Below are 288,358 nucleotides of genomic sequence, written 5' to 3'. Positions count from 1 at the left end.
CCTGCAACTACTGAAAAGCCTGCTGCCCCTCTTCAGGAACCACACGTTTGTCTGGCCTCTTATCAGATACCCCTCCGTTGTGGCTCCACCTACGGTACGGCTATCTGTATCATTGAGACACGCAAGCCTCTCCACCAACGGCAAGGTCCATGGTTCATGGGGAGGACTGGAGTATTATCATATTATTACTAAATGTTCAAATGTGTGTGAATTTCTAAGGGACCACACTGCTGAGATCATCGGTCCCTAGCGTTACACACTACTTAAATTAACTTATACTAAGAACAACACACAGACCCATGCCAGTGGGAGGACTCGAACCTCTGGCGGGAGGAGCCGCGCAATCCTTGACATGGCGCCCCAAACCGCGCGGCCACTCCGCGTGGCATAATCATTACTCTGTGACATCATACAAACAACGTGAACGTGACATCATACCATTATAGCTTAAAGAATTATATTCTGTTATACACTCTTACAAGAAAAAACGAGGCACCTCGAAAGACTTACACACATGGGATGGAAATCGGTAGATGTGATGTACCGGGTGATCAAAAAGTCGGTATAAATTTGAAAACTGAATAAATCACGGAATAATGTAGATAGAGAGGTGCAAATTGACACACATCCTTGGAATGACATGTTTTATTAGGACCAAAAAAATACAAAAGTTCAAAAAATGTCCGACAGATGGCGCTTTCTCTGATCATAATAGCAATAATTATCATAACAAAGTAAGACAAAGCAAAGATGATGTTCTTTACAGGAAATGCTCAATATGTCCACCATCATTCCTCAACAATAGCTGTAGTCGAAGAATACTGTAAAGCATGTCCGGAGTTATCATACACTTGCGACTTCAGGTAACCCCAAAGCCAATAATCGCACGGACTGAGGTCTGGGGACCTTGGAGGCTAAGCATGACGAAAGTGGCGGCTGAGCACACGATCATCACCAAACGACGCGCGCAAGTGATCTTTCACGCGCCATCTGTCGGACATTTTGTGAACTTTGTTTTTTTTTTTTGGTTCTAATAAAACCCCATGTCATTCCAAGCACGTGTGTCAATTTTTACCTCTCTATCTACATTATTCCGTGGTTTATTAAGTTTTCAAATTTATACTGACTTTTTGATTACCCTGTACATGTACTGACAAACAAATGATTACAGTGGATGACTTATTCCAGAGAAAGAGATTAACAAATTTAGAAAGTCTATGATACATTGTTCCACCTCTGGCCATTATGCGAGTTTATTCTGGTTGGAACTTAAAGACAGAGTTGCTGGTTGCCGTTCTGAGGGATATCGTGACAAATTCTGTCCAATTGGCAAATTGGGTTGTCAAAATCTCGAGCTGATTGGAGGGTCCTGCCGATAATGCTTCATACTGCCCAGTTCGGAACAGATCCAGTGACCATTCTGACCAAGGAACGGCGTGGCATGCACAAAGACAAACAGTAGATTCACTCGCTGTGTGCGGGCGGCCATTATCGTGCTAAAATGTAAGCCCAGGATGGCTCGCCATACAGGGGAGCGAAACGGAACGTACAATATCATAGACGTACGGCTTTGCTGTAAGGATAGCCTGGATGACAACCAAAAGGGTCCTGCTATAAAAAGGAATGTGCATCCCAACCATCACTCCCAGATGTCAGGCCGTATGGCGGGCGAAAGCCAGTCTGGTATCGACCGCCGTCCAGGGTATCTACAGACTCGCCTTCGCTAGCCATCGGGGTTCATTTCGAAGCGGGAGTCATCATTGAAAATAATTATATTCCAGTCCATACTATTCCTGGCCGAATGTGCCCGAAAGCACTGCAAACAGGTATGTTGGTGTACAGAGGAACCTCGTGAGCTCAGCCCCCTTTCTATGAGACGCCTGTTAATGATCATCTGCGTCTACATCTACATCTAAATGGATAAACTGCAAATCACATTTATGTGCCTGGCAGAGGATTCATCGAACCACCTTCACAATTCTCTACTATTCCAGTCTCGTATAGCATGCAGAAAGAACGAGCTCCAATATCTTTCCGTACGAGCTCTGATTTCCCTTATTTTATCGTGATGCTCGTTTCTCCCTATGCAGGTAGGTCTGAACAAAATATTTTCCCATTCGGGGGAGAAATGGTGATTGGAATTTCGTGAGAAGATTCCGTCGCAACCCAAAACGTCTTTCTTTTAATGATGCCCAGCCCAAATCCTCTCTCCCATACTTCACCATAATACAAAACGTGCTGCCCTTCTTTGAACTTTTTCGATGTACTCCGTCAGTCCCATCTGGTAAGGATCCCACACCGCGCAGCAGTATTCTAAAAGAGGACGCACAAGTGTAGTGTAGGCAGTCTCCTTAGTAGATCTGTTACATATTCTAAGTGTCCGGCCAATAAAACGCAGTCTTTGGTTAGCCTTCCTCACAGCATTTTCTATTTGTTCCTTCCAATTTAAGTTATTCCTGATTGTAATTCCTAGATATTTAGTTGAATTTGCGGCCTTCATATTTGACTGATTTATCATGTAACCAATGTTTAACGGACTCCTTTTAGCACTCATGTGGATGACCTCACACTTTTCTTTACTTAGGGTCAACTGCCAATTTTCGCACCATTCACATATCTTTTGTAAATCGTTTTGCAGTTTGTTTTGATCCTCTGATGACTTTATTAGTCTATAAACGACAGCGTTATCTGCAAACAACCTAAAACGGCTACTCAGATTGTTTCCTAAATCGTTTATATAAATAGAGAACAGCAAAGGGCCTATAACACTACCTTGGGGAACGCCAGAAATCACTTCTGTTTTACTGATGACTTTCCGTCAGTTACTACGAACTGTGACCTCTCTGACAGGAAGTTACAAATCCAGTCACATAACTGAGACGATATTCCATAAGCACGCAATTTCCCTATGAGCCGATTGTGGGGTACAATGTCAAAAGCCTTCTCGAAATCCAGACATACGGAATCGATCTGAAATCCCTTGTCAACAGCACTCACCACTTCATGCGAATAAAGAGCTAGTTGTGTTTCACAAGAACGATATTTTCTAAACCCATGTTGACTGTGTGTCAATAGATCGTTTCCTTCAAGGTAATTCATAATGTTCGAACAACTATATGTTCCAGAATCGTGCTGAATATCGACGTTAATGATATTGGCCTGTAATTAAGTGGATTACTCCTACTACCTTTCTTGAATATTGGTGTGACCTGTACAACTTTCTAGTCTTTGGGTACGGATCTTTCGTCGAGCGAACGGTTGTATATGATTGTTAAGTATGGAGCTAATGCATCAGCACACTCCGAAAGGAACCTAATTGGTATACAGTCTGGATCAGAAGACTTGCTTTTATTAAGTGATTTAAGTTGCTTCACTAACCCGAGGATATTTACTTCTACGTTACTTATGTTGGCAGCTGTTCTTGATTCGAATTCTGGAATATTTACTTCGTCTTCTTTTGTGAAGGCATTTCGGAAGGCTGTGTTTAGTGACTCTGCTTTGACAGCACTGTCTTTCATAGTATCTTCATTGCTATCGCGCAGAGAAAGCATTGATTGTTTCTTGCCGGTAACATACTTCACATACAACCAGAATCTCTTCGGATTTTCTGCCAGGTTTCGAAACAAAGTTTTGTTGTGGAAACTGTTATAAGCATATCTCATTTCGAGCTTCTGTAAAAGATCACCAATCTTGGGGATTTTGAGTCTGTTTAAATTTGGCATGTTTGTTTCGTTGTTTCTGCAACAGTGTTCTAATTCGTTTTGTGTACCAAGGAGGATCGGCTCCATCGTTTGTTAATTTATTTGGTATAAATCTCTCAATTGCTGCCGATACTATTTCTCTGAATTCAAGCAACAAGTAGTCTACACTTGTATCATTACTTTTGAAGGAATGGAGATTGCCTCTCAGGAACGGGATCACTGAATCATCACTTGCAGGTCGGATCAATGATAATGATGAATCTGGAGTCTATGTGCCTCTCTGTTGATTGCTCGGTTCTCACGTTCTCTCCTCTCTTTACGTCGGCCGCATAATTGACGCACATCTATTTACAGAGGTCCAGTGTGCGCTGTAATTATCGTATGGCAGACAAACTTAGTAGACATTCTGATGCGTTAATACGAAAGGAATTTTTCTGAGGAGAGACGCGATGTCATTAAATGATTTAAAGAAGACGTTAATGAAATTCGAAAACTCGGATTAACTTGGTGTGACTCCTGGAAGAGGAAGGCGTCCTACCCCGATGGAAGTTTTTGACGAAGTTTCTGTTGCTGTAACTGACCATGCAGCACGTGCTCGGGAAGTGCTAGTGCTAATGCGGTGTCACGAGAATTGTCTGTCCCATGGCCAACAGTACTGAAAGTTTTGCGGCCTACATTCTATTATCTCCAACCCTATTCAATAGCTCCTCATTACTTATGTGATCTACCCATCCAATGTTCAGCATTCTTCTGTAGCACCACATTTCGAAAGATTCTATTCTCTTCTTGTCCAAACTATTTATCGTCCATGTTTCACAAGATCCATACAGTACAGAAACTGAAATCTCATGACCCGCTGCAAAGTCTGCATTTGCTTTTCAGCCTCTGGCGCGGTTCGAAGTGGATGACATGTTCCCGCACAATGTTCCATGGCATGATGATGACATTTTTGCATTACAGTGTGCAGTGAATACACAGTATTGCTGAATTGGGGGAATTATTAAACTGCGTGGTGTGCACGAAGAACCATTGCAATTGCCGTATGTCACTGCGTGATTTCGATTCATGTTGTTGTTGTGGTCTTCAGTCCTGAGACTGGTTTGATGCAGCTCTCCATGCTACTCTATCCTGTGCAAGCTTCTTCATCTCCCAGTATCTACTGCAACCTACATCCTTCTGAATCTGCTTAGTGTATTCATCCCTTGGTCTCCGTCTACGATTTTTACCCTCCACGCTGCCCTCCAATACTAAATTGGTGATCCCTCGATGCATTAGAACATGTCCTCCCAACCGATCCCTTCTTCTAGTCAAGTTGTGACACAAATTTCTATTATCTCCAACCCTATTCAATAGCTCCTCATTAGTTATGTGATCTACCCATCCAATGTTCAGCATTCTTCTGTAGCACCACATTTCGAAAGCTTCTATTCTCTTCTTGTCGAAACTATTTATCGTCCATGTTTCACATCCATACATGGCTACATTCCATACAAATACTTTCAGAAACGACTTCCTGACGCTTAAATCTTTACTCGATGTTAACAAATTACTCTTCTTCAAAAACGCATTTCTTCCCGTGGCCAGTCTACATTTTATATCCTCTCTACTTCGACCATTATCAGTTACTTTGCTCGCCAAATAGCTAAACCCCTTTACTACTCTAAGTGTCTCATTTCCTAATCTAATTCCCTCGGCATCACCCGACTTAATTGGACTACATTCCATTATCCTCGTTTTGCTTTTGTTGGTGTTCATTTTATATCCTCCTTTCAAGACACTGTCCATTCCCTTCAACTACTCTTCCAGGTTATTTGCTGTCTCTGACAGAATTACAATGTCATCGGCGAACCTCAAAGTATTCATTTCGTCTCCATGGATTTTAATACCTACTCCGAACTTTTCCTTTGTTTCGTTTATTGTTTGCTCAATATACAGATTGAATAACATCGGGGATAGACTACAACCCTGTCTCACTCCCTTCCCAACCGCTGCTTCCCTTTCGTGTCCCTCGACTCTTATAACTGCCATCTGCTTTCTGTACAAATTGTAAATAGCCTTTCGCTCTCTGTGTTTTACTCCTGCCACCTTTAGATTTGAAAGAGAGTATTCCAATCAACATGCGTCACCATACTGGACCTCCATTCGCCGGTGAATGACAGAACGCTGTTGTTCCTTGTTGCATGTCGCAAGTGGGGCAGCCATTTTGAACTGGTGTTGCTGTAGTATTCTGCTGCCTGTAGGGCGTTCCTTACATCATTGGTAACAGTACCGCTAACTCACAAAATAATGGTGCGAAATGTAGATTTTTATATACACTTTTAAGGATTTCCTTTAACTCCCAGTCGTATTACGTAACCATAATGGTACGGTTTTCCAACAACATATAGATAAAACTTTCACATTTCTTCCAAAAAGCATATAGTACTAATGCGTTTATTACGTTACATTATTGACAGAGCACTGTAGGCAGAGCGGAAACAATGTCTGTGTAGCTTTGCCGGGCAGAGAGAAACGTAAGCGCGCATCTTTATTCAAGACGTGTCGTATGCACGTTTTTCTGCCCCAACCGATGCCAGCTACGGACTGGCGTATAATACAGAGACGGAGAAACAGAGTATCAATACTAGTGTGGTACTTCTCAGCTAACGGCAGCTAGAGTAGCGGTAGCATTACTGTCAACCACGCAGGGCCCCGGGTTCGATTCCCGACAGGGGACTGGGTGTCGTGTGTCCTTCATCATCATTGACACGCAAGTCGCCGCAATGGCGTCAGCTAAAAAGACTGGCAATACGGCAGCAGAACTCCGAAAAGAGATGTCCAGGCCAATAAATGCCATACCATCACTTCATTTCAGTAATAGAAATGGTTTTAGGTATAATTATTTCAATATCTATTCTTCCTGTTTCAACTACTGCACATGTGATTTCAATGTTAAATGTTTATTCTTTAAATTAAAAATATTGCCAGTTATGAGTGTTATCGAGACGAACATCTTCCTTGAGTCACTTAAAATAATAATACTAATATTATACATTAATTAATGACATAATAATAATAATATAATTATAATATAATTAATAACATATATTATTCAGAGCTTTGACTCTCTGAGTAATCACAGTACGACACTGGAGTATTGTTGTTGTTGTTGTGGTCTTCAGTCCTGAGACTGGTTAGATGCAGCTCTCCATGCTACTCTATCCTGTGCAAGCTGCTTCATCTCCCAGTACTTACTGCAACCTAAATCCTTCTGAATCTGCTTAGTGTATTCATCTCTTGGTCTCCCTCTACGATTTTTACCCTCCACGCTGCCCTCCAATACTAAATTGGTGATCCTTCGATGTCTCAGAACATGTCCTACCAACCGATCCCTTCTTCTAGTCAAGTTGTGCCACAAATTTCTATTATCTCCAACCCTATTCAATAGCTCCTCATTAGTTATGTGACCTACCCATCTAATCTTCAGCATTCTTCTGTAGCACCACATTTCGAAAGCTTCTATTCTCTTTTTGTCTAAGCTATTTATCGTCCACGTTTCACTTCCATACATGGCTACACTCCATACAAATACTTTCATGAACGACTTCCTGACATTTAAATCTATACTCGATGTTAACAAATTTCTCTTCTTCAGAAACATTTTCCTTGCCATTGCCAGTCTACATTTTATATCCTCTCTACTTCCACCCTCATCAGTTATTTTGCTCCCCAAATAGCAAAACTCCTTTACTACTTTAAGTGTCTCATTTCCTAATCTAATACCCTCAGCATCTCCCGACTTAATTCGACTACATTCCATCACCCTCGTTTTGCTTTTGTTGATGTTCATCTTATATCCTCCTTTCAAGACACTGTCCATTCCGTTCAACCGCTCTTCCAAGTCCTTTGCTGTCTCTGACAGAATTACAATGTCATCGGCGAACCTCAAAGATTTATTTCTTCTCCATGGATTTTAATACCTACTCCGAACTTTTCCTTTGTTTCGTTTATTGTTTGCTCAATATACAGATTGAATAACATCGGGGATAGACTACAACCCTGTCTCACTCCCTTCCCAACCGCTGCTTCCCTTTCGTGTCCCTCGACTCTTATAACTGCCATCTGCTTTCTGTACAAATTGTAAATAGCCTTTCGCTCTCTGTGTTTTACTCCTGCCACCTTCAGAATTTGAAAGAGAGTATTCCAATCAACATTGTCAAAAGCTTTCTCTAAGTCTACAAATGCTAGAAACGTAGGTTTGCCTTTCCTTAATCTTTCTTCTGACATAAGTCGTAGGGTCAGTATTGCCTCACGTGTTCCAATATTTGTACGGAATCCAAACTGATCTTCCCCGACGTCGGCTTCTATCAGTTTTTCCATTCGTCTGTAAAGAATTCGCGTTAGTATTTTGCAGCTGTGACTTATTAAACTGATAGTTCGGTAATTTTCACATCTGGCAACACCTGCTTTCTGGGATTGAGATTATTATATTCTTCTTGAAGTCTGGTGGTATTTCGCCTGTCTCATACATCTTGCTCACCAGATGGTAGAGTTTTGTCAGGACTGGATCTCCCAAGGCTGTCAGTAATTCTAATGCAATGATGTCTACCCCGGGAGCCTTGTTTCGACTCAGGTCTTTCAGTGCTCTGTCGAACTCTTCACGCAATATCATATCTCCCATTTCATCTTCATCTACATCCTCTTCCATTTCCATAATATTGTCCTCAGGTACATCACCCTTGTATAGACCCTCTACATACTCCTTCCACCGTTCTGCTTTCCCTTCTTTGCTTAGAACTGGGTTTCCATCAAAGCTCTTGATATCCATGCAAGTGGTTCTCTTTCTCCAAAGGTCTCTTTAATTTTCCTGTAAGCAGTATCTATCTTACCCCTAGTGAGATAAGCCTCTACATCCTTACATTTGCCCTCTAGCCATCCCTGCTTAGTCATTTTGCACTTCCTGTCGATCTCATTTTTGAGACGTTTGTATTCCTTTTTGCCTGCTTCATTTACTGCATTTTTATATTTTCTCCTTTCATCAATTAAATTCAGTTATTTCTTCTGTTACCCAAGGGTTTCTACCAGCCCTCTCTTCTTACCTATTTGATCCTCTGCTGCCTTCACTATTTCATCCCTCAAAGCTACCCATTCTTCTTCTACTGTATTTCTTTCCCCCATTCCTGTCAATTGTTCCCTTATGCTCTCCCTGAAACTCTGTACAACCTTTGGTTTAGACAGTTTACCCAGGTCCCATCTCCTTAAATTCCCACCTTTTTTCAGTTTCTTCAGTTTTAATCTACAGTTCATAACCAACTGATTGTGGTCAGAGTCCACATCTGCCCCTGGAAATGTCTTACAATTTAAAACCTCGTTCCTAAATCTCTGTCTTACCATTATATAATCTATCTGATACCTACTAGTATCTCCAGGGTTCTTCCATGCATACAACCTTCTTTCATGATTCTTGAACCAAGTGTTAGTTACGATTAAGTTATGCTCTGCGCTAAATTCTACCAGGTGGCTTCTTCTTTCATTTCTTAGCCCCAAGCCATATTCACCTACTGTGTTTCCTTCTCTCCCTTTCCCTACTCTTGAATTCTAGTCACCCATGACTATTAAATTTTCGTCTCCCTTCACTACCTGAATAATTTCTTTTATCTCATCATACATTTCATCAATTTCTTCGTCATCTGCAGAGCTAGTTGGCATATAAACTTGTACTACTGTGGTAGGCATGGGCTTCGTGTCTATCTTGGCCACAATAAGGCGTTCACTATGCTGTTGGTAGTAGCTTAACCGCACTCCTATTTTTTTATTCATTACTAAACCTACTCCCGCATTAACACTATTTGATTTTGTATTTATAACCCTGTATTCACCTGACCAAAGGTCTTGTTTCTCCTACCACTGAACTTCCCGCATTAACACTATTTGATTTTGTATTTATAACCCTGTATTCACCTGACCAAAGGTCTTGTTTCTCCTACCACTGAACTTCACTAATTCCCTCTATATCTAACTTTAACCTATCCATTTCCCTTTTTAAATTTTCTAACATACCTGCCCGGTTAAGGGATCTGACTTTCCAGGCTCCGATCCGTAGAAAGCCAGTTTTCTTTCTCCTGATAACGACGTCATCTTGAGAAGTCCCCGCCCGGAGATCCGAATGAGGGACTATTTTACCTCCGGAATATTTACCCAAGAGGACGCAATCATCATTCAACCACACAGTAAAGCTGCATGCCCCCGGGAAAAATTACGGCTGTAGTTTCCCCTTGCTTTCAGTCGTTCGCAGTACCAGCACAGCAAGGCCAGATCAGCCAATCATCTAGACTGTTGCCCCTGCAACTACTGAAAAGGCTGCTGCCCCTATTCAGGAACCAAACGTTTGTCTGGACTCTTAACATATACCCCTCCGTTGTGGTTGCACCTACGGTGTGGCTATCTGTATCGCTGAGGCACCTAAGCCTCCCCACCAACGGCCAGGTCCATGGTTCATGGATTCATGAGCACTTTTATCCTCGCTGTGTTAGCCGGGCTCAGCGGCCGAGCGGTTCTAGGCACTTCAGTCGGGTTCCGCGGTGCTGCTACGGTCGCAGGTTCGAATCCTGCCTCGGTCATGGATGTGTGATGTCCTTAGGTTAGTTAGGTTTAAGTAGCTCTAAGTTCTAGGGAAGTGATAACCTCAGATGTTAAGTCCCATAGTGCTCAGAGCCTTTTGAACCATTTTCTCTTTCTGTTCTTCTCCGAAGAGAATACGTACAGAGGGCCTGTCAGGTGTACCGTGGCGTCTGCACGTTATCGAGAAATCCTAGTAGAGCACGTAATTCCTGCTGTGAAAGAGCACAAATGTGTGGAAACCACTGTTTTCGTTCGAGATGGGCAACACCTCATGTAGCCCGCCCATTGAAAGCTCTACTTAATGCAAACTTCCACGAACATGTTATCTCCAATGGTTTTGCAGATGCTTGGAATGCAAGGTCACATGATCTGAATGTCTGTGACGTTTGACTCTGTGGATGTCTAAACGAAAGCGTTCACCAGGGACACGATGGGTCTCTATCTGTTCTGAAGGGCAGCATGCAGGTACATGTTGCTCATATTCCACCGGAATTGCTGCAAACAACCGTCGATCACGTCATTTTATGAATGTAACATCTCAACGACGTCTCCGGCGCTCATACTGAGCAAACTGTGTAATCGGCGGTTAAGAACAGAATTAACATTATGCCTTTCTCATTTGCTTGATCTTCTCTGCTCAGGTAGCACTCCGTATCTATTACACACTGAAGAGCCAAAGAAATTGGCACACTTACTTAATAACGTGTACGGCCCCCGCGAGCACGCAAGAGTGCCGCAACACGATGTGGCATGGACTCGACTAATGTCTGAAGTAATGCTGGAGGGAACGGACACCATGAATCCTGCAGGGCTGTCCACAAGGTAAGAGTGCGAGGGGTGGAGATCTCTTCTGAACAGCACGTTATAAGGCATCCCAGATACGCTCAATAATATTCATGTCTGGGGAGTTTGGGTGCCTGCGGAAGTGTTCAAACTCAAAACAGTGTTCCTAGAGCCACTCTTTATCAATTCGAGACGTGTGGGGTGCCGCATTGTCGTGCTAGAATTGCCCAAGTCCGTCGGAATGCACAATGGACATGAATGGATGCAGGTGATCAGACAGGATGCTTACGTAGTAGTCACTTGTCAAAGTCGTATCTACACGTATCAGGGGCCCATATCACTCTAACTGCACACGCCCCACACCATTACAGAGCCTCCACCAGCTTGAACAGTCCCCTGCTGACATACAGGGCCCATGGATTCATGAGGTTGTCTCCATACCCGTACACGTGCATGCACCCGACACAATTTGAAAAGAGACTCGTCCGACCATGCAACACGTCTCCAGTCATCAACAGTCCAATGTTGGTGTTGATGGGCCCAGGCGAAGGGTAAAGCTTCGTGGCGTGCAGTCATCAATGGTACATGAGTGGGACTTCGGCTCCGAAAGCCCATATCGATGATGTTTCGTTGAATGGTTCGCTCGCTGACACTTGTTGATGGCCCAGCATTGAAATCTGCAGCAATTTGCGGAAGGGCTGCAGTTCTGTCACGTTGGACGTTTCTCTTCAGTCGTCTTTGGTCGCGTTCTTGCAGGATCTTCTTCCGGCGACGTCGAATATTTGATGTTTTACCAAGTTCCTGATATTCACGGTCGCACGGGAAAACCACCACTTCATCGCTACCTAGGAGGTGCTGTGTCCCATCGCTCGTGCGCCGACTATAACACCACGTTTAAACTCATTTAAATCTTGATAACCTGCAATTGTAGCAGCAGTAACCGATCTATCTACTACATCAGACACCTATTGTCTTATACAGGCGTTCCTGATCGCAGCGACGTGTTCTGCCTGTTTACATATCTCTGTATTTGAATGCGCATTCCTATACTAGTTTCTTTTGCGCTTCAGTGTATATAGAAACATTTCTACGCTCCTTTCTTACATTCACAGCGCGAGATTTGCAAGTTGTGGCCAAAATTCCGACTAATTTTTTCCAACGTAAAGCTGTTCCGCAGTAACACATAAGCATATCTACAAAGTTTCGCTGCCATTCGATAATTACATTGGACCTTAGTGAGTAACTGCACTTTATAACCACCCGATATTATTGACACATCTGTTTCCTTCATTCTGTCAATCTTACACATTCCTTTAGTATCATGAAATGAAACGCATGTAATGGATGTAATGATAACAATCAATCATAAATATTGTTATTTATTATTGCAATTGTTCGTTTTTCAAAAACCAATTGAAAATCCACTTGATTCAGTAGAATTCAGTACGCCACAACACATAAGTACTTTGTGACATTGTGATTTCAGACATGGTAGAAATGCGGCTTGAATAATTAGACTCAAAATATTCTCGAAATGTATGCACTATTATCCCGTTTACATAGAAACACACGAGTCTAAACGAATCTAAATCTCAATAGCAGCGCCGATAATGTGATCTATGTATGAGACACTCAGAAGCCAAACCAACTAATTCCATTTTTGATAACTTTTCTACGTCTGATTACGAAATGCTCAGAAAGATTTATATTTTCAATGGCCAAAATCTTAACTCCGTTTATTTTTACTGGCGCCAGTAGGTGGTAATCTTTCCATTGCATTTTTTGGAGGCCCAAGTGACTAACTCCAATTCCCTTACTGGTGTTTTCATAGCGGTTGCTTCTTCGCATTTAATCTAAATATCACACTCTCCGTTTTTAATACTGGTTTACGTGATCATCCTTTTCCATATCGCTTCTTACTACCACCCCTAAATACTGATAAGTAAAGCTAAAATCATCAAATGTCTTTTATAAACGTAACTGCTACGTATACAATAACAACAAAGGGCTTATGTATGTATGGGCAGAAATAGAAGTTTCTCGTGAGTCACAAGAAGTAGCTGGATACCGGAAACAGCACATAAAAAACAACGCAAAAGACCACAAGCACATTCTGACTTCCGCAAATTCATGCGCAGGTCAGAACAGAAAAATAAGAACAGTGTTAACTATTGTGAGGCTTCTACAGAGCTCTGCAATCAAAGCAGATACCTTGGAACAGCTATCGCCGAGTGACTCCGCATCCAGTGTAACTGACTCTACAGCGAGACTTTATGTGGATTTACCACATAAAACACATAGTAGCAGAAGCCAGACAAATTCATAGGAATAATCTTAAGGAAGTGTAACTCATCCAAAAAAGAAGTTTTCACAGTTGGGAATAGCTGCCGTCAAGTGACTCCGCATCGTGTAATAGACTCTAGAGCGAGACTAAATGTGGATTTAACACATAAAACACATAGTAGCAGAGGCCAGACAGATTCATATGAATAATCTTAAGGAAATGTAACTCATCCACTATGAAGTACTTCACACGCCGCAATTCTTGAGCACTGTTTATCAGTCCGGGGTCCTTACCAAAAGTGATATAGAAGATCCAACGAAGAACGTCCGTTTCGTCACGGGATAGTTTAGTCGGCATGAGATCTTTACAGAAATGCTCAATGAGCTTCCTTGAGAGACTTTTAAAGAGAGCACTGTACATCACGGAGAGGTCTACTACCGAAATTTCGAGAGAGTAGTTTCCGGGAAGAATCGGACAACATGTCACTTCTTCTCACATACATCACGCAAAGTAACCACGACGAGAAAATTCGAGAGATTAGCGCTAATACTGAGCTTTACCTACTTAGGAAGTAGATGTAGATGTAGGAAGACGCAAAACACCTCTTCAGAAGACTGGTATCATGTAATTCGCTACTGCAAAAGAAGGTACCCCTCTGCAGTAGCTGAAATGAAGTATAATGATTTTTGTCAACAAAGACTTTCGAAGACCCCATAACAGACTATTAGAAAACTGTCGATGGCTACACAGTAAACTGGCTTGATGTGAGATGGAATCGACTGCAAAGTTTACTAACACTCTACAGTATAAGGCTAGTTTCTTCGAAGGTTTTTCATTCCTTATGGCGGATTTGAAGAACGCTGCAGCAATCGCCAACCTTAATTTGCAGATACAAACCAGGCAGCCCCAACTCCTGTATTCGCTCCATCAGCAAGTAGAAGGCGCAGGATCTCATGTCCCTCTTAAAGTCTATTCGTCCTGTGCACAATGACTACTAGAAGAAGTGAGGAACGCACGGTCAAGTGCCAGAGAACTGTGATTATTGGCAACATCAGAATTTAAGCAAAAAAAAAATAGTGAAATTTTTCAGTTTACAACGTGACTAGCTCCTTAAAAAATACAAACGTGAAGTTGTTCTCTGTTTCTGTTGTTATTTGGGTTGTGTTATCATCAAATTTGCCAATCAGACAAAATTTTAATTCCCACAGTAATATTATGATGAATAGAAATTTCATTTACACTTAAAGCCGAATTTTCAATATGCATTTAATTTTAATCTCAGTTTTCTCTGTTTCCGTTGCACTGGAGTTAGTTTGGCCTCAGAATGGCTCATATTACACCCAATACGTGCGCGATACGACTATTGTAATTCGCAAACCATTGCCAACAGGCATCGATTACTTTCCGCTGTTGCATACGACTTAACCAGCTGTTGCTGCATGACTAGCGGTACTCAGTATGCATTAAAATTAAACAAAAATATTATTAAAAAATTGCAAATAATGCAAGACGTAAGGATATAGGATCCGCGCAAGCAGTAGAATCTATCAACTCAACGATACTGAGAAACGTATTGGCTAACAGAACGACTGTTAACATTCTGCAGTGGAGTGTGTGCTGTTTCGAAACATCAGGAGTGATTAGAACTATATGGTTACCGTGGAAACTGCGAGGGAATATATACTGAGGAGCCTAAAGTCGTTGGATAGCGATATGCACATATACAGATTGCGGTAATATCGCCTACACAGTATAAAAAGGCAGTGAATTGGTAGAGCTGTCACTGGAACTCAGGTGATTCATATGAAATGATTTTCGACTTGACTTGATTATATCTGCACGAGCGGAACTAATAGACTTTGAAAGATGGATGGTAGTTGGAGTTAGACACATGCCACGTTCCATTTCGTAAATTGTTAGGGAATTCAATATCCCGAGAATCCACAGTGTTAGGAGCGTGCTGAGAATACCAAATTCCAGATATAACCTCTCACCACAAACAACGTAGTGGCCGACGACCTTCACTTAACGACCAAGAGCAGCAGTTCTGCGTACAGTCGTTAGTACTAACAGACAAGCAACAATGCGTGAAATAACAGCATAAATCAATGTAGGGCGTACGACGAACGTATCCGTTGGGACAGTGGGAAAAATTTGGCGTTAATGGGCTATGGCAGCGGACAACCGACGCGACTGGCTTTGATAACAGCGTGACATCGCCTGCAGCGCCTCTCCTGGGGTAGTGACCATGTCGGTTGGAGTGAGGTCCAGCAAATTAATACTATTGTTACTTTCGTGTTCTACTGTAAATACAAGTTTTGGATGTAAATTATTTAAGTTGTTAGCGAAAGCACCAATTTCTTCCTTATGGCTTTATAATTTTAAATTCCTTCCTTTTTCATTATTTTTATTTGCTTATAAGACCGGCATATAACTTCAGGAATAGCAATGCCTTTAAAAATTGTCACATGTAATTTACATACCAACTTCATAGACAATATTTCATATATACGGACAACTACTTCGCATCGTATTTGTGTAGCATGTAGTATACATTTCAGTTACAGATTATTGCAGCTTACTCATTAAAAATCGTTTCAATAAAGACATGTTGCTGCTCAATAATACATCATCTGACGTGACAGTCTTCGCCATTCCACTTTCGCAACAACTTAGATGGAAAGAAGCCTGCTGCCACATCTTTGCACTGGCGTTTGTCCTCACCATAGCAACCACTAGTTCGACTATCGACTTTACAACAACTTCAGTGGGAGGAAGCCTGCTGCCTCATCTTTGCAACGGCGTCCAACTTCACCATGGCAACCAGTGGTTTCAAATGGTTCACTAACAGGCCTTCAGAGGGCATCCCATGAACTGCCAAACCGAAGTTCCTTTTTCCTACACATTTAAATATTTTTTAACGCTTCGTAATTGACAATAGCTGTTTAATAAGCTAAGTTTAGTGTGTATTTATTTTTAATTCTTGACAATGTTCTTTTAACTAAGAAATTTTAAATTGTAATTCGACTTATAACTCATTGGTTAGTAATGACATCATGCAGTCAGAAGTGGCTGGAGCCTCCATTATATATAGTAGGACGTGCACTGGTTTCCCCAGTAGTGATTCTCCAACAGAAAGAGGTTCCTACTCAATGGTAATTCTTCGTTTTATAGCTTTATAACTTTATGTATTTTCTGTAATGTATGTAGCCCTCTAATTAAAGCTTTGTATACAACTTGTAGGTCTGAAGATGACCACAGTAGTGGTCGAAACCGGTCACCTTCATAAATAAATCGTGATCAAGACTGTTTTAATAGTAATTTTTTTCTAATTCATTTGGGTAGTGACATCCAAACGCCTATTCAATTGATGTGTATAATCTACTAGATTGGAGAAATACCATCAGATTTACGGAAAAATAAATCCGCAGAATTTCGAAGCCAGAGCAGGTAAGTGTCACATTACCGCAAAATAAGTTTACCTGGTCATCTGCCCAAGCTGTTGACAAGAATAATAGACAGAGCAATGGAAAAGAAAATTACCTGTTAAGTGATGATCAGTTGAGCTTTCTGAATGGTAAAGGCAGCACACATGGACTTCTTACTTTGGTATTATAATGCAAGGAAGACTTAAGATACATCAAGACACCGTCACAAGATTTGTCTACGAATAAAAAGTGTTTGATAACTTAAATTAAAAAAGATGTTCGAAATCCTCATAAAAATAAATGTAGGCTACAGGGAAAGACGGGTAACACACAATATTAACAAGAGAAAAGAAGGTGGAATTAGAACGGAAGACCAAGAACAAAGTACAGTACTAGGATGAAAAACAGTGTTAAGACAGGGATTCAGTCTTTCTTGTCTACGGTTTAATCTGTATATCGAAAAGCAATCATGGAAGTAGAAAGTAGATTCAGTAAGATATACAGGAAAGAATAGCAATGATCAGATCCGTTGAAGACGTTGTTATCCTCAGAGAGATGAAGAATTACAGGACATACTAAATGGACTGAAAGGCTACTGAGCACAGAGTAGGATTGGGAATGAACAAAAGACAGACCAAAGCAATGAGAACTAGCAGGGATGATAGTCATAATCCATGCATATTGAAAAAAAAATGGATGTGCATACGTACATAACGTCCCCCACAAGGCATTACTGCATTCCGGCAGGAACTGTGACATCGTTTCCATTGTTTAAAGCCAAGTATTCCAAAAGTCATAAGGTTTAGAGCAGTGAAACTAAGTTTGTCATCACTATGTGTACCTCTAATTTTCACTTTGATAGAATAAACAGACTTGTACCATACTGAAGAATGTAGCTTTGCATTGAAAATCATGTTTGTTTACATGTAAAGATTGTGAATTCCTGCCTGTTATGTGAGCTCCTGACATAGGTGGGCCCGTGGCCAATTGTATTTTTCAAATTTTGTTTCATTTCGGAAACATATGAGGTGTAAAAGTTATCTGGAACACCCTGCTCGTATACCTACATACAGAGTGATATTTATTGAGCTGTATGAAGAAAGACCGTAAATTAGTTATAATTACGGCGTGCACTTACTATATTGAACATGTAAACGTCACTACAGACATTCGGATTTAGGTTATAATATGTTCGATATACCTACCATCATTGGCGATGATGTGGCACAGGCGACTAGCGAAATTCTACATGACAAGCTGCAGTGTCGGAACATCGCTGCTGTCGATCACCTCCTGTTTTCAGCTTAGCAATGGTTTTTGGGTTATTCCTGAATACCCTGACTTTAATACATACCCACAAAAAGAAGTTACATGTGTTCAGATACGGAGAACATGGCGGTCAATCGAGGCCCACGCCAGTGGCCTCTGGGTAACCCCAGACCCAGAATGCGGTCCCTAGAAGGCTCCTCCAGGACATGAAGCACTCTCGTACTTCGACGAGGTCGTGCTTCCTCTTGCATGAACCACATCTTATCGAAATCAACGTCACTTTGAATAATGGAGACGAAGTCATTTTCCAAAAGCTTCACGTACCGTTCGGTAGTGCCATCAAGGGACATGGCACCGATTATTCCGTGACTGAACGTTGGACACCATACAATCACCCGTTGAGGGTGAAGAGACTTCTCAATCGTGAAATGCGGATTCTCAGTCCCCCAAATGCGCCAATTTTTGCTTATTGACGAACCCATCCAAATGAAAGTGAACTTCACCGTTAAAACAAACCATACAGCGCATACTGATTGCCATCATGCCCCGCGGCCAACCGTGCCGTTTAGACGTCCTAACACAAACCGTTCACAAGTTATGACGATTTTATTTCCTATAGTTGGATAGTTGTCACCCTGTATGTATGTTCCACATCCCTTAGTAAACCACTAGACCGATTTCAACCAAACACATATCAGTTAGTGTCTGCAAAGAGTCGGTGAAAGGACAAGAACCACCTACCAAGCAATGGTTGGTGACGGGCATGAAAAATAAGTGCAGCCGACAACTGCAAATACTCAGAATTTATTCATTCAGTATATGAGAATGATACTGATTTGTGACAAACTGCCGGCCGGAGTGGCCGTGCGGTTCTAGGCGCTTCAGTCTGGAACCGCGTGACCGCTACGGTCGCAGATTCGAATCCTGCCTCGGGCATGGATGTGTGTGATGTCCTTAGGTTAGTTAGGTTTAAGTAGTTCTAAGTTCTAGGCGACTCATGACCGCAGAAGTTAAGTCGCATAGTGCTCAGAGCCATTTGAACCACTTTTTGTTATTGTATGGGTAAAATTCAAACATTATAACTGGTTTGAAATTCTTCGTTCCACTATCAGTGCGACACCCATTGTGCTACTTGATTATGACTCGCAGTACGAAAAATTAACAGAGATGTATTTATTTGCGCCTCCAGTGAGGAGTATATGGTGTTTGTAATATGTAAAATATTTGTTTTCTCGGTCGTTCAAATGGTTCAAATGGCTCTGAGCACTATGGGACTCAACTGCTGTGGTCATAAGTCCCCTAGAACTTAGAACTACTTAAACCTAACTAACCTAAGGACAGCACACAACACCCAGCCATCACGAGGCAGAGAAAATCCCTGACCCCGCCGGGAATCGAACCCGGGAACCCGGGCGTGGGAAGCGAGAACGCTACCGCACGACCACGAGATGCGGGCTTCTCGGTCGTACCCAAAACAAGGCCGCCCAGCCATTTACTGGAATTGCACTACCAACAATGCTACTCGCGTAATCAGCTCGGGCGGACTTAAAGTATTGTGGGAAAGCAAACGCCAAGTTGGGCAAGAAAGGAAAGAGATGTGTGGCAAACAGAAGCTCTGCAACGTACTGCGAGTCATAATCAAGTAGCACAATGGGTTTCGCACTGATAGTGGAACGAAGAATTTCAAACCAGTTATAATGTTTGAATTTTACCCATACAATAACAAAAAGTGGTTCAAATGGCTCTGAGCACTATGGGACTTAACTTCTGAGGTCATCAGTCCCCTAGAACTTAGAACTACTTAAACCTAACTAATCTAAGGACATCACACACATCCATGCCCGAGGCAGGACTCGAACCTGCGACCGTAGCGGTCGCGCGGTTCCTGACTGTAGCGCCTAGAACCGCTCAGCCACCCCGGCCGGCACAATTTTCCATTTCCGTAGCAGTGCTTTTAAGCTACATCGCGGGTTCCAAAATTGGTTTCATTATTCATACAGTTCCACAATACAGTTTTATCAGTTCACAATATGGCCGACATTAGTTCTGTGCGACTTAATATGGCGCACAGCCATTAGTGTTCAAAATTCCACCATTACTTACGACAGTTATTTTCTTGTTCAGACACTGTCGCACAGTGAGTAAATTTTTACATTTATTCTGGTTACACATACTTGTTTCAATTTTTGTTGTGTCATACATTACGTGTGGTATGCTATTGACCAGAAAAAAATTAGAAAAGATGGAGAATCAGAGACTGTAAATATAGACGCAGTCCGACTCTGACATGCCATTAAATAATGAAAGTCACGTTACGCTTGATTCTAATACTAACGAGTCACATATTATTGACTATTCTGGTGACGCAATTTCAGAAAACAGACTGCCCACCAGTAATATGTCTAAATCTTGTTCCACGCCCATTTTGGTGTCTGACGTCTTGTCTAACGACGTGGCGGGGGCGCAACAGTTGCACATCGCTAGTATTGCCAGTATGTTCAATGTTATTATGAAACAGATGAACGAACAAAAACACATGATGACTGACAAAAAAATTAGATGGAATCCGTTCAGAATCAAATGACACAACATAACTTACGTACAACCAGTGTGCAATGACGGTAATAGCAATCAAAACATACAGTTTTGTAATGAATACAAGTACATTTATGACGCATACACACCGCACACCACGTACTCACAACAATAACAGTACGCATCTCGACATGACACACTGCACTGCAGTCGTGATAATTATGAACAACATTTTCCGTGACATTCGCCAGTTGAACCGAACAGTAATCATTCTGAAACTAAACATTACTATAATTACAAGGAAACCTTTTAAAAAAACGTTCATCCTGTCATATTTCTCAAAACCTTGAGAAATGCATTTCCTCGTACGTGGAGTGATCGTAAGAGGATATCTTACGTTATCAGTTACATCCAAGGCGACGCAGACGTTTGGACATATAATGAAACCGACAGAAGCGTCACATACGAATAATTTGAGAGACTCTTTTTATCTAAATTTTGGACACAATCTGTACAGGAACGACTTCGTAGGCAGATTGTAGATCCTGAACCATTCAATCCTTAGCACAGCAATTTGCGCCGATATTTTGAGAAATATTTAAATATGGCACATTTCTTTGACGAGCCGATTTCAACGCGCTACATCCTCCGCTCATTGAAGGCAAGACTGCCGTTTAATATCAAAGAAAAACTTCTGCACATCCCAGACAACGACGCAGAGTATTTTCTCACAGTGCTCGATTCTGTTGATATGCTTTACGAGGACCAGCGTTCCGTACAGCAAAACAATTGCTACAATGTTTAATCAGCGCCATGCAAAATACGCAGGGTAGTCAACCCAATTCCGGGGCGCCAGCTGCCGTCGGACACGCAAACCACCAGAATCAACCGGCAAATGGCAAATGTATATACACAACAGAACCAACACGCTCAACACAGCACAAACAGCAATTATAACACTTCTTATTCTACTGATGGCAATCCAAATAAGATGGATTCAGAAACTTGACTACCAGTTTCCTGCGCCGGCCGAAGTGGCCGTGCGGTTAAAGACGCTGCAGTCTGGAACCGCAAGACCGCTACGGTCGCAGGTTCGAATCCTGCCTCGGGCATGGATGTTTGTGATGTCCTTAGGTTAGTTAGGTTTAACTAGTTCTAAGTTCTAGAGGACTAATGACCTCAGCAGTTGAGTCCCATAGTGCTCGGAGCCATTTGAACCAGTTTCCTGAGAGACATCATCTGCCGCATCGATTCGATGAAGAAGAAAAGATATCCATTAAGAAGTGGTGATACACGTGTATGAAGCACATTCCTACTTTGTCCTTGCAAATTCCCCAACCAATATCGATGGCACGAAGAAACGTGTTAGTGAGTTTTTGATAAATGTGAGGAAACAGTAGATGAATACTAAAGAACATCTTTTTACTGTTGAGCAAATATATAGCGTGGTGAAACCACATTATCCACATCTTCTACAGTAATTACCCGAAAGGTGAAAACCAAGCGGACGCAATCACAAGCGGAAAAAGAGGTCTTACAAAGACATGTGTATGTGCAATGAATGCAACAGTCGTATTCATACCTCCGATGTTAATACTTTAGCGCAGCAGGATTGATGTCTTTAGAAGGGGTGTTCCACTAAACACAGCATCTGGATGCCCGAAAAGTGGGTGGATAGTATTAGAACTGTTTATTAGGTAGCTAGAACATTTCATAAGACGCAGAAAAGTGGAAGAAAGGTACCAGAAGGAAAATTAACTTTTACTGGATGGACAAAGCACACAAAACAAAGATTTAGATGCAATTGAGCTGTCTCGTGATAATGGTATAATCACACTGTCATTTTCTGCTTACAACAACTTCGAAAACACTAAAACACAGCTACATTGAAGTGGCGTCTTCATCGCTGCTTTCAGATGCTGGCAGTTTCATAAAACAAGCAAACATGACAGAACAGCTGGGCAATGCATACACCAGAACAGTTTGTATAGAAACAGCACTAGGTTGCTTTAAGACAACAGGTTTTTGGCCATATGACAGAAATGTCGTAGTTGCTTCTGTACATAATGTTGACCAATCAGCCCAAGAATCACCTGACTGAACTGAATTAACAATGCGAAAATCTGGAAGGCCTGCTAACGTTGCAACACCACTGAGTGAACGGTCTGGACCTTCTACAGCCTCTCAAGAAAGTGGACTCGAAAACAATAGTCCAACAGCTGCCGAAATTAACAGTCAAAAAATTAAGTGTTATTCGGGCATTTTGCCTCCTATCCCCTGTATAGCAACAGTTATCAAGAAAAATACCAAATGGACTAAACGGAATTGAGACCAAGTCCTTACAGAAAGAAAATAGAATCCAAAGAAAAGGCAGTATGAAGACGAAACCTGTACACAAACCTATAAAAGAGAGACTGATAGATTAAAACTGTAAGAACAATAAAAAACAAAGGACACAATGAGTTAGTCATGCCATATGTGTAAGAAAGATAAAAAAAACATGGGTACACGAGCCGTGGGCTGGCATGGAAAGTAAAATTACGGAATACTTTTGAGATATCTGTGTTCAAACCAACTGATTTTCGATATGCCACTACAAGCAATTTAATTTAGTAAGAATTTATATTTTGTGTTCTACGTGTAATTTCATACCGTGTAGCTATGGAAGTGAAGCCCCTAACGGCATCTGCGGCGGAGAAGATGGACTTCGGAACGGCGTAGATGGCGGCAGAGGCAAACCTGTAGCGTCTGTATTCCAGAGGAGCGGCTGCAAAAGGCGTCTGACTCCATGTTAGGGGCGGCTTCATTTAAACAGTGGAAGGCAACGGGAAACCACCACTGCTGTTTTCCAAAGGCAACCTCATGGCTTTATTCAGTCTTAAATTATATTCCAGAGTAGGTTCCCCAGTAGGATCTCCAGAGGAGGGGGAGCAGAAGAGCCTCGGAATGCAAAGATCAGTCTAAACCACCCTTGCGAAGCGTTGAAAGGGTAGCAACTTGCAGACAGGAAAGATTGCTATGTTGGAGAGAGAAATAGATCTTCATGAGCTAAACATACTTGGACTCAGGGAGACACACTGGAGAGTATATGGCCACTTCATAAATCAAGCAATGGACACAGAATATTTTTCCGGATTTGAGGATATCAGTAGAAATGGCATTGCTGTAGTGATTCCTAAGAACCTCTGCAATACTGTCAGGGGCTATGAGGCCATTTACACAGAATAATCTCCATTAAAATGAAAGCTACTTCGTGCAATGTCAACATCGTTCAGGTTTATCCTCCCATAGTAGCTTCATCAGACATAGAAATAAATGAATTCTACGCGTTATCAGGAGAAAGAAAACTGGCGTCCTACGGATCGGAGCGTGGAATGTCAGATCCCTTAATAGGGCAGGTAGGTTAGAAAATTTAAAAACGGAAATGGATAGGTTAAAGTTAGATATAGTGGGAATTAGTGAAGTTCGGTGGCAGGAGGAACAATACTTTTGTCCAGGTGAATACAGGGTTATAAATACAAAATCAAATAGGGGTATTGCTGGAGCAGGTTTAATAATGAATAAGAAAATAGGAGTACGGGTAAGCTACTACAAACAGCATAGTGAACGCATTATTGTGGCCAAGATAGACACGAAGCCCGTGCGTACTACAGTAGTACAAGTTTATATGCCAACTAGCTCTGCGGATGATGAAGTAATTGGTGCAATGTATGATGAGATAAAAGAAATTATTCAGGTAGTGAAGGGAGACGAAAATTTAATAGTCATGTGTGACTGGAATTCGAGAGTAGGAAAAGGGAGAGAAGGAAACATTGTAGGTGAATATGGATTGGGGCTAAGAGATGAAAGAGGAAGCCGCCTGGTAGAATTTTGCGCAGAGCATAACTTAATCATAGCTAACACTTGGTTCAAAAATCATGAAAGAAGGTTGTATACATGGGGGAACCCTGGGGATAATAAAAGGTATCAGGTAGATTATATAATGGTAACACAGAGATTTAGGAACCAGGTTTTAAATTGTAAGACATTTCCAGGGGCAGATGTGGACTCTGACCACAATCCAATGGTTATGAACTGTAGATTAAAACTGAAGAAACTGAAAAAAGGTGGGAATTTAAGGCGATGGGACCTGGATAAACTGACTAAACCAGAGTTGTACAGAGTTTCAGGAAGAGCATAAGTGAACAATTGACAGGAATGGGGGAAAGAAATACAGTAGAAGAAGAATGGGTAGCTTTGAGGGATGAAATAGTGAAGGCAGCAGAGGATCAAATAAGTAAAAAGACGAGGTCTAGTAGAAATCCTTGGGTAACAGAAGAAATACTGAATTTAATTGATGAAAGGAGAAAATATAAAAATGCAGTAAATGAAGCAGGCAAAAAGGAATACAAACGTCTCAAAAATGATATCGACTGCAAGTGCAAAATGGCTAAGCAGGGATGGCTAGAGGACAAATGTAAGGATGTAGAGGCTTATCTCACTAGGGGTAAGATAGATACTGCATACAGGAAGGTCAAAGAGACCTTTGGAGAAAGGAGAACCACTTGCATAAATATCAAGAGCTTTGATGGAAACCCAGTTCTAAGCAAAGAAGGGAAAACAGAAAGGTGGAAGGAGTATATGGAGAGTCTATACAAGGACGATGTACTTGAGGACAATATTATGGAAATGGAAGAGGATGTAGATGCAGATGAAATGGGAGATATGATACTCCGTGAAGAGTGTGACAGAGCACTGAAAGACGTGAGTCGAAACAAGGCCAGCGGAGTAGACAACATTCCGTTAGAACTACTGACGGCCTTGGGAGAGCCAGTCCTGACAATACTCTACCATCTGGTGAGCAAGATGTATGAGACAGGCGAAATACCCTCAGACTTAAAGAAGAATGTAATAATTCCAATCCCAAAAAAAGCAGGTGTTGACAGACGTGCAAATTACCGAACTATCAGTTTAATAAGTGAAGGCTGCAAAATTCTAACACGAATTCTTTACAGACGAATAGAAAAACTGGTACAATCTGACCTCGCGGAAGATCAGTTTGGATACCGTAGGAATGTTGGAACACGTGAGGCAACACTGACGCAACGACTTATCTTAGAAGAAAGATTAAGAAAAGGCAAACCTACGTTTCTAGCATTTGTAGACTTAGAGAAAGCTTTTGACAATGTTGAGCGGAATACTCTCTTTGAAATTCTGAAGGTGGCAGGGGTAAAAAACAAGGAGCGAAAGGCTATTTACAATTTGCACAGAAAGCAGATGGCAGTTATAAGAGTCGAAGGGCGTGAAAGGGAAGCAACGGTTGGGAAGGGAGTGAGACAGGGTTGTAGCATATCTCCGATGTTATTCAATCTGTATATTGAGCAAGCAATACAGGAAACTAAAGAAAAGTTCGGAGAAGAAATAAAAACTTTGAGGTTCACCGATGACATTGTAATTCTGTCAGAGACAGCAAAGGACTTGGAAGAGCAGTTGAACGGAATGGACAGTGTCTTGAAAGGAGGGTATAAGATGAACATCAACAAAAGCAAAACGAGGATAATGGAATGTAGTCAAATCGGGTGATGCTGAGGGAATTAGATTAGGAAATGAGACACTTAAAGTAGTAAAGGAGTTTTGCTATTTGGGGAGCAAAATAACTGATGATGGTCGAAGTAGAGAGGATATAAAATATAGACTGGCAATGGCAAGGAAAGCGTTTGTGAAGAAGAGAAATTTGTTAACATCGAGTATATATTTAAATTTCAGGAAGTCATTTCTGAAAGTATTGGTATGGAGTGTAGCCATGTATGGAAGTGAAACGTGGACGATAAATAGCTTAGACAAAAAGAGAATAGAAGCTTTCGAAATGTGGTGCTACAGAAGAATGCTGAAGATTAGATGGGTAGATCACATAACTAATGAGGAGGTATTGAATAGAATTGGGGAGAAGAGGAGCTTGTGGCACAACTTGACTAGAAGAAGGGATCGGTTGGTAGGACATGTTCTGAGACATCGAGGGATCACCAATTTAGTATTGGAGGGCAGCGTGGAGGGTAAAAATCGTAGAGGGAGGCCAAGAGATGAATACACTAAGCAGATTCAGAAGGATGTAGGTTGCAGTAGGTACTGGGAGATGAAGCAGCTTGCACAGGATAGAGTAGCATGGAGAGCTGCATCAACCCAGTCTCAGGACTGAAGACCACAACAACAACAACAACAACAACGATCTGCTAGAAAATACTATCAGAAAGATACTCAAAAAAGAACTATTAGTCATCCAAGGTGAGCTTAATGCAAAGATGGGTGAGACTGTAGATGATGGACACGTAAGATCTGTGGTTGAACTTCACCGCTTGCGAGTGAGAAATGAACGTGGGGAGCGGCTACATCATCCACGGCGTCGTTACATATGGATATCTCCAGGGGATAGGGTTAGAAATCAAATTGATTTAATTTTGGTGAGACAACGCTGGGGTACTTTGGACCTAGATTGCAAGACTTGTCCTGGAGAAGACTGTGGCAGTGACCATATCATGCTGTATAGGAAAATTAAGATAAAACTGAAAGTGACCAAAACGAAAAGAGTAAGGCAGATTCGTTTGACAGAGTAAAATAAGTCTCAAAGAATTTGGAGAAAGAATAAGACCCAAACAAGAAAAATTAACAGAGGAAGGAGTAGCTCCCTAATATGGGACAAATTGAAAGAAATGATCAGTTCATCTCTCCCTGCACAAGTTACTAAGACCCCTCAAGCGAAGAATCCCTGGCTTTTGAACTATACTGTACTACTCGTCGAAGAACGGAGCACATTAAAGAAGCGTGGCATATAAACCGCACAGGATGAAGAAGAATACAAAGAACTTTGCCGCAAAATACAGCGCAGCTGCCGAATTGACGAGACAGTATCTCACCAGTATTTGTGATGACATAGAACAACATCAAAAATTAAATGAAACGCATACCTATTCAAGAAGATAAACAGCAAGACCCGAGAGTTCAAACCACCCACGTGGATGGTGGAAGATATAGATGGCACTATTATTAGTGACAAGCAATTAGCAATAGCTAGGTGGAAACAACACTGTGAAACACAGTATTGCAAAGGAAGCAACATCGAAGAAGGAAGCATTTGTATGGAATCCAATAAAGAACCTGATAATCTGTATAGTGAAATGGAAAATGCCATCATGCATCTGAAAAACGACAAATACCCAGGTATAGGTGATATTTCCAGAGAAATGCTTACTGCGATGGAAGAGAAAGGCATGCATGCCCTACATTTAATATGTAATAAGGTGTGCAAAACGGATGAACGGTCTAAAGACTGGACTACATCTGTCCTAATTCCTCTGCACAAAAAAGGATAAGTTGGGGACTGCTCGAACTATAGGACCATACCATTATTATCACATGCTAGTAAAGACCTCCGGCATATAATAAATCGACGCCTCAAAAATTTTCTGCAATCTCAGATTTCCGCAGAACAAGCGGGTTTCGTGTCAGGTAAAGGTACTCGGGAGGCAGTCTTGAATTTAAAGCAGATAATTGAAAAATGTTATGAGTTCTGTGTCCTTGCCTACAATTGCTTCCTAGATTATAAAAAGGCCTTTGATTGTGTCATATGGGACAAGTTGTGGCACGTGCTCAGCGAGTCTTGGGTTCCAAAACACCAGGTATCCTTACTAAAAGGTCTCTATAATAGCCATACTACAACCATAAAAGTATATGGTGAATACTCGGAATTCTTCGATGTGATAAATGGTGTCAGACAAGGATGCACACTGTCACCTCAGCTCTACAGTATCTGTGCAGAGTGTGTAATCAGGAAAGCGCTGCATGGCTGGCACGGTGGGATTTCAATTGGCGGCAGGAAAATCAACAATTTACGCTTAGCAGATGATACTACGCTCACCCGCCAAAATAGCCGAGAGAACATCGGATCCCAGGCTTTTTTGAAATTGTTAATGTTTCTACGGAAGCCAATATCGGTACAGCCATTCTTATAAGGGAAGGCATTCCGGTGACTGAAATCGAACGACTAGAATCAGGAAGAGCCATAGGAGTAAAAATTTTCGATGGGACCGTGCTTAACCTTTACGCCCCATCAGGAAATTCCCATAAATTGGATCGTGCGAAGTTTTTTCAAGATGAACTGATTTATTTATTGAGGAAAAATCCGTGTTCTCTTATACTAGGTGGAGATTTTAACTGTGTTTTAAACCAGAAAGATCAACAACCCAATTTCAACTACTCGCCACAGTTAAAAAAGTTAGTAAGTGATCTACAACTTGAGGATGTGTGGGAACTTCAGCACCCGACTTCAGTCGGGTTCACGTGTATAACCAGCCACTCCCGGAGCAGACTAGATAGAATTTACGTGTCACCAAATTTGCAAATTTTTTTATTAAACGTTGAAACTATTCCCCTGTATTTTAGCGATTACAGTACACTTTTAACTTGCTTTAATTTAAGTGTACAGCCAACCCGTCGATTCAGAGGTCAATGGAATTTGAATATATCTGTTTTAACTGACGAAGAACTGGAACAGGAAATAAGAGTAGCGTGGACTATGCGCCTCCGCACAGCAGACAAGCACCCAACAGTCATTGACTGGTGGACTAGGAGGGCTAAACCAAGGCTGCGGAAAGTTGTCATGCAGTTTAGTGCAGCGAGGCACAGGGAGTTGAGGAATACTATGGAGTTTTATTATAAAGTTTTAAGAGACTTATATCAACAGGCACATGATGACGTAATTCGTCTGATGATATCAAAAAAATAAAAGCCAAGTTATTAAGCACTAAACGACAACAGATGGAGGGACTAAAAATTAAATCGAAAGCCACATCAGTCGTAGCAGATGAAACAGCTACTCTGTATCACTTGGTGCGGCATGCTAAAAGCAGACGTCAAACTTTTATTGATGAAGTCCAGACGAATATTGGTACAAGGCTCACATGCCAGAAATAAATACTGGACGAAGTCCACAGGTACTATGAAACCTTTTATGCCCCTACCACAGTGGAAGATGCAGGTCTCGAGGACTTTCTCACTATTTTAGGTCCACAATTGTCGGGAACAGACAACGCTGACATCCTGTCACCTATTACTAAAGATGAAGTGCATGAGGCAGTGCGTAACTCACCTCTCAAAAAATCTCCGGGACTTGATGGCCTCCCTGTGGAGTTTTATGCCCGCTACTGGTCTATAATTGGGGACAAGATCACTTCCATGGCAAATGAGGTCCGGAACGGAAAAACTGTCCCTGCAGAGTTTAAGGAAAGTAAAATAGTACTGATTCCTAAGAGTAAAGGCAAAACCAACTTAAACAATTTTCGGCCTCTTTCGCTACTAAATTCTGATTATAAACTAATTTCGCGTATTATCAACAAAAGACTCTCTGCCTTTTCCAACAAAATATTGAGTCATTATCAATCTTGTTCTCCGACCAGAAGGATATTCGAAAGTCTATCTGCATACAGAGACGTCATTGCAATTACCTCAGTGACAAGTATAAAATGTGCTTTAATCTTTATAGATTTCAACAAAGCTTTTGACCGCGTTAGTCATAGATACCTCTTTGCGACGCTGTCGAGAATGGTTTTCCACCCTCAGATTGTCAACATGCTAAGAAATATTGCAACAGGTATAAATGCGAAAATAGCAATCAATGGCCAAACATCTAAACCCATACAGATAAGACGAGGGGTTCCATAGGGCAGTCCCTTATCTATGTTTTTATTTTCCGTATCTTTAGAGCCCTTTCTCCGCACTGTCCATGCAAGATTAACAGGCATAACATTGAGTGGTGAGAAAACTGTCATACGAGCGTATGCTGATGACGTGGGTGTTGTAATAAGGAATAAGGAGGAGACAGTTACATTGGAAAGAGAAATCCAAAAGTATTGTCAAGCGTCGGGAGCAACAACAAATGAAAACAAAAGTAAAATATTGAATCCACGGGGCCTAGATCACCTCCGACTGGAATGGGCAAAACAAGACAACAAACATAAAACTTTGGGAATAGCCTTAATGGCATGTCCGATGAGGATGGCTGCTTTTAACTGGACGGAAACTAGGAGGAAAGTTCATGGTACTGTAATGGAGAACATCCATCGAACTATAGACCTGGTGCAAAAAGTCAGATTCATCAGCTCCTGCGTTTTGTCTAAAGCGTATTTCACTGCACAGGTATTTCCAACCCCTAAACTAGTAGCGAAAGGGATCATGTCCACTGTTACCAATTATTTATGGCGAGGAGACATATTCAGGGTTGGTGCGACTACCGTCATACTGGATGTCAGGAACGGGAGCCTCGGTTTGGTGGATATTCGAAATAAAGCGTCTGCTCTGTTCCTCAAACGGACTTTCCATATACTCAGAGAACTTCCACAATGTATAACCGCAAAGCTCTTTGAGGCTGTGACACCCCATAGGCTGCAAGCACCGATTGATGTGCGAAGGATTAATGCCCGTCTGCAGTATGTGAGGAACTTTTTCCTCGAAGCAAGATATCTTAGTGACGAAATCAGAAGCAACACATGTATCACAGCGCGCGACATCATACTTGAAAGGAAGTTAAATGAGGGCAGAAACAAAACTGAAACGAAATTCCCTAATTGTATGGCGAAACATCAACTATGCCGGGCTATCTAAAGACGCTATTTCCGCATGGTACAAAACAGTTAACAATGTCATCAGCACCAACGAGAGACTATATGGGATCAAATGGCTCTGAGCACTATGGGACTTAACATCTGAGGTCATCAGTCCCCTAGAACTTAGAACTACTTAAACCTAACTAGCCTAAGGACACCACACACATCCATGCCCGAGGCAGGATTCGAACCTGCGACCGTAGCGGTGGTGCGGTTCCAGACTGAAGCGCCTAGAAACGCTCGGCCACTCTGGCCGGCATATGGGATCGGTTTAAACCAGACACACCTTTGTGGAAAATGCAATCTGGTGGATACACTCATCCATAGATTCACCTGTGGCGGCAATGTGAATATCTGGAATTGGATCAGGCAACAAATCGCCTTTCTCACCAGATCCTCGACGGAATATATAACGCCATCGCTCCTCCTGAGGCCAGACATGACATACTTTCCGAAATTAAAAACCAACGATATTAATTGGTTACTGGGAAAATACGTTAGTTATATCATCAACAAACTTGGGTCGGACAACGAGTTAGAATTCCGCGATTACATGAAGTGTGAATATGCAAAAATCAGCACGTATCGCAACCACAAGAAGCACTACGGCAACATGCTGAAGATCATTTTTGAAAGAATGGGTGTCGGTTAAATATGTGGAACCACTACAGCACCTTGAACGAGAACGAACAGAAGAAAATTAAAAGTCACTTGTGCTCTTATTATTATTTACTATTACGTTGCTTCCGGAACTTCTATGTTACACGAAGAGTTTTTTTCGAAACATCTTGTTCAGAATAACTCTTGTTCGACTTCCACAGTATTTGTGTGATTCAAGAAGAATTGTTAAGTTTTTTGATCAGTGTTCAGTTTCTACTCAGAGCAGAGGTTTCTTTGTCTTTCTTACATCGGAGAATGGGAGTTTTGTCATAAGATTTCTGCACACTTATTGCTACGACCCAACTAGGGACATGAAAAAAGGGGTGGGAGGGGTTTGGGCCGCGACGCACTGGCAGTGCCATGAAGAGACTCCACTGCTATTGCGGCGTGTACCACGCCCTGACCATCCTAAAAAAAACTAAAAAAAAGGAACAATTACTGTATATATTAATGCATTGTGTGACAGTGTACAATTTTCAGAACAAAAAAAATAGAGTGGTAATCGTAGAAAAAAAATGGATAGAGTGTCTGCCATGTAAGCAGGAGATAAACGGATCGAATCCGCCCGGCGGATTAACGACGACGGCTGGTGTGCCTGCCAGCCTGGATGTGGTTTTTAGGTGGTTTTCAACATGCTACTAGGTGAATACCGGGCTGGTCCCCACGTCCCGCCTCAGTTCCACGACTCGCAGACATTTGCAACACATTCACATTGTTTCACGATTTACACTAGACGCAGACAGCTGTGGTACACTACTTCCATCCCAGGGGATTCGGGGTGTCGGCAGCAAGGGCGTCCTGCCGCCCTCTGGCATTAACACTGCCAAATCCGCGATGGAGCGGGACAAAGGCCTGAGAAAGGAAGATACTGTTTTTATTAACCTATGTATGATTTATTTTGTATTTTTAGTCATTGTAAGATTATTGTGTGACTTGGCATGGCGAAAACGTTCAGTACTTTTAAGAAAACAGCTGTGCACCTCGATCCACTGACATCTTTGGGTGCTGTTTTTTGCACGAAATCCGATTTACCACAGAGAGTAGAAACACGGTCAAAAATACATGAAAGGACCTTTAACACAAAAGCCATGCTCAAGCGCCGAGAGTTTGTATGATTCTTTTTTTATATTCATTACTGTAATTCATCGTATTGCCTCGATCCAGGAACGAATGAGCCAAAAAAAATTAATTAATGTATGAAACGCTAATCTCCGGGCATCCTTCAAGATATGTTAGCCACGGATTAAAATCACTTCAAATAAATGTTGCTTTGAAAAGAAAGCACGAACATTTTACAGAAATTATTCAGGTAAAAATCATTTTTTCGTTACTTATAGCTTCATGATGAAGTGCCCATCATTTCGTTAGTAGACATAGTTACTGTGGTGTTTACATGGAAGCAAGACACTGCACGAAATTCGAAAACGTTTCTAATGAAAAATAGGGTTCGCTATGATTTTGCGCTAGGTGCGTATTACATGGTATGTTGCTGCATATGAAATTTAACTAAGATGTCGATTGTTTCTTTAGACTTGGGGATAGGTCTCTATCTCTCACCAGTCTCAAGAAAATTGACTTAATGTAGCACACAAATTGCTATCACACAGCATCAGCGATAAATCCCCAACATTCCTCACATTTCATAAACAGTTTGAGATATCGAAATGAGATTTTGGCAAATAATAACACGCAAAGAGGAGAGTATTTTTCCACGTGGTTTTTATCCAAAACTTCGTTGCCCATCTTGTTATTACACTAACTACAGACTTTTTCTATGAAAGAATGTAATTTTTAGGGTCCATCTACAGCTGGTAAAACGTGAAATGCTATGGGTTTTGGAACAATGTAAGTAAAGACATTACTTGCTTTTCCGTAAGGTACTGACATTACCTTTCCTCAATTCATCACTTAATAAACTCAATACACCATTGTTTAAGAATCCTCTCGCAACTGCTTCTGCGTGTGTTACTGAGGTAACACTGTGTAAACTCCGCTGTATTCTGACAAAAGAAGCAAATTTTAACATGGGTACAAGAGATACGTGTACGTTTTTTCTAAATTCGCCACTCATAACACGGGGAAAAATGGTTAACAAGCCAGGAGAAAATAAATCGTAGCATCTTCACAAGAATTCTTTTCGATATTAACCAAAGTAAAGGTGACAGATCTTTTTTAAATGGTCACCATGCAAGTATAAGTATGTAGGGGCTCCACTTAATATTTACAAAAGATGTGAGTGTAGGCTTCAGTTTAGAACGACACTTCCCCTCCAGCGTTCTGCATTTCGCCTCCAGCGACTGCCCGTGACCCCCACCACTACCGCTCTTCCCACGCGTGCCCTGTCGACTACGCATCTATCGGCCGCGGTATTGTGCGTGGAATTCGAGCGATGTCGCGTATTGGTTATTACACTGGACTCGCATTTCGGAGGACGACGGTTCAAAGCCCTGTTCGGGCATCCAGATTTAGATTTTCGTGGTTACCCTAAATCGCCTGAGGCAAATGTTGGGACGGTTCATTTGAAAAGGTGTAGGCTTTTGTTCGGTGTTATTCACCATTCATATTTTCGAGATTCCTTTTACCTCCACTAGTAATAGGAGCAATCGTTAGTGGAGGCTATGTTGACATTGGGGTCGAAATTGAATGCGGAAGACGATAAACCTTGATATTCATGTCCAAATTTTTACATCCTCCATTTACGTCCTACAAAGACGGGATAATATTCATCAACAAATATATTAGTCTTTCTCTTTCCTAGCCTTTATTCCGTCGTACGTGTTCTCTGTTTTCATGATGTGGAAAATTTATATTACACTTTGTGGCCGGATGACCGCTGTTGTCAATTAATTCAAGGAAGAGAAGTCGTCTGCATGTGTTTGTGAATAGTGTGCCTTTGGCTAAATGAATGTGTAAAACAGTCTGAAAATCACACCCAGGCTAGCCGTTATTAGAACAGCAACTGTTAATCTGGGCTTGGCTCATCTCTACGTCTTGCAAGCGTTTAGTTACACTAGCAGATCCACCAAAAATATGATAGTGATCTCCACTAACTATCCAGATTGTGCTTACTGCAACTAACAAACCGTAGTCAGATTTTCTTGTTGTCTTTCTTCGGCAGCGGCTTAAGAGTAGCAAAAGCCGTAAAGTAAGGAAACAAATCAAATAACACGTCTTTCTTTTTTACATCTCAGAGTGGCACTTGCGACCTACGTTCTTAATTATTTGATGGGTGTACCCCGATCTGTTTTCCTCTACAGATTTTACCCTCTATAGTTCCCTTTAGTATCACGGAAGTTAATCTGTAATTTCTGTGATTTCTCTGTTCCTTCTTCTTATCAATATGTTCCAAATATTCCTTTCCTCACCGATTCTGCGGAGAACCTCCTCATCCCTTACCTTACCAGTCCACCTACTTTTCAACATTCTTCTGTAGCACCAGATCTCATATGCTTACTTTCTCTTATGTTCGGGTTTTCCCACAGTCCGTGTTGGGTTGCCATACAATGCTGCAATCCAAACGTACATTCTCAGAAATTTATTCCTCAAATTAAAACCTATGGTTGGTAGGGTGAAGCTGAGTTAGTCGTACAACATCCTATGTCGTACTAGTAATATCTGATCCCACTTTTATAAAATGCTACGTCCAGTGGTATAAAATTGAACTAAATAGTTGTGCAGGTAAGCAAAAAGTGAAAAGAACGGTGGCTGTCGTGACAGAAAAATAATTAAGAAGTAGATTTTTTTGACTCTTTTTATTACATTCTCTCCCTCATTGTAACCAATTTCAGAGAAGAATATGATGATAAAGTAATTGTTTGGTATCATGTCTATTTTCGTGGTATTCTGCCATTCATTTAAGCATAGTCAAACGGTAGACAAATTTGAGGTGGTACCTGTCGTTGTGATTTGAAACGTTAGAGGTCTTACTGCCTAAGTCGTACCTGTGGAGAATTCGTTAATCGACTTAGGCTTTGATGGAAGTTACATACCAACTAAAAGTATTTTGTTTCAGCTGATCAGTGTGGGGAACAGAGCTTATAATAAGTAGAAAAGGAGGATATGGGGAAGCTCTACTGTAATTTCCAAATGGTAAAATTGAATTTGGTGAAGCATGTAGAAAATATACAATACAAAACCCTACCATTCCTCGCCGTTTGAAGTATTTTAATGAAACATTAAAAATTGGAAGATCTAATGATACGATAACATACATAGAAGATGAAGTAGCACAGCATATAACTAATTTAGAATGCAGTTCCTACGGAATAACTCTTACTAAATTTAGAAATTTGCCTACCAGTTTTCTGAGAGACATCATCTGCCGCATCGATTCAATGAAGAAGAAAAGATAGCCATTAAGAAATGGTGTTACACGTGTATGAAGCACATTCCTACTATGTCCCTGCAAGTTCCCAAAACAATATCAATGGCACGAAGGAACGTGTTAATGAGTTTTTGATAAATGTGGGGAAATACTAGATGAATACTAGAGGAACATCTTTTTACTGTTGAGCAAATATATAGCGCGGTGAAACCGCATTATCCAAATCGTCTACAGGAATTACCTGAAAAGGCGAAAACCAAGCGGACGCAATCACAAACGGGAAAAGACGTCTTACAAAGACATGTGTATGTGCAATGAATGCGGGAGGCGTGTTCATGCCTCCGATGTTAATACTCTAGCGCAACAGAAGGAGTGATGTCTTTAAAATGGGTGCTCCACTAAACACAGCATTTGGATTCTCGAAAAGTGGGTGGATAATATTGGAACTGTTTATTAAGTGGATAAAATATTTCGTAAGACGTACAAAAGGAGAAGAAAGGTACCAGAAGCAAAATTAACTTTTTCTGGATGGACATAGTACACAAACCAAACATTTCGAGGCAGTTCAGATGGCTCGTGATTATGGTATAAACATGCTATCATTTCCTGCTTACGCACATTTTCCAAATCATTAAAACACAGGTACAGTGAAATGACGTCTTCATGACTACGTTCAAATGCTGGCAGTTTCATAAAACAAGCTAACATGACAAACTCCTGGGTAATGCATACACCAGAACAGTTTGTATAGTCATAGCACTAGGTTGTTTGAAGACAGCAAGCTTGTGGCTATGTGATAAAACTGTCTTCAAAAAAGAAGAGTTTGTAGTTGCTACTGTACATACGGTACACGGAAAGAGCCTCCCCGCAGATCGTTCAGTTAATGTCATGAAAAACCAAACGATCGGGCGTATCCTGGGCAACGCTGGAGTATGTTCCAGCGGCAAATCTTTCCACCACCAAAACACTGCATCTGATACTTTTTTTTTTCGAAGCCAACCCTTACAGTAATTTCCATCAATATAGAAGGAATATCAACAGATGTGTGTAAAATAAAGAACTGTGACCTCCTCCTTAAACAGGAAACTTATAGATGTCGAAATGACAAAAGACTAAAGATTAACGGAATTAAATTAATCACTGAGAGATCCATCACACAATATGGCAATGCAATATTTACTAAAACAGGCTTGAATATAACGTCTGCCGACGTAACTATGGATAGCGACACAGACATTCTGACTGTAACAATAACCTCTTGTACAATAACATCCACGTACAAACCCCCAAATAATGAATTTAGCTTCAGAGAACCAGATAATTTTCACTTACATCCAGTAAAGATAGTTATTGCAGATTTTAACTGCCACAGTGTATCATGGGGCTACAGAAAAACAGATCAAAGCGAAGAAGATCTTGAAAACTGGTTAAAATGCGGGGGGTCTGCAGCTCATACATGATCCAAAATTGCCATAATCTTTTAGCAGTGGGAGATGGAAGCATGGATATAACCCTGATAATATCTTTATCAGTGGAAATATTGCCCATCAAGTGAAGAAAGAGATGGTAGATCCAATCACTAAAACACAACATCGCGCAATTATCTGTAAAGTAGAAGCAGCTATCCAACCTGCATGTGTTACTTTCAAAAGAAGACTAATTTTAGACAAGCACATTAGGATAAATTTGCCGAGGAACTTGACTCCAAAATCCGCTCCCTTGACCCCTCCCCAGGAAATTATGAATGTCTTATAATTTTAGTTAAAACTATCTCCCGTAGGCACATTCCCCGGGGATGCAGAACAACTTACATACCAGGACTGAATAAAGATACAAAGATTATTTTGTACAAATATGAACGCCTTTTCTAAGAAGATCCCTTTTCTAATGAAACAATAAAAACAGGAGAAGATATTATATCAGCAACAAGGAAAGAAAAGTGGTGCAATCTTATGACAGAACTTGATACGAACCAAAACAGCGGAAAGGCATGGCAACTGTTGAACAACCTTAACAATGACCCATCGACCGCTCCCACAGTTATTTATGATATAACGCCCAATCAGATAGCGCACCAGTTACTGTTGAATGGGAAAATAAAGAAAAGATATGTAAACCAAAGACATCAAAGATTTCCTGAAGAGAACGACTATATAGGCATACCTTTCTCTCTACGATTATGAGAAACCGCAGTACACGCAATGAAGAATAACAAAGCCGCTGGCTTTGATGACCTAAGAATGGAACAAGTAAAAATGTTTGGGCCAACGACTAAGAAGTGGATTCTAGACATGATTAACATATGTCTCAAGACTGCAAATACCAAAGATATGGAGAAAAGCCAAAGTTGTGGCTCTGTTGAAACCTGGAAAACAGCCCACATAAGCTAAAAACTTCCGACCGATATCACTTCTGTGCCGTCTTTATAAAGTCCTAGAAAGAATGATACTTAAACGCATCTCAGCATATATTGACTAAACACTGATAAGAGAACAGGCGGGCTTTCGTCCAGTGAAGTCTCGTTGTGGACAGATCTTGAATTTGATACAATAAATAGAAGACGGTTACGAACGCAAACAGATAACTGGTGTTGCATTCGTCGAACTCATTTCCGCCTGTGACGCCATCAACCATAAGAAATTATTAGAAAAGACCTATGCTGTTACGAAAGACTATCATCTGACGCAATTTATGAGATGTCTATTACAAACTAGACGCTTCTTTGTTACTCTACAAAACGAAAGAAGTCTATGGAGGATACAGAATAATGGCATTCCACAAGGAAGTGTGTTAGCCTCATTGTTATATAATATCTATACCAATAACTGACCAATTGAACCCGTCACAAGATCTTTCATCTATGCAGATGCTATAGCAGTAGCTGCCCAGCAAGAACCTTAGAGGAGGTGGAAGAAAAACTAACTACAGGTCTTCAAACACTGTCTCCCTATTATGATCACAATTACCTGAAACCAAACCCCTCTAAAACACAAGTGCGAGCTTTCCATTTACGGGACAGAGTGGCTAGAAGGAACCAAACATAACCTGGAGAGGGCAACAACTGACCAACTGCGATACTCCAAAATACCTGGGAGTAAAGCTAGACCATTCCCTCACCTTCAAAGTCCACCGCAAGGACCAAAATGGAAGCGTTTGCTAGGAACAACATCCTTCGGAAACTGACAGGTAACAAACGGGGCGCACAACCAGATGTTCTTCACACATCTGCATTGTCCTTATGCTTCTCTATTGCTTAATATCCAGCACCCGTATGGTAGATCTCACCATGCCAAGTGGACATTGCCCTTAATGAAACAGGACGCATTGTCACTGGCTGCTTGGGGGCAACTCCTATTAACAAAATATATCATCTCATGGGCATATCACCTCCACATATCAGAAGAAGAACAGCAGTAGAAAAAGAAAAGGGAAAACAGGAGACAGATCCAAGACACCCCTTATTCGGATGTGAATACCAGCATCCAAGATTAAGATAAAGAAAGAGTTTCCTCCGTTCAACAGAACCACTTTCAACGTCACCCGCAAATCGTCGAATCCAGCTTTGGCGTAACTCACCATCAAAGAGGTGCTGGAACAACCCTAAAGAAGAGCGTGCTAAAGGACGTCACCTCCCATATAAAACATGGAAGGTCCTCAACAGACTGAGAACTGGTGTATCCCGATGAAAGGTCAGTTTGAAGAAATGAGGTTTCTCCCCAGGAGATGAACTATGCTAATGTTGCGAAAAGGAAAATAATCAACACCTGCTCAAATGTAGAAACCTCCCAGCCCCATACCCGATGGACGATATGGTTATCGCCAATGATACAACAGTTCAAACGGCGCAATTTTGGATGTCATATGGAATTTAATCGTTTACTTATACTGTTTGTAAATTGGTGTCTATCGGATGTATATGTATGTTATGTTCTGGACACAAGTAAATGAATAAGATAAACTGTACATACTGTTGACCAATCACACCAAGAATCACCTGACTGAACTGAAGCAACAACGCGAAAATCTGGAAGACCTGCTAACGTTGCAACACCACTGAGTGATCGGTCTGGACCTTTGTAAATTGGTGTCTATCGGATGTATATGTATGTTATGTTCTGGACACAAGTAAATGAATAAGATAAACTGTACATACTGTTGACCAATCACACCAAGAATCACCTGACTGAACTGAAGCAACAACGCGAAAATCTGGAAGACCTGCTAACGTTGCAACACCACTGAGTGATCGGTCTGGACCTTCTATATCCTCTCAAGACTCTGGAGCCAAAAACAATATTCCAACAGTTTTAGAAAATAACAGTCAAAAAATAAAGTGTTACTCGGACATTTTGCCTCCTATGGCCTGTATAACAACAGTTAACAAGAAAAATACCAAATGAACTAAACGGAATTAAGACCAAGTCCTTACAGAAACAAAATAGAAGCCAAAGAAAAGGCAAAATGAAGACGAAACCTGTACACAAACCAATAAAAGAGAGACTGATAGATTAAAACTATAATAACAATAAAAAACAAAGGACACAATGAATCAGTTATGTCATCTGTGTAAGAAAGATCGAAAAAAACATGAATCAGTCTACAATATGTAACGGTTCGGTACACGACCCGTCGGCTGGCATGGAAAGTAAAATTACGAAATACTTTTGAGATATCTGTGTTCAAACCAACTGATTTTCGATATGCCACTACAAGCAATTTAATTTAGTAAGAATTTATATTTTGTGTTCTATGTGTAATTTCATACCGTGTAGCTATGGAAATGAAGACCCCAACAGCATCTGCGGCGGAGAAGACGGACTGCGGAACGGCGTAGACGGCGGAAGAGGCAAAACCTTTAGCGTCTGTATTCCAGAGAAGCGGCTAAAAGTCTGACTTCATGTTAGGGACAGCCTCATTTAAACAGTGGAAGGCAACGGGAAACCACTACTGCTGTTTTCCCAAGGCAACCATATGGCTTTATTCAGTCTTAAATTATATTCCAGAGTAAGTCTCCCAATCGCATCTCCTCCGGGGGAGGGGGGGGGGGGGGGGGAGCAACTTGGAATGTGCGAGGTCTCTAGCAGACAGGAAAGCTTGCTATCGTGGAGAGAAAAATAAATCTTCATGAGCTAGACATACTTGGACTCAGGGAGACACACTGGAGAGGATATGGCCACATAAAAACTCAAGAAATGGACACACTATACTTTTCCGGATGTCAGGTTATGAGCAGAAATGGCGTTGCTGTAGTGATTCCTAAGAACCTCAGTAATGCTGTCAGTGGCTATGATACAATAATCTCCATCAAAATGAAAGCAACTTCGTGCAATGTCAACATCGTTCAGGCTTATGCTCCCACACTAGCTTCATCAGACATAGAAATAGAAGAATTCTAAGAGCTGCTAGCAAATACTATCAGTAAGATACCCAAAAAAAATGTTAGTCATTCAAGGTGACTTTAAGTCAAAGATAGGTGAGACTGGAGATGATTGACACATGAGATCTGTGGTCGGACTTCACGGCTTGGGAGTGAGATACGAACATGGAGAGCGGCTACATCATCCACGGCGTCGATACACATGGATCTCTCCAGGAGATAGGGTTACAAATCAGGTTGATTTCATTTTGGTGAGACAACGATGGCTTACTTCAGTTCTAGATTGCAAGACCTATCCTAGACCAGACTGTGGTAGTGACCATATCATGCTACATATGAAAATAAAGATAAAACTGAAAGTGACAAAAAGAAAAGATATAAGGCAGATTCGTCTGACAGATAAAACTAGTCTCAAATAATTTGGAGATAGAATAAGACCCAAACTCAAAAAATTAACAGAGGAAGGAGGAGCTTCCAAAATATGGGACAAAATGAAAGAAATGATCAGTTCATCTCTCCCTGAACAGGTTGCTAAGACCCCTCAAGCGAAGAATCCCTGGATTTCGAACAATACCCAACTACTCATCGAAGAACGGAGCACATTAAAGAAACGTGACATATAAACCGGTCAAGATGAAGAAGCATACAAAGAACTTTGCCACAAACTACAGCGCACGTGCCCAATCGACGAGACACAGTAGCTCACCAGTATTTGTGATGACATAGAACAACATCAAAAATTAAATGAAACGCATGACCTATTCAAGAAGATAAACAGCGTCACCCGAGAGTTCAAACCACGTACGTGGATTGTAGAAGATATAGATGTCACTATTATTAGTGACAAGTAATTAGCAATAGATAGGTGGAAACAACACTGTGAAACACTGTATTGCAAAGGAAACAACATCGAAGAAGAGAACATTTGAATGGAATCCAATAAGGAACCTGATATTCTGTACAGTGAAATCGAAAATGCCATCAAGCATCTGAAAAACGACAAATCCCCAGGTATAGATGGTATTTCCAGAGATATGCTGACTGCGATGGGAAAGGAAGGCATGCATGCCCTACATTTAATACGTAATAAGGTGTGGAAAAGGGTGATCGGCCTAAAGACTGGACTACAACTGTCCTGATTCCTCTGCACAATAAAGGATCAATTAGGGACACCTCCAACTATAGGACCATAGCATTAATGTCACATGCTAGTGAAGTCCTCCTGCATATAATAAATCAACGCCTAAGAAATTTTCTGCTGTCTCACATTTCCGCAGAACAATGGGGTTTCATGTCAGGTAAAGGTACTCGAAAGGCAGTCTTGAATTTAAGGCAGATAACTGAAAAATGTTATGAGTTCTGTGTCCATGCCTACATCTGCTTCCTAGATTATAAAAATGCCTTTGATTGTGTCATGTGGGACAAGTTGTGACTCAGCGAGTCTGGGGTTCCAAAACACAAGGTATCCTTACTAAAAAGTCTCTATAACAGCCATGCCACAACCATAAAAATAGATGGTGAATACTCGGAATTTTTCGATGTGATAAATGGTGTCCGACAAGGTTGCACACTGTCACCCAACTCTACAGTATCTGTGCAGAGTGTGTAATCAGGAAAGCGCTGCATGGCTGGGACGGTGGGATTTCAATTGGCGGCAGGAAAATCAACAATTTACGCTTAGCAGATGATACTACACTCATAGCAGGAAGTTAGGAAGAACTTGCTAATCTGTTCTCAAGAATGAAATATATTAGTCTAAAACTTTGCCTAGAGATAAACAAGAAAAAATCAAACTAATGGTGATAAATCGCCAAGGCATCGGTCAAACGCAACTTACACAATGCTTAAGGAATCTGGAGACAGTGAGTGATTATGTGTATCTAGGCCCTCTAATCAATTGCACAGGAAATTTTGATAAAGAGATAAGACGAAGAATCATTCTTGGCCGAGCCGCAATGGTCAAACTCAATAAGATATGGCAGAATCGGGCAATATCCAAGACAACGAAGATGCCTTTAGGAGAAGCATTGGTGTTTCCTGTATTCTTATACGGATACGAGACCTGGACCGTGAAAGAGGGGAATTGATGCCGCATTGATGCCTTCGAGATGTGGTGTTGGCGGAGGATGCTACGTGTACGGTGGACACAAAAAAGAACAAATGTTTCAATAACAGAAGAACTTAAAATCCCAAGAAGGTCATCTTCTCGTGTCAGCCAAAGTTACCTTCAGTTCCTTGGGCACATCTTGAGAAGGAAAGGGAATAATTTAGAGGAGACCATCATGCAGTGAAAAATTGAAGGCAGAAGACCAGGTGGCAGAGCAGCAGACAGATGGTTGGATCACCCGAAGATGAGTACCAGCGTTATACTTCACATCATATTAAGAAACCCCGAAAATCGCTGTGGATGGAGACAACTGTCTCAAGTTTCAACTACGGAAGAATGAATGAGGAAATGAGGTTACGATACTCACCAATGAGTAAAACGGTTAATGATGATGAGCTAGGAAGTAACTTTACGTTTATAGTTTGTTATTTATTATTTTGACTCTATGTTACATTATTCCGTGGATTTAGTTACTTCTTAATCTAAGTTCGACTTACGCTCTATAGGTTACGGACAGGAAATCATGTGCCTTAATCGTACCACAGACTCCGATTTGGAAACGGCTGAAAACTCATTTTGAGAAAAGATTTTTTCATTTGTGTGTAATCTGGTTGACCGTTGAAAAAATAAAGATTAGGTGCACATCTATTAAATACAGTAATTTTCCCTTAGGGGTACGACCTGGGCAACCTCACCCTACTAGAAGATTGCTCGTGGCCAGGAATGCCTTTTTTGCCAGTGATAGTCTGGTGTTATGTCGTCCTTGTTCCGTCCGTTATGGATTATTTTGCTGCCTAGTGAACAGGATTCCTAAACTTCATCTACTTCGTGATCACCAATCCTAATGTTAAGTTTCTCACTGTAATCATTTCAGCTACTTCTCGTTACTTTCGTCATTCTTCAATTTACTCTCCATTCATCTTCTGTACACATCATTAGACTGTTCATTCAGTTCAACAGATCCCTCCCTCTTCGTTATTGCACGTATTATATATTACCCGTCTTTCCTGACTAGTTTCTTAAACTTCATCTTACAACAGTGGTATTATAAGAACGCCATGTTTGTAGCAAATGTTTTTATAAGGTCTAGAAGGCGGAAAATTGAGTTTCGGTATCACAACGTCTAAAATTGAGGTCTTATGTACAAATTTTCCCTTGTATTTTAGACTTTTGTTTCTGATAACTCAGAAACAGTATGCCTTAATCTCATATTTGGGCACATGAGTTAAACATTCCTTCACAGGAAGATACACAACACCACACATATTAAACGAAGCACACTTTATCTTCTAAAGATTAACACGTCATTCGAATTCAAAAAGTAATTTGCCGGTAAGTGAAAAGTAGGAAACGGATAAGATTAGACCACCTAATATTGCGTTATTTTTTTCTTCCCCTCTCGCTCGCTATTTACCACAGTTTTTAATAGTTTTCCCTTCCATATTAGCAACATGGTTCAGTGGCCACGAAAAATCAATCCTTCACCATTCGCTAGCTGCACGAAGCTGAGTTAGGTGCTGTGAGTGAGAACTGTTACATTGGCCCGGTAACTGATCTCACTGTCTGCTTTCTCATACAAAGTTGCTGCAACGTATGTTAGCAATATCAGTTTCATCGAACGCAGAGCAATTTTGCAGAAAGGATGAGGGACTCTGCTTTTAATAACCGAGCCCGGTGTTTACCGAAAATGTTTTATACAAAACACGGTGAAACCTGATGCTGGACAAAGGAGGATGTGATCCAATTGCTCTTCTACAATATTTCCCTGTTTTATCGACTCGTTCAGTGTACATAGAGTTGTCTTTCCTCTACATATATTTCCAGTACGTAACATACAATACATTTTGAACCGTGAATTTACTTACAAAACTTTTTCTTAAGAATTTGCTTTATTTACTAGCTATTCATCAAGAACATTAACACATTTAATCACACTATGTGAGCGTGGACGTAGTTGCCAGTGGGTAACCGATGAAAACAAATCAAATTTCCTTCAATAAACGGAAATTTTATTCCTAAAAGCCTTTCTTTTAGAAACAGATTTAAAACTATAATCAGAAAGTACCATCTAAATATCAAGTTACAATTTATTCAGAGGCAGAAAGAACAAATTTCTGACTGTATGAGTTTTTGGGCTGAGAACCTTGCCACTCCCTTTTGACACGGCCGTAGTCACGACCGCTCACACACGGGTGTAAATCTGCAACACACCAGATTACTTTAACCTAAAAATTTTAACAACTCACACAAGCACATAAACTATGCACCCCTAGGAGTAATTATGGTAAAAAACACTAACATTAAAAGATTAACTTGCCACCGAAGGTGCAACTTGATTTAAAAAAAAAAAAGGTCTTATGGTGGAAGGGTGGCAACTTTACATACTAAAATGACCATTTAAATGAAAACCCATGAAATGCAGTCTTACATAAAATATACAATGTTGGCCAAACATGCTCTACATTACACATATACCGTCTCTCAAGACGATAGGCAAGATAGAAACATATTTCAGGAATTCGGCCGTTACACTTCAAGCAATAAATTCGTTAACAACGAATCCGACAAACATGACAGAGGCAGCTATTAACGTACGGCAGACCGACACACAGACAGACACTAACTGCCTAACAAATGCGGACGGGAGACAGACGAGTAAGCTGGGGACGGGAGACTGACCACGAAAACAAGTAGAATTTAACAAGTAAATGAAACAACATATCACGAATCACTTAAATTCTAATAAATTGCGATGTCTGTCGAAGACCTGGCGCAGCACCCCCAAAACGCTCTCCCGAACCGTCCGCTGCCAGCCGCTTCAACGGACGCAGGAAGGCGCGCCGATCTCCCGTCTCACGGCGTCGCAGCTCGCACCCGCCAGACCAATGTCGCTGGTTGGCTCCTGTTGATCTCGTGTCGGCCGCGAAGCCACTATCCCACGCTATACGACGCGGCCCACTGGACTGACGTGGCGACCTCACATGCGCCGACGCTCAAGACGGACAAGTCATCTTGTGTCCTAGTGCGCGACCGACCAACCGATCAATCCAACCACCAGTGACCAATTTCTGAACAAACACGAGCAGATTGGCGGCCTAACACGTACTAGCACTCCGGGCGACAGACACTGACCACCCCACACTGACCGCCCCGGCTGACCAACTCACCGACTGCCAAGTTTTTTTTTCTTTATTGTTATTTTGAAACCTGTTTACAGGCAGGCCAGCAGCAGCATACTACGCCGCTCTTTGGCCTCAGAGAAACACAAAAGAGACAAATGAAGACAATGTGAGAATAGAAATATGGTGGACATAGAACCGGAGACAACACTGTTTAAAATACATGGAGCCGTTCACGGGCGTAGAGTCCGAGATAAAATTTGTTGAGACAGTTGGACACATACATAGACGAAAATTGTCACACGTGAACGTAGGTGCACAAAACAAATAACACTGAACCACTTAAGCACAAAACGACGGCACACACAGAAACACGAGGCGTTGATCTCCGGCGCGTGAATGTTCACTAACCGTGTACGAGTCTGGGGACGTGCCAAGAGAAGAGGGAGGGGGTTGGGAGAGGGAGAGGGGAGAGCAGATGCCATGGGCAGGGGAGATAGGGGGAGGGGCAGCCCGGGGGAAGAGGGGTGGAGGGAGGGGACGGGGGAAAAGGAAAGAGAAGGGAGGGAGGGTGCCTAAAGGAAAGGAATTGGGGGGAGGAGGGATAGATAGAGGGGAGGAGGACATCATCAGGGAGGGGGAGCTGGTGGAAGCCACCTTGGGAGAGGGAAAGGAGGGTGGAGAGATGGAGACCGGGTGGGACGTGGGAATACAGGCGTGGCAGTGGGCGGGGGTGGGAGAGGATGGGTGAGACAAGCAGATGGGGAGGATCCAGTTTGCAGGAGGTGTACAGGATCTGTATCCTTTCAAGGAAAAGGAGGAGGTGGGGGAAGGGGATGAGATCATACAGGATCCGCGTGGGGGAGGAGAGACGGATGCGATAGGCGAGGCAGAGAGCATGGCGTTCAAGGATTTGTAGGGATTTATAAAAGGTAGGGGGGGGGGCAGAGATCCAGGCCGGATGGGCGTAACAAAGGATAGGGTGGATGAGGGATTTATAGGTGTGGAGGATGGTGGAGGGGTCCAGACCCCACGTACGGCCGGAAAGGAGCTTGAGGAGACGGAGTCGGGAACATGCCTTGGCTTGGACTGTCCGGAGATGGGGAGTCCAGGAGAGGCGACGGTCGAGGGTGACGCCATGGTACTTAAGGGTGGGAGTGAGGGCGATAGGACGGCCATAGATGCTGAGATAGAAATCAAGGAGGCGAAAGGGAGGGGTGGTTTTGCCTACAAAGATCGCCTGGGTTTTGGAGGGATTGACCTTGAGCAACCACTGGTTGCACCAAGTGGTGAACCGGTCAAGATGGGATTGGAGAAGGTGTTGGGAGCGCTGCAGGGTGGGGGCAAGAGCAAGGAAGGCGGTGTCATCAGCAAACTGGAGAAGGTGGACGGGGGGTGACGGCGGCGGCATGTCCGCCGTATACAAAAGGAAAGAAGGGGGGAGAGGACAGAGCCATGGGGCACACCGGCGGAGGGGAAAAGGTGTAGGAGTCAGTGTCATGGATGGTGACGTAGGAAGGACGGTGGGACAGAAAGGAACCGATCAGACGGACGTAGTTAATGGGAAGGGCGAAGGTTTGGAGCTTGAAGAGGAGACTGGAATGCCATACGCAGTCATACGCACGTTCGAGGTCCAGGGAGAGGAAGATTGCGGAGCGACGGGAATTAAGCTGGTTGGAAAGGAGATGAGTGAGGTGAAGGAGAAGATCGTCAGAATAAAAGGACGGCCGAAAGCCACGTTGGGTAGTGGGAAGGAGGCGGTGCTGGCGCAGATGCTGGTGGATGCGGCGGGTGAGGATAGATTCCAGGACCTTGCTGAAGACCGAGGTAAGGCTGATGGGACGGTAGGAGGAGATGGCGGACGGCAGTTTGCCAGGTTTAAGGAACATCAGGATACGGGAGGTTTTCCACAGGTCGGGGTAGTAACCGGTGGACAGGACTACATTTTAGAGCCTGGCCAGGGTGGAGAGGAAAGAGATAGGAGCTTCACGAAGGTAACGGTAGGTGGCACGATCGTGACCAGGAGCGGTGTTGCGTTTTGTGTGGAGTGTAGCAATGAGATCCTGTGTAGTGATAGGGGCATTGAGTTCCGTGTGTGCAATGTTGTCCAAGTACTGGAAACCAGGCGTGAGGGGAGGGACAGAGGTGTCAGTTCGATCGCGGACATCCGGGAAGAGGGAGTAATCGAACTGGAGATCATCGGGGATGGAAAATACATCAGAGAGGTAGGAGGCAAAATGATTGGCCTTACTAAGGGAGTCATGGAAGGGGTGATCATCATGGAGAAGAGGATAGTAGGGGGAGGGTTTAGTTCCAGTAAGGTGACGGAAGGCTCACCAGAACTTGGACGAGTTGATAGGTAGGGTAGCATTGAAACAGGTGCATGTCTGTCGCCAGTCCCGGCGTTTATTAGCCGTGAGTAAATTACGAATGTGTCGCTGGAGTTGCCAGTGGCGTCGTAGTGTGTTCGGGTCACACGTGCAGAGGAAGGCACGGTAGAGACAGCGGGATTCACGGAGGAGGAGGACGGCATGTGGGGGTAAGGTAGGACGGTGCGGGTGGACGGTAGGGACGTGGGCCTCCACAGCCTCAGACAAGGTCTGCTGGAGAAAGGAGGCGGCATGGGTTACATCGTTAGGGTGGTGGTAGGTGAAGGGGTGGCTATCGACCTGGGTGGAAAGGGTATCCCGGTAGGCATTCCAGTTGGCATGGGAATAGTCATGGACATACTTAGGGGGAGGGTCATTACGAGGGTCGGGGCGGGGGCGACGACCGTCTGAAACGGTGAGGAGCACAGGGAGATGGTCGCTACCAATAGGCTCCAGGACATCCACCGTTATGCGGCCAAGGAGGTTGGGGGAGGAAAGGATAACATCCGGAGTGGAGTTGGATTTGGGATGGGTGTGCTGGGGATCGGGGATGAGGTCGCCTTGAAGGGAGGAGAGGAACTGATGCCACCGCCGTAACTGGGCGGCGGTACGACTATGGATGTTGAGGTCGTCGGCGATCACGTAGGAGGAGAAGGTACGGTCAATGTGGGAGAGGAAGTCGAAGGGAATAGGGGCGTTAGGGCGGACATAGATGGTGGCGCAGGTAACGGTAAGGCTGGGGAAGAAGAGACTAAGGATCAGGTGTTCGGTGGGGTCGGGAAGGAGAGGTTGGAGCCGAACGGGGATCTGGTGGTGGTGACCAATGGCAACTCCGCCACGCGCAATCGGGAGGGGATTGTCGGAGCGGTGGAGGAGGTAGGGCGAAGTGTGGACAGCGTGGTGAGGTTGGAGGAAGGTTTCATTGAGGAGGAAGGCATCCACACGGTGGGTGGCAAGGGTGTGCAGGAAGAAGTTCTTGTTGGCGGGAAGGGAGCAGATGTTGTTGAAAAGGATACAGTGCTGTCGCGCCATGACAGGGATTTAAATGAGGGTGTCAAGACGGGAGAATGTGAAATGGGCCTGGTTGTTGGAGTAGGTGGCGTACATTTTTAGTTGGAAAACGGAACAGGCGGCGAGGGATATCTGTTGGAGGGTGTGTGGGCGCTGAAAAGGATGAACATTCTGATGGACGATGGTGAGGAATCTGATGATGTCCTCAGCGGTAGGGGGTGGGCGAAGGGAATTGCTGGGAGGGGTGGGGGCGTCCAGAGGGCGGACAGGAACAGCGAGTTCAGGAGTGGTAGGAGGGGGTCGGGCCTTACATTTCTGGGAGTATGTAGTATGAGGGAGGTTACAGGTATTACAGGAGGGGGGGGGGGACTGGAGATTGGGGCACTGCCGTAGAAAGTGGGCTTGCCTACAGTGCGGGCAGGTGGGGGCCTCGCGGCACTCACATGTCAGGTGTGCATTATACTGCAAGCACCTTTGGCAGTGGAGGGATTGAGGAGGGGAACAGGAGGGGTCAATTTTATAACGTTGGTTAAAAAGGAGGGCACCCTCCTTCAGGAGACAGTCTATGGAGGGGGCGTGCTCGGAAAAGACCCGCATAAGGCGGGTGGGGCCGGCAGCGTTGTGGATGTGACGAACCGCACGCATCTCCAGATGGGGATGTGCCTGAAGCTCCGCCAACACCTCCTCCTCCACGATCATCGGACTAAGCCGAGTGATCACAGCGGTGAGGGTCGGCGGGCGACGCAGGGGTTGGGGTTGGCGGGAGAGAGGCGGGGAAGGAGCAGGGGTGAGGGAGGCATTAGGGCCAAAACAGGTGACAGGGATGCGGGAAAGGATGTCTGTGTGGAGGGTAGGGCTGGTGGAGGAGATGAGCACCGAATCATGGCGAGGAGTGAGGTTGGGAGATGGGAGCACCAGGAAAATTCTGGTGAAGGAAGAGGGTGAGGTTCCAGGCTTCAAGAAGGGAGGGATCAGGATGGGAGAGGAGGTAGCGGATGGAGGAGGGGGTAGAGGAGGATGAGGAGGGGGCAGAGACAGGTGGGGAGACATCCATGGCATCATGGGTGGGGGAAGGGAGACGAGGCGGAGCCTTTTTGGGAGTAGAGGAGGCAGAGGTGCCACTGGGGCGCTTGACTGCAGCTGAGGAGGTGTGGGGGATGGGAGTGACTGGAATGTGGCGGGGAGTGGCAGGTCCCAGTGATGGAGTCGGCGCCGGAGATGGTGAGGGCGATGGTGAAGGCGATGGTGAAGACGATGACGATGAAGGTGAAGGGGAGAGTGGAGCATGGGACGTAGCCCTCCGGGCGCCACCCGAGTGGGGGCCGCAGAAACGGAAGGATCAGAGGGAGGGAATGGAGGGAAGGGATCAGAGGAGGCGCGGGAGGGAGCAGCCGGGGATGGGGCGACAAATAGGGAGGGAGACTGGAGAGTGAGGAGTGGGGGGATGGACTGATGGGGGAGTGATGCGGCACACCACGTGATAGTGATGGCAGCAGCAGAGGGGGAGGTGTAGATCATCGCAGTGGTGGTGGCTGTAGAAGAGGTGGTGGGGGTTGACATTATGAGAAGGGGGAAAAAAACACAGGACAAGACAAAGAGGCAAACGAGAGATGGGCAGGGCGACGAGAGACACAAAGGGACGGAGAATGATGAAGGACGAAGGAGACTGGGGCCGAAGCCCCACTCTGCTGCCGCTGGCGGGGAGGGGGGGGGGCGACCCGGCTGGCTGGCCGGTGGGGACGCCTCCACTGCTGCTGCTGCTGCTGCTGGTGCCGCTGGCGGTGGTGGGGGCAGCTAGGACCACTGGTGGCTGCTGGCTGCTGGCTGCTGGCTGCTGGCTGCTGGCTGCGACCGCTGGTGGCTGCTGGCTGCTGGCTGCTGGCTGCTGGCTGCTGGCTGCTGGCTGCTGGCTGCCGGCTGCCAGCTGCTGGCTGCTGGCGGGGGCTGCTGCTGGCTGCTGGCAGGGACCGCTGCTGGCTGGACTGCTGCATGCCGATGGGCTGGCTGGCTGGGTGGCTGGCTGGAACCTGCAACACGTATCGCTTCGATTGGTACCGGAAGAGCACAATCGAAGAGCGGTATTCAACCGAATTACCGCTGGAGATGCCGACTGGTGAGCTCATAGCGCCCCCTAAATGCACGTGAACAGGCAACCTTTCCCCTTTCCCACCAGAGGGACACACCAAAGCTGCGATTGCCACAGCGGCGCCACTGCCAGAAACGGAGGGCGACTCCTTCATACTACGCGCTGCGGCGCACTCTTCAAAACAGCAATTTTTACCATGGCTCACATGTAAATGAGAACTAGTGTATTTTGTGTCCATGTTGTAGAAACCTGAATTATACTCACTTCGTGTGATGGTGTATGGGTAAATAGTGAGCTTACTAGTCCGTATCATTTATCGCATACTTCTTACTTTATTATGGGCCACAAGAGCTTGCTATTCCTGCCGTTTAATTGCATTAGTCTCAATTAGACCGATATCGCATATGTTTCGAAACCAAAAATTACTTACAAATTCACTCCACTTAAAGAGAAGTACGTACAAAAGCTCTGGCACCTAATGGGCTACCAGCGACACATTTACTGACAAGACTCTAGAAACAGAGTTTCTCATACAGAGGTTAGCTTCGAAAAAATGCTCTTACACATGTCATATCTGTTTCCAATTAATCTGTTATTTTATGACGAAATGGCACATGAAATGTTTTTTCTAGCAGTCATCCACAGAAATTTGCAGTAACTTTTATTTTACAATATTTGTTCGCTGATAGCGAACTCTTTGGCATCAGCGGTATTTGTTATGGATATACTACCTACTCGTAACTTATAAGAATTTGTTCCTAACTAGGACTTGTACCCAGATTTCCCGCTTCTCGCGAGCGATCGCTTTAACGACTTCGGCTATCCATGCATCCTCCCCTGGTTGATCGGAGCATCAGTACGTCACATTGCCTACATCCTCTAATGCTCGCACATTTCGTGGTTCCCACAACGGGGAGAATGAGACTACAAGGAATCACGACCAATTTTATTTTCGTCGTTTTTGAACATCGAGGCTTGTAGTACTTATTTTATTTTATAATGTCCGTTCCTTTAGGCACGCGCGTCTCAAGGGACAGACATTGTAAAATAAAATAGCTTTTACTTTCGTTGTTACGTTTTAAATAGCTGCGCAGTACGCTTGATTCGCACTGTTGTTAATGACAGTTATATCTACAATCTCTCTCTGGCAAAAAAATGATTCTGGAAATGTGACTGTGTCAAGATGTTAAAGACGGATGCTGATGCTGTTTAATGTTTCCTGTATTTACGAGGGTAAGACAATTATTATCCGCAAAGTAGTTCTGAAATTTTATTGTAATCAAGTAGGAAACTTACAAGAACATCATTTTTCGACATAGTCTCCTTGCGTTTCAACGCATTTGGTCCATCGTTGTACAAGCTTCCTGATTTCCTCATAAAAGTAGGTTGAGCTGCGAGCCAGGAATGCACCGCTTCTTTCACTGCTTCGTCCGAGACAAATCGACGGCCCCTTGCTGCCTCTTTGAGTGGCCCAAACAAGTGAGAGTCAGAAGCGGCAACATCGGGAATATAAGGAGGATGATCCAGTACTTCAAAGATAAGTTTCTGGAGCGTCTCAGCTAGGTGGGCAGCAGTATACTGACGGGCATTGTCGTACAACAGAACACCTTTTGACAGCAATCCTCGGTGTTTGCTTCGAATTGCAGGCTTTCGCCTGGCAGTAAGCATCTCACTGTAACGTTCACTGTTTATTGTTGCGCCCCTTTCCCCATAATATTCCACTACTCGAACTTGTGCGTCCCAAAACACCGTAAGCATCAGTTTTCCTGCGGACGGTTGGGTCTCGAACTTTTTCTTGCACGGCGAATTTCGATGTTTCCATTCCATACTTTGCCGTTTACTCTCCGGCTCGTAATGATAGATCCATGTTTCATCACCAGTAATGATCCTGTCTAAGAAGTTGTCCCCTTCGTTACCATAGCGATCCAAATGTTTTCTGCAGATGCCCAGGTGCGTCTGTTTATGAAACTGTGTGAGTTGTTTTGGGACTCATCGTGCACAAACTTCATAAAACCCAAGCCTGTTGTGGATCATTTCGTAGGCAGAACCGTGACTAATTTGCAGACGATGTGCCACTTCATTAATATCGTCCGTCTAAGAGAATCATTTCACTTGAACGCTCAATGGTTTCTTCATTTATGGCGATAAACAGTCGTCCGGCTCCTTCATCGTGCGTAACACTAGTGCGACCATTTCGGAATTTTTTAATCCATTCGTAAACACTCCGTTGTGGCAAAACACTGTTCCCGTACTGTACCCAAAGTCTTCGATGAATTTCGGCCCCTGATACGCCTTCCGACCACAAGAAACGGGTCACTGATCGTTGCTCTTCTTTGGTGCAAATAGACAGTGGAGCAGTCATGATTAACAGCACAGAAGCGATAACGAAACTAACGTAACAGCTTGAAAATTGCAAAGATATAACGACAAGTAAACAAAGCAAGCGTCATCAACATAAAACGACAGTACTACCAAAATAAACAAAAATATAACTTAAGTGCGGATAATAATTGACTTACCCTATTAAAAGCGGAAACGATGAACAGTTTGTCGACTCTTAACTTCAGCTTTCAGCTCTTATACTTTTAGATCGAAGAGCGTTCAGTGGAGTGCAGTTGTTTACCACAGAGAATAAGATTAATGAAGAAAATTAATATTTTCGCTCAGGTACTGTGTAGAGTACAGAACTGTATCTTTTCTATTACACGACGTCATTAGTACTAGCACAGAAACATTTCCTTGCTGTTTTGTGCAGCAAGTTCAGAATGGAGTTTGTATTCTGGTTTCCATCAGTCTGTTATAGTCTCTCTCCGTCTGATATTACAAATAGCAACCACAGACAGCAGTCTATTTCTTTCCATACTTAAACAACTTTTATTTGCCAGTTATGAATAACTAGGTTCACACAACAATACAAATTAATCCGAAAGAGAATATACTATTAATATTCAGTATTTACTTTTCACCATTTTTGATTTCTCCATACTTGTACCTGTCATCGCTTTCCCTGCATTCCTGCATCGGCTACATAACTTCTCACTTCTCCTGCCCTCACGGTGGACAAAAATAAAAATCATATAGTCACAAGTATCTACGTAAGATATTTCTTTTAAAAATAGCAGTTTATGTGTCATAGTCCTCATGGCCAATGATTTGGTAATTGGAGCTACAGGCACTGACCATTCCATTTCGGAAGTCATTAGGGAATTCAATATTCCGAGATCTACAGTGTCAAAAGTGTGCCGAGAATACGAAATTTCAAGCACTAGCTATCAAAATGGACAATGCAGTGTCCGACGACCTTCACTTAACGACCAAGAGCATTGGCATTTGCGATGAGTTTCCAGTGCTAACAGACAAGCAATACTGTGTGAAGTCAATGTAGGATGTACGACGAACGTATCCTTTAAGACAGTGGGGCGGGATTTGGATTTAATGAACTATGACACCACACGACCGACGCGAGTTTCTTTGCTAACAGCACGACATCGCCTGCAGTGCCTCTCCTGTGCGCGTGACCATGTCGGTTACACCCTTGACGACTGGAAAACCGTCGCCTGGTCAGATTAGTCCTGATTTCAGTTGGTAAGAGCTAGTAGTAGTGTTCGAGTGTGGCACAAAAGCCACGAAGCCTTAGACCCAAATTGTCAACAAGGCACAATGAAAGCTGGTGGTGGTTCCATAACGGCGTGGGGTGTGTTTCCATGAAATGTTTCAGCTGAGCCTGTCATTGATTGGAAATGGCTATGTTCGACTACTTGGGGACCATTTCCAGGCATTCATAGACTTCATGTTCCCAAACAACTATGGGAGTTTTGTGGATGACAATGCTCCATGTCACCCAGCCACAATTACTCGTGATTGGTTTGGAGAATATTCTGGAGAATTCAAGCGAATGATTTGGCCAGCCAGATAGCCCGACCTAAATCCTGTCGAACTGGTACATAATCGAGAGGGCAGTTCGTGCATAACCTAGTGCGCCGGTAACACTTCCACAATTATGGAAGACTATAGAGGCAACATGACTCAGTATTTTTGCTGGGTATTCCAGCGTCTTTAAGAGTCTATGCCTCGTCATGTTGCTGCACTACGCCGGGCAAAAGGAAGCCCGACACGATATTAGGAAGTATTCCATGACGTTTGTCACCTCAGTGTACAAACACTTTGCAAAAGCTGTCACTAGGATGTGTTAAAACAAGCTTGTTCTTATGTTGATAGAAATAATGCTGTTATAGCAAAATTCTGATGCTTTTAACCAATGATTCTGTGTGTCTAGAACAGCGCTACAAAATACGCATCTATAGAGGTGGGCAGTATCTGAAACCACCATCCAAGTAGCCTGCAAGGTAGCACATCCTTCCAACGTGTGGTGACAGCCGCGACCACTACTCCAGCCCGGCAATGGCTGAGAGAGATGGGTAGTTACCAGTGTAATCATCTGCGAACTGGTGAGTGACACAAAAGTCATTCAGCCAATCAGGGAGAAAGCATCCCACCACCGCAAGCCAGTTGTAACAAGCTGACGCCTTTGTAGGCAAGTTTTGGTAACGGTTTAAACTCCAAACACTTCCCCCTTTTTCTCTGGACCTGTGAGAAACAATCACCATGCTGCTAAAACTTGCACTTATGCCTGGGCGGTCCCATTTTTCAGCCAGGAAGCATTAAACATTACTGCATTATTAGTACATGTGACATTACTCTAAGTCTCGTATCTTAACTACAAGAAAATCCAAGTTGGTCGTCGCTATTAACGTAATGTCGACTGGTCCACAGAATACCAAAGACACATGGACAGATAACATACGGCAGTATTTAAGACAGGGATTGTTATGAAAACTTATCGGTGAACTAATAAAGAGTGATATTCCATATGTATGTATGATTTTAACAGTAGAAAGCTAAGGCATTACCACTAACCTACCTCAACACGATATTTGTACACATAAACCCAGCAGTAGTATTTGTTTGCTGTGATGTCTCTGTCAATGTCTCCACATTGACAGAGGTCTGCGTTAAAGGCTGAGAGAGAGGTCTCGTCCCCATAGACTCTTGGAAATATATAGAGAAGGAAATCAGAGAAGTGGGGTCACAAATATACTTAGAAATGGAACAAAATGAAATTAGTAATCGGTACAGAGAGGAGCTGTAACGAGTAGACGTAAGAGAGGGACTGACACCACATATGCTTCAATAGTGCAACGATGGCAACGATGGTGCTTTCTAGAGAGACGTGATGACAAATTAAAACTGTCATGCTTACAATACTTGTGCGTGTGTGTGTCTGGGTGTGCGTGTGTGTGTGTGTATGTGTGTGTGTGTGTGTGTGTGTGTGTGTGTGTGTGTGTGTGTGTGTGTGTGTGTACGAAGAACCAGTAATGTTATTTTATTCTGAGTGCTATGGAATTCTCCTTTCCAGTACACGTGAACTGCAAGTCATATGTATTTGAGATCATAAAAATATTTGGATAAAGTATAAAATGGTAAAATTTCATAACCAAAACACATTGTTTACATATTGATGTTACTGTAGATGAAATGAGGAGAAGTTTATTGATAGCTCTGTGGACGACGTGGATAACATATTTTTTATCACCATAACAGAATTGCTTCTAATACTAATGCTTGGCGTTTGTCTAATTTTTTAAAGTATTTATCGTACATTTAACCATTTTATTGTTCTCTCCAGAGGGATAAGTTGTGAGAAAGGTACTGCTTTTGACACATATAACAATGAGGAACGTTGGCGATGGATGGTCGAATTTACAACCTGCACAGATACTGCTTCATATCTCATGGCCAGATCCTTTGTGGTGACAGTTCAATCGGTCATCCTGCGACCACTTTTCTCTATTCACTGTTTAACATTTTATGGTCATATGTTAGTGATATTTGAAAATTAGCCCATTACTCTTCTGTTATAAAATGGCCTGGGAGTCTTGAACATGAATTTCCTTCATTAGTATTTGTTTTGGATAACGTCGTGCATACAGAGAACAACCCGCATGCACTCTACCGCTGGCACTGGGTTATTCGCGTCGTGTCACGCACGTAACAGAATGTAATTACACCCGCACTCAGAGGACATAACAGAAAGTGTTGCTTTTAGTTGCTGGAGCCAAGTACCACCCCATTGGTCCTGGGGTACCCGCGGCACAAACAAAATAATGCAATTGGATTGCAAGTCGAATCACGTTTGGAATGTATGATCAGAGGATCATTAGACTGATAGTGCCAACCTGACTTTTACCCTGCCGATTTTTGGTACTGAAGTGAATGATCATCATTAGTAAAAGAGCATTTGCTGTCGGTGGTCATATTGCCATGCAAAGACATATTCCAGTGTTTGTCCTACACATTTACGAAATACTAATGTAGACAGACTAAACCGCCATCTTCCGCTTGACTTGTGTGGCCGTGCATACATCCTAGGTAGTCAGCTAGGGTCATTGGTTACAAAGCTATGCTCTAAACGTCTCTAGTTTTAGTTGTATAACTTAATTTAATTGCTGGAAACGGATTACAAGAGCTACCAAACAGCAATGCTAACGGTTCTGCTGTACGCTATCTATAGACTGGATGACTGTCTATTCGTCGTAAGCAAGCCAGTGTGGAAGACGGTACAGTCCCAGAAGTTTATGATAGTATGAAGAATACGGAAAATTCTAGTGACTGTAAATATGAGAAGGCAAAGAATAACTATAAGTGTCTAGAGGGGCAAGGTGTCTTGCGGTCAAAGATACACTCCTGGAAATGGAAAAAAGAACACATTGACACCGGTGTGTCAGACCCACCATACTTGCTCCGGACACTGCGAGAGGGCTGTACAAGCAATGATCACACGCACGGCACAGCGGACACACCAGGAACCGCGGTGTTGGCCGTCGAATGGCGCTAGCTGCGCAGCATTTGTGCACCGCCGCCGTCAGTGTCAGCCAGTTTGCCGTGGCATACGGAGCTCCATCGCAGTCTTTAACACTGGTAGCATGCCGCGACAGCGTGGACGTGAACCGTATGTGCAGTTCACGGACTTTGAGCGAGGGCGTATAGTGGGCATGCGGGAGGCCGGGTGGACGTACCGCCGAATTGCTCAACACGTGGGGCGTGAGGTCTCCACAATACATCGATGTTGTCGCCAGTGGTCGGCGGAAGGTGCACGTGCCCGTCGACCTAGGACCGGACCGCAGCGACGCACGGATGCACGCCAAGACCGTAGGATCCTACACAGTGCCGTAGGGGACCGCACCGCCACTTCCCAGCAAATTAGGGACACTGTTGCTCCTGGGGTATCGGCGAGGACCATTCGCAACCGTCTCCATGAAGCTGGGCTACGGTCCCGCACACCGTTAGGCCGTCTTCCGCTCACGCCCCAACATCGTGCAGCCCGCCTCCAGTGGTGTCGCGACAGGCGTGAATGGAGGGACGAATGGAGACGTGTCGTCTTCAGCGATGAGAGTCGCTTCTGCTTGGTGCCAATGATGGTCGTATGTGTGTTTGGCGCCGTGCAGGTGAGCGCCACAATCAGGACTGCATACGACCGAGGCACACAGGGCCAACACCCGGCATCATGGTGTGGGGAGCGATCTCCTACACTGGCCGTACACCACTGGTGATCGTCGAGGGGACACTGAATAGTGCACGGTACATCCAAACCGTCATCGAACCCATCGTTCTACCATTCCTAGACCGGCAAGGGAACTTGCTGTTGCAACAGGACAATGCACGTCCGCATGTATCCCGTGCCACTCAACGTGCTCTAGAAGGTGTAAGTCAACTACCCTGGCCAGCAAGATCTCCGGATCTGTCCCCCATTGAGCATGTTTGGGACTGGATGAAGCGTCGTCTCACGCGGTCTGCACGTCCAGCACGAACGCTGGTCCAACTGAGGCGCCAGGTGGAAATGGCATGGCAAGCCGTTCCACAGGACTACATCCAGCATCTCTACGATCGTCTCCATGGGAGAATAGCAGCCTGCATTGCTGCGAAAGGTGGATATACACTGTACTAGTGCCGACATTGTGCGTGCTCTGTTGCCTGTGTCTATGTGCCTGTGGTTCTGTCAGTGTGATCATGTGATGTATCTGACCCCAGGAATGTGTCAATAAAGTTTCCCCTTCCTGGGACAATGAATTCACGGTGTTCTTATTTCAATTTCCAGGAGTGTAGATAGGTATAGAACGAATTATACGTTCCTGATATGTAAAGGAGGTAACGTCAAGACGATTTAGAACTTCACCTACTGAAGTTTCTTATATATGTAGTCCTAATATCGTTTTCAGTTTTGTCTACTGGGGTGTAATACTAGCTTAGAGGTTATTGATGGTCTTGACTCCTGGACTTCTGGAACTCGAATACATAAGTGTTACATTTTTTACTGGATGTATACATGTTGTAGAAGACACCATACTCGATACCCTGCTTTAAAAAAAAGACGATTATAATATTTAACGATTTGCTAATGGCAGGACGCTGAGGCTATCTGTTCATTTAATCGTTTATTCAGCCAAGTTAGCAGAGGAATGTTTGTTATTTTCGGTTACAGCAGCTGTCAAGGTCACAACCGTCCCCCTCCCCCACCCCCCTCCGTGAGGTTTCTGTTAGTGTGTTAAGACGATGGAAAATATCTAGAGGCAGAATTCTGATAACGCGAAGGTGAGTCCTGCCTCTATTCTTAGTAATACACACATTAAAAAAAAAGTGTTGCATCATCTCGGTTCCGAGAGTTCCGGAACCTGTACAGAAAATTGGAATAGAGAGCAACATAAACATCATTTCCACCCTTTTTATTGCTCTGAAAACCACACTTTGCATGTTGTACCACTCTACAGCGAGACCTTCAAAGGTGGTGGTCCAGACTGCTGTACACACCGGTACCTCTAATACCCAGTAACACGTCCTCTTGCATTGATACTTGCCTGTATTAATCGTGGCATACTGTCCACAAGTTCATCAAGGCACTGTCGGTCCAGATTTTCTCACTCCTCAACTGCGATTCGGCGTAGATCCCTCAGAGTGGTTGGTGGGTAACGTCGTCCATAAACAGCCCTTTTCAATCTCTCCCAGGCATGTTCGACAGGATTCATGTCTGAAGAAGATACTGGCCACTCTAGTCGAGCTATGTCGTTATCTTGAAGGAAGTCATTCACAAGATGTACACGATAGGGGTGTGAATTGTCGTCCGTGAAAACGAACGCCTCGCCAATATGCTGCCGATACGGTTGCACTATCGGTCGGAGAACGGCATTCACGTATCGTACAGCAGTTACACCGCCTACCAGCGGAGTACGTCGGCCCAATGTAATGCCACCCCAAAACATCAGTGAACCTTCACCTTGCTGCACTCGCTAGACAGTGTGTCTAAGGCGTTCAGCCTGACTGGGTTCCATCCAAACACGTCTCCGACGATTAGTTGGAGGCATATGCGACACTCATCGGTGAAGAGAACGTGATGCCAGTCCTGAGCAGTCCATTCGGCATGTTGTTGGGCGTATCTGTACCGCGCTGCATGGTGTCGTGGTTACAAAGATGGACCTCGCCATGGACGTCGCGAGTGAAGCTGCGCATCCTGCAGCCTATTTCGCACTGTTTGAGTCGTAACACGACGTCCTGTATCTGCACGAAAAGCATTATTCAACCTGGTGGCGTTGCTGTCAGGCCATAATCCGTAGGTAGCCGTCATCCAGTGCAGTAGTAGTCCTGAGCGAGGCATGTCATCGACAGTTCCTGTCTCTCTCTCTCTCTCTCTCTCTATCTATCTATCTATCTATCTATCTATCTATCTCCTCCATGTCTGAGACGCCTGGACATTTCCCTTGTTGAGAGTCCTTCCTGACACAAAGTAATAATGCGGACGCAAGCGAACCCTCGGTATTGACCGTCTAGGCACGGTTGAACTACAGACAACACAAGCCGTGTACCTCCTTCCTGGTGGAATGACTGGACCTGATCGGTGTTGCTCTTGTATGGTTATTTACATCTTTGGGCATGTTTATTGGCAGCTCTGAACAGTCAAATGGACTGTGTCTGTGATACAATATTCACAGTCAACGTCTATCTCCAAGAGTTCTGGGAATCGGGGTGATACAAAAATATTTTTGAAGTGTGTAATATCCATCACGAGGTGGGATTCCTTATTCATTATCTTTCGTTGGAAATCGATACTGCTTATAGAATTTCATAAAACGTCATTAACATGACGGGACGTAATTATTACTACTAACGTGTTCGTTTCTAAACCTATGACACCACACACCCTAGTAACCAAGTGGTGGATTAGTAATGATAAATAAACCGTCACCTTGCTGCATTGTGAATGGCTGACAGCGGTGTGACGTCAACACAACGTCGTAAACAGTGGGGTAGATACTGTGTAACTGGATAAAAATGGGAATGCTGTGGTAAATGTGGAATGAATACGAAAATGGGTGAAAATTTGCGAAGAATGAGAGTACTTACATATATGCCTAGATTAAGTCTCTACTGGTGCCTCGAATGACAAAATACTAAGCTGTTATTAACAGCCTGCCGCAGGTGGCCGAGCGGTTCTGGCGCTACAGTCTGGAACCGCGCGACCGCTACGGTCGCAGGTTCGAATCCTGCCTCGGGCATGGATGTGTGTGTTGTCCTTAGGTTAGTTAGGTTTAAGTAGTTCTAAGTCCCCCATGAACCATGGACCTTGCCGTTGGTGGGGAGGCTTGCGTGCCTCAGCGATACAGATGGCCGTACCGTAGGTGCTACCACAACGGAGGGGTATCTGTTGAGAGGCCAGACGAACATGTGGTTCCTGAAGAGGGGCAGCAGCCTTTTCAGTAGTTGCAGGGGCAACAGTCTGGATGATTGACTGATCTGGCCTTGTAACATTAACCAAAACGGCCTTGCTGTGCTGGTACTGCGAACGGCTGAAAGCAAGGGGAAACTACAACCGTAATTTTTCCCGAGGACATGCAGCTTTACTGTATGATTAAATGATGATGGCGTCCTCTTGGGTAAAATATTCCGGAGGTAAAATAGTCCCCCATTCGGATCTCCGGGCGGGGACTACTAAAGAGGACGTCGTTATAAGGAGAAAGAAAACTGGCATTCTACGGATCGGAGCGTGGAATGTCAGATCCCTTAATCGGGCAGGTAGGTTCGAAAATTTAAAAAGGGAAATGGATAGGTTAAAGTTAGATATAGTGGGAATTAGTGAAGTTCGGTGGCAGGAGGAACAAGACTTTTGGTCAGGTGATTACACGGTTATAAATACAAAATCAAATAGGGGTAATGCAGGAGTAGGTTTAATAATGAATAAAAAAATAGGAGTGTGGGTTAGCTACTACAAACAGCATAGTGAACGCATTAGTGTGGCCAAGATAGACACAAAGCCCATGCCTACTACAGTAGTACAAGTTTATATGCCAACTAGCTCTGCAGATGATGAAGAAATTGATGAAATGTATGACGAGATAAAAGAAATTATTCAGGTAGTGAAGGGAGATGAAAATTTAATAGTCATGGGTGACTGGAATTCGTCAGTAGGAAAAGGGAGAGAAGGAAACATAGTAGGTGAACATCTGGTGAGCAAGATTTATGAGACAGGCGAAATACCCACAGACTTCAAGAAGAATATAATAATTCCAATACCAAAGAAAGCAGGTGTTGACAGATGTGAAAACTACCGAACTATCAGTTTAATAAGTCACAGCTGCAAAATACTAACGCGAATTCTTTACAGACGAATGGAAAAACTGGTAGAAGCGGACCTCGGGGAAGATCAGTTTGGATTCCGTAGAAATGTTGGAACACGTGAGGCAATACTAACCTTACGACTTATCTTAGAAGAAAGATTAAGAAAAGGCAAACCTACGTTTCTAGCATTTGTAGACTTAGAGAAAGCTTTTGACAACGTTAACTGGAATACTCTCTTTCAAATTCTGAAGGTGGCAGGAGTAAAATACAGGGAGCGAAAGGCTATTTACAATTTGTACAGAAACCAGATGGCAGTTATAAGAGTCGAGGGACATGAAAGGGAAGCAGTGGTTGGGAAAGGAGTGAGACAGGGTTGTAGCCTCTCCTCGATGTTATTCAATCTCTATATTGAGCAAGCAGTAAAGGAAACAAAAGAAAAATTCGGAGTAGGTATTAAAATTCATGGAGAAGAAGTAAAAACTTTGAGGTTCGCCGATGACATTGTAATTCTGTCAGAGACAGCAAAGGACTTGGAAGAGCAGTTGAACGGAATGGACAGTGCCTTGAAAGGAGGATATAAGATGAACATCAACAAAAGCAAAACGAGGATAGTGGAATGTAGTCTAATTAAATCGGGTGACGCTGAGGGGATTAGATTAGGAAGTGAGACACTTAAAGTAGTAAAGGAGTTTTGCTATTTAGGGAGTAAAATAACTGGTGATGGTCGAAGTAGAGAGGATATAAAATGTAGACTGGCAATGGCAAGGAAATCGTTTCTGAAGAAGAGAAATTTGTTAACATCGAGTATAGATTTAAGTGTCAGGAAGTCGTTTCTGAAAGTATTTGTATGGAGTGTAGCCATGTATGGAAGTGAAACATGGACGATAACCAGTTTGGACAAGAAGAGAATAGAAGCTTTCGAAATGTGGTGCTACAGAAGAATGCTGAAGATAAGGTGGGTAGATCACGTAACTAATGAGGAGGTATTGAATAGGATTGGGGAGAAGAGAAGCTTGTGGCACAACTTGACTAGAAGAAGGGATCGGTTGGTAGGACATGTTTTGAGGCATCAAGGGATCACAAATTTAGCATTGGAGGGCAGCGTGGAGGGTAAAAATCGTAGAGGGAGACCAAGAGATCAATACACTAAGCAGATTCAGAAGGATGTAGGTTGCAGTAGGTACTGGGAGATGAAGAAGCTTGCACAGGATAGAGTAGCATGGAGAGCTGCATCAAACCAGTCTCAGGGCTGAAGACTACAACAACAACAACAATGTTCTAGGGGACTTATGATCTCAGCAGTTGAGTCCCATAGTGCTCAGAGCCATTTTTTTGTTATTAACAAACAGACATGCCCTAGATCTCAAGTGACGCGTTTCAACGTTGTTTTTAACAAAGAGCCACATCCTAGTCCTCTAGAGACGCGTTTTAACATTATTTGTTATTAATAAATAAACATAACCTACAACCTTCCTCTATGCTGCCCAGCTACAGAGTTCCCCAGTTATAAAAGACGAATATCGTGGAAAAATACGAGAAATACTAAAATGGTTGGAAAGTACGTAAAATTTGGGGAAAATACGAAAAAAAATTGTAGAAAGTATGGGTAAATACGTAAAACTGTGGAGAATGAGAATGCTAAGTATATGCCAAGGTGTAGTCTTAGTTGATGTCTCGAATGACGAAAGATTAAATTGTTGTTGACAGAATTCAAGTGATGTGACTTGATATAGGGGCTCTTCGATTCCTATTGGTTCATTGAGTTTTCCACCATTATATTGTGCTCCCATTGAGTGAGAGAGATAGGGAAGTAGTCCCGGCATTTTTGTCTCCTGAGATTAGCATCGCAGAGTTGCCTAAAGTATGGGTGAGGTTGGTGTTTCCCCTGGGTGACTTTGATTAATTCGCGGTAGTTCCACGGGGCGAGGGCAGCTGCTGGGGTGACCAACGAGCACAAATATGTACCGTGACACTGAATGTGATACGGCCGTTATCCAGCCCAGAACTCCCCTTTTTGTCATAGTGTTATGATACAGCTTGTCCAAACTTTCAGCTCTCTTTTATTTTATTTATTTATCATAAAAATTCCATAATAGGTTGGGTTGTAGTCTTCTGTCAGACGCTCGTGTTTCTTTTCAGATCTGACATGCAGCAGGAAACATTTCAAAATCGAACTGTTTTTACTGGCATTACATTGAAGCATCGCCGTGCACGTACGTTATCTTAATACGAAGTGTATGCTAACCTCGAGCGTATTTGAAATTTAAATTGCCTGATAACAGTTTCGGCAGACGAGGGAAACTCGTTTGAAATTCAGATCTATGTCAATTTTTGGACCTTAGAAGGCAATTTAGCACGAGGCCATTTCATCTCACATTGAAGAAAGCTATCTTGGAGCACAATCGAGAAGCCCGATGTATCCGCGTACTCTTTTCGGTCTCTCCGCATACGTTCGTATAACGTGAGATGTGTACATAGTGCCGAATGAAATGAAAACAGCTTTGTGCTGCGACTGAGGTAACATTCCGATTTGCGTGAATTTGTATGAGGATAAAGAGTGCCTGCCTGTTTGCTTTACTTTTGTGTAACGTAATGTGAAAGGGAATCGGAGAAACAGCACAGCGAGAGCAGATAAATCTGTGTGAATGTCCGAAACAAAATAAACGTCTCTCCGGTTACCAATTACTGCTCTCCTCCGACGCCTGAGATACCACAGCTACAGAACAATTTCTGGTACAAATATTACTTATGCGTCGGCATACAAATACAGAGTTTATTTACTTATTTGATTCGTACTTGTATATATCGTAAGCCCAATTTTAGTGAGACATTGTTTTAGCGAGAAATTGTACTCTTCTTCCCTCTTAGAGTACAAGGTGGCTATGGATTTTTACACAGTTACCGCGACCTACTTCCATTCGAAATCTTTCTTTCATCAGTTTCAATGCAGCGGAAAACCAGAAACAATAGTGTGATGTTAATCGATTTTTGAAAATTAAAATACGAGTAAGTGAATTTCTATTGGCGCAAATGAATAGGTATACTGCACGTTCGCTTAAAATATAATGTCTTTTTTAAACTGTTTTAGCAGAGACAAGTTTCACTTTTAATTTAAAAAGTATCTTCGATGGTAATTTTAGAACATTATGTTTTTTCTCGTTTATAAAAATTTAGATTTAGACATAAAATACTTTGACTCTATTCTCAGAAAGAAATTGGTGTGCTATCAATTGTGAGTTGCCAGCGGTTTACGAGGCCGTCGCCACCAGTGCAAGGCAGACATTTTACATTCGTAACTGATAACAAACCGATCACTAGTTTCCTCCAATATGCAGAAGATCAAGGACAACTATGTCAGCGTAGAGAGGCCAAATATATTGCGTAATTTACAACCGATATGTGTCACATTTTGGGGAGTCATAACATTACCTCAGATCGCTTTCGCGAAATTGCGCTAGTCTACAGATAGTAGCGTGAAATTAAATAGCAACAAAACAACAAGAGGACAACTTTATGCAGTCTGCTTCGGTGTGAGCACACAGTTTTGTAACTGACTCGATATTTGGTTCCACAGAGTACCACTGGCATTCGATGGGACACAACAAGGGGCATACAAAGTCTGTACATCGTGGTAGAATGTAGATTAATAGTGTTTAGAGCGTCACATAATCTGCTTCATCCGAAAGTCATGGCAACGGCTAAGTTAGTAGCAAGAATACTGAAGGACTGTAGGGAATGGGGACGCTTCTGGTTGGAATGTCAGCGCAAGAAAGCCAGCCGTTGGCTCTTCACACCAGTGACGTAGTTCCCAGAGTGACAACGACATTGTCGCACATACATATTGACATTCTCGAGCCATTACCATATTTGGACAGGCATCTTCATTTACTCACAGCAGTCCATCGTTTCACGAGGCGGCCCGAAGCTATTGCTGTACCAAATATCTCGGCGGAGGCGGTGACAAAGACGCTGTTATTCGCATGGTTCTCAAGATTTTGTGTCCCTCATATCATTACAACTGAGTGTGGAAGTTAGTTCGAGTCGCAGCTATTTCAGAAGCTCTTTCAACTATGCGCCTGCAACCATCTTCGCATCACCAGCTAACACCACCTCAGTAACTGGATTCTCGTGACACTGCACATCGCACACTAAAAGCGGCTTTGATGTGCTACTCATCAACATGGATGGACGCTTTCTATTGGTAGTGCTGCAACTGCAAACAGCCGTAAAGGAGCCTCTCCAATGTCCACCCGCTGAGTTGGTCTGCAGCAAGCAGTTACAGGTACCGAGAACTTACTCTGCTGGCAACACTTCAACCGACTGAGTTCACACGATAGTTGAGTTCACAGATGATGCAATTGCATATTGCCCACCTCTCAGGCATGGTAGAAGGAAAGTTTTCGTTCACGAAGATCTGTTTGAATGTCCTTCTTCTTGCTCAGATACGTCATCGTATGACCGCCACTATGCTCACTATATACACACCCATAAGAAGTGTAGGCAAAACGAAAGAAAAAGTTCGCGATTCATCAAAATCGCAGGCATGCAACAGTCTCGGTAGTGCGAGTAAAATCTTCCCAACTCGACGGGAAGGAATCTCAATCGTACAGTTCTGACAGCTTTTCGCCAGCCAGCTACAAACCTTCAGCACCAAACGACGATGCAGGACGCCAGCGGCAATCCACCGGCGGCTTTCACGACACGAGCACTGCCGCTGATCGTCATGACAAGTACACTAATATTCGGGAAGCACCCAGTAAAAAAAGGAGGAGGGGAGGGGGAGGGGCTGGTGTGACGGCAACAGTCACTGATTGCACAGGTGGAGCAAGAGACACAGAATCAATCTTTGGTTCAGTAAAGAGTATTTATTAGCAAAATTAGAATTTATATTGCGATTCCTTCGATGTTATGTTAGTTACGATTTAAGTTACAATTGATAGGTGTCATGTATAATTTTGGTACGTGAATTTTTGATATCTGAATCGACTGTAAGCGAGCAGCGATGTGGTAAGCTGCATCGTAGAAGTAAAGCTAACGTCTTTGAGCTGCGCGAGGGCACATAGGAACAGGCCAAGTTTAGCTGTGTTTGAGTAAAACAGGCGATGTTTAGCTGTGGTAGCGAGTGGAGTCGTAGTACATCTATGTTAGAGTTCAGATGATAATTTTAAGCAGTGTTAGTGAGGAAGTACTGTAGATTAAAACTGAAGAAACTGCAAAAAGGTGGGAGTTTAAGGAGATGGGACCTGGATAGACTAAACCAGAGGTTGTACAGAGATTCAGGGAGAGCGTTAGGGAACAAATGGCAGGAATGGGGGAAAGAAATACAGTAGAAGAAAAATGGGTAACTTTGAGGGATGAAGTAGTGAAAGCAGCAGAGGATCAAGTAGGTAAAAAGACGAGGGATAGTAGAAATCCTTGGGTAACAGAAGAAATATTGAATTTAATTGATGAAAGCAGAAAATATAAAAATGCAGTAAATGAAGCAGGCAAAAAGGAATACAAACGTCTCAAAAATGAGATCGACAGGAAGTGCAAAATGGCTAAGCAGGCATGGCTAGAGGATAAATGTAAGGATATAGAGGCTTATCTCACTAGGGGTAAGATAGATACTGCCTACAGGAAAATGAAAGAGACCTTTGGGGAAAAGAGAACCACTTGTATGAACATCAAGAGCTCAGATGGAAACCCAGTTCTAAGCAAAGAAGGGAAAGCAGAAAGGTGGAAGGAGTATATAGAGGGTCTATACAAGGGCGATGTACTTGAGGACAATATTATGGAAATGGAAGAGGATGTAGATGAAGATGAAATGGGAGATATGATACTGCATGAAGAGTTTGACAGAGCACTGAAAGACCTGAGTCGAAACAGGGCCCCGGGAGTAGACAACATTCCATTAGAAGTACTGACGGCCTCGGGAGAATCAGTCCTGACAAAACTCTACCATCTGGTGAGCAAGATGTATGAGACAGGCGAAGTACCCTCAGACTTCAAGAAGAATATAATAATTCCAATCCCAAAGAAAGCAGGTGTTGACAGATGTGAAAATTACCGAACTACCAGTTTAATAAGTCACTGCTGCAAAATACTAACGCGAATTCTTTACAGACGAATGGAAAAACTAGTAGAAGCCGACCTTGGGAAAGGTCAGTTTGGATTCCGTAGAAATATTGGAACACGTGATGCAATACTGACCCTACGGCTTATCTTTGAAGCTAGATTAAGGTAAAGCAAACCTACGTTTCTAGCATTTGTAGACTTAGAGAAAGCTTTTGACAATGTTGACTGGAATACTCTCTTTCAAATTCTGAAGGTGGCATGGTTAAAATATAGGGAGCGAAAGGCTATTTACAATTTGTATAGAAACCAATTGGCAGTTATAAGAGTTGAGGGACATGAAAGGGAAGCAGTGGATGGGAATGGAGTGAGACAGGGTTTTAGCTTCTCCCCGATGTTATTCAATCTGTATATTGAGCAAGCAGTGAAGGAAACAAAAGAAAGTTCGGAGTAGGTATTAAAATCCATGGAGACGAAATGAAAACTTTGAGGTTCGCCGATGACATTGTAATTCTGTCAGAGACACGACTTGGAATAGCAGTTGAACGGAATGGACAGTGTCTTGAAAGGAGGGTATAAGATGAACATCAACAAAAGCAAAAGGAGGATAATGGAATGTGGTCGAATTAAGTCGGGTGATGCTGAGGGAATTAGATTAGGAAATGAGAAACTTAAAGTAGTAACGGAGTTTTGCTATTTGGGAAGCAAAATAACTGACGATGGTCGAAGTAGAGAGGATATAAAATGTAGACTGGTAATGGCAAGGTAAGCGTTTCTGAGAAATTTGTTAACATCGAGTATAGATTTAAGTGTGAGGAAGTCGTTTCTGAAAGTATTTGTATGGAGTGTAGCAATGTGTGGAAGTGAAACGTGGACGAAAAATAGTTTAGACAAGAAGAGAATAGAAGCGTTCGAAATGTGGTGCTACAGAATAATGCTGAATATTAGATGGGTAGATAACATAACGAATGAGGAGGTGTTGAATAGGATTGGGGAGAAGAGGAGTTTGTGGGACAACTTGACTAGAAGATGGGATCGGTTGGTAGCACATGATCTGAGGCATCAAGGGATCACCAGTTTAGTATTGGAGGGCTGCGCGGAGGGTAAAAATCGTAGAGGGAGACCAAGAGATGAATACACCAAGCAGATTCAGAAGGATGTAGGTTACAGTAGGTATTGGGAGATGAAGAAGCTTGCGCAGGATAGAGTAGCATGGAGAGCTGCATCAAACCACTCTCAGGACTGAAGACCACAACAACAACAACAGTGAGGAAGCTATGGCAATGTTATGATTGAAATTAAAATTTGTTCTCTTTGTTCAATCAACATGATTACGAAACTGATTTGTGAAGGAAGAAATCTAATGGAATGTACGGTAAACACAATAATGGTATTATTTTTTACTATTGCTGCGCCATCGAACGAACTTGGTTATTGTACTGAAAGTTGTTAGATTTGGGAGATAGGAAAGTCTATTTTCTGGATGTTGACAAGTTCATTAAATTTAAAATCTTCTTTGAACAATTTTTTCTCATTACACAAAAGAAAACAGAATGTTGTCATTTATGCGCATATTTCATTTTCATACCAACCTTAATGGATGATGCAACCAAGTATGTTCGATTTTCAATTAACAGAGAACTCATTGCACTTCTAGAGTCTCTCTGTGCAGGTACAGTTATTTCCAGCTTTAGCATAGCGGCGTGCAAGACAGAGCAGTACTGCAACACGTTGTCCAGATTTGCGTAGATTAGAGGTAAGAGGAAAATATTTTGATTGTGTTATTTATTCAATCAATGCCAACTTTTGTTATTCAGAGACAGTTGTTGTGATCAAATTTTGCAAAGCCAATGATTCTAGGTTTCATGTTCAAGTTTATTATTCAGTTAGTTTATACTGTTGACGATTCTTGCAGTCAGAGTGCTAACTTCTACAATATGAAACACTTCTCGTTTCATTATTACAATTAATTATTACTACTGTGCAGCTTTGCCCTCACATTACAACAGTTGGTTTATTATCACAGTGTGAGTGTAAACTGTGTCACCAAATTTGCAAACGTTACCATATAGAGCTCTGTACCAAAAGGACACGAACAATAAGTGAATGTGCAAGTCACAATATGTGAAATTTCTAATCTATCTTATTATTACCACCGTACATTGAATTTGTATGGCTATTTGGCTGCAAAAACTTATTATTATTTATTATCACAGCTCAGGCGTACACTCAGAAACACAATACTTCAGGCGATATCTTTATTAATTTAGATAACTTTCAGGTCATATTTTCATTTATTTAAATACCTTTTACTTGGCGATATCCTTGTACAGTACGGGCGATTAGGAATATTTTAAGAAACACTCAGGAATTGAGTACTGATCTGTCTAACCTATTATTATAATTTTGGCACAACGCCAATTTGTCTACTAACATTGTACATCTCTTTTCAGATTTGATATCTATTGTTTTCGACGTTGTCTTTTACATCTGTGATTTTGTGATTTGCTTTTACATTTCTCTATTATCATGCCGCGTAGTACTTTCGTCAGCAAATTACGCACTACGATGAATTTGCAAAACTCTTATTTGCAAAATGCAACCGATAACAAAAATATCTTTTGCTGATCATTCTGTTGCTTCTAATACTAACCATGTTTATGACGTAGTAAATAAAGACGCTGTGTCTTTGTAATCGGACAGTCAAGTCACGAACATTGTAGACATTCTTGATAATGACGGGACCCTGCATTCAGATAACAATGTTTGTGGTAATTCTGAGATTTTATTTTCAGAGAATACTGATATCACACACACAACTATGGAAGATTGTCTACCTTTGCCAAAACCTGACACCGAGCATTTACGTAATTTTTCCAACAGAATTGTTACGCAACAGCTTCATTGGACTAAACATAGTATGAATTTCTCACAGCAAACTCAGTTCTATCGTTTGTTTCAATTCTTAGGCGAAATTCAAAAACAGAATAATGAACGTTTTGATCAACAATCTACTCGTTTTGAGGCACAATCCACTCGTTTTGAGGAACAATCGATTCGTTTTGCTGAGCAACTCAAGGAAAGCAGCAACAAGCTTTAACAGATCGCGTAAATGATATTTCATCAGAGGTTACCAATGTCGCATCTCGTTTAAGCGAACTAGCTACAGCTCATGACAACCTTAATCAACGTGTGCCAGAAAGAGAAGCAGACGTTGATGAACAATTTAATATCATTTCAGAAACTCAGCGACAAGATAAAGCCCTACTTATTGCTAAAATTAGAAAGTCCTTACCCTGTGAAATTTTTGATACCGTGCAAAAGAAAACACGTAGTCATTTTGTACAGTTACAGTCACTTAAAGATGATACTACGAAAACTCTGAAAGCCGAATATGATAAACTCGCCGACTCAGTAGCACAATTAAAATTAAATCATGACAATCACTCACAAGGTACACAACCGGTGCACTTCACTGACACTGAAGAATTTCAATCATTTGAAAAATTTCGGCAGGGGCAGGGTTGGGAAACTGCCCATAAAAATCCGAAGAATCAGCAGTGCTCAAAGGCATAAAGATGCAGAAGTGAATGGAAACAACTGAATTAAAGAAACATAATTCTTATCCACTGTATACGTCGCCTGCAATCGAAAAAGTGTCATGATGATTTCTCCATTGACAAAAGATTCCAGACTTGTCCACCAAACCGATTTGCCAAGGGGGAGCTGACCATAAGAAAAAGACTGAATAAGCAAAGAAAGCATTGCGTTCTACGAGTCAGGGAGTGGAATATCAGGTAAGTTAGAAATTGTGTAAAAGGAAACGTTAAGGTTCAGTCTAGATGTAGTAGGAATAAGTGAAGTGAAATGGAAAGGTGACAAGTATTTCTGGTAAAATGAATATAAGGTAATATCAAAAGTAACGGAAAAGGTACATAGAGAGTAGGATTCGTTACGAACGGGATGGTAGGTCAGACAGCGTGTTACCTCGAAAAGTACAGTGATAAGGATGTCGTCATCACAATCGACAGTAAACCAACACCGACAACAATAGTTCAGGTATAGATGCAAGCAGAAGATGAAGAGGGAAAGCAACTATATGAGAATATTGAACGGGCAATTCAGTACGTAAAGGAAGATGAAAATCTAACAGTGTTGAGGGATTGGAATGCGGTTGTAGGTGGCGGAGTTGACGAAAGAGTTACTGGGGAGTAGATTTGTGGGAGGCGAAAGATTGAGTTCGGCAACATATTTCAGTTAGTAATAGCAAGTACTCAGTTCAAGAGAGGACGTATGCACTTAAAAGGCTAACAGGTGCAGTAAAATTCCAGTTACATTACATCATGGTCAGGCAGTGATTCCGAAATCAGGTATTGTAAGGCATACCAAGGAGCAGACATACATTCAAATCAAGCTTTAGTAACGATGAATAGTGGGCTGAAGTTTGAGGGACTTCTCATGAAGAATTAATTCGAAGAAAAGTGGGGTACACAAGTACTAAGCAATGACGAGATACGCTAGAAGTTCTCTAAAGCTATAGATACTGCGATAATGAATAGCTCAGTTGGCAGTTGTGTTTAATAGGAATGTACATCACAGATGTTGGGAAGAAAAACGTGGATATAAGGAAGGTAACAGTGGAGAAACCGTGTTTAACAGAATAAATACTTCAACGAAATAAGGAAGTACAAAAATGTTCAGGGAAATTCAGGAATACATAAATACAAATCGCTTAGGAACTAAATAAACCGAAAGTGCAGGGAACCTAAGACGAAATGGTTGCCCGAAAAATATGATGAAATCGAAAGAGATGTGACTGTCGTATGGACACAGTCAGCATATGGAAAAGTCGAAATAACCTTCAGTGAAATTTAAAGCAAGTGTGGTAAAATTAATAATGTAATGAGAATTCCACTGTTACATACAGAGGAGAGAGCGGATAGGTAGAAAGAGTACATTGAAGGCCTCGGTGAGGAAGAGGACTTGTCTGATCACATGATAGAAGAAGAAACAGCAGTCGATATAGAAGATATAGGGGACCCTGTATTAGAATCAGAATTTAAAAGATCTTTCGAAGATTTATATATCAAATAAGGCATTCCATCCGAATTTCTAAAATCATTGGGTGAAGTGGCAATCAAGCGACCACTCACTTTGTTGTGTAGAATTTATGAGGCTGACGAAATATCCTCAGACTTTAGGAAAATCATCATTCACACACTTCCGAAGATTTCAGAAACTGACAAGTGCGAGAATTATCACACAATCAGATTAACAGCTCATGCATATCAGTTGCTGGCAAGAATAATATACGGAAGAATGGAAAAGAAAGTTAGGGATCCGTTAAATGACGACCAGTTTGGTCTTATAAAATATAAAAGTACCAGTGAGTCAGTTCTGACGCTGAAAGTGATAATGGAAGCAAGACTGAAGAAAATTCAAGACATTCTCATAGGATCTGTTGACCTGGAAAAAGCATTAGTCACTGCAAAGTGGCGCAAGAGATTAGAAATTCTAGAAAAATAGTGATAAGGGAAAGACCGATAATAAAAAAAACATATACTACAGGCAAAACGGAACCACAAGACTAGAAGAACAAGAACGATGTCTTAGAATTAAAAAAGGTGTAAGACAGGGATATCATCTTACATCCCTACTGTTTAATCTGTACATTGAAGAAGCAATGGCGAAAATAAAAGAAAGGTTCGCGAGTGGGATTAAAATTGAAAATGAAAGGATATCAATAATAAGAATCGCTGATGACACTGCTATCCTCAGTGAAGAAGAATGACAGGATCTGTTCAGTGGGATGAATGTTCTAATCAGTACAGATTATAGACTGAGAGTCAATCGAAGAAAGTCGAAATAATGAGAATCTGCAAAAATGAGAAAAACGAGAGCCACAACATCAGAATTGGGGACCACGACGTAGAAAAAGTTAAGGTATTCTACTACCTAGGCAGCAGATGGAAGAAGCATATAGGACATAAAAAAGAGACTAACACTGGCAAAAGGGGCATTCCTGGCCAAGAGAAGTTTGCTAGTATCAAACATAGATCTTAATTCGAGGAAGACCTTTCCGAGAATGTGCATTTGACCACAACATTGTATGGTAGTGAGACATGGATTGTGGGCAAACCCGAACAAAACTGAAGCAATTCAGATGTGGTACTGCAGAAGAATGTTTAAAATAAGGTGGACTGATAAAGGGAAGGAATAGGGAGGTTCTCGGCAGAATAGACGAGGAAAGGAATACATCGAAAACACCGACAAGAAGAAGGGACAGGATGATGAGACATATGTTAAGACATGATCTAACATTCTGCGTGGTGTCTGTTTGTTCTATAGCGTGTCTCCCTACCACTTTCGCGCAACGACGCTCTGAGCGTGTTTTTTAGGGAATTGACTAGTTTGAACCTGGGACCTGTTGCTGACAAGGAGACGCCAGACCACACGCCACATGTATAATTCAGAAGAGTTCAGTGACACTAGCGATGATATAACCAAATACTTACTGATTTCAGCGTCAGCTCCACTGCACTCCCTGTAACAGAATCTTAATACTAACTAAATTTAGAGGAGGGGGTTCGAGGCTTTCCTATTTTTAGTTAGCTGGTAAAATAACGTCGAAAAGGCAGTTAAGTTTACCACTGGAAATTTTATTCTACTCACAAAACATTGGTTATAAATTGCACTATTCATAAAAGGAAATGTTTTAATACAGGATGGTAAAGCCAACTCCGTTCAACAAAAATGTGAACGAATATTCCCTGAATGGGTTTCCAAGTTCTACAATGGTTCGAAGGATGACCTAGGCCATATCACGTCTATAATCTAGGTTTAAATTAAGTTTCACAAAAGAGAAAACTATCAACATGGTCTACAGTGACCCTCAATTATCTTTAATTACTTGTCTAACTTGTCGTAAATTGCAGTGGCTGATGTGGCTTCTCAATAACTATATAACAGAAAAATCATCGTGTTTCAGATTTTTTACTTCAAGTGGCAAATGTGAACACCATGAGCTTTAATTGACGATTGACACTAGTATTACGCAAAAAGGGGGTGTAACAGATGAGGCTTCTGCAGTTCTGAGTGAAGCTCTATGCGCTGTTATGCGGCATCGCGTGCGTTCATTACCTTGTCAGTGTTCATCAGGGGGCGGCGGGCAGAACAGCTCCGCTCACCTCGCCGTCTCGGAAGCAACTCCCCCCTAACTTCTCCTTACTACAATTTACCGAAGTTAGTTTAAAAAAACTATCTGGCTGTGTTTTCATGTGACCAATCAGGGTCTCAATGTTAACCTTACGCTCCCCTACAAAAATTCTGTCTTTCCAATGAGAAACATTATACTTTTCGTGGTGGGGCATTGTTTTTAAAGTTTGCAACGTAACAGAGACGCGAAAAAAAACTTGCAGCTGGTGTGGTCCAATTTAGTGTTATCTTAAGATCTATACTGTTCTTCTGGAGGGCTCTATCTTTTAACATGGGCTGGGGGCTGGTCCAGACGCGAAAAAGTCTCACGCTAAAACTTGCGGTTGGGGTGGCCCTTTTTGTGTTATCGTAAGATCTATACTGTTTTTCTGGAGAGCTCTAGCTTTTAACATGGGCTGGGGGGGGGTGGTCCTAGCGCTTAGCTGGCAACGTGGGTGTCCGTCCCTTATCGTAAGGCCTTCTAACTTAACACGGTTCTGCTCTCGGCTTCTGTTCTCGTTTCTCCCCTCGGAACTGCGTCTGTCTCACGGTGGGAAGGTATGACATGCATTTAGGCATTCTTGTGTTAGTCTGTGGTATTCCATTTGCTCACTCGTTACTCGTATTACTTTGGTTAATTTAATGTCACGATTTATTCGGAGCGATGTGACCTACTACTGGATTTGCTTATCATGTCAGGGTTTTCATGTAAGGTGTTGGATTTGCCTGACACCCTTCAATGAGGGAATAATTTTATTGGTACTAAAAGGAACTGAGGAGAGGAAAAAAAACTGTAGGCGAAGACAGAGGCTGGAATATATCCATGAAATAATTGAGATAGTATGGTCTAGGGGTAGCGTCTTTGATTCATGATCAAAAACGTCTTCAGTCCCTGGTTCGATCCCCGCCACTGCATAAACTTTGATAAATAATCAGCATTGGCGCCGAAGACTTCCGTCACTAGAAGTCAGCCTCATTCTGCCAACGGCCTTGTCAAAGAGGGCGGAGGAGCGGATAGAGGTTCAGGGCACTCTCTTGTCCTAGGGTGTATCCACAGGACATGTGGCCTGTAATTGAAGAAGTGTCATGATGATCTCTCCATTGGCAAAAGATTCCGGGGTTCGATTCCCGGCGGGGTCAGGGATTTTCTCTGCCTCGTGATGACTGGGTGTTGCGTGATGTCCTTAGGTTAGTTAGGTTTAAGTAGTTCTAAGTTCTAGGGGACTGATGACCATAGATGTTAAGTCCCATAGTGCTCAGAGCCAGTGCCAAAAGATTCCGGAATAGTCCCCCATTCGGATCTCCGGGAGGGGACTGCCAAGGGGGAGGTTACCATGAGAAAAAGATTGAATAATCAACGAAAGGATAACGTTCTACGAGTCGGGACGATTAATGTCAGAAGCTTGAACTTGGTAGGGAAACTAGAAATTCTGAAAAGGGAAATGCAAAGTCTCAATCTAGATATAGTAGGGGGTGAGTGAGGTGAAGTGGAAGGAAGACAAGGATTTCTGGTCAGATGAGTATCGGGTAATATCAACAGCAGCAGAAAATGGTATAAAAGGTGTCGGATTCGTTACGAATAGGAAGGTAGGGCAGAGGGTGTGTTACTGTGAACAGTTCAGTGACCGGGTTCTTCTAATCAGAATCGACAGCAGACCAACACCGACAACGATAGTTCAGGTATACATGCCGACGTCGCAAGCTGAATATGAACAGATACAGAAAGTGTATGAGGATATTGAAAGGGTAATGCAGTATGTAAAGGGGGACGAAAATCTAATAGTCATGGGCGACTGGAATGCAGTTGTAGGGGAAGGAGTAGAAGAAAAGGTTACAGGAAAATATAGGCTTGGGACAAGGAATGAAAGAGGAGATAGACTAATTGAGTTCTGTAACAAGTTTCAGCTAGTAATAGCGAATACCCTGTTCAAGAATCACAAGAGGAGGAGGTATACTTGGAAAAGGCCGGGAGATACGGGAAGATTTCAATTAGATTACATCATGGTCAGACAGAGATTCCGAAATCAGATACTGGGTTGTAAAGCGTACCCAAGAGCAAATATAGACTCAGATCACAATATAGTAGTGATGAAGAGTAGGCTGAAGTTCAAGACATTAGTCAGGAAGAATCAATACGCAAAGAAGTGGGATACGGAAGTACTAAGGAATGACGAGATACGTTTGAAGTTGTCTAAAGCTATAGATACAGCAATAAGGAATAGCTCAGTAGGCAGTACAGTTGAAGAGGAATGGACATCTCTAAAAAGGGCCATCACAGAAGTTGGGAAGGAAAACATAGGGGTACAAAGAAGGTAGCTGCGAAGAAACCATGGGTAACAGAAGAAATACTTCAGTTGATTGATGAAAGGAGGAAGTACAAACATGTTCCGGTAAAATCAGGAATACAGAAATACAAGTCGCTGAGGAATGAAATAAATAGGAAGTGCAGGGAAGCTAAGACGAAATGGCTGCAGGAAAAATGTGAAGACATCGAAAAAGATATGATTGTCGGAAGGACAGACTCAGCATACAGGAAAGTCAAAACAAAATTTGGTGACATTAAAAGCAACGGTGGTAACATTAAGAGTGCAACGGGAATCCCACTCTTAAATGCAGAGGAGAGAGCAGATAGGTGGAAAGAATACATTGAAAGCCTCTATGAGGGTGAAGATTTGTCTGATGTGATAGAAGAAGAAACAGGAGTCGATTTAGAAGAGATAGGGGATCCAGTATTAGAATCGGAATTTAAAAGAGCTTTGTCGGACTTACGGTCAAATAAGGCAGAAGGAATAGATAACATTCCATCAGAATTTCTAAAATCATTGGGGGAAGTGGCAACAAAACGACTATTCACGTTGGTGTGTAGAATATATGAGTCTGGCGACGTACCATCTGACTTTTGGAAAAGCATCAACCACACAATTCCGAATACGGCAAGAGCTGACAAGTGCGAGAATTATCGCGCAATCAGCTTAACAGCTCATGCATCGAAGCTGCTTACAAGAATAATATACAGAAGAATGGAAAAGAAAATTGAGAATGCGCTAGGTGACGATCAGTTTCGCTTTAGGAAAAGTAAAGGGACAAGAGAGGCAATTCTGACGTTACGGCTAATAATGGAAGCAAGGCTAAAGAAAAATCAAGACACTTTCATACGATTTGTCGACCTGGAAAAAGCGTTCGACAATATAAAATGGTGCAAGCTGTTCGAGATTCTGAAAAAAGTAGGGGTAAGCTATAGGGAGAGGCGGGTCATATACAATATGTACAACAACCAAGAGGGAATAATAAGAGTGGACGATCAAGAACGAAGTGCTCGTATTAAGAAGGTTGTAAGACAAGGCTGTAGCCTTTCGCCCCTACTCTTCAATCTGTACATCGAGGAAGCAATGATGGAAATAAAAGAAAGGTTCAGGAGTGGAATTAAAATACAAGGTGAAAGTATTACAATGATACGATTCGCTGATGACATTGCTATCCTGAGTGAAAGTGAAGAAGAATTAAATGATCTGCTGAACGGAATGTACAGTCTAATGAGTACACAGTATGGTTTGAGAGTAAATCTGAGAAAGACGTAGTAATGAGAAGTAGTAGAAAAGAGAACAGCGAGAAACTTAACATCAGGATTGATGGTCACGAAGTCAATGAAGTTAAGGAATTCTGTTACCTAGGCAGTAAAATAACCAATGACGGACGGAGCAAGGAGGACATCAAAAGCAGACTCGCTACGGCAAATAAGGCATTTCTGGCCAAGAGAAGTCTAGTAATATCAAATACCGGCCTTCATTTGAGGAAGAAATTTCTGAGGATGTACGTCTGGAGTACAGACGTAGTGAAACATGGACTGTGGGAAAACCGGAACAGAAGAGAATCGAAGCATTTGAGATGTGGTGCTATAGACGAATGTTGAAAATTAGGTGGACTGATAAGGTAAGGAATGAGGAGGTTCTACGCAGAATCGGAGAGGAAAGGAATATGTGGAAAACACTGATAAGGAGAAGGGACAGGATGGTAGGACATCTGCTAAGACATGAGGGAATGACTTCCGTGGTACTACAGGGAGCTGTAGAGGGCAAAAACTGTAGAGGAAGACAGAGATTGGAATACGTCAAGCAAATAATTGAGGACGTAGGTTGCAAGTGCTACTCTGAGATAAAGAGGTTAGCACAGGAAAGGAATTCGTGGCGGGCCGCATCAAACCAGTCAGTAGACTGATGACCAAAAAAAAAGGTTGCAAGTGCTATTCTCCGATGAAAAGGTTCGCACAAGAGAGGAATTCGTGGTAGGCCGCATTAGGCGAGTCAGAAGACTGATGACTCGAAAAGAAAAAGTGACTTGTTCCCCAGTCTGAGACTCTTGCCCTAGACCAAGGATGTGAATCACCGGAGGGAAGCTTAAATGTGCCGAAAAATCAGTTAAACAGTTCTTTGGATATACAGACGGAAAAAAATCACAAAACAAAAAAATAATTGATGTAGAGTAATGAAATTTCGGTAACACATACGTCGAGGTAACATATTTAAGTCATTTACATTACAAGATCACATAACCGCGAGATATGCCTATTGCAAATTCGAATTGCTGGTACAGTAGTAAACAGTGTAATCACCACAATGTTGAATGTAAGCATCCAAACGTGCCTGTATTGTGTGGTTACCGGATGTCAGTTTGTGGGACGGAGTTCCATTCCTGTTGCACTTGGTAGCTCAATATAGGGACGGCTGATGCTGTTTGCGGATAACGCTCGAGCAGTCGTCCGATGATGTGCCTTATGTGCTCGATTGGATACAAATCTGGCGATGGAGGAGACGGACGCGAAAAATCGACACTCTGCACAGCATGTTAGGTTACAACACCAGCATATGTGCGACCTTTATCCTGTTGAAAAACACCCCCTGCATGTTGCTCATGAACGGCAGCACAACAGGCCGAATCACCAGATTGACGCACAAATTTGTAGTCAGGGTGCGTGCGGTTACCACGACAGCGCCCCTGCTGTCATACGAAATCGCACCCAGGACATAACTCAATGTGTAGGTCCAGTGTGTCAAGCACACAGAAGGTTGGAAGCCCTCAACTGGCCTCCTTGTAACCAACACACGGCCATCACTGGCAGAGCGACAGAACCAGCTTTTATCAGAAAACACAACAAACCTCCACTCAGTCGTCCAATGGGCGCTCTGTTGACACCACTGGACTCACAAATGGCGGTGGTTGTGGTCAGTAGAATGCACCCTACATGGCATCTGGCTTGGAGCTGTCCTTGAAGTAACGGATTTGTAACATTCGTTTTGTCACTGTGGTTCCAGCTGCTGCTCATATTGCTGCTGGAGATGCATTACGATGAGCCAGAGCCGATCACGATGGTCTTCCGTCTAGGTAGTATCGTGTGGCAGTGTTGACCCTGGTCTTCTGGCGACCGTACATTGTCGTGACCACTACTGCCAGGAATCATTCGTACCAAGTCCTTCTGAGCACCTCAGAAGTAACATCCTGCTTAGTGAGGTGTTGAAAATGGCGTCTTTGTAGCCTTAAAAGCATCCTTGAGTAACATCAACTCTCCCCGTCCTATTTAAAAGGTAACTAAAAGTCTCAACGGTTATAGCGTGTGCTAAAATCAAACTATTGAACTCAAACATTATTTGCACCCTCGTAGTGGCGGTACTAGCGCCCCTCTTATTCAAATGGCGCGAAATTTGAATGGACATCATCAATAGGCCTAAGACGCAGGAACACGACCATTAACTTTCGTTTACGTCGCAGCACTCCTTCTTGGTGTTGCTAGTTTTTTCGCGTCAGTTTGGATAAATAAAAAACAGATGAATTAGTATTATATGAGCGGGAAGTGAAAGAGTAGGGAACTGGGATCTGGAAGTGGGAAGGTGTTGATCATAAAGAAACTAATCGTTTGGACGTATTTATTTGCCATAGATGCTAAATTTAACGTCAACAGTATCTGCAATACAACAAGGAATTTTAAAACCAAACAAACTCTTTGAACTTTATAACACTAGAAAATCGACTCAGTCACTTACTGGGTCTCACAATAGTTTTGGCTACTTTGAAATCGATGTTAGAGAGAGAAAAATGTGCAAACACTTTAATCATTGAAAAAAATTTTCAAGACTACAGAGTATGCTGTAAGGTAGCAATACTGTAATATTATACGGTTTCGTTTGGATATTTTATTTGATATGTGATGGTGATTTATGATAGGTGACCAGATGCTCGGTAGCAAATGGTACGAACATTTTCTGTAGAGTTGGATACCTGGGAATTAATTGTAGCTGGACACTGACAGCAGAAAGCAGTGATATTTACACATTCCTGTGAAAGTGGCGATCACCAGAATGCAGGTTAGAAAAGAATCCATATCATATTTGACTGAGAGGGATGTTTTTAATTATCTGAAAAGAACAGAATCGAGGCAGCGGGTTTACAGCCCTGTTGGCGGAGTCTACCATAGCAAGGCCGGTGAGCGGATGTGAAATGCACTCTTCCCACAAAACAAGTCAGTGGAAACAGCGAGGTGCTGGAAGCCGGGGATGGAGAGCAATGACGTCTTACAACAAATGAAAGCATCCTTTTAGCACGAAGGAATGTGTGGGAGTCCTGAACGGCGGATGCGAGTTGACCCTCACAGATCTTCTCACAGGAGGCGACGAGCCACTTTCCCTGCCAAAAAGTAGAGTAGTGAATTTGACTGGCGGAGTTCTTGCCCATAGGAGGCGTTGTAAAATTTCTAGAACAGTCTTCCACGTGCATTGTGAATTGTAGGCATTTGCCTGGCAGCTTCATGACCCATGTACTGCGAGGCACTCCTTTTGTAATGGGCATAGGGATTCGTTGCAGGAAGCGCAGACGCAGATGCTGCGAGCCTTGCGGAAACCGTCATACATCGTGAAAGGGGGACTCTCCTGTGGGTGTCAAAAGAGGACACATAACACGGGAGGCAGCCTAGAGACTCGACTGACAGTAGCGTCAGTGAAGAGTCTCACTGTTAGAATTTGCAATGTGTCGATTTCGCTACTAGGAATGAGTTAAGTCGTTTCTCTGTAAGCAAAGTGATGATCCTTTACTTCTGTATGGAGTGTGAGGAACGTTAGAGTGCTTCTTTATGAATGAATACTTGAGTTGAGTTTCTGTTCACGGGTTATGAGCAAATAGAAATCTTGACTTGTGTTCTGTGCTGCGCTGAAGTAGTTTCAGCTCTAGGAGTTTTTGGACTGTATATTACGACCCCTGAGTAGACGGAATTTAAAGGTACGGAGCGTACATTCTCTGCATGGCGAACAATGGCACCGAGCAGATCCATGCTGCAGCATCACCCCTCCCATCACTGTAATCGGTGAGGCACACACCACAGCTCGGCAGACATGGAAACAATCACAGTAAATGTGTCGGATTTCATTTGCTTGCTCTCTGAACTGGAGGTCTCCTGTTTCTCGGGGCTAATTAGTATCAGCTAACTTAGTGTGTCAATCTAATAAAAGGCGTGCGATGTTGAGGAAAGTCACACAGTTCCTCCCAATCACAAAGGTAGATTAAGAGTAGGATTTAACACCCTGTACTAACTTTACACATCTCTGCATTTTTCTATTGTTTGAAAATAAATAATTTTAAGGTATCTAGTTGAATTCATTCTAGCAGGATATATGTTCAACATCATCTATCTCGTAATAAAGCTAGAGTAGAGTATCATCACGACTACGTGCTTCATTTAAGTATTCCTCTAGGTGTAGGTCGTCAATTGCAAGGCTATTTTTAATAGGGGTTATATTTCCATTGTGGACACAACATTAGGTGATCACTCACACACACGCCGTATGTAAACGAACATCCGTTGGTTTACAATGCAAGATTAGCCGAGCGGTCTCAGGCGCTGCAGTCATGGGCTGTGCGGCTGGTCCCGGCGGAGGTTCAACTCCTCCTTCGGACATGGGTGTGTGTGTTTGTCCTTAGGTTAGGCTAAGTGTTGTGTAAGCTTAGGGACTGATGACCTTAGCAGTTAAGTCCCATAAGATTTCACACACATTTCAAAATTTTTGTTTACAATGCAAGATCACACGTACTCCTGTACAGGGCTTAAAATAAGGAAGTGGGCATTAGCAAAATCAACAAGCATTATCTTTTTTTCACAAGAGCAAACAAGGACAAAACCAAAGAAAGTAAGCCGGCGGCTGTTACCGAGCGGTTCTAGGCGCTTCAGTCTGAAACCGTTCGAACGCTACGGTCGCAGGTTCGAATCCTACCTCGGATATGGACGTGTGTGATGTCCTTAGGTTAGTTAGGTTGAAGGAGTTCTAAGTTCTACGGGGCTGATGACCTCAGATGTTAAGTCCCATAGTGCTCAGAGCCATTTGAACCAAAGCAACTAAATGGACTAGAAAGCATTTATTAACTAACACACAGTAACCAGTTTGATCTCAGCTCACAGAAAACACACCAAATTTACACAACATAATAACGACAAACAGCAGACAGACCTTTTTCCTGACCATGAAAAATGTTACAGATATCTTAAAATGGAGAGTGCGCGCACGAGTAGTTCAAGTAAAGGCAAATCTTTCCACGTCAAAGTTAATTGGGTCGAAATTTGAAAGATACCGAGACCCAGAAAATATACGCACCAGTTGTGATCTTTGTAGATCTTGGTACGTCTATGTTAAAACATAACAAAAAGAATTTTTTTAAAGGTACATGAGCCTAGATAATACAGGCATCTGTATTGCAGGTAAAGATAAATCTTTCTAGATCAAGGTTAACAGACAGAACAAGGTAAAATGGAAGCCCACTTACAATCGATTAAATGTTTAACTCTGGCATGCCCTTACCACCGAGGTTATGATCCACGTTAAGAGTTTCGGCCAAAAAAGCCAACAGCACATAATTTATGACAATTTACGGCAAGAATATCAAATGTCAGTAGCAAACGCACTATGGCTCATACGAACCGCGGTTCACACATTACCACACACAAGAAGCCGTGCTCACAGTTATTTCGACGTCTCACCAAGGCTAATTAAGGTCGGTGTGGGTGGCCACGTCCACCAGCCGTGGCATTAGGATACAGGCCTATTCGAAGTCCAGAGTGCGATCCACTATAGCGCAGGCAGAGCGAAACAAGCGACTCTGCAGTAGACGTAGGTACTCCCTCAGAGTAAACATCCACCTTGCAAACTCCGGTAGCGGCACCACGGCTAGCAAGCTCAGGCCACAATCCAGAGAGACTCCTTCTCAGACAGTGAACTACCACGACAGACATGAAGCGTACGCTTAAATCGCGCCCACCGTGGCCCAAGACAATCACGTACCGAAACGCCAGAGAAGCCGTAGCAATGTAACAAAATCCAAAGACGTTCCGAAGCAAATGTACCAATACGACGGCGCGCAGATATCTGAAAGACTTAGTAAAAACGTACAAAAAATACACTAAAAAGCTGTATGCGGGAAATAATGAGGTTCTGCAGCTGGAGAACGCTGAGGAAGTCGATCCAGAAGAAGAGAGAGAGACCGTATTTTGCACAACAAGATCGACCTAGCAGTGAGGCAAGTAAAATATGCAAACCATCACGTTTCCGACTTTGATAAAGGACGGATTGTAGCCTATCGTGATTGCGGTTTATCGACTCGCGACATTGCTGCTCGCGCTGGTCGCGATACAATGACAGCATAATATGGAATCGGTGGGTTCATGAGGGTAATATGGAACGCCGTGCTGGATCGCAACGGCCACGTATCACTAGCAGTCGAGATGACAGGCATCTTATTGCGCAAGGCTGTAACGGATCGTGCAGCCACGTCTCGATCCCAGAGTCAACAGATGCGGACGTTTGCAAGACAACAACCATCTGCACGAACAGTTCGATGACGTTCGCAGCAGCACGGACTATCAGCTCGGAGACCATGGCTGCGGTTACCCTTGACGCTGCATCACAGATAGGAGCGCCTGCAATGGTGTACTCAACGACGAACCTGGGTGCACGAATAGCAAAACGTCATTTTTTCGGATGAATCCAGGTTCTGTTTACAGCTTCATGATGGTTGCATCCGTGTTTGGCGACATCACGGTGAACGCACATTGGAAGCGTGTATTCGTCATCGCCATACTGGCGTATCACCCGGCGTGATGGTATGGGGTGCCATTCGTTACACGTCTCGCTCACCTTTTGTTCGCATTGACGGCACTTTGAACAGTGGACGTTACATTTAAGATGTGTTACGACCCGTGGCTCTACCCTTCATTTGATCCCTGCGAAACCATACATTTCAGCAGGATACTGCACGACCGCATGTTGCAGGTCCTGTATGGGCCTATCTGGATACAGAAAACGTTCGACTGCTGCCCTGGCCAGCACATTCTCCAGATCTCCCACCAATTGAAAACGTCTGATGAATGGTGGCCGAGCAACTGGCTCGTCACAATACGCCAGTCACTACTCTTGATAAACTGTGGTATCGTGTTGAAGCTGCATGGGCAGCTGTACCTATACACGCCATCCATGCTCTGTTTGACTCAATGCCCAGGCGTATCAAGGTGATTGTTCTGGGACTGATTTCTCAGGATCTATGCGCCCAAATTGCGTGAAAATGTAATCACATGTCAGTTCTAGTATAATATATCTGTCCAATGAATACCCGTTTATGATCTGCATTTCTTCTTGGTGTAGCAATTTTAATGGCCAGTAGTGTAGTAGCTTTAGGAGAAATTAAAATTCGTGGCAAGAATATAGACATGTTGAGATTTACTGAAGATAAAACTGTGTTAAGTGAAGATACAGAAAAATCAGAAGCGATGCTAACCAATATGGAAACCACCCTCAGCCCTTTTTATAACACGAAAATTAACAAAGGTAAAAGAAAAATCTTAATGGTGAATAGACAAAGCAGCGATCCCCAACGGTCAATTGACAATGAGCGACTGGAGACGCTAGAATCTTTTGTGTACCTAGGAAGTAAAATCAAAAAACATGGTAGATCAAGGAATGATACTGCAAGCAGAATCCACCAGCAAAAGCTGCTTTTAACAGGATAAGGATCCTTTACACATCCAGCTATGCACACAAACCTCTCAGGAAAGAGTGCATAGAGGCTTTTCTTTGCAGTGGGATGCTGTATGGAAGTGAAACATGATCACTCAGAGAAGCATAAAAACATAAAATAGCAGACTTACATGTGTTGCTACGCAGAATGCTCAAAATTTCTTGGGTTCAGAGAATGGAGGAAGAGAAGCCATGTCTCTTGAGGCTTATCCAACACAGAAGGGACGGGTCTGCTGAAACCTGATGGTATCATTAAAAATATCACAAACTGGAGTAGGAAAGAAGAACATACGAGATACAGCGAGACTAGAATACATCAGGCAGATCACGGTACATACCAGCTGCACCACCTATACCGCTCATTGCGGATGACCAAGTCAGAAATACATGGTGAGCTGCTGCTAGCAAACCTAAGAAGAAGCAAAGTCTTCAAAATCGTGCACAGGCTGGTACCTTCATAGTCTATATAAATTAATGTTCTTAGGCATTACCAAGACTAAAGATTTCCCTTTTCGCAAAGAAACAGTGAAAAGCAAGAATGAAATTGTAAGTCGAAAATAACCTCGACAAAGACTTCAGTTCAATATTATCGCAGAAATAAGTCAGGCGATTGAATACATTTGGATTTAGTACCCTGACATAGCAAATTAAATATCACGTTCATAATACGTAGTTGTTAAAAAGCTTTGTGTTGAGGTGAAGATCTCTGTCTGCTCCATTGAAATATATCTTTATAAAAACTCTTAAAGTTAATGTTTTATATTATTTTACGATTAGTATTAGTACTGTACTACAACTCCTTTTCCTAGTCTTATGTCACTGCTGTGTATTGCACTTAAATAAAATATATACCTTTTTCTAGCTTCCTATACCAGAGACATCTCTCCATAATTTATTGAAAACGAAAGTGTAAGTATGTAAAACAGGAACCCGCTCAGTAGCTCATGTCTTACTGAGGATATCGGCAAGATGCAGATCATATCAGCCTGTGGATTGAACGCAGAAGGGTTTCTTCATTCCTCTGCGGCGTCCGACGGCATCTTAAGATGAAGTCCGTTTCCCCTCCAACCCAATATCGCTTGCGGCCAACCAACGCAGCGTACCAGGATTAATACGGAAATTCCACATCGGCTGCCGGTTCGAGGAGCATCGTTCGGGGGCCGGGTCTGCAGGCGTTGCTTCGCGAAAACATTTTCATAGCTTACTGGCGCCCCTATCGCGTGCTTCGCCCTCCTACTCAGCCGATATCTTAAACAAGGAAGGCGCTCCGAGAGCCCCCTGCTCGCAGACAGACGTTGAATGAATGCGCCGGTGATTTCATGTTACCCACTACTGTGCATCTGTGTGGCGAAGAATGTAGAATACGGGCCACGGGAGGGCATATACATGTGAATAAAGTGAGGCAGAGACAGGTGGGAGTCCACAGTGACGGAAAGGAAGGTGTTACAGCACGACACACCAGACCGATATTTGTCACTCTTTTTTGGAGATTGTAATCCAGTAATGGAGATTTAATAAATAAACGTTTGGGGGTACGGACAGATTGTATTATTTCAGTCCCAGCTGCGGATAACAGCACTGTTGCTTAGTGGATAACTTACATCACATAATTATCCACAATACGCTTCGCGAAACACGGTAGACTCTGAGGTAGATTCATCGATTTTTAAACCACCGTTACCCATTTACAAAAATTTAAAGTCAGAATACTTCTTGCGCTAGTAACAGTTTTGTTAAAGAAGATCGTCAGTAGATCTGAAGTGTCCCATTGCTAGACTGTTATTGTGCGTTGCTTACAAGTCTGTATCAGTTCAACGTTGTAGGTGGGACACGAAAGTTAACAGACGCGATCCAAGGCTTTCGAAAGGTGAAGATTAATTCAGGTTTAACTATGGCAATAAAACCATAAGGGCAGTTTCAGCTCACATTTCAGTATACAGGCGTCTGTAGGCAACCTAATTTTAAATTGAGTAGGTAGTTTTATATTTCATAACAAGTAAGATGCCATAACTTCAAAAAGTCTTGTAAAAAGTACTTCAGTTCTTTTACTAGACTCGTAACCAGTCTGTATGACGTAACAAAGTTATCTGATGGAACGAAAATTCAGGCTCAGACTGCTGTGGTATATTGAGGAAAGAGATATTCATCATTTGGATTTGCAGCTCCTTGTGTTTACTGTGTTTGCAGTTAAAATTGTTGGATGTAAGGTCCGCCAGTTATGCAAAAAACCGTTTTTTCCAAGTTCCTAAACATGTTTCAGCGCCTCATCAGTGGGTTTCTGTTTTATTTTATCTATAATGTGAACACTTTTACTAAATTATTACTAAATTATGTGGATATTTAGTTCAAATAAAGATTCGTTTCTTTTTGTTACTACCTTCACACTCGATTTGCACAGTTTTTCAGCACTACTTGTGTGTTATCTATTATAGGTAGCTTGTCATTTGCAACCAAACGGTGTTGATGAGAAATTTTGTTGGGAGTTAACCTATCATTTTATGCTCTAAACGTAATTTAGTTTGTTGCTATATTCGTTTTTACTTACGGTTATGTGTGGCAAGTCCTTTTATTCTCAACATCGTCTTGAGGTGTTGTGAAGCACACGTAAACAGAATACGTATTTTCACAAAATAATGTCGTAAAAGCACTTTGCACTTCACCAAAACACACTCTAGTAGTGGTTGTTGTGTGTCCCAATCCAGTCAATGTTCATTTGTTCACCACTGAGTTTGACGCCATATATGAATTTTGTTTACATTTTATCTCTTTGTGTGTGTTCTGTACGCTTCTTAGCTGTTTGTGTTGTCTTTTACACGGTGTATTCCTGAAAAACTATAGAAACCGAGTGTGAAGGTAGTAACAAAAAGAAACGAATTGTTATTTGGACTAAATATCCACATAATGTTGTAATCATTTAGTAAAAATGTTCACATTACAGATGAAATAAAACAGAAATCCACTGATGATGGTACAGAGGTGCTGAAACATGTTTGGAAACTTGGAAAAAACAGTGTTTTGCATAACTGGAAGACCTTACATCCAACAATGATGAAAGAGAGTTGAGCCTTACTGATGTAGCGCAAACCCCTCCTCCATATAATTATTTACTAGCTTTGTATATAATACTAGGAAGTCTTTAGCGAAGCATTCAAGGCATTAAAAGTTTTCGGTTTACTTGCTGCGGCAAATTCGGATAAATTCCCATGATTTCGACGACAGCCTCCATCATCGTCGTCAGGGGCTAAGTCTGCTGTGAATATCTTAAAACGCGTAAAAAATATAATACTAAAAGGTTATTCTTCTGGAAACACAATGGTAGACAATATTTACGATGTTTACATAAAGCGGATGACTATAAATGAAGTTTTTCTTTAAACGTATTGGTGTAAAATACTGATGGCATTTAAAACTTGACTGACGATTTCGTATTACAGTTAGAATATAGTCATTGATGATAATGTGAATGACACCATCGTATAATGGTTATGCTGGTAATACATGAAAATTATAATCGTCAAGAAGGTGGAGACAGAAAAGTGAAAGATGGTGTTGTAACTAGGACTGGAAAAAGGGGTATAGCTCTAGACTAATTTCAGCTTTGAGGAGTGTTAATTGTGTGAAATACCGGAGGGAGAAGATGGATACGGCATGTACGTGGATAGCAGATGGAATATAGATGTAGTGGCACAGCAGGATACCTGGATTAATGACACTGGTCAACACCTATTTTGCATCTGTGATGTGATACACCAACTAGCACGTATTTTGGTGTGTAGAATTAGAATATACCTTCCAAAATGTTCTAGCACGTACCATTTTTTAGTATTTAAAGGTCTTTTATTTTTCGTATTCAGTATTTCGCGTTTTGCTGTTCATCTGTTTTGATGTTTAATTGTTTGTATTCAGTATTTCGCTTTTTGCTGTTCTTCTGTTTTGATTTTTAACTATTTGTTTTTGATTTGCAAAGGAGAGCAAGAAGATCTACAAATCGTCAGTAAATGGTTGGTGTGGTAATCCAGTGGTGTGAAATAGATCCTCAGTGAGTGTTTCCTGTGAAAGATAGTGCAAGCTTTTTGTGTTTAAAACTTACACTAAGAAAAATTTGCAACTAGTAAATCTCGTTGCTGTATAAACCACCCCGACAACTTTTACTATGTGTGTGGAAAATTCACTCCAAAAGACCAAATAAAACCAATCACTGATGTGGTTAAGAAGACATATAAATTGTATTTTTATTGTCCTGTTGGTGATAAAGATAAAAATTTTGCACCTCATATTGCCTGCATAACCTGTACTACAACCTTAACCGAGTGGTTGAAAGGAAAACGCCGAGCCATACCATTAGCTGTTCCGATAGTGTAGTGTGAGCTTAAAGACCATTATTCAGACTGTTACTTCTGTCTTACAAATATTTCGGGACATTCAAGCAGAACTAGACATAAAATAAAGTATCCAAATGTATCTTCAGTGCATTTGCCTGTGCCCCATGATGAGGGGTTGCCTGTTCCTGTCTGTAGCTTGAAAGCCACGGAACCAGATAACATGTCAAGGGAATCAGAAAGTATTGAACGTACAGAAGAGTACTGCCCTTAGTATCACGACACTTCGCCTCAGCTCTTTAATGAAAAGAAACAGAACGATTTGGTTCGCGATCTAAAACTTTCGAAACAGCAAGATGAATTCTTGGGGTCAAGACTGCAATAACGGAACCTTCTAGCTCCAGGGACAAAAATTTCCTGTTTCAGATCAAGAGGTGCTTCCTATGCTCAATATTTCGATATGGAGAATTTAATGTGTGTATGTAGAGATGTCAATGGTCTGATGATGCAGCTAGGTGTACAACATAATCCACAGGAATGGCGACTATTTATGGACTCCAGTAAAACCAGCTTGAAAGCAGTACCACTGCATAATGGCAATGCATTTCCATCGGTACCTTTGGCTTACGCAGTAGACATGGAACAAACTTATGAAGCCATGGCTTTACTGCTAGAGGCAACCAAATATAAGGATCATGAATGGCAGTTTTGCTGTGATTTAAAAGTTGTTGGACTCCTTACAGGTTTACAGGCTGTATTCACAAACTTTTTCTGCTTTTCGAGCCTTTGGGACAGCCGTGACACCAAGAAACACTATACAGTCAAGTAATGGCTTGCAAGGTAATCATATGTTCATGGAAACGTAAATGTGGTTGAGCGCGATAAAATCATTTTGCCTTCCCTTCATATCAAGTTGGCCCTTATCAAGAACTTTGTAAAAGCTCTGGATAAACAAGGTGAGACCTTCACTCACGTAAAAGAAAAGTCTCCCAAATTAAGTGAGGCAAAGCGGAAAGAAGGTATATTTGTTGGACAACAAATAAGAAAATAACTGAAAGATCTAACCTTTGACACCAAACTCACAGATATCTAATTAGCTGCTTGGTCTTCTTTTAAAGCAATTGTGAAGGCCTTTTGGGTAACATAAAAGAAAAAAACGATGTCATCATTGTGAATGATCTGTTGGATAACTATAAGAACATGGGGTGCAGAACGTCGCTTAAAATTCACTTTTTACATTCTCACCTCCATTTCTTCCGGGAAAATTTGGGAGTCGTTAGCGATGAACATAGTGAACGCTTTCACCAAGACATTCTTATTATGGTAAACCATTACCAAGTCCATTGCAACCCTTCGATGATGGGTAACTACTGCTGGGGTCTTGTTAGGGAGAGTGATGAAACGGTAAACAAAAGAACAGCTCCGTCATCGTATTTTTCATAAACCAAAGACGACTAAAGGTGAAAATATCTTCTGAACTAATTTGGACCTTTTATTGGAATCATGCTCATATATACATACAAAATAGTATTGATTTCAAACGTTCCCAATGTGCATTTTTGTATGAATTAATTGTGTCAATTTTCGCTGTTACCATTTTTTATTCTGCTGTCTATCTATGGAATGTGACGTTATAGAGAAGAACTGATTTTACCAATGTATTCAGCACCCCAAAATTAGGTGAATCCATCCATTTACAAACCAGATGCAGAAAAAAATTTTAATTTGTGAACTAGTGTGATTAGTAGGTGCTATGCTGGGTATCGTTGGATATATTTGTGATGGCTCGTCTTAGCTGCCTACCATGTACGACAAAAAGTGTAGAGGCAGAAGCTTCAAGCTGTCAGCATCGATATCAACAAAATTATCATTAATGTACTAATCCAAACGGACAAAATATTGTTGGATATAGGCGCCCTTTATGCAAAACACTGTTTTTGTTGTTAACCAAACATGTTCCAGCACCTCTGACCATCATCAGTGGGTTTTGCTCATTGAAAAACTGCATAAAGTGAACATATTTTAGGCTGTAACTGATCGAACAAAGTTAGGCCTAAAGACAATTTTTGTTCCTATTTATCTTACCTTGAATTTACATTATATGGTTTTGCAGGACAATCTGTATGATTTCCTGCTCGCACAGCTTGTCATCTGCGAACCAAACGATGTAAATGTAAATTTTATCAGCGGGTTAACACATCCCTTAATTTTTAAAAACGTGATTTTGGTGTGGCAAAATGTTTTGCATGTATTTTTTGTTATTACTCACCTTTTCTAGTGATTGACCCTTCTTCTTTCGCGTTCCTAGGGCGCTGCAGACTCATATTAAATGCACTTTGTGTAATTTCAGTTTTGCAAACGCCTTTTCAATTCGCAAAATGCCGTGTGCACAATGTTGCTTTGTGTCCTAACCCCGTCGTCATTTATTCCCGGGTGAGTTTGGCGCCGAATTCGAATTTTGTCTACTTTTATTTCTCTTTTTCGGTCTGTGTGTGTGTGTGTGTGAGAGAGAGAGAGAGAGAGAGAGAGAGAGAGAGTGTAAGCTCCTTTAGCTGTTTGTGTTACCTTTTCCGCAAAGTTCTTTTAATGTATCAACTAATGTGCCCTTACAGAGAGTAGTGTATTCATTTAAAACTTGTTTTCCTTATGCTACTGAAAGGTCTCTTCTATTATTAGTTTGTGGTATAGGCTGGGGCTGGATTTAACTATTTTTAAATCTGTTCTGCTGTAGTTGGGTGGTGGTTATGGGCTATCAGGTCGTTAGCAAATGTGCTACGGGTGCTATTACATTTTACAGCTCTGATGTGTTCTAGGTATCTTGTTTCAAAGGAGCTTACACACACACAAACACACACACACACACACACACAGAGAGAGAAACAGAGAGATAAAAGCAAACAAAATTCGAATTCGGCGCACAGCTCACTCGGGAACGCCGACGAGATTAGGACACAAAATAACATCGTGCATGCCGTTTTTCCGAAGTGAAAAGGCGATTGTAAAACTGAAATTACACAAAGTACAATTAATGTGTGTCTGCAGTGCCTTCATAATGTGAAAGAAGGAAATTGACGATCCGAAATGTGAAACAATTTGGATGAAGGTTACAGTTAAAGCAGGCTCAAGCATGGTAATTGGATGTCTCTATAGGCCTCCTGGCTCAGCAGCTGTTGTGGCAGAGCACCAGAAGGAAAATTTGAAAAATATTTCGAGTAGATTTCCTGACCATGTTATAATTCTGGGTGGAGTTTTTAATTTGCCGGATATAGACTGGGAAACTGAAACGTTTATAACGGGTGGCAGGGACAAAGAATCCAGTGAAATTTTTTTAAATGCATTCTCTGAAAACTACCTTGAGCAGTTAAACAGAGAACCGACTCGTGGCGATAACATATTAGACCTTCTGGTGACAAACAGACCAGAACTATTTGAAACAGTTAACGCAGAACAGAGACTAAAGCGATCATAAAGCGGTTACTGCATCGCTGATTTCAGCCGCAAATATAAATATTAAAAAGGTGGGAAGATTTTTCTGTTTAGCAAAAGTAACAAAAAGCAGATTTCAGAGTACTTGACGGCTCAATACAAAAGTTTTGTCTCAAGTACAGATAGTGTTGAGGATCAGTGGACAAAGTTCAAAACCGTCGTACAGTAACCATTAGATGAGTATGTGCCAAGCAAGATCGTAAGAGATGGAAAAGAGCCACCGTGGTGCAACAACCGAGTTAGAAAACTGCTACGGAAGCAAAGGGAACTTCACAGCAAACATAAACATAGCCAAAGCCTTGCAGTCACACAAAAATTACACGAAGCGAAATGTAGTGTGAGGAGGGCTATGCGAGAGGCGTTCAACGAATTCGAAAGTAAAGATCTATGTACTGACTTGGCAGAAAATCCTAAGAAATTTTGGTCTTATGTCAACGCGGTATGTGGATCAAACCAAATGTCCAGACACGCTATGACCAAAATGATACTGAAACAGAGGATGACAGACTAAAGGACGAAATACTGAACGCCTTTTTCAAAAGCTGTTTCACAGTGGAAGACTGAACTGTAGTCCCTTCTCTAGATTTTCGCACAGATGACAATATGGTAGGTATCGAAATAGATGACAGAGGGACAGAAAAACAATTAAAATCACTCAAAAGAGGAAAGGCCGCTGGACCTCATGGGATACCAGTTCTATTTTACACAGATTACGCGACGGAACTTGCCCCCCTTCTTGCAGCGGTGTACCGTAGGTCTCTAAAAGAGCGCAGCGTTCCAAAAGATTGGAAAACGGCACAGGTCATCCCCGTTTTCAAGAAGGGACGTCGGACAGATGTGCAGAACCATAGACCTATATCTACAACGTCGATCGGCTGTAGAATTTTGGAACACATATTATGTTCGAGTATAACGACTTTCCTGGAGACTAGAAACCTACTCTGTAGGAATCAACATGGGTTTCGAAAAAGTCGTGTGAAATCCAGCTCGCGCTATTCGTCCACGAAGCTCAGAGGGCCATAGACACGGGTTCACAGGTACATGCCGTGTTTCTTGACTTCCGTAAGGCGTTCGATACAGTTCCCCACAGTCGTGTAATGAACAAAGAAAGAACATATTGACTATCAGACCAATTGTGTGATTGGATTGAAGAGTTCCTAGATAACAGAACGCAGCATGTCATTCTCAATGGAGAGAAGTCTTCCGAAGTAAGAGTGATTTCAGGTGTGCCGCAGGGAAGTGTCGTAGGACCGTTGCTATTCACAATATACATAAATGACCTTGTGAATAACATCGGAAGTTCACTGAGGCTTTTTGCGGATGGTGCTGTGGTAAATCGAGAAGTTGTAACAATGGAGAATTGTGTTGAAATGCAGGAGGATCTTCAACGAATTGATGCATGCTGCAGGGAATGGCAATTGAATCCCAATGTAGACAAGTGTAATGTGCTGCGAATACATAGAAAGATAGATCCCTTATCATTTAGCTACAAAATAGCAGGTCAGCAACTGGAAGCAGTTAATTCCATAAATTATCTGGGAGTACGCATTAGGAGTGATTTAAAATAGTATGATCATATAAAGTTGATCGTCGGTAAAGCAGATGCCAGACTGAGATTCATTGCAAGAATTCTAAGGAAATGCAATCCGAAAACAAAGGAAGTAGGTTACGGTACACTTGTTCGTCCACTGCTTGAATACTGCTCAGCAGTGTGGGATCCGTACCAGATAGGGTTGATAGAAGAGATAGAGAAGATCCAACGGAGAGCAGCGCGCTTCGTTACAGGATCATTCAGTAATCGCGAAAGCGTTACGGAGATGATAGATAAACTCCAGTGGAAGACTCCGCAGGAGAGACGCTCAGTAGCTCGGTACGGGCTTTTGTTGAAGTTTCGAGAACATACCTTCACCGACGAGTCAAGCAGTATATTGCTCCCTCCTACGTATATCTCGCAAAGAGACCATGGGGATAAAATCAGAGAGATTTAGAGCCCACACAGAGGCATACCGACAATCTTTCTTTCCACGAACAATACGAGACTGGAATAGAAAGGAGAACCGATAGAGATACTCAAAGTACCTTCCGCCACACACCGTCAGGTGGCTTGCGGAGTATGGGTGTAGATGTAGACATAGATAAGTCACAACAAAAGTGAGTAGTAACAAAAATTATACGCAAAACATTTTGACACACAAAAATCACGTTTTTAAAAATCAAGGGACTTGTTAACCCACTGATAAAATTTCACATTCACATCTTTTGGTTTGCAGATGACAAGCATTCAATACAGGGCACCAAAACGAACGAAAACTAACAAAAATTGTATTTTTGCCTCATTTTATTGGATGACTTAAAACCTAAAATATGTTCAATTTTTACAGTTTCTTAATGAGTAAAAATCACTGATGATGGCACAGAGTTGCCGAAACATGTCTGGGTAACGAGTAAAAATTAGTGTTTTGCATGAAAGGTGGAACCTACATCCAATTATTTTAATTGCAATCACGGAAAAAGATGCAAGAGCCGCAAATCCAGTAGGACGTAATATTAGTTATTCAGTTGAATACATGTATACAATGGTCATGCAACCGCTCGAAAGTCCATCGCTCGCAGCAGCACATGAAGCTGAACGTCTTCAGTGCACCAAACAACACAGAACCAGGACAACAGCCGGCTGGAGACAAGTAGTGGTCTCCGACGAGTTTTCCGCTTTTCTAACTCTGCAAGAGGCCGATTGTACCATCGGCCCAATGAGGCATCCAACCTGCAGTGTGTGGAGGGTGTAGTTCAAGCCTGAGTTGTCTCTGTGATGCTTAGGGAAACGTTTTCGTACCATAACATGGAGCTACTCATTCAGCTTACATTGAACAAACCAGGATGTGTACTTCAACATTTTCACTTACCAAGTGTTGCCTTTTCATCATGATGAGTGTTCTTTGCGCAGTCTCTCCTCCAAAGATGACAGCAGCCGTGACCGCTGGGCTGTATGCATGCGTTCAAGGTATTACTATCATTCACGCATCAACCCCACCTCGACTGGCCCGTTAAATAACCCGATCTTAATCTCATACAAAAGTTCGACTCTTTGTAACAGTAGATGAAACATAGTAATTAATAATACGGACTCTAATTGTCTACGAGTGACTTCAGCTCTGTATGGCATACCTAAAGAAAATTCTACTGTCTCTTAGTCGCCGAAATGAGCCTAGTATCCACTGTAATAAGAAACAGTTTTGTCCTGACTTAGCTTCGTTTATTCCTGTTAAGGGAATCCGTTGGCGATCATGGTATTTTTATTAATTTCTTGTGATGTTATTGTATGTGCTGTGTGCAAGATTTTGGGTGCCTCCACTCTGCGACAAGGCACAGAGTTGATTGTATAGGGAGCGGGGGTCACTTGTACTTGAACAGTACAAAGTGTATCTCGAACCGCTGTATTCTGAAGTTTAGGAATTCGCACGCACAACCACAAAAAAACAACATTTCAGACTTCTAATGCTACAAATTACTTATAACGTCGCAATATCCACAATGGTATAGGTGGATTCATACTAACAGTAAACAAAGGGAAAGACTACTGTTGATTAGTGTGTATAAGAGATAGAGTTGCTAGCCGTTTAGGACAAACTGACTGCCCGCATCTCGTGGTCGTGCGGTAGCGTTCTCGCTTCCCACTCCCGGGTTCCCGGGTTCGATTCCCGGCGGGGTCAGGGATTTTCTCTGCCTCGTGATGGCTGGGTGTTGTGTGCTCTCCTTAGGTTAGTTAGGTTTAAGTAGTTCTAAGTTCTAGGGGACTTATGACCACAGCAGTTGAGTCCCATAGTGCTCAGAGCCATTTGAACCATTTGACAAACTGACTCCTCTTCAGACATGTGACCACACTGATTATGTGATTTATGGTAATCATGACCATAGGCTGTCATCTGTTCCCAAATGTGCTGAAAGTTTGTTAAAGTTGTCTGTCCTACAACGAGAGTGTTTATTAAATTTTGCTTTTTAACTGTTGTAATTAACTTCATGGGTTTGAAAGTGAAGAAGTGAATTTATTTTGTGCTGTAGCCTCGAGAATCCTGTTACATTGTGTGGCGACCAGATATTTCTTTCAGTTTTCAGAAAGTATACAGGGTGGTCCATTGACCGTGACCGGGCCAAATATCTCACGAAATAAGCGTCAAACGAAAAAACTACAAAGAACGAAACTTGTCTAGCTTCAAGGGGGAAACCAGATGGCGTTATGGTTGGCCCGCTAGATGGCGCTGCCATAGGTCAAATGGATATCAACTGCGTTTTTTTAAAAATAGGAACTTCCATTTTTTATTACATATTCGTGTAGTTCGTACAGAAATATGAATGTTTTAGTTGGACCACTTTTTTCGATTTGTGATAGATGGCACTGTATTAGTCACAAACATATGACTCACAATTTTAGACGAACAGTTGGTAACACGTAGGTTTTTGAAATTAAAATACAGAACGTAGGTACGTTAGAACATTTTATTTCGGTTGTTCGAATGTGATACATGTACCTTTGTGAACTTATCATTTCTGAGAACGCATGCTGTTACAGCGTTCCCGGCGGAGGTTCGAGTCCTCCCTCGGGCATGGGTGTGTGTGTTTGTCCTTAGGATAATGTAGGGTAAGTAGTGTGTAAGCTCAGGGACTGATGACCTTAGCAGTTAAGTGCCATAAGATTTGACACACTTTTTTGTGTGTGTTTTTTTGTTACAGCGTGATTACCTGTAAATGCCACATTAATGCAATAAATACTCAAAATGATGTCCATCAACCTCAGTGCATTTGGCAGTACGTGTAACGACATTCCTCTCAATAGCGAGTAGTTCGCCTTCCGCAATGTTCGCACATGCATTGACAATGCGCTGACGAACGTTGTCAGGCGTTGTCGCTGGATCACGACAGCAAATATCCTTCAACTTCCCACACAGAAAGAAATCCGGGGACGTCAGATCCGCTGAACTTGTGGGTCATGGTATGGTGCTCCGACGACCAGTAGACCTGTCATGAAATATGCTATTCAATACTACTTCAACCGCACGCGAGCTATGTGCCGGACATCCATCATGTTGGAAGCACATCGCCATTCTGTCATGCAGTGAAACATATTGTAGTAACATCGGTAGAACATTACGTAGGAAATCAGCATACATTGCACCATTTAGATTGCCATCGATAAAATGGGGGAAAATTATCGTTCCTCCCAAATGCCGCACCATACATTAACCCGCAAAGGTCGCTGATGTTCCACTTGTCGCAGCCATCGTGGATTTTACGTTGCCTAATAGTGCGTATTATGCCGGTTTACGTTACCGTTGTTGGTGAACGACGCTTCGTCGCTAAATAGAACACGTGCAAAAAATCTGTCATCGACCCGTAATTTCTCTTGTGCCCAGTGACAGAACTGTACACGACGTTCAAAGTCGACGTCATGCAATTTCTGGTGTATAGAAATATGGTACGAGTGCAATCGATGTTGATGTAGTATTCTCAACATCGACTTTCTGAGATTCCCGATTCTCGCGCAATTTGTCTGCTACTGATGTGTGGATTAGCCGCGACAGCAGCTAAAATACTTCCTTGGGCATCATCATGTGTTGCAGGTCATGGTTGACGTTTCACATGTGGCTGAACATTTCCTGTTTCCTTAAATAATGTAACTATCCGGCAAACGGTCCGGACTCTTGGATTATGTCATCCACGATACCGAGCAGCATACATAGCACAAGCCCGTTAGTCATTTTGATCACAACAGCCATATATGAACACGATATCGATCTTTTCTGCAGTTGGTAAACGGTCCATTTTAACACGGGTAATGTATCTCGAATCAAATACCGTCCGCACTGGAAGAATGTTACGTTATACCAAGTACCTATACGTTTGTGACTATTATAGCGCCATCTATCACAAGGCGAATAAAGTGGTCCAACTAAAACATCCGTATTTCTTTACGTACTACACGAATATGTAATAAATAATGGGGGTTCCTATTTTAAAAAACGCAGTTGATATCCGTTTGACCTATGGCAGCGCCATCTAGCGGGCCAACCATAGCGTCATCTGGTTTCCCCCTTCAAGCTAGACGAGTTTCGTTCTTTGTAGTTTTTTCTTTTGATGCTTATTTCGTGAGATATTTGGCTCGGTCACTATCAATGGACTACCCTGTATAGCACCATACACAACAACCCTAGTTCTGTCATCACATGGACACTTTTGCACATAAATAGTGATCGGCAAATTCAGAAGTGTTCCTAAAGCCTACGTTATTTTTATTTACCATGAGGTTACTTCTGTTTGTCGCACAATCGTGGTCTCGTTGTGTCAATTTTAGACAGAATGCCTTTAAATTCATGTTTTAAGCCTTTCATGTACTCAGCAACCCATATTTTTAGTAACACGTACTTTATTAATTTTAAATATGTAAATTGCTACACGAATTTGAGTCTGGATTCAGTGTCACTTCGACAAAATTATTTGCTGGCAAATATACTTTGGAAAAAGAAATTGTTCACAAAAGTATTGTGCTCGTTCGGCAATCTCGTGTAAAGTGCATATTTTCCTAGTTTGAACGGTAGCTAAAAGAGCGCCAATCTGGCAGTTCAAAGGTGTCGACTGTAACACAGGAACGGATGAAACGTATAGGATGGAGTGGCAACACTGAACGACGCGTAGTCACGGGAGAATGTGTGTGCGCAGAACTGACGAATACTAACATTTGTAAATATCAAGTAGAGGGTGGAAGAATCACGAATGAATTATAGGCACAGTATTCTGTTCATTAACAATTGGTGCAGAATATCTAAAGAAGTAATCAAATTCGTAATTCAAAAATTAATACAAATGTTTATTTGTTACTTAACACAACCATTTTTCCATGAATATCAAGTCAGAAATTTAAAGTGGTATCAACACTAAGCAGTCAACCAGAGTTCACCACCAAGATACAAGTAAAACAAAGCACACTATTAATTTGCTCCATATATCATCACTTCGGGGTAAGAGCACATATCAGACAGATTTCCACCATGAGAACAATGGGATTCCTTATTCAACAACAGACACTGTACGTCGCACACACTTTTGCTAATATTACACACTCAGATTGTAACAAAACTAAAGTCGCTTCCTAGCAAATAGTTAAATGTCAGTTACATGGGTATAAACCATAAAAAGGCAGTTTTAGACTACTGACTTAATACTCAAAAGTAGTGGCTTTCGGTGCCAGGAAGAAAGCTAATAATTTTATTATGCATTGTCTTCCATGCCAACTTCATATTCGGTAACTGCATTCAAATTCTTTTTTTACCTATACGAGTTACAAGAAGCACATGTATTTTCTAAATATTTCATAGCATGCAGTATACAACATATTCTAGAAATCTTTGTAGCACACAGCCCTCGAAACTCATTTTACGAATTAAATCTGATTCATTCGATCATAAGAAACGTTTTATTATACATCTCTGTAAGCATTTCTCTGTGTCAATGGTCTCATTTAATTGAAATTGCCGCTACGAAAGACAGCTGTGTTTGAGGCAATTCGTCGTGACTGATGATGCATAAATGAGAATAGGGTAGATGAAGCTTGCACAGGCGTGCAGAAACACCAGCTGCCTCATATACATGTTATGTGTTTTTTTACAGGTCAGTGGGCATTGCACCACACGGGAGTTTACTGACTCCGGCCAACTTTACTGAATTAGTGACGCGGCACAGTTCTGTTACGAGAACTGTTGCATATTTTAAATGTCCGAATTTGAAACTGGGACACACAGTACGCAAATAGTTCACCGGAAATGCTCTTGTTGCCCAAATAATTTCACAGGCGTAACTAAAAGTATAGATTTAGAGCGTCCTATTGGAATTTTCTGTTTGTGAGTGCGCTCCTTTTCACTGCGTTTTAGCAACATCAAAAGAATACATTTTTAATTTATACGTAGGTAAATATTCACAGTTTCTGAGAAACGGGTGAATGTAATAAAATAGGTACCATCAGGATACATCGACTAAATAACTTCGCAGGATCTCTCAAAGAGCATCTCATTCTTTTCAGCGACACTATGATTCATAAGACTTCTCAGACCTATTACACTAAAACAACATAGAATAATCCACTCTTGCCATGACGTCTTTTCCCGTCCCTTTTAAGACCTACAAATGTACGTGTCACGATCTGAGATATTCCTCAGTGGGTAATTCATGTCTTGAGGCTTTTATCTCTAGAGCATATTATTTACGACGTACAGTTTGCTCTGCAATGAGCGGCATTAGACACACTAACATTATAGTTCTAAGAAATATTAATATTGCTGATACTGTAGTGTTTCTAAAGATATCTCATTTTGATTTGTTACGTCACATTTACATCAAAGAAATTGTAGATTTTAATTGCGGATATTCTTTTATTTTATTGCGTAAAAACTCCCTTATCAACGTATAATAGTATCTCAAAGTTAAGTATTCATAAGTATTACAAAAGATGATTATGTGTGTATGGATGTACGTATGGAACTTGGTACACGTATCACTTACTGTCTGGAAAAAAAAAACACAGTATGGGTAAGAAGGACCTATCTCTTAAATGGGTGGAGGTAAAAAAGCTTTCTTATGTTCCGCAAATAGGTGGACTATATTCTGAATCTATACCTACATACATAGTCCACAAGCCACGTGGTGCTGAGCAGCCAGTCCCACTATTAGTCAATTTCTTTCCTGTTCCAATGGCAAGTAGAGCAAGGGGAAGACTGTCAGTATGCCTCCGTACTAGCCCTATTTTCTCTTATTTGCAGTGGCGGCAATCTTTCTGTATTCAGCTTCAGATGCCAGTAGGCTACTCTAAATTTTCTCGGTACTGTTAGTCGTAAAGAGCGTCGCCTTCCCTCTAGAGATTCTCACTTTACTTCCCGGAGCATCTCTACGGTTCTTACGTATTGATTGAACCTACTGCTAACAAATCCAGCAGTCGACATCTTAATTTGCTTCAATATCTTCCTTTAATCGGACCTTGTAGGGATCCTAAACTCTCTAACAATACTCAAGAATGAACCACCCTTCCCTAAAATTCTTTCAATAAACAGAACTCGACCATTCGCCTTCTCCATTACAATTTGCATATTATTTTTCTCGTTAAATTTCATATCGCTCTGCAGCGCTACGCGTAGATACTTAATCGAATTGCCTGTGTGAAGCAGCACGCCACTGAAACTGTGTTCGAACATTACGGCATTGTTTTTCCTACTCATCTGCATTAACCTACATTTTTCTACATATTTTACATCAAGCTGCCATTATCTCACCAACTAGAAATTTCGTCCAAGTCATCTTGTATCCTCCTACAGTCGCTCAACTTCGACACCTTACCGTCCACCACAGCATCAACAGCAAAAAACCGTAGATTTCTGCCCAGCCTGTCCGTCAGATCATACAGAGACTACTAGCAGACCCATCACACTTTCGTGGGGTATTCCTGACGACACCCTACTCTCTGATGACCACTCGCCATCGCGGACGACGTACTGGGTTCTAGCACTTAAAATCCACTCATATTTCAAAAACCCCTTCACATATACCACTCAATGTACCTCCAAAAAGACATCACTGTACGACACGTTCGCAGGAGATAAAACGCTATAAATACAGAGATGATTGAAAAACGAGCGCATCACTCATGCCGTTTTAATTTATTACTTTCTTTCACTGCTTGCTCCATCTGCAGCACATTTCGCAGACGATATCCACATGTAGCGGAAGGTAGGGTAAAGTGGTCAGGACGGTGAAAGTGGCCGCTCCATATTTCTTGCCCTGAAAAGTGCTGCTGCCTACCGAGAAGTGGTGAAATGAGTTCAAATATGCACCATCACTGTTGTCAATGAGTTGTACACAGGAAGTTTGTTTCGTTATATTTTAGTAGAAACTTTTCTGTTTATCAGTCGTCTAATGTAGTGTAAGTTAGCTATACTAGTCTTGTTACCACACTTACACTCAGAGTAATATTTTTTTTTCCATGTCAGTGCTTCAATAATATCTTTTGAACTACGAATGTAGTTCCTTGTTGTTTGTTCCTGTTTAATAGTTTTATCTGTGAACCACTAATGCCAGATGGTGCCCGATCGGGAAAAGTGGCTATCTGACTCGTCGGGAAGAGTAGCCTGGTAAGGTTTAGTTGCTTCCAATATAGCAATCATAATATATCCAACCCTTTTGGATAAAAAGCTATATCCTGTAGTTCTATCTACTGAACTAATTTATATTATTTTAAATATTCCCCGTTCTATTATACATGACCTAATACAAAAATACGATTGAAAACGATCTGGCCAAGGCCCTTGGTATCACAACAACAAACATGAGATCCTATTGCGATTGAACTGACCACTTCCGCCCCATCCAAGGTAAGGAAACGTGACCACTTCGTAAGCCTTCTGAAAAATATATATATAACGCCTATGTACTACTTTCGTTTTCACTTACAAATTTCCGGTGTGAGGTTTATTCAAAAACAGTAGGCGCTCAGTTTTTATCGATAATCGCAGCTTGGTGAAAATTCAATTTCCGTTAGATTGGCCCTTTACCCCACCTTCCACTACCACTGTTGTTGTTGTGGTCTTCAGTCCTGAGACTGGTTTGATGCAGCTCTCCATGCTACTCTATCCTGTGCAAGCTTCTTCATCTCCCAGTACTTACTTCAACCCACATCCTTCTGAATCTGCTTAGTGTATTCATCTCTTGGGCTTCCTCTACGATTTTTACCCTCCAAGCTGCCGTCAAATGCTAAATTTGTGATCCCTTGATGCCTCAGAACATGTCCTACTAACTGGTCCCTTCTTTTTGTCAAGTTGTGCCACATACTCCTCTTCTCCCCAATACTTCATCATTAGTTATGAGATCTACCCATCTAATCTTCAGCATTTTTCTGTAGCACCACATTTCGAACGCTTCTATTCTCTTCTTGTCCAAACTATTTATCGACCATGTTTCACTTCCATACATCGCTACACTCCATACAAATACTTTCATAAACGACTTCCTGACACTTAAATCTATACTCGATGTTAACAAATTTCTCTTCTTCAGAAACGCTTTTCTTGCCATTGCCAGTCTACATTTTATATCCTCTCTACTTCAACCATCATCAGTTATTTTGCTCCCCAAATAGCAAAACTCCCTTACTATTTTAAGTGTCTCATTTTCTAATCTCATTCCCTCAGCATCACCCAACTTAATTCGACTACATTCCATTATGCTCGTTTTGCTTTTGTTGATGTTGTTCTTATATCCTCCTTTCAAGACACTGTCCATTCCGTTCAACTGCTCTTCCAAGTCCTTTTCTGTCTCTGATAGAATTACCATGTCATCGTCGAACCTCAAGGTTTTTATTTCTTCTCCATGGATTTTAAGACCTACTCCAATATTTTTCTTTTGTTTCATTTACTGCTTGCTCAATATACAGATTGAATAACATCGGGGAGAGGTTACAACCCTGTCTCACTCCCTTCCCAACCACAGCTTCCCTTTCATGCCCCTCGACTCTTATAACTGCCATCTGGTTTCTGTACAATTTGTAAATAGCCCTTCGCTCCCTGTATTTTACCCCTGCCACCTTTAGAATTTGAAAGAGAGTATTGCACTCAACATTGTCAAAAGCTTTCTTTAAGTCTACAAATGCTAGGAACTTAAGTTTGCCTTTCCTTAATCTTTCTTCTAAGATAAGTCGTAAGGTCAGTATTGCCCCACGTGTTCCAACATTTCTACGGAATCCAAACTGATCTTCCCCGAGGTCGGCTTCTACCAGTTTTTCCATTCGTCTGTAAAGAATTCGCGTTAGTATTTTGCAGCTGTGACTTATTAAACTGATAGTTCGGTAATTTTCACATCTGTCAACACCTGCTTTCTTTGGGATTGGAATTATTATATTCTTCTTGAAGTCTGAGGGTATTTCGCCTCTTTCATACATCTTGCTCACCAGATGGTAGAGTTTTGTCAGGACTGGCTCTCCCAAGGCCGTCAGTAGTTCCAATGGAATGTTGTCTACTCCCGGGGCTTTGTAACGACTCAGGTTTTTCAGTGCTCTGTCAAACTCTTCACGCAGTATCGTATCTCCCATTTCATATTCATCTACATCATCTTCCATTTCCATAATATTGTCCTCAAGTACATCGCCCTTGCATAGAGCCTCTATATACTCCTTCCACCTTTCTGCTTTCCCTTCTTTGCTTAGAACTGGGTTTCCATCTGAACTCTTGATATTCATACAAGTGGTTCTCTTTTCTCCAAAGGTCAGTTTAATTTTCCTGTAGGCAGTATCTATGTTACCCCTAGTGAGATAAGCCTCTACATCCTTACATTTGTCCTCTAGCCATCGCTGTTTTGTCATTTTGCACTTCCTGTCGATCTCATTTTTGAGACGCCTGTATTCCTTTTTGCCTGCTTCATTTACTGCATTTTTATATTTTCTCCTTTCATCAATTAAGTTCAATATTTCTTCTGTTACCCAAGGAGTTCTACTTGCCCTCGTCTTTTTACCTACTTGATCCTCTGCTGCCTTCACTACTTCATCCCTCAGAGCTACCCAGTCTTCTTCTACTGTACTTCTTTCCCCCATTCCTGTCAATCGTTCCCTTATGCTCTCCCTGAAACTCTGTACAACCTCTGGTTTAGACAGTTTATCCAGGTCCCATCTCCTTAAATTCCCACCTTTTTGCAGTTTATTCAGCTTTTTAATCTATAGTTCATAACCAATAGATTGTGGTCAGAGACCACATCTGCCCCTGGAAATGTCTTACAATTTAAAACCTGGTTCCTAAATCTCTGTCTTACCATTATATAATCTATCTGATACCTTCTAGTATCTCCAGGATACTTCCACGTATACAACTTTCCTTCATGATTCTTGAACTAAGTGTTAGCTATGATTAAGTTATGCTCTATGCAAAACTCTACCAGGCGGCTTCCTCTTTCATTTCTTAGCCCCAATCCATATTCACCTACTATGTTTCCTTCTCTCCCTTTTCCTACTCTAGAAACCCAGTCACCCATGACTATTAAATTTTCGCCTCCCTCCACTACCTGAATAATTTCTTTTATCTCATCATACATTTCTTCAATTTCTTCATCATCTGCAGAGCTAGTTGGCATATAAACTTGTACTACTGTAGCAGGCGTGGGCTTCTTGTCTATCTTGGCCACAATAACGCGTTCACTATGCTGTTTGTAGTAGCTTACCCGCACTCCTATTTTTTTATTCATTATTAAACCTACTCCTGCATTACCCCTATTTCATTTTGTGTTTATAACCCTGTATTCACGTGATCAAAAGTCTTGTTCCTCCTGCCACCGAACTTCACTAATTCCCACTATATCTAACTTTAACCTATCCATTTCCATTTTTAAATTTTCCAACCTATCTGCCCGATTAAGCGATCTGACGTTCCACGCTCCGATCCGTAGAACGCCAGTTTCCTTTTTCCTGATAACGACGTCCTCCTGAGTAGTCCCCGCCTGGAGATCCAAATGGGGGACTATTTTACCTCCGTAATATTTTACCCAAGAGGACGCCATCATCATTTATCCATACAATATAGCTGCATGCCCCCGGGAAAAATTACGGCCGTAGTTTCCCCTTGCTTTCAGCCGTTCGCAGTACCAGCACAGCAAGGCCGTTTTGGTTAATGTTGCAAGGCCAGGTCAGTCAATCATCCACTCTGTTGCCCCTGCAACTACTGAAAAGGCTGCTGCCCCTCTTCAGGAACCACACGTTTGTCTGGCCTCTCAACATATACCCCTCCGTTTTGGTTGCACCTACAGTACGGCCATCTGTATCGCTGAGGCACGCAAGCCTCCCCACCACCGGCAAGGTCCATGGTTCATGGGGAAGGCCACTACCTAAAAGTACGAATGGTTGTTCAGGAAATATGACGTCATAAACATTGAGCTACGTGGGAACTAAACTACAGGGTGAAATTCTCTAGATTCATATCAAACATGAATACAAACATGTGTGAAATATATTATACATATGTGACATGTGCGTATGCTGGCAAGACAATGGGTAAATAGCTCGCATTACCGACTTCAGTCACAGGTGATACGAGTCTTACTATCTGGAGGGAAATACCGTGTGTGTAAGATCCAGCAACTTTCTTCTGGGATGGGGATGGTAACGTGGAGACAGAAGGGGGACAAGGAGATGGACAGAAAGAGGGAAGGAAGAGATAGACAGGAAAACGAGAAGATAGAGGGGAGGGGAAAATGCACAGAAAGGGAAGAGGAGATGGGCAGAGACAAGAAAGAGGAGGAGATGAACAGAGAGGGAAAAGTGGAGACGGACGAAGAGAGGGGTAGAAGGAAATGGGCAGCGGAAGGGAACAGGAGGAGATCGACAGAGAGCGGGAGAGCTGGAGATCGGCAGAGATAGGAAAGAGGATGTGGTGGATTGAGAGAGGAGGAGGAAGAGATAGACAAAAAGAGGGGCAACATGAGATGGACAGGGAGTGGGCGGGGGTTGCAGGAGATGGAGAGAAAGAGGGGAAAGGAGGAGATGAACCAATGGAAGATTGGAATAAGTACATTCGCAACGCTGGGTACTCTGCTAGTTGTCTATAAAAGAAAAAAAGGAATGGGATTGATTTATCACTACGTATGACCATAAAATTTTTGCTCAACCTGAACCTTGTTAGCAGTTCAGTAATGAGGTATCCTGTCTCATTCAGACACGTGACTTAAAGAGAACAAAGACCAGTGAACTGTGTAATGTCTCGGTCTTGTCTGCAGTTGTGTTGTCTCTTGGAGAAGCTTACGGTTCATTGACATAAGCAGACCATTTTAATCCTGTTTTGTGATGAACAGTCCTCGGACACCCTGATGTAGTTAGCCCACGGACAGTAGATTCGAATACGTAGCGCCACTGAATTTCTAATAATAGTGATTCGCTTGGGAAAAAGTAGCATGCTGCCTTTATTTTCCACTCTCATAATTTTAACAGCATACCTCTCCGTGATGGACAGCTCCTCAAGTAGAGCGTCCGCCACTTGGGTTTGATGACCTTCTCCGTATCTTACATCAACCGTCAAAATTTGGTGTCTGCGGCTCTGGATCCTTTTGGTCTAGTGCTCAATTAAAACTGTTTCACTTTTAATAAAAAGATTTACTCACATTTAATAATAAATTTTACAATATACATAAAGGTCTCGCAATGAGTTCAATTATAGCATGTAGAATTGCCCTTGTGTATATTAACCATCTCCTACAAAAGCCCTTCCAAAAAAATCAACCTCTATCGATACATAGATCTTGGTGGATGCCACAAATGATCTTAACGACATACTCGATACACTCAATGAACAGGACACAAAATAAAATTCACCGTCAAAACAATGGTGGCATCATCTACCTAGATCTTAACTTCAGCAAATAAAATAAATGACACGCGTTAAATGTTCACATAAAAATAATAAAATTAGGTACCACTATAGGCAGTTCATCTTGCCGCTCCATGTCACACAGACGTGCTGAATAGAGACAATTAGTTAACAGAGCCAGTAACACACTAATCAATAAATATGTGAAGCACGATGCATTCAGCACGATCAAGCAAATAGGTGCAGGAAATGGACACAATGCTCTTATTGAAAACCTTTCACAGAAAAGATAAACAGTAATAAACCATTTTCTACAGAGTAAATAAGAAAGAAACGCACAGCTTGCGTACAATTCATAGGCAAACTCCCGTACAGAATAGTAAACATCTTCAGACCGCACAAAATTAACATTGCTTTAACAACACACAATAAACTGCCACACACTTTGAGATACAAGATAAACTCACATATAGATGAACAAACACAATCACACATTTATAGAACAGTATGAGGTACATGCAAGACATCTATTAACGTCAAACTAGGGGGGAATTACAAAATGGTATGATGAACACATAAACGCCTACCATACAAACAGTTATACAAAATCAGCAATAGCGTCCCACATAAAGGACATTGGCCACCCATTCCATGATATGACGATTGGTCTTCATATTTTAAGTAAAATAGTGGAGGCACACCAACTGGCGTTGTATGAACAATTAGAAATTTCCATTCGTAGCGCAGTACATCCTAGCAGACGGCTATGTTATCAAGCTAGAAAGTAACCTAATCATTATATCATTTAATGTGTGCCGATACATAAATACGTCTATAGAGAAAAGATTTTATCTTCATTTGTCAACCACTGGTTGGTCACGCAATGTATACCACAGTGAAAATCAAAAATATTTTATTTGCAACATTCAGCTACACCTTCCAGCCACTTCTCTAAGTATTCTCCGCTCCGATTTACACATGATCGCAGCTTGGTACCAACATTCCAGTACCCTCGTCATAGAAGGTAGATGCCTCTGATTTCCGCCAAATCTCTACGCTGGTCTGCAGCTCGTTGTCTGTGCCAAAACTGCTGTCTTCATAGCCAGGGGTTCATTTGAGCGAAGACATGAATATCAATGGAAGCCAAGTCCGGACTGTCTGGTGGGTGATCAAATCCTTCGCGTCGAAAACACTGCAGGAACATCTTCAGTGCACCTACAGTGTGCGGCCGAGAATTGCCATGAAGAAGGAAACGCATGACAGTTACGTTATGTGAGCTAAATGAAGTCAGGCGAAACCCCTCAGTAGGCACTTCACAGACACAGGAGACACTAATGATCTAGGGACCTTTACGTAGCCTGTGTGGGCTAAGAACTGAAAAGTCAGACGTGAACCGGTAGATGGGGATACCAGAGACATTGCGTAAAAAGTCTGCGCAACGCTTCACCATATTTTCACTGTGGTTTTAAATTCACGACTGATCGGAGGTTAAAAAAAATAGCCATCGTATGCGCTGTCTTACCAACTGGAAGTACACGGTGATTATAACTAGACTACGATGCTTGAAAGGGCCTTGATGAAAAACCGATGATCATAGAATAATGAAATTTTGTGAAAACATTTGTGAGGACTTGCGGAAGAGAAATAACAAGTAAACGCATTTTAATTTCCACGTGAAAGAGTAACGTTTGATTACGTTGCAGGTTACAAAAGTTGCTCAATGTGACGACCATCCGCATTCACTGCAACCTGGAACCACACTGGGGATTACTCTTTTGCTTCCCGATATATCCATTACACTGGCTAAAGTCTCTGTAGTTTAATTATAGCCACCCTGTAGCTTAGCTTAGCAGCCAAGAGTTTCCGGAATAATGAAAACATCTGATTGTGAAAGTGTTTAGTTTTGATGAGTGTTACTGAGCTCATGTGGCAAACAAATAAATTTCCAGCAAAAATGTAAAGAAATACAGTATTGAAATGTTTTAAGGCACACAACCCACGTATAGTAAACACCAAATTAAATGTATCTTTCTGTACAGTGTTATATTTCAATACATAATATCACTGGCACATCCAACAAATAGACCTCATCACAATTAAAATTACATACATGCATGTTTGAAAGAACTGACACGTTGACGATCTGCAGCCGTAAGATATACTTCGAAATTAATTATGTGACTGCCAATTGCTTGACATCAGCTGCACTCGGCGTAGATTACCACCCAATAGTAACACATGCAAGCAAGGACTCGAATCCGGATTTCCCACTTATTGCGAGCGGTCAACTTAATCGGTTCGGCAAATCGTTCATGCTACCCTGGCAGCCTTCATCCTTACATCGTAGTGTACTAAATTCGTCACCCGATGCTCGCAACATTACTTACTGTCCCGCAACAGGGAGAATGAAACTTGGAGGAATAATGAACAAAATCGTTACTGTAGTTTGCTTGCCAAGAGTAGTAACAGAACATTGGTCTCGATTCCTCGTTAACTCATTCTCCCTGTCAAAGGGAATTGTAGAAATGTTGTGAACATTTGATGATGAATTTAGTGGAATACGATATCAGGCTACAGGCAGCGTAACATGTGGTAGTTTTGGTCAATCCGGAGAACGTCCACGGATAACCAAGTGGTTAAGGCGACTACGCGCGATAAGCTGGAAATCTGGGTTCTACTCCCAGTCTAACACAAATTTTTATATGTCGCTATTGGGCAGCAAATCAATACCTAATACAGCTGACGTCAAGGAAAGCAATTTCTAAAAAATTCAAATTATTATGATGTACATGTAAATGTAATACACATGCCGGTGGCAGCAACCAGTCGAAACGCGTCGCGATAATTACATATTAGTAAAAAGAGACTGAAGCAATAGAAATTATTTCTTAAATCCCTGCATCTATCTGGCGTTTATTAAATGAATTCATGGTGAAACAAGTCGCTTTGCTGGCGTCTTGGCCAGGATTCCAGAATAAAAAGTAGATATCGACGAATAGGTGCAACAGTTATTTTATACGTAATGTGCTTCATGGTTCGACTATATGTCCTTAGATTTTCCGCAATGAATCGAAACCTAGTGTCTGTTTTCTATGCAACTATTATTATGTGAGCACTCCACTTTGAGTCGCTCTGAGGGAGGCAAAGGGGAATGAGGAGAGACACTGACATGACAGAAGTCTTGAGCTAGCTGCTAACATCGTGCTGGACCTTCTTTCTAACTGAAAAGTCCAGCAACTTGACGTGGCGCTGACTCCACAAGTTGTATGAAGTCCTCTGCAGAAATACTGAGCCACGCTGCAGAATAGCTGTCCACAATTGTGGAAGCGTTGCATGTGCACGATTTTGTGCACAAACTTACCTCTAGATTATGTCCCATGTAGGACTATCTGGTTGGCTAAATCATTCCCTGGAGATGTCCATAATGTTCTTCAAACCAATTGCGAATAGTGGCGCCGGGTAACTTGGTGCGTTGTCATCAACAAAAATAACATCGGTGTTTGGGAACATGAAGTCCATGAATGGCTGAAAATGGTCTTCAAGTAGCCGAACGTAACCATTTACAGTCAATGAAACCTTCAGGTGGATCAGAGGACCCAATTCATCCTACGTAAAAACAGCTTACACCATTATGGAGCCACCACCTGCTTGCAGAGTGCCTTGTTATCAACTTGCGTTCATGGCTTCGTCGGGTCTGCGCCACACTCTAACCCTACCGTCAACTCTTACCAACTAATATCGGGGATCGTCTGACCAGGTCACGGTTTTCAGTCGTGTAGAGCCCAATCGATTGGTCACGAGCCTAGGAGAGGCGCTGCAGGTAATGTCGTGCTGTTAGCAAAGGCTTTCGTGTCTGTCGTCTGCTGCCATAGGCCATTAACGCAAATTTTGCTGCAGTGCCTGAAGGATACACTAATGGTATGTCCCACATTGATTTCTGAGGTTAGGTCACATAGTGTTGCCTGTCTGTTAGCACCGACAATGCGCAAGCGGCGCTGCTCTTGGCCGTTAAGTGATCTCGCGATCTGGGGGGGGGGGGGCAGCACTTCCGCCGGCCGTGGTGGTCTCGCGGTTCTAGGCGCGCAGTCCGGAACCGTGTGACTGCTACGGTCGCAGGTTCGAATCCTGCCTTGGGCATGGATGTGTGTGATGTCCTTAGGTTAGTTAGTGCTCAGAGCCATTTGAACCATTTGAACCATTTTTGGGGCAGCACTTCCGTTGGAAGTCGCCAATGTGTTCCTCGAATCACACTCTTGGACTTGTGACATGGTAGCATTATCTTGCTGAAAAATACCACTGCCGTTGGGAAACGTGGTCGTCATGGGGAGCTGCACATGGACTGCAACCAGTGTACAATACTCCTTGGCCATCATGGTGTCATGCACGAGCTCCATTGGAACCATGAATACCCATGCAAATATTCTCCAGAACATAATGGATCCGAAGCCAGCTTGTCTCCGTCCCACCGTACAGGTATCAATGAACTGTTCCCCTGGAAGACGACGGATTCACGTCCTCCCATCGGCATGATGAAGAAAGTATCGGGATTCATCAGACCATGCAACACTCTGCCACCGCTCCAACGTCCAGTGCCGATGGTCAAGTGCCTATTTCAGTCGTAGTCGCCGATGTCTTGGTGTTAACATTGGTACACGCATTAGCCGTCGGCTGCGGAGGGCCATCGTTAGGAGTGTTCGGTGCACTGGGTGTTCAGACGCGCTTATACTGTGCCCAACATTAAAGTCTGATGTCAGTTTCGCCACAGTTTGCCGCCTGTCCTGTTTTACCAGGCTGCCCAGCCTACGACGTCCGACATCTGTAATGCGTAGTGGCCGCCCAATCCCACGATATCTGGACGTAGTTTCACTCTGGTTTCGCCACATTTTGAAGACACTCACGACGACACTCCCATAGCACTACTCGACCACCCGACAAGTAGCGCAGTTTTCGAAATGCTCGCGCTAAGCACTGACCATTACAATCTGCTCTTGGTAACACTCAGGTGTATCGCGCGCCTTCCGCATTCTACACACGGACAGTACGCACACTGGTACTTCATACATCGTGCTTGTGTCTGACTAGCAGTAACTTCTCCCCAGGTGAAGCTGCTATTGCCTAAAAGGATTTTCATCGATAGTAGGTCGGTGATCTAATGCTCCGATTGCTCATTGTATAGGTTCTGGTCAAGCTTCGCTGCTCGCTGAGGGTGAGGCGTCTGTTTACTGCTTCTCCTGACAGACACCGCCTCCTATGTAGCTTACCAGGTCCAAGCTCTCATCATTTTTACGAGATCTCACTCTAAGGGAGAGTTAAATATGGAACAAGTAATAATACAATTACTGTAGTTAGAAATTAGATGCACTAACCAGGTCTTGTATATCAGTCTATCTACTAGTGAAACTCTATATACGTACAACCGTGTAGTAATTTGTGATGTTAGCCTTCAATTACAGACAGAGAAACCCGGCGTGGTACATTAATTTATCGGATGTATAGCTATACACTACTGGCCATTAAAATTGCTACACCATGAAGATGATATGCTACAGACTCGAAATGTAACCGACAGGAAGAAGATACTGTGATATGCAAATGATTAGCTTTTCACAGCATTCAAACAAGGTTGGCGCCGGTGGCGACACCTACAACGTGCTGACATGAGCAAAGTTTCCAACCGATTGCTCATACACAAACAGCAGTACACCAGAGTTGCCTGGTAAAACGTTGCTGTGATACCTCGTGTAAAGAGGAGGAATGCGTACCATCACGTTTCCAACTTTGATAAAGGTCGGATTGTAGCCTATAGTGATTGCGGTCTATCGCATCGCGACATTGCTGCTCGCGTTGGTCGAGATCCAATGACTGTTAGCAGAATATGGAATCGGTGTGTTCAGGATGGTAATGCGGAACGCCGTGCTGGATCCCAACGGCCTCGTATCGCTAGCAGTCGAGATGACAGGCATCTTATCCACATGGCTGTAACGGATCGTGCACCCACGTCTCGATCCCTGAGTTAACATATGGGGATATTTGCAAGACAACAACCATCTGCACGAACCGTTCGACGACGTCTGCAACAGCATGGACTATCAGCTCGGAGGCCATGGCTGCGGCTACCCTTGACGCTGCATCACAGACAGGAGCGCCTACGATGGTGTACTCAACAACGAACCTGGGTGCACGAATGGCAAAACGTCGTTTTTTCGGATGAATACAGGTTCTACATCATGATGGTCGCATCATTGTTTGGCGACATCGCGATGAACGAACATTGAAAGCGTGTATTCGTCATCGCCATACTGAGTATCAACTGCCGTGATGGTATGGGGTGCCATTGGTTACACGTCTCGGTCACCTCTTGTTCCCACTGACGGCACTTTGAACAGTGGACGTTACATTTCAGATGTGTTACGACCCGTGGTTCTACCCTTCTTTCGATCCCTGCGAAACCCTATATTTCAGCAGGATAATGCACGACCGCATGTTGCAGGTCCTGTACGGGCCTATCTGGATACAGAAAATGTTCGACTGCTGCCCTGGCCAGCACATTCTCCAGATCTCTCAGCAATTGAACACGTCTGGTCAATGGTGGCCAAGCAACTGGCTCGTCACAATACGCCAGTCACTACTCTTGAGGAACAGTGGTATCTTGTTGAAGCTGCATGGGCAGCTGTACCTGTACACGCCATCCAAGCTCTGTTTGACTCATTGCCCAGGCGTATCAAGGCCGTTACTATGGCCAGTGGTGGTTGTTCTGGGTCCTGATTTCTCAGGAGCTATGCACCCAAATTGCGTGAAAATGTAATCACATGCCAGTTCTAGTGTAATATATTTGTCCAATGAATACCCGTTTATCATCTGCATTTCTTCTTGGTGTAGCAATTTTAATGGCCAGTAGTGTACAACTGCGGTATTTATATGGTTTTTAGTGGAAACAGGTTGAGTAATTCCCAAATTTACAAGAAAGTTACAGAAACTTCTCTAATGCGCTGTCTCTGAAATGTTTTAATGAAAACACGTTCAAAATGATTAATCGTGCAGACAGTGTTACACTACTTTACCTAGAGAATGTTCTGCATCGCACCCATCAGTGTTGCAGTTTCAACAGAGAGGTATGAAACAGGGCAGACGTGCAGTGTGTATCGATTCCGTTTAACACCGGCGCATATTCAGACGATCTCTTAATCTGCGCTCTAAAGCCAAAAAGACAGAATTGCAAAGTAAGATTCGAGTAACAAAGGTTTCTCGTACGTCAAAGGCGCTTAAAGAACACTTTATTGTGCATGTAAGTTGAAACGCTGCTTGCACGCTGACCTTCCTTTGATAGGTGAAGCGTGAGTAACGGTGTTAAAAGATCTAAGGCGCACGAGGAAGGGCGGATCATATTTCTCCTTTCACGCAGATATGGCGCTGTCCACACCCCTCACATATCGTCCCAGACCTAAAAACAACATTAACATAAACAAAAGTAAAGCACTCTGTTGGCCGTTAAATCTGTCACAGAGAACTACAACTCTGGTCGGTTGCATAGTCGCCCATCGTGAGTAAGTGTGTAAAGTGACACTGATATATGACAATGTCTTCTGGACGATTTACTTTTTTTCTCAAGACAAGTATATAGAGAATTTCCAAATGAAAACAAACCAAAACCTAGACGTGAAGACAGTTGTTAAGAATTGCTACTACAGTCTTTCGCATTATGTAGCCAAAAAACGTAATCCTTGTTCCATTAAAGATGTCTCCAGAACTGAAAATTAGTTTTACTGTTTTAGCAAGTATGATACAGTGCTTATGACGCAATGTAATGTGCAAGGGTCACATTAGAAGGACATAGAATAATATGATACAAAGAGCACGGCGATGTGTATGTGGGCTACATTCGTAGTACCGACTTCGGACAAAGATCTCGATATATTGCCCACAACAAATAATGAAATGAAGTGGGACATGCTTTAGGAATTAGAACTACCATAAAAAAGTTGAACACAAGAGTACACTACTAGCCATTAAAATTGCTACACCAAGAAGAAATGCAGATGACAAACGGGTATTCATTGGACAAATATACTAGAACTGACATGTGATTACATTTTCACGCAATCTGGGTGAATAGATCCTGAGAAATCAGTACCCAGAACAACCACCTCTGGCCGTAATAACGGCCTTGATACGCCTGGGCATTGAGTCAGAAAGAGTTTGGATGCCCATGCAGCTTCAACACGATACCATAGTTCATCAAGATTAGTGACTGGCGTATTGTGACGAGCCAGTTGCTCGGCCACCATTCACCAGACGTTTTCAGTTGGTGAGAGATCTAGAGAATGTGCTGGCCAGGGCAGCAGTCGAACATTTTCTGTATCCAGAAAGACCCGTACAGGACCTGCAACATGCGGTCGTGCATCATCCTGCTGAAATGTAGGCTTTCGCAGGCATCGAATGATGGATAGAGCCACGGGCCGTAACACATCTGAAATGTAACACCCATCGTTCAAAGTGCCGTCAATGCGAACAAGAGGTGGCCGAGACGTGTAACCAATGACACCCCATAGCATCACGCCGGCTGATACACCAGTATGGTGATGACGAATACACGCTTATAATGTGCGTTCACCGCGATGTCGTCAAACACGGATGCGACCACATGATTCTGTGAACAGAACCTGGATTCATCCGAAAAAATGACGTTTTGCCATTCGTGCACCCAGGTTCGTCGTTGAGTACACCATCGCAGGCGCTCCTTTTTGTTATGCAGCGTCAAGGCTAACCCCAAACTTGGTCTCCGAGCTGATAGTCCATGCAGCTGCAAACGTCGTCGAACTGTTCGTGCAGATGGTTGTTGCCTTGCAAACATCCCCATCTGTTGACTCAGGGATCAGGCCGTGGCTGCACGATCCGTTCCAGCCATGCGGATAAGATGCCTGTCATCTCGACTGCTAGTGATACGAGGCGGTTGGGATCCAGCACGGCGTTCCGTATTACCGTCCAGAACCCACCGATTCCATATTCTGCTAACAGTCATTGGATCTCGACCAACGCGAGCAGAAATGTCGCGATACGATAAACCGCAATCGCGATAGGCTACAATCCGACCTTTATCAAAGTCGGAAACGTGGTGGTACGCATTTCCCCTGCTTACTCGAGGCATCACAACAACGTTTCACCAGGCAACGTCGGTTAACTGCTGTTTGTGTATGAGAAATACGTTGGAAACTTTTCTCAGGTCAGCACGTTGTGGGTGTCGCCATCTGCGCCAACCTTGTGTGAAAGCTCTGAAAAGCTAATCATTTGCATATCACAGCATCTTCTTCCTGTCGGTTACGTTTCGCGTCTGTAGCACGTCAACTTCGTGGTGTAGCAATTTTAATGGCCAGTAGTGTAATTTGAATGTGTAGGTTACCACTGTTTTATGTTCCTGCTTTAAAAGATTTGTTATATAAAAGCCTCAATAATTGCTATCTGCGGACAGGATATGCAGAAGAGCAGGTTAGAGCTGTTATTGCAGTGTTACAGCGCTATCTCTGTCATTGCGTTCGAAATCTATGGTTCGGAATCTAGCACTCGATGTATAAGAATATCGATGACTATGACACAAAATATCTTTTGGCTTAATAGCCTACCAGAGTATTCTACACTTCTTTTTGAGACAGACTTACCGATAGATATCTCTCAGGATCAACGACAACTGCGTGTGTAGCAGGACGAATCATGGAGTTGAACGCCGTACAAAATGAGAGTTTTGAATCGACGGAACTAATTGGATATGATAAGTGGGTGTTTTAAATGAAAACGGAGCCTGCGTAGTCGTTTCAGTTGAAAGATGCAAGCGTTTTTCTATAGTCTGAAGGTTTTTGTGATCCAAACCTGAATATGAGAACATCCTTCTCTTGAAACGTATCGGTTTAAATGTGATTGCTATATCAGTTTGCTCGGGTAAATTTTACATTTTCGTAGCAAGACTATTCTAAAGTGTTCGAAGAAGAAGGAATTGCGGATCTGTTACAGTAATGCTGCGGTACCTACCCATGCAACAACCACAGAATAGTAGTAAATTCAATTTCCTATATGCAGGTATGAAGATAAAATGTTACTTAAATAAAAACTTGAGCCGTGTTGCGGCTCAAGTTGGTGCCGTTCGTAGGCTGTCATTGTGTAATAGGGATAGTGGCGTCTCGTTTCCTTCTTGTGTTTTATGCCGCCACTACGTTTCGTAGCATTGTCCGTCCGCGAGTGGCAGCAGCAGCGTTTATCGATATCAAGTACCGTGGTACTATCTTTGGAAGGAGATCAAGTGTTTTCCCGGTGGGTGTGTCAGAGTTCAGTTGGGACGGAGCAGCAGTGAGGTCCGGCAGTGCGAGGACATGGTGGGACCGCTGGCGGCACGCAGGCACTGGCGGATCAGGGGGCTGTAGTTGTGAGGGCGACAACCTCGTTCTCCACCAGACCTAGGGCGTTTGAGATGAGTGAACATTAACCCAGTAGTGAAACCTCCACTATTTTGAGATCACATTGTTTGTTCGCGCGTTGCTACTCGCAGGGTCGCTGAGATGAAGAGCAACGAGTGGAGTGTTTGGAGTTGGAGAAATTAATTAGCCATTCTCCACTTCTTAATATTAATCATTGAATTCCTTGTGTTTATTGATGAAGATCAACCAGCGGTATTTTCCTCCTCTAACTCCCCAGTTACCTGCCCTGGAGGTTTATTATCGCGGCAGTGTGCCTCTCCTCGCCTTGTCGCTGCTGTCAGGTAAGGCATGTAGTTCGACAGCCTCCATGACTGTGGTTTGGATATTTTGTCCTTTAGGACTACCTTGATCGAAGTGGTTCCTTCTGCTCCTGGATGTTCTAAACACCGGATTCTGAAGACGCAGTGCTGTCCGCCGGTTCCACCTTGCCTGAGTTATTCCATCATTGTGCTCCAAAGCTGTTTCACAGAGGAAGACTGCACTGCAGTTCCTTCTCTAGATTGTCGCACAGATGGCAAAATGGTAGGTATCGAAACAGACGACAGAGGGATAGAGAAACAATTAAAATCGCTCAAAAGAGGAAAGGTCGCTGGACCTGATGGGATACCAGTTATATTTTACACAGAGTACGCGAAGGAACTTGCCCCCCTTCTTGCAGCGGTGTACCGTAGGTTTCTACAAGAGCGTAGCGTCCCAATGGATTGGAAAAGGGCACAGGTCATCCCCGTTTTCGAGAAGGGACGTCGAACAGATGTGCAGAACTATAGACCTATATCTCTAACGTTGATCAGTTGCAGAATTTTGGAACACGTATTATGTTCGAGTATAATGACTTTCCTGGAGACTAGAAATCTACTCTGTAGGAATCAGCATGGGTTTAGAAAAAGACGGTCGTGTGAAACCCAGCTCGCGCTATTCGTCCACGAGACTCAGAGGGCCATAGACACGGGTTCACAGGTAGATGCCGTGTTTCTTGACTTCCGCAAGGCGTTCGATACAGTTCCCCACAGTCGTTTAATGAACAAAGTAAGAGCATATGGACTATCAGACCAATTGTGTGATTGTATTGAGGAGTTCCTAGATAACAGAACGCAGCATGTCATTCTCAATGGAGAGAAGTCTTCCGAAGTAAGAGTGATTTCAGGTGTGCCACAGGGGAGTGTCATGCGACCGTTGCTGTTCACAATATACATAAATGACCTGGTGGATGACATCGGAAGTTCACTGAGGCTTTTTGCAGATGATGCTGTGGTGTATCGAGAGGTTGTAACAATGGATAATTGTACTGAAATGCAGGAGGATCTGCAGCGAATTGACGCACGGTGCAGGGAATGGCAATTGAATCTCAATGTAGACAAGTGTAATGTGCTGCGAATACATAGAAAGATAGATCCCTTATCATTTAGCTACAAAATAGCAGGTCAGCAACTGGAAGCAGTTAATTCCATAAATTATCAGGGAGTACGCATTAGGAGTGATTTAAAATAGAATGATCATATAAAGTTGATCGTCGGTAAAGCAGATGCCAGACTGAGATTCATTGGAAGAATCCTAAGGAAATGCAATCCGAAAACAAATGAGTAGGTTACAGTACACTTGTTCGCCCACTGCTTGAATACTGCTCAGCGGTGTGGGATCCGTACCAGATAGGGTTGATAGAAGAGAGAGAGAAGATCCAACGGAGAGCAGCGCGCTTCGTTACAGGATCATTTAGTAATCGCGAAAGCGTTACGGAGATGATGGATAAACTCCAGTGGAGGACTCTGCAGGAGAGACGCTCAGTAGCTCGGTATGGGATTTTGTTAAAGTTTCGAGAACATACCTTCACCGAAGAGTCCAGCAGTATATTGCTCCCTCCTACGTATATCTTGCGAAGAGACCATGAGGATAAAATCAGAGAGATTAGAACCCACACAGAAGGATACATACAATCCTTCTTTCCACGAACAATACGAGACTGGAATAGAAGGGAGAACCGATAGAGGTACTCAGGGTACCCTCCGCCACACACCGTCAGGTGGCTTGCGGAGTATGGTTGTAGATGTAGATGTAGATTGTGCTGGTTATCAGATGTCAGGTAGATTTTGCAAGAGTGTTGGTCTGCGTTTAAACTGTCACTAGTTTGAGTTGCCATCCGGTTAAGTGAATACAACTTTTGGCTGCCTGTTTCATCGGGTACAAAGTTGAGCGACTTTCCCAGGCCAATCCTTGGAGCACTGTCTAAGGCCCACTTCCCTCTTGGTTTGATCAGAATGTGATGACTGTATTTTTTAAAAACATATTTTAGTTTTGAGTTGGGGGCTTCAGCCGACAAATAATTTGAATTGTGGTCAATAAGGCCTTCAGCCATGAATGCAACTTGTCTTAAGAATTTTTAATAAGATATTGTCTCTTAATAGTGAAATTGTGATGATTTTTAGAAAATATTTTAGTATCTCTTGCAGAAGCTTATCTGTTTTCAAGAATTTGCTATCCTGGCCTTCAGTCGCCAAATTGTTTTTAGTTATTACTCTTGGGGCCTTCAGCCGACAACTAATTTGAATTTCTGGTCAATAAGGCCTTCAGTCGTGAGTGAATCTTGCTTAAGAATTTTTTATTAGACATTATATCTTAACAGTCAAATTTGATAACTGTTCCTTATTCCCAACTTCATTTGCAATTGGTTCCAAATAAAGTGTACGTTATTAAAAAAATAACTGAGTAACCAACGGTAACTGAGTAAGGCCCCATCCACACCGAATCCTGCCTTTCCCTAAGTACCATGTAAAACTCATAACTACAAAGTTTTGGGTCTTATGGTCTGCAGCTTCCCATTACTTTAAGTATAAATAAAGACCATGGGTTAGGCGTGTTGCCTTAGGGAAACTCGGTCACCGACTTTTATTGTCTTGATCATTATTATTATTATTATTTTCATTATTATTATTTGTGAATAAGCCTATTAGGACAACGCAAAATACTTACAAGTGGGACTTTGGGTTTCTCTGTGCCCATATTTCTTTAATTCTCTTCCTGTAGATTTCCTGTCTCTCCTCAGACCGCGTTGTTCCAATCTTCTTCTTTGGCTTTTCTTCTTGGTCAACTTGCCATTTGTGAATTTTAGAACCGAGATTTTTTAGACATATTTTGGTGCAACTGCTGCCAATTACAGGTCATGTTTCATCCCGCCAGTCCATTTCATCGTATTCGTTTCATCTCTACTCCTATTGTCAACGAATTCAACTACTTGTATGTTTTTTAATTCTTAAGTATGTCATAGAATATTAACCTGTTTCTTTCTAATATCACTATTGATATTTGTATATTGTTTGACTTCCTGTTTGCCTCTCAGTCAGTACTGTTCAAGTTTTAGGCCTAGTAATTTTCGTATGATATTGCGCTCGTTTTTCTCAGTGGTTTCAATGTCTGTTTCCCTGCTCAAAATTACTGTTTCTAACATAGATATGCACTCTGATTTTATTGTTGCACTTAATGTGTGCTAGAACATGCATTTCTTCTCCTAGATCATTGGGATAAGTCTGTATTCCACTTCCATTGTTTGCCGTCTAATTTCATTTCCTTTTCTTTCGATTCCATTTTCCCAAACAGTTTCCCAGTTACATTTAACTATGGAACTACTGCAATTTAATTTTGTCATATTTGTTCCTCACGAATTTTGGTTCTTCTTTGTTGTGGGTATTGCATTCTCTCTTTTCAGAAGGTAGGCCTATCTAGGGACCGACATCTTCTGATCTTTATTTCAAGAGTTCAGTCTGATTTTGAGCTAATGAAAAGTCGTTAGAGAAGACTGCTACATTTTCTAAAAATTCTAGGCAATATATAGATAGATGGCATCTGTCTAAAGTGATTCGTTGGTCAGTTTTGAGGAGTCATTTCTGTTGCACCGTTCTTATACCACATTCTCAAGGACGCAGTTGAAAAGTATTGCAAACAGCTCATCTTTCCACTTTCAATTCGAAAGGTTTTCAGATTTCCCCCGTACATTTAACGTTGGGCTTTATGTCTGCAAATATTTGTTTTATGACTGCAAATGTTTGCGAGGTGCCGGGGCTAGCAGTGTATTTAACACTAAATTCTTGAATCTACATCTGTAAATGATGCTCTAAGCCCCCCCTATTCTAACTCCGACTTTTGCTGTTGCACAAGGATGAAAAAAAATATACGCGCACTGACTGTAAGCAGCCCTGCAAGTGGAGTAGAAAAGAGTTTGGCCCCTGCAATAATTTAATTTGATAAATAAGTTAAATAAAGGAAAGTTTCATTAACCTAGTGAGGAATGATAGGTTTACTCTACCGATTAACAGAATGAAAGTTCTGTGCAAAATAACAATATGATTTATTACGACTAAACACAAAATACTAAACCAAAACACATGACACATTTACAATACATTAAATTGGCTCGAATTGGAAACACAAACAAACGCTATAAAGGTGAAGTTGTCCCTAACTTAGATCGTGAGGTTTAAGACGAAGTGGTATGTGGAGCCAATTCCTTTCCACTCAAATCTCGAGAGAGACACACAGCTAACCCCACAGTAATTGCTGCTACTCAAGACAGAACAAAGTTAGAAAAGGATGAACAGGCGCGCTCTGCTGAGCTCTGATTATCACCTAGGAAAATCCCTATCTGCCGGTGCTGCGGACGTACATTACCAAACTGTCTTCTTATCTCCCAGAACACGATCTGGCGTACCGCAGGCGAGGGCTGGTTGCTTCGACGTCCTCGACCGAAAGGCGACTGCCGACCCTCTAGAGCACCCGTACAGGCCGAACACACAACATTCCCGCCCCCACGACAGTGGCCGTTGTTACGTTCCAATCAGCAACCCGAAAACCGGCGGAAATTCCACTCCATTGCCGGAGCACTACCATTCCACCAATGGAGATTCTTGGCGCCAATTTCTGTGCTGATTTTGCTACGTCACGGCGCTATGCCCTGAGCAAACCAATCACCGTTACTATTTTGCAGAAAGTGCGGGAATTTTCCCGCCACAACTGCCTGGGTACACAAGTCATTCCCACGCCTCGCTGGTAGCCCGCCAGAAAGTGTTTTCGCTAAGTTTCTCCGAAGTAACGGAACCTCTAGCCCAGCCGCTACTTCACACCCCAGCGGGCGTGTCTCTTGACAATGTCGGCGTCTGCAAAGCATTCACTCGACTGCCTCACACACGTCGGCTTAACCCGCCTGTCACCGGACCACCCGGGTGACGAGAGACGCTGCGTGGGAAGTCCGCGTGTGAAGGAATAGCAGCCCTCCACCGCATGCAAATAGAGAGGAGAGTCGTAAGATAGAAATATGATAGGGGGCTCATGCCACCTCTCATAGCCCCTACGCCATTTTAGATTGTAATTGGTGAGCGGTTGGCTCACTTAGGAGCAAGGTAGTGAGTCAATCGCCCAAGAACAATCTCGCAACTGGCTCCACATGCCGCACTCTATAAAGAAAATCACTGCAACTGAAAAATGCAGCTCATAGAGGGAGGATTATTTATGATGTAGCCAACTTCACCTTCTTAATATGGAACACTAACACACACACCACACATCCATACCCAGGGAGCCCCTTCCAAACACCGATTCACGCAGACATTCACGCTCTAAATATGGCCCGGGCATCTGAGCCAAATATGGAGCAGTTTATTCTTTACAATCAGAGTTGGAGTGCTCCGCAATTAAATGCCCAAGATGTTACAACAATTTTAATCATTAAACTAACCTGAACTCACTCACACATGATACTTTTTAAGTTAACAATCTCTTTGTCAGCTTTCAGAATCTAATTACAACCTCCGATTCATTCTGTCTCCCTGCAGCAAGAATAACCTTTACAAAATGTTCCCTGAACTGATGGTCCATTCACAATGACAGTGGTGGTATCTGCTTCAGTTTATGGGGACTTCAGGCACACTGTTCGCATACACACAACAATAAATACAAAATACAAAAAAAACATGGTGTGGAGAACAATACAGTAATTTGTAATAAGAATTACAGTGTAAAACACAAACACATACAAGGTATAACATACATTACAAAACCAACACTAGAGAAAGAAATTTAAGAAATAAAAGAAAAAAATGGTTCATGGGGCATCAAGTCGTGCGTGCACATTGCACAATGTTCACGACTGTGCTGAGAATGAGGCACTAAATCACATTGTTAGAAATATCCGTAGCACTTCACTAATTACACAGTACTGACATCACATAAGGCTAAACGTCGGGTGTTGTTGCGACGTTGTGGCAACAGCAATAGGGAGTTCTGGAGTGTCTGCAGTACGCTGTTGAGATTGTAGTCAGACCCACGCATATGATCATGGCAGTACGGTAGGAAGACACAGTGATAGGCTCTCCTCACGTCGATTAATTGTCTCTGAGGTCTACTCGTTTGGATACATCACTACTCTAGGTCTCTTCTCTCGCTGGACAGAACTTTACGTTTCCCAATATTGCAGTTCGACGAGGGATGATGGCACGTGGAGTGACTCCACAAGTGGGTGAGGTCATCCATACAGGATCGAACTAGGAGCGACTATTGTTAAAACTGCTCTCCAATAGAGAGGAGAAATAAGAAATGAGACCATACATTTGTTAGTGTGGCACGATACTGCTTTGTGTATGCAGATCGGCCAATGCTAGTGAGTTGTAAAAACCCAAACAGGTGAGTATATAGCGTCCCTTTCTGTCCTGAGGCACATGAGGCGCAGATTCTGACACGATATGTGATCTTCTTCGTGTACTCACGACAACGTGGTCTGCCGCAGGGAATCCCTCCAAACGGCTGCCGCGTCCGGAGAGCTAGCAGGCTGTCGCGTGTGGGTCGCGTGTCAGTGTCAACGGCCAGCCCCACTTTCGCTTGTGGCCCGGCGAGGGCTGTCTGCCGCCTAATCCCTCAGGTACACGGCCCCGTGCTGTCAGCTCGTAGGACCGGATGCGCTCGCCCTTCACGTCAGGTGGGGTGCTGACGCTCTTTTCTTGCAGGTAGCCGCAGACCTCTTGTTCCCGCTCCGGCCGGCCTCCGCATTGCCACGATCCCCGTCATATGCACAATTCTTACAAAAATCTTATGCCTAACTTTTTCCCATGACCTTCTATGTTATAATAAATTTACATGATGAAACATTGATGGTCTGTCATTTCAGACACTCTTATTTTACTTTTATAGTTATTAATCTATGGCAATATTATAACATCTAATCTAGACATGGAAATAATTTATTTTGATATATGTGTAGAGACCGATCTCAGTATTGCACATGGTGTGTGATAACTGATGCTATGTAATGGATGAACAACTAAATGTGCGGGCCCGCACTAATATTACTATTAATTATATAGATCGACAGTAGACATGCTCAAGAATTAACTACCATATGCCAACGATCTACATTCTATGTCTTCTAAATAAATTATATCATTATGCAGGCTGAAGTTTTACTGAGCTATAAAGAACATGCAACTATTGTACGTTCGAACATGCAACTATTGTACGTTCGCTCGCCGGTCGTCCCTCCATCTCGGGTCTGTGGTTTCATGACCTGAAAAATAACATCCCAACAGGCGCGCGCCAAACACAACACTTTTGGTAGAAAACCCCCACAATATTAATCTAGTTATTGTAAAAATCCTAAAGTTTAATTTATCCTAGAATATGGTACTCTATTATTATTATTATTATTATTACCTTTTTTTTTATACAATACTCTTACATAATTCCTGTTACGTGAGATGTCTCGCTGCTCGCCGCTATTGACGACAGTGATGTGCGCGCCGTACGACATGGCCTCCGAGTTCTCACTACGCCTCGCTGAAACTCCAGAGACTGGGTTAGCCATGGCTATACACGACAATAAATTTATAGTTGCAACTTCCCTCTCTATCTGATGCGGTTTTCGGGATCAAAGCACACCTTTCCAGAAGCAATGTAATATGACCAAGCCAGGGGTGGTTCCTGTTGAGGATTCAGTCGCCCAACACACGCCAGCTACACCGTATGTCACGAATATCCAAGTATAAGTCCCTGGTTATTCATCTGTGACAGTCACGAGCAGCACGCTAAATCCCCAACCAGCACATTGGCATGGTAGGCTTTATGCTCGCATTTCTCTCGTCTAGGGCACCATTGGAGTCAAACGCTCACAGGATCACCCCGACTTGCAAGACAACGATGCTGGCGTAGCTCTGCAAAAAACTATACTGCCCATATTCATCCTCGAAATCACGCAATATACCACAATCTTGCCGTGCACTGACGCGTGCCTGCAAGCATTGGTATGAACGTTTCACGAACTGGTTGTGGCCGCTATTGAGCGTATCACGACTTCTCAGAACGCTTCTAAGAGCACGTTCTTGTATGCGCCCGTTTGTGCGACGTCTCGTCACTCATCTTTATCCCTTAACATGGACACCAGATAGGAAAGGACAAAAACATTGCTCATGGAAAGGTAGTCCCTCTTATCGCAACGACAGAGGAGATCCCGAACATAGACAAAAAGGAGGATAGCAGCAGTAAATTCTTATGCCAGACAAAGCAGCGTGTTAATACTTTAGCAATCTTAATCTATTAATGTAACGATTATTGTTTCCCGAAGAAAGGTTCATACATTTGCCTATTCTAATATGTACACCACTTAAACTACTATTATTCCACGAACTTCTTTGTGTGAGAGAAGTGGTGGAGTCCTATGGACTAGCGTCAATCCCTTCTTAGACTCCCCCTCCTCTGACGTGCATTAGGATTTGGAGGTCTAATTTCTATCTCCCGGTTCTCCTGTTGTCCTTGATTTCGCTCTCTCCAATTACGGTCGCTTTGCCGTTCGTCATTCCTCCTGTCCCAGATTGCTTGTCTAGATTGACCCTGTTCCCTGACGTTTTGGTTTCCGTGTCTCTGGTTTCCATAACCTTGAATAGCGTAACCTTGATTTCCGTAACCCTGGTTTCCTAACCGACGAGCTCGATTATGCGATCTGTTGTCGTCTGCCCTTGCTGGCCCGTGGTATTTGTTATTTTGCGCCTTCTTCCTGTCCTTTGCGTCTTGTTTATCGAAGACTACTTCGAGTTCGCGCAATAGACTCTTGAATGCTTCTATGTCAGATCCACACTTCCCGACAAGTGTCTGTTGATACCTAATAGGCAATTTGGAAAAGCAAAATTTAATGATTTCTCCGTTGCTATATGGTCTATCTAAAAACTGATTCTTCTTGAGTAAATCATCAAAAAATTTGGTTGCGTTCCTATGCCCGGACACTTCCAGTTCAGGACAAAATATTATTTCCTCTTTAATCCTGTCTTGCGTTTCCTTTGACCAGTAGGTACGCAGGAATGCACCAACAAATTCCTGATAGGTCCGACACGTCGCTGCCACACCCCGCATCTTTTCCGCGGCTTGGCCTTCGATGTGTCCACACATGAATTCTAATTTTGCGTGGGTTGGCCATGATGACGGTAATGAATTAGTAAACTGCGTCACCCAGCTCTTCGGATGCATCGACCCTCCATTATCTCTGAACTTTTGGAATTTTAGTATCGACAGGAAGTGATTGTGATCAAAATCCTGTCCGATCCTCGCACTGGTGTTGTCACTCGTTTCCGATACTTGCACGTCTGTTGAGTGTCCTGATCTATCTTGCTGATAACTGTGATTTGCTACCTCTGTATCACAGTGGAAGTGGCACTCCGAATTCCCTCTCCTAAGTGGACTACCATTATTTGAACTATTACTAGGTGTTTCTGCGTGTGCATTGTTAGTTCCGCACTCTGTCACTGGGCTGGAGCACGGCGGGCTTTTCCTCGGAGACACAATTCTGTGTACTCCATCATTGGTATCCGAACGCGCAGTGCTCGTGTGCCCGTTTCGCTCTAGTTTTGCTATCCGACTCTCTACTTCTTTCATTTGTTTCGTGATGTTCGTAATCGCAATATTACCTTGGGTTTTTAAGAACGCTAGGGATTTTGAGTGGGCTTGTGTCGCACGTCGCAAGCGACCTACAAGTTGAGAAGTTACTCTTGCGATTTTCATTGCCCCTGTTGCTGCCGTTTGGGCTAGGCCTGCTACTTTTTGTGCTACCAATGACAGTTGTTTTGCTTCTCCACATTCTTTCTTTATTGTTAGTAATTCCCCACGAATTTCCCCTATATGCGAAATTATAGTCTGAGTGTCCTTACGCTGTTTCTCATCTTCTTCTTTCATTGATCGTAGGAAGCTCAGTATTGGGTTTACGTCATCTTTTTGATCCTCTTCAAACGTGGGAGATGTAACTCTGGACACCTGGGCGCTAGAGCTCTGACGTGGCCGAGCTAGCCCCTGTCTGCTCTCGTTCGTTTGATTATAAACTTCTGCTACCGTCTCGACCTGTGTGCCTGTCTCTGTTTCATCCTCTACTTCACTATCATAATCACGGCCGCAACGCTGCTCTGAGATCGCGTCCAAATCACCTTCCTCATCAATGACCCTGTCGTCCTGTCTTGCTAAAAATGTGCCCATCTCAACTCCGAACCTATCCCCGTCAGTAACGTGCCCCTTATCCATTATAGTATCCACTTTTGTTTTAGCTTCGCTCACTAATAGTCGTGCCTTACTTCTCGTGATCATTCATGAGAAACAAAATTTATCTAAAATACACAGTAAAAATAATCTACTCCCTGTATTTTTTTTTACACATAGACATAAAATTTCAACAACGCTGTTCCAACGCTGTAATTACAAGCACAATTTTATGTGGTACAGAAACCGCACACAAATCCGACAAAGTGCGATGTGGTACGGACACCACATCAACGAAACACAAAAAACAATGAACAAAAAAATATATACACTGAAAACAAAAACTGTAATCATGCGCCGCTACTTAAAACTAAACGCGAAACTATCAGAAAAACAAGTTGGGTATTAATCATTAAAAAAAAGTATGGAAAAAAATTGAATGTTCCTACTCAGAATCCCGTTTGATTATCAGAGATTCACAGGAAAGATCCGAGGCTAAGGGTCGCCATTTTATGCGAGGTGCCGGGGCTAGCAGTGTATTTAACACTAAATTCTTGAATCTACATCTGTAAATGATGCTCTAAGCCCCCCCTATTCTAACTCCGACTTTTGCTGTTGCACAAGGATGAAAAAAAATATACGCGCACTGACTGTAAGCAGCCCTGCAAGTGGAGTAGAAAAGAGTTTGGCCCCTGCAATAATTTAATTTGATAAATAAGTTAAATAAAGGAAAGTTTCATTAACCTAGTGAGGAATGATAGGTTTACTCTACCGATTAACAGAATGAAAGTTCTGTGCAAAATAACAATATGATTTATTACGACTAAACACAAAATACTAAACCAAAACACATGACACATTTACAATACATTAAATTGGCTCGAATTGGAAACACAAACAAACGCTATAAAGGTGAAGTTGTCCCTAACTTAGATCGTGAGGTTTAAGACGAAGTGGTATGTGGAGCCAATTCCTTTCCACTCAAATCTCGAGAGAGGCACACAGCTAACCCCACAGTAATTGCTGCTACTCAAGACAGAACAAAGTTAGAAAAGGATGAACAGGCGCGCTCTGCTGAGCTCTGATTATCACCTAGGAAAATCCCTATCTGCCGGTGCTGCGGACGTACATTACCAAACTGTCTTCTTATCTCCCAGAACACGATCTGGCGTACCGCAGGCGAGGGCTGGTTGCTTCGACGTCCTCGACCGAAAGGCGACTGCCGACCCTCTAGAGCACCCGTACAGGCCGAACACACAACATTCCCGCCCCCACGACAGTGGCCGTGGTTACGTTCCAATCAGCAACCCGAAAACCGGCGGAAATTCCACTCCATTGCCGGAGCACTACCATTCCACCAATGGAGATTCTTGGCGCCAATTTCTGTGCTGATTTTGCTACGTCACGGCGCTATGCCCTGAGCAAACCAATCACCGTTACTATTTTGCAGAAAGTGCGGGAATTTTCCCGCCACAACTGCCTGGGTACACAAGTCATTCCCACGCCTCGCTGGTAGCCCGCCAGAAAGTGTTTTCGCTAAGTTTCTCCGAAGTAACGGAACCTCTAGCCCAGCCGCTACTTCACACCCCAGCGGGCGTGTCTCTTGACAATGTCGGCGTCTGCAAAGCATTCACTCGACTGCCTCACACACGTCGGCTTAACCCGCCTGTCACCGGACCACCCGGGTGACGAGAGACGCTGCGTGGGAAGTCCGCGTGTGAAGGAATAGCAGCCCTCCACCGCATGCAAATAGAGAGGAGAGTCGTAAGATAGAAATATGAGAGGGGGCTCATGCCACCTCTCATGTTTTAAGATCTAGATATTTTTCTTAAAAGAACAAGGCGAGTGATTTGCTTTCAGCTGAGTCACAGGCTTTTCTGAAGTCGTAAATATGCAGCCTACATTTTTGCTGCAATTTCTTTGATATCTTAGGCATAGTTCAAAGTTCAAATGCTTATCACACGAACGGTTCAAGTTGTTCCTGTGCTCCATGGAGAAGACACCTGGATAGAATGTTATATGCAACTGATATTAGTGAGATTCCCCTGTGGATATTTCTCTGCTCTGTGTCCCTACATGTGTACTACAGCGTTTTTTCAATATTCTGGTCCGTATTTGTTCCGCCTGCCAAATAAGTTGCATGTTTCCCTTATAGTGTTTGAGCCTGCTAATTTGAAGATTTCTGCTATCATTCCATTTTGCCTCACTGCTTCATTGTTGTTCATTCTGACCCAACTGCAGGTAGTGAATTTGGTTAACTGTCGGAGTCAACATGGGTTTTGAGTTATTGTAAAGTAATCAAATGGAAGATACACAAATTCAGGTGTGTATAAGATAAAATGTGACACCTGTCTCAAATTTTACATAAGCCTAATGGGTTGATATATCAATGATTTTTTATTGAGCACTGTAAACTAGGTAATAATAGAAGAGCTTTTTGTTCTCATTTCAAAAAGTGCGGCCATAGATAAGGACGCATAGTTCGAGATCTTGGGCACCGTTTGGGTAGACATGAAGAGCTTCAAATATAAACTATTTAAAAGTAAACACCGACAGCAGTTTTTAATGATCAAAACCATTTACACAACAAAGCCTTCTTTGAAGTATGAGGGCGTGTTGAAAAGTAATCTCTCTGGATTTTTACTCAGTTCTCAACATCGTTTGAGTTATTATATGTGATGCACGTTAGTCGAACGACTTTTTCTCTTCGCTGACGTAAGTTTCAACCCTCTGCCGCTAGAGGACTCAGAATTGCAGCGTGTAACATGACGGCGTTTGACACAAATACGTCGGCGCGTGAGAAACGGCGTGCTGTAATAGAGTTTCTAATCACAGAAAATGTGCACCCACTTGAAATCCGTAGAAGAATGAAATCTGTGTACGACGATGATTGTATTAGCATCAGTAACGTGCAATGCTGAGTTCGTCGTGTTATAATGAAAAAAACGGTGGTGGTAACCACAACGTCTGTCACAGAGCAGAGAGTGAACGCCCGCGTACGGAAAGCAACTAGACTCATTGGGACCAGGTTGATGAACTCATAAGAGAAAATCGTCGGATAATACTGACACTGCTCTCAGATGACTCGCAGAAGCTGTCTCGATTTTCTCTGAAGAATTCATCAACCCTATTCCGATGATTCTGGTCGGTCGCCGCACGCGTGATTCACTCCGAGCTCTGTCACATACGGTGAGGTTAGCACCATCGTTTCCTTCATTAAGAGCACGTCCAGCTCAACGTCGCACATTACTGATGTCCATAGAGCCATCACCGTACACAGCTTTCATTCGTCATGGGTTTTAAACAGAAGGTTCATTTTTTGCGGTTAGAAAACGATTACAGTACGCTGTTTCTCACACACAAACGTAGTTACGTCACACACCGCCATGTTACTCGCTGCAGTTAGGAGTCCTCTACCTGTAGTGGGTTGCAACTTCCGTCAGCGAAGCAGGTAAGTCGGCCGTGCAATATCCTAATACGTAATGCCTTAACCGATTGTTGTTGTTGTGGTCTTCAGTCCAGAGACTGGTTCGATGCTCTTCATTCTACTCTATCCTGTGCAAGCTTCCTCATCAGCAAGTAACTATTGCAACGTACATCCTTCTGAATCTGCTTCGTGTATTCAACTCTTGGTCTTCCTCTACGATTTTTACCCTTCAAACTGCCCTCCAGTACTAAACTGGTGATCCCTTGATGCGTCAGAACATGTCCTACCAACCGATCCCTTCTTCTAGTCAAGTTTTGCCACAAATTCCTCTCTTCCCAATCATATTCAGTACCTCCTCATTAGTTATGTGATCTACCCATCTAATCTTCAGCTTTCTGCTGTAGCACCACATTTCGACCGCTTCTATTCTCTTCTTGTCCAAACTATTTATCGTGCATGTTTCACTTCCATACCTGCCTACACTCCATACAAATACTTTCAGAAACGACTTCCTGACACTTAAATCTATACTCGATGTTAACAAATTTCTCTTCTTCAGAAACGCTTTCCTTGCCTTTGCCAGTCTACATTTTGTATCCTCTCTACTTCGACCATCATCAGTTATTTGGCTCCCCAAATAACAAAACTCTTTTACTACTTTAACTGTCTCATTTCCTAATCAAAATCCATCAGCATCACCCGACTTAATTCGACTACATTCCATTATCCTCGTTTTGCTTTTGTTAATGTTCATTTTATATCCTCCTTTCAAGACACTGTCCATTCCGTTCAACTGCTCTTCCAAGTCCTTTGCTGTCTCTGACAGAATTACAATGACATCGGCGAACCTTAAAGTTTTTATTTTTTCTCCATGTATTTTAATACCTATTTCGAATTTTTCTTTTGTTTCCTTTACTGCTTTCTCAATATACAGATTGAATGACATCGGGGAGAGGCTACAACCCTGTCTCACTCCCTTCCCAACCACTGCTTCCCTTTCATGTCCCACGACTCTTATAACTGCCATCTGGTTTCTGTACAAATTGTAAATAGCCATTCGTTCCTTGTATTTTACCCCTGTCACCATTAGAATATGAAAGAGAGTATTCCAGTCAACATTGTCAAAAGCTTTCTCTAAGTCTACAAATGCTAGAAACGTAGGTTTGCCTTTTCTTAATCAAACTTCTAAAATAACTCATAGGGTCAGTATTGTCTCACGTGTTCCCATATTTCTACGGAATCCAAACTGATCTTCCCCGAGGTCGGCTTCTACCAGTTTTTCCATTCGTCTGTAAAGAATTCTCTTTAGTATTTTGCAGCCGAGATTTATTAAACTGATAGTTCGGTAATTTTCACATCTGTCAACGCCTGCTTTCTTTGGGATTGGAATTATTATATTGTTCTTGAAGTCCGAGGGTACTTCGCCTGTCTCATACATTTTGCTCACCAGGTGGTAGAGTTTTGTTAGGACTGGCTCTCCCAAGGCTGTCAGTAGTTCTAATGGAATGTTGTCTACTTCCGCGGCCTTGTTCCGACTTAGGTCTTTCAGTGCTCTATCAAACTCTTCACTCAGTATCAAATTTCCCATTTCATCTACATCCTCTTCCATTTCTATAACATTTCCCTCAAGTACATCGCCCTTGTATAGAACCTCTTTGTACTCCTTCCACCTTTCGGATTTCTCTTCTTTGCTTAGAACTGGGTTTCCATCTGAGCTCTTGATATTCATACAAGTGGTTTTCATTCCTCCAAAGGTCTCTCTAATTTTCCTGTAGGCAGTATCTATTTTACCCCTAGTGAGATAAGCCTCTATATCCTTACAATTGTCCTCTAGCCATGCCTGCTTAGCCATTTTGCACTTCCTGTGAATCTCATTTTTGAGACGTTTGTATTCCTTTTGCCTGCTTCATTTACCTCATTTTTGTATTGTCTCCTTTCATCTATTAAATTCAATATTTCTTCTGTTACCCACGGATTTCTAATAGCCCTCGTCTTTTTGCCTACTTGATCCTCTGCTGCCTTCACTTCTTCAACCCTCAAAGCTACCCATTCTTCTCCTACTGTATTTCTTTCCCCCATTCTTGTCAATTGCTCTCTTATGCTCTCCCTGAAACTCTGTACAACCTTTGGTTTAGTCAGTTTATCCAGGTCCCATCTCCTTAAATTCCCACCTTTTTGCAGTTTCTTCAGCTTTTTAATTTACAGTTCATAACCAATAGATTGTGGTCAGAGGCCACATCTGCCCCTGGAAATGTCTTACAATTTAAAACCAAAATCTCTGTCTTACCATTATATAATCTCTCTGAAACCTGTCAGTATCTCCAGGCTTCTTCCATTAATACAACCTTCTTTTATGATTCTTGAACCAAGTGTTAGCTATGATTAAGTTGTGCTCTGTGCAAAATTCCACCTGGCGGCTTCCTCTTTCATTTCTCACCCCCAATCCATATTCACCTACTACTTTTCCTTCTCTTCCTTTTCATACTATCGAATTCCAATAACCCATGACTACTAAATTTTCGTCTCCCTTCACTATCTGAATAATTTCTTTTATCTCATCATACATTTCTTCAATTTCTCCGTCATCTGCAGAGCTAGTTGGCATATAGACTTGTACTAATGTTGTAGGTGTAGGCTTGGTGTTTTTCTTGGCTACAGTAATGCGTTCGCTATGCTGTTCGTAGTAGCTTACCACCGCTCCCATTTTTTATTGATTATTAAACCTACGCCTGCATTACCCCTATTTGATTTTGTATTTATAACCCTGTATCACCTGACCAAAAGACTTGACCTCCTGCCACCGAACTTCACTAATTCCCACTATATCCAAATTAACCTATCCATTTCCCTTTTTAAATTTTCTAACCTACCTACCCGATTAAGGGATCTGACATTCCACGCTCCGATCCGTAGAACGCCAGTTTTCTTTCTCCTGATAACGATGTCCTCCTGAGTAGTCCCTGCCCGGATATCCGAATGGGGGACTATTTTACCTCCGGAATATTTTACCCAAGAGGACGCTATCATCATTTATCCATACAGTAAAGCTGCATGCCCTCAGGAAAAATTACGGCCGTAGTTTCCCCTTGCTTCCAGCCGTTCGTACCAGCACAGCAAGGCCGTTTTGTTTAGTGTTATAAGGCCAGATAAGTCAATCATCCAGACTGTTGCCTCTGCAACTACTGAAAAGGCTGCTGCCCCTCTTCAAGAACCATACATTTGTCTGAGCTCTCAACAGACACCCATCCACTGTGGTTGCACCTGTGGTAGGGCTATCTATATCGCTGAGGCAGGCAAACCTCCCCACCAATGGCAGGGTCTATGGTTCGTGTGGGGGGGGGGGGAGGTGCTTTTGTATACTCCTTCAACCTTTCTGCTGTTCTTCTTTGCTTAGGACTGGTTTTTCATCTGAGCTTTTGATATTCATACAAGTGGTTTTCTTTTCTCTAAACGTCTCTTTAATTTTCTCTAGGCATTATCTATCTTACCTCTAGTGATATATGCCTCTACATCCTTACATTTGTCCCCTAGCCATCCCTGCTTAGCCATTTTGAGCTTCCTGGCGGTCTCATTTTTGAGACGTTTGTATTCCATTTTGCCTGCTTCATTTACTGCGTTTTTATATTTTCTCCTTTCATCAATTAAATTCGCTGTATCTTCTGTTACCCAAGGATTTCTACTAGACCTCGTCTTTTTACTTTCTTGATCCTCATCTATCTTCACTATTTCATCTCTCAAAGCTACCCATTCTTCTTTTACTGTATTTGTTTCCCCTGTTCTTGTCAACTGCTCCCTAATGCTCTCTCTGATACTCTACAACCTCTGGTTCTTTCAGTTTATGCAGGTCTCCTCTATTTAAATTTCCATATTTCTGCAGTTTCTTCACCTGTAATCTACAGTTCATAACCAATAGATTGTGGTCAGAGTCCACATCTGCACCTGGAAATGTCTAATGATTTAAAACCTGTTTTCTAAATCTCTGTCTTACCATCATATAATCTATCTGAAACCTTCCAGTGTCTCCAGGCCTCTTCCACATATACAACCTTCTTTCATGATTATTGAAGCAAGTGTTAGCTATGATTAAGTTATGCTATGAGCAAAATTCTACCAGCCGGCTTTCTCCTTCACTCCTTACTCCCCTTCCATATTCACCTACTACTTTTCCTTCTCTTCCTTTTCTTACTACAGTCCCCCCTGACTATTAAATTATCGTCTCCCTTCACTGTCTGAATAATTTCTTTTATCTCATCTTACATTTCTTCAATCTCTTTGTCATATGCGAAACTATTTGGCATATGAACTTGTACTACTGTGGTAGGTGTGGGCTTGGTATTTATCTTGGCTACAATAATGCGTTCACTATGCTGTTCGTAGTAGGTTACCCCCGCTCCCATTTTTTATTGATTATTAAACCCACGCCTGCATTACCCCTATTTGATTTTGTATTTATAACCCTGCATTCACCTCTACAGAAGTCATGTTACTCCTGCCATCGATCTTCACTAGTTCCCACTATATCCAACTTTAACATATCCATTTCCCTTTTAAAATTTTCTAACCTACCTGCCCGATTAAGGGCTCTGACATTTCACGCTCCGATCTGTAGCATGCCAGTTTTGATTCTCCTGATAACGATGTCCTCCTGAGTAATCCCCACCCGGAGATCCGAAGGAGTGAATATTTTACCTCCGGAATGTTTTACCCAAGAGGACGCCATTATCATTTAACCATACAGGAAAGCTGCATGCCCTCGGGAAAAATTACGGCTGTAGTTTCCCCTTGTTTTCAGCCGCTCGCAGTACCAGCACAGCGAGGCCGTTTTGGTTAGTGTTACAAAGTCATATCAGTCTACAATCCAGACTATTGCCCTGTAACTACTGAAAAGGCTGCTGCCCCTCTTCAGGAACCACACGTTTGTCTGGCCTCTCAACAGATACCCCTCCGTTGTGGTTTCACCTTCGGTAGGACTATCTGTATCGCTGAGGCAAGCAAGGCCCCCCCCCACCCCCCCCCCCCACCATGGCATGGCCCATGGTTCATGGGGGACCTTTTTCCTCGTATTTTGTGACCTGTTATGATATCTCTTGAGCTGTCTTGGTTGCTTTTGTCATAGTCTTTTGCGATGGTTTTGCTGCGTCTTCTGACTTCTTCAATAATCCGATTGATCTGTCGAAATTTTCCAGTCAGAGGGTTTCTTCTGCGGAAAGCGGTAGGCTGTTTGGGCTCGTGTCCGCGTTTACGTGGTTTTCGCTTCGAAAACGGCGTCTTGGGTTGTGTGGTGGCTGCCCGCGAGCTGCCGCTAGCGTAGCGGACCGTGACTACAGGCGCCGGGCAGTTGGCTGCAGTGTGTCTAAGGTGGTGGGTGTGACTTATGTAGTATCGCGGCGCGACTTGCCATTGTTTCGAAGGGCTCTATTGACATCCTGAAAAGCAGATCAGAAGACGGTGTGCTATTCTGAAATTCTGTGAAGCTGACTCCCGTGGAGCCTGCAATGAATTGGTGGCATTGTTGGAGAGTACAGTGAGAGTCTTGTCAGTTATTCGTGCTCTGGTATCCTGTCGCCACCCTGTTAACTGTGGATGGTTTTGAGAGCTAAGCTATGTGCCGATATTTTTTTTTCTACCAAGTCCTCCACAAAGTGGTGAGAATTTTTGTACTGCTTCTACTCTTTCCGCGCCCTGATTACGTCTGAAAGCCGAGTTATGTTGATTCTCATGTCAACATCTGAACAGTGCTGTGACTTCGAATTGGTCGTGGTTTGGTAACATTCAAGTCAATAGCTACTGCACGTAACAGGTGTATAAGTGCCATCCTTTACGTTTTAGTTATGTTGGTTGCTTTTGGCAACGAATGCGTGCTTCTAGTATTTCTATCCAAATGTTCTTTTTAACGTATTGTAAAGGCCACCTTCACGAATGATGTTTTGTTAAGGACCCAGGAAGTAGGCACTTCACCGTGGATCTTGTACCTATGTGTTGTTATTTTGAGCCAGGCTCTTGCTTAAGTAAGCTCAGTATTAATTTTTCGTGTTGTAAGCCTAGTGATGCTGCAAGCTAGCCAATGGTAAATATTACTTTATGTTTGTTACAGAAAATCGCTATGTAATTCTAAGCTATCACTACTATTTTCTTGGAACTACCACTGCTTCTGATAAGATGCGTCACTTCTCATAGGTAAATGCTGTTTGAAATGGCTGAGACGCACGTTATTTGGTATTTGTGTATTAAAGCTTACATTTTAAAGTGTTCACTAACTCAAGTTAAGTAATCATGTATCATCATCATGATAGTAGACGTTTTTAAAGCTGCTTTGTATAGAAGTTGCATCCTGTGAAACAGTGAAAGGAGAGAAAAGTAATGAATTACATAAGCGAGTTTTATGTTGAAACGTGGGCACAGAACTGTGAATACTTTCCGTTATGCAATTGTACAGTATGTACATCATTCTAGGATTACTAACTTTATTACAAGCAACGATAAGCCTCGGGTATTTTAAAATTTCCCTATCGTAGAGCGACGATGACTAAGTGCTATGTAAAATCTTTATCCCTTTCACGTACAGTTTACTGAGAAACAAAAAATAATATCTAATACACAGGTAACAAAACGTTAGAGTTTTCCTGAAGTTCTTTTCGTTTAAATGGATGTTAATTTGTGGAACCTCACTTGTTTCCGTCGGATAGCATTAAAGCAGAAAAAAAGTCTTAAAATGCTTTGGCTGCAAGAAAACTGACTGCTAACTCAGTTTTTAGTAAACGAAATACCAAGGAAACTTAGCCACTTTGAAAACTTATCTTACTTTTTGACATTAAAATCGATTGAGCTCACTTAGTTTATTCATAGACTGCTCAATATATACTTATCAGTAACTGACGAAAGTGACTGTGCCCTCCATTTCTCGAGAAAGTTTAATGACATTAATAAAAGCAGAATCCAACGTTTAGTATGTTTTGATTTTGCGCAGTGCAGTCTAGAATAGGAAAGTATGTGCCCATACTATCTTTCGTTATCCCATAACTGCTTACTTTGGTACGTTTTAGAATATCAAAGAATTCTTAAGTTTTTGGTTCCTACACCTGTGTTATTTTTTTCCGCTAGCAATCTAGAAGTTTTTCCAGACGGTAACGTCAAAGTCTTGTCTTAGTTTAAATTCTCATCATCGGCATACTCGACGTAAGTTTCATAATACCACTGGAATATTTCATAATGCGCTAAAACATACTTGCGAAAGAGCAAGTTAACCTTTAATGGGTTTATGAAGGAAGTTTCACAAGCTGCGCTCGATATATTCTTATTTACCCCACCAGATTTTCCCCTTTTATCGCCTACGGCGTTTGCACGGCAAATGTATAACCGAAAAGAAAGGTGCCTTACCTGACATTGCTCTTAAAGCAGAACGAACCAACGTAAATTCACAATTCAGCACTCATATTTGCAACTGAACGTATAGCCTTTACGGGAAAAAGATATCCATTAAGTCTCCGTTTAGCTTTGTTATTCATTAAGTATTTTTAGAAATATTTTATGTAAATCAGTGCTACTGACCCGGCGATATTTAGTGCACAGCTAGAGCTGAGTACTACAAATGACACGAGAAACACTGTCATAGTTGTATAAATTGTTTGTTCATTAGTGACCGACTGACAGCAATCATGTTTCGCTTTGTCTTCTTCCCTGCCCTATCTTCTTTCCTGTTACTTCTTACCGTCGTTCATATCAGGTAGAATTAAGCGGTTAGGTTTAGATTGCCATAGTCATCCACTGAGACTCAAATGTCGTACGAGGCATGTTTTTAATGCGAGTACCGTTTTGAAATGTGGCCTTTGGAATTTTGAGGTTGCCGATCGTCCCATGCTCGTAATGTACTTTCGACTGTTAGCTATCCACGAACGCCGTTATTATGGTTTTCACCTATACTGACAACCATTTATGCATGGGAAAAATGACTCGCACGACTGAATATGCCACCGATTTCGTTTATGCAATGTTATTCGTTTCTTAAACGCAAGAGACGTGAAAGCTGCTACAGTGCAGTACATTGGCAGATTAGTAAAGTGTCTAGAGTAAATGTTATGAGTGCTGCAAGATTAAAAAATGGCGCACCATTAGAAGATGGCCACATAAACGTGCACCATCAGAAACTATGTGGGGGACCGTCTGTCGCAACTAATGACCTGGAGCAGAAAGTCGATAAAAAGTTAGAGAACACAGACAACAAGATTTCGTCATCGATTCAAACCGTTCCTCACTTTCCAAGAAGTGTTCTGTATGAAATTGTGACAGAACGCCTACAGTATCGAAAGATGTGCGTACGTTCGGTTTCAAAAATACTGACTGAAGCGCACAAAATCAGACGTTTAGTTACTTCAGTGACACCTCCGGAGGTACTGCGTCGAAAGAAATAAGTTTTCGCGCTATATCACAGGTGACGACACATGAGCTGCTGACGTTACAACGACATTAAAGCAGCAGTCCCTGGAATGGAGACATTGAATATCCCCCAGAAACTTAAGTCCGAGCAAACAATTTCAGCACTAAAAGATATGTGCACTATGTTTTGGGACAGTCATGGGGTTTTGTTTATCGATTTTTTTACCAAAGAGTAGTACCGTCAATGCAGACAAGGATTTTGAGCTCTTAAAGAAACTGCGAAGTACAGTCCAAAACAAAAAGCCTGGCATGCTCAGTAGAGGGGAGGTTTTTCTGCATGGCTATGCACGCACCATGTGGCTCATCACACTCGAAGCCTCATCATGTAGAATGGTTGGAATTCACTGACGAAAATGAAATCGCAACACCAAGAAGGAGATGTGCGACTTAAACGAAACTTGGTAGGCGTGTTTCTAAGAGTGGAACATGATATTTGTTAGAATTTCGTGCCAGTCACTTAAGAGTGGCGCTACTCTGAGGATCCAAACCAGATCTGCTTTCACTACACTCTGTAACTGTCGTGAGCATTTGGTATCTTTGAGTTTGGATGTGGTCAGTTCATGGTACTCATAATTGCCTTTAAGGCGACAAAGACGTCATTATCGGCACCTCTGGTTGAACGAGGTCGTGTAACAGGGCTATGAGAAACTGGATGTTCCTTCTGCGACATTGCATAACAATTTGGCAGGAATAGCCATTGTACATGACTCCTGGAAGCGGTGGTCACGAGAACGTACGGTCAGAAAAAGACTGGGCTCCGGACGGCCACATGACACTACCGAGAGGGAAAACCATCGTTTGCGGCATAAGGCATCTGCTGCAGTCCTGTAGCGTGTATTTCATTGACACCCAGCCACATCCACTTGCGACTTCAGTGGTAATCAAGCGAGACCTCCTTGAAGGGAGGGATGGAGGTCGGTTGCGTTTTCTGATGAAATCTGGTTCTGCGTCGTTGCCAGTGATGGCGGCGTGTTGGTTAGATCGAGGCCAGTTGAGTGCCTGCAACCAGTCTGTCTCCGTTCTAGACAAGAAAAAAAAAGGTTCAAATGGCTCTGAGCACTATGAGGTCATCTTCTTCTTCTGTAGTGGTCAGTCCAAGGATTGGTTTGCAACAGCTACAATGGCAGCTTGTCTCCATTCTGTGCGTCTTTCAGCTTTTCTCTTCTTTTCTTTGTAGGAGTTACGTCCCACATCTTTCACGATTTGATCCATGTACCTCAGCCGCGGTCTCCCTCTTGGTCTTTTCCCTCGACATATCCCTTTATGATTGTGTTCAGGAGTCTTTTATGTCTATGTCATAATAGCAGCTCTAGCACTCCGTCGTCAGGCCACAAGTGGCCCATCGGGACCATCCGACCGCCATGCCATCCTCACTGAGATGTGGATAGGAGGGACGTGTGGTCAGCACACCGCTCTCCCGGTCGTTACGACGGTTTTCTTTGACCGGAGCCGCTACTGTTCGGTCGAGTAGCTCCTCAGTTGGTATCACGAGGCTGAGTGCACCCCGAAAAATGGCAACAGCACATGGCGGCCCGGATGGTCACCCATCCAAGTGCCGGCCACGCCCGACAGCGCATAACTTCGGTGATCTGACGGGAACCGGTGTATCCACTGCGGCAAAGCCGTTGCCTTTATGTCTTAATAGATGACCTGTAAATTGCACTCTTCTTTTAACAATGAAACTCCAGAAGCTTCTCTTCTCACCTGTTCTCTCCAGAACCACTTCATTTGTGACCTTGTCGATACATTTTATTTTGAGCATGCGTCTATAGCACCACATTTAAAAAGAATTTAGCTTCTGGCCTTCCTGTGTCCCGAGAGTCCATGTTTCACACCCATAGCACACTCCACACATATGATTACAAAAACCTTTTCCTGATTACAAGGCTGATGTTCTTAGAGGTTAAGATGCTTTTCTTCTTGTTAAAAGCAGCCTTTGCTTGAGCAATTCTCCTTCTCACTTCTGCCTTGCTCCTTCCATCCCTGGTAATATTACTGCCCCGATGAGTAAATTTATCAACTTGTTCAAGCATTTCATTGCCTCCATGAACTTGGACTTTCACATGATCTTTTTTGCTTTATTAATTCTCATATTCTTCCCCCAAAACTGTATCCATTCTATTCAGTAGGACAACAAGATCTTCTTCACTTTCAGGTAGGACATCATTGGCATATCTTATCATATCTATTCGTTGGCCATGAATTACTACACCTGTCTGTGAATTTTGGTTCAAAAATGGCTCTGAGCACTACGGGACTTAACTTCTGTGGTCATCAGTCCCCTAGAACTTAGAACTACTTAAACCTAATTAACCTAATGACATCACACACATCCATGCCTGATGCAGGAATCGAACCTGCGACCGTAGCGGTCGCGCGGTTCCAGACTGTAGTGCCTAGAACCGCTCGGCCACTCCGACCGGCCTGTGAATTTTCTCTTACTTTTTTCAGCGCCTCTTCCATGTATAGGTTAAAGATAACAGGGGATAGTGCGCAACCTTGTCGGACACCTTTCCGTGTCTGCACCTTTTCTTGTTTTGTCCGTCCACGGATAACAGCTTTCTCGTTTTTGTACAGGTTCCGTATCATTTTTCTATCTTTATAGTCTATTCCTACTTTTTTGAATACCTCAAACATCTTATCCCATTTAACATCATCAAAGACTTTCTCTACATCTACGAAAGCTATGAATGTTGTCAGGTTCTCATCTAGTCATTTCTCTATTATTAGTTTTAGAGCAAATATTGCTTCTCTGCTTCCTCTATCTTTCCGGAATCCAAACTGGTCTTCGGAGAGTGTAGCTTCGACTTTTTGTTCTATGCGTTTTAGGATAATTGAGGTTACTATTTTAGAGGTGTGAGTAACTAGGCTGAGAGTCCTATAATTTTCACATCTTGTAGCATTTGCCTTCTTTGGAATGGGTTGCATAATGTTTTTCTCACAGTCTGTAGAAATTTTACCCTGCTCGTACATTTTGAAAACAAGATTATACAACTCCTGATTCAGTTTTGATCCTCCAGATTTCAGAAGTTCAGCTGGGATATTGTCTATACCAGGCGATTTGTTGTTTTTCAATTTTTTCAGAGCTTTTTCAAACTCTTCCTTTAATATAGGTTCACTTATATTGTGTGCATCTACTTCTGTTTTTTCTTCCATGGTGTTTTCAGACAATTCTCGTCCGCTGCACAGTTTTCCTATATATTGTTCCATCTTCTTGCAACTTCATCATCGTAATCCAACATATTGCCATTTTCATCCATCACAGCCCTACACTTGTTTCTTCTGTCTCCAAAGAAATGTCTCACACATTTATAGGCCTTGTCAATATTTCTCTTTCTCATGTTGTCCACAACTGAAATACAGAGATCATCAAGGTATTATTCTCTTGCTTGTTTTGCCTCTCTGTTGATTCTGTTTTTCAGACTCTTGTATTTCTCTTGGTCTTCCCTCTTCACAGAATTTTTTAATTTCCTTCTTCCTTCCATCATATTTAGTAGGTCATTAGTGATCCATTCCTTCCTTTTCTATGTCCTTTCTTTTCCTATTACTTCTTCTACTGCTTCTAAAATACCATTTTTATTTTTTCCCAGCTGCTTTGGATGTCATTGCAGGTCATCAGTCCCCTAGAACATTGAACTACTTAAACCTAACTAACCTAAGGACATCACACACATCTACGCCCGAGGCAGGATTCGAACCTGCGACCGTAGGCGTCGCGCGGTTCCAGACTGAAGCGCCTACAACTGCTCGGCCACTCTGGCCGGCCGTTCTAGATACACTGCAGCTACACCTGGAGGTATGACCTGGGGTGCGATTTTGTACGACATCAGGAGCACTTTCGTGATCATTCCACCCACGTCAATCTGGTGATGTTTTCTATTATGCTGCTATTCATGAACAGCATTCCATGGGGTGTTTTCCAACACGTTGCCGCTCGCCCATACCACTGCTGAACCCAACGTGTTCTGCAGAGTGTCGACATGCCCCTTGGTCTGCTCGAACACCAGATCTGCCTCCAGTCAAGCACGTGTGGGACATCATCGGACGACAACTCCAGCGTCATCCACAAACAGCATTAACCGTCCGCGCATTGACCGATCAAGTGGAACTCCATCCCACAAACTGCCAGCGGGCACCTGTACAACACAATTCAAGCACATTTGCATGCTTGCATTCAACATTCTGGCGGTTACACCGATTTTGTTAATGTACGAGAATTTCACATTTGCAATGGCTTATCTTGCGCTTACAATTACCTGTTATCTTGAATGTTAATCACTTAAATATTTTACCTAGATAATTGTTTTCCCGCAATTTCATCGATCTACATTAACTATTTTCTGGTGTTGAGATATTTTTCCGTCAGTGTATACGCCGCCGATCGAGCCCAGTTTCTCTTACTCTGCATATTCGGATCTTACCCGGCATCTACGCTGATGACAGTAGAATCGTTTCCTTTCTGTCGCTACTACTGTTTATCTACGCTTCCTCGATAAGGTTTCGCGAATAGAACGTCTTATTCTTTCCATAGGTTCCCATTTGCTTCACGGAGCATTTCTGTAACACTCTTGCCTTGATCAAACTTGCCGGTAATAAATCTAGCGGCACGTCTCTCGATTACTTTTTTTCTCCCATTAAACCGATCTGGTGGAGATACTAAACATTCCAGCAGTACTTAACAATGGGCCGCAGAAATATTCTGAACGCGGTCTCGTTTGTAGCTGAGGTACGCGTTCCCAAAGTTCTCCCCATGGAAAGAAATCAACAATTTACTTTCCCTGCTACCGACCTTGCGCGCTCGTTCGTTCTCGTGTCGCTTTCTTTCTGTACGCCTTGATATTTAATCGCGGTGACTGTGTCAAGCAGCAGAGCATCAGTACTGTATCCGAATATTATAGGGCTGCTTTACCCACTCATCTGCATTAACTTACAGTTTTGCACATTTACAGCAATCTGCCATTTACCGGGATAACTCTGTAAACTCCTCTCGTTAATTCTATTTTGTCAAAAATTGACATTTTGAGCCCGTGGCTGTATACAAAATATAGGTTAACTCTTACACAGCAGATTACACAAACAGCCACTTTTAACAATGCTAATTATCTAAACAGCACCGTTACCGGTTTCGAACTGACAGGTTCATCTTCAGAAGGCTAGTTCACGTTTTACATTAGATTTCGCCTTTTGTTTCCCCACCTGACGAAATTTCTTTGGGGTGGTGGTGCCCTACAAGCAAAACAAGATGTGAGACAACGTCTTTTTAACTGTATTGTGCCTCACAAGGACTTTAAGTGATGTAAACAAATTATTATTATTAAAGGGACGATTCTTCGGTTACTTACGATGAAGAATCTGCATAATTCGTTTCTACCACTTGAAGTAGTTGTGAGACGCAATTGCAGTTAAAAAGACGTTGTTTCACATCTTGTTTTCGTTGTAGGGCACCACCATCCCAAAGAAATTTCGTCAGGTGGGGAAACAAAAAGCGAAATCCAATGTAAAACGTGAATTATCTGTCTGAAGATGAAGCTGTCGGTTCGAAACCGGTAATGGCGCTGTTTAAATAAATAAACAGATAGCATTGTAAAAAGTGACTGGTTGCTGTAATCTTCTGTGTAAGAGTCACCCTATATCTCTCGTTAGTTATTTTCTAAATTTCTTTAGTCAGACACTCGTCAGTTGCCATCTAAAGTCGCTGAGAAAAGGTACGGGTATTTATCGCTTCTATGGCAACCGCAGAGCTGCAGAACCGGATGGAATCATGAGACGCAGAGATACTGGACAGATTTATTGGGCCCTGCCTCTGCCTATTGGTCCAATAGCATGCAGCACTAAGGGTTCTGACTGAGATTTCACGTGTTGAGAAATGAGAAGAAGCGATGTGTTTTACTTGGTAGAAACGTTTCTGTGCCCAAGGTCTCATAAATATTGATTTTCCACAACCGGTTTTGACAGGCTTTGGTGTCAACTTCTGATCTTCAAAAAGGTGTTCATTGAGAGCTGCAACCTCATCTCAAGTTGTCACATTAGTGGATAATCTGTAACACACTGTGCAAAGGTTTCTCAGAGGTAAAATGCTTAGTATCACAATGTACCTTGTGCCCGTGGCCAATCAGATAATCACGCCATCCTGAATAGTCGTTTGGTTGCCATGTTCCCCCAATGCTATTACAAGTTTCGACGGAATGTTAACTAGCCTTTCTGCCTTGCTAGGTCTAATGTCTCCGGGAGCTGCTTTAATTTGTAATACTGGATTCCCTATGTCTTCCTTGTCTATTCCAGTTTCTTCATCTATCGTCATCCTACAGGTTCTCTCCTCATAGAGCCTTCAGTGTACTCTTTCGACCTATCCATCGATGCATCTGCGTTTAATAGTGGAATTTCCTTATGACTCTTAATAGACTACTGGCCATTAAAACTGCTACACCAAGAAGAAATGCAGATGATAAACGGGTATTCATTGGACAAATTTATTATACTAGAACTGACATGTGATCACATTTTCACGCAATTTGGGTGCATAGATTCTGAGAAATCAGTACCCAGAACAACCACCTCTGGCCGTAATAACGGCCTTGATACGCCTGCTCATGCAGCTTCAACACGATACCACAGTTCATCAATAGTAGTGACTGGCGTATTGTGACGAGCCAGTTGCTCGGCCACCATTCACCAGACGTTTTCAGTTGGTGAGAGATCTGGAGAATGTGCTGGCCAGAGCAGCAGTCGAACATTTTCGTTATCCAGAAAGGCCCGTACAGGACCTGCAAAATGCGGTCTTGTATTATCCTGCTGCAAATGTAGGGTTTCGCAGGGATCGAATGAAGGGTAGAGCCACGGGTCATAACACATCTGAAATGTAACATCCATTTTTCTAAGTGCCGTCAATGCGAACAAGAGGTGACCGAGACGTGTAACCAATGGCACCGCATTCCATCACGCCGGGTGATACGCCAGTATGGTAATGACGAATACACGCTTCCAATGTGCGTTTACCGCGATGTCGCCAAACACGGATGTGACCATCATGATGCTGTAAACAGAACCTGGATTCATCCGAAAAATGATGTTTTGCCATTAGTGCGCCCAGGTTCGTCGTTGATTACACCATCGCAGGCGCTCCTGTCTGTGATGCAGCGTCAAGGGTAACCGCAGCCATGGTCTCCGAGCTGATAGTCCATGCTGCTCAAACCGTCGTCGAACTGTTCGTGCAGATGGTTGTTTTCTTGCAAACGTCCCCATCTGTTCACTGAGGGATCGAGATGTGGCTGCACGATCCGTTACAGCCATGCGGATAAGACGCCTGTCATCTCGACTGCTAGTGATACGAGGCCGTTGGGATCCAGCACAGCGTTCCGTATTACCCTCCTGAACACACTGATTCCATATTCTGCTAACAATCATTGGATCTCGACCAACGCGAGCAGCAATGTCGCGATACGTAAACCGTAATCGCCATAGGCTACAATCCGACTTTTATCAATGTCGGAAACGTGATGGTACGCATTTCTCCTCCTTACACGAGGCATGACAACAACGTTTCACCAGGCAATGCCGGTTAACTGGTGTTTGTGTATGAGAAATCGCTTGGAAACTTTCCTAATGTCAGCACGTTGTAGGTGTCGCCACCGGCGCTAATCTTGTGTGAATGCTCTGAAAAGTTAATCATTTGCATATCACAGCATCTTCTGCCCGTCGGTTAAATTTCGCGTCTGTAGCACGACATCTTCGTGGTGTAGCAATTTTAATGACCAGTAGTGTACTACCATCACTGCTTTTGATTTCACCGATGTTTGTTTCGATTTTCTCAATGCAGAATCAGTCCTCTCAACGATCATTTCTTGTTCGATTTCTTCATACTTTTCTTGCAACCATTTCGCCTTGCCTGCCCTACATTTCGTATTTATTTCACTCCTATGTGATTTTCATTGCGGTATTCCTGTTTTTCCATGAACAGTTTCGTACTTTTTTCTTTCGTCGATGAACTAAAGTATTTTTTTCTGTTAATTAAAGTTTCTTCGGAGATACCTTCCATATACCAATGTCTGGTTATCCAGGATCTGTTATTGCCCTATTTAGAGATGTACGGTCCTATTGAACTGAGCAACCTACTGTGACATTCATCACTGCAGTATCCACATCCTTAGCGGTCTTCAAATGCGTCTCATCCATCCACAGTACTTCACTATACCACTACCTTCCACACTGATTCTCCCGTACGATTCTGTTAACTAAATTGTTCTCTGAGTCCATATTCGCTCTTGGGTATGTCTTACAATCCAATATCTGATTTCGGTATGTCTGTCTGACCACCATTTGATCTTTCCTTGTGTCTGGGCATTTTCCACGTAAACCTCCTCTTGTTGTGATTCCTGACCATAACAATCCGTATTACTAGTTGAAATTTATTGTAGAATGCAATTACAGTTTCTCATCTCTGATTCCTATTTACAAGCCTTTATTCTCCCTTAGCCCTTTCTTCTACTTCTTCCTCTGTGACAGCATTCCAACGGTCTGTGATTATTGCCCTTACATACCGAAATATCCTTTCTGTATCTTCACATACATCCTGTATCACTCCACCTTCTGCTTACGACGTCGTCATCTATATCTGAACGGTTGTTGTCGGCGTTGGTTTGCAGTCGATTCTGATGAGAGCACCCGTATCACTGAATTGTTCAGAGTATATCACCCACTGCCCTACCTTTCTATTCAGAACAAGTCTTACTCCCTTTAACCACTTTCTGCTGATGTTGATACCATCCTATAATCGTCTGTCCAGAAATCCTTGCCTTCTTCCTGTTTTACTTCACTGATCTCCCTATATCTAAATTGAGCCTTAGGATTTCTCGGTTCAGATTCTTTAGCTCCCCGTATAACGTTCAAGCTTGTGACATTCCACGCCCCGACTTGGTTATTTCATATTTTCTTTATGGTGAACTCCCCCTCGGCAGTCCCTTCCCAGAGATCCGACTGGGTGACACATCCGGAGTTTATCAGGACGCTTTTTCTAAATATGCCACATTTCCTGTGGTCACACCTGTCTCTTTAGTGCAGTGGTTTCCATTGTATTCTGCAGCCTCGTCCCATTATCACCGATGATTCATCCGCCTTTTGAAACAGTTTCCCATCGCATGGGCAAGAGAGTGCCCCCAGCTTCTGTCCACTCCTCCACCCTCTGCAAAATGGCCGTTGGCAGACCGAGGGAGATTCCTTATGCCGGAAGTCCTCGGTCGCCACTGCTAATGTTTTTACTCAAAATTTAAGCAGTGTTAAGTTCGAACCCGGGACATGTGACGTTTTGATTATTAGTCGAAGCCTCTACCCCCAGACCACTTTTTTTCATAGAACTGTATGCATGAAACAGAAATTTGACAATTACATATGACTAAATACATTGTTCCCCCAGCTGATCAGTATGATCCTCTTATCAACTATCGATGTAAACTATAGTACACTATTTATTCTTGTGCAACATTTAAACACAATATCTGTACTGAATCTAATGGTACAACACAATCTTTCCTACAAGGTAAGTTATAAATAACAATTCTAGTCGCACGGAGTGGCCGCATGGTTTGAGGCGCCATGTCGCGGCCAGCGTAGCCCCTCCCGCCGGAGGTACGAGTCTTCCCTCGGCCATGGGTGTGTGTGTTGTTCTTAGCATAAGTTAGTTTAAGTAGTGTATAAGTCTAAGAGACAGATGACCTCAGCAGTTTGGTCCCTTAGAAATTCACACACATTTGAACATTTTAACAATTCTATCGACAAGAAATCATACAGCCGTACTGAGTCTACGTAATACATATATTACCACACCAAGAAAATAAAACCTTCCCAAAATTATTAAAAAAGTTAAAATTTCTTAGATTTTAAATGCACTGCACTTCATGATCTAATTAAGAAATCTAATCCACATCTTTTGTTCCACATCTGCCCTGTCAAAGCCCTTACAGAATTCTTTTAAGACTAAACGTTCAGCGACGCTTGTCAGTTACTTTTCACTAACGTTTGCTTCTATACCATATGAGGAAAGGCTAGCAATTCATCTCTGGGCGTTTTCTCTCCATTATCCAAATTACACTCTTTAAAGGAAAACTTAAGTTTCTGCTCTCTTGAATTGAGCGTATTGTCTCGACTTTTCTTAATCTGTCGGAAGTGTGCTAAAACTTGCATGAACTGTAGAAACTTACACGATCTCTGCAACCTTCTAAAAAAAATGCGTGCACGGCCCTGTCGTCAAGAGGAGTGGTTTGACAGTTCCAGTATGCGGAGAAAGTCTTCCCACCTTAATGTTCCGCAACCACTGTGGTCTAAACTTGTGAACCTGCTGTACAATCTCTCAATCTGCTGGGTACTAAATCCAGTTTCTTCTTATATCTGCGCGATCTCTTCTTCTCTCAAAAGAAGCGAAGATCCATTACCATGACTAGCTGAAGGAGGTCAGTTCTCCAAGGCACACAGTTTAAACGCCACTGTGACAAACTGTAACAAAAACAAAGATCATCTGAGGCCAACACACTTACACTTTGCCCAAAACGTGGGTCCAAGATTCCGAGAAAATTAGCACAGGCATAGAGAGTTTTCATAATCGAAAGCAGTCTACTAGTATGAAACATCAACTTAATTTGAAGAAAAAATTTCTGGAGCACAGCATTGTATGAAGTCAATCATACTCTGTGGGAAAATCTAAAAATACTTCGAAGAGTTTGAGATGTGTCACCATAGAAGGATATTGAAAATTAGATACACTGACAAGAAATAAAAAAAGGGCAGTCTCAGATAGCAGACATCAAGGAATACCATCCATACTGCTTCAGAGAACTGTAGAGGATGAAACTCTAAGGAAAGACCTTAACTCCAGTATATCCAGCAAAGAACTGGAGACGTTTGCTGCAACTGCTGCTGTGAGATGCAAAAGTTGGCACAGGATAAAAATTCATGGTGAACCGCATTAAACCAGGCAGTCCACTGATGACACATAAAAGACCTAGTTTCCGTAGCCGTTCTGTATCCGCAGGTGAGGAATGTTGACTTGCTTCACCGTCATTTTACCTAGCTAGCGTTCTGCTGAAAAGCACTGTCACATTTACGCAATCCTTATGCGAGAAGAATGACAAAGATATTTCATATTTTTTGAATAAATTTCGTCCTTCAACGTTGAGACCGTACCTAATGCGCCTAATCCTGTCATTCACAACGCCACGGCTCGCCTTCCTGCCACTGCTGTCCGCAGCGGCTAATGTTTCACCGTAACGAAATTGGCTACTGTGTCCTATTACTAGCAGCGCTGCAGATAACGTAATCTTCTCAGCAGATATAAATTTTTTACGCGCTGCTTTTCTGACATTTATTCTCACCATGTACGAAGGAACGCACTCTATTCCCGTGTTCGCGCAAATAAATGACTCTCCGTGTGACAGCACTTCACTAACAGTAACCTAGATCTTTATTCTGAAAAAGACACATATCAGTCTTAACATCTGGTAGCCAAGGAATAAAACCGCTCCAAAATGTGTTGACCACACTGCCTTCGCAATTGAAATGCCGTTAGAATGAAAAAATTAATAAATAAATAACAATAAAGAACTAGCCTGCAAACACTGGTACTAAATACACTACTGGCCATTAAAATTGCTACACTAAGAAGAAATGTAGATGATAAACTGGTATTCATTGAACAAATATATGTACTAGAACTGACACCTGATTTTCAAGCAATTTGGGTGCATACATCCGGAGAAATCAGTACCCAGAACAACCACCTCTGGCCGTAATAACGGCCTTGATACGCATGGGCATTGAGTCAAACAGAGCTTGGATGGCGTGCACACGTACAGCTGCCCATGCAGCTTCAACACGATACTACAGTTTATCAAGAGTAGTGACTGGCGTATTGTGACGAGACAGTTGCTCGGCCACCATTGACCAGACGTTTTCAGTTGGTGAGAGATCTGGAGAATGTGCTGGCCAGGGCAGCAGTCGAACATTTTCTGTATGCAGAAAGGCCCGTACAGGACCTGCAACAGGCAGTCGCGCATTATCCTGCTGAGATGTAGGGTTTCGCAAGGATCGAATGAAGGGTAGAGCCACGGGTCGTAACACATCTGAAATGTAACGTCCACTGTTCAAAGTGCCGTTCAAAGTGCCGTCAGTGGGAACAAGAGGTTACCGACACGTGTAACCAATGGCACCCCATACCATCACGCCGGGTGATACACCAGTATGGCGATGAAGAATACACGCTTCCAATGTGCGTTAACTGCGATGTCGCCAAACACGGATGCGACCATCATGATGCTGTAAACAGAACCTGGAGTCTTCCGAAAAAATTACGTTTTGCCATTCGTGCACCCAGGTTCGTCGTTGATTACACCATCGCAGACGCTCCTGACTGTATGCTTTGTCAAGGGTAAAGGCAGCAATGGTCTCCGAGCTGATAGTCCATGCTGATGCAAACGTCGTCGAAATGTTCGTGCAGATGGTTGTTGTCTTGCAAACGTCCCCATCTGTTGACTCAGGGATCGAGATGTGGCTGTACGATCCGTTACAGCCATGCGGATAAGATGCCTGTCATCTCGACTGCTAGTGATACGAGGCCGTTGGGATCCAGCACGGCGTTCCATATTACCCTCCTGAACCCACCGATTCCATATTCTGCTAACAGTCATTGGATCTCGACCAACGCGAGCTGCAATGTCGCGATACGATAAACCGCAATCACGATAGACTACAATTCGACCTTTATCAAAGTCGGAAACGTGATGGTACGCATTCCTCCTCCTTACACGAGGCATCACAACAACGTTTCACCAGGTAACGCCGGTCAACTGCTGTTTGTGTATAAGAAATCGGTTGGAAACTTTGCTCATGTCAGCACGTTGTAGGTGTCACCAGCGGCGCCAACCTTGTGTGAATACTCTGAAAAGCTAATCATTTGCATATCACAGCGTCTTCTTCCTGTCGGTTACATTTCGCGTCTGTAGCACGTCTTCTTCGTGATGTAGCAATTGTAATGGACAGTAGTGTATCATACAAAAATTATTTATTATATATTTTTTGGAATCTGGACAGTTAACAAAGAGGAAAATAAAAATACACGTCGCATCTAAGTTATACTGTTTTTTGTTTAAGCAGTACTTTAAGTTTGTTTAAAATATCTATGCTAATATACAAACGTATGCTATCAATATAATTTTGTCTTTGAATATTTACAACCTGCTGTTGCTGTTATTAATAACATTCAGCACAATGAATGTTACTTGAGCCGGCCGTGGTGGCCGAGCAGTTCTAGGAGGTTCAGTCCGGAACCGCGCGACTGCTACGGTCGCAGGTTCTAATCCTGCCTCGGGCATGGATGTGTGTGATGTCCTTAGGTTAGTTAGGTTTAAGTAGTTTTAAGTTCTAGGGGACTGATGACCTCAGATGTTAAGTCCCACAGTGCTCAGAGCCATTTGAACCATTTTTGAATGTTATTTGAATTCGATAACAAGTTCTATAATTGATAACGTCATACTCGGCAAACGATATCATCATCATTTTTGTTGCTACAAAACGCCTTCCATAAAAGATATCGAGTACTGTCTTCCCAACACAGCTGAATTACCAGACTGCCATATCCTCCAGATTTCAGCACTGAATCGAGGAACATCAAATTCATGGAGGCGTTTGTTATTTTTTAATCATTCAGAGGATGCACAACGAAATAATACAATGTCATGGTAAGAAACGAGTGAAAATTACTAATGGTGAACGATACAAATATCACGTGTCTGAAGAGTGGATTGTAAAAACACTATTTTGGGTACAGTACACACGAACAAGTGTATACTAGTATTGCGTATCACGCCTGCAATATCAATAATGACCCTTCTATTTTGATTCGTTGTTCCGATACAGATATTTTTAAAACCATTGTGGTCATGCAGCCATTATGAAAAGTAAATTTACTATTGGATGGAAATGGTGGCGGGAAACGCCCATTTACCTCTCACTACATTACACGAAAAGACGGATGAAATGTTTTATAGCTCTTTCGCTGGTTTTCACGCATTAATCCTACTTTGGCCCCGAATTCTATCGAAAGAGAAAGAATGACCTTAGCTATTTTGAGAAATTCTGCAGTATATCAAGTGGCATTAAAAAATCAGAGCCCGTTACTGCGGAATGTAAAGTTTCTGAAACTCTGTACACCTTCTTTGTGTCATCCGCACAGCTTCAGAGATCTCAGTTCCATTAATTATGCAAGATTAACAATCTACAGTTTTAAAAATACCGACAAAAATTGAGCCAGGAATACTGATGCCTCAAATTCGCAACCCTGCCAGAGATAATTCAACACACACGTTGCAACAGCTGCATATTTCTCACGTACATGGGAAAATTCGGATTTAAAAATATCGACAACTCAGGCACTTTTAAACAACGGATGACAAGAAGTTAGTATTTCATATGAGCGCCTGGAGTGCCACTGCTCTGATGGGGACCAAATACCGACATCAATAACCTACAATATGTCATCAAAAGTTTTCAGACACCCCCAAAAACATACGTTTTGCATATTAGGTGCAGTGTGCTGGCACCTACTGCCAGGTACTCCATATCAGTGACCTCAGTAGTCATTAGACTTCGTGAGAGAGCAGAATGGGGAGCTTCAAGGATCTCGCGGACTTCGAAAGTGGTCATGTGATTGGGTGTCACTTGTCTTATATGTCTGCATGCGAGATTTCCACGCTCCTAAACATCCCTAGGTCCACTCTTTCCGATGTGATAGTGAAGTGAAAACGTGAAGGTACACATACAGCACAAAAGCGTACAGGCCGACCTCATCTGACGACTGGCAAAGAGCGCCGCAATTGAAGACGGTCGTAAACTGTGATAGGCAGACATCTAACCAGACCATCACACAGGAATTCCAGACTGCAAGTACTCTGACAGGCAGGAGGTGAGAAAACTTGGATTTCATGGTCGAGCGGTTGCTCTTAAGCCAACCATCACGATGGTAAATGTCAAACGACGCCTCCCTTGGTGTAAGAAGCGTAAACATTGGACGATTGAACAGTCGAAAAACGTTGTGTAGAGTGACGAATCACGGTACACTATTGTGGTGATCTGATGGCAGGGTTTGAGTATGGCGAATGCCCGGTGAACGTCATCTGCCAACGTGTGTAGTGCCAACAGTAAAATTCGGATGCGGTGATGTTATGGTGTGGTCGTGTTTCTCGTGGATGGTGTTTCTTTTGCGTGGTACTGTCACAGCACAGGCCTACACTGATGTTTTGAGCACCATCTTGCTTCCGACAGTGAAGGGGCAATTAGGGGATGGCGATTGCATCTTCCAACACGAGCGAGCACCTGTTCATAACGTACGGCCTGTGGTGGAGTGGTTACACGACAATAACATCCCTGTAAGGACTAGCCTGCACAGAGTCCTGACCTGAATCCTGTAGAACACCTTTGGGATGTTTTGGAACGCCGACTTCATGCCAGGCCTCACCGACCGACATCGATACCTCTCCTCAGTGCAGCACTCCGTGAAGAATTGGCTGCCATTCCCTAAGAAACCTTCCAGCACCTATTTGAACGTATGCCTGCGAGAATGGAAGCTGTCATCTAGGCTATGGTTGGACAAACACCATATTGAATTCCAACATTACCAATGGAGGTCGCCACGAATTTGTAAGTCATTTAAAAAAAAAATGGTTCAAATGGCTCTGAGCACTATGGGACTTAACATCTGAGGTCATCAGTCCCTTAGAACTTAGAACTATTTAAACCTAACCAACCTAACGACATCACACACATCCATGCCCGAGGCAGGATTCGAACCTGCGACCGTAGCGGTAGCGCGGTTCCAGACTGAAGCGTCTAGAACCGCTCGGCCACCCCGGCCGGCAGTCATTTTCACCCAGGTGTCCGGATACTTTTGATCAGATAGTGTATGTTCTCATTCAACCAGGCCAACCGTTAGGTCTATGTTTTTACGTAATAAAGCTATAAATATTTGTCTGATACACGTTCTTAATTACTTTGTAACTATTGTCTGCCGAAGACTCAGAAACAGAATGCGCAGAAGAAAACCAGGGCCTTTGCAGTTCTAATGATGTTGAGAGCCATTCAGTTGGTGCGACACGCGTCCTGTGCGCTTTCACTTTCTGCTTTGCTTTCTGTTCAGGTTCCATAAAATTCCTTTTCCTTTCCTTTTTTTAATAATAATATGATGAAAAATGAAGCAATAGAAAGTGTTTCAAAGAGCATAACATGATAGTACCATAAACATTTTTGACGGCTTTGGAGTTTTACTATTTGCTGACGTATCCCGTAAGCAGTATTCATTGCAAATAAAACTGAAAAAGCGTTTCAGCTAGCATAAGGTAGTACTCGAACTACGACACGATTCAAGCCTGCATGGGCTTTGAGTGTCCCAGAATTCAAACTTTACGATTATGGGCTCGTTAACAACAAGATATTAAAACATCAAGTAGTATAAAATACGTATTGGTATGATCGGTATATGAAACTAACTGAAAGCAGTTTGTTTATTGCCATACTCGTTTCATTCTTTCATTTGTGAAGCACTTTCAGTGGCTTGTAATACATGTTTCTTTTTATACACGTAATAAACGAATTATGAGGTAGTTACAATATGTTACTATGTTACATTTTGTCCCGTTTTTCTCTGGTTTTTTATGTTAGAATCAACTTTTGTAGCACAAGTTTTGTGCTGTGAAGTAGTCATTCGCTGTTTCTACTTCCAGCGCTGTTAGCTCATTTGTGTGATCCTGGCGATGTGTTCATTAGTCTCCATCCTCTAGTTGACCGATTTTCGACGTTCTTTCAGCCACAATTGATACAACACATCGCATACATCACTTGTAAGGATACATTTTGGGTTCATCATGTGTGTATTTTCGGTGTGTACTGTTGCCAACTCTCGCTGTGTGTTTATCATTGTGTTTTACTTACTTGTTTGTTGGTTGTTTGATCTTTTCACTTGTGTGTGTGTGTGTGTGTGTGTGTGTGTGTGTGTGTGTGACAGAGAGAGAGAGAGAGAGAGAGAGAGAGAGAGAGAGAAGGGGCAGGAAGATTCGTTAATTATTTATTCTGCTTATGTTTCGGATTTCTGTTTCTTATTGTTTTAGTTTCTAACATGGATTTGGTCATTGAATACCTTCTTTTTCATTGGAATGGCTCTTTGTATGTGGAAGCTTTCTTCCAATGTCAGGAGCCTTATTCTCGTAATTATTCACTCTAATAACTGTCATGTCACCTTCCATGCTGGATAGTTCGTGTCCATGTTGTATCAGGTGTTTAGTAAAGGCAGAATGGCTATTTTAATTTTTCCTACTCCTTATATGTTCTTTATACCTAATTTTGATATTCCTATCTGTCATCCCCAGATACGTTGATTTAAATTCTCATTACTCTAACTGGTAGATCCATGCTCCTTGGTATTTATCTGGTTTGTCTGTCGCATGAAAATGTGACTGGAATGTGTTTCTTGTTCTGTGAGTAATGTTTAATCCCTGTTTCTCAAATACTCGTATATTTACTACCTCACGTGTTTGTGCGTTAAAGTGTTCATGTCATGATTGTTACTGTTTTATGTTTGCGCGTGTGCTGTAGTGTCTGTGGGGTTCTTTAGTGTTTGTGTTCTCTCATTATTTTAATTTTTCTTTCGTAATGTTTAGTTCCTTGGTTCAGTTTTTGTGGCATATGAGCGTTGTAGCCATTGTTTGTGGCTATGTGTTGTATTATTAGTAATTCTTTTTCATAGTTTTCTCCGCTGAATAGAATGTTGTTTAGTCTGTGTAGCATTTGTTGCACGGCCGTTACTTTTTAACTTTTTGGGTGGTTGGATTAATCATGTATAATTGTGTCTGTGGCTGTTGGCTACTTGAAGTTGTCAGATTTGTGTTTATTGTTCACTCTCTACATTGTTACGTTCAAGAAATTTATTTACTTTCTTGTATCTTTTTCCATGGTGAATTGAATATTTTTATGTGTTTTGTTTTGTTTATGTCTGTATGAAGTTTATGAATTTCCTCTGTTGGTTTATCTACCATACAGATTACGTCATCTACATATCTGTACCAGTAAACAGCTTTGTATCCTTTCTTTCTCATGACTGTACCAAAGATTCTGTTTTCTATGTGTCTGATGAATACATTTTCCAATGATCCCGATGCTGGGGATCCCACTGGCAGCCCATCTTCTTGTAAGAAAAATTCCTTTTCACATTGGAAGTAATTTTGGGACATGGTTGCTTTGTGGTTTTTAGTTATTTCATTAATATTTTCTGAGGTAGTTTCTCGCATGTCAGTAAGTTTTCTTCAATTACTTTTATTGTGCCTGCAGTGGGTATTGAGGTGTACGTGTTTTCTGTGTCAAAAGAGATGGTTGATGTTGTTTGTGGGATATGTAACTCTTAATTTTAGCTACTAGTTCCCTCCTGTTTTCCACTGTTGTCCTGTTCTTCATCTCATAATGTTGCACTACTACTTTGCCATATGGTATGATTGTACCTTCATGAAATTAATAACAGGCCTCAACGAATAAGAAGTTTGTGGAACTTGGGTTGGGGGATCCCCCATATCATTAACATTTCTTAGTATTTCAACTTAGAGGGACAACTGTAAACATACATTTGTCGGCTTCACAGAGCCAACAGCCACAGACACAATTACATATGATTCATCCAACCGCACAAAATCAAAAATTAGAGGCCCTACGACACATGTTAGACGGATTAAATAACTTTCCATTCAACAAAAAAACTATGAAAAATAACTGCAAGAAATGCAACTCACCGCCACAAACAATGGTTATGACAGCCATACAGTACAAAAACTCAATCAAACAAAAGAAACCCAATTAAAGAAAAACCAAAACAAGGGGAAAACAGAAACACCAAAGAACCCCACAGACGCTACAGCACACACGGAAACACAAAACAGTAATACTCATGACATGATTGACACAAAAAAATTGAACACTTTAACGTACAAACACGTGAGGTAGCAAATATATTTAAGAAACAGGGATTAAACATTTCTCACAGAACAAGAAACACATTCCATTCACATTTTCAAACAACAGACAAACCAAATAAATACCAAGGAGCATGGATCTACCAGTTAGAGTACTGAGAATTTAAATCAGCGTATCTCGGCATGGCAGATAAGAATTTCAAAACTAGAACATACGAGTATAATGAGTCGGAAAAATGAAAATTGCCATTCTACCTTTGCCAAACACCTGATACAGCATGGACACGAACTATCCAGCGTGGAACGTGACATGACAGTTATTAGAGTGAATAATTACAACAATAAGGCTCCTGAAATTGCAAGAAAACTTTCATTTACAAAGAGCCATTCCTATGAAAAAGAAGGTATTCAATAACCAAATCCATGTAAACAATAAATCTCTGATCATGACGAAATAAATCTCTGGTGAAGAGCCTGGTATGAATGTGCATAGGACACAATATTTCAGCAATCGACCACTTTGCAATCATCAGGTGCGCTGATGTACTGCAGTTATTTTTATTTCGTCGTAAAATACGCCTGGAGAAATTTAAGAGTCAAATCTCTGATCATGTCTGCAACCAAAACAATGTTGTTGTTTGTTGTTGTGGTATTCAGTCCTGACACCGGTCTGATGCAGTTCTCCATGCTACCCTATCCTGTGCAAGCTTCTTCATCTCCCAGTACCTACTGAAACCTACATCCTTCTGAATCTGCTAAGTGTATTCATCTCTTGGTCTCCCTCTACGATTTTTACTCTCCACGCTGCTCTCCAGTACTAAATTGGTGATCCCTTGATGCCTCAGAACATGTCCTACCAACCGATCCCTTCTTCTAGTCAAGTTGTGCCACAAACTCCTCTTTCCCCGCAATTCTATTCAACACCTCCTCATTAGGTATGTGAGGTATCCGTCTAATCTTCAGCATTCTTCTGTAGCACCACATTTCGAAAGCTTCTATTCTCTTCTTGTCTAAACTAATTATCGTCCATGTTTCTCTTTCATGCATGGCTACACTCCATAAAAATACTTTCATAAACGACTTCCTGACACTTAAATCAATACTCAGTGTTAACAAATTTCTCTTCTTCAGAAACGCTTTTCTTGCCATTGCCAGTCTACATTTTATATCCTCTCTACTTCGACCATCATCAGTTATTTTGCTCCCAAACTAGCAAAACTCCTTTACTACTTTAATTGTCTCATTTCCAAATCTAATTCCCTCAGCATCACCCAACTTAATTCGACTACATTCCATTATCCTTGTTTTGCTTTTGTTGATGTTCATTTTATATCCTCATTTCAAGACACTGCCCATTCCGTTCAACTGTTCTTCCAAGTCCTTTGCTGTCTCTGACATAATTACAATGTCATCGGCGAACCTCAAAGTTTTTATTTCTTCTCCATGGATTTTAATACCTACTCCAAATTTTTCTTTTGTTTCCCTCGCTGCTTGCTCAATATACAGATTGAATAACATCGGGGAGAGGCTACAACCCTGTCTCACTCCCTTCCCAACCACTGCTTCCCTTTCATGTCCCTCGACTCTTATAACTGCCGTCTGGTTTCTGTACTAATTGTAAATAGCCTTTCGCTCCCTGTGTTTTACCCCTGCCACCTTCAGAATATGAGAGAGAGTCTTCCAGTCAACATTGTCAAAAGCTTTCTCTAAGTCTACAAATGCTAGAAAAGTAGGCTTGCCTTTCCTTGATCTTTCTTCTAAGATAAGTCGTAGGGTCAGTGTTGCCTCACGTGTTCCTATATTTCTACGAAATCCAAACTGATCTTCCCCGAGGTCGGCTTCTACCAGTTTTTTCATTCGTCTCTAAAGAATTCGCGTTAGTATTTTGCAGCTGTGACTTATTAAAATGATAGTTCGGTAATTCTCACATCTGTCAACACCTGTTTTCTTTGGGATTGGAATTATTATATTCTTCTTGAAGTCTGAGGGAATTTCGCCTGTGTCATACATCTTGCTCACCAGATGGTAGAGTTTTGTCAGGACTGGCTCTCCCAAGGCTCTTCTAATGGAATGTTGTCTACTCCCGGGGCCTTGTTTCGACTTAGGTCTTTCAGTTCTCTGTCAAACTCTTCACGCAGTATCATATCTCCTATTTCATCTTCATCTACATCCTCTTCCATTTCCATAATATTGTCCTCAAGAACATCGCCCCTGTATAGACCCTCTATATACTCCTTCCACCTTTCTGCTTTCCCTTCTTTGCTTAGAACTGGGTTTCCATCTGAGATCTTGATATTCATGCAAGTGGTTCTCTTTTCTCCAAAGGTCTCTTCAATTTTCCTGTACGCAGTATCTATCTTACCCCTCGTGAGATAAGTCTCTACATCCTTACATTTGTCCTCTAGCCATCCCTGCTTAGCCATTTTGCACTTCCTGTCAATCTCATTTTTGAGACGTTTGTATTCCCTTTTTGCCTGCTTCATTTACTGCATTAAATTCAGTATATCTTCTGTTACCCAAGGATTTCTACTAGCCCTCGTCTTTATACCTGCTTGATCCTCCACTGCCTTCACTATTCCATTCCTCAAAGCTACCCGTTCTTCTTCTACTGTATTTCTTTCCCCCATTCCTGACAATTGTTTCCTTATGCTCTCCCTGAAACTCTGTACAACCTCTGGTTCTTTCAGTTTATCCAGGCCCATCTCCTTAAATTCCCACCTTTTCGCAGTTTCTTCAGTTTTAATCTACAGTTCATAACCAATAGATTGTGGTGAGAGTCCATATCTGTCCCTGGAAATGTCTTATAATTTAAAACCTGGTTCCTAAATCACTGCCTTACCATTATATAATCTATCTGAAACCTTCTGGTATCTCCAGGGGTCTTCCACGTATACAACCTTCTGTCATGATTCTTGAACCAAGTGTTAGCTATGATAAGTTATGCTCTGTGCAAAATTCTACCAGGCGGCTTCCTCTTTCATTTCTTAGCCCTAATCCATATTCTCCTGCTACTTTTCCTTCTCTTCCTTTTCCTACTGTTGAATTCCAGTCACCCATGACTATCAAATTTTCGTGTCCCTTTACTACCTGAATTATTTCTTTTATCTCATCATACATTTCATCAATTTCTTCATCATCTGCAGAGCTAGTTGGCATATGAACTTGTACTACTGTAGTAGACGTGGGCTTCCTGTCTATCTTGGCCACAATAATGCGTTCACTATGCTGTTTGTAGTAGCTTACCCGCACTCCTATTTTTTTATTCATTATTAAACCTACTCCTGCATTACCCCTATTTGATTTTGTATTTATAACCCTGTATTCACCACACCAAAAGCCTTGTTCCTCCTACCACCGAACTTCACTAATTCCCACTATATCTAAATTTAACCTATCCATCTCCGTTTTAAATTTTCTAACGTACCTACCCTATTAAGGGATCTGACATTCCACGCTCCGATCCTTAGAACGCCAGTTTTCTTTGTTTTCTCTCTCCTGATAACGACGTCCTCTTGAGTAGTCCCCGCCCGGAGATCCGAATGGGGGACTATTTTACCTCCGGAATATTTTACCCAAGAGGATGCCATCATCATTTAATCATACAGTAAAGCTGCATGCCCTCGGGAAAAATTACGGCTGTAGTTACCCCTTGCTTTTAGCCGTTCGCAGTACAAGCACAGCAAGGCCGTTTTGGTTAATGTTACAACGCCATCCACACTGTTGCCCCTGTAACTACTGAAAAGGCTGTTGCAAACAGAAACAAACAGAAAACCGAATCATAGGCAGAATGAGTAAATCGCTAATCTTCCCCTCCCTCCCCTCTCTCTCTCTCATATATATATATATATATATATATATATATATATATATATATATATATATATATATGCGTGTTGAATCAGATGTGGACGAAAGAACGCCATAACTCCGCCAACTGGAGCATGGAAACTGATGAACACATCTATAGAACACCACATATGAGATAACAGCGCTGAAGATCGTAACACCGAACGATAATTTCGCTACAAAAGATCATTCTAATTTAAAAAACAAGAGAAAAACAAGAACCAAATGTAACAGTAACATATTGTATATACAACATAATATGTTTATTATGCGTATAAAACGAAACATGTATTATAGGCTGCTGAAGATGTATCACAAACAAAAGAAGCGAAACTCGTGTGGCAATAAACAAACTGCTTTCAGTTAGTTGCATAGACGGTGTGATGTCACCGCCAGACACCACACTTGCTAGGTGGTAGCTTTAAATCGGCCGCGGTCCGGTAGTATACGTCGGACCCGCGTGTCGCCACTGTCAGTGACAGCAGACCTAGCGCCACCACACGGCAGGTCTAGAGAGACGTCCTGGCACTCGCCCCAGTTGTACAGCCGACTTTGCTAGCGATGCTACTCTGACAAATACGCTCTCATTTGCCGAGACGAAAGTTAGCATAGCCTTCAGCTACATTGGCTACGACCTAGCAAGGCGCCATTACTAGTTGTTATTGCTATCATACTTCTGTATCATCAAGAGCGATGTTCTACAATTATAGATTAAAGTTAAGTATTACAAGAATTTCGTACTTTATTGCAATTCTCAAGACATTGTCCTGTTACAGACCTCACGCTGGTCTGCGTGTATTTAGACGCGTGCATTTCGGCCTCCTGTAGCGACACGGTTTTGGCTCTTGAGTCAACACTACAAATTGGCGACGAGGCTTAAAAGAGGATTTAACGGTCGTATTGCTATAATTTACTTGTGTCATGGCTTCGCCACAATCTCCAGATGTACTGTCCGAATTTTACCGCTTGCAGAATCAGCAGACGCAGGCCTCCTGTAGCGACACGGTTTTGGCTCTTGAGTCAACACTACAAATTGGCGACGAGGCTTAAAAGAGGATTTAACGATCGTATTGCTCTAATTTACTTGTGTCATGGCTTCGCCACAATCTCCAGATGTACTGTCCGAATTTTACCGCTTGCAGAATCAGCAGACGCAGGCCTTATTGGGTGCCCTTGGACAGCTCGTCCAGGGTCAACGTGCAATGCAAAACGATGCGGCAGCCGCCGCTCCACCGCTACCGCAGCCACAACACGCTGTTGCACCACCTTTTCGTCCCTTTGACGTGGAACTGGAAAGCTGGACGGAGTGGTCACGCCAATTTGGATTCCATCTCGCCGCCTACAGGATTCAAGGTAACGAGCGGCAGCCATTTCTTCTTTCCGCCGTGGGCGTGCACACGTACCGTGTGATAGTGAAATTGTTATCCGACGCGACGTAGCGACTCTGTCCTACGAAGAAATTTTGTCGGCATTAGATGCATATTTCAAGGAATCAGTCAATGTAGTTGCAAAAAGGTATACGTTCTTTCGTACAAAACGTACGGCCGGTCAAACTAATCGGGAGTGGGTTGCAACCTTGCGAGGCCTTACTAGGGATTGTGCTTTTGAGTGTGAATGTGGACTCCCTTATTCAGATACTATGGTACGTGATGCAATTGCACAGAGCGTTTCTGATGTTCGTATCAGGGAACAGATTTTGAAACTAGTCAATCCCTCCCTTCAACAGGTGATGGACATATTGGATAGGCAACACACACTTGACTTTGCTCAGGAATCATTTGAAACTTCGCCAGCCACGTGTCACATTAACCGGCCCTCCGGGCGCGCTGCACGGAACAGTAAACAGCCCTCGCGCTCGTCCGCACAGCTGCAGCCAAGCCCTCCGCTACGTTTGCCGCGCAAGCAAGCAAATGCAGTGAAGTCATGCCCGCGGTGTGCTACTAGACATTCACGTGAGAATTGCCCGTCACGCCAAGCTATTTGCTTTTTCTGTAATAAAAAAGGACATGTTCAGAGTGTTTGCCAGAAAAAGCTCAGAACGGACACTAACAACCATTCCAGGCCCTTTACTTCGCGCCAGAATCGAACCAAGAATACTCAGGCTCGTGAACCTTCGCCCATGGACATTCATGTAGTTAATTCCCCTCCGCCCAGTGCCAATCTCTCTAACAGTGACTGTGTTCGTCCCACAAAACGTGTGTGTCGACGTCGCCGGAAATCCCGTCACATCGCAAGTGCTTCTGTACCAGTGTCTGTTCACGTTGCACGAGACAGTCGCTCTTGTCGTCAGCAGGACAATAAACTTTTTGTAGATTTGGACATTCATGGCCATGTAATACCATTCCAGCTCGATACCGGAGCTGCAGTTTCTTTAATCAATAAAGGCATGTACAAACAACTGGGCACACCTCCCTTGCGTGCCGCAAATGTTAAGTTAAATAGCTATTCCGGTCAGAATATCCCTGTGTTAGGACAGTGCAGCCTTCTTGCAACATACAAGGGACAAACAAAACTTGTGTCATTTTACGTACTTCGTTCTTCTGCTGCAGTGAACTTGTTTGGTTTAGATTTCTTTCAACTATTTAACATGTCTATCGTCAATCAGGTCCTATCAGTGAACCAGACTGTGCCTTCAGACAGTGTTTCTCGTCTACGTGAAGAATTTGCAGACATTTTTGCACCGGGCCTTGGTTGCGCTAAGAACTATGAAGCACATTTGGAACTGAAAGTAAACGCGCAACCGAAATTTTCCAGAGCGTGCAATGTTCCCCACACATTGCGTGCTGAGGTCGCAAGAACTTTACACGATTTGGAATCACAAGGTGTGATTGAACGTGTGCAGGCTTCTCTCTGGGCATCACCCTTAGTAATTTTGCCAAAACCTCCCGGGAAATTGAGACTTTGTGTGGACTTCAAGGCTACGGTGAATCCACAATTAGTCATTGCAACTTTTCCTTTACCCCACCCCGAAAGATCTTTTTGACAAACTGTGCCCGGGTAAATATTTTTCGAAGTTGGACCTAGCAGATGCGTACTTGCAAATACCAGTGGACGACGAATCCCAGCGCGTCTTGGTGGTTAACACGCATCTTGGTTTGTACCGATTCAAAAGACTGCCATTCGGGTGTGCATCTGCCCCTGCATTGTTTCAGCAATATCTGCAAACTGTTTGTGCCTCGGTCCCTACTGCAGCACACTATCTGGACGATATTGTGATCTCCGGAAAGACGGAAGAAGAACATTTATCCAATCTCAGAACATTATTTCAGGTCTTGCGACAAAATGGTCTTCGCTTGCGGAAGGACAAATGTGTGTTTTTTGCTTGTGATTTACCATATTTGGGACATGTAATCAATGCACAAGGCATACATCCGAGTCCAGAGCACCTCCGTGCCATACAAGACTTGCCTTTGCCGCAGAATTTGAAGCAGCTACAGAGTGTGCTGGGAAAAATAAATTACTACAACCGTTATATCCCGCATGCCTCTTCCATTTCAGCTCCGCTTCATCGCTTACGCCGTAAAGGTGTTCCGTTCGTCTGGACGACGGAATGAGAACGTGCCTTTCGCCAGTTGAAATCGGCGTTGCTTTCAAATACTTGCCTTATGCCATTCGATCCCCAGAAACCCCTTTTGTTGATGGTAGATACATCGGATTTCGGGATCGGTGCTGTGCTTGCGCACAAAGATGAATCGCATGATCGCCCTATTGCCTTTGCGTCCAAATTGCTCTCGTCTGCGCAAAGAAATTATTCACAGATCGAGAAAGAAGCTTTGGCTCTCGGATTTGGTGTTACAAACTTTCATGATTTCTTGTATGGTCGTCACTTTACCATCATCATAGACCACAAACCTTTGACATCGCTATTTCATCCGAACAAGCCTGTACCTCCACGTACAGCGCAGAAATTCATTCGCTGGTCTATTTTCCTCTCGCAGTACCGCTACGATATCTTGTATCGGTCCACTGCTAAGCACGGAAACGCCGATGCGTTGTCCCGTTTGCCTGTTGCTGAGGATAGAGCATTCGATTCTTCCGAACTTGCTTGCATGTTCATTGATTCGGAAACAGATGACGTGGTCGAATCGTTTCCGATTGATTTTCGTCGTGTAGCTACAGCCACAGCTGCTGACCCTGTCCGTATTACCGTTTTGCGTTTTGTTGCTACGCAATGGCCCTTGTCAAAGTCACGGATCGAGGATCCGTTGGTTCGCCGATTTTTTGCTCACAAGGAGAGACTTTTTGTACGACGTGGTGTTTTGCTGTTGCGTTCTGATAATGATCAGTCCCGGGTCGTGGTCCCACGTTCGTTACAGTCCTCTGTATTACAGCTTCTCCACCAAGGACATTGGGGTATAGTGCGAACGAAACAACTTACTCGTCAGCACTGTACTTGGTTCGAAATCGATGCTCCGATTACGAATATGTGCTCTGCTTGCATGGCGTGTGCCGAACAACAATCCGCCCCACCGCGGAAATTCTTTGCATGGCCGAAAGCCACTTCCCCTTGGCAACGATTGCACATCGATTTTTCTGGTCCATTCTGGACTGCTCGATGGTTGGTTGTGGTCGATTCTTTCAGTAATTTTCCTTTTGTTGTCCGGATGTCTTCTACGACGTCTTCTGCCACCATCCAAGCGTTATCCGCTATCTTTTGCATTGAAGGTCTTCCACAAACTATTGTTTCCGACAATGGCCCATAATTCATGTCCGCAGAATTTCAGTCATTCTGCAAGGCCAATGGTATTCAACATCTGACGTCCGCGCCGTTTTCGCCTCAGTCAAATGGTGCCGCTGAACGATTGGTCCGGACTTTCAAGTCACAGATGTTGAAGTTGAAAGAGTCGCATTCTCGGGAGGACGCGTTATTGCTCTTTTTGTCCTCATATCGCTCTCAGCCCCGAGATGGTCGCTCACCGGCTGAGTTGCTCCACGGTCGTCCTCATCGAACCTTGATGTCTTTGCTACATCCGCCGCATCAGGTTCCTGTGCAGCGGCAGCCACCTGCTTTTGCTCCAGGTGACGTTGTATACCATCGCAACTATCGAGGTTCACGGCGTTGGCTCGCAGGGCGCATTCTTCGTTGCCTCGGCCGCGCTATGTATCTGGTTTTGGGGGCCTCTGGTGAGGTGCGTCGGCATCTCAATCAGCTGCGCCTCTGTCGTCGCACGGGTTCTGCCGCTCCCCGTCTGCTTTCAGCGACGGTGCCGTCAGGTCAGCGCCCTGGGGACCCATCTACTGGCTCGCCTCATCCCCAGGTGTTACCGACGATGCCTTCCATTTTGCCCCATGGCGACGCGCCGCCGCCGCCGCCGGTTCTCCCGCCGGCGCCGCCCGCAGTGGACGCGCCTACCTGGGTCACGCGCCGCCGATCGCTTCCCGTGACCAGCTGTCCTCCGACGTGGAACTCTTGCCCGCTCCGGACCAGATGTCGTCTTCGCCCGTCGGGTACCCCGACGCGATGGAGGTCGACCATTCGGCCCCTCCTGTCTCTCTACGGGCGCATACACCGCATGTTGGCGTGCACCCTGGACTAGGTTTTCAGGCGTTTCCTAGCTCCCCTCGGACCGAATGGCAGGGTGCGGGTGGCACAGCCTCGCCTGTTAGGCTCCCCACCTCGTCGCATACGTCAACATGGGGTCCTCCCCACGGCGGGTGGAAGCCTTATAGCACAACCGTTCGCCGATTTGCGGGGGAGGAATGTGGTGTCACCGCCAGACACCACACTTGCTAGGTGGTAGCTTTAAATCGGCCGCGGTCCGGTAGTATACGTCGGACCCGCGTGTCGCCACTGTCAGTGATAGCAGACCTAGCGCCACCACACGGCAGGTGTAGAGAGACGTCCTGGCACTCGCCCCAGTTGTACAGCCGACTTTGCTAGCGATGCTACTCTGACAAATACGCTCTCATTTGCCGAGACGATAGTTAGCATAGCCTTCAGCTACATTGGCTACGACCTAGCAAGGCGCCATTACCAGTTGTTATTGCTATCATACTTTTGTATCATCAAGAGCGATGTTCTACAATTATGGATTAAAGTTAAGTATTACAAGAATTTCGTACTTTATTGCAATTCTCAAGACATTGTCCTGTTCCAGACCTCACGCCGGTCTGCGTGTATTTAGACGCGTGCATTTCGGCCTCCTGTAGCGACACGGTGTTGGCTCTTGAGTCAACACTACAGACGGAACATACACTATGTGATCAAAAGTATCCGGACACATGGCTGAAAATTACTTACAAGTTCGTGGCGCTCTCCATCGGTAATGCTGGAATTCAAAATGGTGTTGGCCCACCGTTAGCCTTGATGACAGCTTCCACTACTCTACGTTCGAATAGGTGCTTGAAGGTTTCTTGGGGAATGGCAACCCATTGTTCACGGAGAGCTGCACTGAGGAGAGGTATCGATGTCGGTCGGTGAGGGCTGGCACGAAGTCGGTGTTCCAAAGCATCCCAGAAGTGTTCTATAGGATTCCGGTCAGGACTCTGCGCAGGCCATTCCATTAAAGGGATGTTACTGTCGTGTAACCACTCCGCCACAGGCCGTGTATCATGAACAGGTGCTCGATTGTGTTGTAGCGCGAAACGTTCTACAAAGCTCATTGCAAGGAGTGTGACGAATTTATACAAGACACGCTTTAGAGCTACGGAAGCTTCAGTGAAATTCTATACCTTGGACTTCGCGATGGAAACTAAGCAAATAATTACTCACGAACTACACAATCTCTATAAATGATTAACAAACACTTACTGCAAATGTGCTCAACTTACACACAGCTAAATTCCATCTCACCACATCGTCGTGCTGAAAAAAGCCGAACACGCATCTGACTGCCAAAACAAGACCTCACGTCTATCTCTCAGAAGCTATAGCGTCTTTTCAAACCCGCCATCCCGGGTTCGCATCGAGGCCGGCTGGGATCTGACTGGCTCACTAAACTGGAACTGAAAAAGAGTCCTCATTGAACATGCCAGAGCTTGTTCTAAAGACAAATTATTGTGTACAGAAACGTATCTTTGAATAAAACCTGCACCAAATAATTCTCGAAAGAACAGTGACAGTTGCAGATGTTGCGGGCAACTTCCACAAGCTCATGAACTGGATAAATAGTTCGCTTGGAGTGAGTGTCCAAGGAAATCGTGTTGTGAAAAACTAGAAATTTCAGTACAAAGTTTTCATTGGATGATGTCCTGCAATTTTCATAAAGACTTAACAACAAGGATTCGAACAGATTTATTGAACTTTTGATCATTTTCACCCCAAAAATTTAACATTCAAGCAATAGCAATTGAAACAGTAACATCAGTCCATGCTGCCTGAAAATATGAAAGCTGAGTGTTTTAGTAGAAGGGATTTGTTTCACAGTATCGAAGGTGACGAAGCGCCCTTAGCTCCAACGTATGCAGTGTATTGCCTTTGTTTACTCGACTTCTTTACTTAGAATGGTCGTTCATGTCATATGCCTGAATATCAAAATTCTTCCGGGGACATTCTGTATAACAAAATATATGTATTTAAGGTGTCGATTTTATTTTGGCAACTAGTTTCAACTTTGTAACAACGTCATCTTCAGGCCCATACACTTGTTGATGTCAACTGCATGCGGCTGATACTAGAAGTCAGTGGTGAGATACGGACGTGCTCCGTGTGAAAGGTGGTTAGTAACTTGCAGTTAAGGTGATGCTGGCACAATGCCTACGGTGTCAAGAGAACGATGCATGCGTGTCCGAAGGAACGTTGCACAGTTCTTCTTTACAACACAGACACTGGAATATCAGTTTTGTAAGAGTCTCTAGGCAGCTCCGTAACGTCAGTATGCCAGCACGGCCTTCATTGGCGACCGAGTTACCTAGATAAAATACAGCTCGACACTCTGATCCCATTATCACTTCTTAACCAGTTAACTTAAGTCCACGTTCCGCCATCACTCAATCACTCCGTAAAGTCAATTCGGACCACGATTGAGCCGAACAGAGGGGATTAAAGGGCTTGTCCCAACTGGACTCTGCAGCGTTGGCAGAATTCTGCCCGCCGCCTCTCCGCAGTAAGACGGCCCAGCATCACTGGCGTGAGCGGACACCCGCATAAGGAAGAGAACCATCGAATAAGTCGGGACGAGCTGGCAGCGGTCACCCTTAGAATGCCGCAGCTTCCCCTCTACCCTTTCGCACCGCGGCTCGCCGCTCGTCTGCATAATGCGGACATTCGTGTGCAGAGCTGGCTACGCCTCGCGCGCCACGACTCACGCCGCCCCTCTGCCGCCCCCGCCGCCGCCATCGCCGATGCTGACGCCGCCCCCGCCGCAGATTGCCGCCGTTACACGTCCGGCCGTCGCCGCCGGCGCTCCGGAACAATTCGTTCGGCAGCAGAGGCGGAGGCCGGCCTGCCGGCGCGGATACTGCGCGGTAGTAAAGTGTGGCGCCGCGTGACGGGTTGGCTCGCGCCTCGCCCGGGCTTTCAGAGGCCTTCCTGGAGCGCCGCCGGAGGGCAGGTCGCACACGTGCCCTGGACAAAGCCCACCCCAGCCTGAGAGCCCAGCTCAAAATTCAGCCGTCTCTGGAGCCACGTTCAGATATAGGCAAGTTAAGAATGTCAAGGAAAGAAAAATTAAAAGCAGGACGCCACTTTTCCCTCACTTGCTTTCCATCTAGATTGTTCTACCTGTTTTTCTTTTCGCCATCTGAGGAGCACAATTCGGGTCAGTTACTCTTCTTCTGGTTTTTATCCTATATTCTTTCGTTTTCATGTTCTGTAACTTTCTTTCTTCATCAGTCCATGAGGATTTAAACCTGGATCTACGTCTATGCTGAAAATCTAGGGGGTTGGGTTGTTTGGGGAAGGAGACTAGACAGCGAGGTCATCGGTGTCATCGAACGAGGGAAGGACGGGTCGGCCGTGCCCTGTGAAAGGAACCATTCCAGCATTTGCCTGGAGCGATTTAGGGAAATCACGGTAAACCTAAATCAGGATGGCCGGACGCGGGGTTGAACCGTCGTCCTCCCGAATGCGAGTCCAGTGTCTAACCACTGCGCCACCTCGCGCGGTGAAAATCTACGTCAGCCTGATTTTTTTTCTCTTCTTCTTTTCATGAAAGGCACTCTGTTGTGAATCTCTCTTCCCAATTTCCCATTTCTTCCAGATACCTTTTGTACCGTTTAGTTCCCTTGTTCAGAAGAATCTGTTACCTGAACAATCTATTACCTGGGGTGTCAATGTTACCTTATCTATTCTAAAGATGTGTCAGAGAAACACGCTCCTTATGGTTACCTGAAATTATCAGGAGGAGAACGTTCTCGTATTATGAAAAATATAATCTTCTTGTTAGACAAGATCTTTGTTAGCTCGCAGTAATTACGTCTATAAACGACTAGTTTCGGCAAATTTTAATTGCCATCGTCAGATCATCTCCACACTTCAAGCGTTGTGCCACTGTACGTAGTGCACTGTTCATGTCTAGATGACGGTGCACTACACAGAGTGGCACAATGTCTAATATATGTAGATGTTCTGAATATGACAATTAAAATTTGCAAAAACTAGTCGTTTATACACCTAATTGACCTACTTACTGAGATCTGGGGAAATAAAACTTCTCTAATAAGAAGATTATGTTTTACAACATGCTCCTTTTTCTAATGGTGATCGAGATTCTCTTTATCTGGATATACATTATCTGATCAAAAGTATTCGGACACTCCTTGAAAAACAATTCAAATGGCTTCAAGCATTATGGGACTTTAACATATGTGGTCATCAGTTCCCTAGACTTAGAGCTACTTAAACCTAACTAACCTAAGGATATCACACACATCCAAGCCCGAGGCAGGATTCGAACCTGCGACCGTAGCAGCAGCACGGTTTCGGACTGAAGTTCCTAGAATCGCTCGGCCACAGCGGCCGGCCACTCCTAGAAGCGCTGAGTCGACCACTAACGTCACGAGAGCCGAACCCGTCAGTGTAAAGGAGAAGTGAAGTAATGTGTTGAAAGTAGAGAAGCAGTAAAAGCAGCCTGGGTGGTCAGAAGAACGCTGTGACTTCACAGGTGGACTACTCACTGGATGTCACGTGAGTAACAAATCTATCAGGGACATTTCAACCCCAAGTAAAGATGTGATTTTGAAGTCGAAACGCGAAGGAATAACAGCAGTTAAATCAAGACTAAACAGATCTCAAGTACTGACAGACAGCAACCTTCGATCATTGTGGTGGATGGTTGTAAAAAAAATCGCACGAAATCAGTGGAAAGAACCACTCGTGTGTTCCAGAGTGCTACCAGCAGTCCGCCAGCACAGTGCCTGTGCATAAGGAGTTAAAATCAGTGGGGTACAACGGTCGAGCAGCTCCTCCAAAGCCACACATATCTGTAGTCAAAGCTAAGCGACGCGTGAGGCGGTGTAAAGGGAAAGGCCACTGGACACCTTGCTTCTGGACGACTGGAAATGAGTGATTTGGAGATCACGCTGTACCCTGTGGCAATCCGATGATTTGGCAAAAGCCTCTACCATCACGTGTAGTGCCAATAGTGAAGTATGGAGGAGAATGTTTTAGGGATAGGGTATACTGGTGATTATGGTGTGGTCCCCTTATCGAAGGAAAGGAAGGATGTGAACATGTTTTACAGCGTTGTGTACTGCCTAGAGTAGAGGAAACTATGTATCAGCATGACAATGTACCATGTCATAAAGTAGTCTCTGTGAATATGTGCTATGTGAACAATGACATTTCTAAAATGAATTGGCTTGTCTTGAATCCCGATCTGAACCCAATTAAACACCTGTGGGATGAGTCAGAACGTCGTCTTCTCTCCAGACCGCAGCGTGTAACATCTCTACCTTCTCTGGTGTCGCCTCTAGAGGGAAAAAGGGCTACCAGACGTTCAGAGAGCTATTTAAAAGTTTCTTCAGCACAATTTAAGTCCTCATAAGGGTGCAGGACGCACACACCCCATATTAAAGTCCACTGATAGGTAGCTGGATTCGTTTGATCAGATATTGACTTAATCCTTTTCTTAGAATTCCTAGTTACCTTCTGAGAATCATTCATTCCATAAATTCCACCCTGTCAATTAATTATGATTCGCAGACGTTATGCTACGTGTAGAGCTGCAAGTTGGCTCACTCTTTCATAATGTCTCAACTTTTCATTGACCGAAATGTTCTTATTATTGTATATGTTCATTTTTACTTTGTATGCTAAATTCGTCATGTTTATTAGTACTCCCATTGCTCCTATATCTGCCAGACCAGTTTCTATTTATTCTTCTAGGTATTTGAATTTTCCCTTCTTCTATTGTTACCCATCTAGGATCTGTCTTCTCATTAGATTTCTGCGGATCTGCTTTAGATGCCTGCGTCGTGTGATTATCCGCCATTTCTAATGATTCCGGCTATATCGCCTGCGAATACCACACAGTCTACCTGTTTTCGGTTATTGTTGCACCCCAGTCGTACTCCACCTGCTCCTTTTATTTCTCGTAGCCATTCTCTGATGATCTTATCAACGAGTAACGTAAAAGGAAAAGTTGAGAGTCTGTCTCCCTGCCTGCCTCCGGTTTTCATCCTGAAGGATTCTGAAAGTTTTTTCTGTGGTTGACCTTGGATGTGATATTGCTTACGGTCTCTTTATTCAATTCACTGGATTTTCTATCGAATCACATCGCCTCCAAAATACGCAACAGTATGCTTCTTTCACTGTTTATTCGGTGTTCAGATTCTCATGCGCATATTCCTGCGTGGTAGTATCTAATGATTTACACAAAAAAGAAAATTTGGAAACAGTTAAACATCTCGCAACCACCTCAGTTGCTCTGTAAAACTGCCATGTTAGTTCATTGCCACCTGCGGTTGTAGCCATTATAACTCAATTTCAAAGGTGTTAAAACATTTTCAAGTATGCATTCGTTATTTTTTCATAGGGTTTGCATGTTTACGGATAGTTTTCTCTCCAGTATGGAGTGTTAAAGGTAATATTAACTTTTGGAATATCTTTAATTTTAGTAGCTACTATTTTTCGTCTTTTTCTAACTAACGTAAAAATTAAATAGTAGTAACGCTTTAAAGTCGGGCTATTACGCAATGTCTAAATTTGTGCTATAACCAGGTTATGGAACATTTTGTCAATATGACTAACCTGTGCCGTTGTCATTCTTCCAGGGCAAGAACAATGCCAAAATGTATATTCTGCAGGGAGAAAGCAATAAATGGAACTAAACAAATATGAGCACGGCGATTCTTGCACTCAGAAATAAAGCTGCGGCGGTTGCCCAGACAGTAATGCACCGCATTTTTTTTTCTCAACCGGAAAGTATGCTACGAATGCGAAACGTTACGTATGTATTATTTGAAGTCTACAGAGTCAGTTCAACAAGTTTCTGTCACTTCCGACAGATAGCGTAGCTGCAAGACAGTTTCAAAATTGCGTCTGTAAGTGATGTACGTTACAAGCAACGTGCCGTCATTGAATTTCTCACTGCAGAGAAAGAAACTATGGGGACTATTCACAAACGCTTATGCAAGGTCTATGGAGCAGCTTCTGTCGACAGAAGTACAGCTAGTCGGTGGGCACGGAGGGTGAGGTCATCCGAAGGCGGTTCGGCGGAGCTCCACTATTTGCAACGGTCGGGGAGACTATCCACGGGTGTCACAACATAGATGTTGCAGCGATCGGATACTATCATTCGCGAGAACACATGCGTTACGACTCGGCAGTGGGCGCTGCAACTGCCACTCAGCAAAGGAAGTGTGGGTGCAATTATCCACACTCTTGGATATTCAAAAGTGTGTGCAAGATGGGTCCCGCGATGTCTAACGGTAGATCACAAATCGCACAGAAAAAACATTTGTCTTGATTTGTTGCAACGTCCTGAAGCTGAGAGGGAGGCCTTCTTGTCCCGGATTGCGAAATGAGATGAAACCGGGGTTCACCATTTTGAGCCCAAAACAAAACGACAGTAGATGGAATAGCGCCGTTCCCAGTCTCCACAGAAGTAAAACTTCACAGCAGTTGCTTCCGCTGGAAAGATCACGATCAACACGTTATGGGACTGTGAACGTGTGATGCTCGTTGATGTGATGTCAAAAGTCTGTGCCATTAATTCAGATGCATATGTCAATACATCAACGAAACTCAAGACGAGCTTCCAGCAACTTCGGCGCCACAGCAAGCCAGGTGAAGTTTTACTGCAACACGATAATGCACCGCCCCACACGAGTCTGAGACGGCTGAACACATCGCAAAACATGGTTGGACAGTGTTACCCCATCCATCCTGCAGCCCTGACCTAGCCCCCTCGGACTTCCATTTGTTTGGGCCATTTAAGGATGCCAGTCGTGGAAGACATTTTGAGGACGATGAGGAGGTGATTTACATAGTGAAACAATGACTCCGACACCAGGAAAAGGATTGGTACCCATAGGGCAAACACGCCCTTGTTTCATGATGGAGGAAGGCCATACAACGGGATGCAGATGAAGTGGAACAATAGGGTGTGTAGATAAAACACCATTCTTTGGTGTGTGTCGTTCTCATTATGTTCAATAAAGAATTCTTGAAGAAAAAAATGCGGTGCATTACTTTCTGGCTAACCCTTGTGTATGGACACTGAAGGCTCCTAAAATATTAATCAGAAGAGAAATTTTGTGGCTTCATATGTCGTTACAAGAGTCGAATAGGTTGCCAGTTAGCGTCAAGGAATTTTCTGCGACCTTCGTTACGAAGAGAAGGACGGAAGAGGTTGGGTAAATCTATAATTGCAACATCGTGATAAATGCACAAGACTTAATTGATTTTAATTATGTAATTTGAGGCCAACTGTAAACCTTAACAGAGGATTCTCAGTTTAACGTCTCACCTCCGAGGGAAAAATTTGTATATATTTGGAGATTTCTGAATGTGGACGATAAAAATCACACGAGGGTTGACACTACGCAAGACTGAAAACTTGTAATTCGTTTTTTCCTCCTGCGACGCTTGACACAACGCTAAACCTTGCGAACTCCAACGGTTTGCAGTCGCGGCTTTCATGCCATGTAATAACTTACGTTTACTTGTGAATGAAGACATATCGATGTCACTACCATTTTAAAAACTTGTTTGTACTTTTAGCTATATTTAACTCGCAATGATGCATAATGTAGCGATAAGTAAGCTGCGCACTATCACACTTTTTCAACACAAGGTATGTAAACGAAGTATTGTGCATTTACAGGTAGAGTCATTTCACTGTGTGAAAATGTCAGATTTTTTAAGCGCGTGCTTTCTCCAGAATCGACTTAGAACATTATGGAACCTGAAATTAAAAGTAGCAGCTATGTTTTTTCACAGAGAAAATAGACCTAGAGTTTTTGATGAAAAATTGAATGCGTAAAACAACGTGGCTTAGGCTCGTACACCTTCAAGGGTTTTTACAGAGAGAAAATCGGAGAAGAGGGCTTCCCCCCCCCCCTTTCCCAAGCAATAAGTGCTTAGGAGGCTCGAACGAGCCTAAGTTAAGTCGAATGCAGTTGCTCCCTGTGTCCAGAACTACTACCTTTACATCTGCTGGGTTTTCATAGAACTATGTACACCAAACAATTTTCGAACGAAGATAAAAGCCAGATGCAGGCCTCTGGTACCAAAATGACACTCTTGGCTGAATTTACCATCTCCTTCTCCAACCGGTTGCCTTTGAGGCCTCATGATCGAGACGGCATGAAAAAAAACATTTATGTATGATAAAAGTTTACGTACAAGTTGTTCACGTATAATATATGTACCTTCTTTGAGTCATCAGTCTTGTGACTTGTTTGTTGTGGCCTACCAAGAAACTCCTCTCCTGCGCCAACGATTTCACCTCAGAGGAGTAATTGCAACCTAGATCCTCAATTACGTGCAAGATGTATTTCAGTCTCCGTCTTCCTCTACAGTTTTACCCTCGAGGGCTCCCTCTGGTACCATGGAAGTTACTCTTTGATGTCTTAAAAGATCTCCTACCGAAGTGTCCCTTCTTCTTGTCAATGTTTTCAAGATATCCCTTTCCTCACCGATTCTGCGGAGACCCTCATCATTTCTTACTTTATCAGACCAGCTAATTTTCAATATTCTTCCGTAGCATCACATAGCTTCACATCTTTGATCTCTTCCCACAGTCCATGTTTCACTATCATACGACGCTGTGCCCCAAACGTACATTCTCATGTCTTCCTCAAATTAAAGCTTATGTTCCATATTAGTAGACTTCTCTTGGCCAGGAATGCCTTTTTTCCTGAGCTGGTCTCATTTTTACATCCTCCTGGCTCCAGCCTTCAAGGGATAGTTTGCTTCCTAGATAGAAAAATTCGGTAACTTCGCCTACTTCAGGATCATCAATTCTGATGTTAAATTTCTCGCTGTTCTAGTTTCTGCTATTTCTCATTATTTTCGTCTCAATCCATAATCTGTACCCACTAGAATGTTCATTCCATTCAACAGATCCTGTGATTCCTCTTCATTTTCATTGTGGATAGCAATGTCATCAGAGAATCATGTCAGTGATATCCATCCACCTTGAATTTTAAACGCACTGACGAGGATTTCATTTTTTCCGCCATCTCTTCTACGATGCCTAGCTTGAACTGTAGAGGGGAAAGACTTAATCCCTGTCTTACACTTTTTTTATTCATAGCACTTAGTTCTTGGTCTTCCATCCTTATTGCTCCCTCTTGCTTCTTGTAATATTCTATATTACCAGCCTTTCCATACAGATTACCACTATTTTCTCAGTATTTCGAACACCTTGCGCCATTTTATTCTTTCGAATCCTTTCTCCAGGACGAAAAACCTATGAATGTATATTGATTTATCTCCAGTTTTTCTTCCATTAGCAGTTGCACAGTCAGAACTGCCTCTATGTGCCTTTACCCTTCCTAAAGCCAAACTGATAGTCATCTAACAGATACTCATTTTTTTCCTTTTTCTGTTTATTATACTTGTCAGCAGCTTGGATCCATGAACTGTTAAGGTAATTGTGCGATAATTCTCGCACTTTTCAGCTCTTCTTTCTGTCCTCTGAGCTGTAAGAAAGATGCTTATCAGAAAGTCTCACAGCATATTGCCAGTCTCCTACAGTATAAACACCAACACGAATAGAAGTTTGGTTGCCATTTCTCAAAATGTTTTAGGATTTCTGATAGAATGTTATCTAGCCTTTATGCCCTGTTTGATCCCATTCAGAGCTCTTTTATTTTCTCATCGCAATACTGGATCTCTTATTTCTTTCCTAACAACTCCAGTTTCCTCTTCTGTCCCATTCAGATACACTATGTGATCAAAAGTATCCGGACACCTGGCTGAAAATGACCTACAAGTTCGTAGTTCCCTCCATCGATAATGCTGAAGTTCAGTGTGGTGTTGGCCCACTCTTAGCCTTGATGACAGCTTTCACTCTACATCTACATTTATACTCCGCAAGCCACCCAATGGTGTGTGGCGGAGGGCACTTTACGTGCCACTGTCATTACTTCTCTTTTCTGTTCCAGTCGCGTATGGTTCGCGGGAAGAACGACTGCCGGAAAGCCTCCGTGCGCGCTCGAATATCTCTAATTTTACGTTCGTGATCTCCTCGGGAGGTATAAGTAGGGGGAAGCAATATATTCGATACCTCATCCAGAAACGCACCCTCCCGAAACCTGGACAGTAAGCTACACCGCGATGCAGAGCGCCTCTCTTGCAGAGTCTGCCACTTGAGTTTTTTAAACATCTCCGTAACGCAATCACGCTTACCAAATAACCCTGTGACGAAACGCGCCGCTCTTCTTTGGATCTTCTCTATCTCCTCCGTCAACCCGATCTGGTATGGATCCCACACTGATGAGCAATACTCAAGTATAGGTCGCAGTAGTGTTTTGTAAGCCACCTCCTTTGTTGATGGACTACATTTTCTGAGGACTCTCCCAATGAATCTCAACCTGGTACCCGCCTTACCAACAATTAATGTTATATGATCATTCCACTTCAAATCGTTCCGCACGCATACTCCCAGATATTTTACAGAAGTAACTGCTACCATTGTTTGTTCCACTATCATATTCGCAATACATTACATTTGTCTATGTTAAGGGTCAGTTGCCACTCGGCCGGCCGCGGTGGTCTAGCGGTTCTAGGCGCTCAGTCCGGAACCGCGCGACTGCTACGGTCGCAGGTTCGAATCCTGCCTCGGGCATGGATGTTTGTGATGTCATTAGGTTAGTTTGGTTTAAGTAGTTCTAAGTTCTAGGGGACTGATGACCACAGATGTTAAGTCCCATAGTGCTCAGAGCCATTTGAACCATTTGAACCAGTTGCCACTCCCTGCACCAAGTGCCTATCCGCTGCAGATCTTCCTGCATGTCGCTGCAATTTTCTAATGCTCCAACTTCTCTGTATACTGCAGCATCATCCGCGAAAAGCCAACGATTGTCCCCTTTTGGACGTCGGACAAATCGCTCCGTTTCCGCGTGTAAGACAATGATTGGATTGTTTTCAGCATAGCCTGAATTACTTGTACACCTACCGCTGCAATTGTTGCCACCTGCCATATGTGAAAATTTATTGCACGTTGACGCTGAACATAGGCGGTGATCAGAAAAATGTGACGGGAGCACGTTGATTGGTCACTGTCAGAGATGCAGCATACGCGTGTAAGACATTTTTTCAGAACGTGGCAGTCTGACAGGGGCCACTGGTCGAATTTTTCAACATCCAGATTTGCAGGGCATTCAGATTGGACAGTGACCCCATGTCGGACTGTCTGGGAATGTGACGGCAGGCATATTCTTCATCTAAGTACCGTTTAACCACGTATGACCACCACAAGGGAGGACAGCACCAAGCACATCCTAAGTCATTCACACTTGCGCCTGCCATCGGAGAATAAGTAATGGAATGAATGCAACATCCCATACCATTGGTCAGAGACTTACGGAAGCTGGATTACAGATTTACTGTCCCATGCATGGGTTATCGGTAACACCAAAACACATTCAGCAGCATTTGGAGTAGTACTGTGATTCGTAAGCATAGGCTGCTGATGAATTGCGTCACACTTTGTTTAGCAGTGAATTGTGGTTCTGCACTTTCCCGGACGAGTACTGTCGGCGAATGTGGCGGCATTCTTCCAAAGTTTTGGAGAAACCCAGCAGTGTCACTCCTGGTGTCATGTATGGGGAGCCATCGGCTACGACTTCATTTCGCGGTTTGTAGTGATTGAGGAAAATATGATGGAACATCAATGGGTCACAGATATTCTGCGTTCATATGTGTTACCTCTCAGGCGACGGTATCATTTTGTAACAGGGCAAGGTACATACATGGGACGTGGCACGGAATTCAATTCACGGTTCTGATGTCCTGCTTTATTTATCAGTGATTTCCGCACATCCATTCAGGAGAATACTAGTAAACTTGATTGGTTTCGACAGGGCTAAGCTACCATCTTCAGATCCACAGAATGCAGCACGATTTCATAACCTGCGCTATGTGCATCTGAAGATGGCAATTGGGTTGGTTAGTTGGATAAATAAAGGGGCCAGTACATCTGGCATCTTAGTCCTGACTAAACTAGTAATCCAGTGCTCATACAAGTGATCAAGACACTGAAAAAATCATATCAGAAACTTTCTTTATACTGAATTAACTGATCGCTGTCCAGCCGACAGTGTAAGGCTGTAAGGCAGGTGTAATAATGGCAGACTTTCTTCAACAGAACCGTAGCTCATTTCTGTTGTCACTGGCGGAAATAGGCGTTTTCCATTGGAGTTTCCCTTGTTGCTTGCCGTTGGTGGAAATGGGCGAATAGGAAATTGAGCAGCGACTCTAGCGTAGCGTTGTTTTCTAACTGTCTAGTATCGACTAGGCCGCGTCAGCGCTCTGTCCCCCCTCCACCGCTGTGGTCTACAGCGCGCCTGTTGCTCTGCGAGAGCTGTCCTTCCGCAGAGCTGTCACTGCTGGCAGCCAAGACGCTGGAAGTCGGTATCTGTCTTCTCTGTTCATGTTGTCGGGTCGCTTGGCTATTTCTACAGCCTCTCTGGTCTTCCTCCTCAAGCTAACCGGCTGTTTCGCCAGTACGCGGGCCTTTCGAAGTTCAATCTTCATCCTGCACTGTTCCTGGTGTTCTGCCACCGCTGATTTGTTGCATTGTTTGAGACGGATATATCTCTCGTGTTCAGATAACCTTGTGCTTATTGGACACCCAGTCTCGACTACATACACCAGTTCACATTCGCACCCGATTTCGTAAACTCCGGTGGCATGAAACTTGTCAAGTGTATCTTCGTCGAGTCCAGAACGTCTTTTATTTTGTTGTTGCTACGAAAAATCGGTTTATTACCTGCCCGACGGAGAAGTCTGCCCAGACGTTCAGTGACCAATCGTACGTATAGCAGTAGGACGGTGTTCTGTCCTTCGTTCTACATTTCCCTACTGCCCTCTTCCTTTGGCAGCATAGTTTTAAGTATCATCCTCATGTCGTAGCCATTAGCTCCAGAAACGGAGCTCTGAGTCTGTACTTTAGCTCTTTAGCTCTGAGATTGTGTTCATCACTGATCCTGTAGGCTCCCTTAGTTAAGGTCTGCAGGGCCGATCTCTTTTGCGTAGGATGGTGGTGGAAGGATGCATGCAGGTACCTGTCCGTGTTGGTGGGCTTTCTATTAACTCTGTGTCCAAGCTTCCCATCAGGCGGTACACTTCCACGTCGAGAAAAGGCAATACCCTGTTCTTTTCTATCTCCATGGCGAAGTGAATTTTGCTGTGCTGTTGATTGAGATGTTGGTGGAAGTTCTGAGGCTCTTCTTCTCCGTGTGGCCTGATGACAAAGGTGTTGTCAACGTATCGCAGCCAGCATTCTTACGGAAGCTGGATTACAAATTTACTGTCCCATGCATGGGTTATCGGTAACACCAAAACACATTCAGCAGCATTTGGAGTAGTACTGTGATTCGTAAGCACAGGCTGCTGATGAATTGCGTCACACTTTGTTTAGCAGTGAATTGTGGTTCTGCACTTTCCCGGACGAGCCTTTACCGTCCGTCTACTCGTAGAAACCCCTGTCCACCTGAAACAGATGGTCGTGAAACAGTGGCGCACTAGCTCGCAGATGTCAGGTGCCATGCGTTCTTCTAAGATGTTCATGGTGTCCGCCACGGGTATATTCGTGAATAAAGACTTCATGTTGAAACTGGCGATCCGATCCGCACCAGAGACACGCTTTTCTTTGAAAAGTGCTACAAAGTGGGCGGAGTCCTTGACATATGAATCTGTGAGGCTCACTAGATCTCAAAGCTTTGGAGCCTATTCTTTTGCTAGTTTGCAGGTCAGTGAGTTAATACTATTCACTATCGGCCGTAAAAGAAAGGATTCTTTGTGCAGCTTTAGTACACCATGTATTCTTGGTGCCTGTGGAACTTGTGGAATGAGTCTTCGGGCAGCGCCAAAATACTTTGCTTCAGCAGCGCTTGCGGCGATTTCATTATCTTGGCCGTCGGACCCCTTAAGTGTATGGTAAATGGGCTCACTAGGAGATCCTCCATCCGCTTGTCTACAACTACATTTTGTATGATTTAGTTACAGATCCATCAACAGGTCTATGCTAGTAATGAACCGTCTTTGACACATCAAGTCAGACCAAAATAACAGTAATAATTAGGGTTTTTTATAATACATTTTCTATTATCCTCTAATACCGCAGCTAAGCTGCAATTCATTTATTTTCCCTCCACCAAACAGGATCTAACTATCCTTTACATTAAACCTTACATCTTTTATAGCAGGTAATGGTGCTAGTACAGAAAGAACAGTTTACTCCACACTGAGTTGGATCTAATGTCTGATAGTTACAAAAAACGAAAGCAGCTTTCCTGGTTTGTTGAAATACAACAAAAGCATGTGCTCAGTAATCGGTGAACAAAAATGTTTTCCAGACGACGGACTGTCGTCATATTAATCCTCATTGAGTTTTTAACTAAGCCCTCCCCATGACTTCCTCACGTTTAGTGGGAGAAGCTAGAAATTTTTCCAGAAGTCCCATATATGAAAATGGAAGACGCCGCATGCTTTCGAAACAAGATAAATGCGTATCCAGAATGATAAGCTACAATACAGTAAATACTGGATTCGCTTCCAGAGAACTGTAGAGGAGGCAGGAAAGAATTGACAGTGATAAAAAATATGACTGTGAGGGGAAATACACTGCAAAATACATCACTAATATCATTGCAACAAGAGAAAAATTTTACTTTTTTATTTTTGGAGGTCCTTAATTTGCCCTGAATTGCCTGCCTAAGCTGAACTGTTCGTAATTAAAAACGTTTTTCTACATGTGCATCTACATCCACACCCAGCAAGCTACCTGATTGATGGGTCCACTATCTGCCCCTTGTCGGTAAATCTCCGTATTAGATCTAAATTTTTAAATTTTCTCGTTGTGGTCACTTAGTGAGAAGTGTGTAGAGGGAGTAATATATTGTCTGAGTCTTCCCGAAAAGTCTCGGAATTTCAATAATAAACGTCTCGTGTTGCGTTACGTTTCTGTCATAGTGTCTGCCACTGGAGTTTGTTGAAGATGTTTGTGAAACTTTAGCACTGACTAAACAATCCCGTGACGAAATGTGCCACTTGGCTTTGGACCTTGCCCGTCTCTTTCAATGATCCACCCTGGTAACGATACCGTCAAGGTGGCTCAGTGGTTAGCTCAGAAGACTCGCACTCCGGAGGACGACAGTTCAAATCCGCGTCCGGTTATCCCAATTTAGGCACGGAGGACCGAGGATGGTCAGTCTGCTGGCCACAGGTAGAACGGACACGTCTTCTGGAAGCAAGTGTCTAGGGTCTGGTGGGGGCCGGCTGCGCGCCGGCGACATACAGTGCGAGGCAGTGTGGTCTCTGACTGCAGCGGAGGCTGGAGACTAAGCCTGTGTTTGGTGATGAACAGTCAGTGACGGGGAGTTGCAGGAGAGATACCAAAGAAAACAGTTCTGTGGGAAGCCAACTCCAAGACCCTCACCAAGCAGGTCCGTGCCTCAACATCAGACAGACGTGGCCAGCAATCGTGGCGATGGCGTGTGGGCAATAAGCTGTTGGACCGGATACTATTTCTTCCGTTCGCACAGTCGACATTGCAAGCAGGCTTCATCAGACTGCAGCTAGAACAGTGAGAGTGCTTTTAACGTTGGTATCTGGTTTCTCTTACTATTTAAGTTCTAAAATACAGATTTTTTCTTACCTTCCTGTGTGATGTTTCAGTGACAGGTGGGAGTGTTAGATCTAGGTTGGCTCCGAAAAACAGAACCTGCTTACGAAGTAGCCGTGCTTGTGTATGTTCTGGTATTCCAAGTGACATAGTTGTCCCAGGTCGTGTGGTAGGTGTTGGGTGAGCCGGTTTAAATGACTGAAGTGTATCACAGGGACGTGACTAATACTGTCGGTGTTGTTGGTTTGAACCTCAATGATTTGGACCCTGTTGATCAGTTCTTGCACTGTATATTACCTACGGCAAGCCACGTGCATATATTACTACACCGAGTTGCTCGTTATAAGAATAGGATTAGTGATCTGTTAGGAGCTGTTAGGGATGAGAGGGTTCTCGAATTAAAGGTGTTGGAGAAGAGGTTGGTCCGAATAGAAATTGTGGTCGGGGATTTACACTGAAGCACACAAGAAACTGGTAAAAGCATGCGTATTCAAATGCAGAGGTATGTAAACAGGCAGAAGACGGCGCTGATGTCGGCAACGCCTACATAAGACAACAAGTGTCTGGTGCAGTTGTTTGATTGGTTACTGCTGCTGCAATGGCAGGTTATTAAGATTCAAGTGAGTTTGAACGTTGTGTTATAGTCGAAGCACATGCGATGGGACACAGCATCTCCAAGGTAGGCAGCTGCAGCAGCAAGTCGTATACCCCTAGCTTAGTTATTTGTTACATAGTTTTAATTCTTAATTTCTTTGCGTGTTTTTGGGTACTTGCATTGTTTAATTCATAAATTTCTGGCATATTATAGTATTTGAGAGCTGTAGCATCGCGCTTTAGTGTTTACTTCGTAGATTCTCACTTAAATTGCGTGTGAGTTTCGTATAGGAGGTGTAATTTCGAGTTTTAGTTACTGTAATCGTATAATTCAGGCAGATTGTAGCGCAGTCGTTAGACATTTGTACAGGTTAGTTAATACATTCTTTGCGTGTTTCCCTTGCGTTATCTAGGCACTGACTCGTGTTTCAGTAACTGTCGTTCAACATCGATTAGAATGGACAGGGACTGTGATTGCTGTGTTCGGATGAGGGCTGAGTTGGCATCCCTTCGCTCACAGCTGCAAGCGGCGCTGACTTCGGTCGCGCAGCTTGAGGCTGTTGCCAATGGGCACCACTGTGGGGAGCCGGACTTGGGTATCACGGGGATATCAACCTCGTACCGTCTGTCCCCAGATCGGTCTGCCGCTGTGGTTGCCCCGGTTGCTGCCCGCAGTGGGGCTGAGCCCTCGCCTGTGGTTGATTGGGAGGTCGTTCCAATGCGTGGCAGGCAGCGAAAGACGTCCCCGGAAGCTGATCAGAGAAAGCCTCCCCGGTGCGTCTGACAAACAGGTTTCAGGCACTGTCTCTGGCTGAGCCAGATGCAGCTGCCTGCCCTGTTTCAGAGGATGATTCTCAGTCTTCAAGGTCCGGGCAATCACAGAGGGTGGGCTTATTGGTAGTTGGGAGCTCCAATGTTAGGCGCGTAATGGGGCCCCTTAGGGATATGGCGGCTAAGGAGGGGAAGAAATCCAGTGTGCACTCCGTGTGCATTCCGGGTGGAGTCATTCCTGATGTGGAAAGGGTCCTTCCGGATGCCATGAAGAGCACAGGGTGCAGCCAGCTGCAGGTGGTAGCACATGTCGGCACTAATGACGTGTGTCGCTTTGGATCTGAGGAAATTCTCTCTGGATTCCAGCGGCTATCTGATTTGGTGAAGGCTGCCGGTCTTGCTTACGAGATGAAGGCAGAGCTCACCATCTGCAGCATCGTTGACAGAACCGACTGCGGCCCTTTGGTGCAGAGCCGGGTGGAGGGTCTGAATCAGAGGCTCAGACGGTTTTGCGATCGTGTTGGCTACAGATTCCTTGACTTGCGCCGTAGGGTGGTGGGGTTTCGGGTTCCGCTGAATAGGTCAGGAGTTCACTACACTCAGCTGGCGGCTACACGGGTAGCGGAGGCTGTGTGGCGTGGACTGGGCGGTTTTTTAGGTTAGAAGGCCTCGGGAAAGTACGGGGTGGGCTGCAATCTCAAAGGGTACATGGCAAATACAGGACGTGCTTGGATCAAGGAACAGTCGGAATTGTAGTTGTAAATTGTTGTAGTTGTGCTGGGAAAGTCCCTGAGCTTCAAGCGCTAATAGAAAGCACAGAAGCTGAAATCGTTGTAGGTACAGAAAGCTGGCTAAAGCCTGAAATAAGTTCTGCAGAAATTTTTACGAAGTCTCAGACGGTGTTCTGGAAAGATAGAGTAGGCAGAATTGGTGGTGGAGTGTTTGTGTCTGTCAATAGTGGTTTATCTTGTAGTGATGTCGAAGTAGATACTCCGTGCGAATTGGTATGGGTGGAGGTTATACTTAACCTCCGAACTAAGTTAATAATTGGCTCCTTCTACCGACCCCCAGACTCCGATGATATAGTTGCGGAACAGTTCAGAGAAAATTTGAGTCTCGTAACAAATAAATACCCCACTCATACGGTTATAGTTGGTGGGGACTTCAACCTTCCCTCGATATGTTGGCAAAAATACTTGTTCGAAACCGGTGGTAGGCAGAAAACATCGTCCGAGATTGTCCTAAATGCTTTCTCCGAAAATTATTTCGAGCAGTTAGTCCACGAACCCACGCGAATTGTAATTGGTTGCGAAAACACACTTGACCTCTTAGCCACAAACAATCCAGAGCTGATAGAGAGCAACATGACTGATACAGGGATTACTGATCACAAGGTCGTTGTAGCTAGGCTCAATACCGTTTCTTCCAAATCCACCAGAAACAAACGCAAAATAATTTTATTTAAAAAAGCGGATAAAGTATCACTAGAAGCCTTCCTAAGAGACAATCTCCATTCCTTCCGAACTGACTATGCAAATGTAAACGAGATGTGGCTCAAATTCAAAGATACAGTAGCAACAGCAATTGAGAGATTCATACCTCATAAATTGGTAAGAGATGGAACTGATCCCCCGTGGTACACAAAACAGGTCCGAACTCTCTTACAGAGGCAACGGAAAAAGCATGTGAATTTCAGAAGAACGCAAAACCCCGAAGATTGGGTAAAATTTACAGACGCGCGAAATTTGGCACGGACTTCAATGCGAGATGCCTTTAATAGGTTCCACAACGAAACATTGTCTCGAAATTTGGTAGAAAATCCGAAGAAATTCTGGTCGTATGTAAAGTACACAAGCGGCAAGACGCAGTCAATACCTTCGCTGCGCAGTGCCGATGGTACTGTTACCGACGACTGTGCCGCTAAAGCGGGGTTATTGAACGCAGTTTTCCGAAACTCCTTCACCAGGGAAGATGAATGGAATATTCTAGAATTTGAAACACGAACAGCTGCTAGCATGAGTTTCTTAGAAGTAGATACCTTAGGGGTTGCGAAGCAACTCAAATCGCTTGATACGGGCAAGTTCAGGTCCAGATTGTATACCGATTAGGTTCCTTTCAGATTACGCTGATACAATAGCTCCCTACTTAGCACTCATATACAACCGCTCGCTCACCGATAGATCTGTACCTACAGATTGGAAAATTGCGCAGGTCGCACCAGTGTTTAAAAAGGGTAGTAGGAGTAATCCATCTAACTACAGACCTATATCATTGACGTCGATTTGCAGTAGGGTTTTGGATCATATACTGTATTCAAACATTATGAATCACCGCGAAGGGAACGATCTATTGATACGTAATTAGCATGGTTTCAGAAAACATCGTTCTTGTGCAACGCAGCTAGCTCTTTATCCGCACGAAGTAATGGCCGCTATCGACAGGGTATTTCAAGTTGATTCCGTATTTCTAGATTTCCGGAAAGCTTTTGACACCGTTCCTCACAAGCGACTTCTAATCAAGCTGCGGGCCTATGGGGTATCGTCTCAGTTGTGCGACTGGATTCGTGATTTCCTGTCAGGAAGGTTGCAGTTCGTAGTAATAGACGGCAAATCATCGAGTAAAACTGAAGTGATATCAGGTGTTCCCCAGGGAAGCGTCCTGGGACCTCTGCTGTTCCTGATCTATATAAATGACCTGGGTGACAATGACAATCTGAGCAGTTCTCTTAGGTTGTTCGCAGATGATGCTGTAATTTACCGTCTAGTAAGGTCATCCGAAGACCAGTATCAGTTGCAAAGCTATTTAGAAAAGATTGCTGTATGGTGTGGCAGGTGGCAGTTGACGCTAAATAACGAAAAGTGTGAGGTGATCCACATGAGTTCCAAAAGAAATCCGTTGGAATTCGATTACTCGATAAATAGTACAATTCTCAAGGCTGTCAATTCAACTAAGTACCTGAGTGTTAAAATTACGAACAACTTCAGTTGGAAAGACCACATAGATAATATTGTGGGGAAAGCGAGCCAAAGGTTGCGTTTCATTGGCAGGACACTTAGAAGATGCAACAAGTCCACTAAAGAGACAGCTTACACTACACTCGTCCGTCCTCTGTTGGAATATTGCTGCGCGGTGTGGGATCCTTACCAGGTGGGATTGACGGAGGACATCGAAAGGGTGCAAAAAAGGGCAGCTCGTTTTGTATTATCACGTAGTAGGGGAGAGAGTGTGGCAGATATGATACGCGAATTGGGATGGAAGTCATTACAGCAAAGAAGTTTTTCGTCGCGGCGAGATCTATCTACGAAATTTCAGTCACCAACTTTCTCTTCCGAATGCGAAAATATTTTGTTGAGCCCAACCTACATAGGTAGGAATGATCACCAAAATAAAATATGAGAAATCAGAGGTCGAACAGAAAGGTTTAGGTGTTCGTTTTTCCCGCGCGCTGTTCGGGAGTGGAATGGTAGAGAGACAGTATGATTGTGGTTCGACGAACCCTCTGCCAAGCACTTAAATGCGAATTGCAGAGTAGTCACGTAGATGTAGATGTAGATGGAGTAGCGATTTTCCCGTGCGACTATTTCACGAGTGTACCGCTAATATCAGGAATCCGGTAAAACATCAGATCTCCGACATCGCTGCGCCCAAAGAGATCCTGCAAGAACGGGACCAGTGACGACTGAAGAGAATCGTTCAACGTAACAGAAGTCCAACCCTTCCGCAAGTTGCTGCAGATTTCAATGCTGGGCCATCAACAAGTGTCAGCGTACGAACCATTCAACAAAACATCATCGATATGGACTATCGTAGCCGAAGGCCCACTCCTGCACACTTGATGACTGCACGACACAAAACTTTATGCCTCGCCTGGCCCACCAACAACGACATTGGATTGTTGATGACAGGAAACATGTTGCCTGATCGGACGAGTCTCGTTTCAAATTGTATCGAACGGATGGACTTGTACGGGTATGGAGACAACCTCTTCAATCCATGGACCCTGCATGTCAGCATGGGGGCTGTTGAAGCTGGTGGAGGCTCTGTAATGGTCTGGGGCGTGTGTAGTTGGACTGGTGTGGAGCCCCTGATACGTCTAGATACGATTCTGACAGGTGATTCGCACGTAGGCATCCCGTTGACTGCCTGCATCCATTCATGACCATTGTGCATTCCGACGGACTTGGGCAATTCCAGCAGGACAATGCAGCACCCACATGTCCAGAATTGCTACAGAGTGGATCCAGGAACACTCTTCTGAGTTTAAACACTTCCATTGGCAACAAAACTCCACAAACATGGCCGCGAGGGGTAGCCGTGCGATCTAGGGCGTCTTGTCACGGTTCGCGCGGCTCCACTCGTCGGAGGTTCGAGTCCTCCCTCGGACATTGTGTGTCATCCTTAGCGTAAGGTAGTTTAAGTTAGATTATGTAGTGTGTAAGCTTGGAGACCGATGATCTCTGCAGTTTGGTCCCATAAGACCTTACTACAAATTTCCAAAATTTCCACAGCCATATCCGGGATGCCTTGCAACATGCTGTTCGGAAGAGATCTTCACCCCCTCATACTCTTACGGATTTATGGACAGCCCTCCAGCACTACTTCGGACATAAGCTGAATACATGTCACGTTGTGTTGCGGCACTTCTGCATGCTCGCGTGGGTCCTACACGATATTAGGCAGGTTTACTAGTTTGTTTGGCTCTTCAGTGTATTACCAATGTGATCAGCGTATGGGAATCGTACTGATTCAAACAACGTTGTGAACGACTGTATGACGCAAGATACTAAACACTTGTTGTCGCCAGGGACAACTATAGGATTGCACACACAGTTTGCTACTACTGCCCACATCATAGCGGCGGTGTTTAATAATAACGATATCTCAGCTAATTTTCCATCTCCTACGGTGAAATGTCTTTCTTATATGGTATGGCTGATTGAACAAAAGGATGTTTTTAAACTGTGGAACATAGAAGTTGTACAGTTAATGTATCAACATACTAACGGTACCTCGGCAAGTGGGATGGGTAAGTCTATAGTGGGAGACATCACATCCTTTTCTTCAGTCACCCATACCATACAACAAAGAAGAGAAAAAAGAGGGAAATCAACTGAGGTATCGTTATTATTAAACACTGCCGCTATGATGTGAGGAGTAGTAGCAAACTGTGTCTGCAATCCTATAGTTGTCCCTGGCGAAAACGAGACTCAGTATCTTGCGTCGTATCATCGTTCACTACCTTGTTTAAATCAGTACGACTCCCTTGCACTGATCACAATGGTAATGTACTGAAGAGCGGAAAACGGAGACAAGATGTATCCTAGGAACAGTGGTAAACTGAATACCACAGAGACCAGGCTGACGGGTAAATATCTGCCATGCATTTGGGGATGTTAGAATGGGTGCGCGGATTGTTACTCCAGTTTCTACGCTGATTTCAGTCCATCTGCTCCCAAGGAATGAAGAGGAGCCTTCTCTCTCCCCAATCCAGCTTTTTGGTCTCTGCTGATCAGTTATGAATTTTTGTAAAGCAGTTGAAGTTCCCTCCATTCTCCTAGCGAAGGAGGTGGAAAGAGTTCCAGGGGAACGACTGTACCGTGTCAAAAGGCGCTGCTATGTTCCCGGTGATCTTGTTCTTGGCTATGTAGTACTGGTGCCACCAGAGTGCGCCCGCTGTGAGACTTGTAACCTTCGGGAGTGCCGCTGTGTCCATGCTGACGATGGGCCCGAACGGCCGTCGGCGGCCAGTCAACTGGACTGAAATAGAACGGACACATCTCGCGGAGGCAAGCGCGGAGTCTGTGATCGCGGCTGGCGACGGCGCATGGTCGACAGTCAGCGCTGGGCTAGGGGAGCTGTGGCGGCGGCCTGTGCTGGAGGCTAGGCGTGCTCAGAGACACACGGTCAAGATGTTCCTGGAGAGGCGCCAAGGAAATAAGTTCTGAGAGAAGCAGAGTCCAAGACACTCGCCAAACAGCCCTGCGCGTCGACAGCAGGCGGGCATAGTCAGCAATGGCGGCGCTGGCGTGTGGACAGCAACCTGTTGCAGTGGCTGCTGTTTTCTAAGGTCGCACACAGGCACTACAGGAAGGCGAGAAACGGCTTCAGCACATTGTAAGCACAACGACCAGAGATATTTTGTTGTCTTTGTGCTCTTGTATTCAACTTGTGTCTCTGAGTCATATACAACGGTAGATAAAGCGTAGTCGATTATAACTCACTTCTTCCAGAAGGTTAGCATTCAGTTACGGCTTCTTGTGATTATGCTTTGTGAGGGCATTCAAAACGAATATTTTGTATTGCGTGCTGGACATGTTGAAGTCAATACTTTGTCGTAAAGCAAGACTACACTGGACTTGTGGTATGATTTGAAAGGCGCCAGGCGACTATTAGTTTATGCCCTGACAGCAATCACTTTAACAAGAAAGCCACTCGACTGCTTGGCCCATGTGTCCGCTGTATTGATTTCTCCCTTTCACTCTGTTGTTGATAGCCTTCAGTATGGATTATCACATTTAACAGAATCTAAATTAACTTGCATGCTGCAATAACACTAATGAAATGATGGCCCTCTCATTATCGTAGTCAATTATTAACTGACATGTTATTAATATGTGAACACAGGATTGACATTTTATGAAAGTTATGACACAAGTTTATTGATTATTTTTATGGCTGCCATTACTGTTCACAAAGGAGATTTACGACACTGTCGAAACGTCTTGGCTGGACGACCTACATTTCTCTCGCGTCCCTACCCTTGCTGTGGCTAGAAGTGAATAATAGGCAGGTCCAAGTAGACTTTTCCGCCTCTTTGGCCGAACGCATTGTCTTCACATTGTTGTGAGAAATTCTTGGGATCAGTATTCTGTCCCCGGTAAGTGCTTCAAGATGTTCCTTTCCTAATAGCTACACATGGCTTCCAAGCAAGGTTTACTGTGAAATGGCCTAACTGTCTGCTTATTGTCAGCTCCAGAAAATACTGCTCGAAGAAGAGCCACCATAAAGATGCCACATGCATTAACAATATACATGCTCCCATCAGTATCTGCTCATGCTGATAACCTCTTGTCGACACACAAAAACGATGTATTGGATGTAAAATCAACATCTAAGAGTAGCCTTGAGTATAGAAAACAGTGAGAGAGTGACTCATCCTCTCTCACTGCCCTCCACCAAAGTTGATTTCTGCGTGTGTAGTGTCTCATTTCAAGAATGTCATCGTCTGATATCGAACAGAGGAAATCATCAAATAGTACTGAGATCTCACAATTTGACGTGAGTCTTGGGGGTAACTACGCCAACCAAGAAAACATCTAACTTGACCTCATTTATGTCAGGGGCCACTCACTCACACAAACCTGCACATCTGCAAGACATCACATGAACATTGCTAACTGTAGTATGATTCATGTGGACTCAAGGGTCATGACAAACCACAGCCTTCAAATGGACAATTACTAAGTGGTTTAAAAGGCTTTGAAGCAATATTTTTACTCGCTTATATAATTTATGAGGTCAGAGGCAACTAACGTCCATAAGCATGTTGCAATTCCATGCATTCTGCACCGTTCTCTGCCTAAGTGATTTATCCCTACACAGTCATACAGCACGTTACATTCCTCCGAAATACACAAACGGACAATAATTATAACTTAAGAAATGTACTCACTATTAAAATCTAAAAAGTTGGCAACATGTGTCATCTACTGTGCTTGTTTCCTAGGGCAGTATAATATTGTTACTGCTACCTACAAGACATTTGAAAATCACTCTCTTCAAGTCAAATTAACATACATGCATGACTAAGTATCTACAGTAGATGAGTTGTATAAAAAATTAAACTTATTTCATAAAAAAATATACAGAATTACATGCAAACCTGAGTCGTAAATCATCCACAAGTATCCCTGGGGAGACAATTGACTCACTACGTTTCAGCTAGCAACAGCGAATACTCTGTTCAAGAATCACAAGAGGAGGAGGTATAGTTGGGAAAGGCCGGGTGATAAGGGTAGATTTCAGTTAGATTACATCATGGTCAGACAGAGATACCAGAATCACACGCTGGATTGTAAGGCGTACCCAGGAGCAGATATAGACTCAGCCCACAACATAGTAGCGATGAAGAGTAGGCTGAAGTTTAAGACATTAGTCAGGAAGAATCAATACGCAAAGAAGTGGGATACGGAAGTCCTAAGGAATGACGAGTTGCGGTTGAGGTTCTCTAAGGCTATAGATACAGCAATAAGGAATAGCTCAGTAGGCAGTATAGTTTAGGAGGAATGGACATCTCTAAAATCGGGCAGCACAGAATTTGGGAAGGAAAACATAGGTACAAAGAAGGTAACTGCGAAGAAACCATGGGTAACGGAAGAAATACTTCAATTGATCGATGAAATGAGGAAGTACAAAAATGTTCCGGGAAACTCAGGTGTACTGAAATACAAGTCGCTGAGGAATGAAATAAATAGGAAGTGCTGGGAAGCTAAAACGAAATAGCTACAGGAAAAATGTGAAGACATCGAAAAAGAATTGATTGTTGGAAGGAGAAACTCAATATACAGGAAAGCCAAAACAACATTCTGTGACATTAAAAGCAAGGGTGATAACATTAAGAGTGCAACGGGAATTTCATTGATAAATGCAGAGGAGAGAGCGGATAGGTGGAAAAAATGCATTGAAAGCCTCTATGAGGGGGAAGATTTGTCTGATGTGATAGAAGAAGAAACAGGAGTCGATTTAGAAGATATAGGGGACCTAGTATTACAATCAGAATTTAAAAGAGCTTTGGTGGACTTAAGATCAAATAAGGCAGAACGGATAGATAACATTCCATCAGAATTTCTAAACTCACTGGGGGAAGCGGCAACAAAACGACTATTCACCTTGGTGTGTAGAATGTTTGAGCCTGGCGACATACCATCTGAATTTCGGAAAAGCATCATCCACACAATTCCGAAGAAAGCAAGAGATGACAATCAGCTTAACAGCTCATGCATCCAAGCTCCTTACAAGAATAATATACAGAAGAATGGAAAAGAAAATTGAGGATGCGTTAGATGACGATCAGTTTGGCTTTAGGAAAGGTAATGGCATGGGAGAGACTATTATGACCTTGCGCTTAATAATGGAAGCAAGACTAAAGAAAAATCAAGACACGTTCATAGGATTTGTCGACCTGGAAAAAGCGTTCGACAATGTAAAATAGTGCAAGACGTTCGAAATTCTCAGAAAAGTAGGGTTAAGCTGTAGTGAGAGACGGGTCGTATACAATATGTACAACAGCCAAGAGGGAATAATAAAACTGAGCGACTAAGAATGAAGTGCTCGTATTAAAAAGTATGTAACACAATCGTTCACCCCTACTGTTCAGTCTGTACATGATGGGAATAAAAGAAAGGTTCAGGAGTGGAATTAAAATTCAAGATGGAAGGATATCAAGGATACGATTCGCTGATGACATTGCTATCCTGAGTGAAAGTGAAGAAGAATTACATGATCCACTGTACGGAATGAACAGTGTAATGAGTACAGATTATGGACTGTGAGTAAATCGAAGAAAGACAAAGGCAATGAGAAGCAGTAGAAATGAGAACAGCGAAAAACTTAACATAAGGATGATGGTCATGAAGTAGATGAAGATAAAGGATTCTGCTACCTAGGCAGTAAAATAACCAATGACGGACGGAGCAAGGAGGACATTAAAAAGAGACTATCAATCGCAAAAAGGGCGTTCCTGGCCAAGAAAAGCCTATTAATATCAATTATCGGCCTTAATTGAGGAAGAAATTTCTAAGAATGTACTGGAGTACAGCATTGTATGTATGGTAGTGAAACATGGACTGTGGGAAAACCGAAACAGAAGAGAATCGAAGCATTTGAGATGTGGTGCTACAGACGTATGTTGAAAATTAGGTGGAGTGATAAGGTAAGGAATGAGGAGGTTCTGCCCAGAATCGGAGAGGAAAAGAATATGTGGAAAACACTGATAAGGAGAAGGGAGAAGGGACAAGGTGATAGGACATCTGTTAAGACATGAGGGAATGACTTCCATGGTACTAGGGGGAGCTGTAGAGAGTAAAAACTGTAGAGGAAGACAGAGATTGGAATACATCCAGTAAATAATTGAGGACGTAGGTTGCAAGTGCCACTCTGAGATGAAGTTAGCACAGGAGAGGAATTCGTGGCGGGCCACATCAAACCAAAACTGATCGCCAAAAAGAAAAAAGTCACACAAATAGAACATGACACTAAACACACAAACACACACTTTGGACTGGCAGGAGCATCGAGATGCAGTGAGATTGCACTTCATCTGAGGTCTGGTGTAGGTGCAGCATTAGATGGCTCTGGACCCCCATCTGGTCCATGGCAGCATCAGGAAGGCAGCTGGCCTGTTGGCATCATCTCGACCTGGCAGCAGTTGACACTCTGGCATGCTGTTGGGCGTGATGGATAAGACATCTGGTGGGAGGGCAAGAGACATGGGTATGGTTGTGCAGTGCGCAACATCTCCATCTCAGGTAGTGACATCTCTGCCTGTGTGTCGTCTCTCGATCCGGTAGCTGAAAGAGAGCTCCCAGTGAGCTAGTGGATAACGTCTCCCCCTGTCAAGGACGTTACGTGGTATCAATGGTGGGTCATCAATGTCCGGCAGGTCGCCTCCTTTCACAGACTCCCAGGGCAGGCAGGTTTATGACAGCTGTGGCACATGGTGCAGCCCCACTCTACTTTCACTTTCACTGCACTGCTAAGGCGCCAGGCAGACCCCCAGCTGCCCAACCATTAATTCAGTACTGACAACCAGCCATCCACTTGGCAGGTCTCTGGGCCACTCGCTACAGATGCTCTCCTTCAGGCTACCTCGTGATCGTTGTCACCGACTATAGGATATTGCCTCATGATGTCCCGCAGGATGCATCGATAGTGGGTTTGACAGCTCCCAAAATCCTCGCAATCCTCATAGTGTGTTTCAGTGCCAATGTTTTACAATGATCTACACACATCAAAAAAAGTTTTGCATCACCCCAGTTCCCATAACTCCTGATGGTAGACGTTGACTGTGGATATTGTATCACAGACACGCTCCCTTTGACTGTTCAGAGATGTCAGCAAACTTGCCCAAAGAAATAAACAACCAAGCATGACCAGCACCTGTTAGATGGAGGGGGTCCGACCGTCGGTCACTTACAGTAATTTCACCAGGGAGGAGATACATGGCTCGTGTTGTCTGTTCAGTTCGACCGCGTCCACATTGTTCTTTCTGACAGGAAGCGCACTCACAATGGAAGTGTCCAAGTGTTTCAGAGTGAACCAAAGTGACATCGTTCGGATATGGAGCAGATACAGAGAGATGGGAATTGTAGTTCAAGAGCTACTACTGCAGTGAATGACCGCTACCTATGGATTATGGCTCGGAGGAACCCTGACAGCAACAAAAAATGGTTCAAATGGCTCTGAGCACTATGGGACTTAACATCTATGGTCATCAGTCCCCTAGAACTTAGAACTACTTAAACCTAACTAACCTAGGGACATCACACACAACACCCAGCCATCACGAGGCAGAGAAAATCCCTGACCCCGCCGGGAATCGAACCCGGGAACCCGGGCGTGGGAAGCGAGAACGCTACCGCACGACCACGAGATGCGGGCTGACAGCAACACCACCATGTTGAATAATGCTTTTTGTGAAACCACAGGACGTCGTGTTACGACTCAAACTGTGCGCAAGAGGCTGCATGATGCTCAACTTCACTCCCAACGTCAATGGCGAAGTCCTTCCTTGCAACCTCGACCCCACGCAGCGCTTTACAGATGCGCCCAACAACATGCCGAATGGACTGCTCGGGATTGTCATCACGTTCCCTTCAGCGATAAGTGTCGCATATGCCTTCAACCAGACAATCGTCGGAGACGTGTTTGGAGACAACCCGGTCAGGCTGAACGCCTTAGACACACTGTCCAGCGAGTGCAGCGAGGTGGAGGTTCCCTGCTGTTTTGGGGTGGGATTGTGTGGGGCTGACGTATGCCGCTGGAGGTCATGGAGGGCGCCGTAACGGCTGTACGATATGTGATTGCCATCCTCCGACTGATAGTGGAACCATATCGACAGCATATTGGCGAGGCATTCGTCTTCATGGACGATAATTCGCTCCCCCATCGTGCACATCTTGTGAATGACTTCCTGCAGAATAACGACATGCTCGACAAGAGTGGCCAGCATGTTCTCCAGACATGAACCATATCGAACATGCCTGGGAGACATTGAAAAGGTTTTTTTTTATGAACGATGTGATCTACCAGCCACTCTGAGAGTTCTACGCCGAATCGCCGTTGAGGAGTGGGACAATCTGGACCAAAAGTGCCAACTTGTGGATAGTATGCCACGATTAATACAGGCAAGCATCAATGCGAGAGGACGTGCTACTGGGTATTAGAGGTACCGGTGTGTACAGCAGTCTGGATCACCACCTCTGAAGGTCTCTCTGTATGGTGGTACAACATGCAATGTGTGGTTTTCATGAGCAATAAAAAGGGCGGAAATGATGTTTATGTTGATCACTATTCCAATTTTCTGTACAGCTTTCGGAAATCTCGGAATCGACGTGATGAAAAACTTTTTTTGATGTGTGTACATACATACTTTCTTATGAATAAAACAGTAACACGAAAGCAAGCTATTTGAATAAATACATTATGAGCTCATATATAATTACTTGAGTGGTCCAATAGGTATGAAAAAACAAATGAGTTTTTGTACTGAATGAACATGACATCCTTAACATTTTACAATCGTCGTAAAGTTTTGGCGAGAAGTATCTCAGGTCGTTCTGTGAGAACGGTGTTAGTACCATTGCCCGTCATGCACCTATGATGCTCTTTCCAGACAACACTTACAATTAATTTGTTTTCTTTAGCCATCATCTATCAACCCTACCTCTAGGCTCTCTGTACTGTTACATTATGACTACGCCACATATACTGATCCTGTTCTTGGTACTTCTGGTGGGGTTGCCAGTCAATGGCGCTGTGGTCTGAAACCATGGTCCCATTCATCTGCATCACACATCTAAAACTTACAAATGTCATTAATAATTGCTTATTTGTTGCTTTACTTTTTTACAAATAATGCCTCTAATTTCCTCTTGTTGAATCGCTGCTGTAATGAAATACAAAAAGATAAATTAGTTTTCCGATGTAGGTCGGTCCTTATCCTCACTAATGGTACTCTTCTTACTGCCACCCTCCTTTTCCTGAACCTGAAGTACGCCAACACCACCGTGACTCGCACTGTACGTGCTTATGCTCTTACCGCATTTCGCTACGGCGTTCCCATGGTGCCCGTAAAATACAAAGATTTCGAGAGAGGCTTCATCGCATTATTGGCTATGGCCCAGAGTCCCAGCAGACCTACCGTCTCACGCACCTAATGTGTGGGCAGCTGATACCACTCATAACACACCTGGAAAACGAGACAAACATGAGCAGTGGCATGGCCGCAAACTTGTCATCGCTGAACAGTGGAAAGCAACGTAGACTCACCTCTTGGGCAGTGCATAACATACCGCTGAAAAGGGACAGAAATACTCTCACAGGTCATAGTGATCTTTTGGAAGCCACTACTATGAGAATTATACAGCTGAATTTTATATCCATAATGCAGTCGTTCCGTAAATAACATTCTTATACTCCTTCGAGCGTTATAATGAACATCAATGCGGTCCGAAGACAGAATGGCCATTTGTAACAAAGGTAAATGCAGATTGGTCCATGAGCTCAATTCAGTCAGTATAAAGAAGTTATCATCCCACCGAAAAGATGTCAGTTAATAGGAAGAGCTCTCACCTCTGACGTATTTCTATTCAATCCTATCTTTGATTTTGAAGCAGGGAGTGAACACATTGATACCATGATGTAATAACCACGCTACTCATTTTACCATGTTCCTCGATGAGGTGTACCATATGCTAAGAAATGACAATTAGAAATACATCTGTTACATGAATTCACAAGACGAATAATGTAGACTACGCTACACAGTATCAAGTAGAATTTGCTCAACCATAGAGTTCTATGTACAAATTGATCCTGACCTAAATGAACTATTACACACCTATTCTAAAAATCTTGTGACTTCTTATTCTAGCATACTGACGATGTTCGTTGCGATGGTTCCTGCGGCCTTGTTTTGAGCACTGTCGGCAGCAGCCGATCGTCAGTTTCTATTTAGACTTGTGCTACGTTTTCCTCGTGTCGGTTTGGGCGGCCTAATCTGGATATTATGATCTTGTTGGTTTTCTAGCTGCCGTTGACTGTTGTTCTTCCAGTTGATTCTTTGCTGCTGTGGTTCTCCAGTATTCCGCTGGAACTGGTTTGGATTTCGTCGTTCTCTCTAGGTTCTGTTTTGCCGTTGGTTGTAATTATTACTGTAACTGTCTCGCCACCTCTTTCCTCCCACGGTGGCTGGTTACTCCTTCTGTTCGAGTAGTTGTTTTCCCGTAATTGATAACTACCCTCATTTCGTCTGTTGTCGTTCCTTTCTGACGAGCCTTGCCAATAGCGGTCATTGTTTCTGTTCCCGTCTCTTGCTTTTTGTATTTCGTTGAGGTAGCCTAATTCTCGTAGTGCGTTCTTGAATACTTTGGTGGAGTTTTGGCACCATCTGATGAGGAGTTGTTGCTAGTCCAGAGATAATTGGACGTAATGGTGTTAAATAATTTCCTTGGGACGATACGGCTGGTCTAAAAAACGATTCTTCTTAATTAGCGACTTAATGAACTTCAGCGGACTACGGAATTCTGACGTTTCTAGGTCTCTGTCCGGAATGATTTCCCGCTTCATTCTTTCCTGCATGTCTTACGACCAGTATGTGATAAGGAACGCATGTCTGAACTCTTTATCTGAGAGACAGCACATTTCGGTTTTGGCCTGTTTTACTGGTTCTTCAGCTAACACAGCCTCATTGCATGCACCTTGGGTTACTAATGTTGCCCCCTGGCATAGCGTTTTGCCTCGTTCGCGACCTCTCGCGTCTCTGTCGATATTTTCTTGATGCATTCTACCTCTTCATTAACCTGCTCTATACTTCCAACAACCTCTTCACCTACCATCTCTCTCCCTTTCGTCTCCTTAGTGACTAATTCTTTCATCTCCTTCATCTGCTCTGAGGTTAATTCCTCCATTTCCTTCGTCTCCTTTCCGGTTGATTGCTCCATCTTGTAATATTATTGGTTTACAGATATTTTGCATATGAGGTATTTGTCATAAAAGAAAAGGACAGCCAACGAGCTTTAGTTCGTAAAAATGCTAAGCATCACAGTGCGAGAGTAAAGAGACGAAATATTTTTTTAATGTGCGCCTATATCAAGACGAGCGTCCAGCGTTTAAATACTCTAAATAAACACTATGACCCGCTGGGCAGATTATTTAAAATCATTGCCGCAGCGTTTGATAGCAAGAAGCTGCGAAACAGAAGAAAGAACAATCTGTCTTTTTGTTATGAAATATTCTGGAGACTTCATTATTCCTTGTATTTTTGGTCGCCGACATGTTAAGAAGTACTACATAGCATTGCTACAAGTTGTATTTTTATTTTGTGTAAAAATTATGTGAAACGACGGACAAACGTTTCGGTAACTCGGGTGAAGATATAACATACTTACGCACACGCAAGGAGATTTAATTTTAAGAAGGAACCGAATGATAAAGCAGCGATTATTGGACTGCGCAATGTACAAAAGAAATATCAGATGTAAGCCATGTATTTATTTAGTACTTGTCAATGCCTAGAAGTTTAAAGCGAATTTGCTCAAAATATATTAATACTTTACGATGCAGTAATTTTCTTCTTATTCTTTTCTTACACTAACAAAAAATGATGTTCAAACTGTATATGAGCTTTGTTACAGGTTCGCTCTGTATCGTGGTGTCTCAATTGTATTTGGGAGACCACTAATGTGTTCAACCTCCTCTCTGTTAATCTTTCTCTTACGGAATGCCACTAATTTGCTTTCATTTCCATTTTTATATTCAAATAGGTCCCTTGGGTATTTTCATCGAAGATTCTGGTTGCTTGAAGGCAATCCGGGTCAAAAGGTCAGTGAAGAAAACCCCTTCGCCTAATCAATCCTTACGACTCCTGAACACAATCGAGAACCGACGCATCGGTGATCAGTTATTAATCTCTCTCTCTTTTCAAGTCGTACTGAGAAACGGCCACACAGGATAGCCGTACGTACGCAATCTGGAGCTACGTTGCATTTTGTTAGCAAATATTACCAACCAACACTGACAGCATCACTATTATTAGTTACTACTATTTCTTACACGGAATATGCAAATCCTAAAGCCAGAATCTCCTTCATTGCTTTTTCTCCTGCATCTTCTTCTTCGCTTCTTGCATACATCGAATGAGGGCCTGAAATTGAGATCTTGCTCTAATACCTCCAGGACTAGACAAGCGCGATTGCAGCACTCTGCGATGTTTTGTTCGTCAGTCTGATCTGTCGCTCTCACTAACGGTACGTCTTGCCATCCTTGCAATTTCTGCCTGGCGCTCTGTTGCTGTTTCACCTTTGCGCTCGTTGTCTGACAATATTCTCACCACAATCAGAAAATTCTGCGTTCGACATGTCCACAAGGTCAGCTACCTACATTCGACTGAGAATTTTCCGTAACTTTCTCTTGATCCCTGCTACCAGTCTGATATTGGTCCATTTGTGACGAGATTCGAATATTGTCACTACTTTGGAGCAAACTTGCCTTGCATCTAGCGAGCATGTATTCAGTTTCTACTACCGTGAGATTTCAATTGCCCCTCGTTGCAACGCCATACAATCCTACCCTGAAGTTGCAAGTAAGTCTACATACCTGACAGTGCATATCAAATAAAAATAACACTAATTTACGATAAAATGCAAGAATCGCAGATAATCTATCAACCCACACGTTAACACAACGCCGTTCTCCGTCAGGAACAATCAACAAGTGACACAGAAATCACGACAACAGATGAAGGAAAATACAAACAAACAACACACACATTTACCAATCATCAATATATTTAGCGCCAGCAACTCTTATGGTTAAGCGAAACTAATTTACCTCAGCGCACCGACTGAATCTCAGCTAAAAGAGCAGAAAAGTCTTTGCAACTAGGAAAGATAGAGAAATCAGCTGTAGCAGAGCATGCTCTTCAGTCTGGAAACCACGAAGTGAAGTTTTATGAAACAGAAATTTTATCTACAACGTCAAATTTTATCCACGGCTATGTAGAGAAGCGATTGAAATTTATAAGCATCAGGATAATTTTAATAGGAAAGAGGAGGCAATAAAACTTAATGATATATGGACAGTAGCTCTGCAGAATCGCTCGACAACTTCATCTTTGACAAGCCGACAATCGGTAGTTGAGTTTTGTCTTTCACAAGGATTGTCTCTGCTCATCACGTACTATTTCGACCACGCCACCTTTACTACTGTATATAAGTCACTCTCGGACGTTCTACCGGTCAGTCGGCAAGACTCAGCGGAAGAACGTCTCTGAGGATGTCAAGCGCAGTTCTGAACGAAACGTCAGGAACTTGGACCGCGACCTCATATCCCGAAAGGTTTACCAGCAACCATGACTACTTTATTTCTTAAAGATGAGTTACCCCATAGCATTATTCCATATGACGTTATTGAATGTAAACATGCAAAATAAGTCAACTTTTGGTTTGTCTCTCGCCAAGATTTGCAATGATTCTAAGAGCAAATGTAGCTGAACTAAGTTGTTTCAGGGATTCCAAAATGTGCTTTTTCCAGTTTAAAATGTCATCAATATGGGCACCTAAGTATTCTGCGGTTTCCACACTATTTATTATTTCCTCGCCAAGTGTTGCACTTCCCATTTGTTATTTCAGTTTCCTTCTTTCCGTACTCAGTAAAGTCATATGGTGACGTATACTGCTGGGAGTTTGTTGGGTTATAAATCACTCAATTGCACGGAAGATAGCTGTTTATAGTCGAAATGTTGATATGGAAGAATAGTAAAAAAACAATGGGATTGCGACTGATTGCTGTGTTCCTACCCTTCCTTACACTTATCATTGGAGAGGTACCCATAGATGTGCTGAACTGAATATATTGTGTCTTGCTAAAATTGAGGGTGAGACCATTCGCAGAATACCAATCAATGATACTTCTAAGAATATTGTTCAGTATTTCTTCTATTTCTGTATGTATGCTTGGACTAATTGCAATACTAGTGTCATCTGAAGAACGAACTAAATCTGCTTGTTGTATATAAGATGGAAGATCGTTTATATACGCAAATAACAATAGTGGACCTATGACTGAGCCTTGGGGAACCCCATACATGATTTCTCTCCTGTCGTAACTACGTCCCCAGACTCCATCGGCTAAATTACTAAGTACAACTTTATGCATTATTTTGGTCAGGTATGATATTATCCATTGGTTGGCTATATAATCAATTCCATAAAACTTCAGTTTATGTAGGAGAATACTGCGATCCACACTGTCAAATGCCTCAGGTATTATTATTTTAAGTTTGTAAAATTTGGTGAGTGAAAATGTGAGTGGCATTCTCAGTCGAGGAACTCCTCTGAAACCCAAAGTGTGATTTGCTGAGTGTGTATACTAAGGTGAGTTACGAACCAGACACATCACCTTGTCAAAGTTTCTGGAAAGTGATGCCAGCAGTGAAACAGATAGGCAGTTATTGTCATCCCTCTTATTACCTTTCTTCAAGAACGGTTTAACAACGGCATATCTCAGTCTCTCTGTAAAAATGCTAGGAATTAGTGATACATTATACGTTCAGATAAGACATGGCTTACTATATGGAAACCAATCTTTAATACTCTTTTGTAGACATCATCAAAACCAGATGAGTTTTTATTTTTGAGAGAATGAATAATTTTCTTAATTTCAGAAGGAGAAATGGTTATAGATTGATATGATTGAATTTTATGAGAGTTTACTTTCTCTCTTGAAGTGTTTTCCCCTTTCTACTATATTCGAGAAACAATTATTAAGTGTATTTGTTGCATGCGACTCAGCATTTATAGCCGTTACGTTCAGTACAGTGGTAATGTTATCCTGTTCTGTGGCTGGTTGTCCTGTTTGCCGTTTCACTAAACGCCACACAACATTAAGTCTGCTGACGGAACTGCTGATTTGTGACATTATGTGAAAGTTCCTTCATTTCTAATAATCTTTCTTAGTAATTTTCAGTAGTTTTTGTACTGTGCAATTACTCCAGGATCTTTAATTTTCTTACCAACAGACAAATTTCCCTTTTCCTTGTTCATCAAATGGCTCTGAGCACCATGGGACTTAACTTCTGAGGTCATCAGTCGCCTAGAACTCAGAACTATTTAAAGCTAACTAACCTAAGGACATCGCATACATTCATGCCCGAGGCAGGATTCGAACCTGCGACCGTAGCGATCGCGCGGTTCCAGACTGTAGCGCCTAGAACCGCTCGGCCACTCCGGCCGGCCCTTGTTCATCGCGTTCGCGACCTTAGTGTAATTAATTCAGACCCCAAATAGAAAACGGTTATTGAAAGATTGAAGGATAAAATATTTAAGCTTCAGCTTGATGGGACTCTCTTGAACTGGCTAGCGAATGCGGCCAAGGAAGAGGATACAGATCTCAGGGAAGGTTACGGTTCTGAGTTATTTTGTACTGTATAGGGGGATAATTGTCATTATTGTAATTTATTTAGTATGTTGTCTAATTTGACTATACTTCAGGGCATTTCTAAGTTGGGTGTGGACACGAACGAGCAAATTGTTGACTTGTTGTGGTTAACAGTTCCTTTGCAGAATCAGGGCAGGGTGTTACAACTTGCTGATACAGTCATTTTTCAGGCTATAGATCCGTTAGCCCAAGGCAAACATAGCAGAGTAATTGCTGACGCTAGTGCAGGAGGGACGTCACTCACGGCGTTTAGGAAAAAGTTGTTAGAAAATGGTTTGTCTAGCAGGTTCCGTTATGAACTCATTAATCGGTACGTTTGTCGTTTCCAGGGTTCTGAGCACGTTTTGGCCCGGTAGATTCAGGAAATTAGAATGACACTTACAGCGTTGTGTTCTAATGTTTCCGAACTGGAAGGTGTGGACAATATTATCGAAAGAATGCGTCCTGTGAATCGGTCGCCAGAGCTTTTTGATGAGAGGCCACAAACTTTTTCGGATCTTGGTGGGTTAGTTACCGAGACTGAGAAATTTCCAATTAGCGACAAGAGGCGGGGCGCTATTCCTAGTGATTCTAGATTAGTAGGTAAGAGATCTGTCGGTAGAGAAAGTTTGATAGAGCGTAGACTCATAAGTCGGGTATTTGTCATCGTTGTAATCAGCCTGAACATTTTGTGCGTGAATGTTCGGCACCGTGAGAGAAAGGAAAACAGAGCTGACTCAGGAAGGGTGCAGGTTTCTACGGAAGCCTGCGTAAATTAAGTAACAGGACCCGTAAAATCAGAGCGTCCGCTCCGGGGAATCTGCCTTTTGTGTGTGCGACTTAAGGCCGCAAGCCGGTTGTGCGTTGTTAGATTCTGCTAGCAGCCTTTCGCTACTTAGCGAATCTTTGTATCGAAGGTTTTCTTGACTTTCTAAATTTCCTAAGCTGTGAAAGTCCCAAGTTAAGTCTTGGAGTGTTACTGGTGGGACCGTGCCGTTCTAGGAGCTACAGTCTGGAGCCGAGCGACCGCTACGGTCGCAGGTTCGAATCCTGCCTCGGGCATGGATGTGTGTGATGTCCTTGGGTTAGTTAGGTTTAATTAGTTCTAAGTTCTAGGCGACTGATGACCTCAGAAGTTAAGTCGCATAGTGCTCAGAGCCATTTTTGTTACTGGCGGGATAATTTCAGTCGTAGGGAAGGTGGTTTTGATCTGAAGAATGAACACTAGTCATGGCCAATTGAGTTTACGGTGGTACAGGGTTTAAGAATCGATATATTGTTGGGGTGTGATTTCTTTAAACGCAGCGGTTGCATGTGAATTACCTTGATAGAGAGGTTATGGTTAAATTTAGTCCCGGTGTAAAGTACGCGTTGTGTGATCATAAGAGATCGTGACGAATATGTGCTGTGGCGGAAGATTGGTCTTCCTTTAAACTTTCGCATTTGGAGCAGGAGCGGGTCAATGATTTATTACAGGTGTTAAATTAGTATCCGAAAGTACTCACCGATAGGTTGGGTGCCACTAATAAGATTGAATACACCATTCGGCAATCTTCTTACCGAGTATCGCCCTCTAAAATGAAAGAACTTCGCAAGATGATCGATCAGCCATTGGCCAATGGGGTAATTCGTTCATCCACCTCTCCCTATGCCTCTCCGGTATTTTTAGTGGCAAAGGCCGGGGATCAAGGATTCCGCCCAGTGGTTGATTACCGCCAGTTGAACTAGAAGAATCAGTCCCGCTTCCGGATCTACATGGTTGTTTTACCTGGTTTCCAGGTGCACAGTATTTTTCTATCTTGGATCTGAATCACGTGTATCATCAGATACCGTTAGCGAAGGAGTCAAAGCCCTTGACTGCGTTTTGTACTGACGAATTTGTTTGAACATAATCGTGTTCCTTTTGGTCTGGCTACTGGAGCTGCTGTGTTGTCCCGTTTTCTAGATTCTGTGTTGGGGGACATAAAGTTGAAGTGTCACAATTATCTTCACGATGTCGTGATTTATAGCGAGAGCTCTGAACAACATTTAAGTTATTTAGGTCAGGTGTTAGGCCGGCTGCGGGATGCGGGGTTAACGGTTGAGCCGTCAAAAGTAAGGCTGGCGAGGAAGGAAATTTCCTTCTTGGGTCACATAGTTTCGGGAAATAGGGTAAGAACTAGTCAAGAATTCATCAGTTTCCGGTGTCTCAGAGTAAAAAGGATATTGCGAGATTTGTCGGGACGACCAATTATTTTCGAAAATTTGTGCCAAATTTTGCACAGTTGATGGGCCCCCTTAATCAACTGAGGCAGAAGGGGGAGAAATTTGTATGGAGTGAATCTCAGCAAGCATCCTTCGACGCTCTGAAAGTCGCTTTATCTAATGCGCCGGATTTGGCCATACCTAATTTTGAGAAGGATTTTTTCCTCCAAACCGACGCTTCTAATTCTGGGCATACCTAATTTTGAGAAGGATTTTTTCCTCCAAACCGATGCTTCTAATTCTGGGATTAACACGGTCCTCTTGCTTAAAACGAGGGTGATAGACGGCCAGTTGGCTATGCCTTGAGATCTTTATCCACCATGGAAAAGAAATATTCGGTATATAATATAGAAGCGTTGGCGGTGTTATTCAGCTTGGAGCGTTTCAAGTTTTATCTTGAACATAAATCTTTCGTGTTAGAAACCGACAACCAAGTGTTGTCTTGGGTTTTGGCCCGGCTGCGGGAAACAGGACGCATAGCCAGGTGGGCGGTGAGAATTTCCGCATTCCGTTTTCAGGTGCTTCATACCAAGGGCATGAATAATAAAGTGGCCGATGCCCTAAGTCTAATGTTTTCCGAAGACGATTCTGACCTCTCCAGCGAGTGTGACCAGGAGAATGTTTGTGTGGGAGCAGTTTTAGCCTATATTCCGGGCTTGTTTGGTGATCTGAGTCAGCAGTAGGATGAGGATCCTCAGTTAGCTCTCATAAAGCACAAGCTGCTGGAAAGGGTGGAGGTTCCGGGATATTCCATTAAAAGAGGAATCCTGTGTTTTAGGACTCGTTATGATGGCAAATACAAGTTGTGTCTCCGCAGAAGGTTGGTGATGGCTGTGTTTCAGTTTTTCAAATGGTGCAAATGGCTCTGAGCACTATGGGACTCAACTGCTGTGGTCATAAGTCCCCTAGAACTTAGAACTACTTAAACCTAACTAACCTAAGGACAGTACACAACACCCAGCCATCACGAGGCAGAGAAAATCCCTGACCCCGCCGGGAATCGATTCAGTTTTTCCATAAGTCCTTCAGTGGGGGTCATTTGGGTGTTTATAAGACAATCATGAAGATCAAGCAACAACTTACCTGGCCAACCTTAAATCGGAACGTTCGAAAGTTAGTGGGACGATGCCAAGTTTGTTGTAAAGCGAAACTCGTTCAGAATACGCGTAAAGGGGATCTAACTTCGACCAGGGAGGGAAACCCTATGGACAAAATTTTTGTCGATTATCTTGGACCCTTGCCACGCACCCGGGGTGGAAATAGGTATTTGTCCGTCGTGGCTGACGCCTTCTCTATATAGGAGTGGTTAATGCCGAGCAAGTCAGGAGCGTCGGGAACCACTACTGAACTTCTGGGTCGGGTGTTTTCTTGTTTGGTCCTCTCAAAGTATTAGTGGTTAATGCCGAGCAAGTCAGGAGCGTCGGGAACCACTACTGAACTTCTGGGTCGGGTGTTTTCTTGTTTGGTCCTCTCAAAGTATTAGTGAGCGATAATTGGCCGGCATTTGTCCCAAAAGAATTTAAATGGTTTTATTTTGGTACTGGGATATCTCACGTAACCACCATTCCTTACTACCCTCAGCCATCGTTCGCCGAGAGAGTGAATGGTATTTGAAGTCGGCGCTTACCATCTTTCATTCACACTCGCAGACCAAGTGGGATCACTCTATTGGGTGACTAAACTTTGCTTTGAATACCACTGTGTGTGAGGCCCGCAAGATGACTCCTGCCAAGTTGATGTTTTCTTATTCAGTCAATTCCCTACTTTATAACTTATGGGGGATCAACGATTTGCTCCCGGAGCATAGTGATCCCGAAACCATCAGGAAAAATTGGGTGGCTGATAAGAAAAATATTCAGCTGGCGGATAGAAGGACGGCTGTTCGCTACAATCAGGGAAGGTTTCAGGTCTTGTTACTGGTGGGTAGTCCTGTATTTTTGGAGAATTTCTGGGCACAAAGTAAAGATGCTCAGAAGGTCATTGCTAAAATGCTTTCCTAGATTTTTCTGGCCTTGTACGGTCGTAAGAGCAATTTCCCCGGTCAGTTTTCTGATCCAAGATCAATCTTCTCTGGAACTTATAAGGGCCCATATAAGCCAACTCAAGGTGGTCAAGGGTAACCAGGATGTTGGAGCGGAAGCGTAATCCAGTAGATCCCTCCCCCCACCCTCCCGTTCAAGCTTAAGGGGGGGGGGGGAGAATTGTGCCGTGAGCCCGCGTTTAATTTCGTATAACTCCCGCAGATTTGGAATCCCTGTGGCCGCAAGAGCACATGCAGTGTTACTGTCGCCGGTAGAGAGCAGGTCGGAGGAGAAGGCAGTTAAGGGCTGCGGCGACGTGGAGAAAACGGAAAGTGTGACACGGCGACGAAGAGCGCAAGTGAGGTGACGTGTCGGTGTGGCCAAGCATCTGTGTCTTCGCTCACTGTGGGTTTGGCGGGGCCGAGTGTTGGTCACAGCCCTGAACACTGCCTGTTAAAGGCTACTTCGGCAGGGCGCACAGTATTTGGCGTGTCCTCTGCTACGGAAGTTGCAAGCAGTTTGGGTCCATTGTGGTGCCGGGTCGGAGTCCAGTCTGACCTTTGCAAGTACTGTACGCAGTGGCGTCTGCTGGAAGATACCCGTGGGTTTCGAACTACGAGTAATCCTGTTACATCCTTCTCTCGGCTCTCTCAAAACAAGCGTTTGTCCATGGGCGCTGAATTTTACGATAAATCACGGTGACCATCCTAATAGCGTGCAGCCGGCCGCGGTGGCCGAGCGATTCTAGGAGCTTTAGTCCGGAACTGCGTGACTACTACGGTCGCAGGTTCGAATCCTGCCTCGGGCATGGACGTGTGTGATGTCCTTAGGTTAGTTAGGTTTAAGTAGTTCTAAGTTCTAGGGGACTAATGACCTAAGATGTTAAGTCCCATAGTGCTCAGAGCCATTTGAGCCATTTTTTAATAGTGTGCACGTCACTTAGTGTCGTGTGGTGGCCATTTTGACTCCGTATCCTGGTTGCCCGTTGTTATGTATATAGATGTATTATTTACGAAGGTTTTGCCTGGTACTAGTTGAGTTCAGTTCAGTCAATGTGTGTGGGCTTCTGGCTGTCACTATTCCAAGCTGATTTTAGAATCTGACGGTACAGAATGCAGATGTAATTCTTCTGATTTACGAATTGAACTTTGTAGTCAGTGAAAACTGTTGAATCTAGTTACCTTATTTCTGAGGCATGTCTGTAGTTACCTGTTGGCTGGTATCACGAGCTCGAGCTGTTTACTAAATTGTTTGCTTCTACAAAAAAACTAAAGAAGAATATCTGCATTTGTAGTGTGTTAAATTTTTACTACATACTCGTAATAAACGAGCTGTCTCTGTGTTACAAGATAGGCGATTGTATCTATTGTTAACTGTGATTTGGTTAAACATGCCTGTGCACCATGACTGAAATTCATAATGAAGGTTTCTAGTATTGTGGTAGCGGCGACTTATACCTATGTTAGTAGAGAAGGAGGAATTATTGATTCTGGCGTTGTCTCTGCCAACGCCTCTATCATCATAAATTTGAACATTTGTCAGCCATTTGAAGGCAATGACGTTTTGATAATTACTGGCAATAGCTAATGGTTCATATTTCTGACATAATCATTTGATCATATGCTTTGCTGTTTGTAATGTAAATGTATCTTTTTTAACTTCATTTAATGTCCTTTACTAAAAGGAAGCGAATTTATACTGTTGCCGTTTTGAGGTGTTTTCTATCATTTGTGTTATTCTTATATTTTTGCTTTTAAAAATAAATTCATTAGTGTTTTTAGAAACGTTAATATGTTCATTATGGCTCAGTACCTTTCAACTCAACAGAAGGTCCCTAGCCCATTTCATTTTCCCAGCACTCTTAATTTTCCAAACAAACAGAGCTACTACCTTATTACTTCCTAGAGTTATCTGAAAATAAATAATGCATGTTGCGGAGTTTTTCACGCATCTCAGTGTTTATAACGTCATATCTCCTTATCTATGTGCGATAATGTGGCATAATTTTTTAGGTACATTCATATGTGAATACCGTCTGCAAAATTTGTTGCGAATAGTGTTAGTACCAAAGAAGTAATAAATTTGAACACCACTCACAATGCGATAGTTTTTCATGCGTGTCATTGTTTATGACGTGATATCTCTTGAACTATGAAAGGTAGGTGATTCGTATACCCTCAAAAAATGGTTACTGACTACAAGGAAATGTGTACCAAGTTTAATTGAAATCGGTCCAGTGGTTTAGGAGCAGATGTGGGACATGCAGATACACACATATACAGGGTGTCCCAGCTATCTTGTCCACCAAAAATATCTCTGGAACAATAACAGCTATTGGAAAACGACTTTCACCGGTATCAATGTAGGGCTGGGACCCATGAATGTACATATTTGGAAACATTCTAAAACGAAAGCATATGTGTTTTTAACACAAACTTATGCTTTTTTTAAATTGACCTCCTATATTTTTTCTTCAGCAATCCATAGCATGACAAAGCACATACACAATGGCGTTGATTGCATCGCAATATTCCCATTACATCCCGAGATATTGAGACGCGAAGTTGACGCTTGAAACACCCGACATGCGCTGCTAGCGCACGTCCTGAGGCTCAGGCTTGAACCCCATGCTGCCCGTAATCGCGATGTGATTGACATATAAAGAGGTCTTATAAAAAGGTCCGAAACGAATAATACGGTCTGCTGTCTGCCATCAACTCTCATAAGCACATAATGGTTTCCTTCTTGCACGTTTTACGTATCTACGTACACAATATAAACCAGTACCGATAGGTGTACACCCGTCAGGTTGTCTTATTTATCCTGCACACCCAATATAAGGTTTATCTAATGCGTTATATGACCCATTGTGCCTGTCGCACAGGGCCTGGCTCTACCTAGTCAAGTGTCCAACGTAGTTCCCACTACTGTCACAGTTACCACTTCGCCTTGTTTATGATTTGCGACCCATGCAAACTCCTGTAATCCACCACCCTCCGAGCACCCCATTTGTTGTTGCTTTGGCGTGCAGTACACCGCTTGCCGGTGTAGTCGTGCATCAGAGTAATCTAGTGACAGCACGGAAGTAGTACACATTGTGAATAAACATTGTGTTGTGGAACTTAAACTGTACAGTATAATGTAGACACATGAAGATATGGTAGAAATGCTGCAGATCTATGGAGAATGTACGTTGACGGGAAATACGTTATGAGATTGCTTGTTTGTTGATAGTACTGTTAGCGAACATTATGATTATTAAGTTAATATGTCTGTTTTCTACCCTACTCTACATACCTGTACTGTACCCTGTTGTAGGTGGCCGAAATGCTGTTCAGGCTGAACGACTGTACAGAAGACGATTCCCTGACAAGCCATCGCCTTCGCGCCGGATGTTTGGTCGTCTTACATCTCGTCTACGTGAAACGGGAAGCTTAAATCCAAGACCTCGACATCGTCCTAGAACACGCACAGATGAACGTGCTGAAGTTGCTGTGCTCGCTACCATAGCTGTGAATCCTCAAATCAGCACACGTCAAATTGAACGTGAAGTTGGTGTGTCGAAATCAAGTGCACAGCGTATTCTTAAACGTCATAAATTTCATCCTTACCATGTTCATTTACACCAGGATCTTCATGGAAATGACTTCCGCAATAGGGTAACATTTTGTCGGTGGGCTCAGCAAAAACTTCTGACTAATCCAAATTTGTTTGCAGATGTTCTCTTTACCGACGAGGCATCATTCTCCAACAAAGGAATTGTCGATATGAGGAATATGCATTATTGGTCCGCAGACAATTCAAAATGGCTCCGTCAGGTAGAGCATCAACGTTCGTGAAAAGTTAATGTTTGGTGTGGGATTATTGGAGATACCATTATCGGACCTTTCTTTATAAATGGCATCCAAAATGGCAGACAATACTCTAGATTTATACGACACAATCTTCCTGTTCTCTTGGACACCGTACCTCTGAACCGGAGAATGGTCATGTGGTATCAGCATGACGGATGCCCTGCACATAACGCCTTACGAGCACGACGACTTCTGAACCGTAAGTTCCCTGTTAGGTGTATTGGACGAGGTGGCCCAGTTAGGTGGCCTGCCCGATCTCCGGACCTTACACCGCTGGATTATTTTCTTTGGGGAGCAGTGAAGGATGCTGTTTACCAACGTGAACCAACAACACCAGAGGACATGAAGCAACGCATTATTGATGCTTGTACAGCCATCAAAGAGGAAACAGTAGCACAAAGTAGGGCATCCTTCATCCGCAGAGTGCCCTATGTATGCAAGCCAATGGGCATCACTTTGAGCATGAGATGTGAACGCTATGTTTAGTATGTAGTGCTGGTATCACAGTGGAAGTTTCTACAAAGGGCCATTTTACCCAGTGATGTTAAGAAACATTTGTTTGCAACAATTTGTTATTTAACGCATTAGATAAACATAACATTGATAATTATGTGATAATAAAACTAATTGGTTAAACATGTTTACATTCATCTTCTTATGTCCTACCTGAACTTCCCAAATCAAAACATTTTTACCTAAACAACGGTAAAACTTTTAGACCAATTGCTCGTTTCACTAAAACCATCAACATGAATTTTACTATTACGAGTGAATGATTAACTGTCACTTGCGCTAGATCTACAGTAAAGTTAAGTTTTAACGTTGAACGGCATTACCTTTTTAGTAACGGATTAACGATAAGCGAAGTTAACTTTGTGACTAACGTTGCGGTACACAGATATATTACAGAACCGCATCACCCCTAGCCTATGGGATAAATACCTGCTGGAATGTACGACGTTAATGCAGGATGGCAGCAGACCGTATTATTCGTTTCGGACCTCTTGATAAGTACGGAAGTGTGATTACGCATGGCAATCACATCGCGATTAGGGCAGCATGGGGTTCAAGCCAGAGCCTCAGGTCGTGCGCTAGCAGCGCATGTCGGGTGTTTCAAGCGTCAACTTCGCGTCTTAATATCTCGGGATGTAATGGGAATATTGCGATGCAATCAACGCCATTGTGTGTGTGCTTTGTCATGCTATGGATTGCGGAAGAAAAAATATAGGAGGTCCATTTAAAAAAACATAAGTTTGTGTTAAAAAACACATATGCTTTCGTTTTAGAATGTTTCCAAATATGTACATTCATGGGCCCCAGCCCTACATTGATACCGGTGAAAGTCGTTTTCCAGTAGCTGTTATTGTTCCAGAGATAATTTGAGTGGACAAGATAGCTGGGACACCCTGTATATACATACATTTTTATAATAAGTATGGAGTTTTCATTTTTTATGTTATTTTGATTCAGGTAGAACCATTTTCACCAAATACATTCAGGCATTCTCTTTTCCCAGTTGATATTCGACAGTGAAACAGTAGATAAACAGTCTTAAATGGTTGTGTGAACCTCTATCAATAACTTACGCGTGAATTGCAGACTAATCACGTGTATGTAGTAGTAGACTATTAATAGATAAATATTTTTTTGTGATATCCATCTCTGATTCTACTTTTTTCTTCATGGTTCTATCTGATAAATGATAGTGTTAATTCGTGATTCGTTTTTCGTGGCTCTCTGCTGTCCTATGTCTATTCTCATATGTAATGTAGTCTATTTTATACATACATTGCCCTACGCTACCGGTTCAAGTGACTTCTGCTTCTGTTTTCTTTCTGATATTATTCTTAGTGTGTGGTAGTAACTTACATTACGTGAAGTGCGCTTCTCTTCTCATTTTCTTCTGCTGCCACTATTATTCGCGTTGGGGAGAATACGAGCAGTAAACCCGTTCTGGAGCCATCTATGTTCCAACGTTTCTCTCGTCCTCCTCTTGAAATACTAGTCATAACCTGTAACGCAGTATTTTCCTGTGTAACGACGTTGTCTCACTCTTGGCGACGTAGTAAAACCTTTCAACTACTATACGGTTGTCTGTACTTCTCACGACCACGCATAAAACTCCATGTTATCCCCAAAAATTGACGTAACTAGTAAAATAGGATAGAGATTTATTTTCTAGAGCACTAAACCTGAAGGTTTTCGCCCATGAAAAGACAAGGAAAAAAATGAGTTAAAGGATGTAGTTCATATTTTACTCTTTTTCATCTGAATGCCTTTTATTTTTGTTGTTATTGCTGTCTTCAGTCTGAAGACTGATCTGATACAGCTCTCGACTCTAGTCTATTCAGTGCAAGCCCCTTCATACCAGCACAGCTACTGCAACTTACACTCATTTTACATTCCCTGTTGTACTCAAGCTTCAGCCTCTATTCTATCTGCCGACCCCATCTTTTAGGTAAGTTGTGCCTCAAATTTATTTGTACGTCTGTTCGATTCAGTACCTCTTCATTAATTATCCACACTAACCACAATATCTTCGGCATTCTTGTGCAACACCACATTTCAAACAGCTTTGTGAACTTGTTATCGCTCTTTTCACACTCCATACAAATAACTTCAGCAATGACTTCCTAACATTTACATTTGAATTTGATGTTAACAAATTTTTGAGAAATTCTTTTCTTGCTTTTGCCATTCTACATTTTATATCCTCTCTACTACGGCCAGCATCAATTTTTTATGCCTACGTAGGAAAACTCGTTTACTACTTTTAGTGTTTCATTTTCCGACATAGCGTCCTCTGATTTAATTAGACCACAAACCTTTACCCTTGTTTTACTTTGTATGACTTTCATCTTCTAACATCCGTTTATAACATTACAAAGCATTATTAATTCTGTTCAACTGATCGTCTAAGCCTTTTGCCACCTCTGAAAAAATTACTGTCATTGGCAAACCTCAAAGATTTTATTACTTTGTTTCGTTTTCTTACATTCTCCCTGATTTATCTGGCCAGTCTACTCTACATAACTGAGCCACTGAAAACGAGTTAATATTAGTACTCCACTTGAAATTTCAGTGGAGAGGACGAATTGGCAAAGTAACAGGGCCCTCACAAGCTCGTTTCCACGAATCGGACGCTCTAAGCTACACACACCATGTAATTGCGGCACCTGCTTTAGAACAGTATTACCTCTTGTACACGCCACTAATTACTCCATCAAATTGCTTTGCTCTAGGCTTCAGGTGGAGGTTTTATCACAGCTAATGAACAATCTACCCGTACATTGGTGTTAATGAAGTTACACCGTGTGCAACGTGTCTTTGTAGTCCATTTACATTGTACTGTTGCCTACGGAATTTCGCAGATCAATGGAAAATACTTTTCGCATACTGAATATTGCATGAATTAATGAATCGTCTGCATTCAAGTTTCTCTTAAACTAAACAAAGCAAAAAATACCGAAGAGGAATCTCTTCAGTAGTGTGTCATTATAAACGGAAGTATCATAACGACCATTATCCTTATCGTAATTAGTGTGTTATATAGTTAATAAATCACTTAGTGCGAGCAATGAGCAATTAAGTGATAAAAAGTATAAGAGGCAATGAAAAAGTTTCCATTTAAGGGCGATGCTGCAGCGTATATGCAATATAGTTACGGGTATATAAGCAATGACATTTAGGCAAGGTATTAGTGTGTCACTCGTGTCTTTCCGACGTGCATGCGGTACATGCGGAAACGTGAAGTGTGATGACATTATTACCAAATGTGTCCAAAATGGACCAACATACTACTATTTCTCTAGGCTGCCGAAGGAGAAACACCGGTAGACATACTCGCAGAATCAATAATGTGTATGGGAAAGTACGTCTGTCAAAAAGTACCGTTTGGAATGAAAACTGCGACAACGGGTGTTGCTGCTTCATGACAACGCACGTCCCCATATTGACCACCCACCCTGCAGTCCTTACCTCTCCCCATGTGATTACACGAGTTCGGTCCTTTAAATTAGGCCATGAAGTGTCGACGACTTCAGTCTGACGACTTTGTGCAGCAGCCGGTTACCGACTTCTTCAAGCAACAGGACACTGTGTATTGCCAAACGGGTATCTTGAAGCCAGTGCGTAGGTAGGATGATGTCTTCAATGCTCACCGGAATTTTTCCAGATTGACATTCCGATTCTGGACTGTAGGCCATCAAACGGAAACTTTTTGACCGTCCGTGATACAATATACACAAGAACAGTTAAGGACGTAAACAGAGAACTTGTGCTGACATTAAAAAGGGTGTACAACAGAGTTAGAGTATTCCGCCCTACTCTCAATATATACACTCTGTTAAGTAAGAATGTAATCGGCATTACACACAGACGGTAAAATATATCGCCTTAGTTCCCACATAGGGAACCTTTGTCCTTCATGCAATTTCCGTATAGCATTAGTTTACTCTGAATTCTTGATTGAGATACAGAAAAAGAGGCATGAGTGCAGGTTTGTCAAAGATGTTTGATGCCGATTATCAAACGCTGGTTCATCTAGAAAAATGAAGACTGTATACAGCAGGAGAACAATGGTACAAAGCACGGCAGCAAGCTTTACACCGACTGAAAGAAGTAGAGAGATGTACAGACACTGGATTGGCCCTCATAGTCACTTAACGCTAATCCTATTGAAAATGTATGGTCAAACATCAGAAATAAGTTGAAAGGATTAAAGATCTACACTTTGAAACAGCTGTAAACCCAGATTCGACGCATTTGGGAATCTCTTCCAAGTGAATACGTGGAAAACTTGGTTTCAAGCATGCCTTGGCGAATGCAAGCAATTATCGACGCTGTGAATGACTGGACGTATTATTATTTGTAATTCCATTTTTCCTTTGTTTATACATGATATGCGTCTGTTTTAGTCTGTCATCATGTACATTATTCTACTGATTAATCCGACCAAGATCTTACTTAGCAGACTGTACGTCGAAGAAGCAATGACGGAAAGAGAAGTTCAAGCGTGGGATTAAAATTCAGGATGAAAAGATACCGCAGAATTCGCTGCTGACGTTTGTACTCTACCCCTCCTTCCTTGATGTTGCTACTGTACACTATAGTAAAGTCTTTTCAGAAGATTCGAGAGGAATAAAATTTATAATACACTTTTTGCTTATCTTTTCTCGCACAGTTGGTCCGGTTCTTCATGTCTAGAGGTCTGATTCTTGAAGCTGAAATTCTCACATTTTAGGTTCTCATGGTTCAACTGATCTAAATAATTTTGAAGAACGTGGGTACAGAATTTTTGTTATTACGGTAATTTACTCTCTCACATTTAACTATATCGCACTGTCTTTTGAATTTTCACATTAAGAAAGCCGAAAATACACTGTTTTACGAAATTACAAAAATTCGTCCGCTCACATCAGATACATGCTGACCACTCTGCGTTAATAACACTATTCCAGAGCGTTTACAATTTTTCTTGACAAATGAATTTCTATTAGTTTAGATTACTATTTTACTAATGAATCACAAATAAACATAATAAACAGTATTAGATTGCGTGATTAATAATAGAAATTTTAAACGTGCCAAATATTTAGCAGATGTCTGTAAACGTTTTTTAAATTACCGCTACCAGTGCCGGCCGTGGTGGCCGTGCGGTTCTATGTGTGTGATGGTCCTTAGGTTAGTTAGGTTTAAGTAGTTCTAAGTTCTAGGGGACTGATGACCTCAGAAGTTAAGTCCCATAGTGCTCAGAGCCATTTTGAACCGCTACCAGTCACAAACTTTGTTGACTATTGTATTACTTATTTATTTAGCGACATGTTTCGAGGGAATACCTCATCTTCAGGCTAAATGGCATTACAAAAACAATTTTACAATAAGGTCACATTGATGTTACATAGTCTTTTCGTAAATGCTCTGGTTATCCTGTGGAAGAAGAGAAAACTTAATAAGAGGCGATGTGACTTTGGAAGCTGGACTGATGTTTACATGAAAATGTTTTATAAAGGTCACTCACTTTGTTCTTCTGGCGTGGCAGTCTCGCTGTGATGAGGTGAGGTGTTTCCATTTCCGTGGCTCTCTTGGCTTTCTTGGTGACAGTTCACAAATTTTCACTATTTGTGAACTGTGACAAAGAAAGCCAAGAGAACTTTTTTGCCATTACCATTCCTAAGATTCTGGAGATTCGTTGCCCTAGTGGTCTGGCAACCATTTAATTATCCCCTTTTTAGCTAATCAGTGTTTTCTTTGTATTATCAGTATTTTTGTAGTAAATGTCATGTCTTACCCCTTTTCCGACCTGTGTGGTTCTTGAGCGACTGCACTATATCCCACCCATTTCAAAATTATCATCAATATTTAGCTTAAGTTTAGAACATCTTTTTCCTTCAGAAGAGTCTGTTGCACACTTTCCTCCTGCTAACCGACGTTATTTTCCGCAGTGGTTAGCACACTGGACTCGCATTCGGGAAGACGACGGTTCAATCCCGCGTCCGGCCATCCTGATTTAGGTTTTCCGTGATTTCCCTCAATCGCTTGATGCAAATGCCGGGATGGTTCTTTCGAAAGGGCACGGCCGACTTCCTTTCCCATCCTTCCCTAATCCGATGAGACCGATGTACTCGCTGTTTGGTCTCCTCCCCCAAAACAACCCAACGTTATTTTCCATTGGTAACGATAGCCTTACTCATCGTAAAATTTCATTAGGCATATCTGATCACGGTCAGTTATATCGCAATCTAGTAGGCCCCAAATCAACCAATCAACCTTAAGTGATTCTTACAAACTTAGTGTCTATGGATAGATCTCTTTGATTAATGTAAATATCACCTGATTTTAACTACAAGCCATCCGGAAAAAAACTGAATTTTCTTATAAGTAAGATATGAAACACTGGAAATACTGCTGTCTTGCTAAGTAGATGTAGTTAGGGATGTATGAGTCTAATTATACTTACGAAAAAAACCTCAACACCAAGCACGAGTTGTGAAACATAAACTAAAGTTTCTACATCTGACACACGATGTCCATTCAAATTTCGCGACAGTCGCATAACAGTGGCGCTAGTAGCACCACTATGAGGATGAAAATCAGGTTTGCTTTAAATACTCTCTCTCTAACCGTCGAGAGCGTTAGTTATCTTTGTGACTGGACGTGGTGAGTTAATGTTACTCGGGAACCCCTTTAGGGCGACGAAGACGGCATTATTAGCACCTCACTGAGTCTGGATTAGGTCGTGAAACAGGGCTACAAAGAAGCTGGATTTTCCTACAGCGATATTATAGAAAGACTTAGTTGAAATATAGCCACTGTGCAGAATTGATAGCAGCGGTGGTCGTGGGAACGTACCGCCCCAAAGACCGTGCTCTCGACGGTTACGTGGCACTACTGAAAGAGAAGACCACCGCGTTCGGCGTATGGCTCTGGCGCATCGTACTGCATCCGCAGCAACAATTTGATTAGCAATTGGCTCCAAAGTGATTCAGCTATCCTTCTTTTTCGATAGCTCCGACCAGGCACCCTGCAGCGTGCATTCTACTGACCCGAAACCACTGCACTTGCAACTTCAGTGTTCTCAAACGAGAGCTCATTGGAGGGCAGGGCGAAGGTCTGTTGTGTCTTCTGATGAATGCTGGTTCAGCCTCCGTGTCAGAGATGACCATGTATTGGTTGTAAGGCGGCTATTTGGGGGTCTGCAACCAACCTGTCTGCTTACTAGACACACTGGACTTAGACCTAGAGTTATGGTCTAGAGTGCCATTTCGTATGACAGTAGGAGCACTCACGTTCTTATCCCATGCGTCCAGACTGTATGTATATCTGATGATTCGAGATGTTGTTCTACCATTCATGAACACCATTCCCTGGTGGTGATTCCCAACAGGATAATGTTTGTCTACATACCACTACTGTAACCTAACATGCTCTACAGAGAGTCTACAAGTTGCCTTGGCCTGCTCGATCATCTGATCTGTCTCAATCGACACATATGGGTCATGATAGAACGGCAACTCCAGCGTCATCCACAGCCAGCACTAACAGTTGCTGGCCGGCCGGAGTGGCCGAGCGGTTCTAGGCACTTCAGTTACGGTCGCAGGTTCGAACCCTGCCTCGGGCATGGATGTGTGTGATGTCCTTAGGTTAGTTAGGTTTAAGTATTTCTAAGTTATAGGGGCTGATGACCTCAGAAGTTAAGTCCCATAGTGCTCAGAGACATTTGAACCATTTAACAGTTCCTGTATTGACGGGCCAATTAACAACAGGCATGGGACTTCATCATACAAACTGATATCCAACACCTGTCCAATAAAATGTACTAGCATTTCACATTTTCGATGCTTATCTAGCGACTATATTAACCTGAGATCTTGCAATGTTAATAACCTAAATATGTTACCTGGAAGAATATATTTCCGAAATTTCACTTCTCTACATTCTTTTTGATGTGACATTTTCCCTCTAGAAGGGTCCTGACGGACTTCCCTCAAGCCAGCACCGCCCTGAGCTTATTAATATTGGTATATCCATCCCGATAATAACGTCTTACCCTCGACCAAGGTGGAATTTTACAATAGCTGACTGGACAAAATTCTCTAAACAACTTGATTATACCTTGAGCTGGATCCCTCCAACCAGCAAGAGCTAATAGAGGTTTGTGGGAGCGGTCATTAGCTCTGCGAAAACAGCGATCCCAAGAGGGTACCGCAAAAAATACATTCCCGGTTAGACAGGGACATGCGATGACCTGTACGCGGAGTTCCTCAAGAATTGGGACCGGGAAATAGCGGATGAACTATTACATAACATCGACTTTATTAGACGGCAAAAATGGGAGAATACTGTTGAAAATCTAGACTTTTCAAAGTCAATCCGACAAGCCTGGTCCCTACTGCGTAAACTTGGAGGCGCAAATCCACCTGAACATAGGAAGGACGAAATATCTCCCAACAAGGTTGCATCCAGCATAGTTTCTGCGTCTAGAGCCCCACCAAATAGGAAGCACACAACAAAAGTGAAGAAGGACTTAAAAACATTAAAAAGGACCCGTTCAACGGACTCAGAATATTCATCAGATATTCGTATCGAGGAGGTTACCAATGCCCTGAAGAAAGTTAAACCAGGCAAAGTTCCGGGTTTCGATGGTATGCAGACTGAGTTCCTCATACATGTCGGAGCCTACACAAAACAATGGGTGACTAAGTTCTTTACAGACAATCTCCAAGTGGGTAACATTCCTCCCTCACTTAAACGAGCAAAGATCATCGCAGTCCTGAAACCTGGTAAACCAGGCGATAGACCAGAGATTTACCGCCCCATTGCCCTTCTCAGTATGGTCTATAAATTACTAGAAACACTGCTCCTCAACAGATAGGCCAAACTATACTCAAAAAAATCCCTATCGAACAAGCAGAATTACGTCCCTATTGCTGCTGTACAGATCAAGTCCTATCACTGACAACATATATAGAGGCGGGGTTGCAGAAGAAACATAACGTAGCTGCAGCATTCATTGACCTAACAGCAGACTATGATACAGTTTGGAAACAGGGACTCATGTACAAATTAATCTGTGCCGTCCGCTGCAAGAAGATAACCAACCTCATTGACGATATGTTGTCAAATAGGACCTTCCAAGTAATAATGGGGAATGAGAGAAGTAAACAGATGAAACACAATAACAGACTCCCACAAGGCTCTGTCCTTGCGCCCCTTATTTTCAGCCTTTACATCGCTCACATGCCTGCAACCAGATCACGCAAATTTGGTTATGCTGACGACTGGGCTCTGGCAACAGCCCACAGAAACATAGAAACTGCCGAAGATATCCTTACGAGTGACCTAGGGATTCTCAGCGAGTAATTTAGAAAATGGAGGCTACAACCTAGTGCTACAAAGACGGAAGTATCTGCCTTCCATTTGAACAACAAAATGACCAACAGAGAACTACATGTATATCTAGACGGGAAAATACTAAATCACAACAAACACCCAAAGTACCCTAGACACGACACTAACATTCAAAGAACATCTGACGAAAACTGCATCGAAACTTAAAACACGCAACAACATATTGCAGAAGCTCTGTGGCACCACTTGGGGCTCCACAGCATCTACCTTAAGTACATCCGCACTTGGCTTGGTGTATCCAGTGGCAGAATACTGTGCCCCAGTGTGGCTCAACAGCAAACACACACACATGGTAGATAGCCAACTTAATGCAACAATGCGTATTATATCAGGCACAATCAGGCCAACTCCTACAGTGTGGCTGCCCGTTCTCAGTAACATAGCCCCTCCTAAGCTGCGCCGTGAACACGCTCTGGTTAGAGAATTTCAAAAAATCATGGCCAACCCTCAATTACAAATCCATGAAGATACTCACGACATCCAAGGAAACCGATTCCGGTCTAGGCATCCTCCACTAAAGACCACACAGGCGCTGCACCAAACCAACTTTAAAATAAATGACCGATGGAAAGAGGAATGGGAGAGCAGAACAGCAGTAAACTGCCACAGTATGCCAAGCATTTTTAGTAAACCAAAAGGATTTGAGCGCCCTCGCAAAGTTTGGTCAACTCTTAATCGCATCAGAACCAATTGTGGGAGATGCGCCGACTCCTTACACAGATGGGGTAAACTTCCTTCGGCCGCTTGCGACTGTGGCGGTAAGAGACAGACGGTCAAACACATCGTGCAGGAATGCCCACTAAGGGCATGTGAGGGTGACCCACAGGATTTCCTAATGGCGACCCAACAGGGAATCGACTATATATTATCTAAGCTGGACCTTTGTTTGTGATTGCTCTTCTGTGAGTGTAAATTTACAGTTGGTGGTGTCCTTATATACAAACTGTTATTTATTGCTCTGTTTATACACATGTGATTCTTTTTTTCTTTAAATCGTGTTGTTTCTGTAATTATTTTTAGTGTGATGTTATGAGCCATACGCTAAATAAATAAATTCCCTCAGGACAGTTTTAATTGTTTTTAGTTTTTGATAACATAACAACACAAAATAGTATCTACGTTGACAGAAATACTGTTTGTGATCAGACCATATAAGTTGCAGAAAAACTACAAGCTGCGTTACAGATGTAAGAAAATTCAAGCACCAATCCAAGTATAATATGTGTATATAACTTCAAATTTGTAGGTTTTAGTATATTTCGAAGTCGGAAGGAAGTCCTCAATGACATTGTGTCCGCAGCTCGTGATCTAGTGGCTAGCGTTGCTCCCGCTGGATCACGGGATCCCCGGTTCGATTCCCGGCAAGGTTGGGGATTTTTTCTGTCCGGGAAATGGGTCTTTGGTTTGTCCTCGTCATTTCATCACTATCATCATCATCATGATTCGTGACTGTGACCATATTGGATTGCGTAAAAACTGGACTGAGAAAAAACTGGGATTTTGTACGGTGCTGATGATCGCGCAGTTGAGTGACCCACAAACGAAACATCATCATCATCACCATCGTCACCATCGACGTCAGTGCGAAGGTTCAAATATCGGCGGCCATTTTCCCGTGGACTGATTCTTTGGTTTCACTATTTGGTAAGCTGTTGGCGTTGAGATCTGGGAGAGACAGAACGTATGTACGACAGTAATTCGTCTCACAAGTGAATCGCAAATATTTCTGAGTACTTTGGATTTCCACGTGTGTCGACAATCAACGCACTTGAACATTTTTAAGTTGTGGGGGCTGAAAAATCGCATCAAGCGAACTGGCTGCGTTGGGGACTTTTGATTTTCATATGTGTCAGTGGCGAATACCCTAACAAATTTTCAACGTGTCGACATCGAATATTTCGGGTTATGTGATTCATTCTAAACTTTAAAAAGCTTTCTGCAGTTAACTTTGAGAGTTGTCTGCACTAGGAATTTCGCAATTACAGAACTTATAGTAGAGGTACTTCAATCATTTTTTTGAATTTTCGGAAGATAACACGAAAGTGTGATACTGTTCAGTTTATTTAAGACCTCCTCAGGCGGTTACTATTGTGGTAATCAACGATTAATAATTGTGATAAGTGGTACTTTATTATTTTTGAAATAAACTCAGACTGTTAAAGTGAAAATATGAAAACTCTGTGAGCAGTGAACGTTACCTCACTGGAGATTGCTGCCTGCATATACGTGACTGAATTTCTTTAGGGTTAATATGACATATGCGTTGATTGGCACCTGGACTCTAGCCAAAAATTAAGAAATCCAACCATGTATTACACAGCCCCTATCAACAGTGCTTTTCTTAATTTTATTCGTGGTGATGTACACGAGGGCTCACTAGTCTTTGAATGAACAATTATTTGATGCAAGCAACAGGTCTTAGCTTCTCCACTCATCATTCGTCAATTCTCTGACAGGGAACACCAGACAGAAAACATCAGATCAAACACATTTATATTTTATGCTATCCGTCACGTCGCAAACAGCTTCAGACCCACCTCTTCAGGTAGTTTTGCAATACGTGTGTCACGGGTGGTCACGTAGGTGGCGGAAATTCTCCACCCAACGGAGCGCCGTTACCTTTCCCATCAACATGCACTGTCCACGAGGTCAGTTGTTCTCCTTCATGTGTTCTGCTGATGCATTCAGAGAACGACGATGCATGGGTTGTGAATTTTGTCATTATTGCACCCAGGTCACTGGGGTGTACTTGGCAGAGCATGGATATCCAGAATGAGCAAATGACTTATCGTCGTAATGTGTGTGCGGATCTCATTCTGCACCGACACAATGCTTTTTTTTTTTTTTTTTTTTCATTGGCTGTGTCCATTCGGACGGTGGCAATGCATACATATTGGTTTCGCGGGTCCATTCTGGAACACGCAACGATTGTTGGGGGTCGACGCATACGGTAAATTTCCGTTTGTAGTCTCCACGGCCGGCGGCACTACTGGTAGTACTATCTCGACTCTGTCTCCTGCGCTTTGTCTTGAAGGTCTTAAGTTTCTTGTTTTGGACAATAAATCACACCGGGGGTCCGCAACAGCAGTTGCCTCCGCCTCTCCACCTGTCGTTGTAGGCGCTGTCCAGAGCTGTGCCGATGGAGACACATCGCACCGCCACCGCCAACGCCACCCACTGTCTGGTGATCTTCTTTTTCAAAAAAAATCACCAATGTTCTAAATGGTTTGATGCTGCCGACAAGAACTCCATTCCTGTGCCAACTTCTTTATTTCAGAGTAGCACTTGCAGCCTACGTCCTCAATTATTTGCTGGATGCATTCCAATCTCTGTCTTCCTCTACAGTTTCTATTCTCTACAGCTCCCTCTATTCCCATGAAAGTTATTCCCTGATGTCATAAGAGACGTTTTATCATCCTCCTTTTTGTCAGTTTTTTCCATACATTCCATTCCTCACCAATTCTCCAGAGCCCCTCCTCATTCTATACCTTATCAGTACACCTAATTTTCAATATTCGTCTGAAGCACCACATATCAAATGCTTTGATTCTATTCTGTTCCGGTTTTCCCGCAGTTCATATTCAACTACCATAAAATGCTGTGCCCCAAACGAATATTCTCAGAAATTTCTTCCTGAAATTAAGGCTATGTTCAATACTAGTATACTTCTCTTGGCCAGGAATGCCCTTTCCGCCAGTGCCAGTCTGCTTTTTATGTCCTTATTGCTCCGTCAGTCATTGGTTATTTTGCCACCTAGAAAGCAGAATTCCTTAACTTTATCTTCTTCGTGATCATCAATCCTGATGTTAAGTTTCTCATTATTCTCATTTCTGCTACTTCTCATTACTTTCGTCTTTCTTCGATTTACTCTTAATTCATATTCTGTAATCATTACATTGCCCATTCCATTCAACAGATCATGTAATTCTTCTTCACTTTCCCTCAGTATAGCAATGTCATCGGCGAATCGTATCACTGATACTCTTTCACCTTGAATTTAAATTCCACTCCTGAACCTTTCTTTTACTTCCATCATTGCTTCTTCGATGCGCAGATTGAACAGTAGGGGCTAGAGACTACATCCCAGGTTTACGCCCTTTATAATCCGAGAATTCCGTTCTTTGTCGTCCACTCTCATTATTGCCTCTTGATTCTTATACATGTTATATATTACCGTCTCCCCCTATAGATTATCCCAATTTTTTTAAAATTTCGAACATGTTGCAGCATTTTATGTTGTCGAAAGCTTTTTCTAGGTCGACAAATCGTATAAACTGTCTTGATTTTTCTTTGGTCTTCCTTCCATAATCAACCGCAATGTAAGAATTGCCTGTCTGGTGCCTTTACCTTTCCCAAAGCCAAACTGATCGTCGTCCTAAATATGCTTTTTCATTCCTCTGTATATTACTCTTGTCAGCAACTTCGATGCATGTGCTGTTAAGCTGACTGCTCGCTAATTCTTGCACGTGTCAGCTCTTGCAATCTTCGGAATTGTGTGGATCATATTTTTCCGAAAGTCAGATAGTATGTTGCCAGACTCATACATCCTACATACCAACGTGAGTAGTCTTTTTCTTGCTACTTCCCCTAATGATTTTAAAAATTCTGATGGAGTGTTATCGATCCCTATTGCTTTATTTAATCATACGTCCTCCAATGCTCTCTTAAATTCTGACTCTAATAGTTGATCCCCAATATCTTCTAAATCGACTCCTGTTTCTTCTTCTATCACATCGGACAGATCTTCCCCCTCATAGAGGCCTTCAATGTTCTCTTTCCACCTACGCGCTCTCTCCTCTGCATTTAACAATGGAGTTCTTGTTGCACTCTTAATGTTACCACCCTTGCTTTTAATTTCACCGAAGTTTGTTTTGACTTTTCTGTATGCCGACTCGGTCCTTCCGACTACCATTTCTTTTTCGATTTCTTCACATTTTTCATGCAGCCATTTCGTCTTAGCTTCGCTGCATTTCGTATATACTTCATTCCTCAGCGACTTGTATTTTTGTATTCCTGAATTTCCCTGAACATTTTTGTACTTCCTCCTTTCATCGATCAATTGAAGTATTTGTTCTGTTACCAGTGATTTCTTCCTAGCTGCCTTCTTTGTACCTATGTTTTCTTTCCAGCTTCTGTGATTGTCCTATTTATAGATCTCCATTCTTCTTCAACTGAACTGCCTAGTGGACGTCTTTATTGTTGAATCTATAACCTTAGAGAACGTCAAGCGATTCTCGTCATTCCCTAGTACTTGTATGTCCCACTTGTTTGTGTATTGATTCTTCCTGACTAATCTCTTAAACTTCAGCCTACTCTTGATCACTTCTATATTGTGATCTGAGTGTATATATGCTCCTGGGTATGGGTTACAATCCGGAATCTGATTTCGGAATCTCGGCCTGACAATGATGTAATTAACTGAAATCTTCCCCTATCACCCGTCCTTTTCCAAGAGCACCTCTTCCTCTTGTGATTCTTCAACAGAGTACTAGCTACTACTAGCTGTAGTTTATTACAGAACTCAGTTAGTCTTTCTCCTTTCTCATTCTTTGTCCCAAGCCCATATTCTCCTGTAACATTTTCTTCTACTTTTTCCCCTACAACTGCATTCCAGTCCCCCATGACTATTAAATTTTTATCTCCCTTTGCATGTTGTATTACCCTTGAAAGATCCTCATATACTTTCTCTGTCTTTTTATCTTTATCTGCAGTTTGCGACATCGGCGTGTATACCTGAACTATGATTTTCGGTGTTGGTTTGCTGTCGATGCTGATAAGAATATCACTGAACTGTTAACAGTAACACTTTGTCCGCCCCGATAGCTGAATGATCAGCGTGACCTGCTGGGTCGGGGATTTCCTCCGCTCAGGGACTGGATGTTGTGTTGTCTTCATCATCATTTCATCCCCATGAGGCGTGCAGGTCGCCCAGTGTGGCGTCGAATGTAAAGACCTGCACGAAGGCGGCCGAACCTACCCCGTAAGGGGCCTCCCGGCCAATGACGCCAAAAGCTCTTTCTTTTTTTTTTTTTTTTTTTACAGTAACATTCTTTCTTCTCTACCTTCCTATTCATAACGAATCCTACTCCCGTTATACCATTTTCTACTGCTCTTAATGTTAACCTATATTCATCTGACGAGAAATCCTCGTATCCTACCATTTCACTTCACTGATCCCTACTGCACCTAGATTGAGCCTTTGCATTTCTCTTGAGATTTTCTAGCTTTCCTACCACATACAAGCTTCTTGCATTCCACACCCCAACTCGCAGGACGTTATCCTTTCGATGATTATTCAGTCTTTTTCTCATGGTCATCTTCCCATTAGCAGTCCCCCACTCGGTGATCCGAATGGGGGACTGCTCTGAAATCTTTTGCCAATGTAGATATCATCATGACACTTCATCAATTACAGGCCACATGTCCTGTGGATACACCTTACGTGTCTTTTATGCAGTGGTTCCCATCGCCTTCTGCTTCCTCATGCTGTTGATTATTGCTGATTCTTCCGCCTTTAGGGGCGTCTTCCCACCCCAAGGGAAAGACAGTGCCCTGAACTCCCGTCCGGTCCTCCGCCCCCTTTGACAAGGCCGTTGGGAGAATGAGGGTGACTTCTTACGCCAGAAATCATCGGCCGTCAGTGCTGATTGTTAATCACAATTTAAGTGGTGGCGGGTTCCGAGCCCGGGACCGAGGATGTGGTTATGAATCAAAGTCGCTACCACTGTATCACGGGTCTCATCTCAGCCAGCCTCTGAGACACATAAATGCAATCTAACCAACTAGCGAATTCACTAGTGTGTAACGAGAATCCAGGGTCGTTGGCGAGCCGTACATCCAGGGTGTCCCGTTGGGCTAGATCACGAATAATGAGACGCAGTTCCTGGCACGTTGTAAAATTCTGGCATTGATCTTTCCGGCCGAGTACGCAGTTAAAGTTCCCACCAAAGAGGAGATGTTCATGTCGACCTAAAAACAGTGGCGCAATCTCCTCCGCATAAAACCGTGCACTTTCACTGCAACGTCCAGTATCAGAAGGCGCATGGACATTAATGACACGCGTGTAGTGAATCGTAAAAGCCATACCCCTGGCGGACGGGAGATACATGATGCCGGCAATAAGGACGCCGTCGCGTACGTAGACCGCAACTCCACGGCCAAGGCGATCGCCTTGAGAGGCATAGAAGTCATATTACGGTATCCATGGTAGCGCTGATAAATGCACCTCCTGTAACAGTCCAATGTCTAGTTCCAAAGTTCGTATCATTTTTTTCAGGAGATGTATCTTGGACGGCGTGCGGACGCCGTTGACATTCTTTGTCGCTCTACGGTATGAGTAGAGCAGTGCCCTATTGGAGTGGGGGCGTGCAGATCGCTGCCGTGGAGATGCTGGGGCACCCGGCAGCAGGACCAGCCGGCGTTCCTCTCACGGAGCATAAGTTGACATCAGCAGGTCGCTTCCCCTAACGGTGGAGACTCCTGTACTGGATCTGCTGTTGCTTCAAAATGCTCGCTGCAAGCCTGCAGCAACACCGTCGCCGTGATATCCATATGTTCAACGGCCGCCGACACCGCCAAATAGGCTGATATCATTCGGTAGGGACGTCAGAAGCAGGAACATTCCGTTCCGTCGATGCGACAGCCACCGAGGGCCACCGTTCCACAGAGAAGTGATAACTTTCCTCAACAAGTAGCGTATTATTTGGACAGAGAGAAGAGTCCCGTTGCGACGTCGTACTGGCGCCTCGTTTTTGCGTCATTTAGGGGAGCGTTGTTTCCGTAATCGTTCCTCCGTTTCCGAAGACTGGAGGGAGCTGGGAGCCCCGCCGGTCAGGCAGAAAGGCCGACGTGGGGACAACCAGAGAATTGACCTAGGAGTTACGTTCAACATCAGCGTCGGCTGCGGACGCAGCTGGAGCTACCCCGCAACCGGTTCAGGAAGGTGCGTAACACTATCCATCAGCTGTCCACTTGATTCCGAGAGCCGCCGTGCTGTCGGCGGCGACCTAAAGCCGTCGCATATGTGGTCGGAAGTACAGTAGACGACGAGGGATGTACTACACTTCCAGATGGTAGCTGCGTTGTCCGTCACTACAGACAACATATCTGATGTGTCCATGTTTTCCACAACCAGAACAAGTAAGCGGATTTTCCTCGTACATGATTACGGCCCCACATCCGCTGATGGTCACGTAAGACGGACCATGGCAGCGCACATCAATTGTGATCTGACGCAGTTTGTTAAGAAAAAAAAATGGTTCAAATGGCTCTGAGCACTATGGGACTTAACGTCTGAGGTCATCAGTCCCCTTGAACTTAGAACTACTTAAACCTAACAAACCTAAGGACATCACACACATCCATGCCCGAGGCAGGATTCGAACCTGCGACCGTAGCGGTCTCGCGGTTCCAGACTGAAGCGCCTAGAAACGCTCGGCCACATTGGCCGGCGCTTGTTAAGAACAAGGGATGTGCGGATGTGGGCCCAGCGCTCTGCCTTATATTCATGAACAGTGCCATATGGCCGGAAAGTCGCTATGACGTCCTCGACAGGTACCTCGAATGGCAGAGCACGCGAATGGTTCTAACGCCTAATCCCGTCTGTTCGACCTTTGCCACGCCGATGTTACCGTCAACGTGACGGAAACGGAGTCCCTGTTTCGTCGCGTCCAAAACGCGCTCGCATGCAGTGTCATTGGTCATTTTAATCTAAACGATGTTGCTGAGAATCGAGAGGTGGATACCCAGAAGTTCGGATGGCGAGATCTTCGCCTCCTCACAGAGGAAACGTTCCATATCTAAGGTTTTCGGTCGTGCATATTCTGGGCAAAAGCTGAAACGTAATGTCGATTCCCTGAACTTATTTGCCATGATCTCAGTGGGCGAATCCCGCACGCAGGCTAAGTCGCAATGCAAACACGGGCTCACATTCTCCGCAGGCGGAAGTACGGCATGGCCACTCTGCGCGGCCCTGGAGCCATACTGAACGTACCTAGACCACCGGTAGTCTTTTTTAAACTCATTGGAGGCATCGACCCAGGACAGCCTCCACGACACTTCAGAGCTACGCTTGCAGTCAGTTTGAGCGCTACCTCTGCAGCACTGGATGTGGGCATGTACACGGGTGTTTCGACCGGTGTTGACGGTCACTCCCAAGGAGCTGCCATCGGCTGCAGCTACACTCCTTCTCTCCTCACCTACGCCCACATTCAGGCTTCGCCTTCGCCCTCATCATGTGACATTGCATGACATGACGCTCGGTCTGAGGTCTGCAGGAGAAAAATGAGGTGTCATTCAAAGATGAAGTCCCTTGGCAAAGTCGGTACCTCACGACGGAACCATAAGTAAGGCTGTCTAACACAGCAATGAATGAGAAACGTCGACGTAGACACGTCCTCAAGAGCCTCCATACACCCCGGCTGCTGGAAGAGTACATATGTGAGAGCAGACTGCCGGTTATCCCCCCAGTCTGCAATCATCGCTTACGACAACAATGTCTTCTTAGATTCAGCAGCGCGAGTTGTGTTAGAAGCGAGAATTGCCAATCAGCATATAGCGGAGACGCTGAGTCGCAGATAGGCACAACAAAAAGACTGCCTGGCTACAGTTGCCTTAGATTGCAGTCATGTGTATGTGAGTTGCGTTTGTGTGTGGGGGGGGGGGGGGGGGCTGTCTGCCGTTTATTTTTGAAGAAGGCCTTACGGGCCGAAAGCTTTATTTGCAAACAGTCGGTTTGTTGTGCCTATGTGCGACTCAGCATCTCCGCTGTATGCTACTTTCCTGTTCGTAATATTGTTGTATTCCATCCTGGATTTTCCACTGTTTAATTTGTATCTTGTAATAAATTATAGAGTACAGTAGCAGTTACAAGTATATAAGTGACACTCCTGTGGACATGAATTGTTTACAATTTAAGTACACTGATGGAAAAAAAAACAGTACACCAAAAAATAATGTAGAGAAAATGAGATTTCTGGAGTGCGTTTATCTAAGCAACACATTTAAGTGGATAACATTTGCAAGATCTCAGGTTAACGTAAACGTGGGATGGGTGTAACCGCGAGAATGATGAATGCAAGCATGCAGACGTGCATGCATTGTGTAGTATAGGTGTCGGATGTCAGATTGTCGGACTGAATTCCAGGTCTGCTGCACTTGGTCGGCCAAACCCGGAACGTATAATACTGGTTGTGGATGGCGCTGGAGCTCAACTGGCGTCCTTCTAACCAACACACGTCCACGAGTGGCACCGACGCACAACTGGTTTTCATCAGAAAACACAAATCTCCATCCTGCCCTCCAATGAGCTCTTGTTCGGTACCATAGTTGTAGCAAATGGCGGTGGGTGGGGATCAAAACAAAACAGGCAACAGCGTGTCTGGCTTGTAGTTTGTCCTTGAAGTAACCGATTTATAACAGTTGGCTGAGTCATAGTACCGATCTCGTTCGAACTCAGTGAGGTGTTGATAACGGTGTCTTTGTCGCCTCAAAGGCATTCTTGACTAAAATCAGGTCACCACGTCCACTGTCAAAAATAACTAACGCTTTCGACCCTTTCAGCGTGTATTTAAAGCAACCCAGATTTGCATCCTCAGAGTTGTGCTACTATCGCGAAATTTTGATAGATATCATCTTTCATATGCGAAAATATGCCTACCAACTTTCGTTTATGTTACGTAACTCATTCTTTTTGTTGATATTTCTGATTGTTCTAGTTTTAATAAAGAGATGTAATATTTTATGTATGTTGTAGTATCCCCTCGGCCGGCCGGAGTGGCCGGGCGGTTCTAGGCGCTACGGTCTGGAACCTCGCGACCGCTGCGGTCGCAGGTTCGAATCCTGCCTCGAGCATGGATGTGTGTGATGTCCTTAGGTTAGTTAGGTTTAAGTAGTTCTAAGTTGTAGGGGACTGATGACCACAGCAGTTAAGTCCCATAGTGCTCAGAGCAATTGAACCATTTTTGTAGTATCCCCTCGACCTCTTTCAAAAGTGAATCTAGCCTTGCTAGGACCCACTACAGTGTCAACGCGAATGGCTCAAGTGTTTTGTCGTCTAGCGCTACAGAGAGAGCAATCGTGGCCAAGAAATCTTGTACCAATTATCTGCTCTGATTTAAAGAAGAAGTTTCTGATAATGCACTTTTGGCGGATATCAGTGTATGATAGTTAATAGTGGGCTATGAAAACCGGAAAACTGAAAGACAGAAAATAAGAGTATTGAAATGTTTGAAATGTCGTGTCTTAGAAAGATGTTTAAACTGGTAAGATAAGGAAAGAGCAGGTTCTCAGGAAAGGAACATGTGCAAATCCCTGACAAGATGGAAGGGATGTAGGTCATGTGTTAAGACATCACAGAATAACTGCATAGGTAATCAACTAATGATGCCAAATTCCGTCGCCAAATAAATATGGGAAAAGCCTTTTATTTGTTCAAATCATTTTTGAAATTTCATTGAAGGTAAAAATAAGAAAGATCAGATACCGTGTGACAACAGCTTGTTACTCACTGTATTTATAAGTAACAAACAATAAGGAGTAAATGTTTGGCGACAAGATACAGTTGTGAAGGGAGGTATTTGGTATGGAAACATTGTAAGAGATTTTATAAAATATAACTCGTCAACGATCGATAAAACTTAATGTCAGTCGTCTTCTGCAAAGTGTTTCATAATTAATGTTAGACACTTCTAGAGGCTGTAGAGGGGACCTGGTAGATCAAATTTTACATAAGACCCCATGTGCGGGAATGTCATCCAACGAACCTACAGATTGTCAAACTTATAGGCGCGGTCGCCTGTAAGTGTCTGTGTATACATGTTGATTCCGTTATGATGTTATCAACTTTCTAGGATGATGGAGAAGGATAAATGTATCAACTTGAATTAAGGGTCCGTATACCGAAAACAAACGAGTCGAAAGTTATAAGCAAAAACCGTTCTGATAGCTAAATACATGAGCTGGTACTGTTGTTGCCATTATGGCAGGGTAGCCAGCTTTCAGAGGCGGTAAAATTGACCTAAAAAAGAAGAAAGTCTACACGGACTGTAAAAAGCATGCCTAAAGAGCTTTGAGCATTTGTTCAATTGAGGAGATGTGTTTCATAGTAGCGAAGATGTGCAAATGCTCGTAGGTCCTCAGGTACACATTTTGGAGCCCATGTTTACTGGGCATATTTCCTTGTTTATTCCATTCTACCACCTCTGAACGTTACCTACTCTACATTTTTAGCAACAACAGCAACAGTATGTGTACACAAGAGTCAGAAGTATCAGATCGGTTTTCGCTTATAACTTACGACTCGTTCGTTTCCGGTACAGGGACACTTACCTTGATTCGATACATTGATCCCTCTTCATCATCTTAGAAAGTTTTTAACATCATCACGGAATATGTGTGTGTGTGTGTGTGTGTGTGTGTGTGTGTGTGTGTGTGTGTGTGTGTGTGTTTTTCTGGACATGGGTTCCTATGTAAAACTTGATCTATTAAGTCCCCTCTACAACTTATAGAAGCACGTAATACGAATTTGTAACACCCTGTAGCATATTTTCCGAAATGCTCACAAATTCCTGCGTCCGTAGAGCTCCATGAAGTTAGAAGTTCTATGTGAGTCATCCTTATAGTAGTTTATAACAAGTGAATACTGGCCAAAACATGTAGTTGGAAGAATCAAGATTAAGATGTACTCTGGTCGTTTAAGTAATTGAAGTAATTTTCTTACAAATATAGTTGAGAATCAATCATGAACTATCGTATGTTGCTTACTCTTCAACTGTGGCGCACCGTGTTTTCCATTCCTACAAGATTTTACAGGTAATAATCCAGCAGGCTTCAAATGATTTACTCATTAACATAGTCTATCATGTGTCTTTCGTAAATAAGACAGTATAAAATGTCACGATTAAAAACTAGAAATTACTTAATACTGTCACGTCAAAACCACATTTAAGTCCAATTTAGAAGGCGGGGTCGTGAAGTAAGTTCAAATGGCTCTGAGCACTATGGGACTTAACTTCTGAGATCATCAGTCCGCTAGAACTTAGAACTACTTAAACCTAACTAACCTAAGGACATCACACGCATCCATGCCCGAGGCAGGATTCGAACCTGCGGCTGTAGCGGTCGTGCGGTTCCAGACTATAGCGCCTAGAACCGCTCGGCCACTTCGGCCGGCTGTGAAATAATACTACAATTGGAGCTGAAAGCACGCTTTTTTAGGAACACCACTATACAGCCAGAAGTGAATTCGTAGACGGAGAGTGCAAGCTATTAATATAAACATATGATATTCCAGAATGCTAATATTTACATCGAATATTTCAGAGCATACAAACATTATGGCCATCAAATATTTCAAGAACATTCCCAAACTTGATAAATACTAAACATTAAATAATATCTGGCGACCCTCAGATCGCTAGGTAGTGGCTCTAACCATTAGGCCTATACCACACCACGTCCATTACACCTCTTGGCAGTATTTTAAATATTCAGCTTTCAGAACGTCAGTTGTTCAGATGTACGAAACCTTTTATTTGGCTTGTGAGTTCTGAGTATTTAGTGTGTGACGTTAAAACGCTAGCTTTGGTGTTAATGACGTAAATTCGCTCCACTGTTTTAACAGGAGCACAGTTGAAGAAGACAACACCTTGTACATGATATTTAAACGACATTATTTCGGACAGAATTGTTAAATTATTCGAACCAGAGTAATTTTTCAAATGATCAGTTTTACTGATTACAAAAACTACCTTAGATTACCCTTTTTTCTACTACTTATTTATTGATTAACTTGAAAATCAAATATTATAAACAGCCTTTTTACACATAAAACCAGCGAATTTTTACGTAAACTTACGAACGTGACCGTCTACTGTGAAATTACCAACGAGACGTTACACACATTCATTCCCTGGAACTGCCCTTCCGTACATCCGTACTACTTGCTTCTGTTTTCATTCCGAAAAGTTTCCATTTATGGGTACATATTCTAATTCTGTTGCAAATAAAAATGAAAGAAACATTTCACTTCTCGCACTACCGCGAAACTGGAACCGAAATGTAATCACGGACCGGTCAAGCGCAAAACAGCAACGAAAAATTTTACATTTTATCGTGCGCGCAGGATGAATGTGCGTCTGACAGCCGGTCGATTCACTCGGATCATTCTGCCATTGGACGGAGTGGGGTAGCCAATGCGGCTTCCGTGGGCTGCCTAAAGCAACATCTGCGTAAGCCGGCCAACGTCTGTTAAGGCGTCCGCTATAGAGTTGGCTAGCGGAAATTGTGCAGCCGTCAGCAGCCTAATGGTACGCGAGATATACGTGCAGTAAAACAACCCCTCGGATTACGAGAGCATCCGAGAAACGCTGTTTAATCATTTTAAACGGAGATGAAATAGTGGGTGAATCTCATTTCACTTTAAGTGGCGAATCTCCCGTGCATAACGACGTCTGCCCTCCTTTCTTCTTTTTCTTTCCTTACCTTCCCTCTGTCGCGCCGCACTTCCCCTTTAACTTGGTCCGTCGTCTCACCAACCCCCACTGCCGCTTCTCTCTATCCGACCCACTATTTATATCACGCTCTCTCCTTCACGACATTCATCTCCATTTCCGTCACGAACAGATACATTCAACCCTTTCACAATTTGCTCGTAAATCCCTAATTTTGTTTTATTCTGACTCATCTGCCTCCCCTCTCCTGCCCCCCCCCCCCTCCCTGCGTCATGCCCTTTATTACAGGCCCTTTATTCCGAGTCATTAAGCCGGCTCGTGACGTAACAGCCAACACATAAAGATGTCAGCTGCAACAGCACTGCCCCTCGTTTGGATGGCAACTTTCTGACGACTACGAGGTCGTTCTTTCACAGATAACGGTGTATTGAAAGAGGCTTCCCAGCAGCACTGCCAAAAAGTATTGCACGAAAAAGTATCGCGGAACGATGCAGTTCGGGCGATCAAACGAAAGCCTCAAAAACTTCTTAAGAGTAGTTCCACTTAAGCCGCTAAAGGAAGCTATAGCTTCACGATACGGCCAACCAGCAACGGAGAGTTAGTTGTGCTTTATGAACTAAACTCCTGGAAATTGAAATAAGAACACCGTGAATTCATTGTCCCAGGAAGGGGAAACTTTATTGACACATTCCTGGGGTCAGATACATCACATGATCACACTGACAGAACCACAGGCACATAGACACAGGCGACAGAGCACGCACAATGTCGGCACTAGTACAGTGTATATCCACCTTTCGCAGCAATGCAGGCTGCTATTCTCCCATGGAGACGATCGTAGAGATGCTGGATGTAGTCCTGTGGAACGGCTTGCCATGCCATTTCCACCTGGCGCCTCAGTTGGACCAGCGTTCGTGCTGGACGTGCAGACCGCGTGAGACGACGCTTCATCCAGTCCCAAACATGCTCAATGGGGGACAGATCCGGAGATCTTGCTGGCCAGGGTAGTTGACTTACACCTTCTAGAGCACGTTGGGTGGCACGGGATACATGCGGACGTGCATTGTCCTGTTGGAACAGCAAGTTCCCTTGCCGGTCTAGGAATGGTAGAACGATGGGTTCGATGACGGTTTGGATGTACCGTGCACTATTCAGTGTCCCCTCGACGATGACCAGTGGTGTACGGCCAGTGTAGGAGATCGCTCCCCACACCATGATGCCGGGTGTTGGCCCTGCGTGCCTCGGCCGTATGCAGTCCTGATTGTGGCGCTCATCTGCACGGCGCCAAACACGCATACGACCATCATTGGCACCAAGGCAGAAGCGACTCTCATCGCTGAAGACGACACGTCTCCATTCGTCCCTCCATTCACGCCTGTCGCGACACCACTGGAGGCGGGCTGCACGATGTTGGGGCGTGAGCGGAAGACGGCCTAACGGTGTGCGGGACCGTAGCCCAGCTTCATGGAGACGGTTGCGAATGGTCCTCGCCGATACCCCAGGAGCAACAGTGTCCCTAATTTGCTGGGAAGTGGCGGTGCGGTCCCCTACGGCACTGCGTAGGATCCTACGGTCTTGGCGTGCATCCGTGCGTCGCTGCGGTCCGGTCCCAGGTCGACGGGCACGTGCACCTTCCACCGACCACCGGCGACAACATCGATGTACTGTGGAGACCTCACGCCCCACGTGTTGAGCAATTCGGCGGTACGTCCACCCGGCCTCCCGCATGCCCACTATACGCCCTCGCTCAAAGTCCGTCAACTGCACATACGGTTCACGTCCATGCTGTCGCGGCATGCTACCAGTGTTAAAGACTGCGATGGAGCTCCGTATGCCACGGCAAACTGGCTGACACTGACGGCGGCGGTGCACAAATGCTGCGCAGCTAGCGCCATTCGACGGCCAACACCGCGGGTCCTGGTGTGTCCGCTGTGCCGTGCGTGTGATCATTGCTTGTACAGCCCTCTCGCAGTGTCCGGAGCAAGTATGGTGGGTCTGACACACCGGTGTCAATGTGTTCTTTTTTCCATTTCCAGGAGTGTATATTCACGATGTTGTTGTTGTTGTTGTGGTCTTCAGTCCTGAGACTGGTTTGATGCAGCTCTCCATGCTACTCTATCCTGTGCAAGCTTCTTCATCTCCCAGTACCTACTGCAACCTACATCCTTCTGAATCTGCTTAGTGTATTCATCTCTTGGTCTCCCCCTACGATTTTTACCCTCCACGCTGCCCTCCAATACTAAATTGGTGATCCCTTGATGCCTCAGAACATGTCCTACCAACCGATCCCTTCTTCTGGTCAAGTTGTGCCATAAACTCCTCTTCTCCCCAATCCTATTCAGTACCTCCTCATTAGTTATGTGATCTACCCATCTAATCTTCGGCATTCTTCTGTAACACCACATTTCGAAAGCTTCTATTCCCTTCTTGTCCAAACTATTTACCGTCCATGTTTCACTTCCATACATGGCTACACTCCATACAAATACTTTCAGAAATGACTTCCTGACACTTAAATCTATACTCGATGTTAACAAATTTCTCTTCTTTAAACGCTTTCCTTGCCATTGCCAGTCTACATTTTATATCCTCTCTACTTCGACCATCATCAGTTATTTTGCTCCCCAAATAGCAAAACTCCTTTACTACTTTAAGTGTCTCATTTCCTAATCTAATACCCTCAACATCACCCTACTTAATTCGACTACATTCCATTATCCTCGTTTTGCTTTTGTTGATGTTCATCTTATATCCTCCCTTCAAGACACTATCCATTCCGTTCAACTGCTCTTCCAAGTCTTTTGCTGTCTCTGACAGAATTACAATGTCATCGGCAAACCTCAAAGTTTTTATTTCTTCTACATGGATTTTAATACCTACTCCGAATTTTTCTTTTGTTACCTTTACTGCTTGCTCAATATACAGATTGAATAACATCGGGGAGAGGCTACAACCCTGTCTTACTCCCTTCCCAACCACTGCTTCCCTTTCATGTCCCTCGACTCTTATAACTGCCATCTGGTTTCTGTACAAATTGTAAATAGCCTTTCGCTCCCTGTATTTTACCCCTGCCACCTTCAGAATTTGAAAGAGAGTATTCCAGTAAACATTGTCAAAAGCTTTCTCTAAGTCTAAAAATGCTAGACACGTAGGTTTGCCTTTCCTTAATCTTTCTTCTAAGATAAGTCGTAAGGTCAGTATTGCCTCACGTGTTCCAGTATTTCTACGGAATCCAAACTGATCATCCCCGAGGTCGGCTTCTACTAGTTTTTCCATTCGTCTGTAAAGAATTCGCATTAGTATTTTGCAGCCGTGGCTTATTAAACTGATAGTTCGGTAATTTTCATATCTGCCAACACCTGCTTTCTTTGGAATTGGAATTATTATATTCTTCTTGAAGTCTGAGGGTATTTCGCCTGTTTCATACATTTTGCACACCAGATGGTAGAGTTTTGTCAGGACTGGCTCTCCCAAGGCCATCAGTAGTTCTAATGGAATGTTGTCTACTCCGGGGGCCTTGTTTCGATTCAGGTTTTCCAGTGCTCTGTCAAACGCTTCACGCAGTATCGTATCTCCCATTTCATCTTCATCTACATCCTCTTCCATTTCCATAATATTGTCCTCAAGTACATCGCCCTTGTATAGACCCTCTATATACTCCTTCCACCTTTCTGCTTTCCCTTCTTTGCTTAGAACTGGGTTTCCATCTGAGCTCTTGATGTTCATACAAGTGGTTCTCTTCTGTCCAAAGGTCTCTTTAATTTTCCTGTAGGCAGTATCTATCTTACCCCTAGTAAGATAAGCCTCTACATCCTTACATTGGTCCTCTAGCCATCCCTGCTTAGCCATTTTGCACTTCCTGTCGATCTCATTTTTGAGACGTTTGTATTCCTTTTTGCCTGTTTCATTTACTGCATTTTTATATTTTCTCCTTTCATCAATTAAATTCAATATTTCTTCTGTTACCCAAGGATTTCTATTAGCCCTCGTCTTTTTACCTACTTGATCCTCTGCTGCCTTCACTACTTCATCCCTCAGAGCTACCCATTCTTCTTCTACTGTATTTCTTTCCCCCATTCCTGTCAATTGTTCCCTTATGCTCTCCCTGAAACTCTGCTACATTCACTATTTCATCTCTCAAAGCTGCCCAATCTTCTTCTACTGTATTTCTATCCCCATTCTTGTCAATCGCTCCCTAATGATCTCTCTGAAACTCTGTACAACCTCTGTGTCTTTCATTTTATCCACGTCCCATATCCTTAAATTTCCACCTACTTGCAGTTTCTTCAGTATTAATATACAGTCCATAACCAATAGATTGTGGTCAGAGTCCACATCTGCCCATGGAAATGTCTTACAATGTAAAACCTGGTTCCTGAATCTCTGTCTTACCATTATACAGGGTGGTCCATTGATCGTGACCAGGCCAAATATTTCACGAAACAAGCTCCAAACCAAAAAAAAAAAAAAAAAAATACAAAGAACGTAACTTGTCTAGCTTGAAGGGGGAAACCAGATGGCGCTATGGTTGGCCCGCTATATGGCGCTGCCATAGGTCAAACGGATATCAACTGCGTTTTTCTTAAATAGGAAACCCCTTTTTTATTACATATTCGTGTAGTACGTCAAGAAATATGAATGTTTTAGTTGGACCACTTTTTTAGCTTTTTGATAGATAGCGTTGTAATTGTCACAAACATATGGCTCACAACTTTAGACGAACAGTTGGTAACTGGTAGGTTTTTGAAATTAAAATACAGAACGTAGGTACGTTTGAACATTTAATTTCCGTTGTTCCAATGTGATACATGTACCTTTGTGAACTTGTCATTTCTGAGAACGCATGCTGTTACAGCGTGATTACCTATAAATACAACATTAATGCGATAAATGCTCAAATTGACGTCCATCAACCTCAGTGCGTTTGTCAATACTTGTAACGACATTCCTCTCAACAGCGAGAATTTCGCCTTCCGTAATGTTCGCACATGCATTGACAATGCACTGACGCATGTTGTCAGGCATTGTCGGTGGATCACGATAGCAAATATCCTTCAACTTTCCCCACAGAAAGAAATCCGGGGACGTCAGATCCGCTGAACGTGCGGGCCATGGTATGGTGCTTCGACGACCAATCCACCTGTCATGAAATATGCTATTCAACATCGCTTCAACCGCACGCGAGCTATTTGCCGGACATCCATCATGTTGGAAGTACATCGCCATTCTGTCATGCAGTAAAACATCTTGTAGTAACATCGGTAGAACATTACGTAGGAAATCAGCATACATTGCACCATTTAGATTGCCATCGATAAAATGGGGGTCAATTATCCTTCCTCCCATAATGCCGCACCATACATTACCCCGCCAAGGTAGCTGATGTTCCACTTGTAGCAGCCATCGTGGATTTCATGTTGCCCAATAGTGCATATTATGCCGGTTTACGTTACCGCTGTTGGTGAATGACCGTTCGTCGCTAAATAGAACGCGTTCAAAAAATCTGTCATCGTCCCGTAATTGCTCTTGTGCCCAGTGGCAGAACTGTACACGACGTTCAAAGTCGTCGCCATGGAATTCCTGGTGCATAGAAATATGGTACAAGTGCAATCGATGTTGATGTAACATTCTCAACACCGACTTTTTTGAGATTCCCGGTTCTCGCGAAATTTGTCTGCTACTGATGTGCGGATTAGCCGCGAAAGCAGCTAAACACCTACTTGGGCATCATCATTTGTTGCAGGTCCTGGTTGATGATTCACATGTGACTGAACACTTCCTGTTTCCTTAAATAACGTAACTATCCGGCGGACGGTCCGGACACTTGGATGATGTCGCCCAGGATACCGAGCAGCACACATGGCACACGCCCGTTGGCTTTTTGATCACAATAGCCAATACATCAACACGATATCGACCTTCTCCGCAATTGGTAAACTGTCCATTTTAACACGAGAAATGTATCACGAAGCAAATACCGTCCGCACTGGCGGAACGTTAGTGATACCAAGTACTTATACGTTTGTGACTATTACAGCGGCATCTATCAAAAAGCTAAAAAAGTGGTCCAACTAAAACATTCATATTTTTTTACATACTACACGAATATGTAATAAAAAATATGGTGGTTCCTATTTTAAAAGAAACGCAGTTGATATCCGTTTTACCAATGGCAGCGCCATCTAGCGGGCCAACCATAGCGCCATCTGGTTTCCCCCTTCAAGCTAGACGAGTTTCGTTCTTTGTAGTTTTTTCGTTTGATGCTTATTCGTGAGATATTTGGCTCAGTCACTATCAACAGACCACCCTGTATAATCTATCTGAGACCTTCCAGTATCTCCAGGCTTCTTCCATGTATGCAACCTTCTTTCATGATTCTTGAATCAAGTGTTAACTATGATTAAGTTATGCTCTGTGCAAAATTCTACCAGGCGGCTTCATCTTTCATTCCTTTCTCCCATTCCATATTCACCTACTACGTTTCGTTGTCTTCCTTTTCCTACTATCGAGTTCCAGTCACCTATGACTAATAAATTTTCGTCTCCCTTCACTATCTGAATAATTTCTTTCATCTCATTATACATTTCATCAATCTCTTCGTCATCTGCGGAGCTAGTTGGCATATAATCTTGTACTACAGTGATAGGCGTGGGCTTCGTATCTGTCTTGGCCACAACAATGCGTTCACTATGCTGTTTGTAGTAGCCTACCCGCATTCCTATTTTCCTATTCATTATTAAACCTGCTACTCCATTACCCCTATTTGATTCTGTTTTTATAACCCTGTATTCACCTGACCAGAAGTCTTCTTCCTCCTGCCACCGAACTTCACTAATTCCCACTATATCTAACTTAAACCTATCCATTTCCCTTTTTAAATTTTCTAACCCACCTGCCCGATTAAGGGATCTGTCATTCACGCTCCGACCGGTAGAACGCCAGTTTTCTTTCTCCAGATAACAACGTCCTCCTGAGTAGTACCCGCCGGGAGATCCGAAGGGGGGACAATTTTACCTCCGGAATATTTTACCCAAGAGGACGCCATCATCATTTAATCATACAGTAAAGCTGCATGTACTCGGGAAAAATTACGGCTGTAGTTTCCCCTTGCTTTCAGCCGTTCGCAGTACCAGCACAGCAATGCCGTTTTGGTTATTGTTACAAGGCCAGATCAGTCAATCATTCAGACTGTTGCCCCTGCAACTACTGAAAAGGCTGCTGCCCCTCTTCAGGAACCACACGTTTGTCTGGCCTCTCAACATATACCCCTCCGCTGTGATTGCACCTACGGTACGGCTATTTATATCGCTGAGGCACGCAAGCCCCCCCACCAACGGCAAGGCCCTTGGTTCATGGGATGAGGGGTGGGGGTTGCACAAAGTACGTATGTCAAATTCCTACGTTTTCACTGAAGTGTACCGTTTCATATAAACATTACATGTACACGGTACGGTCATAGTAGTGTGAGCAACGTTTATGTTTGACATCAACGTACAATATGCACTCACAGACGGCAGGTGGCATCAGTGGCAGATGAGGGTGTATAAAGCGTGTCGAGGAGGACGCTGTAAACAGTGCAGCCGTCGTCGTAATGGGGAAACGGAGCGATTTATCTAACCGTCCAAAAGGGCACGATCATTGGCTTTCGGGCCAAGGGTGGAAACATTTTCGACACAGCTAAGTTTGTAAAAAGGTTCGTGTGCCACCGTTGATGAAGTATGTCGTGAATTATTCACAATAGGTGCCGATGCAGTTGAGGTGCACCATGGGCTATATATGACAGGGGCGAACGACGGCTGCTGGAATGTGTAGAGGTGAACAGATATGCAACTGTTCAGCAACTGACAGCGCAGATGAGAGAAGCGACTACCAACAATGTATCCCCAGCGAACGTAGTTGTTTATGGGCCACCGTAGCAGGCGCCTGGTTAATCCACCCGTGCTGACTGTTCTTCATCGGCAATCGGTGAGGAAGGCTGAAATTTGCCTGCCAATGTCGCAGCTGGGCGTTCACTGAGTGCGGACAGATGGCCTCTTTAGATTAACCACGTTTTATGTACCATCGAACAGATGGCCAATGGCGTGTACGGCCCTGCAGCAATCGTCGGAATGGTCCAGGCTGGAGAAGGAAGCTTAATGGTTTGGAGAATGTTTCTTGGGATTCCCTGAGTCACTGCCTTTTGAAGGCTCAACGGATGAATATAGTTATTTATCTGTCCTTGGGGACTGCTCAACTACTACACAATGGAACGTGTCACACAGCTCGCAGTGTACTTGCGTGATTCTAAGAGCACCAGGGTGAGTTAACCGTATTCTTCTGCCACCTAACTCCCCAGATCAAGAATCTGTGAGACCTCCTCTATCGAGCTGTTCACGTCATGGGTCCTCAGCCAATAAACCTAGAGCACCTGGCCACAGCGCTGGAGTTGGCATGGCTCCACATTCCAGTCGGCATCTTCCAGTACCTCATTCAGTCTCTTACTCCAAGTCTCGAGCGGCCCGCGTTACAAAGGAGAGGTGGTAACATTAATATGATTGAACATTGTAGAATTCTGTGTGCAAAGAAACCATCCAGCTCCTATCTTCATCAGTACTGCTTAGAACGTTGAACGTTTTGTTGCCGGCCGAAGTGGCCGCGCGGTTCTGGCGCTGCAGTCTGGAACCGCGAGACCGCTACGGTCGCAGGTTCGAATCCTGCCTCGGGCATGGATGTGTGTGATGTCCTTAGGTTAGTTAGGTTTAACTAGTTCTAAGTTCTAGGGGACTAATGACCTCAGCAGTTGAGTCCCATAGTGCTCAGAGCCATTTGAACCATTTGAACGTTTTGTTCTGAGGAAATGTTTGAAAATCATCAACGACGTAAAATAAGAATTTTCAAGTCTCCCTTACGAAATAATGTTACATACCAAGAAGATCGGTTAAGAAGAACGTTACAGAGACCAAGTACAGATTGTTTAACGAATAATTTTCTATCGTTAAAGTAAGATTTACAGACGGAAATTGTTCAAATGGCTCTGAGCACTATGGGACTTAACATCTGAGGTCAACAGACTTAGATCTACTTAAACCTAACTAACCTAAGGACATCACACACATCCATGCCCGAGGCAGGATTCGAACCTGCGACCGTAGCAGCAGCGCGGCTCTGGACTGAAGCGCCTAGAACCGCTCGGCCACAACAGCCGGCTGCCTTACAGACAGCAAATCAGTTATGATACTGAGAGTTTTAGATTTTCGATCACTAACTGAACATAAAGTTTTTCAGAGAAGTTTCAGGCTTGCCACCGTCATCCTCAGGTGATTCATCGAAGTCTGATGAAAGCATTCTGTGTTCTGCAATATATAGTACTCTGTGAGAATTCCGCACATGCGTCAAAATAAAGCTAACAGACGTATGACGCTATCCGGCGGCAGTGCCCTTGCAAATGGAACAGCGGAATTCTGCTGTCCTTTGGGTTGCCACGCGGTACAGCCATCGGCATACTCTGTCGTCAGTGATGATGATGTATGGTTTGTGGGGTGCTCAACTGTGTGCTGTCAGCACCTGTACAAATTCCCGATCTTTGTACTGTTCAATCTCACCACTTTCCCGAATGATGACGAGATGATGAGGACAACACAAACACCCAGTCCCCTGGCGGAGAAAATCCCCGACCCGGCCGGGACTCGAACCCGGAACCCCGTGAAACACAGGCATCAACGCTAGCCACTAGGCCACCAGCTGCAGACTCTGTCGTCGATTAGAGCAAATCGTGGAGATGACAGCGTTCCACGCACTGTTCGACTATTAGCCGCTGTCACGGTTCACCAGGTTTTCCACCAGGCGTATTTCATAGGATTGTTTAACAATGGAGTCCCAAAAAGATGTTGCTATAGTGAGAATCATTGTTTATCACACTCCATTGAATTTCCAGTCGACATCCCGTGTCCGGCAATAGCGTAATTGGTTGGTTGCAGAAGGCGAGTGCAGCGTTAATGTTCAGTGTACGGTGCGCTGGTCTGACCTATTAAGTCATATCACACAACGTATTATGTAAATTCCGGCCCTCCGCAATAACAAATTGTACTTCACAGATCCCAGAAAGTCTGTAAACCTTATATGGTGGGCGGAAAACCACTTTCACCTGTTATTTACGGAGGATTCTTCAAATCTTAAACAAAATGTTGCCAGCAATAGGAAAAAAAGCTAAAGATCTTGCCAGCGTGGTCTCCTCTTTATCCACTTCCTGGTCATTGGTTTTAACGGATAGTGCCTAGTTCCCTGTTAATCTGCCTGGTAGAATGTCAATTTTCCCTGAACACTGTCTTTAGACAAATTATCTAAATCTGAGACTGTGTGACATCTGTGTTGAAGTACTTTAATTAATGCTCATAGTTTGTGACGGGTGATAACTCGCCGCTTTTAAATACAAATCAGTATGAGTGGGATTACGATAAGGTGAATGCCCCAGGGATTCATCATTCTTCCGTCTAACTAAGACATTCAAGAATTGTAGATACAACCTTTCTGTAGTTCCATAGTGAACCGAATGTTGTTAGGAATGGAGGTGATGTAGCAACTCTATTAATAATCTTCTTCACGAGGGCACACTATGAAAGTATCGTCCATATACCTCCAAAATACAGCTGATTCAAGCGCCCTCTCTTCAAAATCCTCCTCAAAAATTTGGACGTCGAGGGAGACAGAGGGCTACCAAAGGCAGTCTTTTCAAAATATTCTTAGTTGAACTTAAAGTAGGTTGGGGAAAGCGTGTTTGATGATGTTGATGTTTGGTTTGGGGGTGCTCAACTGAACGGTCATCAGCATCCATACAAAGTCCCAATTTTTACACTGTAAAATTCTTTTACACAGCCCAATCTAGCCACTGTCACGAATGATGATGATGATGACGAAATGATGAGGACAACACAAACACCTAGTCCCAGGCAAGGGAAAATCCCCAACCCGGCCGGGAATTGAACCCGGGACCCCGTGATCCAGAGGCAGCACCACTAGCCACTAGACCACGAGCTGCGGACGGGAAAGGGTGTACTGAAACAAATCAGTGCCAAAGAATCTGATGAAAGGGGCCTTTGTGAAAAGTGAAATCATATCACAACTAACTAAGTGATCCAAACTGCTTAGGCGGAAAGCCCACAGTCTACAGATAAAGTCAGCTGCGTTACGAAAATGATGTGGGCATTGTCCCACCAAAGATCTCATCAAAGAAGCAAGAGGTCTAACTAAATCAAATGTAGGAGCTCAAATGTTGTTCACTATTGGATGTTCAGGTAGACAGTCTGTACGAATTTCTGGAAGGCCATACAGTTTTGATGATATACAACCATGTGGTCTTTTTCTTGATGATTTCTTCAGAAAAGGAGGAGGAATTCAGAATGCAGAAGTTTTCCGTTGCACATGCCCTGTAAGATTATAATCGATCTTCCCATAGGCAGAATCTACTAGACCATGCAGTTTTAAGATATATTCACACATTAACGTTTTTTAATTCGTTAGTTCTTGACAGTTCGACGAAACAGCCATACCACTGAATCATCCGCATCGAGAAAGAAGTCAAAAACAGCACAATTCTCCTCGAAAATTCTTTGTTGAAGACCTTTATCTAATTCACAAAGCAATAATGACATAAAACTTGTTATTTCATTACCTCCTGGTGATTATTTGCCTTAGTGATAATGGATTGTCAGCACCTTTAATGTACTCGTATATACATTTACATATTGTAATGTATGTTAAATAAAAATGGAAATGAGCCAAGTGTAACCTCCCAAAGAATAATAATTAAATGAATTTTTCTAATGTTGTAACCTCTGAACAAAATTGGCTCCGATTTATATTCTGTGTACAGAAATGCATTCACATTTAATGTTCCCACAAAAATTCTTTTCTCATTTAATGTCAAGTTCGAAACAGAAAAATTCCTAAACACCAAAATAAAAAAAATTTTTGTAACCTGATGAATTTTATGAGGACAGCAGCGCTGCCCTTCGGCCCTGTACTCTGAATTTAAAAAAAGCAAAAATTCTTACCTCAATAAAAGCTGCAATTATATCTGCTCTTAAATAGGAATTTTTCGACACAGATTCGTGCAATGTTGGCGTATATTTTTTTTTTTTTTATTCTTGGAAGCAATGATAATGCATTGGAAATTCTTTAAATTGAAATGAATGCTTTTCTTTAAAAGAGTTGCTTTATATTATAAAAATTATTATTGGGGCATTTCTTAGAACAAATTAAATTACAATTAACATACATTATTAAATATGCGCAAGGCTGCTTCTTTACCTTCTACAACAATACTCATCCCCCAGAATCCTGACCAGAGTCGCGAGCAGAGCACACAGCCGACGCACGCCGACTCACGCACACTACTCCAGACTACTACTGTCGACTCACGCAGTCAAGCGCAGACTAGCGACAAGCAACAACTAACGATAAACTACTCTCTGGTCAGAGATTCTGTCGGCAAAGCATACGTCTTACATAACCCTCCACTGGGGGAGCAAAAATTTGGCAGCGATGATGAGTCAATTGGACTTGCCATGAGCAACAAATTTTTCTTAATTAACTAAGTTTACAATCAGAAAATATTTACATATATATAAGTGCAGAACATGAAATAAAATATAGTGCACACGCACTGAGTACAGAACATATCAAGCAAAGACAAAATGTATACACAATGAGTACAAATCAAATGACATAAAGTGCACACGCACTGTAGTTCAGAATCATGTTAACAAAATGACATAAAGTACACACGCACTGTAGTACAGAACATATCACAAAATGTATACGTAATGAGTACAAATCATATTAACAAATGGCATAAAGTGCACACGCAGTGTAAAACTCTTTAGCATTTTTACAACAAATAAACATAATAAGTACAAACCATATTGACAAATGAGAAAAGTGCACACGCATTGTAGATGTCTTTAGCATTTTTAGGACAACTGATCTTGTTAACAAATGAAATGAAGTGCAAACGCACTGTATATGTCTTTATCATTTTACAAGAATTAGGAAAGGAATGGGAAGGATTGCGTCATGGTTGTAGCACTTTAGGTTGCACGCAGCTGCACTGAAAGTCCATATCTTTCTAAAGAAGCACAACAACAATTGAGACAATCTGAAGTTCTTTTCCTTGAAGTATTAATCAGTGTAGCCAAGACACTGAAATGTCGTAATAATATTCCATGCTACCATTTTGGTAGTACACTAGGTCCACCAAACAGTGGGACCATAATAACATTTCCATCGCTCAAGTTGGTGGACAGTATGTCATGTCAACACCACGTTCTTGTAAAGTACACCAACGTAGAATTAGTGCAAAAACCAAATATATTGCTCCATGATCATGAGGATAGACAGGACAAATGGATATTGCAGTAATTTCTGGTAATTAGGTCAGAAGGTGAAGGACATTAAGTCACATACTAGTCTTAATTGACAATTACACTAGTCTAACAACTGATTTGAGTAATTGGTGGCACTCATCGCCCAGTTACTGAACATTTCTGTACCATGTATGTAGTATTACAGAATAATGTTCATAAATCATCTGTTTACAGAGAACATTGGCACTCATTGCCCAGTTACAAACCATCAGAAGTCATCATTCAAAACAGGAGCTAATGAATGGCAAAGTATTAACATAATTCACTTAGTTGTAGTAGTCATTGGCACTCATTGGCCAGTTACAAAGCATTTTTTTTTTTGCATTATTCAGAAGTTATCATTCAAAATGGCATAGCATTTATACATAATTAATCTAATTATAGTAATCATTGGCATCATAGGTCATCTTATTACAGTAATCAGTGGCATTCATTGGCCAGTTACAAAGCATTTTTATGCATTATTCAGAAGTGATCATTCAAAATGAGTTAATTATTGGCATAGCATTTATACATAATTAATCTAATTATAGTAATCATTGGCATCATAGGTCATCTTATTACAGTAATCAGTGGCAGTCATTGGCCAGCTACAAAGCATTTTTTATGCATTATTCAGAAGTGATCATTTAAAACAAGAGTTAATTATTGTCATAGCATTTATACATAATTAATCTAATTATAGTAATCATTGGCATCATAGGTCATCTTATTACAGTAATCAGTGGCACTCATTGGCCAGCTAAAAAGCATTTATTTTATGCATTATTCAGAAGTGATCATTCAAAATGAGTTAATTATTGGCATAGCATTTATACATAATTAATCCAATTATAGTAATCATTGGCATCATAGGTCATCTTATTACAGTAATCAGTGGCATTCATTGGCCAGCTACAAAGCATTTTTTTATGCATTATTCAGAAGTGATCATTCAAAACAAGAGTTAATTATTGGCATAGCATTTATAGAGTATAACAAAAATATTATTTACAGAAATTATGCGCGTAGTATTTATGCATTATTACAAAGCATCATTCACTATTATTCAGAAGTCATTATTGAAGTGACATACTATTCAGAGCTGATCAGTATTACTCAGAACTCTCTTAAACTGGTAGCATTATTTGGGACTGGTAATACATTTTTTCTTTTTTTTGCTAGCAATGCATTGCGTTGGGATCAATAATTAATTACTGGGGGATAACAATATTTGCTTTTGAGTTATTGCTGCAAATGAAGATGTGTAACGTCGTTCGTCATGAGTCAGCTGTAGCAAGGTTATGAAACCAGTAGAGTATATGTGATCACATTCATAAATGACATAGGTTTAATGAACAACTGCTTATAGCACATTAATTTCATGAATAATTAATCCTGCAAAATATACAAAATGGATCATTAAACTGAAAGAAGAAACGCATATTATGCTGAAAAGTAGTGAACTTCGAATTAACAGGTAGTGAAATGTGTATAAAAAAATATATATGTTCTCTAGCTGTCCTTTCCAAAACCTTCAGTCATCATACCATGCGATATAAGACATACTGTCAAAACGAACTGCAAAAAATACTTAAATAACTACGTAGCATCTCTTAACTAACAGTAAATATATAAACTTCATCATTATTTTCATCTGCAAAAAAAACTTCATTATACATATTATCATAACTCCATTATTATCATCACCTGTAAAGAAAAACTTCATTATCCATAGTAGCATATTCTTCATCATTATTCATCACCATTCATTATCATCTGCAAAAAGTCTCTCCATTATTCATTATACAACTGTTCCTTATTTCTAGCATATTTCATCATTAAAACTAAGACGTGTAGTTCTGTCTGACAGCCTGCATCAATCGCCTCGTATTCTGAAAGAAAAAATTAGTTAATACTCCTATTCTACGATGTGTATAGTATATTCTTGTTATTGCTTGTTAATTCTGATCCATTTACTCTTCGTCACGAGGTATTGCATCTTCTTTCGTTCATTCCAAAGGTGAAATTCCCATTTCTGTTTAATTTATTTCGTTTACACGTTATTTCTTTCTGAAAATGATTAACAAAGATTAATGTCTTGCATTTAATTCATATACTCATTAAATAAAAACTGGTTTATAGTAACATAATTGAGCATACATCATAGCATGACAGAAAACGTAATATGTCAAAAACATAGACAGTGTTCAGAGGCAAAAATGTACACGGTGTATCACAATGTAGCAGCAAAAAAAAAAAAAAAAATGTAAAATAGTCACGATGTTGAGATATCATAAGGCAAAAATGTCAAAGTCAACTGGTGTTTGTTATATCTTAAATATTTCATAGTGCATACAAACAAAACAGTAAAACAATCATACATACATAAAAAATGGAAAATATGCACGGTCTGATGTGTAACGACAAGAAAAGCGACCTGCTAACCTTACCTTGCGGGGCACTTGCCAAGAAAAAATACGATAATCATCAGTAAGTGTTCATGTGGATATAATTGCATAAGTGGTCATAAAAAATTAGGAAATGGCATTACAGTGTGCTAAATCATAAAGTATGTGCATTCAATAAAAGGTTTGATGTTCGACATGTGGTGATTCCCTTTGGTTTTTCTGGTTCTCAAAGTTTCGACGTGTACTACATTGGGGTGAGGAATGCTGCGAATCCGATATGGACCTGCGTATAGAAGCTCAAATTTACTGCACCTACCTTTTCCTCTATTGGATAAATAGTGTGTACGTACTAATATCTTCTGTCCAATGTGAAAGTCACAGCGTGTACAAACCTGTTTTTGCTGTCTTCTCCGGCGCTCTGCGGCACGTTTGATGTTGTTCAGCGCAATGTCAATTATTTCATGGTGTCGTAGTCGACGAGATGTAGGAAAGGTTACTAATTCTTTAATTTTGTTAGGTGGTTCAACATTTTTCACTATAACAGACGGAGATAGCATAGTAGATTCATTTGGTATGGAATTAATTACATCCTGGAATGAGAGTATGTATGTGTCCCAATCAATATGTTTTCTATGGCAGTATATTCTACACAGTTTACCAATTTCTTTCATTAATCGTTCACAAGGGTTCGAAGAAGCATGGTACCTGGATATATAGATCGGAGAAATGTTTCTAGCTCGTAACATACGTGTCCATATAGCAGATCGAAACTGTGGTCCATTGTCGGAAATTACTTTCAACACATACCCTACATGAAATAGAAAATGTTTTACAAATGCTTTCGAAACAGTTTCAGCAGTAGCTTTGCGTAGCGGAGTGAAGGTAACAAATTTTGAAGTGAGTTCAACAGCGACAAAGATGTAGCAAAAACCTCTATTAGTTCTAGGAATCGGACCCAAAATGTCTACAGCGGCCAAATGTCTCAATTTAACAGGTACAATGGGATGTAATGGAGGAACATGTGAAGTCGTGTCTGATTTAGCTTTCTGGCAGATTTTACATGACGCTAAAACTCGTCGTATACGTTTCTCCATGTTGGTAAAATAACAGTTCTGTCTCAGTATAAGAAAACATTTTCTGGCTCCGTAATGTGCGTAACTTAAATGAGTATACCAGATTAAGTTGTTAACAAGTTCGTCAGGAATGCATAACAACCAATTGTTGCTGTCAGGATGAAAGCGGCGAAACAGAATGTCATTGCGTACAGTGTAATGGTTTCTAATGGTAACATTATTCCCATCTTGCCAAAGGTGTTTAATTTCTTTCCATACGTTGTCTTTACTCTGCTCTTGTGCTATGTCTTGTAATTACGACGAAATGAAATTTTCAAATGCAACTTTACTCTGCTCTTGTGCTATGTCTTGTAATTACGACGAAATGAAATTTTCAAATGCAACTTGTTGAATGTACATGACGCTGAAATTTGCTTTGCAGAAGTTGGTTGCGATGTCTTGCTGATTGTTGTTAAGAGAACGGGATAGTGCGTCTGCTACAATATTTTGTGTGCCGGGAATGTGAACAATTGTAAAATTAAATTCCTGCAAATAAAGTTTCCATCTACTTAATCTGTCGTGTGTAAATTTAGCCGAAAGTAAAAATTGTATCGCTCTATGATCTGTGTAAACGGTAGTGTGTCTTCCATAAAGAAAATGCCTAAATCTGGTAAAAGCCCATACAACACATAATGTTTCAAGTTCTGTAACAGAATAATTTCGTTCAGCAGGTGACAGAATGCGTCTTGCAAAAGCGATGTTTTTAATTACTGCACAACCATCTTCTTCAATTTCCTGAAAAATATGTACGCCTAAAGCGGTGTTAGAACTGTCGGTGGCAATGGAAAAATTTCTGGTAAGATCTGGGTGCGATAAAAGTGGTGTATTCAACAAAGCATGTTTCAAATAACATTCTCGTGAACAAGATTCTGCGTGTCAAAAGTATTGCTTGCGTTACTGGAATATGCAACCTGTACTGTATCTAGTCAAATTCCATCTGACGTGTCATTATTTTCGGGAGGATGCTGTGGCATTTCCCCTATTTGTACTGTTCTGTTATTTCTTCCCGACGTCTTACGTTCTGGATGATACCTACTGTCTGGTTCATTCATGATAATATGTTGTTGCTGATGTTCTTGCTGCTGATAAGATAGACTGTTATTAAATGTATGCTGAAAATTGTGATCATTATTTTTACGTCTGTCATGATAGTCATTTCTATACAGCGCATTGCGATAGGAATTGAAATAGTGTGTTTTCTGTACATAGTTATTTCCTTGTTGTTGTGCGTTACTATTTGTTGGAGCTAATGCTATACGTGCACACGGCGAAACATTAAAGCTTGGTTGACATTGTACATTACATTGTTGGTTAGGTATGCTAACGGGCTGGTTTTGTAGCTATTGCGGTGAAAAACGTCTATTGTTTGCGACTGCTGAAAATTTTGCACATACTGATGATTAAATTTTTGTCTGATATTAAAGTTACGGCGATAGTTGTCATTTCGGGAGTGTCTAAAGAGAACTGACACTTTCGGTAAAATTTGTCACATCGGGTTTCTTTACTCATTTCTTAATCCTAGATAGAGCGATAGTTGAAGAGCCGTTTTGATAGATATAAAGGATAGTAGAAGAGAAGGTAGCAGTGCAGAAAACTAAAGACGAAACAGCACTACTACGGCTCGGGGCCCTGTGCACGCTACGGCACATACTCATTAAAGCGTAATGAATCCCCTGAGGTTTATTACACGCTGCAAATAAATTTTAGCTTCTGTGTTACAGGCAATGGCGGTGAAAATTCAAATGCAAATTGTTGTATCCGTGGCAATTCTGGTTTCTGCACTACAGGCTGGTGAAAGTACAAAAATAAATCGACGTATCCAGTTCAAAGTGTGTACCTGTGCTCTGTCATTTTCAAATACCTTAGATTTTTTTACACATACAAATTGCTTATAATCAACGTTCTCGTCACTGAATGTGTGAACAGGTTCACGATTACATAAGAATCTGTTTGTCTGTATCTTTTCGGATTTTAACTCTCGTAGTCTCTGTAAATTACCTAAGTTACTCTGTCTGTGTGAGTGTGACAAATGATCGGGATGTGGCGTATGCTGTGACGTGTTAGTGACTGAAACATTTTTTATTTCTGTCACTTCTTGCTGTAAAGTTGACAATTTTCTACGTAGTGTATTATTGGACGAATCTATCTCACTAATCGTCTGCTGTAGATTTTGGAATTCAGGTGTTTAATTAAACGAAATTGGTGAAGTATCGTCTGATTTGCTGTCATTATTACTTTCAATAACGTCAATACGACTGGCCAATTCATCATATTTTTCAGTCAGTATTTTTACATGATCATCGTTTTTAGTGTCAGAAGCATTAATTTGTTTTTGTATTTTACGTGTGGTTTCGTTCAATTTTTTAACGTCAGCTTTGATGACATCGGAATCCTGTGTTAGTTCTAATTGTTCGAGTCTGTCGGTCACTGTCTGAAAGTCTACTGTGTGTGTATCTGTTTTTCTTTTAACATAGGAAATTTCATCACGCAATTCGGTGTTCAACTGTTTGATGGTATTAATTTCGTCCGATACTGTAGCAATATTGTTGTCTACGTATGTTTTTGCTTTCGTAAACAATTTACGTTTATCTTCCTGTCTCTGTGCGGTAATTGTTTCCATGACTTGTCGTTTTCCTTTATTTTGTTCCTGTATGAATTTACGGTAACGCGTTGCACTGTTTTGTAGGTGGTGATTAAAGCGTTCGTCAATTTGGCTGTTCTGTTGGACGAATTTCGCGTCTATTTTTGCATCCAGTGTGCGCGAAAGTTCTGCTGCCATTGATTTAAACTCCTCGCGTAACTGTGTTGTGTTTTCAGAGCATTGTTTACCGACTGCACTAATTTCGTCTCTAAGTAATTCTGTTGTAACTGTTTGCATATTCCTTAATTCTTGAGCAACAGATCTAATTTCTTCACTACTTTTCGTAGCACAAGCCTCAATTTCCGCACGTAATTGTTCTTTAGTATCATGACATTGCACTGCAACGGCTGTAATCTGTTCGCTAAGCTGTCTGGAAGTGTTGTCTAATTTTTCATTAAGGGTGTCATGTTTTTCATTAAGTTGTTTGAAATTTTCATTAAGCTGTTTGTTCTGTTCACTAAGTTGTTTGAAATTTTCATTAAGGTTGTCTTGTTTTTCATTAAATTGTTTGGAATTTTCATTAAGTTGTTGTTTGAGATTTTCACTAAGTTGTTTGTGATTGTGATCTTGTCTTTCACTCTGTTGTATGGAATTTTCATTAAGTTGTTTGAAATTTGCACTATGTTGTAGCAATAGTGCCATAATTTGATCCAACCCAATATTACCTACTCTATTCTCTCTGCTGTTTGATGACGTACCTGCAATTGTCACGTTTTGTGTAACCATTTGGTCATTCTGTGATTCTCGAAAAGGTTTCCCAATCGGATGTGCACTGTTAGTCACTACCTCGGAATCAAATAAATCTGCCGTACTTTGAGTACACTGTTCATTTTCGTTAGAAAAATTTGTCTGTTCATTACGTAAATTTTGTAAACCGGGTGTGTCAAGCTTGGCAGCGTTCAGTGTAACAGAACGTGCCGCGTCATCCATTGTCGTTAAATTAACAGACGACACAACTGAATTTATTTGCTCATCACTAGGATCAAAATCAATATTAGTGGTCAGTACGCACTGATTGTAAATGGAGGATTGTCATCATTACACTGAGTGTCGCAAATATTATAGGTCAAATTATTAGAGTCGGCTATTTCACTCATTGCACATTGCGATGTACTGTTAACAGTTTTTCGCGGCATTTTCACTAATCAAAATTAAGCACAAATGAAACAAGGACAATGCAAAAATGCAACAAACACAAATACAACAAAGAGCAACAAATTGCCGATGATCTGTAAAAAATGACAAATTAGTAAAATGCGTTGCGCCAGATGCAAACTACATTTAAGTAAATAAGAGCAGATATATGACTACCTATCAGAAGATTCACAAAGAAATATGATCCTGGCCGGAGGTCGCCAAGTGTAACCTCCCCACAAAAAATGTTAAATGAAAATGGAGCCAAGCGTAACGTCCCCACAAAAAATGTTAAATGAAAAACGAAAATGTGCCAAGTGTAACCTCCGCACAAAAATTGTTAAAAGGAAATGTGCAAAGTGTAACCTCCCAAAGAATAATAATTAAATGAATTTTTCTAATATTGTAACCTCTGAACAAAATTGGCTCCGATTTATATTCTGTGTACAGAAATGCATTCACATTTAATGTTCCCACAAAAATTCTTTTCTCATTTAATGTCAAGTTCGAAACAGAAAAATTCCTAAACACCAAAATAAAAAAATTTTTGTAACCTGATGAATTTTATGAGGACAGCAGCGCTGCCCTTCGGCCCTGTATTCTGAATTTAAAAAAAGCAAAAATTCTTACCTCAATAAAAGCTGCAATTATATCTGCTCTTAAATAGGAATTTTTCGACACAGCTTCGTGCAATGCTGGCGTATATTTTTTTTTTTTATTATTCTTGGAAGCAATGATAATGCATTGGAAATTCTTTAAATTGAAATGAATGCTTTTCTTTAAAAGAGTTGCTTTATATTATAAAAATTATTATTGGGGCATTTCTTAGAACAAATTAAATTACAATTAACATACATTATTAAATATGCGCAAGGCTGCTTCTTTACCTTCTACAACAATACTCATCCCCCAGAATCCTGACCAGAGTCGCGAGCAGAGCACACAGCCGACGCATGCCGACTCACGCACACTACTCCAGACTACTACTGTCGACTCGCGCAGTCAAGCGCAGACTAGCGACAAGCAACAACTAACGATAAACTACTCTCTGGTCAGAGATTCTGTCATGCCTCGCCCATCGCCGGCAAAGCATACGTCTTACAATATGTATGAAGGAAGTACCAAGTGCAGATGCTAATATCGCTGCTATGTATGAGGTGAGAGTACGAAAAAAAATTGCATGGTTTTCGTTTTGACTTGAGAGAACTAAGTATCTCGAAAACGATGCATCGTAAAAAAAAAATGTTCTAGGCAAAAATTTAATATTAATACAGGAATATGTGTCTGTGGTACATCTGGACACCCCCTAACCACTCCTCCTGCTTGGGCGTGCTCAACTTAGTATTTTGACATGGGAACCTCCCATTATTAATTCAATTTCGGATTCTATGACAAAAATTACGTACGGCTAACACAAACCATTGTTTTCAGTCGTGGTAGATGGCGCTCTAATCGACAAATATCAAGCGTGCTTATTTTTACAATTAATAACTGGTATATTTGGTTCAACATTTCTTTTACGACGTAAATATAAACAATTGTGTTCAAACGACTGATATTTACGTTAGAAAATTAGAATTTAGTTTAGTGGTGCGAATTACATTGAACAGGACAATATGGTTAGCCGTTTCAATGTGCTTAGAAACTACGTTTAGCGGGATTCAGGAACAACGACGTGGATGTAATAGTTTTCCACTCCCATCAGGAAGTATGATATCGGCAAGTCCGTTTGCCTCTCGCCATAGAAGTGATTGGTTTCGATGAGTCCCTTGCCTCTCATCACTGCGATTCTTGATGTCGGTGAGGATCAGTGGCAGGTGCGTCTGTCGCTAACAGTTCATGGACATTTTACCCTGTTACAATGGTTGTGGTTTGTATTCCGCCGGCAGCCACGTGATGGCCAGCGCGAGAGTTATGGCAGTTGGTTGGAAACACACACCAAAACCAGTCAGCCTGGTGGCGGGGTTCGAGGCTATCCACCAAATCAGGCACTCGGATGAGCACCACAGCCAACATCGTACGGAACAGAAAATTACGTTACCATACAACTAGCTTAATTGTCAGAAATGACAATGTCTACCTATACTATTTGTAGTACGCAATCACATTCGCAACATTCAAGTGACGTTTGAACACCAGTATCAACCGTTAGACCACAAACGTCTACATTTAAATTGTAAGAGAAATTCAGAATCAAATGCGTCGGTTCATCATTGCAGAAGCAGGCACCCTTGATATTTATCGATTACCGCTGCGGCCGGCCATTGTGGCCGAGCGGTTCTAGGCGCTTCCGTCCGGAACCGGGCTGCTGCTACGGTCACAGGTTCGAATCCTGCCTCGGGCATGGATGTGTGTGATGCCCTTAGATTAGTTAGGTTTAAGTAGTTCTAAGTCTAGGGGACTAATGACCTCATATGTTAAGTGCCATAGTGCTCAGAGCCATTTGAACCATTACCGCTGCTTCTGTCACGAGCAGGGAACAATGGTTTGAGAAAACGGTACGTATTTTTTGGCGAAGGATCAGAATATGCAATCAAAATGGGGAGCTTCCCATTTGAAGATAAAGAGCTGGCCCCGCCCAACAGGAGGGGTGGTTGGTGGTGACCGTTTGTAGCACAGACTGTTGTCCCCTTTAGTGATATTACCTCTGCATCTAGAAATTTTTTTTCCTCAAGATGGCTCGTTTTCGAGATATTTATTTGTCTCAAGTTAAAACAAACAGCCTGTAAATACTACAACCGGAAATTACAGGGCACCGCGAAAATTTGCTAAGATGGCATACAAACGTACACTGTTAATTGATGGAGAGACTGATACGCTTAACGCATGCATATGAATGATTTTTACAAAATACTTTGTGGAGGAACTGTAAGAAACGTATAAAAGCAGTATATACTCTTGTAAGGTCTGGCCGGCGGGGGTGGCCAAGTGGTTCTAGGCGCTACAGTCTGGAACCGCGCGACCGCTACGGTTGCAGGTTCGAATCCTGCCTGCGGCATGGATATGTGTGATGTCCTTAGGTTAGTTAGGTTTAAGTAGTTCTAAGTTCTAGGGGACTGATGACCTCACAAGTTAAGTCCCATAGTGCTCAGAGCCATTTGAACCATTTTTTGTAACGTCTGTGTCGTAAATAGTAAACACAAATTGGTTGAATTTTCTTATTTTGAGAAGATAAAAGGAACGATCTGTTTTACTTGTAAAAAAACATTCAACAGCGAAGTTCACACAAATATTTCCTTATTTAAAACAACCGGTTTCTACAGATCTTGCTGCTATCTCCACGTTTCGAAAAATACTTTTGTTATGAAACGTGTTTATCCTACGTTGGACCTCACATGCCAACTTGGCGTGAGGTACAACCTAGAATGCCGCGCGGGATAGCCGAGCGGTCTGGGGCGCTGCAGTCTTGGCCTGTGCGGCTTGTCCTGGCGGAGGTTCGAGCCCTCCCTCGGGCATGGGTGTGTGTTTGTCCTTACGATAATTTAGGTTAAGTAGTGTGTTAGCTTAGGGACTGATGACCTTAGCAGTTCAGTCCCATAAAATTTCACACACATACAACCTAGAATGAACACGTTTCATAACAAAAGGATTTTTTAACATCTGAGGATGACGGCAAAACCTGTCGAAACCGGTTGGTTTAAAGAAAGAAATATTTAATGCGATCTTGGCTGCTGAATGTTTTTAGCAAGTAATCATGAGATTCTAAAATCGGAACTAACGGTCTTTAAAAATTGAATTTATTTAATACAATCCTATAGAGTCGTGAGGATCCCATCAAGCAGCCAGAACGCATACTGGTCCTTCGTACCGCAGACAGAAAAGTGACAAATAGCCGAAGTGTGTACTGGCTTAGTGAAAAAATAATTTGTCCTCTGTCACCTGCTCTCTTTAAGGTGCTTCGCTTTACTCAGTTGCCGACTGCTCCCCGGACCTCCCGATTAAGTCGCACCGTTCATTATAGCAGAAATAAATCTCATTCTGCAGAGGGGCTGCGTCACTCCGTCTGAAGATGGCGTTCATTAAAGGCCAGCCTCTCCAGTCGAGCTGCGTCACAAAATCTGCCGGTAAATGCAGAAGCGATTCCGCGCTTTATTTTATCTTCATTAGCGTCGCGTCCAGAGGCAGTTAAATTCAACTTCTGACGTAATTTATCTCTTGTACCTAGTTTTCTTTCGGCACAGCAGCCAGATCCTGCTGCATTATTCTCTACATCTGCACGCCGCGCGGCGCGAAGCGAGATGACGAGATTTCCGGCGGAAGTAATCTTGGTAACTTAATATAAGAAGAAAAAGTAAAAAAAAGGACATATTTTAGAGAGAGCTGAATAATTAAAATAGCTTTCACGTCATTTTGCGAGTTCGTGAACACTTCGACCTAATCTCTAAAGAAGAGCAGCCAATTTCTCCGTCGCGAAAGCTATGAGCTGAGCAGCTCCCTAGCAGACGGAACGTGGATTAGTGGATTAAACTTCACAGCGTTACGGAAGAATAAAGTCCCAAGAAATCAGATAATCAGTTATTCTCACGACCGTGGCCGGAACTAAAGTTGGATTTTAAGGTAACGAATAGAGCTTAAAGGCCATCTTCTTGAATTTGCGATTACACCAGTGCGTCATCGTTAATGTTAATTGTGTGAAGCGATATCGAAATGACTTGTTCGGCGTGTATTTTTTCCAACCCGTAATTTTCATCTTGTATATTTTTTCTCAGTTCAACACGAAACGCCTTTTTCAGTGTTTGTTGCCAAGTGTCTGCTTGTACCTTTTGCATCACTTTTATTCAGATCTTATTCACTATATTTTGTTTGAATATTCCTCTGCTGATTTTTCTCTTGTAAGTTATCACTTACAGTAGAAGCTTACAGACAGGGTGATTATAATAAAAGTGCACCTATTCACGGAGGTCCAGTGTGGGCTGTAATCATCGTACGGATTCAAAACTTCGTAGATATGGTAATGGATTAATTTGGAACCGATTTACACTGGAAAAAATTAGCTCCAAGCTTTCGTCGCCAGGTGCAAATCTGGCGCTTTATAGCATCTGTTCGACGTCTCCGGTCCTCATAACGAACATACTGTGCAAGTGGTGCTTAATACTAAAATCAACATTATACCTCTTTCCCTTGTTTGACCTTTCCTGTCCACGTTCCATTCCTAATTCATTACATGTGGATACATTCCTATACATCTTTCTTGCATTCACAGTCCTAGATTTTCTCGTGGTGGCCAAAAGTGGGACAAATTTTTCTCAACGTAAATCTGTTGTGCATTAACACTTTCGAATATGTACTGATTTTCGCTGCAGTACGATAATTACAGACGACACTGGAACTCTGTCAGTAACTGCGCTTTAACTATAACCAACCGGTATAACCAAGTGAACAGAGTGATGAAGACCTACAAACGACGGAACAAGGAAGAGGAAGAGGCCTTCAGGTCGACTGTTTATCTACCATTTATTGGAATATTTCTTCACAGATAGGCAGAATATTGAGAAAGTATCAAGTGAGGGTCATCTTTCGCCCTCCTTCCAAAATTTCATCACTGGTGGGCTCCGTTAAAGACGACCTGGGCCTGCGTAAACCAGGTGTTTACAAAATTCCGTGTGAATGCGGCAAATCATATATAGGGCAAACAACACGAACTGTGCAGGAACGCATTGTGGAACACCAACGGCATACTCGCCTTCTCCAACCCACCAAGGCCGCAATCGCCGAACATTGTATTTCCACAGACCATTCCATGAATTACAACGACACAAAAATTTTGGCCCATACATCAAACTTTGGGAGCTCGATTATCAATGAATCTGTGGAAATAAGATTGTCTGACAACGAGACTCTCATCAAGCGGATATAAGCTAAACTCTGCTTGGAATCCTGTTATAGAGAAACCTCGTAGTCGACGTAGTTATCTGCATAAAGATGTAAATCGACCTGACACCGATACGCCAGGCTTTCACAGTGGAGAGCGCGAGGCGCAGCGCACGGAGCCGTTATGAACGCGCACGCCGAGCAGCGCATGCGCAAAGTCACCTCAGAAGGCTCTAAATAGCGGAGCTCAGCGCGTACTCGCGAGCAGTGGATGCACCGGTTCCCGTGAGATTACCGAAGTTAAGCGCTGTCGGGCGTGGCTGGCACTTGGATGGGTGACAATCCAGCCGCCATGTGCTGTTTCCATTTAAAAAAAAAAAAAAATCGGCTGAAGAGCAGCGCATATGCTGCTGCCAGCCCGCCCCGCTGCGGAATTGAAATACAATAAAGAAAAAAGAAGCGTACTCGCCAGTACTACTACAGTGGCATTCATCTGAAGATGGCCAGAAGACTCTGCGCCGAAATATCGTGGCAGAAAGTTACTGATATCCGGCAGTTCTCCCATATTTTTATGGAACAACCGGTATCTTCACTGGTGGAAAATCCTTTCTTCCCTCCTTCCTCTTCCGATGGTTATTTTGTAAACGTCCTATAAAACTATGTGATCACTGTGCGTTTTCAGTTATTTACAATTTCTTCTTGTCATCTTCAAATACTTACATTTTGATTGTTAATCAATGTGCTCAAATTATTTAAAATTAAGGACGCACGACCTGCTCACAATTTCAGATGACATCCAACATTTTGGCAATTACTTCAGGTTACAATAAACACACTTCTTTCAGATTACTCCATTCGAGCTGGGCTTCGCGAAATCGGGCAGTTACAAAACCTGACGCTACACTGCGCATGTTGCCCACTTTTCGTGTAATGGATGAAGAAGCGTGTAGCTTGCAGTTGACTCTTTTTTTAGCAACAGGTTGGAAAAACAGACTGCAACTCTCTATCATGCCCTCTTGAAGAAGCCTCTCTGAGGTACCAGTACTGAAAACGTTGGATACATAGTATCAGCTTACTGTTCCTGTAGAAACTAAACACCGCACAAGAGTTCCAGCGGCAGGTTTCTAAATACCAAGGCTGTTCTCGTAAATATCGCTAAGGAAAGAAACTGCAACCAATCATTGTTATAGATGAATACTTCATTTGGCCTGAGCCCATCGTAGACTGCAGGGAGAAGTTGTTGTACAAACAACACAATCTTTTGGTCCTAAAATATAACAGAATATTCGTGATTTTCTTGTTTACTAAATCTTTCACGTTATATGCAGGGTCTTTGCATTCTACTTACGTGAGGATGGATTTTTCTTTATGCATTACAGCATAAGCGACCGTACTAATAGATGACAAACAAAATAGCAGATACGTCAGTTTATGATAAGAAGCTTAGTACAAAGAAGAAGATTGTGCAGAAATGGCATACGTTTACAGATGTGATGTGTATTATTCCAAATATACTCTTCCTCAGTTAACCTATCATCCACGGGTAGGGTCTTTGACTAATAACCAAATTTCCTGGATCCCGGATTCAATCCCAGCCACTGGAAATTCTGAATTAATATCATCAGCTATGGCGGCCGAATGGTTCCCCTTCTTCCAGCAGCCTTTTCGAAGACGGCAGAGGAGTGGACAGAGTTTCAGGACAACCTTTTGCCCTTGCGCTGGGAAACTGCCTCTGAATGGCGGAAGAATCAGCAATGAGAACGGCATGATAATGCGGAAGGCAATGGGAACGACTGTATTAAAGATTCCATAATGTGTATCCACAAGGCGTCTGCCCTGTCATTAAAAATAAAAGTGTTGTGATAATATCTCCATTGGCTAAAGATTCAGGATTAGTCTCCCGCTCGGATCTGTGGGAGGGGAAAGCAAACGGAAATGTGTCCGAGAGAAAAAAATTGAGTAAACAACGAAAGGATCAGAGTCTGAATGTGGTGGAGAAGCTACAGAACCCGCAGAGGAAAATGGAAAGGCTTGATCTAGATACTGTAGGCGTCAACATAGTGAAATGGAAAGGATTTAGAGATTCCTGATGAGACGAATATAGGATAATATCAGCAACAGCAGAGAAGGAATCGCAGTGAATGGGAAAGCAAGGCAGAGAGTGACTTACTGTGAACACTTAAACTGATAGGCTTGTCCTCATCAGAAAGATTAGGAAATCAGCGCCAGTTATGATAGTTCAGCCTTAGATGCCAGCATCACAAGCAGAAGATGAAGATGTAGGGATAGTATTTGTGAATGCTGAAAGGGTATTTCAGCATGTAAAGGGTGATGGTGATCTGGTAATTATGGGAAATGAGTATGTGGTAGTAAACACTGTCTCCACGTATGCGCACACCATAAGTACTCTGCCACGCAAACATTTGGGGTAACACTCGCCGGGGAGTGGGGGGAGTCCACTGGGAGCCGAACCGCACAATAACCATGGGTTCGGTGTGGGGCGGCGGTGGCGTGGGTGGACTGCTGTGGTCTGTTGTGGGTTGTGAACCACTGAGGGTTACGATGGGACGAAGCCTCTCCGTCGTTTCTAGCTCCCCAGTTTAATACACAATAGACATTACGCGGTAGTAGGGAAGACAATAGAAAACAGAGTTATAGGAAAGTATGGTACTATGAATGAGAGGTGAGAAAGACTAACTGCGTTTTTCAGTAAATTTCAGTTAGTCAAAGTGTATACATTGTTCCTAAGACACAGCAAGATTCCAGCTAGATTCCGGAATCAGATACTGGACTACAAGGTGAACCCAGGAGCAGATGTAGACCCGGATCACAATTCAGCAGTGATGAGAAGGAGGTTCAGGAGAATCGTCCGGAAAAATCAATGTGGAAGTAAGTGGGATACTGAAATAAATAGAAATAATGATACCCGTTTGTCATACTCTAAGGCTGTTTATACTGCAATAAGAGATACTACAACATAGATAATTCCGTTGAAGAGGTGTGAACATTTCTAATAAGAGTGATCACCCAAAGCAAGACACATAAAAATAAGTTCAAGGAAGGTAATTGCGAAGAAACCTTGGGTTATAGAAGAAACACTTCAGTTGATCGACCGAAGAAAGAAGTTCACAGAAAGACAGGAATACAGCAATACAAACTCACTTCAGAATTAAAGAAATAGGAAATTCAGGGAAGCCAAGGTGAAATGATTGGGTAAAAAATGAGAAGCAGTCGAAGAAGAAAAGACCATCGGAAGGATTGATTCGGCATATATGAAAATCCAGACAATCTTTGGTGAAATTAAAAGGTATGGTGCCACCATCAAGAGAGCAGTGGGACTTCCGCTGTCAGACGCAAAGTAGAGCTCATATGGGGGGGGGGGGGGGGGGAAGTAGCTAAATGGAAGGCCTGTACGAGGCGCAGGAGTTGTCTGACGACATGACAGAAAAAAAAATGAAGTCGATATGTAAGACATAGGGAATGCAGTACTATAGCCGAACAGAGCTTCTAAAGACTTGCCATCAGAAGTAACACATAACATCGTATAAGAATATCCGATGTAATTTGGGAAAGTGGCAATCAAGCTACTACTAAGGCTGATATGTAGGAAATATTCATGTCATACCATCAGATCTTCGGAAAAATATTATCCATACCATCCTGAAGATAGCAGGAGCAATTAAGTGCGAGAACTATCACACAATCACTTTCATGGCTCATATATCCAAGTTGCTAAGAAGAACAGAAAACAGAGAAATGGAAAAGAAAACGAAAGAGCTGGTAAATGTCAGTTTTTATTTCAGAAAGGTAACTGCATCAGAGAGGCAGCGTTAGGTTCTACATAATGGACGCAAGTCATTTACGTAGGATTTTCGACTTAGCAAAAACTTTCCGCGTTGTAAAATGGTGCAAAATGTTCGAAAGTCTGAGAGAAATTGGAGAAAGCTGTGGGCAAAGACTCATAATAGTCATTATGTACAAGAACCGAAAAACAGTAATAAAAATTGAAGACAAAGAGCAAAATTCTCGGATTAATAAGTTGTAAGCTGGGGATGCAATCTTCCACTGCTCAATTTATAGGCCGCAGAAGGGATTATGTGATTAATTCGAGAATTCCGAGATCGTGTTTAAAATTCGGGCTGAATAGATATCAGTGATAGTATTCGCTGATGACAACGGTATGCTCAATGAAAATGAAGAAAAATTGCAGGACGCGCTGAATGGAATGAAAGTCCGATGCTCGCAGAATAGAGATTGAGAGTAAATTGAATAAAGACGAAAGAAGTAGCAGAAAAGAGAGTAGTGATACTCTTAATATCAAAATCGGTGAGAACGATGTGGACTAAGCGAAAGAGCCCGTCTACCTTGGAAGCAAACATGTGTCGGAGATGCAGGGAGGACATAAAAAGTAGACTAATACGTGCGAAGAGAACATGCCTGAACCAAGGAATTCTGGTAGTATCAAACACAGTTTGCCGGCCGGCCGGCGGCATGTAGGTATACAGGCGTATGGATGTGCGTATGTTTTCTGTGTGTATTTTATTCTAGCTCAAAAGACAGCTACTCCAAAAGCTAGTACGTTTTCTTTCTTTTGTGTTTGTCTACCGCCGACTCAACACATCTACTTTTCGGAGAGTGATCTCCTTTAACCCTACAATATTTACATTCTACCAGAACTTCCCTACAACAATTTCTTTTATAAGGTTATTTCATTCGTTTTTTATTACTAAGCTGACTATGGCAGTACACATATTCCCTGTGTACGTACAGCGTTACAGAAATTGAATGACATTTTGAAGGTTTATTTCATTTCTTGGCTCTGTCTCGTCATTCGAGATATATGTGGGGCGTTCAAGAAATTTCCATTTTATGGCGTTGTTGCAGCGCATAAGCAACGTAGCTCGACTCCTATGCGAGTTAATAAGTACTGACGTGGAGACAAGGGATTAATGTAGCACTCGTGCCTTTCTGACGTGTGTGCAGTAAATGCGAAAATGTTAATGATGATGACGATAATACCAAATGCGTCCAAACAAGAGCAATGTGCTGTTATTTTTTTCTTGGGCACCGAGGGACAAATACCGGTACACAGCCATTCGAGAATGAAGAATGTGAATGTGGCAGCATGTCTATCGAAGACTACCATTGTGGCATGGTGAATCAAGTTCCGTGCTGGTTATGGCCACCTCACCCATTACAGACAACAACAAGCAGGCGATTGACGATGCCTTATAGTACTGATCTCTTCCAATGCGATTATCACGCCTTCGGTCCCTTACAAAAGGCCTTCAAAGGTCAACAGTTCCTGTCAGACGAAAATGTGCAGCATGCAGTTATTGACTTCTTCAGGCAGCACGAAGCGTGCTCACCAAATGGGTGTTCTCAACGTGGTGCGTCGTTGGGATGACTGCTTCATTTCTCATGCCGAGTTTGCATGATTGGCATACAGATTCCAGACTACACGATCTTCGAAAGGAAACTTTTTGAAGGTGCTTGTATATTTGTATTTCTTTCAACAAATTCGTTTGTTTTCCTTTCTCCGCAATATTCAGTATTTGTAACTTGCCTTGAATGCTATTCTCTGTGTCGCTATGTTGGGCCACGTGAGGAACACCATGTGATCTCTGTATCTAACGGTGAGACTCCTTCCAGTTTGATCAATATACAGTAGCTTTAGGGCTCACAGAGCAGTTCGTCTTTTAAAAGAGAGCTTTAATGTGTGGTTCATTTTTAAGAGCTATGAACTAGTTTTTCGTTTTTTGTTTGTGGAGTAGCTAATCTGTGTATTTTTACTCTTTGATATGACACTTTACCGATCAATGGTACACAGCCATGTTCATAGAGTTGTGAAAGGTTAACTCTACTTAAATGCTGTCTGTTGTAGACATGGAGCTATTTGCGTCATTGTATTTGTTTTTAGTACTGCTATAAACACTATGGAAGTGGAAAGCGGCTGGAGGTTATGTGGGTATAAATACTTAACAGCTTTGAAAACAGTTATTAACAGAGAGTAACTTTAAATATCTAGAAAATGTGATAGTGAAAAATGTAACGATGGAAGCAAAAGTCAAGAGAAGAGCACAACAACGCAGTGCATTTACCAGCGTGTGATGGTCTTAGTCTGAGGAAGAAAGGTGCCAATGAAATGCAAGCTGGGGAATGGCACGACGAGAGCATATGCGTCGGAGATCCAGACAGTGACAAGAAGAGCGGAGAATCGAATCCAAGCTACTTAAATGAAATCCTTAAGGAGTATATTATAGAAGACAAGCAGAGACAAAATGATAAATGAAGATAATAGGAAGGAAACTGAAGTAGAGAAGTGATAGAACTGAGAGGAGTAAGTTACTATAGTGTGAAGATGTAAACATAATGGACGATGGAAGAATACCAAAATGAATTACGAAGAGCAAAAGGAAGTCCCAGAGCAAGATGGACTGCCTTGATCAAGAACAGTTTAACAAGAAAGAATCAGAACTGGAACAAACAGTCATTCAGTTAGAATGATGGAAAGTCAGCGGGAAGTGGTGAAGTACCATAAATATTACAATTCATTCTGATGCTAAATGAGGGGGAAACGGACACGATGACGCTTAGCTACAGATTTCAACAAATCAGAGAGCATGAATAAAAGTAAAACAAAAAGAAAATGACAAACACTCACTCCAAAGGTACACATTAATTTAGTATTTAGCATAACAAACAAAATCGTAAAATTAAAGTCCTTCAAAATAATTTTAGCTTTACAATAACAAGGGTGGCAGAAAAAATAGACAAATGGCTCAAATGGCTCTGAGCTCTATGGGACTTAAGTTCTAACGTCGTCAGTCCCCTAGACCTTAGAACTACTTAAACCTAACTAACCTAAGGACATCACACACATCAATGCCCGAGGCAGGATTCGAACCTGCGAAAACAATAGACAACCAAATTACGAATTACCATACAAGCTGTAATGAATGACAAGAAAATAAATAGAAATATTCTAGCACAATATCCGTAATCGAACCAACTAGAGCCGATACATCTGGCCCCAAAAACTAACAGAAATTGAGTTAACAAAGAAGAGATAATAGGAAACAGGTACTTAAGGCCCTCACGATCATGCTACACAGTGCTAGCCAAAAGACGAAAAAACTCAGACCAAGAACTGAAGCGAGGCCATCAAGTTAGAAGACACCAAGCAAATCAGTCAAGCACCATTGATAACAAGTCACCCTTAAGATTTACTTCATACAGTGCTCCGACTGAACTTATTTCAAATAACATTGGGCCTTGCAGTTATCCTTCCCTACGAGGTAATGATACACATTTTGTTCTGACAGCAGGGTGGCTTCATTCAGGATACGAATACACCATATTATTCCCCACTCTTTTGGCTATAAAACCCTATTTTCCAACATTGTTCGAAGCGACAGTCTTACGTCACCCTACTGCAAGGGAATGTATGCCCCCATGCTCCTGTTCTATTTGTCGATGTCAGAGCCAACGTCTTGCTGCATCGTTAACTTCTCCCTCACCCACGCAGTGCTTCCTGAAATTCCGTCCAAAGCGTCCTTTCTTGCTCTTTGTGGTCTTCTGCTAGGTGGCGAGGAACCTGACAGTCACACATCTATGAATGTTCAGCCGCTCGGCATGTGGGTGATCGGACAGGAGTGCACAGCCTTCTTACAATGATAACAGACTTACTGCGCATTTGTTCACTACCACGTCTCCTTAGACATTCTGCAAGCGCCTATTACTATATGCAGCGCTCGCTGCTTGGGAAGTACCTCCACTATGGTCGCCATTTTGAGGCTTTGTACTGCACTGCCACCTCTCAGAAGTTCATGAAACTATAGGGGCTGAAGCTGGAACATTCCACGATATCGCACAACAAATTCCTTTTTCGTCTTAATTTGACCAAAGTGTGTTGCATTAGTTACTGAAGGCCACCGTAATAATTAAGACATCTTCGGCTGAAACACAGCTACACACAAGAGTGTGCACTACTGAAGTTCTCTTCCGAGCACAATTGGCACAACACTCTCCTTGGTCACCATCGTCCAAGAGCAGACACCACAGCTACCATGTACTAGTATCTTATCAGCATGACCTTCCCTGGAGCCTTCAGCCGGCCGTGGTGGCCGTGCGGTTCTAGGCACTGCAGTCCGGAACCGCGGGACTGCTACGGTCGCAGGTTCGAATCCTGCCTCGGGCATGGATGTATGTGATGTCCTTAGGTTAGTTAGGTTTAAGTAGTTCTAAGTTCTAGGGGACTGATGACCTAAGATGTTAAGTCCCATAGAGCTCAGAGCCAAGCCAAGACTTCAGGCTCCCTTCTCACGCACAGAATAGGAACTGATGTCTCGTGTTGGTGACAAGTCACTGTTAGTTCTAGCCTATACACTACAATGCAAGTCCAAAGGAACTTTCCGTCGTAATCAGAATAACACAGGCACTACAATATCGTATCTATCTGCCGATACTAAGTGACTTTCAAGTACAACGTCTGACCTGTACGGGAATATACATAATGGATGTACGAGTACAGGTCGTAGACGCATGGTTGACGACATATGAAGGTTTGGGTCTGGCTGTGGGTCGTGCATGTACAGCCAAATGTTAAGGCGACCGCTAACGATAAGCCGTAAATCCGAGTTCAAATCCCGATAAAGATTTTTATTGTCGTCATCCCGTTCTACAGCTGATGGTAGTCCTTATTCGTAATTCCGAATCCATTTGATGTGTATACTCCACCAGGCTACATTCATAGATGATCACACAAACTTGAAGTTCTGCCTTGTCCAGCTGACTCCAATCACAGTTGCTCGTTGTAGCTGTGCTTCCTCGTTGCCTCTGTGCACACTCTTCACCTCCATTCATGTTCCTTTAGCTTCCAGTTCCCATGATGACAGAGGCAGCCCTGTCCAACATACACAAGTGGCCACTCTCACTGGCTGCGAGCAGTCAGTCGTCACCTGTCTTCCCAAATGGTGCTGCCCAGCAGCCATTTCCCTGAACCTACAACTCCTAGGGACAAGCAAGACTGGTCAGCACACCACCCACAGTCTGTTGCCGAATACACAGTCTCGTGTGGCTGCTTGCGCCTGCGGCCACTGGAGCTCACTGCAAGTTGTTGCTACTTTTTTTTCACACAAACCACTGATCTCTATTGTCAATCACAACTGCTCCTAACCTTGCTGTGGTAATGAGTTCGGGTGTTTTGTAGCTGCAATGCATTACCAGTGGCGGTGCCAACTGCCAATGGGGGTGGTACTTCAACTGTGCTATGAATTCCTAATTCATAGCATATGTGTACGTCATGAGATAGCCTTCAAGCTTTGGTTTACTTTGGAATTCTGTTTAGTTCTTTGTTTACTATTAGGCCATTCTCTTTTCAGTGGTAGAAGTACCTTGGTAGCTGTCATTCAGAGCAGATGCCAGTGCTTCTAAGTCAGTAAATCAAATACACTGCTGATGGAGTTCGCAGCTCTTAGTGAACGCCAGAACAGTAGCTCAGCATTTTTGGTCAGAGGGCTGGCTCCTCTCTCACTTTAACAACATTGTCAGTAAGATTAATATTCATACTTCAGGTCATGATGTTGGTCTTCCCCAGTACTATATTCAGTATGCGTGGTTTATGACTTTCTTACATAAGGAAATTGTGGGCAGAATGTTCTTATGACTGCAGTGTAACCTGCAGAGAACTTTCACTTGATGGACCGAAATGTAGGCGATGGAGAACAGAGAGAGAGAGAGAGAGAGAGAGAAATGGATTAGGGGGCTACAAATTCTCAGTGCAACTACCAGGCTGTGTGAGTGATTCTGGGAAGCAGCACTCAGTGGATCGTACCTGCAGAGGGACTTCCGGTCGTAGAACTCTCCTCCTTCTGGTTAGGGTCGGACAGGAGATCACTGGTTTGCAAAACATTTTATCTGGGTCAGGCAGCAATCTGTTGCGAAGGCAGGAAGGTGGGGAAAGTGGGTGGAGCAAGACATTTAAGAGAGACTGCTGTAAACTGAGTCTTTGTGCAAACAGTGGGAAGGTCATAGAACTCCATGCAATATCATGTTAGAAGCTGGGATGATACGGACACAGCAGCTGGTGGACGTGTTTAGTGGAGGCAAGACTCTAACTCCCCTGACGCCAGGGAGTCGCCAGGTTCTCTTAGCGAGAGCAAGAAACATATATATTTCACAGACACGACTGTCTGGGGCGATTAGCTTCCTTCTTTCAGAAATTGGAAATGGTCAGCCTGGAAAGATTAGGTCTCTCCACAAATGAGGGACTATGGGCCTTTCTAGGTAAACGTTTTCTGCAAAAACATGTCCACGCTTACTGTGACAACGTTGCCTCCCTAGGCTAAAGTCTTCTTTTTTCGTGCAAGAGGGATTTGTAGTCGCTGATTAGGTCCTCTCAGGTTACTACAAATGGAGACTTGCTCCCGCAGTACGGGCCAATGCTGTATCTGCATTGGCTACCAGGCCGACAGAAGTGTCAAGAGGGGAGATTCAATCAGTCCAGGACAGTTCGATTGATTTGTGCAATTTGGGAACCGTTTCATATTGTTAATCCAGCTCCCATACTAAGGCTTGGTGGAAAGTGCTTGGGATTCTTTGAGGACTTAGTATTCTGGTTCATCCCTGGTGCAGAACTTCAGGTCTTTCCCTAGTGGTGAAACTTGTCGTCTGTATCATGTGGTGCGCTAAGAGCCGGTGGCAGTTTCCAACTGTACCGACAGTGGACCTACATATTATCTGGGACGTACTGTGTGTCACAAGAGTGAACTTACCCATCCTGAGTAGGCCGTCTGACGTTTGACAATTCCAGCATGCATCATCGCGCCTGTGAGTTAAATTATATATTATTTATTTTGTTTCTCATCGTGTCATCTCAGTGACTTCCGCGTCACTTCTTGTCTCATGTTTCGTTGTTGCTAACAGCATTGTGTAAACTTTTATTGAAGAAATTTGAGTATGAAGATGTTTACAACATTTTAGAGTAGACATCTACAACTTTTGTAGTCCTGTCTTCCTCGGTCCATAAGTAAAAGTTATCAATTTTAGAGTAGGTTTTGTGGAAGTAAGTTCATCTACATCTACATCTACATCCATACTCCGCAAGCCACCTGACGGTGTGTGGCGGAGGGTACCTTGAGTACCGATCGAAGTATCGGTTCTCCCTTCTATTCCAGTCTCGTATTGTCGAAAGAAGGATTGTCGGTATGCCTCTGTGTAGGCTCTAATCTCTCTGATTTTATCCTCATGGTCTCTTCGCGAGATATACGTAGGAGGGAGCAATATACTGCTTGACTCCTAGGTGAAGGTATGTTCTCGAAACTTCAATAAAAGCCCGAACCGAGCTACTGAGCGTCTCTCCTGCAGAGTCTTCCACTGGAGTTTATCTATCATCTCCGAAACGCTTTCGCGATTACTAAATGATCCTGTAACGAAGCGCTCTGCTCTCTGTTGGATCTTCTCTCTCTCTTCTATCAACCATATCTGGTACGGATCCCACACTGCTGAGCAGTATTCAAGCAGTGGCCGAACAAGCGTACTGTAACCTACTTCTTTTGTTTTCGGATTGCTTTTCCTTAGGATTCTTCCAATGAATCTCAGTCTGGCATCTGCTTTACCAACGATCAACTTTATTTGATCATTCCATTTTAAATCACTCCTAATGCGTACTCCCAGATAATTTATGGAATTAACTGCTTCCAGTTGCTGACCTGCTATATTGTAGCTAAATGATAAGGGATCTATCTTTCTGTGTATTCGCAGCACATTACCCTTGTCTACATTGAGATTCAATTGCCATTCCCTGCAGCATGCGTCAATTCGCTGCAGATCCTCCTGCATTTCAGTACAATTTTCCATTGTTATAACCTCTCGATGTACCACAGCATCATCCGCAAAAAGCCTCAGTGAACTTCCGATGTCATCCACTAGGTCATTTATGTATATTGTGAATAGCAACGGCCCTACAACACTCCCCTGCGGCACACCTAAAACCACTCTTACTTCGGAAGACTTCTCTGCATTGAGAATGACATGCTGCTTTCTGTTATCTAGGATCTCTTCGATCCAATCACACAATTGGTCTGATAGTCCATGTGCTCTTACTTTGTTCACTAACCGACTGTGGGGAACTGTATCGAACGCCTTGCGGAAGTCGAGAAACACGGCATCTACCTGGGAACCCGTGTCTATGGCCCTCTGAGTCTCGTGGACGAATAGCGCGAGCTGGGTTTCACACGATCCTATGGGACCAAACTGCTGAGGCAATCGGTCCCTAGGCTTACACACTAGTTAATGTAACTTGAACTACCTTACGCTAAGGACCACGCACATACATCCAAGCCCGAGAGAGGACTCGAACCTCCGACGGGGAAAGCAGCGCGAACCGTGGCAAGGCGCCCTAGGCGGCGCGGCTACCCCACGCGGCAGAGTAGATTTTGTTTCATAGGCTTAGGGATAAACGTGTGCGTTATTTGAAAAAAAGATCAGAGTAGAGTTGTGGCGCGTGATGCTTTGGAATCGAAAACTTGCGAAAGTGGCAGTCGATTTGAATGCTTACATGAAGCAAGGCACGTTTGTATACTGAGAAAGGCTGTACACTAAGGTCGTTCGAAATGGAACACGAGCCAGCCATTGATGCAGAACACGATAGAAAGGTGGAAGAAGTTCATTTAAATCAGTCAGCAAACAGAACGCAATTATCAAATGCAGAATACTCCGATGATAAGGGTTCACTTCACTCAGGAAAGGAAGGTGAAAAAAACTCCGAGGCAGCAGGTTCTGTAGGTTCTGTAAATACGAAGGAGGTACAGACAAAGAAAGTAACAGTCCGATTTCGCAGACGAAGCGTCATAGAGCAGTTGAATTTCATGCGTCAGGTCCTCGATATGTCGATGGAAATCTGTAATTAGAATCGATCATTCAATTTATGCAAGAAGCAGAGAAGAGACGACAAAAAGGGAAGATAAGAGATGACAAGAAGAAGACCAAATACATCCTCATTGATGAAATTAGGGAAATTCACAAACGACAAGACAAGGAGGAAAAGAGACTAAGTCATGGAAGAAATTAAGGAAAATTAAAGGAGGGGTGATGAGTTTGTCGAAAACGTAAATCAGGTCAGGAATGAAGGGTGTCAAGGCTGAGGTTGAAGACATCAGATGAGACACGAGAAAAAGCAGTAGCGCCCAAACGTGAAGCTAAGAAAGCCAGATTAGTAGCACGAGATGCATGAAAAAATGCACAGATTACGCGAGATCAGGTAGCACTGACAAACGTGGAAGTGAGCGCAACCAAGAAGGCTGTTTCTGCTCTCAAAAACAGGGACAGGGAGTTACCGAAAAGACCCAGGAAAAAAATGTTAGAAATCAAAGACGAACAAACACATCTCCAGTCTGAAACAGCGAGACCGCTACGGTCGCAGGTTCGAATCCTGCTTCGAGCATGGATGTGTGTGATGTCCTCAGGTTAGTTAGGTTTAAGTAGTTCTAAGCTCTAGGGGACTGATGACCACAGAAGTTGAGTCCCATAGTGCTCAGAGCCATTTTGAAACACGTCTCACTACCCAGCAGAATGAGCTGGCGGATGAGATGAGACAAATGTGCGAACGGAACGCTCTTGTAGAGCGGGGTACGGGCACGGCATAGCGCGCTTTCAGTGGCGCGTAGTATATAAAGTACCACAATATTGCGCTAGACTCAGACCGACGATAGCATTACTACATGACTTTGATTACACGAGAAGAGGACACAGCAGCATTCAGGGATTCGTCGGCCATGAAATCTCGGACGCACTCGCGCCAAAATGTAGAGAAATTCGATGGGCGCAAAATTATGAATATTTAGACTTGAAATATTTTCTCTCGATTCAAAATTTTAGATTTATGAAGATAACCACAGTTCATTGCACCCCAAGTCATGAATTTCTCAGTAATATAGTGTGCTACCCGAGCCATGGCCACAAGTATACAAATTGGAATTTGTCCGTGCATATCTCGATGGTTCAACAGCACAGCACATGCGTAGCGTTGCAGCAAACTGCCGCAGTTACGGCGAATTCAGAGAGCCGTTCGTAAATACCTGTAAAGGATGAGCCAGACAAGAGGGGATTTTAATGTATTATATGGGCACCCAAACGGTAACTTCATTTTTCCATTGCGGCCAAGCCACGGCCAGCAGTGTTAGCTGCCTGTAAATTCTTTCGTCCCACGGTCTAGGAACAGGAAGTCAGCACCGAGGAAGGGCACCTTGATCACGCGCTTCTCTCATGTGCTTACGAAGTAACGCCGCCCCAGGCGTCGCTTAGCAGGCAACGCTCTGGAAATTTCCATGCCGCCCGCACGGTTTGCTCGGTCCTGACCAATCAGGGTGGAGGAAGCCGCGTGGTGCGTCGAATATACCCGGCCGCCCGTCGCCGGGCCCGCTCTCTTGTATTCTTGCTCACCCGCGAGTCGGATGCGCGCCCTGTAGCAGTGAACATCTCCCGCTTCTCCCGGTGCTGCTCACTGAGGACTTAGTTTTGGCAGACAACCACTTTCGGTAGCTTCGCGAACAATGTTCGCCAAATTATAAGCTCTGGCTCACCCTCACCTCCCTAGGCCTATGTAGCCCCTTTCAATATGCTTAGCCAATAAATGGCCTTTCTCAAAAATTACCCTATTATTCCACAACGCCCACCGCCTGCCCATACCCGCCATCCTGTACATACCTGTTGTTTACAGGACACCCAAGAAAGGATTAAATACGAGACTATGTTAGGGAAGGATTACGAAGCATCGGTGTGCCGCAGTCCGGTAAAGTTTTTCGAGACGCTTGACAACAAAACCGTTACCTGGTCCAACCGTATAGTGATAAGGAGGTAATGCGACAGTGCTACATGAATGTGCCGATGAGGTTCCAGGAACTGCTCATTGGCAAATGTAATGACACGAGTCATTGAAAAGCGCTCTACGAGACTTAGACTTTGTCAAGGAAGCACAGAACGCGAGGGACCGAAGGTGACATAATGAACGGAATTTGCAAGGTGCATCTGGTGGAAATAATGACAGGCAAAACACAAATGGAAACAGGGCCTCAAGAATCCCATATCAAGGGCAAAGGTTTAGTACAAAGCTTCAGTGGGATGATCGAAGCAGACGGGGGACGTATGGCAGTAACTTTCACGAAAACAGAAATAACAACAGGAGGGAGATGCAAAATTCTATAAACTTCATGTAGCCGGTCTGAACTCAGGGCGAACAAGGAGAAAAGGAGAGGTTGGTAGACGAAGTCCGCAACATGTTCACCAGAAAGACGTATTGGAGATCAGACCGCCTGACCCCACAAACAGAAACCGCAACAGAAGACCGCGTAGTAATTGACAGTTGGGTGCTGCAGCCCCGTTTTAACAGTAAGGTAGTGTTATGAATCATTCGTTTCCTATTCATTTATGTAGTCGCTTAGTGTATTGTTCATTATATGTTTGCACTTACACTTTTCCGATGGTTTACAATCGTAATTAGTTGTCAATATCTTCTGTGGCATCTCATCAGTGAGTTGCGTTGGTAGTTTTGTGTCCGGCATTTTCACTTTGATAATTTACCGCAAATTTGCGATGTACTGGTATCCCCTCATGTTTCACAGATAGAAATTTATTTAGTAAATGGAATATGCCGACTACTCGGTGGAAACCTCCTGGGCATATGATAAAACTTGTTGGTTTAACACTTGAACTTTGCTGAATTAGTAGCTTGTCACGCCACAGCAAAGGTATGTGCTGGAACAACATGAAAGTTGCATACCTGGTTCCGAAAGAATCTCACAAGTCTTCTCAGAATTCATCTTCGAATGTATTAATGGTTTGTTTTCTTCCGTTGATATTGTTTGCATTGCCGGTGGGGCGTATGCACGGTCTGTTCTATCATTCGGTGTGAGGGAGCGGTAGCGGTGCCACAGAAATTGACTCGTGAACCATTAGTGGATCTTGGCGTGACTTGGATCATGCCACCGATACTGATGGTGGTACCTTGCGAGATGAAAACTGGCTGTCCACTCCAGAGGCGTCTTGAATTTCCAGCATGGCTTTCTCTCTCTCTCTCTCTCTCTCTCTCTCTCTCTCTCTCTGGTTCAGGGTTATCGTCACTGGAGTGATGTGTTGTCGTTGGTGGTTTTCCAGTGTGGTTATACTTATGGATAATTGCCTATGGAGCAATATTTTTCGCTGGTGGAACTTTTCCATCTGTGGTTATCGCTTATGGATTTACGCAAGCAGTGCGATGTAGTTTGCCTTGTGGTATTTCGACTGTGGATCGCTATTACCAGAGGAGCATCAGTGGCAAAGTTTTGTATTACGTGGCGTGAGCACATGGAGTGTGAGTCACAATAGTACGTTTTTAGGTGAATAGGAAAGATATGGAGAATGGAACCAGATAACAACGGAAGATAATCACATACCCATATGTACTACAAATTATAAAAGCTGGTATTTTACAACTTTACAACAACTGTTATTTTATGCTATCTGTACGTGAATTTTTGAAAGTTGTGGGTCGGTTTCAGAGGGAAAGGTGATTCGTCCCGATGTCTGATCTGTTCTAACAGAACACAAAGGAGTGAAGAGATGGCGCTCAGCGGTATTCGACCCAGATTCTGCGCCAGACATTCACATCAGGGTCACCATCCAATAAACAGACATCAGGAGAAGTATCCAAGTCCAGATCAGCGTTATGTAGAAACGGTTAGAGGCAGATAGACTTGAATAATTAGAAGCAAATTTTTGGGTGGTTTGAGAGTGCTTGAAGCACAAATGTGCAGGCCGTGTGGCTTAGTACATTGGGGTGCATGAGTGGCGCTGTGAAGCTAACAAAACACTGACATAAACAACAGCTACATGCTTTAAAGCTAGAAAATGATTAGTTTATGTCTTCTAGATAAGCCAGTAATTAGCAATGATAGTTCCATTTCCTTTTATAAAGGATCCTCAGTAGTAACACTGCGTAACTGAAAGAAAGCAGTAAGGCACATTTCTGCGTTAATCACGTTGTTAAGTTTCCATTACAAACAGTTCATATTTTTGTTATGTTTTCCTATGTGCGGAATATAAAAATTTCGGAAATTTGTGGTAAGCGCTTATGGGACCAAACTGCTGAGGTCATCGGTCCCTAAGCCTACACACTACTTAAACTAACTTACGCTATGGACAATACACACACACACACCCATGCCCGAGGGACGACTCGGACCTCGGACGAGGGGAGCGAAACGAACCGTGACAAGGCGCCCAGACTGTGCGGCTACCCAGCGCGGCTCTATGTATGTGTTTTTGTAAACATTCACTGTAAAAACACTGCACTAAAACAAGCGCAAAGGACTGTACAGAGGAATATGGCATTCCAAATGGCGAGCGGGAAGCAGACCATGGCTGGACGTGGCTTGGCGCTGGGCAGGCGCTCACATTTCAACGCGGCTGGCGGGGTTTGCTGGCGTGACTTAACAGCAGGGCGCCCGACACAGGGATCAGCTGATGTGACGTCACTGCATGGCCGTGTCGGCAGCTGTCACCTACGGGCGATCTGCCCCCACCCCGAGGCGACAGGACAATCAGCCAGCTGATGTGATGACACTGGGGCAGCTCAAGGGCGATGGAGGCACAGAGTCCTGTCTGTCTCTTCCACTCATGCCAAACGAAAGCGGAAGCATCCACAGGGGTGCATCACCTGCAGCCAGCAGTAATGGAAGTTCACCCTGGCGTCACGCTACCACCTGGGACACCGCTGTTTGGTGCAAGAGTTTCGAGGGACCAGACCAGAATGTAATGCAGCTACCAACATGAAAGGTGGAATTAGAGAGCGCCAGACCAAGCGATTGACGTCCCCCGACACTCGCCACAACTCTGACAACTGCTGTTAGAGGGCTGTCTTCAATAACAGCGATTGTTTGTCAACTGCTGCCCCATCTCTCGTATGTCAACCGTCCAGATGCCTACCAGTTGCTGCCATAGACTGGGGATAGGTCCTGCCTCCGACACCACTGCCACCAAAGATGAATTTAAGTAAATGGGTAATCCCATCTCGCCCACTACAACTGCCACATCCAACTGTGTTACACACTTCATAAGTCTAGTGCTGTGTTTGTATGTGTGTTATTTGTTAGTTTTTGGACTCCTTAAAGGCCCTTGAGAAGGGAGCAGTAGGAGACTTAAAATATGTGTTTTTTAATTCTTATTTCTGTGTGCTTTTCTGAATCTCTTTTTTTAGGTTAAAAGTATTTTTTTCACTTTTCTTTCTTGTTATGTTTTTCGTAAGGGACAACAGTATTTTTAGTTGTCTACTGGGGTATAAGGTCACTCTCATCTAAGATCTAAGATTGACACACACAATAAATGCTCTAATATTCAAAACCACTATTTGAAAGTCACATGTTTTTATTTTGTCTTTGTCAATTGTGTAAAGTCTTACTATTTTTCACATTTCATTTAAATGTTGTTCATTTTGTGGTAACGCCGTTTACTCGATTGTCCTAAAAGAACCAGAATTGCTGAATGCTGGGATAGAATTTGTCATGTTATTGTCTCTATGGAATACTGAATCACTGTGAATGCTTGGACATTGGAAACAAAATCTTTGAGGCAGAGAACGCTCAATAGGCCAACGGCTTTATTGCAGTGGTAACACCAGTTCCTGTCAGACCACTGAAGTTAAGCACTGCCGGGCTGGGCTAGCACTTGGATGGGTGAGCATCCAGTCTGCCGAGAGCTGTTGGCAAGTGGGGTGCACACAGCTCTTGTTAGACAAGAGACTTGATTAAGAAGTAGCAGCTCCATTGTCGTACACTTGACATATGCCTGGGACAATAGTGTGCTGACCACATGCCCCTCCATATCCACCTCCAGTGATGCCTGTGGGCTGAGGATGATACAGCGGCCAGTCAGTACCAATGGGCCTTCATGGCCTGCCTGGAAAAGTTTAGTTTAGAGAATGCTCATTGCTCAACGATATTGTATTGTGGTTATGGAATCCTATCGTCTCTGACCTCAGATTCGGTGTGAATGGGTTGGTTAAATGTCTGCATGAACTTATTAGCGTTCAATCATTGCATTTATGGTTGGGGGTGTGCGTG

At 42.9% G+C, this 288,358-nt stretch overlaps 2 pseudogenes; both read right to left on the bottom strand.

The window, feature by feature from the left end:
- Positions 1-145,737: 145,737 nt before the first annotated feature.
- LOC126254001 (5S ribosomal RNA) lies at positions 145,738-145,855 on the bottom strand (annotated as a pseudogene).
- Positions 145,856-154,120: 8,265 nt separating this feature from the next.
- On the bottom strand, positions 154,121-278,129 carry LOC126252314 (calcineurin B homologous protein 1-like; annotated as a pseudogene).
- Between the last annotated feature and the right edge of the window lie 10,229 nt (positions 278,130-288,358).

The sequence above is a fragment of the Schistocerca nitens genome, chromosome 4 (assembly GCF_023898315.1).
Source record: "Schistocerca nitens isolate TAMUIC-IGC-003100 chromosome 4, iqSchNite1.1, whole genome shotgun sequence".
Classification (NCBI taxonomy): Eukaryota; Metazoa; Arthropoda; class Insecta; order Orthoptera; family Acrididae; genus Schistocerca; species Schistocerca nitens.
The sequence above is the reverse complement of the archived record's forward strand: the minus strand, read 5'-3'. Positions and strand labels throughout refer to the sequence as shown.